The sequence below is a fragment of the Narcine bancroftii genome, chromosome 6 (genome assembly GCF_036971445.1).
Source record: "Narcine bancroftii isolate sNarBan1 chromosome 6, sNarBan1.hap1, whole genome shotgun sequence".
Taxonomy (NCBI): Eukaryota; Metazoa; Chordata; class Chondrichthyes; order Torpediniformes; family Narcinidae; genus Narcine; species Narcine bancroftii.
In genome coordinates, this window is record NC_091474.1 from 33,199,573 (window position 1) to 33,487,930 (window position 288,358).

Consider the following 288,358-nt stretch of genomic DNA (forward strand, 5'->3'; position numbering starts at 1 on the left):
CAAGGAGAGGACACTAACTTTGAAGCTGTTTTTACTGTTTTGGAATCAATGGCACATCAAATGGACAATGTGTCAATGCAAATATCTACTCAGATGGAACATGAATTTATGAATATAACTGAAAAAGTGAATAATATTTCTGATGAAGTTTCTCTTAAAAAGGACATTTTTGCTGTTAAAGGCGATGTCAATAAATGTTTGAATTTGGTGGACATAGTTCAAGATAATTTTAAGAAAATGGAAGGTGCCTTTCAAGTTTGTAAGGACCAAGTGGAATGTAATAAACAGAAAATAGAGAAATTGAAAGATTCTTCCGTTGGATGGGAGATTCAGAAGAAAGATTTATTGAAGAAACTCTCTGGAAAGTCAAAATAATGTTAAAATAGTGGGAATTCCTGAAGGAATCGAGGGTTCAGATTCAATAAAAAAATTTAAAAATGGATTCCTGAAGCATTGGGATTGGAGTTTTTTCCAGAAGGTTTGGCATTGGATAGGGCTCATAGGGCAATCACCATGAGCTGTTTTGATTCGCTGTCTAGAATATCAAGATAGAGAAACTATTTTGAGAGTAGTAGTTCAGAATGCAAGTAGATATCAATCCCCGTTGATGGTACAGGGAAATAAGTTTTTTTTTTCTATCCAGCTCGCCTCGTCCCAGAGCACCAAGGGAACTGATGGCAAACTTACTCTTAAATACTTTCCCAGAGTATGCTATCTTCGTCAGCAAAACCATCAACAAAAACTAGAGACCACAAAGCTCCCACACATATGCAGTGTATGGAAAGGTCCAAAGTTTGGCCACTTTCCTGCAAATATCTTGCTGTGGTGGAGACACAAGCGTTTGCAGAGCCTGAAATCTTAAACAAAAAACTCTCCACTGGAGGAACTCAGCAGGTTGTGCTGACCCACTGACAGATGCCATGGTGGCATTCAAAGTAAAATATTCCTCACAAGATGCACCATCTTAAGGGTGGTGACAAATGGTCAAACTTCCTTTTTTAAATGAACACGTTCAACTCGTCAAGGTTGTCCTTTGTTGCCAGCCCTATTTGCATTGGTCATTGAACCATTAGCTCAGGCTATCAGGCAGAATGAGAATATTGCAGGTATAAGGGTTGGACAGGATGAATATAAGATTAATTTATTTGCTGATGATGTTTTGATATATATGTCATAAATATAAAGGTTCCAGTAATCTTTAACTAATCCGGATCAATCTTTATTTGCAAAATTGTTTAGAATTAGGATTATGTGCTAAATTATCTGGATATAAAGTGAATTGGAATAAAAGTGAAATAGTACCAATTTCTGAAGGAAATTACGATCAATCTAGACAAGTTAGTAAATTTCGATGGACTGATAAAATTAAGTATTTAGGGATAATGATTGATGTAAATTTTCATTGTATAATTTAAATTATGTACCATTAATGAGAAAGCAAATTTGATTAAATGGAAAGATTTACCTAATAGGTCGAGTAAATTGTATAAAGATGAATATTTTTCCGCGAATTCAATATTTGTTTCAATCGATTCCTTGTTCTCTTCCAAAATCCTTTTTTCAAGATTTAAATAAAGTAGTTTGAGAATTTTTATGGAAAGGAAAATTAGCAAGAGTAGTGATGCATAAATTGACCTGGCAGTATGCTTTGGGAGGTTTGCAATTACCTAATTTTTAAAATTATTATGAAACAGCTCAATTAAGATTTATTCATCATACGTTAGATATTTCAAACCTTCCTAGTTGGGCTAGGGTGGAATTGGCTTCAATATTAGATCCTTGTCCCCATCATTTTGTATTTAAATGGAATACTGTCTTACTACAGAAATGTAATGTACCAATTTTGAAACATTTATTAGAAAATCAGAATAAAAGAATTTATTAATAGGATCAAAAGGTAGTTTATCAGTTTAAACCCCAATATATCAAAATAAATTGATTCCTTTTTCATTGAATAATAGTTTTAGAAGATTGGAGGATTAAAGGAATTAAAAGATTGAAGGATTGTTTTGAAGAAGATAATTTTTTATCATTTAATCAGCTTAAAGAGAAATTTGAGATTTTAGAGAATTCTGTTTGCTTATTATCAAATTAGGGCATTAGTGAAAGATAATTTTGGAAGAGAAATGAAAATTTCTAAGTTAACTACATTTGAATTTATGGTTTCATATTTTTCAGATAAAGGTTTTATATCAGAAATGTATGCATTATTACAAAATACAATGGTTAAAAAAAATTAGATACATCTAGGATTAAATGGGAGCGTGATTTAAGTTGTGAGATTAGTCAGGAGAATTGGGAAAATATGTGTTATGATGGGTTGACTAAATTAATTAATGTAAGATATAGTATGGTTACTTATAATTTTTTGCATTAGTTATATTTAACCCCTGAAAAATTGAAAAAATAAGGATTTAGTAATTCAGATTTATACATTAATACATTCTGTGTGGTTTTGTGATAAAGTTAATCCTTTTCTGGTTTAAAATTAGGAATTTTCTTCAAAATTTGTTTAAAATTCAATTTCCTTTAGTTCCCCAATTTTTTTGTTCAGTTATTTTACTCTGTTAGTGGACTTGGGGTTGGATAAGTTTCAGGCAGCGTTCATTCGTCTATCATTGACAGTTGCTCGTAAATGTCTTGCTATGTCTTGAAAAGATGAAGTGGAGTTAAATGTAGTTCCATATAACCATTTAAGGCACGGAAACAGGCCATGTTGGCCCTTCGAGTCCACACCGGTTCACTAGAACAACTTCACTAGCTCAACCCTGCTGCTCTCCGACCATAACCCTCCAACCCCCCTCACCTCCATGTACTCATCCAACCTTCTCTTAAATGACAGAAGGGACCCTGCCGCAACTATCTCTTTTGTTAGATCATTCCATTCTGCCACCACTCGCTGAGTGAAAAAGCATCCTCTAATATTTCTCCTAAAGTTTTTCCCCCTTACCCTTAACTCATGCCCTCTTGTTCCAACCTCCCCTGCCCTCAGGGGAAAGAGTCTGTTTATGTCTAGTCTATAAATTCCTTTCATAATTTTAAATACCTCTATCAAGTCCCCTCTCATTCGTCTACATTCCAATGAATAAAGTCCCAGTCTCCTTAATCTCTCCCTGTAATCCAGATGCTGTAAGCCAGACAACATCCTTGTAAACCTTCTCTGCACCCTCTCCACCTATCTATATCCTTTCTATAATTTGGAGACCAGAACTGAGCACAGTACTCCAAACCAGGCCTCACCAATGCCTTAAACAGCCGCAGCATCACTTCCCAGCTCCTATACTCTATACTATGATTTATGAAGGCCAGCATACCATATGCCTTCTTAACCACCCTGTCTACATGGGAATCTACCTTCGATGGCATAATGAGTTGAAGTCATGTATCTATATGGAGAAAATAACATAATTTACATAATAATTATGATTTTTGTGTTAAGATGTGGACACCTTATATGAAGCATAGGAATTTAGTAATATTGTAAATTACTGAATGTTTTTGTTTATTTTTAATGCTTCCCTTTAGGGATCTGTCGTGGTAGGGGATGGGTTTGTTGTTTTATTATTAGACTACTTATTCTGTAAAAGTCTGTTTTACCTATATTTTCCAGCAGAGCTGAAGGAGGTGAAACACCAAAAAAACCAAATAGACACTGTGGGTGGGTGGTGTAAGGGAGAAGTCCATGACTAAGATACCACAGTCAAATAAGTAATTAGCTATTAAAGAGCAAAGCCAACATTAATCTCAGTTAATAGTGCAGAGTTATTGCTGGCAGTTCTGTGGAGAAATGTATCTGATTACCAACAGCAAATCCAAGCTTGCTCTTTAATGTCCTGAATGAAGACCTGGAAACACTTTGCAACACTTCAGTTCTGCCAGTACAGCTGTCTCATCCAATATCACCCCACTGGACTAATTGATGTCATTGACTTTCCTTCAAAGGCAAGTGGGGTGAAATAGTTTTACTCTCCATTGTTCTCCAATCATCAGAACCAATTAGAGAAGGTGGATAGAGCAAGTGGACCAAGGGGTCATAATCTATGGATGCATTGAGACTTGCCTGTAACTTGTGGACTACTCTACCACACAGGACAGCTGTGACAGTGGCCCTCCTGTGTCATGGAGCTGCAGCCAGTAAGTTTAGCAAGCATGAGGTAAAGGCACAAATTATGTCAAACACAATTGGGCCTCATGCAATCGTTCCTATTTGTGGCCACCACTTTATGAAAATTATGCTTGTTTTGTTGTTTTATAGGCTTTTAACTTAGTTGGAAATTGAGGCAATTCCTTCAGTGTTGGTACTGCTTCTGGCTGTTGTGGACGTTTTCTGATCATTTTGATCCTGCTCTCAGTTTAACAGGATCTCCATCTGATTTTTTTTTCCCTTTGCTTTTTATGATTCCATTGTCATCTTTGTAGTGATAGGTTTGTAGGGTTCATTACAGGCCCAGGGCTCCCTCAGGTTTCTTGACTACATCTCTTCTCCTACAAGCTCTTCATGATGTTTTCCCAATTTATCCATCTCCATTGTGCCTTTTGCTGTCTCAAGACTTCCCAAATAGGTACTTCTGCGATACCTTCTCTTTTTGGGGCCTGCACTGTGTTGTATTATTTTGTATGGAATGTTTTATGATCTGTGTTCCATGCAATCATGGCATATTTGCACTTTAACCTAATCTCTCCCTACCCCCCCCCCCCCCCACCAATTTAGGGATTGAAACCTTCCCGATGAAGCAGTGATGCTTTTGATCTTGTCCATTTTAGTGTAATGCCTTCACGAATCACAACATATTGTCCTCTATGAAGGGCAAACCAACACAGATTGGATAATTTCCATGTGGAACCCCTCTGCTTAATATGGAAGCGTGACCCTAAGCTTCCAGTAGCCTGCCACTTTAATTCTCCACCACATTCCTGCCTTAACCTTTCTGTTTTAGGCTCCCTATGATGTTCCAGCATAAACAAAGTATTGTACTCCATCTTCTGCCATATGCAAGTTGGTAACTTGATACTGAATCCAGTAATTTCAGATAACCAGCTTTTGCAGTTTCTGTTCAATTTCCAATATAAGGTCATCCATATGGAACACCAATTCTGCTTTTATACTTCCAAGATGCTACTTGAAATGTTGAATATTCCTAACATTTTCTTGTACTTTGAATTTCCGAAAACTTTTTTTCAGAAGTAGCATGTTTGAGTTCTCCTATGTGACCTCATGTGGCGTCTTTTATTTAGTCTCCCTTTGGTAGACCCTTCTTTTAAATAGCATTGGAGGCAATTGCTTCACCTGGCAATGTACATGTTTGTTCTCTCCACCCTCTAATAACACCACCACCTCTGTGAGTTAAATCAAACTTACTCTCTTCAGCAAACAATGAGAATCTGGAGGGAACTGGCTCAGTCGGGATTCGAGGGTAGAAATTCTGAGTCCATGCTTTGGGTTGAGATTGGCCTTTCTCCATGGATGTGACCTCATCTGTTGACTTCCACTAGCTTCTCATTGTTCCAGCATCAGCAGTTTTAATTTTCCTTTAATCTCTTACTTTTACAGATCTGATGAAGGGTTATTTACCTGAAATATTTTTTCTTGTTCCCTCCTGAATATTGCTCGTGTCACTATTTTTATTGTAAAATAATTGTGTCTTTATCATATCTATGTTTAATAATGTTTAAAGTCCCACAACTGTCTGCTTGTAAACTCCATGTAATTATCAGTTACCACTTGCACATTCATGTTCCTGCACCAAAAGCAAATGATGCCTTATTTGGGTCAAAGCAATTCATAAAGAATGATACAGACTTCAATTAGCCTGACATTTCTATTTCTATATTGAGATCAAATAGCCTGGTGCATTCTTAATAATTACTGACAAAAACATACTTTTTCAAAGCTACATCAGAAGATTATAGCCACAAAGATGAAACTGTTAAGTATGTAATCTTAGGGTTTTTAAAATCTTATTTACTGATGCATGGGGATAATTGGCAAAACATTATTGTCAATCTGTTGCCCCAAATGGATGGTGACGAGATAGGTTCTGGAAGGATTACAGTTATATACCCATCCTCCCCTCCAAAACTAAACCCTTCTGACCTCATAACCCACATGCCTGACCAAGAGTCTCTTAAATGTCCCTTTAGTTCTGGCCTTCACCACCACCCCGGCAATGCATTCCAGGCATCAACAACTATCTATATATAAAAACATACCCTGATGTCTCCCCTAAACTTTCCTCCCTTCACTTTGTACAGAGGTCTGCTGGTTTTTGCTACTCCTACCCTGGGGAAAAAGATGCTGACTGTCTACCTTATCTATGCCTCTCATCATCTTGAGGCCTCTATTAAATTACCTGTCATCCTTCTTCACTCCAAGGAGAGCAGTCTTGTCTCATAAGACATTTCTAAACCAGGCAACATCCTGATAAATTTCCTATGTGCCCCCTCCATAGCTTCCACATTCTCTTGTAATGAGCTGCCCAGAACTGAATACAGTACACTAAGTGTGGTCTCAGCAGAAATTTATAGAACTGCACCATTTTTTCACAACTCCTGAACTCAATTCCCCAGGTAATGAAGCCCAGCATGCCATAGGTCTTCTTAATTGTCCTATCAAGAAATCTATGGAGTTGGACACTGTAACGGCCCTGATTTACCCCAGTTTACAAACAAAGAATACACTCACTCACTTCTTTCAACACGCAAAGGAGTCAACTTGCTTTATTTACTGCAGACACAACATTGCATTCTTCAACTCCCCAAATAGCACCTAGCCAAAACCCTCTGACCTTCTCATTGGCTCACTGCCACACTGGTGATCCTGACACTCACTCTCTTCCAGCTGCATCAGAGATCAATTACCCATATACTGATGATTAATGTACCTGCGCGTCACTTTGCTTACGTCGTCAGTGTTGACCGACACTGCTCCCGACGCAGTTAAGTACGTGACCGTGACAGCCTCTCCCTCGACCTCTGAGCCAAGCAAGGAGGCGACTGATTGGAACTGTCCCACTATGTAATGGTTTGGAGGGCTGACAATTTGGCCTGACCTTGTATGATATTCAAGGTAGGTGATGCATGGTCCAACTGGCAAAGGTGAAACTGGTCCTGATGCAGAACGTGGACTGTCGATATATGCTGGCTTCAACCTGTTGTTGGAAACCTTGTTCGCTTTTCCATTCTTGTTGATCACGAAAGACCTGAAAAGGACCATCATAAATGGGCTGAAGTGGTTTGTGAACAGCATCATGCTGATGGAACACACAAGTACAGCAGTGTAAATCATTCGGCACATACACTACAGGTGACTCATGCTGTGTAGAAGCCTTGAGATCCTGCTTCTCAGCTTCCTTAACACCATATATTCTCTCTTCAGGATCTCATTGCTAGTCCTTTCTATGTCATTAGTACCAATGTGGCCCATTACATCTGGCTGCTCTCCCACCCATTTGAGAATTTTGTGGACTCGCTCATAGATGTCTCTGACCTTGGCACCTGTGAGGCAACGTACCATCTGGATGTCTCAATCTTGTTCACAGAACCTCCTATCTATTCACCTAACTATCAAATCCCCAGCTCTCCTCTTCAGGCCATTGGAATTTCTACTGGTTTCTAAAGCTATCTTTAAGGTTCATCACCACTGTGGTTTTTACAGGAATCATTTTACAGGTTTATTAATATTGACAATCAATTGAATATTTCCCGAGAACTTGGTTAACAATTCCCCTGAGTGAATCCAGTCTTGTTGAATTACAAAAATTGATTATCTTCTGTAGAATTTGAGAATTCATCCAACTAGCCAACATTTAATACGTTGATGATAGTTGAAAGGGCTGTGTTGGCTGGAGGTGGAGAATATTTTTCCAGTGGTGCAAAGTACAGGCCAAAGGGCACATCCTCAGAATAAAAGGACATCCCTTTAGGGCAGAGATTAGGAGGATTTCATTGCCACTGACAGCTGTGGAGGTGAAGTCATTGCGTGAATTTAAATCAGAGCTTGATTATATCAAAGGTTAAAGAGTGAAGCCAAGAAAATGGGGTGGAGATGAATTATACACCAGTCATGATTTGAATGGGATGAGCAGACTCAATGAGCAGAACAGCCTAATTCAGCTTCAATGTCTTATGAGTTTGTACAACAGCAAAATAAGATGCAATAGAAATAAATCTGAACATGGGCTTCTAGTATACAATTAAAGTGAAACCATAAAGTAGCTTGGGGTTTTCATATTTCGAATTTTAAAATAACCTAAATGTAATTGAGTTATCTCTGTGAAAGGCCCTGTCCATTGCCAAGTTGAGGACACGTACAAATTGAAAGAATAGTAATTTGTATTCTGTCTTGGCACATAAGGAATCAACAACGTTTCCAAATTTTTATAAACTCCCTCCTTATTTTATTGCAAACCACCCATTGCCTTTCCCTTCTCTCTGCCCCATTGCTCCTTCTCATTTCCTTCTTTCCTCTCCCCTCCTCTCTCCCTTGTAGTCACCCATACCTTCCTTTCTCTCGTTCCCAATGCCTTCCCTTCATTCCATGATCTAATATGTAATATTACATTTCTGGGTTTTTTTTGCATGATTATAAATAGTATCTGATTTCCCTCATTCATTATCTGCTCTTCTACCAATATGCTTATTCCTTTCCCCTCTTTCTCTTCCTCCTATCACCCAGTTTTTGCTTACTTCCCAGTTTCTTTCCCCTGCTCCTGTATTCACCAATCACCTGTCAGTCTGGGCTGATCCCCCTTCCCCATCCTTTTACTTGGGTTTCTGCCCTTTTCTTCCTATTCCTGGTGAAGTGTTACAGCCTAAAACATTGAGTGCCCTTTGCTTTTCGAGGATACTGCCTGTCCGACTGATTTACTCCAGCATTTTCTCTGTTGCTCTATGAAACAGGACCTTGTCAATTGACAAAAAGAAACCATCCATCGCTGTGCCATGATCATTCTTCATAAGGTGCTTTCACACTTGCCTCCCACTAAATCGGCCATTCAGTGTCATGGGTTAAGAGTGGGGGGGGGGGTGTTTGGATTTCCATACTTGACCACTCCTAACTGCGACACTGAACACTTTCACACTTGCAAGGAGCCATCCCCGGGGTGAGGACTGTTCTACCTTTTACTGGTGATGTCGTGATGCATCGAGTGATGGTGAACCTGCTCTAAATCCTGATCAATGTATTATGATCCTATATTTGAATGAAATTAATCATGCCTAATTATAACATAATTAAGATTTATGTACAGCACAGTATGAGCCCTTCAGACCATGTTGTTGTGCTTACCTATATAAACCTTTATGTGCTAGCAGTAAATAGCAATAACGTACAATTTTTAAACAGTATGGGAAAGTTGGTAGCGCTATTGCACACAATAAAAAAAAAAATACCATAGGGAAAAAGCGATTGTCGACCTGGCCTCCCAGAATTCTGTGCGACAGCTGCATGCACAGAGCACTCATGGAAGGGTTTCTCTGCTGCAAGGCATTCTGAGAAGTCAAGTCTGCCATCGCTTTTCCCCAAGGTCTTTATAAATTATACACAATACTGCTACCAACTTTCCCATGCTGCTTAAAAATTATCTATTTATTTCCCCTCTCTCTTTCTGTCTCCTTTCTCCTGCTACAACTTTCCCACTGCAAAGTTTATACCTTCATTTTAATCTTTTCGTCCTTCACGTTCCTGTACTAAGGCAGATACTTGGGTCATTTCAATCCCACAATACAATTACCCATTGTATATTTGCCTGATTGCAATGCTGGTGACTGTAGGGGATTGTACTTGGGGTTGAAGCCGCCAATCCTCGATGTGAGATGGCATCATCTCATGCCGGCATTGAGACAATTTTCCTTTCACACTAGACACTTTAAAGGCCGATTGCTGTTAATTCCTGGAACCACTTGCAAGTATGAAAGGGGCTATTGTTACCATCTCTAAATTTGATTAAAGCAAGATTTTTCCTGCACAATCCCTGATCAGTCCTCACCTTTCCAAATATTCGTAAATCATATCCGTGAGCATTTTTTTCTGTAATTTCCCTGACACTGACAAAAGGCCTGCCATCTTGTGGTTAATTAGCTGTCTTCCCGATGCCCTTCTTAAATAAAGGAACAACAAGTATTTTTCAGTCTTCTGGAATGTCACTTGTGGCAAAAAAAAAATGCAAAATACTTCATCAGAGCTCCAGTTACTTCCTCTCTTGCTTCCCAAAGCAACCTGGGATAGATCTCATCTGGCCCTGACTTCTGAATCCTCCTTGAAGCTGATTTACTCCAGAAGTTGTCAATTTATCCCTCTGGGAACTCATAATCTTCCAAATTCTTCTTCTTGATGAATAAAGTAAGCATTCATTCACCCATATCACCTGCCTCCACAATAGATTACCCCTTTGATCCCTGAAGGGCCCCTTTTTTTTCCGGATACAATTTTTCTCCCAAGATAGAATATCTTAGAATTTTGTTGATAGCAATGAAAATTGTCAACCAAAAGATTAGGTCATAGGACACCCTTCAGAGGACATCAGAGTGGATATGATGGTCAACAGGTTGCAAACTTTACACAACCTTCAGATGACTGGAATGTTTCCGTCACTTGAAAATATTCAGAAAAATGTTCAGCTGGTTTCAGAGCAGGTGAAAAGTGAAGAAAATGAAAGTGTCTCTTTTTCTCGTGGTTATTGGGAAAACTCATTCAATATTTATGATAACTTTGATTTGAAATTGATAAAACAGCACGAGACGTAATAAAAAAAAATATTTGAAGATGCAGAAATCTAGTCAAAACTGTGACTTAGAAAAGTAGTTTTTTTTCTCCATGGATGGAAATAAATGGAATAAAATGTAAGCAAACTCAGACCCCCACAAAAAGGCATGTGAACTTTAAATGCCAGAATTGTTAATAAAGAATGGAATTATTTGCAGTGGATAATTTACTCATAGGATAAAAGAAGCTGGTGAAAGAACAAGATGTAACCCTTGATAAAGTATAAAGAAGAAAATAGAATAAACAAAGGATTGAACAGTAAGGAACTTAAAGGCATCTGTGTAAGTTCTAAGGAAATTAAAAACTATAAATTTTAAATCAGAAATGATTTCTGAATGTAGTGATCAAAGTTCAAAAGGAAAGATAAAATTGTGTAGTTAAGTAGGAAGATAGGTTACTCTACCAGATTTGATGCAGAGATAGAGGTGCTAATTTTACACATCTTCTGTCGGCTGTTCTGAATAGAAATCATGCTTGAACAGCATTGGACTGATGAGCACCTTTCTATCTTCTATGCTTGCACATTGCAGGGTAATGGAAAGAGATATACTGGAGGTCAAATACCAGCACATTTAATGTCCCTTTTTGCTGTTAAACTCCACACTATATCCAGGGACAGAAATTAGCCGGACTGCATCTGGCCATCCATCCCGAAACTTTGACCATTCCTTATTCTCCCACTGATGCTCTTTGACCCACTGAGTTTCTCTGGCAAATTGTTTTTTTTTGTTTCCCTCAGGCTGTAACTGGTAGCCATTTTGTCACTGCCCTGAATGGGGGGAAAAGTAAGTCATTTGTCTAATCAATACTTTGAAATTGATGATAGTTTTGATTTTAAACTCATTTCTATAATTTCAATGTTTTGAAATTATTATAATATTTCTAATGTTTTATTAATTTCTCATTAATTTATTTCTTATAATTATTGAATATTAGAGACATTTAGAAACCCTTTCAATGGTCTCTGTTAGTATAAGCCATTAAGGGGACCTGTGGCCAGTCCTTAGAGTCCCCCTCGAGATTATCTTTACTCGCTAACAGTTCCAATTTAGGGGTAATTCTCGGACCAGAGACTGTAGGCAGGGACGTGGGTGGGGGGCGGGGGGCTGGGCGGGTGAGGTCTGAGCCATGTGGGGATCAATATAATATTTGAAAGATATTCTTGTAAGTTTAAATTTAGGATTCACTACCTTTGAATCACTAAAATCCAATGAATGAAATTGTATGCCATTTAGGAAATACATATTCCTTGACAGCATTGTTCTGATCATTCTTCTGTAGACAAAATCATCCATTTCCACACTAGCATAGTATGGGCTTCTCAAAACATGGGGTTTGACTCAGAAAGATTGGCCAGATTGTGGGAAGGTCAAATTGAAACCTATTAAACAGGGATATGTATTTGATGACAATGAACTGAAATAGGTTTGGTAACATTATTAGCACTGAATCTATTCAACATTAGATTTACAATTTTCACAGTGCAAGCAAAAGTATCGGCAGCCAACTTCCAAACGGAGTTTATCAACAGCATATATTTGATGCATGTCTTCCCATAAACAATATCACTCTTACTCCAAATTGTGCAGACAGATCATCTGATATGGCTGGATTCATGTGACAAAAAAACAAAAGAACATAAGAAATAGGAGCAGGAGTCGGCCATTCAGCCTGTCGCACTTGCTCTGCCATTCAGAAAGATCTGATGATAGGCTCACCTCCAGTCATTTGCCTTTTCCCCCATATCCCTTAATTCCCCAACCATGCAAAAAGACAATCTTGTCTTTACTGAGGTAGCCTCCACTGCTTCAATGGGCAGAGAATTCCATAGATTCATCATTCTGGGAAAAGCAGTTCCTCCTCATCTCCATCCTAAATCAATGACCATAAATATCAAGGCTGTGCCCCCAGTTCTCATCTCCTCTACCAGTGGAACAAACTTATCTTTCTCTATCTTGTCTATTCTTTTCATAATTTTATACATTTCTATATGTTCCACTCACATTCTTCTAATTTTCAGTGCATACAGCCCCAGATGATTCAATCTCTCCTCATAGGCTAACCTCCTCATCTCTGGAATCAATTTAGTGAGAGCTGTGGTTGAGTGTGTCCCCACCAAATCATTTAGGGTTTCTCCCAATAAGAAGCCCTAGATGAACAATGAAATCCAAAACCTGCATTGGGAAATCAGAAGTGGAGAGAGTATGCACATTTAGGTTCTTGGGAGTCACTATCTCGGGGGATCTTTCCTGGACCCAACACACCAATGCACGTCAGCACCTCTACTTCCTCTGGAGTTTGTGGAGGTTTGGTATGACACCAGAAATCCTAGTAGATTTCTACAGATGTGTGGTGCAAAGTGTGCTAGTATGGGAACACCAATACCCCTAACCATAAAGCCCTCCAAAAGGTAGTGGACGTAGCACCGGATATTACAGGCAAAACCCTCCTCACTGTTGAGTACATCAACAGGGAACACTGTTGTCAGAGGGTAGCAGCAATCATCAAAGACCCACACCACCTAGCACCAGCTCTGTTCTCACTGCTACCATGAGGAAAGAGGCTTAGGCACCACAAGACTTGCACCACCAGGTTCAGGAACAGCTGCTCCCCCTCCACCATCAGACTCCTCAACAACAAACTCAATCAGGGCCTCATTTAAGGATTCATGCACTTTAATGATTTTCTTTGCTCTCTCTGTATTGCACAGTCAGTTTGTTTACATTCATTATCTGTTTACAGTTCTTTTGATTGTTTATGTGTTTATGCTGTGCACATTTTCAATTAGTGGTAATTCTGCCATGCCCTCAGGAAAAAGGAATCTCAGGGTTGTATGAGATATCGTGTATGTACTCTGACAATAAATCTGAAATCTGAACCTACTCTTGCACTGCACTGCCTTCAAATGCAGAAATGTACCAGGGATTTCTAGTTCTGTGATCTTCAAAAACTGGTAATTGCTTACTGATATATTAGGTGCATGAACACCTATGGAAATGCAATGATTTATCATGTTTATTTGTGCATTATATACATTGACTGAAGTTGGATAAATTCAGCTAAAAATGTTACGTGCTCTCCATTTGTAATCTTTGGAACCTAAAAAGTAGTTTCCATTAATTATGTGCATCTGTGTTTTGGTGTAGAAATGGATATACATCTGAATTAATGAGCGACATGGTTAAATCTATCATGGTGCCAGCGACCCTGGTTCTATTCCGGCACTTTCTGCAAGGAGTTTGTACGTTCTCCCCATGTTTGCACAGGTTATTTCCCTTGGTGCTCTGGTTTCCTCCCATCCTCTGAAAATGTATGGGGTCGTAAGTTAACTGGGTGGCATAAATAGCTGAAATCATCTCTACCATGATGTCAATGAGATAAATAAATAGAAAAAAGAAAAATAAAGAATAACAGATGTTTGTGTGATTCCCCAATTACTTTTGGGGACAGAGGAAAAGGATTCCTTTTTTCCCTTATTACTGGTATGGGTCACTTATCATCTGTTCAGGCAAAGACTGCACATACGTCCATGGTCCTGTAAGGTTATAATAGAGTTCAGAAATCCTGATCGGAGAATGGGACGTAGCAGACGTAACCAGATGTATGCAACAAATTTCTGCATGTAACAAGTGTATCTCATATCTTTTGTATACAAAGCCTTACGAATGTAGGTACTGTACTTTCTATCCATCATGGTTCCCAAATGGAGCAAAACCAGTACTAGTGATGGGCAATAGGCAAAAGAGAAGTATTGATTTGGAAGTGAAACAAAAGGTTATTAAACAACACAAAGGTGGAAAAACAGTGAAAGCTATTTCTCGCGATTTTGGCATCTAGCACTCAACAACCCTCAACAACAAAGAAAAAAAATTCTCCAAGCTGTTGAAGGATTGGCTCCACTGAAAGCTACAAGGCTAACACAAATGCAAGAGGGGCCTATATCAGAAATGGAGAAATTGCTAATCATCTGGATCGAGGACCAAACACAAAAGCGAGTCCCTCTCATCACATTGACGATCACTGCTAAGGCATGAAGCTTGCTCCAGATACTTAAAGAAAGTGCAGGACCAGACTACAATATCGTTTAGTGATAGCTCTGGGTGGTTCAGGTGCTTCAAACAATGTTTTTTGCTGTATAATGTGAAAAAAGAATGGTGAGTCTAAGTGCTGTTGCAAAAGGTGCAGAAGAATTTGTTGAAACCTTACATAAACTAATTGTAGAGGGAGGTTATTTTCCCCAGCAAATTTTTAATATGGATGAAACATCTCAACTCTTGAAGCGAATGCCTGAAAAGTCCTTCATCCATATGAAGACAAGTTGATGCCAGGCCTTAAGGCTTTTAAAGACAGAGTGACAGTGTTGTTTAGAGGAAATGTTGCTGACTACAAGTTATTTCTTATTTGGCATAGTAAAAATGTAAGGGCTTTCAGAACATTAAACATCCTTACTGGTTTTATTCCAGGAGGAGTAAAAAGTTCTGGGTGACACAAATGCTGTTCCAGGATGCCCTTCTCTATTGCTATGCCAGAGACTTGGAAGAAGGCATACTTTTCAAGATTTTACTAATTGTAGACAATGCTCCAGGACATCTCCGTTTCATTGGTGATCTCCACCCCAATATCAAAGTGCTGCTCCTCCCACCAAACAACGCCTCTTTAATCCAGCCAATGCACCAAGCCTTTGCTCAGGCTGTTGTTTCAATTGATGATGCTCGCAAGACACTGATGCAGCTCTGGAAGGAGTACAGCATTTTTCACTGCATGAAGAACCTTGCTTGGGGCTGTGATGATGTGACCAAAGTATTATGTGCATGACTTTAAGGGATTTAAAAAAGATGATGACATTTCAAGGATTAATAGATATGGTAGACCACAACCTGAACCCAGATATAGATGATGAGAACGCTGAAGAACTCCTAGAGGTGGTTCCTGAGGAAATGAAGAGTTTGTTACGTCTCAAACCAGCATCAACAGAAGACTCGATTCAAAAGGGTTAAATTTTAACTCGATATTTATTAATGAATATTAATAATATAATGTCATAACAAAATTAGCCCCACTTTAAATATCTGTAGCAAATATGCAGGTATCATATATTTAGAAACAGTGTGTATGTGGAAAAACCCAGACCATTAGAGTCTGAGTCCAATATTCAAAGAGGAAAAATCACCAAAAACACCAGGTCAGTCAGTCAAGTAAGTCAGTCCAAAAACATAGTTCACAGAATTCAATCTCAAAGTTCAATGTACAAATTCAGTTCTTTAACTGATAACAAAGTACGTTGTATTGAATGTTGGAGAGAGAAATGACTGATGTTGGAATGGAGTAAACTTATGAGGCATGTACATTTTACACAGCTCTCCAGCTGCCCTCTACCACTCTAACTGCCATTCTGCCACTCCAACGGCCGTTCACTGCTTCACAGCTGGATTCTCCCTTTGCTCTCGAAAGTTCTAAGCAATTAGCAAGTCAGTCCTCAGCTGTACCATAAGTTGCACAGAATTCTTAGCAGAAATCCATCCTTTATAATGACAGTCCACAGTCCAAAATGTCAGTCCATGATCCATAACAAGTTGCTGGAACTAGAGCAAGAGTGAATAGCTGAAGGAGAGGCAAGGGAAAAGTAAACTGCAGAAGGAGAAGAACAGGTGGAGAAGAACAGGTGCAGAAGAGGTTCACTGTTAAGGGGTTAGCCAAATTCATTGCAAACCTTAACAGTTTGCTGAAGAGATGGATGTAAACACTGAACACTTTTCACTGATCGACTGGAATGCTCATTCAGTGTTTGCTGCATATAAAGAATTTAGGAAGAAAAGAAAAAAGTGAACTAGGCAAATAGCACTGGACATGTTCCTGAAGCAATCGACACCTCCCTTAGAAGAGCCTCCGTCAGGTCCTTCAGGCATTACAGAATGACCCGAACCTCTTCCAATGGAAGTTGAGGACAGTAATAAAGATGATCCTGATCCTCTTGGTTAAATTGTGTGTCATATAGGCTAAGAAAGTGTTTACATAAAAGTTTAAAAAGTGAAAAAAATTTTAGTTTAATTTAGCGTAAGTTCAGTATCCCTCATAGCTTTGCTAAGTATATACAATAATATGGTGTTTGCACAAGTTCTACATTGCATAATGCCCAATTTCACAGAACGTATCATGGATGTTAAGTGCCGCATTCCTGGTATTGCCTCACTTCAAATCTTATTTCACAGTGCCCTCCATAATATTTGGCACAAAGACATTCTCCCCCCCCACCCCCTTTATTTACTCCTGTGCTCCACAGTTTTAAATTTGTAATCAAACAATTCACGTGATGAAACGGCATATTCTAGATGTTATTTGTATACTTTTTGGTTTGATCATGTAGAAATTATAGCAGGTTTTAAACCATACTTCCCCGCCCCCCCCACCATTTCAGGCCACCATAATGTTCGGGACGTTTGACTACACAGTGTTTTGTTGGTTCAGGTAGATGAACCAGGCTTGCTTCTAATCTTTGGAGTCTGTAATTGCCATTGTTCAACACGAGGACTAATGTTGCGCCAATTAAATTCAAAGAAGCCCTTATGAGGCTGAAAAACAAGAATAAAACAGTCAGAGACATCGCCTAAACCTTAGGATTACCAAAATCAACTTTTTGGAACATCATTAAGTAAAAAAGAGTGTACTGGTGAGCTCAATAATTGTAAAGGGATTGGTAGCCCAAGGAGGACCTCCACTGGTGATGACAGAAGAATTCTCATCCCCAAACATCTGTCCGGCAGATCAAGTGACAGGTGTGGATATGTCCATGACTACTGCCAGCAGAAGAATTCATGAATATAGAGGCTACACTGCAAGATGCAAACCACTAGATAGCCACAAAAAAAAAACAGGATGGCCAGATTGCAGTTTGTCAAGAAGTATTTAAAAGAGCCTGCAGAATTCTGGAGAAAGATCTTGTGGACAGATGAGACAAAGTTGAACCTGTATCAGGCTGATGGCAAGAGCACCATGTCATGGTATAAAGGAACTTTATGATCCAAAGGATACCACCTCATTTGTGCCACAGGAACTGGTACACTGCATTGATGTAGTAACTGCTGATGGCAATAGCAAAATGAATTCTGACGTGTACAGAAACATTTGCTCAAATTCAAGCAAATACCTCCAAACCAATTGGAAGGCACTTCACCCTACAGCAAGACAATGATCCTAAACATACTACTAAAAGATCAAGGGAGTTTTTCAAAGCTAAAAACTTGGAAATTCTTGAATGTCCTTGCCAATCACTCGGTCTAAATCCAATTGAGCATGCCTTCCATATGCTGAAGAGAAAACATAAGGGGAAAAGCCCCCGAAACAAGCAGGAACTGAAGATGGCTGCAGTAGAGGCCTGGCAGAGAATCACCAGAGAAGGTGCTCAGAGCCTGGTGATGTCTATGAGTCACAAATTTCAAGGAGTCATTGTATCAAGGGTAATGCAACAAAGAACTAAATATGACAATTTTAACACACACACACACACACAATTTCCCAAATATTATGGTGCCATGAAATGAGGGGACTGGGTATTAAAAAGTGCTGTGATTTCTACATGGTCAAACTAAAATATATGCAAATAATCTTGAATAAAATCAGGTATGTGCACTTTAATCACATGTGAATTGTTAGATTTCAAATTTAAAACTGTGAGGACAAGGGCAAATAAAGGGAAAAGGTGCATTTGCCCAAAACATTATGGAGGCATTGTAATCTAATTTTACTTTCATAAATTCCCTGATAATAAACATAGCTACAATAGTTTACTCTAACGAATGCTTCTGAAAGTCCATGTTATTGTCATTCATTTATAATACACTTGTATTCAAAATAAAATTTACTTTCCATTTTGCATCCATTCCAGTTTAAATAATAAATAGGCAGTGCATGTAACGGATTCCAAAGACAGTGGCACAAGTTAAAATGGGATAATGGATTTGAGAAGTAAGATCAACTGTGATCTTGTTTAATGTTGATGAAGCTTGGCCCAGTCCTGCTAATGTTACAAAATATTCTGACTTCCTTATCAATCAGGTTAGGCTTGTGATATTAAATAATTTCTCCCTATTTTGCAATGAAAAGCATTTGCATGGAATTTATCCCATTGAAATGAGTTTGCACACCACATATCATCCTCAGCATATTAGAAGGCACCCAGGAGTTTCTGCCTTATCAGGCAGCAGTCTCGTAATCAAGCACATTCCATAAATAAGAAGCTGACGTGAATTGAGATGTAAATACTAAACATTTCATTTGCAGAGACAATATAAAGGTTGCTCAGTGTAAAGTGCGATATTGATATTAAATTGCCTTTGTTTGTGGAAACTCACCCATTACATTAATTAAAACAATAGGTACATTCTGCATTCAGGCAAAAGGTACAGAAGCCTGATTGCCTGAAGGCCAATATATCAGTTCAAGAACATTTTCTTTCCATCAGCTATCAGGCTCTTAAATGCTAATTAGGGATAGCTCTGATATCACAAAAGGGCTGTCTACCCTATTGCTAAGTCACTTTTTTTTGCACTCGGATAACTGAATATTTATTATCTATTTCGATTTTGCACTTATTGCCTCTTAAGTTCAATTAAGTATACTATCAAAGCTTTTTTTGTTTTTGTTTTGCAAAGTAATTGTTCAACTGCAGCAAGTAGGAATTTTGGTGCTGGTCATCATTATCAGGTAGGTACCTGTTTACTCTGGGAGTAAACTGGTACCAATTTACTGCTTCAATTTTTCATCAATGTTCAATTTATCAAATAATATTCTATTAGTTAATTGTATGTGATAATGATATACAATTTATACAATGTGCACAAGCACAGCATTTAACACGATTGGGAAAATAAAGGTGAAAAGATGCTATTTTCTCCAGATGTCCACTATATTACAACACTGGCAATGACCCGGTAAATTGATGATTAATTACTGGGTTCAAATGCCAGTGTGAAAGGGGCTAATGACACCAGACTGTTGACTGCAAATAATGTGTCGGATTATTTTCCAGAGAATGGAATTGCATTCGGACTCTATAACTCTTTCAGGAATCTGAAGGACAATCCAGCTGAGAAACAATCTGATTGGCTCATGACTATGGGGATAATGAGGGTAATTGGCTGATACTTTATCATGGAATTATTCATGGGCTTGCAGTTATCTGTGTAAATACCAAAAGTAACATCGATAACTCATAATTTGAAAGGAATTAAAGAGTAGCAAGAGAATGCATAGAGGGAGTTGCTTAATTTTTTTGTGTGTTGGGTTTCACAGCTAAAATGCTATGAACTTCAATTTTCAAAAGTTGAAATCGTATCCTAGAGTTTACCAGCAATGATAAAATAATTGATTTAAAAAAAAAACAACCCATATATGTCCATTGGTAAAATAGAATTTAGGCTGCTTAACTTTAACTTGTGAAATACTAGAGAAATGATAGATTTTTGAATCGTGTGGAATCTGAATGGCCCACTTCCTCAAACTGGAAATGAAGGGTAAATTAAATAACATCTTCTATCAAGTGAAATCCTGGACTAGAGTGATCTATGTTATTAAATTTTTAGAAGATTGGTATTCAAAAGATTGAAGCATTACTTTTGCAACAACATAGTTCATAATGTCGATGTAATTATACATGCATATCATAGCATGCACATACCAATAATGTAAAGTTTCTTATTGGTAATGTCAGTCGTGCATTACAGCTTGCAATAGTCACTCAAAAATAATTTCTCTTTGTCTTTTAATGGTAAACATATTAAACAGAAAAGACTCTCTGTTTTGTATGTGCAAATTTACATGGATTCTATGACTATTAATAAGCCACGAGAAGGCAGCACATTCACATGGGGTGTTAAAAGCTGCTAAAATAATGTGACTGTATATCTCAATAGATTTCAGACAATCGATAAGTTTTGAAGTTGCTATCCTGCAGCTGGGGATGAGTTACAGTTCCTCAATTTTATTTATTTATTTATTTTTATTTTAGACATGCAGCACAGTTACAGGTCGTTTCTGCCATTGAGCCTGTGCTTCCAATTACATCCAAATGGCCTACGTTTTTGAATGATGGGAGGAAACCAGACCCCCCAGGGAAAACCCATGCAGACTCAGGGAGAATGTACAAACTTCTTACAGACAGCCCAGGATTCAACCCCAGTCCCGATCGCTGGCGCTGTAAAGATGTTGCGCTAACCACTATACCAACAACATTTATTGGAGTTAAACATATATAACTGATGTATCGGGCCTGAGCCCTTCTTCAAGGTATGAGTAAAAAGCAAGTGGTGCCAGAAAAAAAAAGGCTGAAGAGAAGGAAAGAAAGGGCAAGGGGAGGAATACAGACCAACAGTCAAAGGGTGTTAATTGGATATTCTTGGTCCTCACCTGCATATCCTCCATTACTGGCATATCTGCCCTAGCCACCTCTGACCCATGTACAACAATGTACATACACCTCATCCTCTCCTATCACCCCACTAACCTCCACATGCAGCACATCATCCACCTCCATTTCCACCACCCCCAAACATGTCTTACCCTCTCCTCCCCTTTCTGCCTTCCACAGGGCCTGCTCATTCTGTGACTCCCTCATCCTCTCATCCCTTCTAACCAATGGATCCCCCAGACCACAGGAAGTGTAACAACCCTTGTGCTCACACCACCTCCCTCCCTACCATTCAGGGACAAAAACAGTCCTTCCAAGTGAAGCAACACTTGTGAATCTGCAGGAGTCATCTACTTAATCCAGTGATCGCATTGTGGTGCCCTCTCTATTGGAGAAACTGGACAAAGGCTGAGAGATCAATTCATTGGGCACTTGGGTTTTTCCACTGTAATATCAGTGATTTCCCCCAGGGGCAATCCATTTCAATTCTTCACCCCATTTCCATGCTGACATGTTTGTCCATGGTCTTGTGTACTGCCAGACTGATACTCCGCAAATTCCATCTGGGTACCATCCAACCAGGTGCATTCTTGTTTCCTTTAGCACCCACACCCTCTCCCATCTATCCTTATTTCTCCTTTCCTCTAGCTCGGTGGTTTTCAAACTGACCCCCTGAACTTGCATTCCATCTTAAACATTCCCTTTGCCATAAGTACTCTGTGATTAGTAAGGGATTGCTTAAGGTGGTATGTGAGTGGAAAGAAAAAATTTGAAAAGCAACAATTGACTTGTTATGTGCACGGTTTCAGCGCTCCAAAGGAAATGGGCCAATGACAATTTTTCTCAAGCAAAATATTTCAGTAATAATTGGGTCTAAAGTAGTGATTCTCACCCTTCCCTTCCCACTCACATCCCATCACAGAGCACCGATGGCATAGGGGTTACTTAAGGTGGGATGTGAGTTTGGGGGCAGGCAGTTTGAAAACCATTGCTCCAGCTCTTCCAACTGACTGCTTTCCTCCAGATCTTCATTCACAGAGCCACGCCTCCCCTATCAATTCTCACCTTTCCTCTCCTGTTCTATCCACGTCCGATGTTCAGTTCTTGTCAGTCGGTCTGTGCTCCTCTCCCACCCCTTTCCTTCCCTCTCCCCAGTCTTAATTCAGGCACCTGCCTGTTTTTTTTTACTCATACCTTAAAGAAGGATTCAGGCCTGAAACGTTGGCTATATATCTTTAACTCCTATGGACGCAGTGAGACCTTCTGAGTTCCTCCGTCATTTTTATTTTCACTTCTGAGAATAGATGTCTCTTTCAATTTCTCATCATTCAAGGAAAGTGCTGTGATTTCAAATTTGAATAACGTCACATTTTTCCACATTGTATTCTGTGTGCTTTATCATCACCCTTTTCTTTACCTGTCCATATCTTCCACTCACTGCACACTTCTAACCACCTTTGCATCGTCAGCAGGCCTCGCTATATTACACGATCCTTTCCTCCAAGTCATTGATAGAGATTGTGATTATAGATCATCCAACTCCACAGCATCCCAGTGATCATCAGCTCCCATCCTATTTTCTGCTTTTAATCCTTTAACATTTTTATCCACCCCAGTGTGCAACCCCTAGTGCCATGTGTCCTAAGTATGTTTATCTCACATGTGGAACCTCATTGTGAAGTCCAAGTGCACCAAAATCATTAGTTTCTCTTTCTCAGCTCTGTTAGTTACTTTCTCAAAGATCTAAGATTTCTAAAAATTGATTTCTACTGTAAATCTGTATTATTTCCAATAGTACTTTTCCACTATTGCGGTCAGTATAGGGATGCAGTGCTAATTTTTTAAGGTCCCAGAGCTCACCAAAAACAGTGACAAGGAGGTACCAGAGTTGCCCCATGAGGTGCAGGAGCTGCCCCTGAGGTGCTGGAGTAGCACTCCTGCAACACTGCACCCCTGGGTCAGTATAATTGGTTTATCGTTCCTCTATTTCTATTGCCAGCACATCCAAGAGCAACCTTTTATCATATTTAATTTGGATTTGTCTCTAGATGCATTTTTTTCATTATGGGTGTATCATCATCACCAGCTAAAACAGAAAGATTTGATATGTGTTCTTTTCTTTTATGCATTGTAGATTTACCAGAGGTGCTGGCTTGTGTTGAAGAAAGCATCCAGCAAAGGTCCTAAACGACTGGAGAAGTTTTCCGATGAACGAGCTGCATATTTCCGATGTTATCACAAGGTAAGCTGTCTGTTGACAAATGGAATCAGATAAAGAAAAGTTGTTTCAGATTTTAGGTTTATAGTTGAAATCACATACAACCCTGAGATTCTTCTTTCTGCGGGCAAACTTTCCACAAAACAAATAGAGAACTGTTAATAGATAATGAATATAAACAAACTGAGCAATTCACAGAGAATAAAAATATAAATAAAGTGCACAAGTAAGAGTCCTTAAACGAATCTCTGATTTAGTTCGTTGCTGAGAAGTCTGATGGTGGAGGGGTAGCAGCTGTTCCTGAACTTGGTGATGAGAGTCATATGGTACATATAACTCTTGTGCTTTCATGATGCTCATCTTGAATACCATTGTTCTATCAAAACTTTAAAACTTTCTTTGTTGGTAAAAGAAAATGATGGGACATAATTTGAAGTCATTATATCATTCTTTGAATTACTTATTCTTATTTGCCAGAATTTATTCTGGAGTTGGTTTACAACTCTCTGTAGCTGGCCACTGTCTCACCTTTATTAATGTCAACTCAGACTATATGAAGGCCAATTCCAATTCATTTCCAATGAGAGTTGAGCTATCTTAGCATCAACAAGCACACAATTTCACTTCAAGTGACATGTTAAAAAGACATTTTTGTTGAATTTCATGGAAACATTTTTTATACGGTATATTAACATTCTTATCAGAAGAAAATGTGGAGAAAAGAGATTATAAATTTAAATGATATTTTATGGAAAGCTCAAATGTTAAGTATACAACAGAAATACACTTGAAATTCTGTTTTGAGTCCTTCTAAAGATGTCACAAGGCAATTCAGTTTTGAAATATAAACACTGATGTAATGAAGAGAATCAGACAGTCATTGGGAACACGAGTGTCCACAAACAGCAATGTGATAACAAACCAGATCATCTGTCTGAGCGGCATTATCTGAGAAATAAATTCTGGCTTAGCTGCAGGCGTATCTGAAAAGTCTTAGTACATCAGATACGTGTCAAGAAACTGACAGAGAGGAGGAAGTCACGTGATGGAGTAGTGACTGGTAAGAAAATACCAGCCCTCTCCAGAAAAGTAAAGAAAAAGCAAAGCCACAAACACAGAAACCATAATTAAAAATAAAAGTGTGGAGAAAATGGCCGCAAAGAAAGAAAAACCAAAAACAACAGGAAGAAAAGAAGGAAAGACGTCGGAAGAGAAAGCTGAAGGCCTTACCTGTACGAGGAGGCCCGCCATGGAGAGAGAAGCCCACTCCCTGAGGTCAGTGGAAACCCTGAGCGCAGGATGACAAAGATGGACAAGACAAAAACAACACCGACGGGAGGGGGGACCAGCTGAGGTGTAGATCTCCACAGCTTAAACAGACAAGAATAACACGACAACAAGAGTCCCAACAGGAAAACATAGAAGATAACAGAAACAAGAAGGAAGAGAATAAAAAAGGAAATCAGAGAAACAACAGATGACCAACCCAGAGGAAGAAGACCAACACCAAGACACCTTTAATAAAAATAATAAAAACAAAAATACCCAACAAAATAAAATAAACAACCCAACCAGAAAACCAGAAGAGACAGAGGTAAAGGACACAGATCCTGGAGTGGACTCAGAAGAAGAGGAGGAAGAACACAGAGAAATGGAAGATGAAGGGAAGGGACAGTACATGGATAAAAAAAATTCAAGAATATATGGAAACAGTAAAAGAATGACTGACCACAAGAATTCAATGAAATAAAAAGAAGAATAAAAGGTACAGAAGAAAAAGTGAATAGATTAGAGATGGTCATGACAGAAATAGGAAAAAGAGTAGACAAGGTGGAAGAACGAGAAACAGCCATAGAAATGGAGGTGGATGACTTAAAAAAGTTAAAGAAACACAGGAGCTGTTAGCTCAGAAGATAGATATAATGGAAAACTATAATAGGAGAAACAATATAAAGGTAGTGGGCCTTAAGGAAGATGAAGAAGGCAAAAATATGAAAGAATTTATAAAAGAATGGATCCCCAGGGTCCTAGGAATGCCAGAATTACAGGAAGGAATGGAAATAGAAAGGACACACAGAACATTAGCCCCTAAACCACAGCCACAGCAAAAACCAAGATCCATTCTGGTAAAATTCCTAAGATATATGACAAGAGAAAATATATTGGAGAAGGCAATGAAAAAAATAAGAGAAGATGAAAAACCACTGGAATACAAAGGTCAAAAAAACTTTTTTTCAACCCAGACATAAGTTTTGAACTCCTAAAGAAGAGGAAGGAGTTTAACGCAGCAAAATGGACCCTATGGAAAAAAGGTTATAAATTTATGTTAAAATATCCAGCAGTGCTTAAAATAGTTATCATGGGGCAGCATAGCAAACTGTTCTCGGATCCGGAAAAAGCACGAAAATTTGCAGAACACCTACAAAACAGACAGAGAGATGAAGAGATGTAACAAGAACAAAAATGACAACAAACTATATATAAAGAAGAATAAAGTATAAGTAAGAACTAAGAAGGGAAAGAAAAGGAAGTTAGGAGGGAATTAAGACAGTGAGTTTGTTATATGTGAAGATTAAAATATTTTCTGGCTGGGTGGGGAAGAATAACAGTCACTGCGAAATCAGTTGACGCTTGCGAGCAGGTTCGCAAATCCAAATGGAGAGGGGAGATGTGGTTGCCTGACAAGGGACAAAGGGCAACTCAGAGAGGGGAGGGACTATTGGAGTTAAAGGAATTTTAGATATGGGAATAGTGGAAATATTTTATCATTTTAGAAATGTTGTCTTACAATGTGTTCAAAAAAAGAAAGCAGAAATGGATAAGAAGGGAAGGTGGTGATGAGGAAACGGAAAGGAAAAATAAACAAAGTATGAAATGGCCATGTTGAACTATATGACTTTAAATATTAATGGAATACATAACCAAATCAAAAGGAAGAAACTGTTAAATTTACTGAAGAAAGAAAAAATTGATGTAGCATTCATGCAAGAAACACATCTAACTGAAGTGGAACACAAGAAATTAAAGAGAGATTGGATAGGACATATTAACAGCAGCATCATATAATTCAAAAGCCAGAGGAGTAGCTATATTAATCAATAAAAATGTACCAATCAAAATAGAGGAGGATATAATAGATCCAGCAGGGAGGTATGTAATGATAAAATGTCAGATATATTCAGAATTTTGGAATTTACTCAATGTATACGCATCTAATGAAGAAAATCAAAAATGTATTTTTGAAGGTCGCAGATACGTAAGGGAATATACTAATAGGAGGGGATTTTAACCTTAATTTGGACTCAAACATCGATAAAACTGGAAAAAAGACTAACAGAAAGAACAATGTAACCAAATTTATAATTAAATCGATGCAGAAAATGCAACTTTTGGATATATGGAGGAAACAACACCCAAAGGAAAAGGAATATTCATATTATTTGGGTAAACATAAAACATACTCAAGGATAGACCTATTCCTGATATCAGCCCATATTCAAGGAAGATTTAAGAAAACGGAATATAAAGCTAGATTGTTATCAGATCACTCACTCCTGTTATTGGCAATAGAGCTGGAGGACATCCCACCGAGAATGTATAGATGGAGATTAAACTCCATGCTACTTAAAAGACAAAATTTTAGAGAATTAATTGAGCGACAAATTAAAATGTACTTTGAAATAAATATGGAATCAGTGAAAGATAAGTTTATACTATGGGATGCAAAGAAACCATTCATCAGAGGACAGATAATAAGTTATGTAACTAAGATGAAGAAGAACTACAATCGGGAAATAGAACAGCTGTAAAGGGAAATAACAAATACTGAAAAAGAATTAGCAATAAAGGAAGATACAACTAAAAGAAGAGAATTGACAGACAAGAAAATAAAATATGAAACACTACAAACATATAAGGTGGATAAGAGCATAATGAAGACAAACAGAAGTATTATGAGCTAGGAGAAAAAAACGCACAAAATACTAACGTGGCAGCTTAAGACAGAACAAATTAAAAGAACGGTATTGGCAACAAGGAAAAAGGACAAACAAATTACATATAACCCAACGGAGATCAACGAAAACTTCAGGGAATTCTACGAACAACTATATCAAACTGAAAACGAAGGGAAAGAAGACAAAATAGATGTATTTCTAACTAAAATTGAACTACCAAAATTGCAAAGAGGAGCAAAATAAATTAATAAAACTATTTGAAATAGAAGAAATACAGGAGATATTAAAAAAACTACTGAACAATAAAACACCAGGAGAGGATGGACTCCCAATAGAATTCTATAAAACATTTAAAGACTTATTAATTCCTCCTCTCCTGGAAGTAATGAACCAGACTGAAAAAACACAAAAGATACCAGATTCATGCAAAACAGCAATAATTACAGTAATACCAAAGACAGGGAAAAATCCACTAACACCAGCATCATATAGACCAATATCTCTACTTAACACAGATTATAAGATAATAGCTAAACTATTAGCAAACAGATCGGCCAACTGTGTACTAAAAATAGTAAAAGTAGATCAAACTGGATTTATTAAAAAAAGATGAACAACTTACAATATCTGTAAATTCATTAACTTAATCCATGCAATACAAGGCAACAAAATTCCAACAGTGGCTGTTGCTTTAGATGCAGTGCAAGCCTTTGACAGAGTAGAATGGAATTATTTATTCAAAGTACTACAAAAATTCAAACTACCAGAGAAATATATTAATTAGATTAAAACATTATATAAGGGACCATTGGCAAAAGTGACAGTAAATGGATATATATCAAACCAATTTAAATTAAGCAGATTAACAAGGCAGGGATGTCCACTATCTCCCTCACTGTTCGCATTAGCTATAGAATTGTTAAGAACAGAAAATAAAATAAGAAGGATAAAAATAAAAGAGAAGGAATATAAAATCAGTCTATTTGCAGATGACATTATATTATACTTAAGAGAACCAGAAATATCAATAAAAGAATTACGTAAGAAATTGAAGGAATATGGAGAAGTATCGGGGTACAAGATCAACGCAAATAAAAGTGAAGCAATGCCAATGAATAATGCGGATTTCTCAAAGTTTAAGAAAGAATCACCATTTAGATGGCAAACACAAGCTATTTGATACCTAGGTATACAAGTAAATAATAATCTTGGCCATCTATATAAACTAAATTATCAGCCATTAATGAAAAAAATTACAAGATGACTTAGAGCACTGGAAAGACTTACCACTAACACTGATAGGAAGGATAAACTGTATTAAAATGAACATCTTCCCAAGGATACAATACCTATTTCAATCATTATCAATTCACCTAACAGAGAAATTCTTCAAGGAGCTAAAGCTAAAGAGCATAAGGAAATTCTCATGGAAAGGGGGGAAACCGAGGATAGCACTAGATAAATTAACAGAATGGTACAAACAAGGAGGCTTTCAACTACCAAACTTTAAGAATTATTATAGAGCAGCACAATTAAGATACCTATCAGATTTTTATCAAACAAGGGAAAAACCAGATTGGACCAGATTAGAGCTAGATAAAATAGGGGAGAAGATACCTGAACACATACTATAAGTGGGATGAAAAATTGGTGCCAGATAGGAATTCACCAATATTGCACCATCTGCTCAACATTTGGAAGAAGATTCATGTAGAAAGGAATAAATTAAATTATCAACTACCAAAATTAATAGTGACACAAAATCAACTAATCCCTTTCACAATAGATAACCTTTCCTTCAGCGAATGGGAGAGAAAAGGGATCAAAAGAATAGAAAATTGTTTTTCGGGAAACAAGTTATTATCTTTTGAACAAATGAAGGACAAATATAATATAACTCAAGATACAATGTTTGCATACCACCAACTGAGAACCTACTTGAAGGACAAGTTGGGTGACAGTCTGACGTTACCAGAAGGAAGCAATTTTGAATATGTGATCACAGACACAATGATAATTAAAATATTTATAACAAACATGTACATCAAACTGCAAGAAAAGGAGAACGAGGAAACAAACTGTAAGCCTAAACAAAAATGGGAAAAAGATCTAAACATAAAGATAAAGAATGAAAATGGGAAAAGCTATGCTCCGGAACTATGAGAAATACAATAAACATGAGGTTATGCATGATTCAATATAATTGGTTACACAGGCTATACATCACACCCCAAAAGTTAAATAAATGAGACCCAACAGTATCAGACAGATGTTTTCACTGTAAGAAGGAAACGGGAACAACAGTATATGCAATTTGGGCATGTGAGAAAGTGAAAAACTTTTGGGAAGATCTAAACCAGATATTAAATAAAATCACAAAAAGCAATATACCAAAAAACCCAGAGATCTTCCTTCTAAGTAATATAAGAAATAAAGAATTTAGACTCTATTTGGATGGAGCACAAAAAAGATTTATTATGATATCCCTAGCTGTAGCAAAAATATGTATTATGTTAACCTGGAAATTAGAAGACAACTTGAGAATACAACAATGGTACATAGAAATAAATAAATGTATTCCATTAGAAAAAATAACATATAATTTAAGAAATAACATCACAATATTCGAACAAATATGGGAACCATACATGAAACACAATAGAGAAATCATACCACGGACCTCCACCACCTAAAATGACAGAAGGAGAAGACAATGAAATGAACTGTCCCTGTATGTAAAAGTAAAAGACAAAAATTTCTTTTTTATTTTTATTAAGTGATGACATTGTTTAACGTGTTTAATGTATCATATAAATTGAACTTTGAATAAATGGGGAGGGGGTGAGGGAGGGAGGGAAGGGAGGGGGGGAAAGGGGAGAAAATGACACTGTATATATTCAAGAGAAAAATGTCTATGTATTTTGGTCAGTATGGTTCATAGCGTGAAAATTTAAAAAAAAAAGAACTGACAGATAGAAGCAAATTAACATTTTGGTTCAACGACTCAAGGTTCTGATGAAACATCGTCAACCTTATGTGCCAACCCTGTGTCTTTAATCTGCTGAGGATTTCCCACAATTCCAATTCCCCCTCCCATCTTCAAAACATTGCCATCGAACCTTGTGCATAAACCTAAGAGTACAAGAAGGGCCTCTGTTTGTCGCCTCATCAGACATGTGGCACCTCCAACAGTGCTGCAATCCATCATAACACTGTGGAATGTTAAGCCAGATTTCTGAATTAAAATCTCTGGAGTGGGTACTAAATCCTCAACTTATGAAGTGCTTCTAAGAGTTACAAGTCAGAAGAGAATACATTGCTTGTCAAATTATTTATCACGTTGAAATGGTTTTGCTGTTTAGTGCTGCTAAGAATGAGAATTTATATATCTTTTATTGTCATGTGTACCAAGATTTGGTTTAAAAAGTACAACAGGGAGTGCAATAATAAATCAAAGCACGGAGTGAAGTATTCCTTGGACAAAGTACAGGATATGGAGAAAATGCAATTAAACAGTGCAAGGGTGTTATTTTTTTTTTGAATATTTTATTTATGTTTTAACCACCAAATAAAATTTACAGTACAAATCTTTAAAATAGTTTAATTCATTATGCATGTGGTATGTGTATGTATACTTCTCCCTAAAGCCCCAAGGAAGAAGGAAAAAAATGAAAAAGATACAAGATATAAGAAGAAAGACCAGAGATTGTCCAGAGAGTCTTTTTTCAGAAATCATTTACCATCAAATAAAGGTTACCAAGGTTTGAGGTTATCAGTGAAATGATTAAACATCAATTCCAATGCTCTGCAAATATGGGTGCTATATTTTCCAAAATATATGATATTTATTCCTTAAGCTATATGTAATTTTCTCAAGTGGTATACAACTATGAATGTCCGCTTTCCATCTCTCCATTCCCAAATCTGTATCTGATTTCCAAGTTATAGCAATACATTTCCTAGATACTGCTAAGGCAATATTTTTACAAACTTTATTCATTACACATTTAATTTTAATTTGGGTCTAATACCTTTAATATTACCTAACAGAAATAGCAATGGATCCCATGGGAATTTGATCCCTGTTATTCATTCTAATAAATTGCATCAAGCCAGAAAGGTTTTTATTGTAGGACACTTCCAAGTAGAATGCAAAAATATACCAACCTCTTGTCCACATCTAAAGCACAAAGATAATGCAAGGACATTATATTTTGTTGATTAACGGTGCCTTCAAGTTTCTGATAAGAACCGGGATGAAACTTCAATATGGAAGCTCATGTTTTCAAGCTAATGCATCATCTGCCTGTTAAAAGGGGGATAGAAGAGAACATGTCTGAGGTCCTTTAATAGGTGGCTGCTTTACCAAGGTAGTAGGAAGTCTAGTTAATAGAGAGGAAGTTGATTTGTATAATGATCTGAATTTCTCTGCAGTTTATTGTGGACTTTAAACAAGCTGTGATGGATCTGGTCAGGATACTTTCAATGGTGTATCTATAAAAATTAGTAAAACACACTGCAAACATGTGGGCTTTTCAGGAAATGGATTTGCTGCTGTGTTTTTTTGACTGCTATTTTATCTCAGTTATATTGACATGGGAAAATATCATCGAAACTAATCCGAAAACAATGCAGGGCTGCTTAATCTTTTCATAAGACCATTAGAAATGTACAAGGCATATCCATCAGAAGCCAACCCCTTAAAGTTCCTCAACCATTCAGTAAAATCATGGTTGACCTAATTGTGATATCAATTCCACATTCCTTGCTGTTCTTCTAACCTTTCACCCCTTTCTTCTCAAGAACTTGGTCTTCCATAAAATCATACAAAGACACTGCTTCCACTTCCTGTGTGAAAGGCATTTTCATAGGCTCATGATCCTCTGAGAGAAAAAAATACCCTTTTCCTCGACTCTGAGTGACCCTTTTCAATGCTACTCACTCCATCTCCACCACCCCCCACCCCACCAAATGGAGTCTTTCATACAATTAAACAGACTCTGCACATCCACCCAGTCAAGTCCTTCAAAGATTTTATACTGTTTATAAAGGAGCAGGTGACAGCTAAATATCAGAAAAGAAGAAAGGCTAATTTTAGACCCAGAGATTGAATCTACTGCTGGCGCTTCTACTTTGCACATTCTAAACATCAAGCTCAGGGTGGCAGTGTCACTGCTAGTCAAGCTGCTTCTTCACAACTCCAGTAACTTGGATTTGATTCTGATCCTCTGTGCTGCCTATGTGGAGTTTGCACATCATCCCTGTGAACATGGGTTTCCTTTGGAGACACCCATCCCTTCCCACATCCTAAAGTAATGTGGAGTATGTTAATTGGCTACTGTAAATTACCCCAAATCAGTAGTTGACCAAATCTGGGTGGGGGATGAGGGGGCTGATGGAAAAGGAGGGAGAATAAAAGCCATTGATGTAGGATCAGTGTAAATCAAATCAAGTTTATTATCATTTGATTACATAAGTACAACTTGGCAGAAAAGTGTTCTCCGGTCCACGGTGCAAAATGAGCAGACATACAACCAGACTTAACACACATGCAAACAAACAAAACATATGCAGGACAAATATATATTTATAGGTAGGAGAGATCAGGGTGATAGACTGTTGTAAACTCATGAAAACCTTGAGTTGCTTCTAGAGAAATGTCCTTCCAGATGACTGGTACTCAAACTCCCCTTTTTCTGGTGTAGGGGAAACAAAGCGAGTGGCTTTCACAAAGCTTGCAGAACTCTTTCGTGGGTCAGTCCAAAGAGGCCTTCACAATGGTCATGATCCCAACACAGTTCTTCTGTTTCCAGAACCCAAATACGGGTCAGTTCAAGTGGACTTTTCTTTCAGCCATGTTGGGCTTCAACAATTCCCTTCAGAAGTGTCTTTTCCTTTGGGCACAATGGGATTCAGAAAGTCCCCTTCGTTTGGCCACATGAAGCCACTTCAGCACAGTATTCCTCAAAGAGAAGCTCATGTGCTGTGTCCTTAAAATGCCCCCCAAAGAAAAAGTATACCGTGTCTTTAATATTTTGGTCACATGGTCTCTGGAGGCACTTCCTCTTTCTTCAGAAGTAGCGAATATAAGCACACTCTGTCCCAATCTGCTGTCAACCCACATCAATCCTCCAACAAAGCTTGCAGTTTGATTTGTTCTCTTAAAGTGACAGTCCCACTCAAATGAAAATGAACTGGGAGCACTCAATATTAGACAGGTGAACACATTGTGCAGCTCCTGATTATTTCAATCGAGTGCAGGGAAAATGAGGAAATACTTTTGCTTCCACAGAGAAAACCAGGTGGAGGTCTGACTTGAGGAGTCTAGACAGGATAAATAAAAGGCAAGTGTTTCACTATTTGACGTAATGATCCAGATTTAATTTGATTGGCATGTGAACCAGAGACAATGTGAGCAAGAGTATCGAGAATTAAGGTTTAGAAATCATGTAGTGACAGTACGACTGATACATTTATTAAAATGGGGAATTATTTGGAAGCGAAAATCGAAGGAATGTGCAGAAAACCTGTAGTGGAATAGAATGGAATAATGAGTCTTGAATAATGTAAAGGTGTCTGTGGTTTTCAACAACCCCTGGATAGAGTTTCACTCTCTTTCAGGTATTGGAGGCTTTACTAAATAATGATGGATAGAGCAGTCATGTCTTTGTGGAAAAGACTTGTGCTGTTTTATCCCAGCCATGTTTCACAATGACAGGCATCTCAGCATTTGTTTCAAGCATGCTTTAAGCAGTCTCTACATAACACACATCTAGTTAAAACAACATGATTCCAGTAAACTATTGCTCTCTGTCCAATATTCAAATGTAAGCAGGATATGTGTTTTCGCAGGGCGACACTTCACTGAGCCCTGGTGATTTACCATGTGCATCAAAATTGATTGTTATTTTTAAGAGAGATTTCTGAATCAGGCAAAATATAAAAGATGGGCTGTTGTGATATTTCTCCATCCATTTGCACAATGAAACCATAGCTTCTGCTTGTGTGCATTATCATGGTGAGGTTAGACAAAGGATCTAATTTCCCACTGGCATTCTGACATTTATTGTATGCCCAGGGCCTGCCCAGTGACAATTGCCGCAGCACCTGTCACAATACTTATACTGGCCAATACTGTGTCCAGCAGCAAAGCCTTATCTCGGTGAGGTCCCCTTTTGGATCCTAAGCTAGATCAGTCTTGAATACATTCAAAAATTTCACTCAGTTTGAAAAGCATTTTTAGTTGACAGAATGAGCAAGGTATGCTTTAAATGTAATTGCATTTAATTTCATGTCTCGTGATTTCTTAGTATTTTCATATGCTTTTATGCATTCTTTTTATTCTGTATGTTTAAATGAAACATTATAAGTCGATTTTAGTGGTGTTAAATTGCCTTGAACAGTCACTGCTTATTCAAAACTGTTCAGGAGGTTTTACAGCCTTGGCACAGCTTTATAAGAGCTTTCACTCAAACTTTCTCAGGATGTTAGAGCAGTGGGGATTCAGTGCAGTTGGGACCTCAATCCATGTAGTTATCAAGATCAGCTTTCCACATATGGCTCCGATACATGCAGGTGGGCAGGGACAACAGACTATCACTCTGGGCAGCGAACTGGGTCACCAATGATCCTGCCCTGTACATCAGATTTGTAGCATTCAGTTAACTTCTCAACAGCTTTGCTGATCTCAGTTATTGTGTGGCTGCTTTAATGGAGTGATTAATGTATAACTCCCTGGCCTTTATTGATTACATTCCTGATATATTGGTTCAGTGAAATACTGTTTGAGCATAAAATTTACATTTATCATTTTTTTTCATTAAATTGATTGATAACAAGCAGATGTTAATATTAAAAATGACATTTAATGGATGATAGATTATTCTGTTTCACCAAGTCAACAACAAAACAGTTCAATCAAGGACTGATCACTCTTCTGCAGCTCCTTGAGTGCCCTTTGTGTCTTTGCTTGCCTTCTGCTACCACTTCAATGCCATAATATCATTCCAACCAAGGTGGTGGACAGTAGGTCTCTTGGCATGGAGGAGATTGTAGAAGGCCACAAAGGGTGAATGTATGCAGCACTGAGCTCAGATGGGCAGGCTTTGGACTGCAATCTCTCCAAGTGAGTGACAAAGGGCGAGCTGAACTGTGTGATGGGTCACTGAAAGCCACTTTCCAATGTTGGAATCCTAATGCCATCATCCTATAGGAAATTGTGAACGAGAAGCAGAAGGCCAGTCAGCCCCTCATTCTGCTCCCTTGTTTAAAGAAGATCATGTCTGACTGTTGACTTCAGTGTCATATTCTTGTTTATCCATTAATTCCCTGAGTGTCCAAAAATCTATTGATACCTGACTGAATATACTCTTTGGTGCAGCCTCTGCAACCCTTTTGAAGAGAGAATGCCAAAGATTCATTACCCTCAAGATGAATTTTGACATGATTTAACTCAGACTTAATTGGCTGATTCTTATTTAGGATTTATGACTTCCTGGCTTGAAATATCTCAGACAGGAGAAACATCAAAAATGTTGTGCACTTCAATGAACTCATCCCCCATTCACCTACACCCATGGGTTCTAAATGCTCTGTGATTAGTAAGGGATTGCTTAAGGTGGAGTGTGAATGGCAAGGGAAGGTTGAGAACCACTGCTTAAGACCCAATTGTTACTGAACTATTTTTCTCAAGAAAAATTGTCATTGGCCCATTTCCTTTGGAGTGATGAAACCATGCACATCGGGTACAATTAAAACAGTAGTTTTCAATCACTGAGCACCTAGGGATTCCTTAAGATGGAATGTGAGCTTAGGGATGCAGCTTGAAAACCACCGAACTACACTCATGGTTGATTTATCCAGTCCTTAAAGGACAATCTCCCCATTACAGGAATTGGTCTGGTGAACCTTGATTGCCCTCTGCTGGCTACCATCTCATTCTGGAAATGATTGCCCTTGGGTTTCAGGCAAAGAGATATACATGGTTGCCATGCATTCAGGTGAGCAGAAACTGACCCACATGGCTGCACATGTATACTCACCTATGGTTATTTTCAGGGTGCTCCATCACAGGCCTCGCCTGAACCTGAAAGACCAGCACTGCAGGCAACTTCATGTTCCTGGGGCCTGGCACAAGGACTCAGCTGGTGCAGCTGCAACCCTGTGATACTTAGACACACTTGTCTATGGATTCAGCCTCTAGCCAATTTTCTAATGATTGCAACATAGCAAGAACGGAGATGGTACTGACCACTGTCCGATACTGTGGATGTTTTCTGTTCCTTCAGAAGGTGGCACCTCATTGCCATCACCTGCTTGGGTGCTATGTCCAGACTATTTGAATTAGAAAAAAATTTCAAGAGTTATGGTGGGGGGAAGGGACATTATGGAGTGGGAACACGATAATTTAATACAAGTTTACTACTGTCTTCAATGGTCATGCCTCCATTTGCCCTATGGCAGCCTATCCCATAAGCATAAGATGAATTTCTTGTATGGAATGGAGCCATTAAGCAAGGGCAGTTCTAACACTGCTGCAATGTAACTGAAAAGCTGGGTGTACAAAAGATATGTTACTTGCTAGTGTGCCTGTAATTGTTAAAATGGTAGCCTATGTTAAGGTAGTTATACATATTGGAATTTTGGATTAGTAACTTTTCTGCTAATCTCGAACAGTACGTAAGATCATTATTGTGTAATAGTATAGTTTTTGGACTAATTTTTTTGGTGGGGGAGGGGTTGATTTTTACACTGTGTCATTCAAGGCATCGAGAGCTCAAATGGCCAGAACTGAGTGGCAAGTCTACGTTCAGGTTATCAGATGCACAGGTGGCTGAGGGGAGGATCTGCCATTGGGGTATTGGGAGCTTGAATGGTTGGTCGGCCGAGATGAGGATCTGTGGTCAGGGCATGGGCAGGTCGGATGGAGGGCGGTCAGGCGTTGAGAGCTCAGATTGTCAGGTGGTCAAGGCAAGGGCTCACGGTCTGGGTGTTGGGAGCTCAGATGGGAGGACAGTCAAGGCCAAAATTGTGGGGTTAACTTTTACACAGGTCATATGGAAAGCACACGATTTTTGGGCCAGAAAGGGAAGAGTTGACTATTATACAGGATTAAATATTATATGAGTATATACAGTAAGGTTATGTGATATCAGGATCATATCCTTGAGGCCTCACTAGAAATCTCCTTCCACTTCTGCTTCATTTTGATCTTAGTACTCTCCTTGGACTCCAATGTGTTCAAGATCTCTTTGGACATTTTCTTCTTCCACCAAGCCATGATATAAAACAGCATATTCATATGTGTCTATTTTAGTTTTTTGCTCATGATGTTCTCCAGCTCCTTCACAACCTGCAACAGTTACTGGATTCGATGCCCAGTATGGAAGTTAAGTTTGGTGAAATCAAATGCAGATTGGGTGACCTAATTTCCAAACACTTGCTCCTTTCTGGGTCTAAGTTTGAACTTCTTGTAGTCAACGATCTCAATTCCCTTCAGCATATATCTGTTCTTGGCCTCATCCATTGTCCATGTGAGGTGGAATGTAAACATGAGGAACAACACATCATGTTCCTCCTGTACAACTTGAAACCGAACATAATGTCTTTTTCTTAAATTTTAGGTATCACATTTATTTGGTTCCACTGTTTCTATCTCTTCTTTACCAACTAATGTTCTTACATTTTCTCTCTAATTTTATTTATGTCCTTCTCCCTAAATATCCATTCCCTCCACATCAGTACATCATAATTCTATTCTGTAGCCTCAACAAAGCTTCTTTTACATAAATCCAACAATTGCAACCTCTTATATTGAGATGAAAAAGAAAACAAGAATATATATGACATATATGATATATATATTAAAAAATCATACACATGTGTGTATATATATCATACACATGTGTATATATATATATATATATCATACACATCATGTGTGTGTGTATATATATATATATATATATATATATATATATCTCATATCATACACATCATGTCTTCTTTGGCTTGGCTTCGCGGACGAAGATTTATGGAGGGGGTAAAAAGTCCACGTCAGCTGCAGGCTCGTTTGTGGCTGACAAGTCCAATGCGGGACAGGCAGACACGATTGCAGCGGTTGCAAGGGAAAATTGGTTGGTTGGGGTTGGGTGTTGGGTTTTTCCTCCTTTGCCTTTTGTCAGTAAGGTGGGCTCTGCGGTCTTCTTCAAAGGAGGTTGCTGCCCGCCAAACTGTGAGGCGCCAAGATGCAAGGTTTGAGGTGTTATCAGCCCACTGGCGGTGGTCAATGTGGCAGACACCAAGAGATTTCTTTAGGCAGTCCTTGTACCTTTTCTTTGGTGCACCTCTGTCACGGTGGCCAGTGGAGAGCTCGCCATATACCACGATCTTGGGAAGGCGATGGTCCTCCATTCTGGAGACGTGACCCATCCAGCGCAGCTGGATCTTCAGCAGCGTGGACTCGATGCTGTCGACCTCTGCCATCTCGAGTACTTCGACGTTAGGGGTGTAAGCGCTCCAATGGATGTTGAGGATGGAGCGGAGACAACGCTGGTGGAAGCGTTCTAGGAGCCGTAGGTGGTGCCGGTAGAGGACCCATGATTCGGAGCCGAACAGGAGTGTGGGTATGACAACGGCTCTGTATACGCTTATCTTTGTGAGGTTTTTCAGTTGGTTGTTTTTCCAGACTCTTTTGTGTAGTCTTCCAAAGGCGCTATTTGCCTTGGCGAGTCTGTTGTCTATCTCATTGTCGATTCTTGCATCTGATGAAATGGTGCAGCCGAGATAGGTAAACTGGTTGACCTTTTTGAGTTTTGTGTGCCCGATGGAGATGTGGGGGGGCTGGTAGTCATGGTGGGGAGCTGGCTGATGGAGGACCTCAGTTTTCTTCAGGCTGACTTCCAGGCCAAACATTTTGGCAGTTTCCGCAAAGCAGGACGTCAAGCGCTGAAGAGCTGGCTCTGAATGGGCAACTAAAGCGGCATCATCTGCAAAGAGTAGTTCACGTACAAGTTTCTCTTGTGTCTTGGTGTGAGCTTGCAGGCGCCTCAGATTGAAGAGACTGCCATCCGTGCGGTACCGGATGTAAACAGCGTCTTCATTGTTGGGGTCTTTCATGGCTTGGTTCAGCATCATGCTGAAGAAGATTGAAAAGAGAGTTGGTGCGAGAACACAGCCTTGCTTCACGCCATTGTTAATGGAGAAAGGTTCAGAGAGCTCATTTCTGTATCTGACCCGACCTTGTTGGTTTTCGTGCAGTTGGATAATCATGTTGAGGAACTTTGGGGGACATCCGATGCGCTCTAGTATTTGCCAAAGCCCTTTCCTGCTCACGGTGTCGAAGGCTTTGGTGAGGTCAACAAAGGTGATGTAGAGTCCTTTGTTTTGTTCGTGTATATATCGTGTATACATACCATGCATATATATCATGTATACATATCATGCATACATACCATGTATACATATCATCCATATATATTGTGTATACATATCGCATATACTTAGCGTGCATATATATCGTGTATACATATCGTGCATACATAGCGTATATTATATGTATGTTTCACATACATACACATATGCACACACAACAATTTGCAAACCTCTTCTTAGAGCCTGCCATTTTGCTGGGTCAAAATTTTGGAACACCATGCGTATCCAATAGATGAAATACCTTGCCACATTGATTATTGCAGTTTCATTTTTCCAGAACAATTAAAAAGGCCATGTCCTTAACCCATGTAGTAATCAGAAACCAGAAATGGACACAATTCTATTTTATGACAAGCATTTTCAGAATGGGCTGGAATAATGGAAAGCAGTTCTCATATTGCATCACTCCATCATACAGATTACAATTCTATACGTGTGAGTAGGTTGGGTGACCAAAGATTTTCAAAGAAAATTCCATGGCTTACTTTTAGTTAATGATTTGAAGAATTTTCATATGTCTTCTCTATATCTTGTTGAGAATGCCTCCTTCTGAGAAAAAAAAGCTTTAGTAAAATATTTATCCTAAAGTCAGCTCAATGCACTTTTCAACCTCATTATTTTGCAGGTGCAAAAGAATCAGGCTGTAAATTTTAAAAAGTCATTTAAACATCCAAAATAAATCTAAAACAGGAGTTTCACGTGGATGAAGAAGGATATCACATGCCAGAGATGATCTGTTCCAGCAGAAGATAGTCCATGCTGGGTGCAGTACACAACACACCAACCAGTTTTTATTCTGATGCCTTCCTATTCTTTTCTTATTCCTTGGAGAAGGGCTGAGGCCAGAATTATTGGTAATATATCTTTAATTGCTATGGATGCTGCAAGACCGGCTGAGTTTCTCCAGCTGTTCAGTGTGTTTTTACTACAGTCACAGTATCTGCAGACTTCCATGTTTGACGCAGTACGTGCTGGATAAACTCTGCGGGTCATGTAGCATCTACTGTAAAAGGAAGTTGACATTTTGGTCCTGAGCCCTTCCTTAGGAGAGACATGTTGATTCCGTCTTTTTTCAAGGTCACATTCACAACAGGAGTGAAAGATATGCGGCTTAAGCCAGACCTCCAATGTTACTTCAGTACCGTAAAAGCTAAACACTGACATCTTGTGTTAGCTCAATGCCAGCAGTAAAACCTAACATATGGCTTCTGCCTTTCCTCCTCCTCGACAATTCAAAGGAAGGCCTGCCCGCAGAAGTTTGACTGGAGAGTAGGCGAATACTTGTGCATGCAGTACTGCTGGAGCATGCACAATTTTATATAATCATTCCTTCACACACACACCACTCCCATCAAATTCTCAGGATCTATTTTGAGAATTTTCTGGTACAGTAATGGTCATCCCTGGCTGCAGACTGTATCCCTGATGCTATGCAATTAACAGCCAAAGGAAAGCATATGGGATGGCAACTTGGGCCAAGAAGGAATTACACTCTCCAAGTCGGAAGATTAGTGGGAAGTTTTGCAAATTATCTAATGCAGCTAATCACCTTTTGCTCTCTAGTTTCTTTCAGTATCACAAGCAAGAGAGCAGAGGATGAAGGTGAGAGCAAATGTAAGGGGATTTGAGGGTTCAGAGAGTGGATGTTCCTGGAACTCGCTTCCAGAGGAGATGGTGGAATCCGGTACAGTTGCTACATTTAGAAAGGCATTTCAATAGACAAGGCACAGAAGGATCAGGACCTCGTGCAAATAAATGGGGTTAGAGTAGCTTTGATGGGATAAAGGGGCCATTTCTGTACTACACAACTCTATTACTCTAGCCAATAAAACAATGTGAATGTGTTCACAAAACCTCAAAGTAGAAACCATTTTTCACATTTTACTGAGAAACATAAACCATATATTCTCCTGTAATCCTACTTAAGAAAACATTCTTGTCTCATGAACCCTATAACAAGACTGATGCAAAAGATTGGGAGAGGAAACATTAAGAAAAATGTACAAATGATTGTCACTCAATCTTCAAGCACACCAAAGAACATTTAACAATGTTCATTTGTTATCATTTAAAGAGCAAAACATTGACAGTTTATTTTGCAATGATAATCCTACTAATTCTATCATCCAATGCATGAGTAAGTGATGATGTAGTAAAAGATATCATCAGGGCTACTTCAGTCCACCAATCGTGCCCAAATTTGTACTAACAGAAAATTTGACATTGTAATGGCAAAAGGAGCTCATTTAGTAAACAATCAAGGCTAGTTTAATGAGTGTAGAAGGGCATGCCAGGCATGTAATAGATGTACCTAAAATCGAGGTGATAACCTGATGAAATTATTAACCAAGATTATATACATGCCAAATGGTGGAAACGCAATGCTATAAGCAGAGGTGTGTGCTCTCGCAATCAAAAATTTGGTTCAAAGTTTTGCCGTAGAGTTGTAGATATTTTTAAGCTAACAGAAAGAGGGCGCTTCATGAACATCTCATCTTCACCAAAGTGAATGCAAAGGAAAAATGGCAGTAGTCACCCAGTACAATACATGATGAAGAGCAATAGAGCTGGACATTATCATTAGGGCAGTGGATAGGCTTTTCCACTCATCAAATAGTATACAAAGTGGTAGACTTATTGACGGGAAGTGCTGCAGAGCTCTCACACACTCTCATTCCAACTTGTATTTCACTCTCCAGGCCTGTCCTGCTTTCACTTTCAAGCAATAGTTTTTAAAAAAAAGTAATCTGTACTTTTAACAAATTAACCGGGCAACAAATTACATTTAATGGAAGGTAAATAGCATGGCAATTAATTAAATATATTCATTTTAATAGCAGTATCAACATTGCCAATTTCATTTTAACAATTCATCAACTAGGGTAAGCTTATTTTTAACAGACTGGTTGAAAAATCAATAAATTCAGTTGCATCTCGCTTTCAAGTAAATGTGATCAGAATGGACAGATGGAAGTTGGGAATTGTATTCCACTTGAGAAAATTACTTGTGGTTTAAGAGATAAATATCATACATTTTGTGAAATATGGAGCCCTTTCTCATATATGTTTAAAAGTATCGGAAAGTGAAGTTCTCCTGTTGTGGTTTTCTGGTCCCTCTTTTTCTTTTTTTTTAGTTTGTAGGGTGTTGGGGGCGGGGAGGGGGGAATTTATAGGAGGTTTTTCTTTCTATTGTATTTTTTTTACTTTTCTTTTTATGAAATACCACATTAAATTTGAAATATTGTGATATGTTTGCTAAGTGGTGTATATTTTTTTAAAAAGTACATATGATCAGGTAGCTCCCAGAAAATGATTTGAAACATTTGTTGAAATTTGCATGATTATAATATAGTTCTAGGAATAGTAAGAACATAGTTCAAAGCATGATCGACGCTTGTCTTAAAATTGGTTAAACCCTCCGATGCCATAGGTGCTCTGTGGTTGGTAACGGATAGGTGGTATGCAAGTGGAGAACCACACCTCTATGAAAATTGTGATGCCTAAAAATAACTTTTTCTTTAAAAAAAAATTACAGCCTTCAAGCTAAGGAAGGCATCAGCTTTGCAAAATACAATGCAAACCTACATAACACAAGGCTAGGTGCAGCTTAATAAATCATCCTTTTAATTATCGCTGATGAGAAGCATGGACAGCAACTTTTTCTATGTTACAAATTTACTTAATATAAAGCTTCTTGAAATATTTTGCTTAATCATTAATGTGTAGGCAGATAAACTTGCTGGAGTGAATCTAGCATTTACAATCTTTTGGCCTGGTTTTCAAAATCTTGGGACTCAATAAACAATTTTGGTTTCTGTCCTAGTACTGTCCATCTAAAGCATCAGGAAATGCAGCTTGCAGTGGGTCTGCATAGATAGGGATTTCATTTGCATCCTCATGGCTTCGAAAGCTCTGTCTGTGTCCATAGCTTTGCCAGTTTCAAGCTATCCTTCCCTATAAGAGACTTTTGCACTTCGGCATGTGCGCGACCCCAAATTAGTTGATCAACTAATCTTTCGTCTATATACTTAAATCTGAACTTTGCAGCAACAATTTTTAGTCAAGTGAGGAAATTATCAACAGTTTCATCAGCCTCTTCCATTAAGCCTTGAAATTCATCGCGTTTAATTCTAGGATTAGGCCTGGGTGCAAGGTGAGAAGCAAACTTTGCAAATATCTGCTCTGGATCATTTCTCTCCACCTCTATAAGCTCCCAGCTAGTAAATGAGTCAAGGCCTCGTTCCCCTGTCCAGAGAAGTAGAGAACTGACCTTCTCTGCTGTTGCATTTTTAAAATAGATTTGAATGGTAAATTGCCCTCCTGCTGAAACTTTTTAAACGATTCATCAATTTCTTCAGCCTCGCAGTCCATCACTGGGTGAACTGCTGTTGCTCCAGCCATTTTTTATCAGTAATTTTTTTTCTTCCCCTTCGTGTTTCAGTGACTTGCAATCAATTGTATGACTTTATTCTTGTTCTCTTATACCACTGGCACCATGTTATGTCTCTTGCATTACTTGGGAGTAGACATTAAATAATGTAGAGATGCAAGATTCAAATAATGACAAAGACTTTACTTACTGATGCCTTCTACCATCTCAGGAAACTGTTTGTTTTTTCTCTCTCTTTCTTTCTCTCTCTCTCTCTCTCACACACACACACACACACACACACACACACACACACACACACACACACACACACTTACAGTGGTGCAGTACAGTGAGAAGGGTATATTCTTACATTGTTACAGAATAGTTCACATTATGCTGACTATATAACAGCGTCCATTTGAGGTAAAGATATATTACTGACATATTTTCAGAAGGGATCAGGCCTGAAACATCAGTAATATATCTTAACCTACAGTGGATGATACGAGACCTGCTGAGATCCTCCAGTGTTTGTGTTTTTAATGCTGGGTATAATGGACCGAGTCCCATCCTGGTGTGGGGATTGCTAGCCTCTCCCTCCATTCCTCACATTCACTGTCATTACCACATCACTCTCCCCGTATCCCTGCTGTCCAACATCAACGCAGTGACACTCTAGGATGCACGCAAGGTCTACGTCTCGATCGACTGACATCCAGCCTTCAAAATCTCTGTGACTCAGGTGTTTAGTGTAAATGTCCTTCCTGTGTGAGCAGCCACTAAGGAGGGTAAGTGTGAAAATTATCGATGAGAAATTACCACGACAGTGGTGAAAAAACCATATATATGAGCTGTTGCTTCAAGAAGGCAGTCAATATTATAAAGTTCCCCTATCACCCTGGTCACAACTTCTGATTGCAACCTTCAGCAAGCCTGAAGACCAGCACCTCTTGGTTGAAGTTGAGCCACCTGTCTCTTGAACCTCCCCTTGTTACAGTAATCATGGACTGCTCTGACAGCACTAAAGGATTGCCTGCAGGCCATGTTTTTGCTCTAGGATTACAGTGAATATTTATTGAGTATCTTATTGGATTTGAACCCAGGTCACTGGCATTATCTAGTGCTGTGATAACTGCAACAGTCACTGAGCCACTTATCCATGTGATCACTGGGAAAATGTAAAAATTCTGCACCAATTGCACGAGTGACTCAGCAAACGAATGTGGTGAACAGTATTTCCATTTGCTGCGCCATTGAGTCATTGATTCATCCAAATATTATATTTTCTTGCAATATAGAAGGAAGCTATTTAGCCTGTTGATTCTCATCTGGTTCTCAAAGCCTTCTCATTCATTCCATTCCTCCCCTAGTCATCTATTTCATTCTCTTCACACGTCTGTCAACTTTCCTGTCTTTCTACTTTCTTTTCTTCTTTCTTTGGCTTGGCTTCGCGGACGAAGATTTATGGAGGGGGTAAATGTCCACGTCAGCTGCAGGCTCGTTTGTGGCTGACAAGTCCGATGCGGGACAGGCAGACACGGTTGCAGCGGTTGCAGGGGAAAATTGGTTGGTTGGGGTTGGGTGTTGGGTTTTTCCTCCTTTGCCTTTTGTCAGTGAGGTGGGCTCTGTGGTCTTCTTCAAAGGAGGTTGCTGCCCGCTGAACTGTGAGGCGCCAAGATGCACGGTTTGAGGCGATATCAGCCTACTGGCAGTGGTCAATGTGGCAGGCACCAAGAGATTTCTTTAGGCAGTCCTTGTACCCTTTCTTTGGTGCACCTCTGTCACGGTGGCCAGTGGAGAGCTCACCATATAACACGATCTTGGGAAGGCGATGGTCCTCCATTCTGGAGACGTGACCCACCCAGCGCAGCTGGATCTTCAGCAGCGTGGAGTCGATGCTGTCGACCTCTGCCATCTCGAGTACTTCGACGTTAAGGATGAAAGCGCTCCAATGAATGTTGAGGATGGAGTGGAGACAATGCTGGTGGAAGCGTTCTAGGAGCCGTAGGTGATGCCGGTAGAGGACCCATGATTCGGAGCCGAACAGGAGTGTGGGTATGACAACGGCTCTGTATACGCTTATCTTTGTGAGGTTTTTCAGATACAGCAATGACCTCTTTGAACTTTTCTCCATTAACAGTGGCGTGAAGCAAGGCTGTGTTCTCGCACCAACCCTCTTTTCAATCTTCTTCAGCATGATGCTGAACCAAGCCATGAAAGACCTCAACAATGAGGTCAACAATCTCTCTTTCTACTACCAGTCTTCTGAAAGGGTAATTTACAGTGGTCAACAAACCTGCCAATCAGCATGTCCTAGAGTTCTTGGAGGAAACCAGGGCACTCAGGGAAAATGCACACAATCACAGAAAAAAAAATAAAGCAAACTGCACACTGATAGTATCCATGGTCAGGATTGAACCTCCAGGTTGTGTTAGCTGTGGGTGCGCAGTAATAAGGCCGTGCCAATGAATCACCTTCATTGATGTTGCTCTTTGGCACAATGACTATCACTTCAGGACTGAGAATAACTACCACCAGAAAATAAACAAACCAGGGACCATCACTAGATTCAGGTTTCCTTTCGTTTTGGAAAGTCTGTCAATAAAATGTTAAAGAACAACTTCTACAGCAGATTCATTTCTATGTAAAGTGTAGCCAATAGTGAAATTAGGAGACCTATCGAGCTAATTTAGATACTTTCCCTTATATGACTGCTGTGTATCGCTCTTTGCCTTCAGAACGTGTTATAAGCTGTCAGTGCCATGAAATACCAAGACCCCTGACGCGATGCAGATCGCATTCTTTTCCCTTGAACTTTTATTTCCCTCTCCAGTCGCTGTGGTTAATTGTGTTATTTTCATTTTCCTATTATTTTTCAACCTTCAAGGGTTACCTTTTTCAAAGCTTTGAAATCCCTTTGTGCAGGGGCCAATAAAATTTGTGAGCCTATTTCCTTTTATATTCATGTGATCGCAGTTTGTAAATGAGATTAATTCAAGTAATGTTATAAAAATAGCTCTGCCTGAGATCTAGAGCAGAACAAAAGTCAATGAAAGCCAGAGGAAAGTGACGCCATTTGCATGTGCCAGACAAATTATTCTCTCAATTCTGCACATCTCAGTGGGATAGAAATATAATTAGGCCAGTGCAAAGGTAGTGTGTCTGAAAATTGGCTGTTTGGCATCCTGTAACATTCTGCAACAGCAGAACATAAATAAATGAGCACCTGAGAATGACTTGCAAACAATGTAAAAAATCTGCAACTCTGGATATATTTGGCTGCTTTAACTGGGTAAAGTTCCATGTCCATGACTGACAAACCCCTGACTTATTTGTAAAAAAAATAATTGTTTGGAAAGTGTAAATTTGAGACCATTCTGGAAGGAAGTGAATATTAATCAGATTTTGTGAATTTACTGCTGAGACTAGGACCGTGAAGATGATCTATCCCAATCCACAGGACTCCATTTAAATCCAGTGTAGTAATTAATTTGCAATAGTTTTTGAAAAAGAGAATTTACAAAATGTTGAACAAAATAGTGTTCATGGGGTATATTTAAAAAAAAAGAATCAAGATCCCCTAATGATCAGATGCTATCAATCTTTATGAAAGTAGCGAGAAGCTTCTCCTGAAGAGTAGAAAGTGCTTGGAGTAGGGATGGTGAGGAAAAAAGGTAGATGGACGTGTTTACATTCCTCTCTTTCTTGAGGCTGATTGAAAGGCTCTATGGAGACATTTTTAATTATTTTTACTGTCCAGTCGGTTCACATCCCACCTTCAAATCTTCAGTCAGCATTCCTCTCCCCAAAGCCAGCTCTCGATTCACTGTCCTTCCAAAATTACTGATGACATCCTGTGTCATTAAGTGAAACGTAATCAATCCCTCCTAGATCTGCCCAAAGTCACTGATGCAGTCGATCGCACCATCCTTCTCCAAATGCATTCCATCGTAGTGCAGTGGAATCTATTATATTCAATACATATTGGTGATCACAAAAATCACAAGATTTAAAAAAAAAACATCTGGTTTACTAACTCCCTTCAAAGGAAGGATTTGGTCTATCTCACTCATTCCAGCTCAGGTGGTCAATTCTTAACACACAAGAAACTGCAAATGTTGGGATCTGGACCACCACAAAATCTGTTGGAGCAGCATCAGTGGGTCAACCAGCATCAGAGGGGAAACAGATTCTGATTCTTATATGATCCCTGGCAACCCATTCAATTGTGTTTCACTCACAATATATCTTCTCCACAGTGCATTTAGGGAAGTGTGCTGACAGTGTCATTCAGTTACTGAAAAATTTAATGTTTTCAAAAAGATTAACAATAAATTCAAATGATTTTGAGTATATTGTCATATACATAATCCAATGTGCATATGCACCAACATTCTTACAGGATGCAGCCAAAGAGATGCATAAAGAGACTACAATAGAATACATGAATTGCAAAGAAACAACAAATACAAAAGATTGATAGATGCTTAAAAAAATCTCGCAGTTATCCTGCTGCAAGGAAAAATAAGTTGCATTTCTGTAGTGCAGACGATCCATGATTAGTGTTGCAAGGAGGCATTCAATAACCTGTTACCTGATGGAAACTGTTCTTGAACCCAGAGGGGCTGGACAACACACTTCTGAACCTTCTGCCCAAAGGTAGCAATGAGCACAGATTGTGGTAAGGGTGAAGTGGTTACTTTACAAAGTTGGCTAGCCTCTTGATGCAGCACCTCCCACAGATGTCTTCAGTGGATTGGAAGACAGAACCTGTCTGGACCTGGCTATATTTGCTACCTTCTGCATTCCTGGGCATTCACATGACCAAACACCAGGCTGTGATGCAACCAGTCAGTATACTTTTTTTTGGGTCTTTTATTAGATTCCTGGTTGTACTTAAAAGTTCAGGTGTACAATGGTTACAAATTAAAAACTGATATTTCAAAAAAAATCAAATTGAACAAATATCAAATAAGCTTAAAAACCATTTGATGTAAAAAGCAAAATAGACCATCTTCAAAAATCTGTTTTAAGCCAGTTCCAAAAAGTTGTAGGGAAGGTTAAGAAATCATGGTACACAAGTGTTCTGCGTGAATCGTTCTGGTGTTTGGGCAATTTTATGCAAGCACTGCTGATCTTTATTACAGTCAAAAGTATACTTTCCACAGTGCACCTATGACAGAGCATCTAATGACATGCCAAATCTCCTCCCTGAGAAAGATTCCTAATACTCAGCTAAGTTATTGCTGAAATTGGATGGCATTAAATGAGATGGTCATACTTTGACAGGAATGAGATATGTTGTATGTACAGCGGATAAACAAAGCAGTTTTTGTATCATCACCCAAATATGCATTTATCCCAAAGTCATAATATATGAGATAGTTACAAAGATTTTCATTGGCTTTGGGCTATAAGTAGTTGTCTTTCAAATATTCTCTCACCCAGGACTGACTGTGCTGAGGAAAATTATAGTTCGTCGCATTCATGGAAGGATGCTATTCTGCTTTATTTGATGCAGTTTGGATGATAACACTTCATTTGTGACTTTTTCGTGAGAAGAACAAAGGAGTTCCATGCATGTCAACCAACGAAGAGGCATGATCCTAAAAATCGGTTACAATTGCCAAAAAATAGAACAAATTTAACTGACTAGCTGAACAAAACCATGAGCTAAATTCTACTTAAATGTTATTTTTTTGTTATTGCTATGAATTAAAAGTTATTTGCAATTTTATGAAAATCACAAAAAAATCATATGGAAGGAAGTGAGTACAATGGAAGTACGGTAAATCTGGTGTATGGGGATTGGTAGTTGCCAGGTAATTACATCTTCTGGTTACTTGAGGTTGCGTGGTTGTGTGAATGGCAAGGAGCAGCAATTTTAAATTTGCACATTTTTTACCTGTTTATTTTCCTCTTATTTTTTGGCAGTTGCTTGTGGTTGCCAGTTGTAGATAAATGGAAGATATCAACAAATTACATCTTTGACTATTCTGCTTGAATAGCTCAAAGAGCAGGCCATAAATGTTCTTGATTCCTTAGAATCTTCTTACTTCTCATGCAAGCCTGAGAAGCCTGGGCTGGCCTGAAACTTTGTCCCACTCACTTTTTTGTTGTACAAGTGGAATGTTTACAACTTGAGTAAGTCTTCTCCTTTCTCTTCACTCCCCATGTTCAAAAAGCCAAGATATTTACATAAACAATGTCTCAGCTGCAGTAGGTTGAATTTCCAGCTCAGTTCAAAACCTACTATTCTACACAGCAGACCAGACTAAGGAGTTTTTTTTTGCCGCCATGTAATGTTTCACCAGTGGAGGTAAGTTGTGAGTAGCATGGGTTGGTGTTAAAAGTCTGGAAAGATTTCCATGCTGCTGCCTTCATTAGAAGGCATTGTAACGCGAAAGTCTGCAGGTGCTGCGATTGTAGTAAAAACAAAGAAATGTTGGAGAAACTCGAAAGGTCTTGCAGCATACATAGGAGGTAAAGATATATAACCAACATTTTGGGCTAGAGCCCTTCTTCAAGGTACTCAACAACTCTGCTGCTGTTAATTGGCTTCTGGCATCTGGAAATCAAGAAATATGGTGTCAGTGCAGACAAAGTGGTACTGAGTTAAAAGATCATAAATATTTAATCACAGAGCAGACACAAGGGAGGGAATGACCTATACCTTTTTCCTATGTTACAGAATATAGCCTGGTTCTCCCTGGATCACCTTTCACATTCTTTCATGCAAGTTCAAGGTGACACACTGGAGAGATACATATTATGTTCTGATAGGGAACAATGAACTACAGATGATGAGTCTGAGGGGAATGTTTAGAAAGTGTTTCATTTGGGATAACTCCAAAGATAGCATCTGTTAGACTGCATGCTGAGATTTGGAAGAACTTGCAGCATTGCAATACTGTACCTCTTCCAATGCCAGTTTCAATAGAGTGTTCCACAATGAAACCCAACTGTGCTCTTCTATGAATCTGCCAATGCTCTCTACAACTTTGTTGCATGAGTGCATTTTGGTACTGAGTTGTCCTTCTTCCTTTTGTTTTTCCACAACGAGAACCCTATACAGTTGTATATCTTGAAGGAAATGTAGAACCTTCCCAAAACAAAACCTAATCCGTCATGAGTTATTAAATAGCCAGTGTCTGCAAATGTGGCATTCAGTTTCATACTGCTGTGCACTGCACTTTCAGTAAAAACTTAAATGAAGTCTACATTTTTACCGGTTTCTCTAGGACCAACACCTGCATATGATGCTACATCTCAGAATATTCTTGAAGCACACAGTGCAGTTGTGTACAGTAAAATCCTTGGTATTCGTCACCTACGGGTATCACAGATGCCAGATATGTGAATTTTCCAGTTGAGTAAGATACACTATTACAATGCCAAACTAATTCACCTGCATTAAAAATAAATATTTAAAAGACAAAAGACAATGCAAAATGTAAATTAATTTGGGGGAAAAAAAAGTATTGTAGATTTTATTTATGTGAAATTCACTTTGAGGTGATTCCGTAAGTTACAAAATTTTAATTCAAACCCTAACTGTTGGCGCTGTTACAAGATTGCCCGAACTGTGCCGCCATCATAATTAACTCCCCCTCCCCCATGTTTACTGATTAAAGCCTTATCTTATTACTAATTAAGGCACTTACCAGTCAGGGATAGGGATACACTTTGGGAGAGTCACTCCAGCGGCAAGTGGCTTCAGCCAGCTCTTCATCCTGGGCACCACCATTATATTCAAACTCAAATTTATTGAAGGTTCATTCAAATATCTGCTGCAGCAGGGCACAACTGGCTGAATATTTGCTCCCAAATTCACCAAGAAGTTGTGTGAGAACATTTACCTTTACAATTTTCAACTTCATTTAAATTTTTATTTATTTTAATTCTATCTATTTATTTATTTCTTTTTTTTGTTGTTGATTGGGTAGTCAGTTGCTTGAATTCCAGATACTGGGGATTTTACTGTAGTATCTTGTATATCTGCATGACAGTTCTCTGAGCTTAGTACATGCCTTAATGGCTTGCTTGTCAGATCTCATTCTTTCATACTTATCTAGTTGCAGTTTTGTGGTACTTAATTTGGCATAAACCTTTGGATAACATGCTTTCTCTTCCAGTAGCCCTCCCACAACCATGTCCCAATTAATTTCCAGCTTGACTCTTCCCAGAATAATCTTTCCTCCGGCATCCCATAACTTCTCTCCAAGTTGACCATCTTCAGGCCATTCCAGTCCTTCCTCAAACACCTCCTGGCCAACCATACCCTTCATCTTTCTGTGACATCATAGACCAGCAACAATAGAAACTCACAATGACAGTTTTTAAAAAGAATATTTTTTATTAATAATTACTAATAATATAACATCTTACTTAAATTTAAACTTATCCTCCAGCTATGTGCAAATGTACCCATGTATGTGTGGATTACCCAAACCATTACAGCTTAGGTAGAATTCAGGAAAGTCAATTTCCAAAGCTCAGTCTTAGAAATCCTGTGTTGAAACTCAAAGCTTTTAAACTCGTGTTCAGAAGTAATTGTGAAGTGGGTGAGATATTACATGATCAAAACTCATGAATCCTTATTAAGTTGCTTCCAGAGAAATGTTCTTTCATATGAATGATTGTCAAAACACCCCCCCCCCCCCTCTTCCTTGTGTAGGGCTCACAAAGTGTGTGACTTCCACAATACTTCCAAAGAAACCCAGGCAAGGGTCAGACAAAATGACCATCAAAATAGTCACAATCCAAATGCAAGAATGATCTTGCCACTTTTACCAGATGTGGGTTAATCCAAAATAACCATTACAATGTTCAAAGCAGATCACTGTTTCCCTCTGACAAGGAGTTCCATCTCACACAGTCCTTCACTTCTGTCTTTTGCAGATCTGTTTACTTATTATCAATCTTGCTTCTGACTGTCTCATTCACATGACTTGCTTGATCAATATGAAAATGTGTTTCAATTTCCCCAAAAACATAACTCAGAAGCATATGACTTTCTGAAGAGATGTCTTTTCCTTGGGTAAACAATCCATTATTCTGTCTCTTAATTGAGACCATTAACTCTGTTTATAGCTTCTACTTGATGGTACCTTCTCTTTAACCACAAGTTGTGGATGGTTTTGCTGTGAAAAGGTTTTGTTATGAAATGTTTTCAGCTTGTGTTAACCCATAAGGTGTGGTTACTAAATGAAATATGAGCTTATAACACCACACACCTTCCCACCATCTCTGGCCAAATCCCCAGCAAGTAATCACGACTTCCTTCTGCAACAATCAACAAATCATCATCTCAATGCCCTCCGAAATGATGCGCTGTGAAATGACAATGCCACTAGCATTATTGAATCATTTGAGTTTTAATTTGCTGTAAACTTTGCATCAAAATGTTAAAGTTGTCCTTGTATGAGGGGCTCTGACTGTTCAGTGGTTAGAGCACTGGTCTTGATTACCAGGGGTCATGAATTTATTCCTCATTTCTGTGAGAGGTGCTGGATAAAGTGGAGACTCTCTGTCCACCTTACAGTAGACAAAGTTAAAGAATTTCATGTACTTACATTTAAATGTAGTGTTATGTGACAATAATAGAACATTTACCTTTATATCCTGCCCTTTAAAAATGTTTTTTTTTAAATTAATAACAGTCTCTCCAGAGTTCCTTTCCTTCTGCTTTGCAAGCTACCTATTAGTGGTGTAATTTGTTCTGGTAGCTCACACTGAAAATCATAACGAGCGTACATAGTACTAAATAGAGTCAGCCAAGGATAGGCATCAGTGCTGTAATTTCTGAATAATGATGTGAACTTGAAATCCCACTCCAGAAAGTTGAGACTTGGGCAGAATCCAGTCCTGAGACAGTGCTGCCTTTATGGTAAAGTAAGAGCAGGTAAATGTGGAATATTAGCTTTAGAATATCTCGTTATGGGAATTATGATGAAACCATCAAACTAAGCTGGGAGAGAGAGAGAGTAACCAAGGACATTCCAGGCAGGAATCAGTTCTCACCTCTTCCACTGAGCCATATCCTAATGCCTGCCTGATCTCGTTAACACAATAGTGCTAACTGACTACTACCCATTAGAAGCAATCTAAAGGCTGCAATAAGTGTCCAGTGCCACTCAGTCCCTGAATGACATTGTTTCTGATTTGAAGTGTTGGGTACCATCGTCAACTTCAAGAATCGATTATGAAACTAGCCATTCACATGTGTAAATTGGAAACCAGAAATTAGGCAGCCAGAGAATAGATACTAATGTGTACTGTGAGCAACACTTCCAGACTTCTGTTGATTTTTTTTCTGTACATCAGGAGGATGTTCTTAATTATAACTGGTACATGAGATTAAATGACTGGCAACAAATCATTTCCCTGTCTTTAGGAAGAGGATATGCAAAATGTAAAACATAAGCTCTAGCAATAGCTTCAAAGAAATGTTATCCAATTTGAATGCAGAAAAGTACCTTAAATATTCTATCCCGTGACTGTTCTTTGAATGAGACCAAACAGTCCTAGTGAAGTGACCTTGTCTACCCAACACTACAGACTGCTCATTCCCGCTAGCGTTATTCGAATAAAGTCTGTTTGAATTGGACTGCGTGGCTTGGTTGTACTTCTTGTATCTTGGCAGGAGCTTGATTTTAACATAACCTCTGTCCTCTTGGGTGGACCTGAGGTCAATAATAACCTCAGAATGTGTTTTAAGAGGAGGAGTCACGTGATGGAGTAGTGGCCGGACAGTGAACTCCAGCCCTCTCCAGAAAAGTCGGGAAAAACAAAGGAAAACACAAAGGCACAGAAATAAAAGTTACAGAAAAGTGAGTATAAAGGTGGAAAGAAGATGGCGACAAAAAAAGAAAAATCGAAAGCAACGGTAAGAAGAGAGGAAGAGAAGACAACGGAGGAAAAAGGTGAAGGCCTTACCTGTTCGAAGAGGCCCGCTGCGGAGAGAGAAACCCGTTCCCTCAGGTCGGTAAATAATGGACTACAAAAATGGCTCGCTGAGCCGAGTAAAAGTGCGCAACCGCGCATGAAAAAAAACACACCGACGGGAGGGGGGACCAGCTGGGGAGTCGATCTCCACAGCCGGCAACGACAGCTGCAGAACACCTGCAGCAAGAAGAGACCACAGAAGACAATAGAAACAAGAAAGAAGAGAAGGAAAGGGCAACAAAGAAACAACAGATGGCCAACCCAGAGGAAGAAGAAGAGGAAGAGGAAGAGTACAGTGAAATAGAAGAAGAAAAGAAAGGCAAGACAAAGGATATACTTTCTCTTATTAAAGAATACATGGAGTCATTTAAAGAATGGCAAACACAGGAATTTAATGATTTAAGAAAAAGAATAAACAACACAGAAGAGAAAATGAATAAAATAGATATGACCTTAACAGAAATGGGAAAGAAAATGGACAAGATGGAAGAGCGGGCAGTAGCAGCAGAAATGGAGGTAGAAGACTTAAAAAAGAAATTGGAGGAATCTAATAAAAAAACTAAAGAGACACAAGAACTACTAGCTCAAAAAATAGATACAATGGAAAATTATAACAGAAGAAATAACATAAAGATAGTGGGCCTTAAGGAAGATGAAGAAGGCAAGAATATGAGGGAGTTTATAAAAGAGTGGATCCCTAAGACCCTAGGATGTCCAGAACTACAGCAAGAAATGGAAATAGAAAGGGCACATAGAATATTGGCCTCTAAACCACAACCACAACAAAAACCAAGATCTATTGTAGTAAAATTCCTAAGATATACTAAAAGAGAAAAGGTACTGGAGAAGACAATGGAAAAAGTAAGAGAGGGCAACAAACCACTGGAGTATAAAGGGCAAAAAATCTTCATTTATCCAGATATAAGTTTTGAACTCCTAAAGAAGAGAAAAGAGTTCAATACAGCAAAGGCGATTTTATGGAAGAAAGGGTATAAATTTATACTAAAGCATCCAGCGGTATTGAAAATATTTATTCCAGGACAACAAAACAGACTATTCTCGGATCCAGAAGAAGCACGAAAATTTGCAGAACAATTACAAAAATAGACTGAGGGATGAAGACGGGTAATGAGAGTAAAAATGATCACGATTGATATGTATGCGGGTAAAGAGGTATAAGAGTGAATAGAGACAATGTGCATACGTGAATGTATCTGTACTTAGAGGAAAATATAGATAGTATAGACAAGAATTAATAAGGGAAGGTAATGGAATAGAGAGAATAAGGAGGGAATTAAAAGAGTGACCTTTGTGACATATGAAAAGTGAAATCTTTTCTGGGGGGGGCTGGGTGGGGGGAAATAGCGGTCACTGCAAAATCAGTTGACGCTTGCGAGTGGATTCGCAAATCCAAATGGAGAGGGGAGATGTGGTTGTCCGACAAGGGATAAAGGACAACTCAGGAGGGGAAGGGGAGATTGGGGATAAAGAAGATAGAAATAGGAGAATAAGGAAAATGTTGGATGTTGTAGGAATGTTGTCTTATAAAGAGTTGAAAATAAGAAAACAGAAATGGAAAAGGAGGAAAGGTAATGATGGAAAAACGGAAAGAGAAGATAAACAAAATATAAAAGGGCTACACTGAACTATATGACTTTAAATATTAATGGAATACATAACCAAATTAAAAGGAAGAAACTACTAAATTTAAATGAATAAATGTATTCCATTAGAAAAAATAACATATAGGTTAAGAAATAATATTGAAATATTCGAACAAGTATGGGAGCCTTACATTAAATACAATAGCGAAAACCTACCGGGGACAAACATTACCTAAGTTGATGGAAGGAGAAGGAAAGAAAAGAATGGACTCAGTAGAATTTCTGGTGTATTTTTGTTGAATGACAACATTGTCTGACTGGCTTAATGCAACCTAGATTGTATACCTAAAATGGATGAGAGGGGGGGTGGGGGGGTGGCTTGGGAGGAGGGAGGGGGGGGGAGAAAAAGTCAGTGTATATGTGTGAAAAAGAAATAGTGTATATCATGGCTAATGTGATTTATGGTGTGAAAAATAACAAAAAAAAGAATGCAAATATTTAAAAAAAAAGAATGTGTTTTAAGAGATTGCCTGGCATTAATTTGAAAATAATGACTATATAGTTTTCCTGAAAAGTCTGTCAACAAATACTACTAATAATGCAGAAAACTTGTTCATTTTTATTTGTACAAAGGACTGTGTTGAATGGAAATTAGCTGTTGCCTTTCCTTTGTTTTACAACAAGGCCAGCTATCAATTTGGTACTCCACATTTCCCCACCAAGGGTACAGAGATCAGTTCCAGTGTATTAGCCATCATTTTGTTCTCAGCTAAATTATCCAATAAATAAAGTAAAATGGAGATTAATAAAAAAAACATTACAATCTTAAAATAATTTTCACGAAATATCACGCTATGAAACAACAATGGTTTGTCCCACAATATGATTGAGAAATTATTTAAAAAAGTATAATTCTACGCCAGTCAATCTACATATTTAGAGCAATAACTTTGGGAATATTTTGTTAATGATCCATTAAATGACAAGAATCAAACTTTGTATATATTGATCAGATTTTGAACCGTACACATGAGCAGCTCCTGATTATTTAGTTTAGCTGATTACTGCTTGTTTCCGAAGATAAATTGGAGGTAATATCTATTGATGTGAGCTTTTCTGGGAGGAAGCAGAGATCCTGGTCAAAGAGAATTGGAATAAAAGTAGCTATCAAACCTCGATGGCAAGTGAAAAATATAAAAAAATTGCAATTGTATCTTCTGCTGAAGTCAAAGGTTTCAATAGTTAATTTAAACTAGTAAGGTCATCACTTGAACAAGGACAATAAATTCAAGCGGAAGCAGGGCCAACACTTCATTTCTGACAAAGTGAAATTGTGCAATGATTTTAAGAATTCATGTATTCAATGAAAATGATCAACCTGATGCACTCTGAATGGCATGCCCTTTCCATAAACTAAAGTCATGTGACATTGAATTCAATTAGCACATTCTTAAACAACACCTCCCAAAGGGAGATTGTCTGATCTCAGAAGCTAAGCAGGCTCAAGCCTGGTCGGTACTTGGAGGGGAGACCGCCAAGAAACACCAAGTGCTCTAGGTTTCTGAGGGGCGCTAAACCAAGTAGCAACTCTCTGCCTGCCTTAGGGTAGACAAAAGTGAAATAATTTCATGTGACATCGAATTTGATTAGCACATTCTTAAACAACACCTCCCAAAGGGAGATTGTCTGATCTCAGCTGCTAAGCAGGCTCAGGCCTGGTCGGTACTTGGAGGGGAGACCGCCAAGAAACACCAAGTGTTCTAGGTTTCTGTGAGGGGCACTAAACCAAGTAGCAACTCTCTGCCTGCCTTAGGGTAGACAAAGGTTAAATAATTTCATGTGTATTATGACAATTCCAGAATCTTTACCTTTCTAATGTGAACTTCTAAATGCAAATAAACTAAGTTACAATGGAAATGATAATTATTTATGAATATTTTCATTTTATTTCAGTGGTATGATCTGTCTTAATGTGGAATTATTTATAAAGAAAAATTACTTCAATAGATATCAAAAGCATCATCCTTCCATGAAGTGCAATATAAATAGAACAAATGACAAATTTGGGCTTGTGATGAGGACCTCCTAACGTTGCTGAGCAATGAGACTGTTGTATCTCAGTATCATCAATTGCATCCTCTTTTACCCATATTCATAGACCAGAGGGCTTCAGACAGGTTTTTTTTCCCTCCCATTTCATAGGAATTGACTATTTTGCATAATTAATGCTTAGTTTGCCGGTAACCCATAAAATCGTGAGTAATTTTGTCGCTGTCGATGTTCCATATTTGCAACATTTTATCCAAAGAGGAGATTTCACCAATCCTTGGTTCCTTGAGATTTCTCTGTCATAGAAGAATGGAAAATTCAATTTATTCATATATCTATGCAAATATGCACTTCACCCCATTAGTGGTATTCTGGCATGTAAGGAAGATGTTTGAAAATTTTTTGCACCATAATATCCACCATTCTACTGGTTTTTCTCACTCCAGGTTCTGATTTGAGAAACTGGATATTGACCGCATAAATTATGTAAAATATCATGAAGAAGATGTTTCCAATTTATTGTCTGATGCAACATGGATTAGAGTTTGAATTACTAATACATTCAGCAGGTGATTGTTCTGTTCTCTGTCATCGATTATAACATTTTCCCAGCAGCAGAGTTGCCTAAAACAGGCATTTGATAGGTTACCAATGTTACAGATTTGTTACCAAAGCTTTCTAGCAACATTTAATGTCTCTGGGGCTACATTCCTTAGGAAAAATGAGAATTAAAAAAAAAATGGCTTCTCAGTAACAACTGGACATGCAAATAATCAACAAATGTTGATCTTTCAGGTAACAGACCTCAGCAATATCAAGAATGTGACAAGGATACCAAAAGGCACCAAAAGGCATGCTGTACTAATAATTTTCGGCGATGATACCTCCAAAACATTTTCCTGTGAATCAGGTGGGAGTCACAAACTTTCCTCAACTAATTGTGAGCCGAGTTGTATTACATTTGTTCACAGTTTTATATTTAATTTCAAATTTGTCTCTATTGCAGATTTTAAAATAACCAAAATGAGCAGAGCACAACAGCAGCCAAAAAGTTCAGATGTCTTTTGCATTGAAATTGGGCCCATTTTTTTGTGCACATAAAATGACAAATATGGACCATCAATTATTTTTGAGTCAGTTAGCAAGCTTTGGGTATTTAGCCTAAGACTTTGGACCTGTGATTTACCTTGGCCCATTTGAAATTTGTCTGGCATCGAATATTCACTGAATATTTTTTTATGCTGTGCATCTTTTATCTCTACTCTGGCAGAGATTGCAGAGGTGGGTGGGGGTGGAGGAATAAACCTGTAACATTCATGAACAATTCATAGTACAAATGAAGTGTGCGTTATGCAAGCTTCAGGAGCGAGGCTGAAGTTGACGACTCTGCATTTTTGCATTGATTTCAGTATCCCTTAGGCTCATTGTTCAAGGGTCAGCCTAATCTTAAATAATAAACTGCATCTCCTTTCATTGATTGCAAACTTTGACTTGTGGGCGAGGAACCTGCACTGGCTGCAGGGTGCTGGCAACTTGAAATTAAAAGACTTACACCAGGCTATGGCTCTAAAGACTGATTCATGAGAACCAGGTTTAGGGCCGCAATTCAGGAGGGTTCCGAGGGCAAGAGGGGTTCCCAAAGGGTGCTTATGTTAGAGGTTTGGATCTGGGCTTGGGTCGCCAATGTTTTAAACTTGTGCAGCTGCAGAGGCTGTGGGAGCGAATCCACAGACACTCAGCGACTCTGACTGTAAGGGGCACAGGGCAATGATAATAGAGAATTTTTGTCTGCCTAACTTTGTGTAATATCACATTTCTGTTTTATTTAATGACAGAAAATATTATCTGATCTGAAAACTCATGTGAGACAAATGCACTGCAAACTTTGCCCTTCTATAAGTTGGTGCCTCATGTGGCATGGGGATTGGCCAAACTAATTTGCCATGTGAGGATGGATGGAAAGAGATTTTGAAGCACTGGCTTATCCTCCCACCATCCAGCACAGCAAAGCATTGATGTACAAGAGAGGACCAGCTAACTCTTCTTTTAACATCTGTCCCATGAGCAATATGCACATTCTGCACATGCATTTTACAACCATTGTAGCTCATTAAGTAAAAAATCTTTGAAGCATCATAAATCAATCTGAAAGTAAAGAAGTATGACTGTTGATTATACTTTTTTTCATTTCATCATCAGAGATAAATACATAATTCCCAAAAATGAACTTAAATTTGGAATTAAGTGTTAAATGTTTCTAGTTTCCTCCAGCGTACAGAGTAAAACCAAGTTCCTGCTGACATGACTGCATAGGATGTATCCTCTAAATCACACCAAATTAATTCTGTGTGCATTTGTAGAGCTCGAGGCAGAGGAATGGTGCAAACTCCTACGCATGGAGTGTCTGGGAAACAGAGTCAATGACATTACTTTGGGGGAGCCAGATTTGCTGACTGCTGGAGTTCAAAGAGAACAAACGGGTAGGTATCATCAGTTTTATTTATTTAATGCTCCAAGGCAACTCATCCAGTGGAATTTGAAAAAGATATAGGGTATATGATCCTGGATATGCGATCTGCCAACTATGACAGCAGCAAAATAAGGCACCTGATGCCCTGCAATATTGGGGAGATCATTTGGTCGAACATTTGGTCGAACATTACTGTGGAGGGAAAGCTTGGAGGAGAAGGATTTTTTTGTTTTATAGCATATTAGTGAGGAAAGGGGCAAGGATGGTGTGAGTGATGCAGTTTGTTTTTGGAGTATTTTCTTGGTCTCAGAAGGGTAGTGGACAAATGCCTCCTGCCACGTGCTACTACTGGCTGAAAGCAATCAAAGAGAACAAACTGGAAGACTGGCAATATTGACTACCGGAAAGAGCTCAGCAAACATTAAATTTAGCTTTGCATCTCATTTGTCCTCCTTTCCCTCCTCCTCTCTCAAAAATGGTGTCAGCAAAATCCTTGTAAATGGTCCTGATAATCAGAAAAAAATTTTTACTCTCCACTTAAACATAATCATTAAATAAGTTTAATCGTAGAATGCTAATTATTAATATTGTGAAATAGTCAGTTGAATTCATATATAACAATTTTTGAAATCATTTTATTTAGGATTTTTCATGAGTGTATTAGAATGCTTCCTTTTTTACTCACTGATATACATAAAATTGTTGTAGAAATGTAATTAGCATTTTTATGTGAATTTAGCTGCAGACAATAATTTGTGGAATTGAAAAAGACAAGCAGATATTTTGAATTGTGGTATGCATGAAGTCAAGTAAAACTTGTAGTTTCACAAGAGAGCTCATTATTTTGAAACTCGCAGGAGGTTAAATTTTTCTGATCTCTTCTATTTCAGGCAACTAAAGTAACTGATTACAAACATCAGTATTTTTAAAGTAACTTTAACATTCAATGGACTGAGACCAAATCCTATAAATGTAACATACTTCATAAGACAACTGATTGATGAATATGTACATTATAATTTGAGAAAACCTTTGTGAATTGGAAACATCCCATAAATTTGTGGAATTTATGTTTGTGGGTGACAGATACAGAATAGGATATTATGAAAGGCCAGAGGACAGAGAGACATATTTAAATAGGCTGATAGAAGGTGGGTCAATAGACTATGGGTAAACACTGCTGGCCAAATTTCAATAAGCTATCATGAGAATTGTGTCCATGTTTAAAGAAGATACCAAGTTTAGTGCAATGACAAATTATCAATTCTAATTTGTAGAAATGCAAAATAATCCTTACACGTTCCATCAAAGAATTAAGAAATAGTGAGTACAGAATAAGATTACAAGATTCCGATAAGAGATGATTGATATACGCGTTATATACTTGAGGTACTGGAAGTAGAAAAAAATATATTATCAACATTTTCAAGTCATTGCAATACTGAAATGAAGGCTCAGGTACAAAACTAAGGATGCAGCCTGTTAATGTGGACGTGCAGTTTAAAGACAGAATGTTCCTCTTCAGATCACATCTGGACTATTGAGTGCAACTTTCCTCAGGATTTCCTTTTATCTTGCGCTATCTGCAACTGTGAATATTTATTCATCTATCATTTTATATTCATTACCTCTTTGTAGTAACTTAATTTCTAATATTGCCATGTGTTTATCTTATGCACCTGTATGGCTGCAACAGTGAGAATCTCAGTGCATCAAATCTAAGAATCATAGTTGCATATGACAAAAATATCTCATAATTACCATCCAAAAAATGAATCTTTAGTTATTGGATAGATTACGGAAAGGCAGTTTTACTCCAAGTATGAGCTATTTCTCCCTTTAAAGAAAATAGGCACGAAACAGAGGTGTTTAGTCAGATACATTTACAAGATCTGTTTTTTTTAACCTAACTGAGAACAAAGAGCTGAAGGTTATATTTGCCAAATGACTAAAAGTATAGGAATCCAGTGGGTCCATTATTAGCAAGAGGTGAGTTATTACTTAAAAGGTCACTGATATGACTGTGAGTCAGAGAATGTAGGCATCAAGGTGTGTTTGAACCAATGTGTTCCATGGATATTTGGCCCCGATAGTCCAATAGCCTTCTTCCTGAAACTGCCAACTGCTTATTGTTAGATATAAAGAAAGAAAGAAAAGAAAATATTATTTTTGCAAATTTTATTGTTCAACATCAGGTGTGTTTGATTTATGAACATAATCACTCAACCTACAAAAAAAGATCATGTATGTTTGAATTTCTGATTCTAAATAATGACACTGGCATTATCAGTTTTAAATATTAATATAAGAAGAGCAATGGTAATATTTCTTAAAATATAGGATCCATTTGGTCAAATAAATTGCCCGTGAAGACATTAATTAAAGAACATCTCAAGAGATCATATTTTGTATGCTATGTAAGGCACTCCAACTTATCGTTTAAAAATATCAAACATCATTGAATCAGGATCTTGTTTACAACTGATTCAAACCCATGAGTTTTTGAAAAGATAGGAGCTCTCCATGTCTGAAGACCTTGGTATGTGTTGTTCTGCATGCATAACTTTTGGAGAAATAAGTAGAAATATAAAGATTTACAAAAGACAGATATCATTGACATTTTTAAATTATTTGCTTTATGTCTTTAGAAAGGTTCAATGTGTATTTGATGCCATCTCCAAACCTGGATGTACACGGGGAATGCACTTTACAAATAACATACGAGAACATTTGTCTTTGGGATATCCACAATCCTAGACTAAAGCTGGTCTCTTGGCCACTTAATGCCCTCAGGCGATATGGACGGGACCCCACATGGTTTACATTTGAAGCAGGCAGGTAAGATGCCTGTCATTATTTTCATTATTTGTGTCCATTAATGGAGGGTGCTTTATCTTGTACTTGTTATTTTATATATTGCATTTTCACAACTTGTATTCAAATTAATGAAACATACAGAAAATACGTGGGCCACAGATTTTGGGTCTCAATAAGATATCATATGTCTATATTGTGCTTGGCTAATGTAACAAATTATCTTCTTTATGGTAATGACCTCTGCAAGCGATAGCATTAAGTGCTTGAATTCACCTGAGATGCTGCTATTATTAATGAATTAATAGGGAAGGATAAGCAGGAAATTAAGTGAGATGGGGTCATGCTCCTGTTTAAGGATAAGATCAGTGAGAGGTGACAAGATCTAAGGAGGAGAATGTTGAATCCATGTGGGTTGAGATTAGGAATAGTCTAGGGGAAAAAATGTCACAGGTGGCATTTGTCTATAGGCCACCAAATAATATTTTTGTGGCAGAGGCAATAAATCAAGATGTATATGATACATGCAAGAATGGAACAGCGGTTGTCATGGGAGACTTTAAAATGCAGATAGATTAGGCAAATCAAGTCTTGAAGAGAACGTCATAGAATGCATCCATGATAACTTTCTTGAATATCCTGTAACTGAACCTAAATGAAAACATGTTATCTTCGATCTGCTCCCAGTGCCATTAATAATCTTGCAGTTAGGGATCTGCTAAGCATAGAGGGTAAAATAGTTTGATATAATATCAGTGTATTGTGCCTAAACAATGGAGAAATGGTCTGAGGGAAGAGTTGCTCAGCGTTAATTTGAAACACAGGTTACACGATGGAGTAGTTGATTAACAATGGGAGACGTTCAAAGTAATTTTTTTCCCATTACTCAGCAAAAGTATCTTCCAGCTCAGAGCAAGAAGAGTGAAGGTGGGGAGAGCCAGCCTTGGATAACAAAGGCATCGAACTAAATATTTAGGCATACAAATAGGCCAAGAGTACGGGGAAAGGAAGATTGGGAACAATTCAAAAAGCAACACAAATCCACTAAGCAATCAACAAAGGAAGGGAAGACAGATAATGAAACTAGCATAAGCATGAAAACAGATCATAGAAGTTTTTAATATAGTATAAAGAGGCAAAAGATAGCTAGAGTGAAAGGATAGTAGGTTACTTGGAAGATGAGAAGGGGGAAATAATATTGGGTAATGTGAAACTGGCCGAGGCATGCAAGATGCCACTCTTCATTGTGGTGGATACTTCTAACGTGCCAAAGAAAGGTGCTATGGATGCAGTGGGAGGTGAGGACCTCAGTGCATTCCTATCACTAGAGAAGTAAACCTGAGAAAACTAGTCAGCCTAAAAGTGGATAAGTCCCTTGGTCTAGATGGAATGCATCCCAGGGTACTGAAAGAAACAGCAGAGGTTATAGTAGAGGGTTTGGTGATAATTTACCAAACTTCTCTGGACTTTGAGCCGTTTCCATTGTATTGGAAGACCGTGTATGTTATGACTCAAAAGAGAAAGTAGGCATAAGGCAGGCAACTCCAGACCTGTTAGTTCAAAGTGCGTAGTCGGAAAAATGGTCAAAGTGGTCATTAAGGACAGAGTATTCAACAGCTTCACTTCTTTGATGCACCCTATGGCTTATCATCTTAATTTGTTACTTTTAGATTCAACGTTTACCTGCTAAGCAACCCTTGGAAGAGCTCTATCAGTTAACCCAGGAACGAGAGGAACGATTTCAAAAATTTATAGCTCTTTTCTTTAAATCAATCAACAGATAATCACGTTCAAAAATAAAATCAGAATGGGGGCAAAAACTACAAATAGGAATTGAGGAGAAACTGAGGGAAGAGGCAATTTGCTCTACTACCTCTTGTGCTTGGTTGGGACTTTTTCAATTTAGGGGCTGCTCAGGGCCCATTTTTCTAAATCCAAACTGAAATAGAAGATAAACGCAACAATTGTAATGGATCCTCTCCCTGCCATCTAAGTCACGTGTTTTTTTATCAGTGCCCCAAAATACAAGAGTTCTAGAGCAGAGTCTTTACCACATTATCCAAAATATTTAGTTAATTTGCAACCCTGCCCATTGGCTGCATTATTTGGAATCTGTGTCAATTCCTTAAATCCTCTACAGAAAGAGGTAATAGAGTTTGCATCTTTATTAGCCAAGCATCTAATCTTGTTGGATTGGAAGTCTGATAGGTGCCCTTCTATGAGACAATGGATTAAAGGCATCAGTTTCTTTATTAAACTGGAGAAAATCAAATAGAGGGGTCACTTAAACTGCTTTATGCACTATATATCGTTGAATTATGAGCTTATGGAATAAACATCTAACAGTGAGATGGTTCTACTAGTACAATCAGTAATATACTGAAGGTCCTGCCAACAAAGCTACCAAAGTGGTCAGGGAGTGGGAATCTGGGTGTGTTTCTGAGGGTGTATGTGAACATTTATGTGTATGTGTGTCAGTTTTTCTGTAAAAAGAGGGCACAACGTACATCTGTATAATGTGAATGAAGTTGGTTTTGATGTTCAATAAATATATTTGGGAGAAAAAAAATACTTAGCATTGAGGAAGAAATGGTGATACATAGAAATTGTTCCATCAAGCCGATGCATCATGGATTCAGGAAGGGTTAGTCTTCCTTGACAAATTTACAGGAGTCATTGGAGGATATAACAAGCGCAGAGGACCGAGGGGAGTAGGTGGCTATTGTGTACTTGGGTTTTCAGAAGGTGCCGCATAAAAGATCTATCCATAAGAAAAGGATGCAGGCTGGGTAATGCATTACCCTCGATTATAGGATTGCCTAATTAACATGAAGGCATTGAATAAGGATAAATAGATGTTTCTCTGTAGTGAGCAGAGCGCAGCAGGGGCTGGTGGTAGGTCTGCAGCTGTTCAGGATATATATTGACAATTTGGAAGAGGGGACCATGTGTTGCATAGCTCATTTTGCTGACGACTCTGAACTGAACGGAAAAGGAAATTGTTCAGATGATCTGCAGAGTCTGCGGAGAGATATAGATTAAGAGAATGGGTGAGCATTTGGCAGATGGAGTATAATGTTGGTGAATGCAAGATCATTGGAAGGAGGTACAAAAGATTGAAGTATTATTTAAAAGGGAAAAAGATTGCACCTTGCTGATTTGTTGGTGGACTAGAGGGTCCTTGTGAGTGAATTAGGTGCAACAGGTTATCAAGAAGGACTTCATTGTTGGAAGGATTGAATTTAAACGCAGGGAGGGACTGGTGAAACAACACTTCCATGCACCTATCATCTTATCACTTGAGAAATGATAATCTGGCAGAGAAAGTTCACCAGGTTGATTCTAGTGGTGAATATTTAGTCTATATTTAGTCTAATCATTTGGGCCCACACTCACTAGAATTCAGATGAAAGAGGATCTTGAAGAAACATAAGATTATGAAAGGGAGAGATAAGATAGTGGCTGGAAAGTTGTTTCCACTAGTAGTTGAGACTAGAACTGGTAGCCTCAATATTCAAGATATTAGATTTAGGATGGAAATGAGGAGGAACTGCTTTTCCCAGAGAACAGTGAGTCTGTGAAATTCTCTGCCCAGGGAGGCTAACTCATTAAATATATTTAAAATGCAGATAGATAAAGTTTTGAAAAGTAGGGGAATTAAAGATTATGGGGAAAAGGCAGGTAGGTGGTTTTGAATCTACACCCAGATTAGCCATGATTTTAATAAATGGCAGAGCAGGCTTGAGAGGTAGTCTCCAGCTCCTATGTCTTGTGTACTTATGAAGTTTCCTCAGAATGCGCCAATTGGATTACTCGGGTTTAGATTAACCTTGCCCTTTATCTTTGTCATTGGAAGCTTTTACTTTGAACAGAAGTCCAATTTTACTGTTTTATTTTGATAGTTTGTGCTGATTTTGAAAATTTTGTAGCAAATCCATGAATGAAATTACATTCACTACTGTCTCGAGTTTGCAAAACATTCTTTCCAACAAGCTGCAGGAATGAGTTACATAGATGAAGATCTGAAGCTAAGATCGTTTGGTGCCTTCAGCCTGGTCTGTCAGGCTAGGTTGAAATCGACTTTCAAGTGCCCATCCACAGGTCATTGCAATTAATAAGATTGGTAACCATTAAATTATGCATCTCAGTTTAGAGCTCTAGGTTCTGTTAAAATCTATGAAGATCATCTGAGGTTTACTGGTAGACATTTATAACTCAAGGATTCTACAGAAGATGGAGGATCTGTAATGAATAACATCTGACTTTATTTTGTTTGAATTTTGTGTTTGTACTTTGCCAGCTGTATGGACTGCAGAGTTGGGGTAAAGATGATACAAAATACCTGCGAAATGTTTCAAATGTTACATAGTATTATAATTATAGCTATAGTGTCTTATTATAATAATTAGGGGTCAGTATAAGAGTCAAAGGCTTGCTCCTTACCTATTGTTGGGTGGTGTTCCATTGGTCTCTATGGGCATCGACGGTATCCCAAAGTCAGTAGGCCGTGTGCAGCCACGTTGATTACTGAGTGTGTTTGCAGTTGCCAGCAAATGCATGTGTAAAGGCCGACACCATTTGTGGTGTCAGAGGAGCGTGTTTGTGCGTGCATGCTTGTGTGTGCATGGTTGGCTCAGCCCCAGCAGTGAACCATTGGAGCTGAGGCCAGCACGTGCACAAATGAGCACACGTGGGTGAGAGTTTAAAAATATATTCCCCCACATGAGTGGTCAGTTGGAGATCTGAGGAGGGTGAGTTAGGTGTCGACAATTTCTGTTGACCATTTAATACCATTGAACAATGTTTAAGCAACTTTTAAGCATTGCTAAAGAAAGTTAAGCATCCCAAAAGAACATTAAAGATTGTTGAACATCGTTAAGACGTTGAATATCGTTAAGCAATGTTAACTTTTATCCCAATATTTTGTTACTAAGATCAACCACTTAGAATATTATTTAAAGACTTTTCATAGAACAACAAAGAAGTTTACAAGTTTTATGTGCTATAAATAAAGATTTAAATACAAAAAAATGATCACATAAGGTGCATTGATAGAGAGTGCATATAAAAATTCATGTAAAGACAAACGTTATTTATTGATGATCTGGGATGCTTATTTCAGTAATCTATGTATTATCTGATGCCAGTGGGATTCTTGAAAATTTCCATGGGAGATTTCAGTACCAATTAGGGTATAAAATTCAATCTTCATGGCAGAGGTTCTAAAGGTAAATAAACTTGGGAAAAAAAGATGGCAGGTAGCCTGGCATGCACTTTTTGAAAATATGTTTTTTTTAAACTTTTTTTTTAAAGAATCATTAATAGTAATACAAAGTACATTCCATAAAGAAAATTTTATGAATATACATAAAAATTTTTTAAAAACCCAATACAACTAGTAAACAAAATCCCCACCCCCTTCCCTCCCCATCAGCCAGCTCTCTTAAGGAGAGCTAAAAATATATAAACAGAAACTAAAAATATATAATAAATCAAAATATATCTAAATGCATATATTCCAAATATGGTAACCACTTATTAACAAAAAAAGAATAATTGTCATGTAGATTATATGTAATTTTTTCCATAACAATACAAGCTTTCAATTCATTATGTCATCACACTATATTAATCACTATATTATCTTTCCATGTACTTGCCACACATTTTTGAGCAACAGACAATGCTAAATATATAAATGCAATTTGAAATTTATCCAACCCTAATCCCCTTAAAGGAATCATATAAACCATTAAAAAAATAGATGGATCTAATGGCAACTTAAAATTATATATTTTTTTCCAAAACTAACTTAATTTCATCCCAGAATGGTTGTACATACATACAAGACCAGACACCATGTAAAAAATGTTCCAGTACATTTAGATTCTAAAACAAGAACATCTAAAACAAGAACATCTAAAACAAGAATTCGAATTACTAAAACTATAATTTTTTTTCAATTTCTCTGGTGTTAAATACAATTGATGTAAAAAAATTATAATTAACCTTTCCATACCGTACATTTGTAAATTTAGTAACACAATCATGACACATATCTGCCCAATAATCTTCAGGAAAAACAGAAGCTAAATCATTTTCCCATTTAAGCTTAGATTTCTCCCATTTGGACTTATCCATATTGTCTTGTGATACTTGATACATAACAGAAATATAACCCCTTTTTGGTATAGAAGAAATCAAAGACTCGAATTCCATCAATACAGGTGAAATCATCTCTCTATCATACATATTTTTTCACCAAAGATCGAAGTTGATAATAAACAAATAAAGAATTTTCAGCAATATCAAAACGCTCTTTCAATTGAGTAAAAGAAAGAAACTGACCTTCCACAAAACAATCCTGTAATGTTTTTATACCCTTAAAATCTCAATTCTTTAAATGACTATTAAACATTGAAAAATAAATAAGTTGATTATTATATAATGGAGTTAAAATTGACAATTTACCTTTTGATCCTAAAATCTTATTTTTTTAATCCATAATTTTAATAAAGTTTTAGTATCAGCATATTATATTCCCTCAACAAATTTACATTCCATCAAAATATAAATTGATACACCTCAAATTCAGGAATACAGGCCATCTCAACTTTAGCCCAACTTGGAGGCTGGTCCAAATCCGTCAATCTACTAATAAATTACAACTGGGCTGCTTCATAATAATTCTGAAATTGAAAACGCATACTTCCAAGTGATTTTATTTAATGCTACCCGTGGTAATATACCTTTCCATAAAAATTCTCTCATAGCTTTATTTAAATTCTGAAAGAAACTCTGTAAGAGAACACGGTATTGATTGAAATAAATATTGAATATGAGAAAAAATGTTCATCTTAATACAATTAACTCGACCAATTAAAGTTAACAGAAGATCTTTCCACTTAATTAGATCTGGTTTAATCTTTTTTTTAATAATGGAACATAATTTAACTTATATAAAGATCGATACTCAGTGTTTACAATGATTCCTAAATATTTAATTTTATCAGATCATTTCAATTTTATAATTTTTTTAAACACTCTGAATAATCTCCTTCTCCAACTGGTAAAGTTTCACTTTTATCCAATTAACTTTATATTCCAATTAACTTTATATCCAAATAATGTTCCATAATGTAATAAACAACATTGTATTAAATCTCCATCTATAAGATGAACGTATCTCTTCTGAATTTACATAAGAAAAAAATAATAAAGAATGATCTGATATAACCCTGCTTTTATATTCTGCCTGTGATACCCTTCCTTGTAAATGTGCCAATACTAAAAAAAAATCTATTCTAGAAAATGAATCATGTCGAGACGAATAAAAAGAAAAATCCTTCTCTGTAGGATTAACCCTTCTCCAAATATCCACTAAATTAAAATCCTTCATCAAGGCCCCAATTTGTATCGCCATCTTTGATTTCTTTATGCTTTTTGGGGATCTGTCCAACAAAGAATCCAAGACACAATTAAAATCTCCCCCAACTAAAATATTTTCATTAGCTTGATTTAATAACAAAAAAGCATCTGAAATAAAACACTCATCATCCACATTAGGTGCATAAATATTAAGCAATCCAAAATTCAGTAAAAATTTTACAATTCACCTTTAAAATCCTTCTAGCATTCCCTTCCATAGTATGCTACTCAAAAGACAAATTCTTATGAATTAGAATTGCTACACCCCTTGCCTTAGAATCAAATGAAGAAAAAAAACACATGCCCAACCCAATCTCTCTTCAATTTCAAGTGTTCTTTTTCAGTCAAATGTTTTTGTATAAAAGCAATATCAATTTTCATTTTCTTAATATAAGCCAAAACTTGCTTTTGCTTAATCGGATTATTAAACTCCTGAACATTAAAATTTGCAAATTTCAAACTAGACATCTTTACAAACTAACAATATAGTCAGTTACTACAAAATATCACTCCCCTTCTAGTAAATTAAAACCACTCTCCCTCCCCTAAATATTTTTTAAAAGAATATATATATAGAAAAGATTTTAGTTATTTCCCCCCAAAAACAAACACTACCCAAAGGTAGTAATGCCCTAAAAAACTGGGTGTGGTAAACCCCACTGGTGGCAGATGACTATCAAAGATTTCAGTGCCATCCACCCCCCCAGCCAGAAATACATCATTCATATTAATACAATTCAGTACTATGAATATATTCAACCCAATGACTCCATTTCCAATGATTGTTCTAGGTCTTCAATGTCAATAAGACTTTGTATTAAAACCTCTTTCTTTCCATTTTTCCCATTCTTTCCATTTGCCCTCTTTTTAGGCAATGATGGTGAAACTCTTGCATGTCCTCGTAAATCCAGTAATGAATTAGCAAAAATGAATGCATCATGGTTATTCTCAAAAAATTGAGAATGAAAGTTACCATAAAAGACCTTTAACACAGCAGGATATCAAAAAGCAAATTTATAATCTTTTCGCCATAGCACTTCTTTAGCCGAATTAAACTCCCGTCGATGCCTAATAATTTCTTGACTCAAATCTGCATTAAAAAATACTCTATTATTTTGAATCATAATTGGAGATTGACTTGTCTTGCCTTCTGTACCGCCAACCGTAGTATCATTTCTCTGTCTTGATAGTTCAGGCACCGAACTAAAACCGCTCGTGGTGGTTGTCCTGGTAACGGTTTCTTTTGTAACGCTCTATGTGCCTTCTCCAATACTAGACGTCCCGAGAAAAACACTTTACTCAACACCTCGGGGATCCAACTCTTACATTTTTTTATTGGATCAGACCCTTCAATGTCTTCTGGAAGACCCACTATTTTCACATTATTTCTCAGACTTTGATTTTCCAATGAGTCCATTTTTTTTAGTAAGTCTTTCTTCTGGATTCCCCAATCCACAAACAAATCTTCCACTTTCTCTATTTTTTCCTTATTATGTACAACTTGATCTTTACATTCAGAAAAAGCTGTTTCAATGTTTTTTTTTAATTCTTGCACTGTATCCACCGATTTAATACATTTATTGACATCCTTCTTAAGTGTAGACATATCTTCAGACATATTAGATATTTTAGTTGTCTCTTCCAAAAACCCTTGAGTCATTTGTTTAGATATATTGTCCATACGATAAGCAATCCCTTCCAAAACTGCACAAACAGATTCCATTCCAGATTCCAGTTCCACATCTTGAGGCCTACCTTCTCTAGACTCCATCTCCAATTGTTCCTGTGAACTGCTCATTAAGGGTAAGTCCTCTTCTTCTTCCTCCAATGTTGTCAGGCCTTTCCCAGTGCGGCTGCGGATTTGTACACCCAACGGCGGCGTCCCTCCACAGCCCACACACGGTCCAATAGTTCACAGACCATGGAGGCACCGCGCATACTCGGCAAGGCCAGGGACCATGCAGAGGCAGTTTCCAACGCCATTCTGTGTGTCCCCGGTTAACCCGATGGCAGCACAGGCTCAAGGGCCCTTCTCTCAGCTGGGTCGCCCATGCGTCCAACACGGCGAATGTGTGACTCAACATCGGCCAAGCTCGTCAACATGCCGGCGCCATCTTATGAAGACAAGGTCGGCGCCGGTGTGATACTCAGCCTGGTAGGAGTTCTCTGTGCCTTGGAGGTTCCAAACGACAATTCCGTGGCTTCAGCTGGACAGGTAGGCCTCAATTCTTCAGTACTTTTAAAAGGTAGTTCCTTTTGTAATTGAGCTTTCATTTTTTTTAATATTAGTCATGATTGTGAGCCAGTAATGTTCCCAAAAATAAAAACACAACTTTTATTCACTTAGATAAAGTTTAAAGGTGGGTGCTTAAAAACTGGCTGAGGAGGAGTAGGATTGCACGTCTACCCTCTAAGCCATCTTGCCACGCCCCCTTTGAAAAGATGGTTGAAGAAGATACATTGATAATGTTCATGTACATGAAAAATAAAAGTGAAACTGAAGGGATGTGATGAAAGAATAAGGATGTACAAATTATTGAATAGCTTTATCAAAGCCTGATCACAGAGACCATGGACTTGGCACTCTCATTCTCCTCTCCAAATATATTAATTTTGGCTCTGAATCAGTAGGTTGATTTGTTCAATTCCCACTCTAGAGGTTTTTGTACAGAACCTGAATCCTGCTATTTTCTCTGATAGCCCTCTACATTGTTCAAAATCCCCCATTATGTTAGTTTCGGAGCTACAATTTAAGTAAAGTTTAGGACAAAATGTGTTATTTTCAGTGAAGTATTAGAGGCTGAGAAGAGACCTGATAGAATTTTTAATATTTTTATTTTTAGAATTAAATGATCACATACTATAGAGAATGTATTTAAGGTGAGAAAAAACTAGTTTGAAGGAGATGTACAGGGCAAGTTATTTTTTTGACCCGAGTTGTAGGTGCTTGGAACAGGCTGCCATTGGAGGTAGTGGAAACAGATATAACAGTAGCTTTTAAGAAGCTTCTAAATTATTGCTGTTTTGCATGAATCTGGTAAGCTTTGTGTTTTATCAATCTGGGTGATTCCTTCCAGAAGGGGAGGAATTAATAAATCTTGAAATGTTTTATAGAATTCTATTGGGAATCTATCCTCTCCTGGTGTTTTATTATTCGGTAGTTTTTTTTATTACCTCCTGTATTTCTTCTATTTCAAATGGTTTTGTTAATTTATTTTGTTCCTCTGTTTGTAATTTTGGTAGTTAAATTTTAGTTAAAAATTCATCTATTTTGTCTTCTTTCCCTTCGTTTTCAGTTTGATATAATTGTTTGTAGAATTCTCTGAAGTTTTCATTAATCTCCATTGGATTATATGTGATTTGCTTGTCTTTTTTCCTTAATGCTAATACCATTCTTTTAGTTTGTTCTGTCTTAAGCTGCCACACTAGAATTTTATGCGTTTTTTCTCCTAGTTCATAATATTTCTGTTTTGTCTTCATGTTCTTCTCCACCTTATATGTTTGTAGTGTTTCATATTTTATTTTTTTATCTGCCAATTCTCTTCTTTTAGTTGTGTCTTCCTTCATTGCTAATTCTTTTTCTATATTTGCTATTTCCCTTTCCAACTGCTCTGTTTCCTGATTGTAGTCCTTCTTCATCTTTGTTACATAACTTATTATTTGCCCCCTGATGAACGCTTTCATTGCATCCCATAGTATAAACTTATCTTTCACTGATTCCGTATTTATTTCAAAGTACATTTTAATTTGTCGTTCAATGAATTCTCTAAAATCCTGCCTTTTAAGTAGCATGGACTTTAATCTCCATCTATACATTCTTGGTAGGATCTCCTCTAACTCTATTGTCAATAACAGGGGTGAGTGGTCCGATAATAGTCTAGCTTTATATTCCATTTTCCTAACTCTCTCTTGCATGCGAGCTGATAACAGGAATAGGTCTATTCTTGAGTATGTTTTATGTCTACACGAATAATATGAAAATTCCTTTTCCTTTGGGTGTTGTTTCCTCCATATATCCAAAAGTTGCATTTCTTGCATCGATTTAATTATAAATTTGGTTACTTTGTTCTTTCTGTTAATTTTTTTCCCAGTTTTATCCATGTTTGAATCCAAATTAAGGTTGAAATCCCCTCCTATTAGTATGTTCCCTTGCGTGTCTGCTATCTTCAAAAAGATATCTTGCATAAATTTTTGATCTTCTTCATTAGGTGAATATACATTGAGTAAATTCGAAAACTCTGAATATATCTTACATTTTATCATTACATATCTCCCTGCTGGATCTATTATTCCCTCTTCTATTTTGATTGGTACATTTTTACTGATTAATATAGCTACTCCTCTAGCTTTTGAATTATATGACGCTGCTGTTACATGTCCTATCCAATCTCTCTTTAATTTCTTGTGTTCTACTTCAGTTAAGTGTGTTTCTTGTACGAATGCTATATCAATTTTTTTCTTTTTTCAGTAAATTTAGCAGTTTCTTTCTTTTGATTTGGTTATGTATTCCATTAATATTTAAAGTCATATAGTTCAACATAGCCATTTCATACTTTGTTTATCTTTCCTTTCTGTTTCCTCAGCATCACCTTTCCTTCTTATCCATTTCTGCTTTTTTTTGAACACATTATAAGACAACATTGCTAAAACATAAAATATTTCCATTATTCTCCTATCTAAAATTCCTTTAACCCCACTATCCCCTTCCCTTCCTGAGTTGCCCTTTGTCCCTTGTCGGGCAACCACATCTCCCCTCCCCATTTGGATTTGCGAATTCACTCACAAGTGTCAACTGATTTCGCAGTGACCGTAATTCTTCACCACCCAGCCCCCCCAGAAAAGATTTTAATCTTCATATATAACAAAGGTCACTCTTCCATTCTTCCCTTTCTTTCCCTTCTTAATTCTTACCTATACTCTATTTTTTTATATATACATACACACATACACACACACACACACACACACACACACACACACACACACACACACACACACACACACACACACACACACACACACATATATATATATATATATATATATATATATATACCTACATACACACATACGTATAGTTTGTGGTCATTTTTGTTCTCGTTACATATCTTCATCTCTCTGTCTGTTTTGTAGTTGTTCTGCAAATTTTCGTGCTTCCTCCAGATCCAAGAATAGTCTGTTTTGCTGCCCTGGAATAACTATTTTAAGCACCGCTGGATACTTTAGCATAAATTTATATCCTTTTTTCCATAGGATCGTTTTTGCTGTATTAAACTCCTTCCTCTTCTTCAGGAGTTCAAAACTTATATCTGGATAGAAAAATAAATTTTGACCTTTGTATTCCAGTGGTTTTTTGTCTTCTCTTATCTTTACTTAACACAGATTATAAGATAATAGCTAAACTATTAGCAAACAGATTAGCTGACTATGTACCAAAAATAGTAAATCTAGACCAAACTGGATTTATTAAAAAAAGATGAACAACAGACAATATCTGTAAATTTATTAACTTAATTCATGCAGTAGAAGGAAATAAAGTTCCAACAGTAGCGGTTGCTTTAGACGCAGAGAAGGCCTTTGACAGAGTAGAATGGAATTATTTATTCAAAGTACTACAAAAATTCAGCTTACCAGAGAAATACATTAATTGGATTAAAGCATTATATAAGGGGCCATTGGTGAAAGTGACAATAAATGGATATATATCAAAACAATTTAACTTAAGCAGATCAACAAGGCAGGGATGCCCTCTATCTCCCTTATTGTTCGCGTTAGCCATAGAACCACTAGCAGAACTGATAAGAACAGAAAATAAAATAAAAGGGATAAAAATAAAAGACAAGGAATATAAAATCAGTCTATTTGCAGATGACGTTATAGTATACTTAGCAGAACCAGAAATATCAATAAAAGAATTAGAAAGGAAATTGAAGGAATATGGAGAAGTGTCGGGGTACAAGATTAACACAAATAAAAGTGCAGCAATGCCAATGAATAATGCAGATTTCTCAAAATTTAAGAAAGAATCACCATTCAGATGGCAAACGCAAGCAATGCGATACCTAGGTATACAAATAAATAAAAACCTCGGCCATCTATATAAACTCAATTATTATCCACTAATGAAAAAAATTACAAGACGACTTAGAGCATTGGAAAGACTTACCACTAACACTGATAGGAAGGACAAACTGTATTAAAATGAACATTTTCCCAAGGATACAATACCTATTTCAGATATTACCAATACGCTTAACAGAGAAATTCTTCAAGGAGTTAAAGAAAATAATAAGGAAATTTTTATGGAAAGGAGGGAAACAGAGGATAGCACTAGATAAATTAACAGAATGGTATAAACAAGGAGGCTTACAACTACCAAACTTTAAAAATTATTATAGAGCTGCACAATTAAGATACCTATCAGATTTTTATCAAACAAGGGAAAAGCCAGATTGGACTAGATTAGAACTAGATAAAATAGGGGAGAAGATACCTGAACATATATTATATAAATGGGATGAAAAATTGGTACAATATAGGAATTCTCCAGTATTGCATCATCTGCTCAACATTTGGAAGAAGATTCATGTAGAAAGGAATAAAACAAATTACCAGCTACCAAAACTAATACTGATGCAAAATCAGCGAATCCCTTTTACAATGGATAACCTTTCCTTTAGAGAATGGGAGAAAAAAGGGATCAAAAGAATAGAAAATTGTTTTTCGGGAAATAAATTATTATCCTTTGAACAAATGAAGGATAAATATAATATAACTCACGATACAGTATTGGCATACTACCAACTGAAATCCTACTTGAAGGACAAATTGGGAGGTAGTCTGAGGTTACCAGAGGGAAGTAATTTTGATTATGTGATTACAGACACAATGATAATCAAAAAATTTGTAACAAACATGTATATTAAACTACAAGAAAAGGAGAATGAGGAAACAAATGGTAAAACTAAACAAAAATGGGAACAAGATCTAAACATAAAGATAAAGAATGAAACATGGGAGAAGTTATGCTCCGGAACTATGAGAAATACAATAAACACGAGGTTACGCATGATACAATATAACTGGATACACAGGCTATACATTACACCTCAAAAGTTAAATAAATGGGACCCAACAGTATCTGACAAATGTTTTTTGCTGTACCAAGGAAATGGGAACAACAATTCATGCAATTTGGACATGTGAGAAAGTGAAAAAATTTTGGGAAGATCTAAACCAGATATTAAATAAAATCACAAAAAGCAATATACCAAAAAAACCCAGAGATCTTCCTCCTAAGTAACATAAAAACAAAGAATTTGGACTCGATTTGGATGGAGCACAAAAAAGATTTGTTATGATAGCCCTAGCTGTAGCAAAAAAATGTATTATGTCAACCTGGAAATTAGAAGATAACTTGAGAATACAATAATGGTATATAGAAATGAATAAATGTATTCCATTAGAAAAAAGAATCTATAATTTAAGAAATAACATTACAATATTTGAACAAATATGGGAGCCATACATGAAACACAATAGAGAAAACCTACCGTGGACATCTACCACCTAAAATGACAGAAGGAGAAGATAATGAAAAGAACTGACTCAGTGGAATTTCTTGTTTATTTTTATTGAGTGACAACATTGTTTGACGGGTTTAATGTATCTTATATTCTGAACTTTAAATAAATGGGAGGGGAGGTGAGGGAGGGAGGGAGGGGAGGAGGGAAGGGGGGAGAAAATGACACTGTATATATTTAAGAAGGAAAATGTATGTATCTTGATCAATATGGTTTATAGTGTGAAAAATAAAACATTTAAAAAAAAATTAAATAGGTTTTGATCTTGACGAAAAAAAAGAGAAGCTTCTAAATAAGTAACATATGCAAGTAAAAGAGAGTTATGGATTGTGAGCAGGCAATAGAGTCTTAATTAATTTGCCGATCATGTTCAGTGTAGCCTTTGTGGGCCAAAGAATCTGTTTCTGTGCTATGTTGTTCTATGCATCTGCAACAAATAGACTCATTTGTTAAACATGAAAGTGTGCTAGATTGCAACCTTGCCTATAGTATTTTATGAGACAGTGTTCTTGAACACTTCCAAAAAAAAAGTGAAAATATATGAAAAGAACTAAACATTATCATTTCAGGGAAGGAATTTTTTTGTTTCGATCAGCACATGGTCTGTAGTTTTATTTCAAACATATTCTAATTTCCTTACCTGTCATTTGTGATTTTTGTATTCTGAACCTTTTGGTATCCCGGAGGGGATTCTGCTATGAAATTTGAGTTGCACAGTAAATAGGGTCTTATTGCTGTGTAGACAGCTTGTATTTTCAGTAGACTTAACATAAGTACAATACCACATTGAAAAGGTTGCTATGCAGAAGGTCGTCATTCCCACCACAAGCTCCTGCCAGTCTGAGTGATAAACTGCTCATTGCTTTGCAACTTAGTGATAAAGTATCTGTCTGTCATATTGAAACTATTCTCAGTGTTGCTACAGCAGTTCTGTGAATGATGCATCCAAATTGAGTAAAGGCAAAATGAGTCACTACAATATTACATTGGCTGCAGTGTAAAAACACATTATGTACATGATTGCACTTCTGACAAAAATCCCTGCCAAGCTAATTTAATTATAATTTTGATGCACGGATGTGTAAACTTTCCATCAAATAAAAATATCTCATTCAGAAGATTAGTCCAGACTTAATTAATAAATTCAAAAGACCAAATTCCAACACTGACTAAGAAAATCATTGAGTAAGATTGTGACCAAATTACCCAAAAGAATTAAAAGATCTAGTTTATATCTTGGGCTGTATTTTTTGTGTTGATGACAACCAAGTATTTTCTCCAGGAGAGACATGTTTTTAAACTTCAGATGTAAATTGTAAATGTAATCTGTATTATTGACAAGAAAGTCAGACTTTTAATTCTAATATCAATGCACATGAAATTCTCATCTCAAAAAATGGTAGAGCTTAAAAAATGTTAAAATTTCAGTTTCCAAAGGGTAAAAATATAAACAATGTGGTCTATAATGATTGGAACAAAGATAATTTTTTCCTTTTTTTTGTCTCTGTGCTCCACAGTTTTACATTTATAATCAAACAATTCACATTTAATTAAAGTACATGTTCCAGATTTTATTCAAGGTTATTTGTCGACATTTTGGTTTGACCATGTAGCAATTACAGTACTTTTTATACATAGTCCCCTTATTTCAGGGCACCAAAATATTTGGGATATTTGTGAATATAATCGCTTAATTGGTGAAGGTGTAAAAGAGCTTGGCTTACTTCTAGGCTTTTGATCACCTTTGCCATCAGTAGTTGCCATTTTTCAACAGTTGGACCAAAGGTGTGCCAATGAAAGTCAAAGGATCCATAATGAGTATGAAAAACAAGAATAAAAGAGTAAAACACATCACCCAAACTGTAGGATTACCAAAACTAACAATTTGGAACATCATTAAGGAGAAAGCATGTGCTGGTGAGCTCAGTAATAGGAAAGGGACTGGTATTCCAAAGAAGACCATCACTACTGATGACTGAAGAAGTCTCATCACAATGAATAAAAATCCCTCAACGTATGTCTGACAGATCAGAAGTACTCTTCAGGAGGCAGGTGTGGATATGTCAATAATTACCATCTGCAGAAACAGGAACACAGAGGCAGCACTTCAAGATGCAAACTGTTTCAAAGGTGATATGGTCTGGATCTTGGGGCAGCTCCTTTATGCCTCCATACTTTGCTCTTGTCATCACTTGGCAAACTGTGATCTGCCCATCCTTTCTGTGGCTAACTAGTGGTTTGCATCTTGCAGTATTGCTCCTGTATTTCTTTTCATGAACTTGTATGTGTATATATATATATATATATAACTGAGGTCCTCCATCAGCCAGCTCCCCACCATGACTACCAGCCCCCCCACATCTCCATCGGGCACACAAAACTCAAAACGGTCAACCAGTTTACCTATCTCGGCTGCACCATTTCATCAGATGCAAGGATCGACAATGAGATAGACAACAGACTCGCCAAGGCAAATAGCGCCTTTGGAAGACTACACAAAAGAGTCTGGAAAAACAACCAACTGAAAAACCTCACAAAGATAAGCGTATACAGAGCCGTTGTCATACCCACACTCCTGTTCGGCTCCGAATCATGGGTCCTCTACCGGCACCACCTACGGCTCCTAGAACGCTTCCACCAGCGTTGTCTCCGCTCCATCCTCAACATCCATTGGAGCGCTCACACCCCTAACGTCGAGGTACTCGAGATGGCAGAGGTCGACAGCATCGAGTCCACGCTGCTGAAGATCCAGCTGCGCTGGATGGGTCACGTCTCCAGAATGGAGGACCATCGCCTTCCCAAGATCGTATTATATGGCGAGCTCTCCACTGGCCACCGTGACAGAGGTGCACCAAAGAAAAGGTACAAGGACTGCCTAAAGAAATCTCTTGGTGCCTGCCACATTGACCACCGCCAGTGGGCTGATAACGCCTCAAACCGTGCATCTTGGCGCCTCACAGTTTGGCGGGCAGCAGCCTCCTTTGAAGAAGACCGCAGAGCCCACCTCACTGACAAAAGGCAAAGGAGGAAAAACCCAACACCCAACCCCAACCAACCAATTTTCCCTTGCAACCGCTGCAATCGTGTCTGCCTGTCCCGCATCGGACTGGTCAGCCACAAACGAGCCTGCAGCTGACGTGGACTTTTTACCCCCTCCATAAATCTTCGTCCGCGAAGCCAAGCCAAAGAAAAGAATATATATATATGTGTGTGTGTGTGTATGTATGTATATATGTATGTATATATGTATGTATGTATATATATATATGTGTGTGTATATATATATATATATATATATATATATTTATATGTACATCTATAATGGGTTCAAAGAGAATCAAGGGTGGACATGTGTTATCAACAAACAGTGGGCTTTATTTATGCAGAGGGGAATTCACAAAAGAGCACACACTCACACAGATCAATCTGGAACAATAAACAAATAACTACACATCGGGTGCGAATAAATCACTACTAAACATTCTCAACTCCAGATTTGGAATGTGAAGGTTTAACATACAGTACCATCAATTCTCTCTATCTCTTGCAGGCATAGCACTCTAACAAACAGCAAATTATTTACAACTAACAAATATATCAAATGAACTTGGTCTCCAGCATTGCTCATGGCTCAGGATCTGGGAAGGGCCCATTACATTCAGCCCTCTGGATCTCGGAGTGGCCTTCAGCCTAATGTTCAGTGATGGTCTCCATGCAGCAACATCAAACAAAGAGAGAGAGAGGGCAGAGGCTGCTTTTTCATTGCTTTTTCAATGCAAGAACTGTCCACGTGACCTGCGGGGACCAATCATGCATCAGATCTAACCCTTGACTCGCAGGTGAGGTGACTTCCAGCTAGGCTCCAGCCAGAGAGGTCACATGACTCTCTGCGATCCAAATTCTTAATCAGATTCTGGACAGAGAGGCCACATGACCTTCCACAATCCACACTACAATATCTGTGTGTGGGAATGTATACACGTGTATATATATTAACTTGCAAGAGAACATTGACATAGAATATATAAAATAGAACAATACAGCACACAAGCAGGGTCTTTGGCCCACAATATCAGTGCAGACCATGTTGCCAAATTAAATGAATCCCATCTGTCTTCACAAGATCTATATGCATCTATTCCCTGTCTGCCCTGGTATCTGTCTAAATGCCTCTTCAATATCACTGTTATATCTGTTTCAACTACCCTTCCATCAGCAAATTCCAGGCACCTATCAATCTCTGTGTAAGAAAAAAAAACTCTTGCACACATCTCCTTTCACATGCTTTAAGCCATTGCCCTCTTGAATTTGTCATTTCCACCTTGGAAGGAAGACTACCAACCCAACATATGCCTCTCATAATTTTAAACTTCGGTCACGTCCTTCCTCTGCCTTTGACACTCCAGATAAGATAATCTGGGTTTCTCTAACCTTTCTTTACAGCTAATACTCTCTAAACTAAGCACTAAAACGAATTTGAATAATAAACTTTTAATATGAGCAAACTTTTAATGCATTTTTGTATCCAGTTGTCCAGAAGCTCTGAGTCTGCTCTGCCATTCATCAAGGTCATGAATGATCACATTAATAATCACTTTTCTGATCTATTTTCATATCCCTAGATGCCCTTAATATGCAGAAATCTAATGCTCTTCATTTCAATGACCTCAGTGTCCATTACCCTTTGGCATAGAGATTGGAAATCTCAAGGTGAAGAATTTTCTCCCAACTCAATCTGAAATGCCCTGCCCTTATTCTGAGACTATTCTCTGCTGTTATTCTCCTCATTCAGGAATAATATATTTCCTGCATTCAGTCTGTCAAACTCTAAAAATTTTATAAGTTTCAATAAGATCTTCCAACTTTATTCTAAACTCTGGAGAATATAGAATTCAGTGGTTCTCAACCTTTTTCTTTCCACTCACATACCACTTTAAGTAATACCTATGTGGTGCTCTGTGATTATTAAGGGATTGATTAAGGTGGTGTGTGAGTGGGAAGGGAAGGGAAGGTTGAGAATCACTGCTCTGCACCCAATTTTTACTGAAATATTTTTCTTGAGAAAAATTATCTGGCCCATTTCCTTTGGAGATATGAAACTGTGCACATAACAAGTCAATTAGGAACGATTAAAGCAGTGGTTTTCATTCTTTTTTTTCCCACACACATAACACTTTAAACAATCTCTTACAAATCACAGAGCACCTATGGCAGAGGGAATACTTAAAGTGGTACGTGAGTGGAAAGAAAAAGGTTGAGAACCACTGATATAGACATAATCTATTCCATCTCTCCTCATACTATAAACTCAGTGTTCCGGGAATCATTCCAGTGATTTTTTTTTTCCCTCTCTGCACTCTCTCTGAGATAAGTACATTCTTTTTAAGTAGAGACTAAACAATACCAAATGCTCCAGGTGCATTCTTACCGAGCCAAATACAATTGGAGATTCACTTTCTTAGACCTGGATCCAAATCCTCTCACAATAGATAAAAAATATAGAAAGGACATAAAATAGTATGAGTGAAGTTTGAGCTCTTAGTCGTTTTGACATATTTCCTATCTGTTGGAACAATCTGCTGTAACACTGTTTTTCTCTTCTGTGAAGCATTGTTCTTATTATTCTACCTCAAAGATCAGAGCAAATGATCCCCCCAAATCTCTAAAATTGAAAATGTGTTTCACTGCATCAGCTAGTGTGTCAGAAAGTGAGTGTGTGGTGGGTGAAAGAGCAAAGGATATATTTGGTAATGATTTAAATATCCTTCTGCGACATTCTAAAGGGTCTGTGGTTAAAAAAAAATGAATTTTGTCAGCAATGGTGGAGAGGGTGACCAAAACTAAGTTCTTGGGAGTCATTATGAACGCAGCACCACTAATAGCATCGTGAAGAAAGCACGTTAGCACCTCGACTTACTCATGAGTTTGCGGAGGTTGGTATGATGTCAGAAACACTGACAAATTTCTACAGATGGGTGGTGGAAAGTGTGCTGACCGGCTGCATCATGGTCTGATATGGGGACACCAATACCCCAGGGCATAAAGTCATGAAAAAGGTAGTGAACACATCCCTGGACACCATTGGCAAAACCCTCCCCACCTTCAAGAACATGTATGGGGAATGTGGCCATCAGAGAGCAGCAGCAATCATCAAGGATCCACACCACTCAGAACACACTCTGTTCTTGCTGATACCGTCAGGAAAGATCCACACCACCAGGTTTAGGAAAAGCTGCTACCCCTCCTCAACAAGAAACTCATCAGACTCCTCAGTAAAAGGACTCTTACTTTTGTACTCTTGCAGTTCCATGTTACTGTAACTGCTTCCTCGTTTCTTGGCTCCCAGGATAGCGTTGAGCAATGCTCATCCACATAGTGATGCTTCTGCCAGAGCAAGCTCCATTCCCTTATCCAACTTCCACAATGTGATAGCTGTGCATGGCTTTGGTGAGATCTTGTCTGTAATATTGGTGCTGATCTGGTCATCATGCTAAAAGGATGTCATTATTGCCAGAAAGAGAGCCAAAAGGATCCATAAGGATATTGCTGGGATTGGAGGACTTAGCAGGAGAGAGGGTGGAAAAGCTGGGGAAAGTAGATCACAAAATTCTATAGACGTCATGATTGAAATAAAAGCACAAAATTCTGGAGAAGCCCAACAGTGTCCTTTACGTCGCAAAGGCAAAGATACATAACCGATGTTTCGGGCTTGAGCCCTTCATCAAAGTATGAGAAAATGCCAGCCAGCATTCAGGCAAGAGTAAGAAGGGGGAAGGGGGAGTGGCAAAGGCAGGAGATGATGGGTGGAAAATGGAAGGAGGGAACAGCAGCATTGAGGGGGAGGAGGGATGGCAGGGCTGGGTGGGTGGAAGAACTAGAAAGACAGGAAAAGTGGGGAGGGGAAACAAAAGGCATGCAGGTTTAATGAAAAGCAGTGAAGTCAATGTTCATGCCATGTGGCTGGACAGTGCCCAGATGGAAAATAATCCCAGATGGGCTGGAAACCATGAGGCGGTGAGACAAGTAGAGAGGAAGGCAACATGGCTGTGGAATTGAGTCTGGGTGAGTACGTGGTCGTAGAGCTTGAGAGCAGCAGGGATTACAGATGGGGAGCAGTGAGAAAGAATCCCACAGAACTCCATTTGTAGAGCAAAGGAAAACTCAATTGGCTTTCATCGAGTTTTGCGCCCTGACCTCCCTCACCACATTCCGGGACCCCAAACAGGCCTTTCAGGTGAAGCAACACTTCACTTGCACATCCAAAGGACTTATTTACTGCATCCAGTGGACCCTTTGTGGCATTCTTTACATCGGAGAGACCAGTCACAGACTGGGAAATCACTTCGCTCAGTTCCTCTGTTCCGTTCACCTCCAGTGGCCAACCATTTCAATTCCGGGTCACCCTCCCGTGCTCACATCTGTCCATGGCCTTAAGTACTGCCTCACAGACCATCCGCAGGTTGGAAGAACAACACCTTATTTTTCATCTGGACACCCTCCAGCCAGATGGTATTAACATTGACTTTACTGCTTTCCATTAAACCTGCTTGCCTTTTCTTTTCCTGTCCTTCCAGTTCTTTCACCCACCCAGCCTCCTGCCTCCCCCTCATCACTGCTATCCCCTCCCTCCTTTCTCCACCTATCATCTCCTGCCTTTGCCACCCCTCTCCCCGCCCCCCCCCCCCCCCCACTTTCCACCTCCTACTCTTTTGTTCGGACACTTGTAGGAATTTTCTCATATTTTGATGAAGCCCTCAAGCCCAATATGTCAGTTATGTATCTTTGCTTTTGCTACCTAAAGGACACTGCTTGGCCAGCTGAGCTCCCACAGAACAAAGGTGCCTACCAGGTCTCCTTTTATTTCAGCCATTCAAATTTTCACAAATGTCCACCATAGAAGCATCATGGCTGCTGTGTGTACCTTCTTTGTACTGGATGGCAGCAAGGTCAGGAAAATATTTGGCCTTGACCATTTTGAAGAGGGATGGAGCTAATGGCTGGATCTTCTTTCCCCCTGTAAGGGGGCCTTTGTGTCGGGTTGGAAATGCATACCTCTATTTCTATGTGATTTCTGCCTTGGCATTATGGGAATTTCTTTATCACAGACATCTTTCTTTTTCAAAAAAAAACCCACCTAACCCACTCTATTTTAAAAAAAAAACGAACCAAAAAACAAAACATCTGAGTAGTTTATCCTGAGGGTTACATATATTTTGTAGCTTTTGATTCATACCCTGAATCAAAAAACAAAGGTAAGACTGCATCTCATCTGGAAGAGTGAGGACATCTAATCACATTAAAAACATTTACATCAAATGAAAATAAGACATAAAAGGTTGCCATTTATCTTCAAATTTCACCGATGATATCACTAACATCTTAGTGTCATGGGATTATGCAGCCCTTTGATCCAAATGAGCATCTACCACGATATTGTCATGAGCTAGTCCCAAATGCCTGCATTTGACCCATAACCTTTGAAATCTTTACTGTCCATGTATCTGTCAAATATCTCTTCAATTTGGTTATTGTACCTGCCTTCCTCTAGCTTTTGTTCCATATACTCACCACCCTATGTGTGACAACACCTGTCTCTCGGATCCCTTTTAAATCTTCTCTCCCTCCCTCTCTCAATTTAATCGTGTGCTCTCGGGTTTAGGCTGCCCTACCCTGGGAAATAGACTATGACAATCCATCTAATTTCAGTACCTCATGATTTTAGAACCTCTTTAAGATCACTTTTAAGCCCCCTTCACCCCAGGGAAAATAATCCTAGCCTTTCCATCTTCTCCTGACAAGTCCAACCCTTTTATCCCCAACAACATTCTTGTGAATTTTTTGACCATTCTTTTAGTATGGAGACCAGCTCTGTGCACAGTATTCCAGAAAAGGACTCTCCAACTTCATGTACAAATGGAATGTGGCATGGTTAGCTATTGCAGCACGAGCAACCCGGATTTGAAACCAATACTGTCTGTCAGGAGTTCATACGATTTCCTCTCCCACCCATGTCTGTGTGGTTTTTCTCCGGGTGTTGCGGTTTCCTGTCTCCTTTCAAACTTTTAGGTTAATTGGGGTATTTGGGCAACACATGTCCAAGAGCTGGAAGTGCACAATACCATGATGAACATCTACATTTTTTAAAAAAAGGATGACATTCTTGTACTCAGTGCTCTCTCCATGAAAGGCAAGAATGCCATATGCCGTCTTCATCTCCCTGTCTACCTGTTTCATCACTTTAAGGGAAATGTGTACTTGGGCCACTTCATCTTTCTGATATACAGCACTCTGCAAGGTCCTGTCATTCACTGGTTTAATTTTTAAAAATGAAGCAGTTTTCCCCTGTCTGAATTAAGTTTCATCTCCCATTCCTGGACCCACTTTTGCAGTCGACCTTGTTTTTACCATTGGCAACTTTTATCATAGTCCTCCACACTACTTTTGGTGTCATCCGCAAACTTAACAATCATGTTGCTTGCATTGTTAGTATACGTCAAACAACTGTGTGAACCAGCCCTAATTCCTGTGGCACACAACTGGCTGCAGGCCTCTAATCCACCATCACCCTTTGTCCCTTTCCACTAAGCTAATTCTGTTTCCATTTGGTGAACTCACCTTGTTAGGTCTGCTTTGTTCATGAATGAGTGAGACAAACACCAGGCTGAGTCGAAATCAGGGTTCTTTGTTCTTTATTACCGGATTGTAACACTTGCGACCAACAAAGTTAGTCGGAGAATGCATTCTGCCGTTATCAGCAAAATGGTGATTTTTTATACCCTTGGATACATGCTTAGAACATCATCATATCATTACTTGTCCAATGACTAAAACTGTTGCTATCCTTTCCCTGCTAGCTTCCTGCCTCTCAATCCATCAATGTCTCTCTTATCTTGTAAGTACAAGGATGCATTCTGTTACTCCTTAGTACTGGGTGACTCCTTCTCCGGTCCCATCTCATGATGTTTTACCTAACAATCTTGGATCCTATGTAATCTGACCTACTCTGCGGGTCCTTGTCAAAAGCCTTCTCAGGATGTCTTTCATTTTCTCCACCTCTTTAAATGAAAAGTTGAGTGCAGAAATAGAGGATCAGAGTGTTTACAATTTTAAATTTAGACATATAACCATATAACTGTTTACAGCATGGAAACAGGCCATGTCGGCCCTTCGAGTCCGCACCAGTTCACTAGAACAACTCCACTAGCTCAACCCTCCGGCCGTCTTTGGCAACCAGCTAGGAGTAGCAGTGGGGTTTCTTTTACCTCCCGTCCTGGTACCAAATGTTGATGACCCAAACCAACTCCGTTACCATTTGAACAACATGTTTTAAGGCACGGCTGGTGTGGCAACCCTGCTTTTCATTCTCATTATAATAGAATTTAAAGAAAAGCCAGAAATTCCACCGAGTCAGGCACAGACAGCAATCCATGCCAGCCCACGGATGGACTACTACGTAAAGTCCATTCAAAGCATAGTCAAAAGCATACCATTTTCCCTCCTCATTATAACTTACTGAATTAATACTGGCTTCTATTATGCAGTTTCAACCCTCCTAAACCAGATGGTGGTGGCACATTACCCAAGTGACATAAAGCACAGTAACAAACCCTTTCAGCTCACGAGCTCCTGCTGTCCAATTACACCCAACTGACCTACACCCTGGTATGTTTTTAACGGTGGGAGGAAACCCATGCAGACATTGGGAGAATGTACAAACTTCTTACAGACAGCGCGGGATTCAAACCCCAGCCCCAATTTCTGGCACTGTATTAGCATGGGACTAACTGCTTTGCTAACCGTGCTGCCCATGACTTGCCATTATTTCATAAAATGCTCCCAAATTTAATGGGAGCAGGCAGGGAGACAGTCCCATGTAAAACAAAACCAGTGCAACATTTAATCAGTGCAGGTAACATTGAGCTGGTCCAAATGATTCTTGAAATTGTGCAGTAAATATCCGTGAAGATTATGAATGGTCCTCTAAGGTGCTCAAGATATTGAGTCCAACTAGCATTAACCTCTCACACAAAACTATTCTGTTGTATATTTTTCAGTTTTATCTGATGTCTAAGCCCCTGTTATTGACTTTTGGCTCTTATTGACTCTTGATGGTTGCCCTTCTGGCATTCACATACACTATTTGAGAGGATGGAAGAGTGTTGCAGCACCCAACCCTCAATGGGGAAAGGGACAACTCCAATTGTCACTGCATCTGGTCACAGCGAGGCCAGCATACTCTTTCTCAATCCATTTGTTGTCAGCATTCATTTGCTTTTGAGACAGCATATTCTCCTACTTGATTCTTCATTGTTATTGTTTGAGCAGTTGGCTGGCAGACTTGGCAGTTAAAATAGCCCAGGATTCAATTCAAGGTTGAGAAAGGATTTGATGTTCCCCTTATTTTCATTCAAATCTGTGCTTGATCTGCTGTTTCTATAGTAACCCATTCAACTTGCAGGAGTAGGGCAACTAATGAGATAAGGATATTTCAATGATCTCCAATGTTATTCTTCGTGTATCTGATCTGAGCCAGAGGCAATAAACAATGACATTTACACACATGGACAGAAAATGAGCTCAGATTGTGTAAGGTTTAAGGTCCCCTTTGAGCTCAGGGCCGCAATTATCTTTTGTCTGTTCCTTTATTTTATATCTTTTGCTGGTTATTGTGTCTTGGTCAAATTAATGAACAAATCATATTCTCATGGCCATTGACTGTAATGTACAGCCACCTCCACGGGGTCCAGGATACCTTGTTTTTTTCTCCAATTCTGGGAAGTGAAAGATTTCCATGTGTGAATTTGTCCAATGTTGGGAGACTGTCAGGGTCGAGATGTACAAAACATAAACAGGTCGCTTGGCCCAAAGCCTCTGTGGTGATCATCAAGCAGACATTTTTTAACACTAATCCCTCCCTAACCCATTCATTCTCAGATTCCAATAATCTCTTCTCCCAAGCTTGAAATTCCACCACTCAAGAACTATTCCAACTTACAGCGGCAGATTAGTCTATCCACCTGCACAATTTTATGAAATTAGAGAAACCATAGCTCCTAGAGGAAGCATGCAACATCGGAGGTCAGGATGGACCCCAAATTACTGGAACTGAGGCTGCAGCTCTACTTAATATACCACTGGGATGTCTTGTCAAAGTGAGATATTGGTCTGATGGAACCTTGTTCCTTTGTCTTCACACAGGTGAACTTACTGCACAGCCCCCTTTCAACCTTAATGCTCATTTCCTCCCTGCTTGCATCTCTTCTCCTTCAGCCTCCAGACCTCTGTCACCACTCCACTTAATGATGATATTTCCCTTCCCTCCTCCTCCACGCCCTCTTCACACATCCCTTTTCCTCTCTGATCCCATTCTTCCTTCTTCCCCTCTTGATACCTTGTGTTCTTTCCAGTCTGAGCCTCCTGTCAACATCACATCTTTTTAGCTGTCAGATACTCGCTCTCTGCCAGAGTGAGGCTGTTTCTGACTGTTCACTTCAAGCCCAGCCTTACATTTTTGATTAAGCTTTAGGCAATGTTTAGTTAAAGCTTGCAATATATTTAGCCAGCTTACATTTAGGTTCATAAAATAGCAATATAAAACAACACATTCAACAGAAGTTTAATGGAATTATAATCAAAATGAGGCTATGTAGGCCTTACAAGAGTAAATGGTTCAATTGAGATTTAGCTGTGAGAAGTTTTTGTATTTAAATGCTGGGTCTGACTACTGAAATTTTAAAAAAAGTAGAGTGAATGTGAAACTTTCAAATGGTTCCTTTGTCTTGGCTCAAATATTCCATTGCTGTCTAAAGGAAGACTGACAGTCTCCCTGCATTATCCATGATTTATAAAGCCTGTGGACAACTAAGGTATGATCCCAAGCCCTGAACTTTCATGAATATGACACGAGATGACATCACAATGAATGGTCACACTCTGCCCCTTCCTCATAGCAATCAGATAAAACTTCATTTGAAACTGCCGAAAGGAAACTTAAATGGCAGAAAATTAATGATTACTCTGGACAATGATTTTGCTCCCTGAACACTTTTGAGTGGATTTCATGGATTACATAAAATAGCTAAAATTACATTTGAAATGGAGAAATACAAGGTTTGATTCATTCTGCTTGGGGAATTATTTTCATTCATATGTACCTCTCATACGTAAGCGCAGCAATTTAGAGTCATTTGTGCACATGAACTCGGGGTACTTCTGAACCTTGTGCATGAACCGTCAACAACACTACCTTAATTGAACTTGGTTTGTTCAGATCAGATTAACTGTTCAGGCAATTATATCCCTTCAAGAGCAGTCATTGAGGTTCACTGAATGTACTGACTTGAAAGAGATTTTCAACGGTAGCTGAATTCATACGTGGACTGGAGCTCGGCTTGCTAATGGATCGAACGGGCTGCAGAGGCTGCGGGAGAAGCTAGAGGAAAATCCAGGGACTCTCCGCGCTTTCTTATTTTTCAGAGTCATTCAGACATAAATTCACATCCCACACATGGGAAAATTAAGCCAGAGCAGGGGACCTCAGATACACTACCTGTGGTAAACCATTTATGTATATATTTATCTGTCTGGGCACCCAATGGCTGACTGTACCTCTGGCTCCTCCCACACACTCCTCAATCTCTCAGCCCCCTCCTCAGTTCAAGACAGTTGACCAGCAGGGATGTGCCTTTATTTTATTGTGAATAAAGGCCGATCAGTTTATCTCAACTTTAGTCTTTAGAATCATTGATGGTGCATCAATTTTATTTACAAAAGTCTTGACAATGGAGCAGATCATGAAACCAAAAAAAACTGGAAATCGGCCTTCAGTTGCCTGAGGCATCTACAAACTTTGAACTCTGGCTGCACTGTTTTGAAACATTCCTGCAGGCGTCATTAGCCATCGTTTTGTTGGAGAACAACAAATTGCAGGTACTGCGCTCTCGAGTCGGGCCCCTGGTACACTTGATGATCAGAGGTGTCACATGATATCTGGAGGCAATGAACATATTGAAAGGCCAGTACCTGAGAAAGGTTAACGAGGTCTATGCCAGTCACCTCCTAATAACCTGAAAGTAGCAACCCGGGGAGCCAAACACCGACTCCCTCCGGGTCATGCAAACCCTCATTCGGGCCTGCAAATACAAGGCCATGTCGGCCACAGAGGACCTGATAAGGGATGTCTATGTCATAGGCATCAGATCTAATTACATCCACCAGAGACTACTAGAGCAAGGTGAGTCTCTTTGCTCTGTTTGGCTTTCCCAGCTATATCCATAGCGACTAGGGGCCCTCCTTTATGAGTGATGAGCTGTGCCAGTACCTGCTGGCCAGAGGCATTACCATGAGCAGAACTACCAGCTGCAAACCCCGGGGAACGGCAAGTGGAAAGGGAGAACTCTACGGTCTGGAAGGCTGTCCTCCTAGCTCTGCAGGCTTGGGGCCTCCCAGTTTCCCACTGGCAAGAGGTCCTTCTTGAGGCACTCCACTTCATTAGGTCCCTTCCATGTACAGCTACTAGTGCCACACCACATGAATGTATGGTTTTGTTTCCCAGGAAATCGGTGACAGGTACAATGCTGTCTGATATCCGCAGGGCAGGTCCTACTCTGGAAACGTGAGGAGTCACATGTCTGACCCACTGGTCAAAAGGGTCCACCTCCTCCACGCCAACCCCCAGTATGCCTATGTGACTTACCCTGATGTGCGTGAAGACCCTGTCTCCATTAGGGACCTGGCACCCTCAGGGACTACGGAGACCACCATTGATCACCTCACACCCCTACCACCCCTCACCACTCATGATGTACCAGAGCATGACACATTACCCCAGCCCCAACAAATGACACACCAAACTCATCGCTGGACCCATTAGCTCAACACCAACAATTGCATACAGGTGCCCCAGACTGCCAAGGTCCCCACCACAGTCACAGCTAGTACTATGAAGCTCACAGTGGAAAACCAAACTGCCTGAAAGACTTAATTTGTAATTGTATCATCAACACTTCACCCTGCCGGACACTTTTTAAAAACAAAGGGTGAATGTGGTAAACCACTATGTGCATACATTTATCCATCTGGGCACACCCATTGGCTGACTGGATGTGTGGCCCCTCCCACTGCCTTCTGAATAAAGGTGACCTTTAGTTTGGGACAGTCGACCAGCAGGAATGTGCCTTCATTCTATTGCAAATAAAGGCTTCTCAGTTTTGCACAACTAGTCTTTTGAGTCATTGGTAGCGCATCACTACCATTCCCATTACTTTCAAGAAGGCTGCCGTCAACTCTGTCTCCACAGCGTGCTGTAAAGCCACTGGTAAAATTAGTAAATCCATGTAATTTGACTTTCCAAGGCCACACCCTCAGCATGGAGACTTCAGTACACCCAAACACCCAGAGAGCTTTAATGGGCAGGCCATATTGATGCTGAAATCCTGACTGTCGAAAGAAACATCCTACTCTAAGCTCAGAGGAAGTGATTTGATTATGTTATCAGGGGTCCTGAATCTATTGGTTGAAAGTGTCATGGTCTCACAAGATGTACTCAGACACCTGGCTGGACCAGAACAAGTCTCATTCACAAAGCGACTAAGGACAATCCTTAACAGAGGTTAAAGTTACACCAGCACCTTTGCTATTTGTCAGTGCTGTCCAATTTCTGAACTGATTCTGAATGTCTCTATAATAAATTAGAGGCTTATTTTTATTCAAAGGTAGTGACTTCTGTTGTTCAGAGGCCAGATACCAGTAATTGGCATAACTTGGAAACTTGCTACAAGATTGTCTCAGATTTTATGTTTTGGGTGTTCCTTGGAACAAAAATCACACTCAAAAATCACACTCAAATAAGAAAACAAAATCACTCTGATTCTCTGAAAATTTCAAACAGAATTGTAATTTTACCATTATAAAGGTTAAGCCGCCTGCATACCTCCCTCTCTCTTGCCGCCGCTCTCACCCACCTCGGTCGCTGCATCTCGCCAAGGCAAATAGAGCCTTTGGAAGACTAGACAAAAGAGTCTGGATAAACAACCACCTGAAGAAACACACTAAGATCAGCGTGTACAGAGCCGTTGTCGTACCCACGCTCCTGTTCGGCTCCGAATCATGGGTCCTCTACCGGCATCACCTACGGCTCCTAGAACGCTTCCATCAGCGCTGTCTCCGCTCCATCCTCAACATTCATTGGAATGACTTCATCACCAACATCAAAGTACTCGAGCTGGCAGAGTCTACAAGCATCGAATCCACGCTGCTGAAGATCAAACTGCGCTGGGTGGGCCACGTCCCCAGAATGGAGGACCATCGCCTTCCCAAGATCATGTTCTATGGCAAGCTCTCCACTGGCTGCCGAGACAGAGGTGCACCAAAAAAGAGGTACAAGGACTGCTTAAAGAAATCTCTTGGTGCCTGTCACATTGACCTCCGCCAGTGGGCTGATATCGCCTCCAACCGTGCATCTTGGCACCTCACAGTTCGGCGGGCAGCAACCTCCTTTGAAGAAGACCACAGAGCCCACCTCACTGACAAAAGACAAAGGAGGAAAAACCCAACACCAAACCCCAACCAACCAATTTTCCCTTGCAACCGCTGCAACCGTGCCTGCCTGTCCCGCATCGGACTTGTCAGTCACCGACGAGCCTGTAGCAGACATGGACATACCCCTCCATAAATCTTCATCCGCGAAGCCAAGCCAAAGAAGAAGAAGAAAGGTTAAGCCACATGTATGTTGAAGTCTATGCCCTGAAAAGCAGATGCTCAAAGTCCAAAACAGAAATAAGACATTCTGGAAACATTCAAAAGACCTCACAGTGTCTGAAGAGATAGAATCAGACTTCTGAAGAGAGTCCTTTCTGTAGAACCTGAAACATTTTGAGAAGTAGAATGTGAAACTTTGAAGTGAACTTGCAGTTGTCGTCTGTTTGATTCTATATTACACTGCCACTCTAACCTGTTGTTTGCATATTCTTTTCATCTGGTGCTCATGGAAGATCAAGAGGTAATATCTTATCCTCTGTCTGGAAGTCCTTCTGTACTCAGGGCTCAACACTGAATTCCACAATTTCAGATAACTAACTTTTGCGGTCTGTTGAAACTGACTGCTTCTATGTAGGACTCAGAAATGCTGGGGGTTCTCGGTAGGTCAGGTGATGTTTACTGGAGAGAGAGGATTGGTGATAGAATCACTGAGTTTGCAGAGAGACCCAGATCAGAACCAGCTCTTCAATCCAATGGGGTAATGCTGGCTGATGAGTAAACAATTTTTAGATTAATACTACATGAACCCATTCTCCCCACATTCCCATTAACTCCCTCCAGATCCTACCATCATCATCGCACCTGGGACCATTTACTGTGGCAATTAACCACACATTAAAAAAAAAATCGGGAGGAAACCTGGAGGAAGGTCATGGTGGGGGGGGTGGGGGGTGGCAATATATCAGCAGACAGACGGCAGCAGAGGTTTGATTGAATTTGGGTCACTTTAGCGGTGAGGTGGCAGCTGTTGAGCAATTGTTTCTGTGTACATTTTGCCATGGTTTCTACCCTCCTATTGATATTCCTGTTGTTTACTCCATCCCTACTCTTTCTCTGCAATTCATATCTTTCCAGATCTAAATAAAGATTGTTAGGTTGAAAAATTAAGACTATTTCTCTCTCTATTCATGCTGTTGATCTGCTAAGTATTTGCAGCATTTTCTGATTTAATTGATCTTAACCAATATCTTTTTGAATAGCAAGCTTTGCACTTATTATCCAAACTATATTTCTCAGAGGTTTTGACTCCTATCTTTTCTAATTTGTCCATATCCTGCTCTGCTTCTAAAATCACTTTAACTGGTTTTTTAAAAAATATTTTGTGCACTGAATTTATACTTTATTTACTTGCAGGGTTGAAGTCTTGAAAAAAAGAGGGTTCTCACGTCACTCATTTTACATACATACAGCTGACCTAAAATATTGAATTCTTTGTGTATTGGTCCTTATCATTAGGTTGTTGCCAGGAATATTCAAACTTAAATCTGACCCACACCCATAAACTTAATTTCCTACATCCTTTTTCAATATTTTGTGTCAAGGGACAACTTCCACCAATTGAATAGTATGTGCCAATATTTAGAGTTTAGAAAAAAAATTGCCAATATTTAGAGTTTAGAAAAAATTGATGGTTTGGCACATAGAGTCGCTGGCTTAAATATTCTCTTTTTCTCATGACCGTTCACATTAAAATGCTAATTATCAGAAGCTATCACATCTTGTACTGAAGTTATTATCACACTTCTGTCTGTTTTTCAGTTTTCAGTCCAGAGGATTCAAACTGCCTCTTAATCATATAATTTGAATATAATGAATTCAATTCCACTTTGGATTTCCATTCAGGATTTGCTTATTATGTCAATGGCAAGTCCCTGAAAAATGTGTCAAAATCAGAAATAAAAATATAAATTATTAAGCAATTGGGTATAAATAAGCATTTTCAAACAGTATTAAACCTTAACCAATGGTAAAATGGAACTTGCTTGAAGCAAATTAGGGACAGCCTTTATGAAAATACTAGATTAAAATATTATTTATCTGAAGTTCTATGGAAGTATGCAACATTTTTTCCATTATGTTTCCTAGAAAGATGCACTGCCAATCTAGTCTTTCATCTTTATTTTCTGTTATATTGCTTCCTGACTGGTAAAGAAATATCCAATTTAATTATAGCAGAGAAATTCCTCATTTCTCATTGAATAGAAATATTTAATGTACCCTCTAGCCTGGTGTACCTCTTTGAAGTTGTGGCCAATGAAACTACAAACAGAGCGCTCGTGTTTATTTTCAAGTAAACTGATGTGAAAATATATTACATGCAATAAATTATTTACAGAGTGGGAATTGCATGTTATCAGAGAAAAAGATAATATTGAATGCAGTTCAGTTCACAAGCCAAGAAGCCTTGTGAGTCCATTTAATACTTGAGATGTAGAAGCTGTGCACAGCACATGGTAAAACATTGTTTGTCCCTTTGAAAATTAAATAGAAATCCAAATCTAAAGGCAGCTACACAGTTTTTGACAGGTGCTCATCGGACCATTGGTGCATCAGCAGATGTGAGAGCATGCACATCGCTGATCCAATTCCTTTATTGGCTATTTACATTTAGCTACATGTGCTTTATCATTCTAAAGACACCAATATTACTGGACATTTTTTTTCAAAAGGTTTGTTTCCTGAAAAAGAAAAGAGGGATTCTGATAGCCTATTTCAAGCTGAACACAATTGCATGATTTACCACTAAGCAAAGCTCTTAGGTTTCCTGCACAACAAATTTGAGGAGACCAGGGCTTGTGCTGGTCACTAATTTTACAACCAAAGTAAAGCTTATAGGCTTTCTTAATAAGTGCAGTCATGCAGCGTCTTTGAGCCTTAAACCTATACTCATCACAAATGTTACAGAATGCTTTTGCGTTATTGATAAGACATTTCTGCTGTATTGAATCTTCCAGAAGACAATAAATGCTATTGGTAAGTACACTCCCTATGCATTGGCCTGAAGAACATGTGCATCAACATGCATTCAGTCTATACCAACGAAATGCACAGCATCTGTAAATGTGAGCTGCTTTTATAGCATGTCTTCATCTATCCTGACTAAGCATGGCCAGGCCTAAAACAATACTTGTATATCGCCTGCACTGAGTGCATGCCCAGGCATGTGTGGACAGTTCAGAACAGCTTGATTTGTGGGCAGTATGCTAGTAAACTTAAAATATGATAGGAAATCACAAACATACTTTATATCTAAAAAAAGGTACAGGATAGGAAAGTTTTAAGGTGATTTTCATGACCAGCAGCCCAAAATCCATAAAATATACCCAAAATTGTTTGGAAGAAAATTCTTCATTGTCCAGTGTGTTTAACTTCAGTAAGTAACTTTCGAGATGTTTATGGATACTCTCCATTTCCACAAAATGCTACTTTTATTGAGGAGTGTGTGTTAGCTCTATATCTTTCTGTGGGCAATGCAGAAGATCTCATTAGGTTAGAAAATTTGATAGGTACTTTATACAAGATCTCTTCTTTTGATTTCAAGTGTTAAATGCTCTTTTCTCATTGCTATTTTATAAAGTATAATTATACAAATATAAAATGAAAAGTAATACTGTACATAAAAATTCTTTAAAAAAGGCTTTCCCTATAGTCTGTATCAAAGGAAATTATAAAACTTCCAATTATAAATCAAAACTAGAAGAATATAAAATCTCTTTGTCTTCCTTAATTATCCCACCATATAGCCTGTCCCATTGTAGAAATAGAATATTCTGCTTAAATTTTTGCTGAACTTGGACATGGACTGCTTCTCCAAGTATGCAGGTGAAGTAGAGATTTCATGTAAATCTCAATGCTCTCAGTGTTCTCCTTTATAGTAAAACTGCCTGCAGCAGCTTAAACCTCAATGCTATTAGAGTGCACTTTAATTCAGTAAAACCCCTGGTTTCCTGCACCGATGGGAATTGGTAGATGCCAGATAAGTATATTTTTCGGTTGCTTGAGACTTACTCTTACAAAGCCTAATTAATACTTTTCCGCTTCCTTGTGATCTGATTTCTGCTCACCAGACAAGTCCAATGTATGGTGTGACAGATTATGTTGTGTTTGTATTGTATTTGGGAGATAAATTGGGGCAGGTTTTTTTTTTGTATGTCATATACAAACAATTTAAAACAGATTATTTAAAATACTGTCGGCCCCAGAGCCTTTGCAAAAGCTTTGGAGAGTGCCCAAAAGACTTCACCAATGGATTGTTGTTTACAAAAAGGCAACAGATGAAAGAACTTGTCAGAGCTGAAGACTGTCTGGAGTGGAACTTGCTGTTCTAAGAGGGTCATGTGGTGTTACAAGCAGATAGAGTAAAACAGGCTTTCTCTGTGTGTGTGAGAGAGAGAGGTCAGTTCTGCAGTTTTACAGTCAGCAGCAGCAGCTGGGACTGGAACAGGACAAGCTGGCAAGCTTGTGGAAAACCCCATTTGGAAGATGGGTTGTGACTGCTTAGTTCAGCCTGGTCAAAGCTCTTGTGGTTCATGCAAGAGGAGAGGACTGTCTGCCTAATGTTGCACTTGAAACAAAAGAAACAAAAGGGAACTCTTTTGTGACCTGAAAGAAAGAGGTTATCATCTGGAGAACTCTCAGGGAGCAAGTTTCTTTGGCAAGACACTGAAGTGGCTGATTAAAAAGGAATCAGTTGTGGGTGTCCAGCGAACGACAAATCTCTCTCTGAAAACCGACAAGAACCTTCCTGAGCGGTAACCATTTACCTTTCAAGCACCAAAGCCTGGTGAACTTGATAAATGCTAAATTCTGTGCACAGTATAAGAATTGCCCGCAACTAGTGAACTTGGAGGAATGAGAAGTAAGATTGGACTGTGAATCAGTGAACTTTTCTGAACTTGCACACACATTACATACACGTGCGCTTAGAATTCGAAGGGGGTTAAGTTAGATTAGTTAAGTCAATAGTTATAAATTAAAGTGTGATTCTGTTTCGTAAAAGAACTTTTGTTTAAGTCACCATTTTTCTTGGTGAATATCTATTGCTGCTGGGTCCTCTGGGCTCATAACAATGGATTATTTTGCCAGTTACTTGAGGCGGCTGATTACTTTAATTCTGGATACCAGGAGTTTTGATCAGGATTGGACAGTACTTGGAAGGGAGACCGCCTAGGAATACCTGGTGCTGTAGGTTTCTGTGAGGGGCGCTGACAAAGTAGCGACTCTCTGTCTGCCGTATGGTGGACGTAAGTTAAAGAATTTCATGCATGTTACATTTTAAATATAGTACTACATGATAATAATGGAATCTTTATCCTTGACCTTTTATCTTTTTACTCTGGTAAAACCGCCTGCAGCAGCCCTTCTCTCTTTTCTTCCTCTTCCTGCGGCCAGCAAGCAATGATACACAGACCTTGTGAGATTGTGGAGTAAGCAGCTGATAATGAATGGGGAGATACGTGGCAGAATGAGCCAGGTTTCAGAAATCCATATCCTAAAGACATTCTCCACAAAGCTCTGTGCTCATTTGTGCCTGAGGTTATACTGTACTCCAGAACAACTGGATGCCATGGAAAGAGAAGAAATCTTGTTCCCTGAGAATTATTTGCATATTAGTCATGCAGAATGAATCAATGCAAGCTTAATCAACTAACAAAGAATACCAGAATCAGGATTTATTGTCATGAACAAGTCATGAAATTCAGTGATTTTGCAGCAGTATCGTAGTGTAAACATTTATATTATAAATCATATTACAAAATTACTATAAGTAAAATTTTTAAAATGGTGCATGAAAAGTAAGGCAGTGCCTTTGGTTCATTGATTTTTCCAGAATCTGATGGCAGCGGGGAAGAAGCTATTCTTGTGCCATTAAGTGCTCATCTTTGAGCTCGATGGTGGCAGAGTGAAGGGGGCATGGCCTGGGTGGTGAGGGTATTTGAGGTTTGAGGCTCCTTTGTTTCAGACACCGGCTCATGTGTATGTCCTCAGTGAAGTCTGGTGCCTGAGGTGTCACAGGCCGAGTTAACGACCCTCTGGAATTTATTCTTGTCCTGAGAGTTTGTGTCTCCATACCAGATGTCAACTCTCATACGATGTCTCATTGGCGTCCTGGATACCTGTTGACTAGTATAATATGGATATTCAAGATGATCCCTGCATGAGAAGTTTGGAACAGCTACTGTGTGGAGTCTATCATTTTCTGAATCTCTTGAGTCTCCCTAACCTGAAAATAAAAAATTGCTTTCAAAACCCATCGTTTTCCACTTAAGGAACCAGCTCTGGTTAGGTGAAGAACATTGGTCATGACCCAAATGCAGTGGTGTATGCATCTGGATAGAAGTGGAAAGCATCTGTAATTGGCACCTGGACTGATGAGAAAAATTAGAAATTCATGGTTACAACATTCCTCAGTGTTGGAACCGAGAGTCTCCAGGATGAACCATGCCCTTTGTTCTGTTCCTTTTTGGAATTTCCCTTGCCTTTCTTTTCTATTTTCCTGCAACCTCTCCAGGACAGTGGATTTTTTTTGGATTATATTGATCTTGGCAATGTTTGGAAAAGTGCCAGATTTTTGAAGCTCTAATATCTTGATTGTCTGCCTTTAATGAGCCCAACTCCAGCTACTGCATGTGATTGATATCATCTTTAAGTGGGATACACAAGACTTGTTTCTGTACTCTAATCTGCTTTGCTGTTCAATATCTGGTATTTTATGTGGAGTCATCATTTTCATCACTCTGGCAGTAACAAGTTTTAACTCTGCATGTTTAACACACTTTGCATGAATGCAGATCATGTGCACACAGTCATTCAATATAAACATGCATTATGTGTTATGAATATTGTATACATTTTCTGTTTACTTTTAATGATCAATTGTATGGTACAGTTTAATTGTAAAGTGCATTAAGACGCATGTAATACAATCAAATTTGTAGGTCCTTATTTTATAGAACTTCCCTCAGCTTTGAAGCAAGATTAGCATGAAGCAAGTAAACTGGACACATAAATTATCTACAATATTTTTTTTAAAGTGGTAGATTTGTATTGATAAAGTCAGAGCAAAATAATTTTTTTCTTATTTATAATTTACTGAGACACATTGTTTTGTCCAAAAAAATATATATTTTTAGAAATTCACTTTAGCACCTGTTTCTCAATAGGTAGCAAATGAGACAGGAGGATGAATCAATTGAGCTACCATATAATTGGAAAATGTATATCGTACATTAATCTGTCCTAATTAGTGACTGATAACAATGTTAAGGACACAGTTCTTCAGGTTTGTACTCAGTAACTCGAATGGATATGGTTTTTCTCAACTCTTTACTGATCCTGTTTTGCGGAAACTGCCAAAATGTTTGGCCTGGAAGTCAGCCTGAAGAAAACTGAGGTCCTCCATCAGCCAGCTCCCCACCATGACTACCAGCCTCCCCCGCCCCCCCACATCTCCATCAGGCACACAGAACTCAAAATGGTCAAACAGTTTACCTACCTCGGCTGCACCATTTCATCTGATGCAAGGATCGACAAAGAGATAGACAACAGACTCGCCAAGGTAAATAGCGCCTTTGGAAGACTAGACAAAAGAGTCTGGAAAAACAACCACCTGAAGAAACACACAATGATCAGCGTGTACAGAGCCGTTGTCATACCCTCACTCCTGTTCAGCTCCGAATCATGGGTCCTCTACCGGCATCACCTACGGCTCCTAGAACGCTCCATCAGCGCTGTCTCCACTCCATCCTCAACATTCATTGGAATGATTTCATCACCAACATCAAAGTACTCGAGCTGGCAGAGTCCGCAAGCATCGAATCCATGCTGCTGAAGACCCAACTGCACTGGGTGGGTCACGTCTCCAGAATGGAGGACCATCGCCTTCCCAAGATCGTGTTATATGGCGAGCTCTCCACTGGCCACCAAGATAGAGGTGCACCAAAGAAGAGGTACAAGGACTGCTTAAAGAAATCTCTTGGTGACTGCCACATTGACCACCTCCAGTGGGCTGATATCACCTCCAAACGTGCATCTTGGCGCCTCACAGTTCGGCGGGCAGCAACCTCCTTTGAAGAAGACCGCAGAGCCCACCTCACTGACAAAAGACAAAGGAGGAAAAACCCAACACTCAACCCCAACCAACCAATTTTCCCCTGCAACTGCTGCAACCGTGTCTGCCTGTCCTGCATTGGACTTGTCAGCCACAAACAAGCCTGCAGCTGACGTGGACATACCCCTCCATAAATCTTCATCCGCGAAGCCAAGCCAAAGAAAGAAAAGTGATCCAAAGGCTCAATGACCATTCAGCTCATAATATAACTTCCTTGCCCTTCTTGGTGGGAGAAGAATTGGGTTTGGGTGGTCTTATCAGAGTAGCCTCATTGAGTACCTGTGGTTACTTTTTTAGATGGTACATCCTGCAGCCAATTTGCACTAGTAGTGGAGATGATGAACGTTTAAAGAGGTGGATGGGTTGCCAAACAATAAGGTTTCTTTGTTTTGGATGTTTCAACAAATATCTTGATGTTGGAACTCTACGCATCCAGGCAGAATGAAACTTCAGTGAAAAATTAAACAGGTGTGGAAATTGAAGACTGAGAAAATGATGTGCAAAAATGTTGTTTTAGACTTTTACTGATGTGCACCATACAAAGAAACTTGATTCTGTGCAGTGGCATTTAGTTCATGTCCAGACTCAGCCTTCCGATTGATTGTACTGTACATGCGGAAGTGGGCAGCAGCATTTATAGGCCAGCCCTGTCCCCATGTGCCTTGGGTAGGGCTTTCCTAAAATTATTTTGACATAGCACTGAGAATCCAACTCGGTTGGATCCTCATACCATGTTTGTGTATCTGCCTTCCTGCCACGTCAATGTTGCAGGCTTGTCCAACTCAATGATTTTCCAAGTCAGGACAATTGGTTGATGGGGTACTCTGGTCAAATGATTTCATATCCATGCTTTCACAGCTTTGCTATGAAGGACCATCAAGCCATTCTTGGGGCAGAACCCTACTTGAATCCTACTGTACTTCACCAGACATCTGTCAGTTATAAAAGTATCAGCTTGCTTGGCAGTCCACATCTGGAAAAGTAAATGTCAGTAGCTAGGGGGCCACTTGGTGGTGAGGCTTCATTGTGAGCTGGAATGGATTTGAATATTCAATGAGTTCTTGTCCCTTTAACTTGCAAGTCAAAAATGTAAATCACTGTGGTGACAAATACAAGCTTGAGCTCAGGAAAGTGAATCATGAAAGTCTGGAGATGCTGTGATATTGTTAAAAACACAAATGCTGGAAGAACTCAGCAGGTCTCGCAGCTTTTCATTAGGTGGTAAAGATTTGTAATCAACAATTTGGGCCTGAGCTCTTCTTCGAGTAAGAAGTAGGCAGGTTTCTGAATTAAAAGGCTGGGGAGAAGGAAAGAAAGGGGAGAGGGAGGAGTACAGTCCAACAGGTAAAAGGTAAACTTCAGACTGAGAATACTTCCCAACCATCTTGACTTTTCTGGAGTTTGATCGAAACTACCTGTGCAATTCTGAAACACACATTTACTCATTGAGTTTTGCATTCTGGTAAACAAAGTGCTATCCTTTCAGTATAATGGAATCTTTTCTCAGATGGGGTCTCCAATAACATTAAACTGAAGCTTTGTTTGCCACATACAAAATACCTGCTGATATTCAACATTTCATGCTGTTAACCATACTATGAAAGATTTCTGTTGAATTTTTTAAAAATGGACATGAACTGCTTTTTAAAATTTCACATTGAACTAGGTGTTCCAAAGAACATTTACATAGTTTTCAGGTCACTCGTCTGAGTGCTACTGGTACCATGTCGCATGGTCAGGTGGCCTGTGACTAAACCAGATCTACCAGCAGACTTGCCTGGTGCGGAGACTGGCTAGGCACCCTGCAGGATGAAAAAAAAAGACCTGCTAAAGGGCAGACAAATCCTCTAGTAGAATCTAGTAGACACATGCTGTGAAGCACAGAAAGGGCATCTCTTGCATCAAAGCTTGGTCTGGCCATTCCCTGCATCAGAACTTTCTCCAGCCACTTTGGACCTCACCATGCCACCGGATCCAGGAGGGGATGTCAAGAGGGTGGTTCTGGACCTGTGCAACCCCTAGTCACCTGAATACATTCACATACAGTCTGTTCTTTCTGAGGAGTGGTGTATCCTCATATTAAACCCCACAAATTGACTGAAAGGAACCATTATCATCCTATGGGATGGAGAGCCAGAAGAAGACAGAGTTGCTGCATAATTAAAAATAATAAAAATAAGATATCTCAGTGTTGGAAGGGTATTTTAGTCCCAAATCATCCTTCAGTCTACCATCGAGCTAATTTCTCATTAAGTTTCCATTAGAAATAAATTATATTTGTTCATGTTCAACTCATGATTGTTAGGAATAAATTCTATTCTGAGGTTAACATGATTTTCAAAATGACTTACACGACTGAAGTTTCTTCTGTATTTTTTTTCTATTACCTCTCTCTGCTTATGAGGCAGGACTTGCCTTTAAAATTAATACTTGTATGGCTCATTGTGCCTGCAACCCTAAAATAGTTGCAGGTGAGAGTGAGGGAGAGATAGACAGGAGGGAGAGTGAGAGATAGGGCTGGAGGGAGGAGGGAGAGGTTGAGAGTGAGTTAGACAGAGGGGGAGAGAGTGAGAGAAAGAGATAGGGAAGGAAATTGAGAGGGAGAATGAGAGAGGAGAGAGATGGTGAGATGATAGGGAGAGGGAGAGAGAGGGGTGAGACAACATGAGGGAAAGAGATTGAGAGCCCGAGAGAGAGGGAGAAAGAGGGAGGGAGAATGAGGGTGAGATAGGTGGATGGAGAGAGGGATGAATGGGAATGAGGGAGGGAGAGAGAGAGAGTTAGGGTGTGGGTTGTGAGTGAGGGAGGAAGTTTGGAAAAGGATAAAACGAGAGAGAGAGTGAGAGCGAGGGAGGTAGAGATGGTGAGTGTGAGAGAGTGAGAGAGGGAGCGAGATTAGGAGTGAGGGATGGAGGGAGCAGGGGTGAGAGTGAGGAAGGGAGAGATAGATGGAAGGAGGGAGAGAGAGATGGGGCTGGAGGGAGGTAGGGAGAGAGAGTTAGTGGGGGAGAGAGTGAAAGAAAGATAGGGAGGGAATAATAAATGAATTGATTTATTTGTGGTTCTTTGCATAATGAATTGTTTCTCTAAGAACACATATATAGGATCAATTTCAACCAAATGAAAGTTTTGAAATGGCTTGCTGAATTATAAACAGGCTGTTGAAGGTTCAATATTTGGCTTATCCTAAAAGTCTGGAAATATATTGTTCATTTATGCAAAGCTGTAATGCAACCATATTCCAATTTCCACATTTACTATTCATCATAAACACATGGCACTTCACCTCATGTCCACCGCTGATGGGATACAATAACTGTCATAGTCCAATAAAATATCTGCGATAAACAATTTGGAATAATCTGAATTGGTTTTAAATCTCAATTATTTTTAAAGAAAGCATGTTAATTTTGTTGATATATTCAGATATGGATTATGTTACAGAGACCACAATATTAAAGTGACGGTGCATTCCAATCTGATTCTATAATAGATTATTTAAAATAATTTGGTCAGTAAATAACAGTGTTTAATTCAGTAGGGGTCCTGTACTAGTGTTCTTAAGCTAGTTTTTTTTTTATCAGTAAAGTTTAGCAATTTGAGCAACAGTCCTTAAAGATCAATGTAAAATATAAACCTACGGTAAGGTGTTTCCGATGTTAAAGCTCAAGATCACTGATCTGCCAAAGCCCTGGAAGATCTGCATTTGAAACTGAAATACTGGATGCTGGGTTTAATGGTACAAATTAACATCCAACACAGCTTGCTACTTCATGGTTTATTCACATTATGATTTCATTTAAAAGCCATGAGGATAATATTAGGTAATACTGGACATTTTCACCCAACTTACAACAACATTGTAGTGATAATTCTAGCATATCGCCAAGCTATTTCAACAAGTAAGAGTTTGAAGCTAATGTAATGGAGGCAATGATTGAACTTGCCAGGCATGAGATCCATCAGTATTTAACAGTGTTAAATCGGAATTATTTAATGGTAATACCACAGTCAATGCTAAAAATAAAGTCATTAATTTGTAGCATTTATTTTGTCAGAGCAGAGAAAGGAGTTGAAGATACTTGGGACTTTTTAGATAAAGACCCTTTTATTAAAAAAAAACTAAGATCAGTTGAAACCATTCCTATCCTTGAAGCTCCCATTTACCAATCTGAGTCTGAAATGTTGTATTGTTGAATATCAGGACCCAGTTTCTCATTTGTTTCATAAAAGATGCACTGTATCCATTTTTAAAAAAAACTTTTTGCTTGTGTAAGATTGAAATTATGGAAATGTGAGAAAGTCAGGCAAATGTTTTTTTTTGCTTAACACTGAAGAATTGGACCTTCTCTTTGATCAAATTGCACCTACTGCATCAACCATATTCTCCCGTCCCTTGCCCATTCAATTATCCAACATCCAACACTGCCACTTTATCTCTGGTATTTCCCACAAAATGGTCACTGACTGACAGCTATTAAATGAGGGTGATGATATAAAAGGTTTCACTTTGAATAAGAAGAATGTTTTGAAAGTTCAACAGACAATAAACTAGTATATTGTAGAAATAGAGGCAGTATTTTCTCTATCATATGTAATATGACCTTCCCACCCCAGAAGCAAAAGATAATAAAGCAATTTCAATAGGAAAGATGCAAAACACTAAAGAGCTGGAGAAACTCAGGATGTTACACAGGGTTCATGGGAAGCAAAGGTATATATCCAATGTTTTGGGCCTGAGCCCTTCGTCAAGGTATGAGCAGGCAGGCACTTGAATAAAGACAAAGGGGAAGGAGGGAAGAAAGGGCAAGGTGAGGAGCACAGGCCATCAGGCAAGATGTCATAGCAAGATATGGGTAGGAGGGAAGAAGAGAAAAATGTTAAGGTATTTGGGAGAGGTGGTAGCTCTCTGAATGAAGGGGGAAGGGTGAGGTGAGCTGGAGGAATGGGGAGAGAGAGGGACAGGAGGGCCCCAACCAAATTTAGATAATTCATTGTACATGTTATCTCATTGCAGTGTGTGTACTGGCTCGTACAGGGTATAGAAAAAGTGATAACTCAATGAGATTTTTCTAGCATTTATTTGCTCTCTGCCGAAGACAATATAACACAGACAATATAATAAGACATTGCCGTCTGCTTTTCCTTCCTTTCTGCATCTTTGCTCTATCAGCAGGGCAACTGACGCTACCTGTGTTTTCATTCTTTTTCTCAAACTATGCACAGATACTTTATTTTAATGTTTCAAGATGTACCCAACTTCATGTCCACAATATTAGCTGAGAGCTATTAAGATCGACAGGAAAACATTTAATCTAAATTACAAAGTCTTCTCAAACCATGAAAAATTATGTAGAAAAATGAAAGCAGTAACACCTGGTGGGTGAGTTAAAATGGCATCGGGCTAAATGACTAACCAGGGACAACAAAAATGATAACAGTTAACAAAGCAAAATTCATACCTGCAGAAGACAATATAACACATCAATCACCTTCTTGGTTTTTCTTCCTTTCTGCACCTTTGCTCCTAAGCAAAATAACAGAATTTACACTTTGAAATTTCAGCAACACCACATTGGTCACATGACCAGCCACTGTACAATGTCTCAAAAACAAGTTACATTAACGGTCACAACATTACAAAACCAGCTATAAAATGCAATAATATTAGCAATAGACAATATGCACTAGGATTGACAACATAAGCAATTAATTTTCCAAAGACAATAAAAAAAGGCCAGTAGCAAATTTTCACCACACTTACCATCTTTTATGACTCTGCGAGGAACAGGAGGGGAGGGGCTTAAGAGATATAGAAGATGTGTTGAACTGCACAAAATCATTCCCATCTGAAACATTAATAAAATAACAGTAAATACAAATATTGAGATAAATTCACAAATACAGAATTCTTTAATGATAAATAAAATTTGCAAATATGAATTGGAAATAAGAATTAATAAGATGCATTTTTAACTCGGTTACACGTGCGCAGACAGAACATGAGGTGTTGTTCCTCCAATTTGGCCAAGATGGCCTTGGTTTGGAAATGAATGAGGTAAAGGATGGACCTATCGGTGTGGGAATGGGGTGTGAAATTGAAATGATTGCCCACTGAGTTGTCCTTGTTGCAGTGGACAGAGCCAAGGCGCTCAGCGAAACTATCTCACTGTCTGGTCTCTCCGACGTAGAGGAGGCTGCATTGGGAGCACCAGGTGCAGTAGGTTAAAAGTGCAGATTCAAAACGAAGTATTACTTGGCTTGGAAGAATTGTTTGCGGCCCCGAATGCTGGTGAGGGAGGCAGTGTAGGTGCAAGTTTCACATTCCCTATAGTTGCAGGGGTGCATACTGAAGGGCTCTTGGTAGAAAGTGTTGGGTGGATGAGGGAGTTGTCCCTGTGGAAAGGAGATGAGAAGATGTATCTAGTGGTGAGATCACGTTGTAGGTGGTGGAATGTGTAGAAGATAATATGTTGTATGTGAAGGCTGTTGGGGTGATAGGTGAGGTCAGAGAATCTTGCCCTTGTTTTGTCTCTAATGTGTGGGAAATAGAGAAGATGGAGTAAAGGGCTGAGTTGATGGCAATAGCCCAGAAGCCACTTTTTTGAAGAAGGAGGATATCTTGGATGTAGTTGGGAGCAGATGTGACTGAGATAGAAGAGGAGAGAAAGGAATGGAATCCTATCAGGGGACAGGGTGTGAAGAGATGTAGTCGAAATACTGTGGGAATTGGTGGGTTTGCACAAAATATCTGCAGAGAGTTTGTGTCTTGAGATGGAGAAAGGGGAGAGTGTTGCCAGAGATGGACCAAATGAATTTGAGGTTGGGGTGAAAGTTAGCAGCAAAGTGGATAAAGTTCTAGGTGTATGAGACAGCACCAATGTATCAGAATCAGAATTTATTGTCATAAAATTCCGTGGTTTGCAGCATCATCACAGAGCAGACATTCATATTATAACCATCTTACAGTACTACTATATATATATTAAAAAAATAGTGCACAGAAAAAATAATTTTAAGCCAGTTCCAACTATTTGAGTTTTGGCAAAAATAGTTGAGCTTTACTGAAGAAAGAATCCCTGTAAAGTAATTCTTTGGTTCATTGATTATTCAGGAATCTGATGACAGCGGGGAAGAAGCTGTCCTTGTGCCGCTGAGTGCTCATGGTTATGCACCTGTACTTTTTCTCTGATGGTAGAAGAGTGAAGAGGGCGTGGTCTGAGTGATGGGTTCTTTGAGGATAGAGGCTGCTTTTTTAAGACACCGCCTCATGTAGATGTCCTCGATGGATGTAATTGTCAATATAGCAAAGGAAGAGTTGAGGAGCTTCTCCTGTGTAGACTTGTAGCATGATTGTTCCTCGTAGCTGATAAAAAGAAAGGCATTACTGGCATTACTGGGACTCGTGGGTACACATGCCTACCCCTTTTATTTCAGATTTATTATCAGAGTACATACATGACATCACATACAACCCTGAGATACTTTTTCCAGCAGGGGAGGCAGAATTACCACTTATTGGTAGTGCAAAAAACTGTACTCAAGAGGATAAGTATACAAGTGAACAAATAAAGGAATGTAAACCAACTGAGTGTGAAATACAGAGAAAATAAATCAATAAGGGGAAAGAGTCCTTCAATGAGACCTTGATTGAGTTTGTTGTTGAGGAGTCTGATGGTGGAGGGGTAGCAGCCGTTCCTCAACCTGGTGGGGTGAGTCTGGTGGCACCTATACCTCTTTCCTGATGGCAGGATCGAGAACAGAGTGTGTGCTGGGTGGTGTGGATCTTTGATGATTGGTCCTGTTCTCTGACAACAACATTCCCCATAGATGCTCTCAATAGTGGGTAGGGTCTTGCCTGAGATGTCATGGACTGCATCCACTAGCTTTTAAATGGCTTTGCACTCAGTGGTATGGTGTCCCCATTCCCAACTGTGTTGCAGCCGGTGAGCACACATGGTTTCTGACGTCATGCCAATCCTTCCTGAGGACGCAGAGGTATTATTGTGCTTTCTGCGTGATGCCATTATTATGTTGAGTCCAGAAGACATTTCTGAGATGGTGACTCCCAAGAACTTAAATTTGCTTACCCTATCGACCTTTGATTTCCCAATGATCGCTAGATCATACACCTCTGGATTTCCCTTGCTGAAGTCAATAATCAGCTCCTTGGTTTTTGTGACATTGTGTGCGAGATTGTTGTTGGTGTACCATCAGCCAAGTTTTCAATCTCCCTCCTCTATGCTGACTCATTAGCCCTTTTTTATATAACCGACTACCGGTGAATTTGTAAATGTTGTTGTCGTACACACAGTCAAAGGTGCATATCGAGTAGAGCAGGAGGCTAAGAATGCAACGCTGTTGTGCCCCAGTGCTGATGGATATTGTAGAGGAGATCTTTTTATACTAATCCTCGTTGATTGTGGTCTGGAGGTGTGAAAATCTATGATCCAATGACACAGTAGGATATTGATTGGCAGGTCTTAGTGTTTGCTGATCAATTTTGAGGAGATGATGGTGTCGAATGCTGAACTGTAGTCGATAAAGAAATCCTGATGTATGCATCTTTGCTGTCCCTGTGTTCCACAGACTTGTGTTGAGACAGTGTGATGGCATTCGCTGTCGACCTGTTGGTGCAGTCGGCAAATTGGAAGCGATCCATGTCGCCACTCAGACGGACACTGATATGCTTCAACACTAGCCTTTTAAAACACTATCACTGTGGATGTGAGTGCAGCTGGTCGATAGTCATTTACACAGATTACCACACTGTTCTTGGATTGAGGCCTGTTTAAAACAGTTGGGTGTAATGCCCTGCCAGAGTGAGCTATTGAAGGTATCTTTGACCTCGTTGGCAAATTGATCAGCACAGGTTTTGAATACTCAGCCAGGCACTCTGTCTGAACTTGATGCTTTCCTCGGATTCACTTTTCTTTAGGAGGCCCATATGCCATCCTTGGATATGGACAGGAGAGGACCTTCAGGGGACCTGAGGATGTACACTGGTGATTTTACCTTGTTCTAGTGGTCAAATTGGGCGTAAAAGGTATGAAGCATCAAGGAGTGAAACTTTGCTGTTTCCTACTGCACTGGATTTGATTTTGTTGCAGGATATGTCATTTAGGCCCTGCCTCAGGTGCATGGTATCCTACATTGTTTCCATTTTCATCCAGAAACCCAACTTCATCCGAGAGATGGTTTTTGAAGTTTATTGCTGCTTCTTTTGTAGTGATCTATGATCTGGCAAGTTCTGGATTTCATCATTCATCCAGGGCTTCTAGCTGGGGCAAACTCTGAATGATTTGGTGGGGACACCCTCATCCACAGCTGATGTCATCATTCAGATCTTCAGTTGAGTCCTTGAACACCACCCAATCTGCTGCCTCGTGGAAGTCCTGTAACCGTTCTTCAGCCTCCTGCGACCACCTTCTAGCTGTCCTGATCTCCGGAGCCTCTCTTTTCAGGCTCTGTCTGTATGAAGGCAGAAAGAGCACAGCAAGGTGATCTGACTTGCTAAAATGAAGTCTTAGAAAAGAGCGATAGGCCTTCCTTATCTTGATGTAGCAGTGATCGATTGTGCTGGGACCTCTGGTGCAGCAAGTTACATGTTGGTGGCTGTTTTTTCTTGACACATGCCTGGTTAAAGTCACCATTTGTACTCTGCATCTTATTTACTGACCACATAATGCAGCTCAGTAAGTAGAATTAGTCGATGGAGGTTATTGAGGGTGAGAACAAGTTTGGCTAGGTGGAGAAGGGAGGTGGAGGAGTGGTCTGTTGTTGAGATAAAAAAATTAAGGGGCTTTGAGACTTTTGTTATGGGGTGTACTGAGATTGGATGTCCATAGTGAAAATGAGGCTGTCAAATTCAGGGAACTGGAAGTAGTTGAATTGATGGAAAGCACGTGAGTTATCATGAATGTAGGTAGGGAGGAACTGGATGAGGACAAATGGAATAGAGATTAGATTATATCATTCTGGAACATCTAGCGCTTTCCAACCAGATAGCATTAACCTCGACTTCTGTTTTCATTAGCTGTCTCTCCCTATCTTTCCCTATCTGTGTCCTTTTATCCTGCTCCCCATCTCCTTCCCTCACCATTCAAAAAAGAATCCCTCTGCCTATTACTTAGCTTTTTTTCCTGCCCTCCCACCCATGTCCACTTATGACCTCTTATCTGCAGGTCTGTGCTCTTCCCCTGCCCCTTCTTCTCTCCTCCCCTTATATTTTTTATTCAGAAACTTGGCTGTTTTCTGGTCGTGCCTTGATGAAGGGCTCAGACCCAAAACGATGAATACACCTTTGCTTACCATGCATGCTGCGTGATCTTCTGAGTTCTCCAGTACTTTTGTGTATAGCACAGATGATAACGTAAATGTAATTTTGAACAAGATATTGTTCTGCATTCATTTTTGTCACAATTGTCATCATTCAATAACATTTATACTTTCCATGAGGGAACTTCTTTACAAATGCTGAAACAATGAAAAAAATAAAGTGAACTGCAACAGTCATAAATCACAAAATGGCAGGAGTGAATGAATGACCCTGAGGTGAATTTATTTTGATTTCATCTGAAAAATGAAGTCTGTCAAAATGTGAGAGCTTATAGTTTTCACACAAAACTGATTAATCGTCTTTCATCCAAACACTGAATTTTGATTGTCTGCAAAATTAGCTGCCAATCAATCAAAAGTAGAGCTCAACTGGGAACTCCTTGATGAGGTAATAATGTGGGAGTGATGTCACTTTGGTTGATTATTTGCAGGGAAATATTTATTGAAGCAGGATAATAGAAACCACAGTGTGACTTTTAATAAACTGGCTATACAATTATTTTTTTCATACTGCTGAGATAATTTCATTGATTGATAGAGCCAATGTGTTATTTTCTAGTTGTTCACTGTGTGGTAGAGTTAACAGAATTATTTCTAAGCACCTGTAGCGGCACGCCATTAGGTAGGCGAACCGGCCCCACATGTCACGCACACGGCGGGGCAGGCAGCCAAAATGGCACCGTCGAGGGTTTCTTCCCGATCTCGGCACCAGGCTTAGAAGCCCACGCTCTGCGGCCCATATGACGCCCAGATAATGTCTGGACCCACGGCGCGGTTCTCAGCCAGGTGCGGACTGGGAGAATAAGAACAGCCAGGCAGACCTCAATAAATCAGTTTTGCTCACTGAACTCAACCCATTTGGTTGTGGAGTTATTCAGTAATCAGAGTAGCTGTCGCCACACACCCTGTATTTAAAATAATGCAGTTTGAACAGTGTTAACACGTGTTTAAATGAACTGTGTCCTGTCCAGGCAGTGAGTGAAAAATATGAACTAAGACGAAGATATGGCAGCTTGGAAAATGCTCCACTATACTTCAGTGGCGTTTAAAGTAGACTGTTTGTCTCCCTAACACTATTGTGCAAAGTTCCATAAACATTGTGATTTTGATTTATGTGAACATCATGACTGAGTTTTCCTCTGTAATGATGTGGCATTTCAGTCATTTTTTGATCTATTTCAAGATTTCACAGGCCCCCAATTTTACACCTGCAACATTAATACTAGGTCTGAAAGGAACACGAGGACATTCCAAATGTCTCTCTTCCAGACTTGGGAGACGGATATTGTTGCTTTTGAAAGGAATGTCACAATGATAGCAGTGGGTAGAAATGCTTGGACAAGCTGATGAAGAGTAGAGCTCACCATATGCATGTTTTTTTTTGTTCTTGTGCGACAGGAACACGAAAATTCTCCAGTTAAATCTTTTGCTTGAGTAAAAAGTTGGAGTGACTCCAAACAGCAACCAGCGAGACATGGTGGAGATCACCAGCAATCTCATGCTGGAAAGCTGAGAATGAGGTTGGCTTTGGCCTTTTAGAATAAAACAGCATGAGGTTGTACTGTATTTGAAGTCTCAAGAAGAAGAAAGAATGCAGTTCAAATAATATGGTTTTAGTGAAAATGGGTTTTTGTCATGCTGTTTATTTAATGAATAAGATGTGTCATTTTGTTTAATTGGCTGAAGTTGGCCAGAGATTTTTTTTTTGGATCGCACATTTGTTGATGTTGTTTGGAGGCATTTCATGCTTCTAATTCACGTTTGAAATCCAATCCCCCACCATCTTCACTCTGAAAGATGGCCTGCTCTCATCTAATCTTACCAACTGATTACAGAAAATATCCTCCTCACCCCTCAGCCTCCATCCTGCCTGAAGCAGAAATATTTCCAAACTCTTTGAGATAAGCACTGATTGCTATTTTAATATTTTCTTAGTTTCATAATAATTTGTTATCTTGACAAAGAAAATTTGTGAATTTCTAACACAATTATTGATATACTTAAGATAACTAGGATAAATTTTCTTTGGATAAAATTGCATTAATATGTGTGTTCCTTTATTTCAAGAAGAAGCTCATAAATTATCTTTCTAGGTTGAATACCAGATTCTGTTTTATGATTTCAACCATTCAAATTGGAAAATATTACAATAATAAAACTTAGATAAAGAAGCAAGTTTTTTTAGCACCCATAAAATTCAGAGGCTTTGATCCAGGTGTGATCCTGCTTGGGAGACTAATATACGTTACCAATGGCAATTGCAAGGATCTTCATGTCGATGTTCAGAGTGAGCTGTAAATATTTCTAAGAATTCTATACATTTTTTGGATCGGTAATCTGGTCTCTTATTCCAGAAGAAACAAAACTGAATCATAATGACTGCCAGAAGTAAACACATACATCATTCTTCTCAATTTGAAATCTGAGTCCACAGCTTCACAGATATGAAGTATGAATGTGGATTTTAGGTCTGGACATCACCCAAATTAGTGGACTGAGGCTTTTACTGGGCTGATGGGCATGTGTGTCCAGGTTGTCAAGATTCTTATGTATTGTACAGTAAAACCCTTGGTATTCTCCACCTATGGAGATTGGTAGATGCTGGATAAGTGAATTTGCCGGTTGCTTGAAATTGCCAACCAACTGCGAGGGGACACCAATTTTAAATTTTCTTATTTTTTAACCTATTTTTTTCCACATTTTTTCTGCCAGTTGCTTGACTTCTGAATGATAGGAATTTTACTGTACAAAGTGCCAAACTGAATGCAAAGTAGATAAGTTAATACACTCTGTAACAAAAACAAAATCTACGTAGACAGATTTGAATGCAATGAGCTCTGATAGCCTCCATAAATAGAATCACAAGCAAAGGCTAATTGGAAAAGAAAAATAAAATTATCAGGAAGGTGAGAGCTTGTCACATTTGCTGCTTACTATACAAGGAAAGGGGGGGGGGGGGGTTACAGTTATATTTTCCTTTTTGCATTTTTCCCCTTCAACAAAAAGTGGCTACAACATGCTCCACTGAGATGTCATGGCCTGTTGGAAAACCCTCCATCTTCTGTAGTGGCCCACCAGTTGTTAAAGCTTGTTAGGGAATGAGAAACTGTGGGCTAGCTTTGAGTAGTTATGGTGTCTGGTGTAGTTTGGTACAGGAATAATGTCTATTCATGAACTCAGAATTAAATGAACTCAACAAAAGAGATTGCAGATGCTGGAATATGGTGCAGAAAAAAAAACAATCTGCTGGAGGAACAGAATTGTTAATATCTCAATTTGGGGTTTCATTATGAAGCATTGACAGTTCCTTCCCCTGTTCCCCATAGTTGCTGTTTGACCTGCTGAGCTCCTGAAGAGAATTGTGTTTTATAACTCACCAGCTGTTCCTCTGTCAGGAAAAGGCATAAATTGCTGGGAGCTCATTAGTGAATAAAACTATAATTATCCCCTTCCATTACAATTGAAGGAGATTAAAAGGAAGACTTCACAACAAACTATGAATATTCAAATCAATGTCTTGCATACCTCTACCATTTAAGGAGGTTATCAGAATCTCACTTTAGTGTCATAAACATGTCACAAAATTTGTTGTTTGGTGGCAGCATCACTGTGTAAATATTTATATAAGCCACCTTACGAAATAAATTAAAATAGTGCAAGAAAAAGATGAAGTAAGGCAGTGTCTGTGGTTCATTGTTCATTCAAGAATCTGAAGGCAGAGGGGAAGAAGCAGTCCCTGTACCCTTTTCCTGATGGTAGCAGTGGTCATAGTCTGGTGGGGATCCTTGAGAAGAGAATAGAGGGTGCTTTCTTAAGACACAAGGAGATGTCCTCAATGGAATGAAGTCTGGTGCCCATGATGTCACAGACCAATTTAACAACCATCTGGAGTTTATTCTTGCCCTGAGCAATGGGACCTTCACACCAGACAGTGATGCAACCAGCCAGAATGCTCTCCATGGTACACCTGTAGAAGTTTTTGAGAATCTTTGATGAAATACCGAATCTTCTCAAATTCATCTCAAAGTAGAGCTGCTGGCGAGCCTTCTTCATGATTGCATCAACATGGAGGCTCCAGAACAGAACCTCAGAGATTTTGACACCCAGGAATTTGAAGTTCATGACCCTCTCCCCTCCTAGCCCCTCAATGAGACTGTTACATGTTCTCCTGATTTCCTCCTGAAGTCCACAATCATCTCCTTGGTTTTGCTAACGTTGAGTGCAAGGTTGTTGTTGCGACACAACTCAATGAGCTGATTTATGTCCCTCCTGTACACTTCCTCATTGCCGTCTGTGCTTCCGGCGACAACTGTGGTATCATTGGAAGATTTGTAGATAGCATTTGAACCACTGTCATGGGTGTAGAGTGAGTAGACAGTGGTTAGAATGAGGACTTCACAAAAACAACATGAAGATGCTCTTCGATGGCCTGTGCACCCTAACCCTCACCTTCAAACTCTGTCTTCAATCTCACAGGCTCTGATGTCAAATCCCTGCTTATGACTGATAGGTTTCTGCCTGAAAACCTGTTAAATTTGTTCATGCTAGACAACCTGACATCTTACTCCATAGGTTGATTTTTCTTTTCAAAAGAAAAATGCGTTTGAGGCTAAACCTGGTTCAGTATTTATAAATGGTGGACTTCCCATTGTCTGATTAACTTTCCTGGTGAGGACAATTTTGCTCCTTAACTATGTTGAAAATCTTGCTGAGTTCGAACGCCTTCACAATGACCCACATTTTTAATCCAAATGAAAATATTATTTAGTTTCAAAAATTGATGAAGTTCTTCTGAAGGCTAGGAAAAGTCTGATCCAATTGGAATCGTGCACTTGACTTTAACTGTCTGATACTAGAACGGTAAGTGGAACCAGACACTGATTTTATGCCTGGAAAATGTTCTGTCACTGCCGTTAAGGGTTGTTTTATAGCCAGCTATCTAAATGGGATTATGCTCTAATTTCACTGCCCCAACCACCTCCCCATAGCTGGAATCAACAGCTAATGTATAATGTAAGGAAAGGAACATAAAAAGAAAACAGAATTTTGAAGTATAGCTTCCCAATGTAGCAAAAATCTAAGTTTATAAGTCAGTCAAGCATATAATGAAGTCATTATCATTATATTTGTAGTGAAATTATAATAACCTCATTTTCACTGTTAGATACTGGTTAGATGTGAATGGTATTTGCTTATAACCAAACATTAATGTTTCCCAGTAGAATTAAGCATATTCTTGTCATTAAATCTCATCCATGCCTTTGCTAGTCTTTGGCAAACTCATTCATAAGGTCTGGGAATTAATGTATTTATTACAAAATGAATATATTTAGTACCAAGCTCTTGATTAACAGAGTTCTGGTGGACAGAATGGGCTGGACAATAATTTCATTTAAATTCATTTGATATGACATGACATGTCGAAGTGATGTTGAACCTTCAGCATAAGCCCCATAAATCCCAAATCCTTTTTTTAATTACAGCCGATTACCAGTACCTAGAAGACAAAAATAATTTAAGTAGCTTCTGTTGTCAGGATAATCCCATTGGATGGGAATTCAAAGGATAAAGTGACCTGTAGCACATAGATCATCAGACTGAAGTGGATGGGATTTGCAACTACTTAAAGTTTTGACATAAGATCTTCCAGGAGCAAACCAGCATAATTATAACATTGTCACGTGTCTTTAGATGAGCTACTTGGAGGAACCATGTGGAAACTGTATGAATCATTTAAGTCTCGATTTAATATATAACTGAACATCAAAGTGGAATAGAATGATGGAAATGTTACTATGGAACATTTTGATGTTCTATTTAATTTAGGTTAACCTGTTGCTATCTCTTGATGTTCTATGCACAGATGAAAAGGTAGTGTCATCTTTAGATGACGGCTTAACAGCAAAAGATAATTGAACTGGGGTGTGGAGACGTAATTTTTATAGGCAGTAATAAAAGATTTAATTATTTGCAGAATTTATACAGTGATAAATTTTGCTCTTGGAGTATTGCATAACCTTGAACACTAATGTAAATGACATTAGCAGGAAAGTTGCACCTTATGTTAGGCGAGCTCTCCACTGGCCACCGTGGCAGAGGTGCACCAAAGAAGAGGTACAAGGACTGCCTAAAGAAATCTCTTGGTGCCTGCCACATTGACCACTGCCAGTGGGCTGATATCGCCTCAAACCGTGCATCTTGGCGCCTCACAGTTTGGCGGGCAGCAACCTCCTTTGAAGAAGACCGCAGAGCCCACCTCACTGACAAAAGGCAAAGGAGGAAAAACCCAACACCCAACTCCAACCCACCAATTTTCCCCTGCAACCGCTGCAATCGTGTCTGCCTGTCCCGCATCGGACTTGTCAGCCACAAACGAGCCTGCAGCTGACGTGGACTTTTTACCCCCTCCATAAATCTTCGTCCGCGAAGCCAAGCCAAAGAAGAAAGAAAAGAAGACAGTCAGAATGTCAATCCACAGAAATTCTTCGTTGTCCTCAAAATGATTTGGAACAATCCATTAATTCTTTGCATTATTAATTAGAAATTAGAGGGCAATGAAAGCATAATCTTTTACTGCCTTAATAAATAAATCTGATAATAATGCTGTGCAGGTTAGCAGATTAGCTGGAAGAATATAATCCTTGGGTTAGCCTTGTTTTCTTTGACTTTGCAGCTAAGCATCTTGCATGAGTATAATTGTAACAAAAATAGTCAAATAAAACCAATGCATGTGTGTTTGTGCAAAAGTAAGGCTTGAATCATATAATTATTTATTTATTTTCATATGGGAATAAAGAAAATATATGAGGGTAACAATTTAGTCTATGAAAAAGACTTGCATGTTCGATTGATCAGTAGAGTTCAAAACCCATGGGGTACAAAGACAAGTTGGATCCAGATCTAGGTCAGTAAAAGAAAGCACGTGATAATGGTCAACAGGAGTTTTATTGTTTGGAAGGCTGAATGATATGTATTTCTGCAAAGCTCACCTCTTGCTATAAAGTGAAGATAAATTGAAGCGTATTCCCTTGCTCTGTTCTTTCCAAGTACATCTTCTCATACTTCAACAGAGGGAATTCCACTTGCTATTTTTGATGCCTATTGCAGTCAGTGTCCTCTTATTTTTAAAGTGAATATTTTAAAGATGCATTAAACTGATACTAATTAATTCAAACTAATAATATGTATCATATTATAAAAGACATTTTTAGATCAAGATGGACTTGAATGAATGTAACTATGCTGACCGTACCAGCTACAGTCAGTGTGAAGTCAAAGGCTAAATATGAAGTGAATTGGGCTCTTTAGTCCAACAACATACAAACTTGTTCCAAACCTCAATGGTAAAACCACATCTCACCTCCAAAGTGTTCCCAGGTACCGTGCTGCTGTGCGCAAGTCGGAACCATTGGGTGGAATGTTACTTGTTTTGAAAGATTTATGTTAAACTACTTTAAAGATGAATTATCACAAATGTTTGTACTGTCTGTAATTTTTCTCAGGCCTGCAACATTTGTTACCCTTTACTTTCTATGGTTGCTATGAGACCTGCTGAGTTTTTCCAGCACATTTGTCTATTGCATGCACTATGTTAAATAAAGGGGCAAGAGATTTCAATAGGAACTGAGGAAGAACCTTTTCACCCAGAAAGTTTTTGTAATGCCCTGTCTGAGGGGATAGCGAAGGCTTACAATCTCAGAACCGCAAGTTCGGACGTTTGCTGTATATGGTTGGCTGTGCAGAAAATGGTGCAGAATTAACATCCGTGGGCTTATGACTGAACACTTCTAAGTCAGAATCCAGCCTAAAAGCATTGTGAGGAGCACTTCAATTGCCAAAGCAACGATGGCTACTGAGCAAGTGCGAGTAAATGGGATTACTGCAAACAGGCATGTGATGATCAGCGTGGATATGGCACGTTTCTGTGTTGTATGATTCTGTGGCATTTCTCTTGTGAGAGAAAAAGGAATGAGTCATTATGAACTGGTCAAAGATGAGGCAAATATAACAAATTCCTGCAACTTTCTGATAGGAAAATGTCCTTTACTATATTAGTATATTTTCATTGAAAACGCCTTGATTTCTAAACTTGATCACTGACAGTGCAGTTATTTGTGAGTTGATTCCTGTAGAATTTCACTGCATACATTCTGGGCTCGATTCCTTTTATGCTTGCCATCTGCTGTATCCCTGTCATTTAATTCTTGTCTGTAGAACTAATCAAAAATATAATGAAAAGTTGTAACACTATTGATATGCGACATTTTCAATGTTATGTTAAAATTAGACTTTGCCATCTGTTCATCTTTTTTTTTGTATTTTGGCAGAATGTGTGACACAGGAGAAGGGCTATTTACTTTTCAAACAAGAGAAGGTGAGGCGATTTATCAGAAAGTTCACTCCGCTGCACTGGCCATAGCTGAGCAACACGAGCAAATGCTAAAGAGAGAGAAAACCTTACGGGTATGTGCGCTTCTGATGTCTATTCATTGGTTAGTAGGGATGTACAAGGGATATTTCAGATACTTCTTGTTTCCTTTATTATAATGCAGCTGATTAAGAAGCCAAAGCATGATTTTACAAGTTGTTTCTAAGAGCACTTTAATATATATCTTAGTGCTTCTCTTCAATGTATTTCTACCCTCTGTATATAAAAAAATATATATACAGTCTTATTTAAGTACTTTAATGGAGTTAATTAAGTCCAAAACTTTTCCAGGTAAATATTATCAAGCTTTGGAAATGACTGTAGAGCTCGTCGAAAGAACCAAAGACTTGTTGATCCAAACCAAGGCTTTTATTAGCAAAAGACTGGAGCTCTTCACAGGTGGCCGACCAGTCCGGAATGATCTGACCTGGCTAGGGACACAACCCCTTAAGGCCCAGACAATAGGTGTGGCTTAGCTCTCAGCCAATCGCTGTAAGCACAGTCTAGATACAGTAACTATATACACTATGTACATTGGTGATAGATCTGTACTATCACAATGACATTCAGGACAATTTTCTATTTGTTTAAGAATTTTAGTTGTGATTCAGGAGCAAATGTGGATCTAAGGATAGTAAAATCCCCGTTATGCAGAATTCAAGCAACCGGCAGCCTCAAGCAACTGGAAAAATAATGGCAGAATGGGGGGGGAGGGAGCACAAAAGTTTAAAATTGGCACCCCCTAGCTGTCAGTTGGCCAATCCATGCAATGTGCAATCTCAAGCAACTGACAAATTCACTTATCCAGAATCTAGCAATCCCCAAAGGTGCTAGATGTCACTGTAGATATGTTTTGGTTTCTATAGTGTTCATTTATTCTGATAATATGACTCGACCAATGTTATTTGTCTGAATTTTAGCGTTAGAATTGTGTTAGCTTCTTTTCTTGACCAATGTCCCAGAGGATTCAGAAGTGAATCTTCCAAGGTTCTTTGGAAATGTTTAACTTCAGTTTGTACAATGTTTTATCTTGTTCATCTTATGCAATGAAGAGCAAGTTTCATTTTTTATACTTTTACTGTATTGTAAATAACTGAAATCTTCCCTGTGCTTTTTTTGCCACCATATTGGTTGTTTTTACCAAATTTTCTTCACAAATAATCACAAAGATATTTACTTTATTCCCATGTTATAATGAAATCTCAAGCCTGTCTTAGTGTCCCACTATGCCTGGTGTTCTGCCCAACATTTTTCTTCCGAATGGCAGTGTGGATTATTTTTATTGTGCTTCTGGAGTGTCAGAATCCATTCTATGATTTGGGGAATAGTTCCAACCATTTGGAGGAGGAAGCTGAGGATGACTTAGAGGCTTGATAATTCTTTGTGACAGACAGCAGTGTATTTACCTTTCTTGAAGATGGTCATGAGCACATCTCTGAGACCATCCGGCACATCCTTCCTTTCCAGACATTGGCAACGAGGCTGGATTTCTGACAGAAGCCCCCATTGTCAAATCTAGAATTACAGTGGGCAGACTGTAAATGTTCCCAAGGGCATTTATTTTTGATTTGAGATATGACCTTGAGTAAGTCAAGAGTTGCAGCAAGGGTGACTTGCAAAAGCTGTTGGGAGCTGAAGTGAGTGGGGGTCTTCTATCAAGAAGGAGGATTTCAAAGCAATTTTCCTGAATATTTTTGATACTGCAATACCTTCTCAAGTTATGAGAAGGCCAAGTTATGGCCTTTGTTTACTTTAGTCGATAACAGAAACCAGAGTTGGAGCATAGCTTCTCCAGTTCCAATCCAACACTCATTCTGGACTCCGATGAGTGGTGAAACAGACAGCATTATAATCGTATCAGAATTTATTGTCACGTACGTCTCAAAATTCAGTATTTTATGGCAGCATCATGGAGCAAACATTCATATAAACCACCTTACAACAATCAATTTGTTAAAAAATAGTGTACGAAAAGTAAGGCAGTGTCTTTAGTTCATTGATTATTCAAGAATTTGATGACAGCAGGGAAGCAGCTGACCTTGTGACATAGAGTGCTCATCTGTCGGTTCCTGTACCTTTCTCCTGACGGTAGCAGAGTGAAGAGGGCATGGCCTGTGTGGTGAGAATCCTTGAGGATAGAGGCTGCTTTTTTAAGGCACCGCCTCTTGTAGATGTCCTCGATGGAGTGACGTCTGGTGCCTGTGAAGTCACAGGTCGAGTTAACAATCCTGTGGAGATTTTTCTTGTTCTGAGGGTTGGTGCCTCCATAACAGACAGTGATGCAACCAGCCAGAATACTCTCCATGGTACACTGTAGAAGTCTGAGAAAGTCTTTGGTGACACTGAATATACCATATGTTCTTGGAGAAGCACAATAATTGAATTTTGACATAATTTCATGTTAAGAAATGTTTATTATCAAAAACCAAAGACATTATTTTTAACTCCATGTGAAGTGTGCATTGAGATTTGAAATTTATACAACATGAATAAATTAAGTTAATAGGATAGGGAATGTGCCAGCAGAGATCGTCTTAGCATCTTTGGAATTAATTTTGATACATTTCCATTCAACATCATGCCATTGTTGTCAAGCAAAGTTTGACATTTATAAATGCTGTTCGGCTATCAGATTTGTTTCAGCAGAATGCATTAATTAGATACAAGATTTTCCTTGTATTTCATAAATACATAAACTTGTTTTACATATTCTGCAAATATATAGTTGCATATGAATAAAATATGCTAATTATTTTAACTTACACAAATTAAGTTAAAAACCCAAATGCACTGTCTATTTTATAATATGGCTTAAATTATCCTGCCTGACCTGCTGAGGGTTGGCACCATTTTCTGTTTTTATTCCAGGTTTTTTTTTTACAGCTGTGGCTTTGTAATTTTTATAAAACCAGATATTTTGGTTTTTAGTAGTATTGACCACAAAATAAGGAATGAACTTTGTCAATCCATTTCATTTTGTTACAGATCCATTTACTCATGTCGTTCACTTTCTGAATGAGTGGTCCATGAAATGTATAATCTTGCAATGTAAAGGGTGAAACTCCATGTACCATTTCTCAACATAATTCATCAATATGTCGATATATCACCCAATAGCCAGACTGACCTCCATACTGTCAACAACATGTCATGTACGAATTTACCAATAGTGCCTCTCATATTCACGTATTTTACAAGCAGCAGGATATGCCCTTGACAAAGTCACGTTGGCCATCTCTCAATCATCCCTGCCTATTCAAGAGATCGTTGATCCTCTCTCAAAATTTATTCCAGTATCTTTCCTCACGCAGATGCATTGCTCTCAGGTCATTTGTTTTCCTTGCAACCTGTTTTGAAAAGTGGGGAGGTGGGGGGGTGCTGGAGGGAGGCCATATTTGCTGTATTCCATTCATCGATTATAAATCAGATTTCTGAGTACATCAGATACAACCCTGAGATTCTTTTTTTTTTCTGTGGGCGGGAGAGAATTACCACTTTTTTGTAGTGCAAAAGAAACTACACAACGTTAGCAAATAAAGAACTTTAAACAAATAATGAATGTAAACAAACTGTGCAATATACAGAGAATTTTTTTAAAATATCAATAATGTGCTCAAGTAAGAGTCCTTAAATGAATCTCTGATTGACTTCATCATTGAGGAATCTGATGCTGGAGGGGTAGCAGCTGTTTTTGATCCTGATGTTGTGAGTCTTGTGGCACCTGCACCTCTTTCCTGATGGCAGCAGTGAGAACAGAGTGTGTGGTGGGCGATGATTGCTGCGGCTCTCCTTTGGCAGTGTTCCCTGTAGATGCTTTTGATAGTGTGGAGGCTTTTGCCTGTGACGTCTTTGGCTGTGTCCATTACCTTTTGGAGGGCTTTACGCCCAGGGGTATTGGTGTCCCTGTACCAATCAGATTGTTTGCTGCTCTCTGCACTGTCATTATTGAGTCAACCATGTGTATTAGAGCAAATAACAATAACAGCATCAGTAGAAGCATTAAGAGTCAGACTGCAGAAGGTCTCCCAAGGATGACCGTTTTGACTAAAATAGGTCGGGAAGTGAGTTCATTTGTTCTGAGGTAGAGGTAAGGAATAGATTATATCTGTGAGAACCTCCACCTGAGTTTGTGGCAATTCTGAATCTGAAGTTTATAAGTGGTCATATACTTGTATCATTTCTTTTGGCAAAGGGGTGCGCAGTGTCATTTACTTAAAAACGCGAGTAAGTCAATGATGTGATACATCTCTTATGCAGCGGTAAAAGAAGATGGTGTATAGCACAGCTATAACTGGGATAGCCAGTTGAAAACAGGGTTTGGTAGCAATAACATACATAGTTTAGGTGTTCAACTTGCTTAATAATTACCTTTGCAGTTATGTCCTTGTATGTGTAAGTACCATACACACAATGGATTACAGACATTGGTATTTTATGTTAGTTTGGAAGCAAAATATTGAAGCAACGCAAAGTACCAGTGTGGCAACTTTATTATTTTTCATCAGTCAGGTCTTGGAGATTAAAATTATGATCTCTGTTCGGCTAATCTAAAATTGCGACGTCTATTTTCCTAATCCCTGTGCACTTCCAGTGTCATTCAGAAAAATCAGCAGACCAAAATCTAGTTTCGCATAATCTTGCACTGAAATGTTGCTGTTGCCTGACTTCAAATTTATCTCTGAATGTAACTAATGGATCATTTGTGGATCTGGTCCCATAGTGAAAAGATTGAGTTGTTACCAATGATTCAAATGGTAAATATTACTGTCATGTTTACTTGTTGGGCATTATCCCTTGACAAAGAGCAGATTGTGTATTAATGTCAATTAACTCAATCAACATCTGTAAATGTTTCTAAGCAACCAAGAAATATTCATATTATGCATTGCAGATGTATGCATGTATCATGATTACTTGTTAATCTATTCAGAGTGCTTTTCTTTATCTGTCCCCTGACACTCCTCCACAGATGTAAAATCCAAAGCTATTTTAATTAAAAGAAGATATGCAATAAAGTGGAGGCACACTTTTTCTTGTTTAATTTATTTTCATTTAAGACAATCTCTAATGAATGTTTCTTGTGATTAATAATCACCTAAATTAGATCCAATTTGATTACTCTATTTGCCAGCTTCTGCTTTTGCATTTACCTGAGGTGAATCTGTCAATAAAAAGGCAAAAGTAATTTGAGACTGATTCTGACTATAGCAATTCCACACAATTGTCCTTGGATATACATTATGCTTTACTTTTTTTCTCTTTGGCTTGGCTTCGTGGACGAAGATTTATGGAGGGGTAATGTCCACGTCAGCTGCAGGCTCGTTTGTGGCTGACAAGTCCGATGCGGGACAGGCAGACACAGTTGCAGAGGTAGTGCCCAAGAGAGCTTTGGTCATCAAAATGTATGAGGGAAGTACATTTCCAATTTTCACTATCTAAAGTGGAATTATTTACTGGAAGAATAAATAGCTTACTTAAGATTCTTTCTTTTGCGTAAAAATCCTTTTTATTCTCAGTGATATTTTAATACTGATACAAGGGGAAGAAATTTGCACATCAATTCGTATATTAGTTTATTTCTCTTCTTGCACCTTGCTCTAGTTTAGCTCTGATTGCAACTAATGAATATTTTCTAAACTTCAACAAAATCTTTGCAATGAAGGGTGCATTCTGTTCAGAAACATGACGCTGAAGGATCTAGGATGTCAACAGGAAGATTTTGTTAATACTGATGAACTGTTAAAGAAGAGACAAAAAAAAAACAAATGGCTGGATGAAATCAGGGGCTCGGGCATAAATGATTGAGGAAAATGGAGCAAAATCAGGGTTCAACCCTGCCCATTTCCCAGATACCTAGAACAGGTTGCAGGTTTGGATTGCCAAGGACATTGTAAGCACAGCCAACTCTCTTCTTGTATGCCCCCAAATTAAGATGTTATGGAATTTTAAGGTATATTTTCTGTCAATATATTTGAGTTGATATTTTCAGTATGAAGGCAAGTACCTCCAACAGCTAAATGCAGAAAACCAGAACATTGGTTGGCAAGTGTAAAGGTTCGTTGGCCAGTAACTGCGGAAATTCTGACTAAATGAACAAGATCTAGCTTCACATCTTACTAGCATTATAAATAAAACACAGATAAAATTCCAAATGCTTCAGTAGCTATTGAACATTAGTCAGAATATTGGATTATTGAGTTTTTTTTTTACTTTTTGTAAGAGAAATGCCATCTTTAAATATCCTAAAACTTTTCTTAAAATTTAAAAATGATGTCCATTTTTTGACCTATCATTTTCTTTTTATAAATATAAAATGACGCACACTCTTTCAATTTCCAATTCATTCTATTAGGCACCATTAGAGAGGGTAAAATATGATCAAACACAAAACACATTTTGTTTCTATGAGGTATGTGCATGAACACCAATATTTGTAAATGACATGTTCATTTTTTTTAAAATTGCAATTAACAGATGAATGTCAAGATTTCTAGTGTTTTCATTTTCCAGAATGCCTCAGTGAAGTCTACAAACCCACTATTCTATCCAGTTTTTGTGGTTGATGATCAAGTTTTGTTCAGTAGAGCGACACCTAACAATGTGCACTTGTTCTTGCTGCAGGATTGCCATTTTTGTGTTGGTTTTCCAGACAAATATAGGGATCTTGATGGTTGACGATTTTAGAGTATGCTTTCAATAGTTCAGGATCTGGTAGAGTTTGATGAATAAATGAGAGAAGAAAGAAAGCAGAAAATAAGCCCTTGAAACTGTGAGAAATGCAAACAAGGCAAGAAACTGATGGGAAAAAAACATTGATTTATTTGAGATCAGTAATATTCAATTCTGCAAAGTTGGAGGCTGCAAAAGACAGTGCCAATGCCTTCAGCAATGTGAGCCTTTGCTTTCTTTTCAAAGTGCATCAGTTAATTGACATCAGTATGAATTACAAAAGCACATGAATTGATTATATGCAGCTTTGAAAGTCATTTTTTTTCTTGCACTCAAGCTATACTGCCTATTGTTTGGAATTTTTCAGCATTGACAGGTCATATTCTTTGTTGTAAAGGCAGAATTTAGCTGTTGTGAGCTTGATATTGGTCTTGTATCAAAATAATTCTGTCAGCCTGCTTCCCAATTTGAGGTTACCAGAAGGAAGCAGCTTTGAATATGTGATTACGGACACAATGATAATTACAAGATTTATAACAAACATGTACATCAAGCTGCAAGAGAAAGAGAACGATGAAATAAGCTGTAAACTGAAACAAAAGTGGGAACAAGATCTAAACATAAAGATAAAAAATGAGAAAAGCTATGATCCGGAATTATGAGAAATACAATAAACACGAGGTTATGCATGATACAATATAATTGGTTACACAGGCTATATATCATGCCCCAAAAGTTAAATTGATGGGACCCAACAGTATCAGATAGATGTTTTCGCTGTAAGAAGGAAACAGGAACAACAGTACATGCAATTTGGGCATGTGAGAAAGTGGAAACGTTTTGGGAAGATCTAAATCAGGTATTAAATAAAATCACAAAAAGCAACAGACCAAAAAATCCAGAGATCTTTCTTCTAAGAAGTAAAGAATTAGGCCTCAAATTGGATGAAGCACAGAAAAGATTTATCATGATAGCCTTAGCTGTAGCAAAAAAATGTATAATGTCAACCTGGAAATCAGAAGAGAGCCTTAGAGTACAGCAACGGTACATAGAAATGAATAAACGTATTCCTTTGGAAAAAATAACATATAATTTAAAAAATAAAGTCACAGTATTCGAACAAATTTGGGAACCGTACATGGAACACAACAGAGAGGGCCTACCGCAGACCTTCACCCCCTAAAATGACAGAATGAGAAGAAGACGACATGAACTGACCTAGTGTGTAAAAGTAGATGTCACAATTTTCTTGTTTATTTTCATTGTGTGATGACATTGTTTAATGGGTTTATTGCATATGTTGAACATTTTGTGGGTAGGGAGGGGCTGGGAAGGAGGGAGGGAAGGGAGGGGGGAAAAGGGGGAGAAAATGACACTGTATATTCAAGAGTATTTGTGTGTATTTTGGTTAATATGGTTCATAGTGTGAAAAAAAAATTCTGTCAAATTAGAGCACTTCTAGGATTCTAATAACAAACTATTTTGACAAGGTGCTGAGTCATTGGTGGGATGTTAGTGAAGGAAGATCATGCCTGCTGTCTTTTTGCTGAATTTTGTTCTTTAATTCAGTTTCAGAATATCAAGAGTGAAAATAACTTGTACTAAACATACTAGAGTGCAGGCGGGTTCTACCTCTCTGCTTGCAATTAAAAATAAATTAGAGCAACACACAAAAGTCTGAAGGAAAGCAGCAGGTCAGGCTGCTTGACATCAGGTTTGCAGATGACACCACAGTAGTTGACCTCATCAGCAAAAACAATGAGTCACACTACAGAGAAGAGGTGGAAACTCACATGAAATGGTGCGAGAGTAACACCCTGAGTCTCAAAATGGACAAAACGAAAAAGATAATTGTAGACTTCAGGAGGATCAGAGACGACAACTCTCCACTGCATATTCATGCTTGGTAATGGAGAGAGTTAGAAACACCAAGTTCCTCGAAGTCTACTTTAGAAGTGTCCTATCGTGGACACACAACATCTCCTCACCTGTCAGGAAGGCTCAACAATGTCTACAATTCTTGAGAAGACTGAATTGGGAAAGGCTACAGGATGCCATTATGTCAAAGTTCTACAGGAGCTCTATTGACTGTGTTATTGGCTGGCTGCATCACAGTGTGGTACAGCTGCTGTGGAGAAATGGATCGGAGGACGATTCACAGGACCATAAGCATGGCAGAGAAGATCACTGGAGTCTCCCTCCAGTGATCTACCAGAATCATTGTTTGAAGAGGGCATGCAAAATGATTAAGGATGTCTTTAATCTCACACACAACATCTTTCAGCTGTTCACATCTGGAAAGAGATACAGGAGTGTTAGGGTCAGGGTTAGTGACTTTGCAATTCTTTGGGTGATTGATAAAGGTGTTTGCTCTCTTCTCAAATGGATTAAATAAAATAAATATTCAGTAGGAAAGCATTCTTAGTACATTACAGTTCTCATTTGAGAAGAAAAAGCTGTCTTGGAGAGCAGAAAATATTATTAAACACTATCCTCCAGGATATTTTGGGCCATCCGCCTCAGAAATTGTCACTGTGATGTGAGGGCAGTTGATTTTGAATCATTGTCTGAAATTGACAATGTATCATGGTTTTGTTGTAAATAAATGAGAGGTGCATTGAACCAGGCTGCTGCGTTCTTTGTCACAATCATTGATAAGTCAATAGAATCTAAAGAGAAAAAATGTAAATGCAGTTGTTTGATATTAAGAGCAAAAAGAGAATGATCTGTAAATATTGAATTGGTTGGTCAAGCCGTAGGTTTGAAGAAAAGAATGGAATTTAATATTAGGCAGGGATTATTTGTCAAACTATCATGAAGCTGTAAAAGATAGTTGCTCTCAAACTGGCACTGACATGAATTAATGGGCAACAGTGAAAGTTACATTCCCTCATGTGATTTCTCTTCCACCAGCTGTTTCTTTCAGAAGTGTATTCGAATTCCGTGAGATTAAATGGAGTGTTTTGAATATGGACCAAATATTTTCTACATATCACAGATGAGCAGTGTTTATTAAAAAAAAAGGAAATTTAAAAAAGAGGAAGGGAAGAAGTGTTGAGTGGTTGCCATTTATCTAGACACTAAACTCCTTGTAAATTAAGTGGGAAGCCTGTCGTGAAACTTCTCACTTAAGGATCAGAAAGGATTGAGCAGTGCAAATGGCACAGCAATGCTCTGATAATTGTTTTAGCCACACCATGGTTGTATCAGATGTTAAAACTGCCAAATATCTTGAAAGATTATGCAACATTGTATAAAATATTCGACAAGTTATACTTTGGTTGCATGAAAAGGTCAATTAAACTTAAAGTAAAACACCTTAAACAATTTACTTGGACGTGCTACAATTTAGGGGGCTCATTCAGTGCTCACTCAGTCTCCCCCCCACAATGGATGAAAATGGGGATACAGTCTGATAGGCCGCAGAGTTGATCCAAAGCCTGCAGTCACCTGCCACTTTAGTTCTTGGCCATTTAGACCATGCCAGTTCAATTTCAGCTGAAGCAAACAGTAGCTCAAGTTCACGTTTGGGGCATAACAGTGTATTGACTTCGTGCTGAATGAAACAATATCAGATTACCCACCCCAACCCCACCACCATTCCAGCCTAGTATCTCACATTTTCAGCAATCAGTTTTTTTTTTCCCCTCTCTTCTAGCAGTTCAGATTCCCATCATCAGGATTGAAGGTTCTTGTTTAACCAGGCCATCAAAGGTTGTGGGAAGAAGGCTGGGCAGTGGGGCTGAGTCGAAAATGGATCAGCTCAGGACTAAGTGACGAGGAAGACTCGATGGGCTGAATAGCATATTTCTGCTTCCATTTCATATGGTCTTCTGGACTTATCTTCTATTTGGACCACAGATATTGATTATTAACCCAAGTTTCAACCTCAGCTAGCGCCACCAACACTTGTGAAATTCCATCTCTCCTGGTCTCTGCCCTAGCGCAGCTCTTCCCTTTCGGTCTCTGCACTTCACTTTCTTTGCCACAACATTGTTTCACTTCTAACTTCTCCCATTTCCAAGGGAAAATTCATGGACCTAAAGCATTGACTCTGTTTCCTTATCTCCAGAAGCTGCCTCATCTGTTGATCTTTCCAAACTTTTCTGCATCCTTTTACTTAAAACTATCAAAATCATTTGAAAAGATCAACTAAATCAAAGTGAAATCAACTGCCTGTTAGCTGTCAACCCTCATACCGAGATGAATGAAAACACTGAAGCTGCGCTGGATCCAAACTTGCACAGATTGAGGGGAGCAAATTTACGAAGGCGATGATGGTGAAAAGGTCTACATTCATGCTTTACATTATCCAAAGTGCAATTGAAATGTGAGGTCATATGAAAGTTCAGGAATGCTGTCTCACATTCTTTTTCAGGTAAAACATAAACTGCCAAATATTTCCAAGAAGAACAACTGGCCATTTTTTTGTTGTTGTTGTTGCGGAAACGTTAGACAAATGTATCAATATATAAATGTTGGATAATGTTTGTTAGCTGCTATTAAAGAACATCTTTAATATGGATTGCCAGTACCACAATCAACAGTTGTTGGTGCAATAAATATTGGAAAGTGTGCAATCATGCACTTCGGTAGAAAAAAAATAAAGGAGCAGGCTCTTTTTTTAAATGGGGAGAAAATTGAAAATACCCAGATGCAAGGGGCCCTGGGAGTCCACGTGTAGGAAAGCCTGAAGGGTAAACTTACAGGTTGAGTCAGTGGTGAAAAAGGTAAATGCAATGCAGGCATTCATTTCAAAAAGATAACAATATAAGAGCAAGGATGTGATGTTGAGGCTTTTTAAGGCACTGGTGAGTCATCACTTGGTGTATTGTGAGCAATTTTGAACTCCTCATTTAAGAATGTGCTGATGTTGGAGAGGGTTCAGAGGTGATTCACAAGGATAATTCTGGAAATGAAAGGGTTATCATATGAGGAGCGTTTGATGAATCTTGGCCTGTACTCATTGGAATTTAGGAGAATGTTGAAAGGCTTAGATCAAGTAGATGTAGAAAGATTATTTCAGACGGTGGCAAGAGTCTAAGTCAAGAGGGCACAACTTCAGGATTGAAAGGTGTCTACTTAGAATAGAGATGTGAAAGAATTTCTTCAGCCAGAGGGTGGTAAATTTGTGGAACTTGTTGCGACAGGCAGATGTGGAGGCCAGGCCATTGAGTATACTTAAGGCTTGATTAGCCAGAATACCAAATATTATGGGGAGAAGGCTGGGCAGTGGAGCTGAGTGTGAAAATGGATCAGCTTATGATTAAATGGCAGGGAAATTCTTCTCCAATGCCTTATGGTCTTATAACTGGAAATCATGTCAGAATATAGACGGAAATCAAGAATCTGGCGGAGTAGTGTTTTTGTTGAATTCAGGAAGGGGAGGCCAAAGGACCACACACCTCTCTGCATTGATGGGACAGAGATGGAGAGGGGTAATACCTTCAAGTTCATGGCAGTCCATATTTCCTATACTACGCTCCATAAACCCATACTCTGCTGAAGAAAAAATTAATGAGAAGCCACAATCCATTTCAGAAATGCTTGTAAACTCCTTACATAAAGAACAGAATATAGTAAAATTGTGTTAGTAGAAGACAAAGGAAGTAATCAAGAAATTTTAAGAAAATAAATTCATAGGGAGGTGTGAACAGATCACAGATGGTAAGAGGAAAAGATGGGTGACACTTCATTTGACATTTTACCAAATTTTATTTAAGCCAAAGAGCTCCCATAACTTTTCTTTTTGATTGTTACCATTGTTCCAATGTAAAAATGGTACAGCGCCCACCTCAGGAACCAACATGCTACCATAGAAACTATTTTAGTGTTAACATTTTTTCCTAATGTTAATATCTTTGTGAGCAATTTTTTTGTTTCTGTGTATCCTTATCTTTTTTTAATTTTTGTATTAACATGAAAGTTTCACATTCAAAAATACAGAGAGCATACGTTAAAAGTCAAAAAGATGCATTACACTTAAATCATATCATTTCATCTAAGACAGCCCACATTTTAATCAAACAGTTTATATTGTATTGATATTATATTATTTTATTATATAAAAGGAAAATCTAAACCCACTGCCAAGAAAGCAGCTGTTTGGTTAAAATAAAAAAAAAGAAAAGAAAGACAGAATCCTGATCAGAGTGATAAATCACCTCATTAGTCAACAGAAAAGTGCAGAGAACAAAACAAAGGACTCTACATCACCTTTGTTGACTTCACCAAAGCCTTTGACACTGTGAGCAGGAAAGGGCTTTGGCAAATACTAGAGCGCCTCGGATGCCCCCCCCCCCCACCCCCAAGTTCCTCAACATGGTTATCCAACTGCACTAAAACCAACAAGATCGGGTCAGATACAGCAATGAGCTCTCCGAACCCTTCTCCATTGACAACGGCGTGAAACAAGGCTGCGTCCTCGCACCAACCCTCTTTACTATCTTCTCCAGCATGATGCTGAAACAAGCCATGAAAGACCTCAACAATGAAGATGCTGTTTACATCCAGTACCGCACGGTGGCAGTCTCTTCAATCTGAGGCGCCTGCAAGCTCACACCAAGACACAAGAGCAACTTGTCTGTGAACTACTCTTTGCAGACGATGCCGCTTTAGTTGCCCATTCAGAGTCAGCTCTCCAGCACATGACGTCCTGTTTTGCGGAAACTGCCAAAATGTTTGGCCTGGAAGTCAGCCTGAAGAAAACTGAGGTCCTCCATCAGCCAGCTCCCCACCATGACTACCAGCCCCCCCACCTCCACATCTCCATCGGGCACACAGAACTCAAAACGGTCAACCAGTTTACCTACCTCGGTTGCACCATTTCATCTGGTGCAAGGATCAACAAAGAGATAGACAACAGACTCGCCAAGGCAAATAGCGCCTTTGGAAGACTACACAAAAGAGTCTGCAAAAACAATCACCTGAAGAAACACACAGAGATCAGCGTGTACAGAGCCATTGTCATACCCACGCTCCTGTTCGGTTCTGAATCATGGGTCCTCTACCGGCATCACCTACGGCTCCTAGAACGCTTCCATCAGCGCTGTCTCCGCTCCATCCTCAACATTCATTGGAATGACTTCATCACCAACATCGAAGTACTCGAGCTGGCAGAGGCCGACAGCATTGAATCCATGCTGCTGAAGACCCAACTGCGCTGGGTGGGTCACGTCTCCAGAATGGAGGACCATCGCCTTCCCAAGATCATGTTCTATGGCGAGCTCTCCACTGGCCACTGAGACAGAGGTGCACCAAAGAAGAGGTACAAGGACTGCTTAAAGAAATCTCTTGGTGCCTGCCACATTGACCACCGCCAGTGGGCTGATATCGCCTCCAACCGTGCATCTTGGCACCTCACAGTTCGGCGGGCAGCAACCTCCTTTGAAGAAGACCGCAGAGCCCACCTCACTGACAAAAGACAAAGGAGGAAAAACCCAACACCAAACCCCAACCAACCAATTTTCCCTTGAAACCGCTGCAACCGTGCCTGCCTGTCCCGCATCGAACTTGTCAGTCACCATCGAGCCTGCAGCAGACGTGGACATACCCCTCCATAAATCTTTGTCCGCGAAGCCAAGCCAAAGAAGAAGTCAACAGTTCTACCTTCATAACAAATCAAAGATTATATAAAGGATCCCCACGGTGTTTGAAAGTTTAAACTCAAATCAGAAATTGAGCATCTAATCTTCTCTAAGTTTAAACATGACATGATGCCACATGACCATTGAGCCATTGATGAGGTGGGGTAGCATCCCTCCATCCGAGCGACATTGCCCGCCTAGTCATAAGAGAAATAAAAGCTAATACGTGTAGCTCAAACATCATTATAGTGATGTCACTCTCTCCAACTACACCAAATAAAGCAGATAAGGGATTAGTTTTAAAGTTAACTTTACAAAGTGAAGTTTGAAATACTTCGATCCAATATTGCTCAAGTCTCCAGCATGTCCAAAACATATGAATTAATGAGCATCTCCATTGATTCAATTATCACAACGAGGAGATACGTCCACGTAAAATGAGATAGTTTGACTATATTCTTTTGAAACCTGATGGTCAATTTTACGATAGTAAACAATGTTTACTTAATCAGATTTAAGCATATTCCTTGTATCTTAAAAATAACTTTATGGAGTGCTTCTCATTGCTTGATCATTGGAATTACTTGAGGTGATGTATATTGGGTTTGTTTTTAAAGAAGGAGCTCAGCCTGGTAGAGAGTTGAGGCCTGAGTAGATCAGGCAGATCATATTGAATGGTGGGGTATGCATGACAACCAGGTCTTCTCCTCCTGGTTTGGTCTTGCAAATCCATTTTTTTTTTCAATTTGCAGTACTATTTTTACCATATATTTTGCCAAATAGGACCACCAGATCTGCATGCATACAGGATCTTTTGTGCAGATACTCTAATTAAAAGTCTTCAATAATTTTATGACAAGTGCATCACCAGTGACCCGGGTTCCAATTCAGTCTTGTCTGTGAATTTATATGTACCCATGTCTGCATAGGTTTCCTCTGGAAGCTCCAGTTTCCTACCACCCTTCATGCAGGGGTTTAAGATTAATTGAGGTATTTTGGTGACATGGGCCTATTTAAATTTTGCTTCCAGCTAAGCTCTTCAACACAGCACTCGCCATAGCTTAAACACCATATGCATGGGTCAGCTCTACATGTTGCCTTGTTTATTTTTTAGTTTTAAAGGGACTTTATTCTGTCCTATCTTAATAAGAATCAGGAATTGCCCATTATCATTTGCAGTCTCTATGCATTCATCAAAACTGACCTACTCAGTCCCATTCTCCTGCACTAGTCAATATGTCTTGATACCCTTCACATCTAGCATTCACTGTCCTGAATAAAATCAATGAGCGAGCTTCCACAGCCCTCTAGGATACAGAGTTTCAATGATTCACCACCCTCTGAGTGAAGAATATTCTCATCAATTTGGGTTTAGTCTGACACTGAGGCCTCTGCTTATTGACTCCTCCATGAAAGCGAACATCCTTCCTGCATTCAACCTGCCAACTTGTACAAGAGTTTTCGGAGATTCAAGGAGATCTCCTCTCATTCAGCGAATCTCTAAAGAATACTTTAGGCTGTTCAATCTGTCTGCATGCAGCATTCTGCCTTGGTCATATAACCATAGCATCGAGCAATACATCATCTTGAAATTAGGTGTACGGCATTCAAAGTGGAGCAGCGTCAGAGTTTAGGCCATTTTTTTTTGATGTTGGCTTGAAGTAAAATTAAAATTTGTTCAGAATCAGGAATATTAATGTTCATCTGATTGAATGTGACGTGACAGTATGACCATCACTGAAACTTTGTCTAGGCATGTCTTTAAAGACCTGGTTATATGATGCATTTCTCCAGAAGGACCTCACTGAGCATCTTTGCACATGGAGATTAGAGATGATTTCATTTTGTGTTTTTCATCAAAGAAAACATGAATAAAATTTGTCGCAAGTAACACGGTTAGGGTTAGAGCTTTGACTTGTGGGCTGATGCTCATTTGTGCTCAGAGTGATGAAGCTGAAGATTTTTATTTTCATTTAAATGATTGAACTGAGTGTTCACCAAAAAGATGGCAGGTATCACTGATGAAATTCAGTCATTACAATGTCTGTTTTAAAAAAAATAAGTCTTTGTAAAAAATGTTTCATATTTATGGAGTGGTTCTTGCAGGTTCCAGTGGCTTGATTTCTTCCATAAGAACTGAAACACAAAACGTGAACTTTTATCATTTCTGTGTTTTGGTTGAACTCCGCTCATCCTACCAAAAAGGTTAGTCAGTATGTCCACAATTTTATGCCCATTGTTCTCATCAGTGTAACTGCAGCTTTATGAACATCACAGGATGAAGAACCAAGACTTGTCGACTAAAAGGGTATTCAACCAAACATACAGGTTTACAAATGTCACAAATTTTGATGGACATAATGAGGATTTAACTACGCCTATATTCATGGACTTTCTTTCAGTCTTCTTCCATTCATCAACAACACACTCGTGTTAACATTGACCAAAGTCACCCAAAGGTTTTGATTATACTGGACAATGAAGAATTTGATGCCTGAACACTTTGGGTGGGTTTCATGGATTTTGGCCTGTTGATCATGAAAATCACCTTAAAACTTTCCCAACATGCACGGATTTTTTAGATATAACCCAAACTGTTGAAAGAACTCAATGGTCAAGTGGCATTGATGGTGGGGGGGGGGGGGGGGGGGGAGGGGGCATGGTTTCTGTTTCAGGTCAAGACCCTGCAACAGGATACTCGATTCAGGCCCTTGACCTGAAATGTTTTCCAAATAATGCCTTAACTTGGGATAACTTGGTCTACCTTTGTGAGAATTCCTGGCAGCCTATAAATGCTTTCAGAGATTTAACCTTTTAGATAGGAAAAATGTAATTCAATGTATACATTGCAAACTCTCACAAAAGCTTCATGACAATGATTCTTTAATGAAGTTGTCTGGAAGAAAAACATTGACTTAGACCCTTGGTATAAGCTCCTGATCTTCTTCCAAATGATTCCATGAGCTATTTTATATCCGCTTAAATGCAGATGGGGTCCAGTCTTAATGTCTCCACTGATATTTGACAGTTCATTTCAGAAAATAAAATCTGAGCTAACCAGATGGCTTAATGCAGTGACAGCCCTCACAGAGCTTGATGAGGTTCCTGTGGCAGGTCCACATTCAGAACAGAAGCTTTAAAGTAAAAGGATTTATGTGGATATATGCCTGAGGTTTCTGCATTTAGATTCGTGAAACCTTTGCAGGCATATAGTTCAAAAATCAGTAAAAGTGAGGCCTTTCAGTAATTTAGTGAAATATTCCAAAGAGGCTATTTTATTCTTTATTGAACTGGAGTATTCATCCTGTGATGTAGTATATGTGATAGTACAGATTCTATCACCAATGTGTCTATGTACAGATTGTAGTGTAGGATGACTGTGATTGGCTGAGGGTATAAGCCACACCTCCTGACAGATCTTAAAGGATTGCTCCTAGCCAGACCAGGTCATTCTGGACTGGCCGACCTACATGTGATATGCTCCAGTCTTTTAGTTAATAAAAGCCTTGGTTTGGATCAACAAGTCTTTGGTTCTTTCGACGTGCTCTACAGTATCTTGATAAGTCAATGAATTCAGTTGAACACTGGAGCAAAGACTAAACATATTCCTCCTAAACTCATTTGGGACCAGCAGTGATTAATTGCAATCCACTGTAAACAACTTCACATAAATGGATACTAAATATATGCAATGTCCAGATGTTGTCTTTTTTTAGACCATCATTGCATCTGCAATTTGTAGAAGTGAATGAACAGTGACAGAGGTACCAATGTGGACTTTTTAAACTTGATTGATTGTAGTTTAGTCTGTTAGTGTTTGAACTCATTGAGGCGAGAAATTATAGTGCTGACATCCAAGGCTCTGTTGGTGCTCTCTGACATTGTAAAGCAGTCTCAGCCAGGGAATGTCAGCAGCTTACTGTGTTGTCGAGCTCTAACAATACACATGAATGAGACCTGACATTTCCATTCCTCACCTACCATCCCCATAATTAAATTACAACTTGTGTCAACTGCGGTATAAAATTTACACCAAGTTTCTAACAAATCCACAAAGCAAGAACTGATTTATCCTGATCACAGATTTTTTTTCTTTCAGTTTAACCCTTTGGATTCTGTGTCATGGTTTTCAGGGACTACCAACAAGCACATATACTCAGTGTCACTGTTTTCCAGAATTGGTTTTAATCCCTGCCATCAGAAAGGATTTTAACTTTTCATGCTGTATTTTACCCAGATTATGAAAGGTTAAATATGGCCGGAGTGCAAAGGATTAAGGTCAACCTAGTTAGCATAGTTCCCGAGTTAGGAAATAAAAGGGTAGTTCCTGGTACTCTGCCATTGGTGTTGCACTGTTGGCCTTGTGATATTTTCATTCTTTTGTGCACCAAAAGGATTTGGGATGCAGTTGTCTGGAAAAAAAATGGATGTGCTATTGCATTTCTTTTCTGCGTTGTTGTATGAGTGGATTGATTTTATTTTCGAGAGTGGAATGCAACGGCTACCATATTCAGGGTAGATTTTGCCCCACTGGAAATTCGAATACCTCTAATGCTCCCCCACGGTCACATAAAGCAAATCTCACTGAAATCAGAGAGGCTTCAGATTTAATGCCAGGGATGAGTTCATATAGAATCTGAGTGACAATTCCCCATCATAATTTAGGAGATTTCCAGCAAGAGCAAGTCTGTTTTTGGATTTCACATGGAGGTGAGCGGTTGAGTGAACTGAAAATTCTGTTCTCCGTACAGCAACCCCCCCACCTATCACTGCCACCACCACTGATATCCAGAATCTTTCTCTCAGTGAGTGCTGTAGTTCCACATTTCAGGAATTCAGTTTCAGTAATTCTGATCAGGACAGCTTGTTATTGGGCTGCAGCATTTGACCAATAGGATCAGCAGAAACTATAACTTGTGTTGCCGATTCTCATCAATTTGTGGTTCCATTTTGAGATGTGCATTGCTTCTGAAGTTGCCATTCCTTGTTTCCTGAACAGAGTTTCTGCTCCTTAACAGTATGATTTAACTGAGCACTGATTTATTTACGGAGGAGACCCTGCAATTTTTGATGTCTTTAACAAATTTGTCTGGGCTTGCTATGAGCATTTGTCCCCTATTGCAGAGAAATCAGTTTACCCAAATCAAGAACCTGAATATTTGTTTGTCACCTCCATTTTAAATGTCACAGTAACATTAATCAGGTTATATAATAGGTTAAATTTAATTCTGCTATTAATTGACTCCAGTTCATGATACATTATTAATTACAAATCTATCCTAGCCTGCCCCTTATTAATTATGCACTATCTTGATGCATGAACTGTAGTGGGTTGTATAAAAAGAAAGGTGATAAGTCAGCATTACAGGAGGGAGACTGAAACCTTGGTCGAATGGTGCTCCAGCAACTGCCTTGCACACAATGTCACCAAAACGAAGGAGATGGTGGTTGACTTCAGGGAGGATAGGCCAGAGGTCTACAATCCAGTGATCATTGGGGGATCAGACGTGGAGAGGATGAGCAAATTTAAGTTCTTAGGAGTCAGTATCTTGGAGGATCTTTCCTGGACTGAACACACTAATGGCATCATGAAGAAAGCACATCAGCACCTCTGCTTCTGCAGGAGTTTTTGGAGGTTTGGTATGAATCCAGAAAATTTCTGCAGATGTGTGGTGGAAAGTGTGCTGACTGGCTGGATCAAGGTATAGTATGGGGACACCAATATCCCTGAGCATAGAGCCGTCCTAAAGATAGTGGACATAGCTCTGGATATCACAGACAACCCTCTCCACCACCATCGAGAACCTACTGGAAATCATGGCATTGGAGAGCAGCAGCAATCATCAAGGATCCACACCACCCAGCACACATGCTGTTCTCACTGCCGCCATCAGGAAAGAGGTATACGTGGAACAAGACCTGCAACACAAGGTTCAGGAACAGCTGCTATCCCTCCTCGATCAGACTCCTAAATCACAAATTCAATCATGGACTCATTTAAAGACTCTTACTTATACACTTTATTAATTTTTAAAAAAATGTCTCCATATTGCATTGCCAGTTTGTTTATATTTGTTATCAGTTTACAGTTCTTTATATGTTGACATATATCTGTTGTATACAGATTTTGTTGCACTACCAATAAGTGGCAATTCTGCCTCGCCCACAGGAAAAAGAATCTCGGTGGTGTGACGTCAGGTATGCACTCTGATAATAAATCTGAATCTGAAATCTCAATACATTTCGGACATAGATTAGCTATTCTTGTCATTAGTATTGTAAGAAGTTTTGTGCTTCACTTTTAAGAAAGGATGTGCTGTCATTAGAGAGAGTTCACAGAAAGTTCACAAGGATGATTCCGAGACTCAAAGGGTTATCATATGAGGAACATTTGATAGCTCTTTGCCTGTACCTGTTGGAGTTTGGAGAATGAGGGAGATTTCAAAGAAACATTTTGAAGATTGAGAGGCATGGACAGACGAGATGCAGAAAGGTTGTTTCCCATGGTGGGAGAGTCTAGGGCAAGAAGGCATAACTTCAGGATTGAAACCCATCCACTTAGAACAGAGATGTGAGGAAATTTATTTTGCAAAAGGGAGGTGAATCTGCAGAATTTGTTGTCACAGGAGGTTGTAGAGACAAAGCCAGTGTATTAAAGGCAAAAATGTATACATTCTTGGTGAGCCAGGGCCTCAAAAGTTGTGGGGAGAAGGCAATAGAGTGGGACTGTGTGGAAGAATGGATCACCTCATTATTGAATAGCAGGGACAATTTGAGGAGCTGAATGGCCTATTTCTGCTTCTATGTCTTATGTTTTTATAGAATATTAAATCCAATGGTATAATCACTTTTTTTCCCATAAACCCTCAACTAATTAAGGCCAACACAAGATATGCCTTCTTAACGATCCTTTCAACTTTTGTTGCATCCTTGTTAAGAATCCTGCCATGGACCACAAGCTCTGCCTACAAGTTTAACTTTCCTTAGTGCATCACCTCACACTGCTCTGGATTGAACTCCATCTGCCACTTCTCTACCCAACTCTATATTCTGACTACATCCTGTTGTAACCCACAACAACCTTCTACACTATCTACACACCTCCAACTTTTGTATTATCTGTAAACTTACTGACCCACCCCTCCACATCCTCATCCAAGTCATTTATTGAAATCAAAAGGAGCAGGGGTCCCAGAACAGATCCTTATAGGATGATACTAGCCATTGACCTCTCAACAGAAAACATTCCATTGACGACAACCCTCTGCTCTCTGCAGGCAAGCTAATTCCGAAACCAAGCAGCCAAGATTTCTTCAATCCCATCCCTCATGACTTTCTGAATGAATGAACCATGTTCTAAGGCCTTGTCAAATGCCTTACTAAAATCAATTTACACGATTAAAATCATATTCACCTCCTAACATCCATGCACACCTGTTAATACAACTGATCATTAGACTCTCAGTTCTGCTGCATTTAAATTTCTGACCACAACTTTTCCAGAATAGTTTGGGCAGGGGAGGGCACGGTACTCATAATGAAGAAACACTGTAAGAAAGAATGTTAGAAAACTGGCAAATGAAATTAGATGGGTTGAACTAAGCAACACAATATAGCCATTCTCCAGCAGTATGAGAAAGGCAAAAGTGGGAACATCTCAGCAAATACTGATAATGTAGAATTTAATTGCCATAACTAGGATATTCAGTTGAAAAAAAAAGCATTGGCTGGCAGCCCTTTTGTGCATGATTCACTCTACATGGTCGACTCTGCCTTGCAAATCCATTGAACCCTACTCTTCTCCCTTTCAACTCGGCCTGAGCTCTGCTCTGCCATATTCCACCCAGGTCCCCATTGGTTCCAACTGACCCTCACCCTTGTGCACCCACTTGCATTTCACCCTGCACCATACACACCCCATTGGCCGGTACAATTCACCAAGATGGGTCTGCACTCAGTTTCCCAAACTGGCTCTGGACCACCCTGCTCCCTTTGCACTTCTTCCTGGTGCCAGCTTCCACTGTCCAGGTTGGTCCGCTTTCACTTCTCTCTGCTTTCTCATCTTGTTCATGCTTCACCCTACATCTCTTCACATTGCTTGCTCCACTTCCTAACACTCTACCTGTGGCACCATGCGGCTGCATACTATTAGGTTTTAATAATCTCAAAAAAGGTCTTTGTCTACAAATAGTAATCTACAAATGGATTAGCCAGTATTCCTGCCCTTGTGCCTTCCTTCCTCCTCTCCCTAGTGTTCTATTCAGACACCTGCCTGCTTTTTCCACATATATTGATGAAGGGCTCAGGTCTAAAACATTGGTTACCCTTTACTTCCCATAGATGCCTTGTGACCTGCTGAGTTTCTCCAGTATATGTATGTATTCCAATGGACAACTACTAAATTGGTGTGTGGGGTTGGTGGTGGGGTGTTGCAGAACAAAAAAAAAAACCTTTCAAATGGACAACAAGGAGGTATGGATATCTAAATGAATAAGGTCGATTTGCAGAAGACAATGTTGCACACATTCAACTGTCATAGATCAGCTGTTACTAAAATAAATCTTCAGTTGCCAATTCTGCGTCATTTCAGGTTCCTGGTCACAAGCTTTTTAGAACAGTTTGGGCAGATGGGGGTAATAAACGATTAAAGAAATAGTGAGAAAAAATGTGAGAGAATTGGCAACTGCAATTATATGAGTTGACCTAAGTAACTAAATGTATGGGCCATGCAATGGTCTAAGGAAGACAAAAGGGGAAACGTCTGAGCAAATTTATGAAATACGTAAAATGTTGTGGCAATAATAATGATGTTGGATATAATTGCTATAACCATGATATTTAGTTGGAAAGAAAGCCTTGGTTGTGGCCACTTTTCACATGATTCGCCCTGCATGGCCCTCCTCTGCCTTGGAAATCTGCTTGAGCCCTGGCCTTTCAACTCTACCTGAGCTCTGCTTTGCCATATTCCAACCAGGTCTGCTTCAGTTCCAAATGACTCTCACCTTTGTGCGCGCACTTGCACTCCACCCTGCCCCTTGAGCACTGAGTCGGCCATTACAATTCACTGAGATGAGTCCACACCCAGTTCCACAAAGCATCCTGCTCCTTCTCTATTACTCCCTGCCCACCCGCTTCTACTGTCCAGTTGATCCATTTTCACTTCCCTCTGCCTTCTCTTTTTCATGCTTTACCCAATGTGGGGTGCTGATGCTTCACCCTGCAGCAGTATACGTTACCCTCTCCCCTTCCTGGTACTTTACCTGCTATTACCCTGAGGTAGCCATCTCAAAAAGGTCTCATTCTACAGGTAGTAACCTGCAATGGATAAAAACTAAATCAGGGCATGGGGGCGGTGGTAGGATAGAAGCAGAGCAAAAACATTTAAAAAGTGAGCCTAGGTTTTTGAATGTTGAGATTAATGAATAAACTGGTTGTGTGGAAGACAAGGTTGCACATATTTAACTTATAATCAGCTGTTGCATAGAACATTACAGATCTTTCAGCCACGATGTTGTGCTGACCTATGGAAACCTAGTCCACAACAATGTTATTTTTCCCTGTCTCACACCCATAACCCTCCATTTTTCTTATATCCATGTGCCTATCTCAGAGTCTTTTGAATGTCTCTGTTGTACCAACCTCCACCAGCAGCCCCAGCAATAAATTCCAGGTATCCACCATTATCTGAGTGAAAAACTCTTACCTCTGACATCACCCCTACATTTTTCTTCACTCACCTTAAACTGATATCCTCTGGTATTTTCCTATTGACACCCCAGGAGAAGGGTGTCCACCCTATACCAAGCCCCTCATAATCTTGTACACCTCTCACTTTTGGTCGCTCCATAGAGGGAAATCATTGGGATACATTCTCTAATCAGTTCACTATTCTCATGCCAAGCATTTTAAACTCACATGACCATACCCAGTTTTCACTTTGCCTGTAGTCCCCAAGGCCAGTTTTGAGTGTTGCTTCAATCTTTTCTCTTATTTGTTCAAGATGTTTTGCCAGTACTTTTGCCTTTAGAACCTGCCCCTTGCATCACCCCTCTAATTACTGGTTTGAGAACATGTGATTGGCCTGTTTATCCTATTGTTCCTCAGTTCAAGACAATCCAGCCGGATAGTTCCTCCCTTGACAGAGCTCGTGACTGGTTGCATACAATAGCAGGGCACTATTCTCATGTCTCAGCAGCACATTTATGAATTATGCAAATGCACAGTGCTCTCTCGAGGTGTTTAATGTTGCTTAAAATTACCCTTAGCCAATTTCAGTATGGCAACACCCAAGTTGTGAAGTTCCTTGCACGTAGTTTTTGATCTTTCTGTGCTTTTGACAGTCAACATTAGGGTGATGCACAGTCTTGCTTTGTAACTAAAAAGGAGTGTGGAGCAATTTCTAGGCTTTTGGCTAACAATTTTACAATCGACCATCAAGCATTGGTGAATGTAACTGCTCATTTGTAACTTGTTTAGCTTTATTAGCAGTGTTAAATATGTGCTACAATTCTCATTTCATGTTAGTTAACGCAAAGGGGGACAATTCAAAAGGCATGACAAACTTTTCATTGAGCTCTTTCTTTGCTATAGTGCTTGGAGTCTGTGGTTTCCTCAAACCAATGTCAACATTTCTCTCAGCTTCACCGTGAACAAAATATAGAATAACTGAGCTCGGCTGATAATTAAAACAAAAGCACAAGTATCTTTCCAACCATTTGCAGTGAAATATTTGCACACATATTCTTTGTCTTGCAATTGACTCTCCACTGTCTGCTTGACAATAGTGCTTTCACCATCGAGTGCTGCCTGCCTTGCCACGTGCACTGAGGTGAGTCATCTTTTGTTTACTTGCGGGTTGTCTCTCTGCAGCATACACCACTGATGCAACACGCCTCTCACACTTCTGATGAAGCAACGGGCCACCTAGCAATCTTGGTGAGAGAAAATATTTCAACTCTATCCTGTTCCAATCCACCCATTAATATTTGTGCAGCAAACAGTGATGTTCTTTTTAAAGTTTGCCCTAAGAATTGCTTATTTTAGCCAAATTCTTCTTTCTTGTTCCACTAGTACTGACCCACGAAAGCATCAACCTAAGGAAATGAGTAATGGAATTGTGGAACTCCATGTGCATTGTGAATAAATGTGTACATATCTTTTCTTTTAAAAAATATTTGTATTCATATTTTTAAAATAAAAAATGAACAATATGAAATGTGCTACAATGTGCATATATTTTAATGAAATTCCTGTAATTCAATTTGCACAATTAATCATTCTGAAGGAGAGAAAATAAATTTGTAACTTGATTATCAAGAATCTCTAATTTACAACTGAATGATCAGGTTCACTCTTTGCAATTTTATAACATTTGCCCACTTTTGATAAATGCTAGCATTTCCCAAATTGTTGGTTTCTGACATCAAATCACTTTGTTTCAGTCATGAATGTCGATCCAGGTGGCCAGCATCTTTTTTTGTTCTTTGTGTAGTGATACTTACAAATAGGTACCATCTAGATTTGGCAGTATATATTCAATCTTGCACTGTTGTTCCTATTAGATAAGTTCTATTAATTGATCCACATGTTATGAAAGTTAAATAATTTTCATGATTCAGATAGCTGATTCAAACCATGCCATTTGATTTATCTTTCTTCTGGCACTGCAGAGAGAGGAAAGCAGTTTTAATTACTTATTGCCTGCACACAATAACCTTGTGATCCAAGTTATTCAAGCCTGGCAGCATTTTTAAATGGCAGGGACACCAGTGAGAACTTTTCAGGTCACTTTACAAATCAAAGATCCCATTTCTCATCTTTTTAGCATTGGAGGGTAAAGCAGTCTATATGAAATGCAACCCATTCAGAACCAAAATATCCACTCCTTCCACCACTGGCACAGCATTGATGCAGTGTATTACCAAGTTCATAGTTCATATTTATTGTCAGAGTGCCACATGACATCATATACAATACCTGAGATTCTTTTTCCTAAGGGTGAGACAGAATTACCACTTAGTGATAGTACAAAAAAAATCCTGTACTCAAGAATAAATGGATCCATGTAAATAAATAAAGAAATGTGAACAAACTGACTGTAACAAAGAGAGAAAAGTATCAATGAATTGCAAAAGTAAAAGTCCACAGGAGGAGTTTCATCAAGGGTCACATCTTGAAGTTGGAGACCAGAGTTGATCCAGCGATACCGGATGTGATCAGGATTGGTGCGCTGTGTAATGATAGTGATCATGCTTGCATTGCTACTAGCAATGTCATAATGATCATAGTTCCTGTTTGAATATACTTAGCTGCCAGCAGGGGGCTCGCACAGACAGAGAGGCTGCTGTATGAGAGATCTGTAATGGAGGTTGGCATGCCTTATGGTTGCTGCTTACAACAACTCTAAAGTAAAGAACCTTTTCCTTCATCCATGTGTTATCCAAGAACTCACACATACAAATACAAGATGAAAAATGCTGTGCACGAGCCATGTCGGTGAAATCGATAGCAGTAGTTGTATGGAAGACATCCATTTCATGCCTGGACAGGGCATTGGCCACAGTATTCACTTTTTCTCAAATGTGCCGTATGCCCGATGAATTTCTCTGGGTGAGTAGGGATATGTGCTTGTATTCGTGGTATGCGTAAGAGGTTGGTGGTCTGTATAAATGGTGAAAGAATGACCTTCCAATAAAAAGCAGAAATGTTTCACTGCAAGAAAGATGGTCAAGAGTTCTCAATCAAATGCACTGTACTTGGCCTGAACCGGCAAAAAATTGGCTGAAAAAATGCCAAAGATTCTACTTGTCTACAAACTTGTTGATCTAACACTGTTCCAACAACATTGACAGATGCATCTGTGGAAAGGGAGAGCAAAGCGTTGAGCTTCTGATATACAAGCATCGTGACATTCACAAGCGCAGTACATCATTGAAAGCACACATGGTATCATCTCCCAAAGTTAATGGCCTTTTGGGCATAGATTTATCAGATCCTTTTAGTTGCGCAGTAAGAGGTAATAGAGATGCTGCTGAATGCAACAGGAATCAGCGATAAAAATTCATCATGCCTAAAAAAAAATCGCAATTGGCCAAACATGACGGGTGTAGGAAAATCTCAAGTCTCTTGCACTTTCAATTCATCGGACAAGATACCATGCTGCATAACTCCATGTCCCAAGAATATAAGATCAGCAGCGCCAAAAACGCATTTACTGGGATCGATCACAATGCCAAACTCATCAAGCTTCTGAAACAATGAGATAAGGGGACAATTGTGTTCCTCTTCATCCACACTTGTGACCAGAATATCGTCGATGTAAACAAACACAAAATTGAGGCCAGCGAGTACATGGTCCATCAACTGCAGGAATATCTGAGCTCAGAATATCATCGGCTGAATGGGATTTGCAGGAACTCAAATCTGCCGAAAGGGGTAATCCCTGCTGTCTTCGTGACAACTGGAATCTGATAGTAAGTATGTACTATATTTATTTTCAAAATTATATGTTTGCCATGGAGGTTTGCTGAGACATCTTGTAAATTGGTCAGGCACTGTAGAATTGTTCAGGGCTTAATAATCACTGCAAGGCCACCATTCGCCAGGAATTTTTTTTGGAACCAGAAGCCCAGGAGCTGTCAGATCTATGGACTATGCCCAAATCTTGCATGTGATCAAATTCCAATTTTGCTATTTTAAGATGGTCCGGGGGTAATTTACGATCCAGCCTGCAAACAGAGGCCCACATGTCTCTATTCGGTGGGCTACTGCATGTTCAAGTTTCTTAATGAGAATCATTTGTTGCTGAAAGAACACAGGTGTCTGCGTTCTTCAGGGGATGGAAGGACCATTGAAATCTCTGCACCAGAAATCAACAAGAAATTGAACATCTGAAAGATGGTGTTTGAGGAAAAGATGGCGACTGACATTCCCGTGGGCAGCAGTTGCCTCTACTGCCGGGTCTGATCATTTCCCAGCTGCCATTTGTAGAAGTCGCAAAGTGGCTGACGGGACCAGGCCGCAGTACCAAATCTCCGACGCTTCAAACAAATACACCATCTTTTGCCTCTACCATGTCTCGACCATCATGATTCCAACCAGGTCAACAGAAAGAATTCTGTTGCATGCCCAAAGCCTGGGCCTGCATAGCCATTTGCTGTTCCAATGCGGTCCTCATTGATGAATAAGGTGCTGGCACTTCACAAGGTGAAGTAAGAGGTTGTTCAAGTTCCATTTGCATCCAGCTGACTAAGGAAATAAGCCAATCCCTCTAATGTGGAGGTTGTCAACAGATCAAGAGTGGACATTTGAAAGACACTCACCAAATATCTTTGAAGATGAGGAGGTAAACATCGAAAGATCACCTTCAACAGGGACTCTTCCAGCAAGTGTGTGCCACCTCCTCAACATTTGTGATGGTTTCCTATATCCTAGAGTGTCATCAGCTAGTAATTGGGGGCAACAAGAGTCTCCCTACATGGCCGAGTATGCTGCAGAATGGCCACATTAAGCATGTTGTATGGGAGATGACCATCTAGATCAACCAAGATATCTTCCACTTCACAGCCAATCTGCTCTTAAATACGCTCCACAAGTAAACTGTACTTTGTCTACGGACTCCTCACTCTGAGGGTAGAATGAACATCATGGCTGATGCCCTGTCCAGGTGTGACGTTGATGCCTTCCATACAACAACTGCCATCGATTTTACCGAAACGGCTTGTGCACAGCCCACAGCTTCCGATCTCATCCAGTATCGTTCATTCATTTGTGGTCTCCATCTTCAAGATGTGACCCTGGATGAAACAGGTGGAAAGTTTGTCTGTGATTTATCCACAGGAAGGCCTAGGGCTTTTAGAGCTGGCGGCTATAAGGTGGGAGATTTTTGAGACTGTGCACAATCTATCACAACCTGGTAAAAGAAGAACATTTTAGTTATGGAAAGTTTTACCTGGCCTCGTGTTAGATGAGATACTAGATTATGGACAAGGACCTACTTGCTGTGTCAATGCTCTAAAGTCTCCTGATGCATAAAATCCAGGCTGGGGGATTTTGTTGTTTCACATTCCCATTTCCAGCATGTCCCCACTTCCACCATCACAGGGATATACTTACCTGCTCAGGTGTGAAGACTAGACTAGCAGGTGGCAAGAGGCCATTCCTTTCACTGACATCTCTGCTGAGACTGTTGCTAGGGCTTTCGTGGATCATTGGATTCCATTTATTGGTGTTCCAGTCATTATTACAACAGGCCAAGGGTCTCAAGTCAGCATTGTTCCGAGCTCTCGCTGATCTATTCGCACTACAGCTTACCATCCACAAGCCAATGGTCCCGTTGAGCATTTCCATCGCCAATTGAAGACAGCATTGACAGCAGGTGGTGATGCATCTACGTGAAGCGAACCCATGGTTCTCTTTGGTGTGCATGTTACTGATAAGGCAGATCTTGGATGTTCGGTGGCAGAGCTAGTATATGGTACCACGTTAACATTTGTAAAGTTTGTAAATCTGAGTCCAAGCACCATCCTAGTTATAGTCCAAGTGTAATCCAGCTAGTTATATTGATTGTCTTCAGGAAACCATGAGATTACTCCACCCTACTCCTACAAGGCAGGCATCACCTGCAATGAATATGCCGAAAGATTTACAATGCTGTACTCATATTTCTTCGGCATGATGCTGTTTGCAAACCACTTCAGCCCATTTATGATGGTCCTTTTCAAATTTTATGACACCACCTGAAAATGTTTGTAATGGAACGTTTGTACAGGAACAAGAAACCTGACACAGTCTCCATCAACAGGTTGCAGCCAGCGTATATTGACGTTCCATGTTCTGCGTTGAGGCCAGAACCAGAGGACTGGTTGCCAGTAGGACTGTGCATCACCTGTTTTGCACTATCATACTAGGTCGGGCTGAACTGTCAGCCCTCTGGGCGGTTAGATTTGAAAGAATCATTTGAAAGAGTCAATCTGGATGGCTTCATTTTGCACTTGCTGTTATTGACAAGTATGCTCTCAGGAATTCTACATTTCTAAACTGCACACCCTACCTTATTTTCCCGTAATCTCTCTGCATGCCATAAATAAAGCTTTGCTCTTCATTCAGAAAGAAGTTGATTTAATTAGATTGCGTGGCTCCGATATCGTTAGGCTTTGGCTGTCACTTTCTAGCTGCTTCAGTGAAGACCAATATCAGATGTCACAATTCTGAATCTAGAAGCTGTGTTAAAGAAAATTGAAGCTTGATGCCTGCAAAATAGGATCACAGACTTTAATCCAGATTCAGGCATGGATTTATCCAATTCACCTCTATTAACAGGAGCTTTATCTAAATCTATATATTATGACTTTGGTGGAAAAAAATACTATTTAATCTTTTCAATTAGAAATGGAATTTGTAAAAAAAAAATAAGGTAGTGAAAATTTCATTTTCAAACAAGTCATTTTCCTTTGAGAAGGCTATTTCATATTTACATATTTTTCATAGAAGATTCAGCCTTCATGGACTGAGAACCTCCATCCATTGTTTATGCCACGATGCTGCCTTAAGTGCACCTAACACCTTCGATACATCTGCTTCAACAAGTACAAATAAATACATAATAGGCTGTAACAAAATGTGAGATTTTTTTCCTCTGATGGTTGATTTCTTAGAATTTCCTTTATGAATAACTTTTAACTCATTGATTTGACAGCTGCAGTGGGTGTCCATTATATCTATACACTAAAAATCTTCAAGGTTCAAGATTTCATTTATTGTCATGAACACAAAATGCACACAAATCTTTTTATTCTTCGTTTGCCATCAGAAGCAGACAAAAACACAAATCTTCTGATAAAATCCGAACACGCTGAAAGATCTGTAAAGACCTTAAAGAGAAAAACTGTTAATATTTCAGTGACTGAAAGTATTTCTTTTAATTTTCATTTAAATTCTGTGTTTGAAGTATGGCTACCATTTTATATTTTGATTTGCCCTTAGAAAAAATGGTGAACTGCTGTTGGGCTGAGCAAAGCACAAATTGTCCACAGCACAAATTGATAGAGAGCTGCACCAGACTCACTAAAAGCTGATCTAAAAGGGGTGATATTTTCAATGTTTAATGTGGAGTAGAATAATGTTGTTCTTGGGATGATGACCTTTCAATTAGACATGGACAGCATGAATGAAAAGTGTCTTTCAACAAGAAATCTGTACACACACACACACACACACACACACACACACACACACACACACACACACACACACACACACACACACACACACACACACACACACCACACACACACACAATTTGAATAGCTTCCTCAAATGACCACTTAAGTTTTCATCAGCCAAAATCTGGTGTGGCTGACTTTCGTTACAATAAAATTAAAAGTTGTAAACTTTTACAGTCTTGATCATTTTCTTGTAAGTTGCATGAATAAGTCTAATGGAGACTATCAACCAAATGTTTTCACAACAACTCATGATTGTTTTGTGCTATATGCACTCATGTATTACAGTTTTTAAACTATTTAAGAGTTAAATAATGCCAGGAAGGCATCTGTTAGTCCTTCTAGTCACTGAGATGACATTAAACTTCTAAAGTTGTGAGATCAGGTTTGGTTCTTCATTTTTCATAAATATTTGAGTGTTATGCTTCAACAAAAATCTCCTTGTCGCAGAGATAGTCTATCTGCAGTTTATCAATTATGCTTCACTCAGTTTTCATTAAACATGTTTCTGCTTCAGTTATATAATTGGTGGCCATGCTATTTCTTTTAGCATTTGACAAACTGCTTGAGAAGCATTTAAAAAAAACAATTGAAGTTGTGCTGTGAATGTCTTCCACAATGTGGTGGTGGTGGTTGTCAAATGAGTAATCTTAATTCTTGAATTTAGCTAGAATTTCACAAAAGGTTCATTAATTATGAAATTCTCATTTCAGGTTTAACCTCTTTAGCTCTGTCTCATTTTACAGTATCCAGTTTTGGTTTGAATAATTTAAAAAAAACTTAACCAACAAATAAATGACATTTATCAAACATTATAAATGCTGAAGGCAAAAATGACTCTACCACTCATCTTCATCAAAATTGATGAGGACGTTAGATCAGAACATGGGCCCTTGTGGTCTTTCTCTTCTCCACATTCTTCTGTCAGATTGACTCAGAAGAACTAAACATCTCTGTACACGGCGTCTACAATCTGCGCGGATTTCTGCCTCAAACTATTCCTGGCTTCTATTCATATTTTCCTCCAACATTTTTTTGATCACACGATCACGTCATTCACATGAACGTCACAATGCATGCTTCATATGTGCAGAAGATTTGCTTGCATTCGAAGAGTGCAAAATGGGTACAAGCCTAGCATAAGCACCTGCTGTTCAACCTCCATTATTTTATACAGACCAATGTCACTGCCCAGAGCATATGCTTTACATCATACTAGACGCTGATGCTGCTGTGCTACACGTCCCACCTCCCTTGATGTGAGAAGCCAGCTTGCTGTGTAATAGGACTCACTGACCCAGCATTTCTTCTGTTCTTGGCGAACAAGCAAGCTGGCTTCCAGACATGAGTCATGTATATGGCAATAATACAGGTTTTTAGTGTAAAAAGAGTATGAAACAGAGAGCTCCATTAGATAATTCCAGGCTGTTGTTGCTGTGTCTTCAAGAGCTAAGGTCATGGCTGTAACATTTTAAAACACAAAAACCAGTTATTTCCTTAAACAATTCCACCTTATGTGCATAAATGTTTATTGATCAAATTTTCTTCCAGGTTTACATGGTTTTTACCTAAACCACCACTGAGGTGCAAAATTTTGAGCTAGTTTTGGACTGATATAAGTAATTCCATGATTCAAAAAGAAAACACAGCATAAACCCCTTAAGTGGAAGCCAAGTGATAAAATTACAAGACTTGTAGGCCAGGTTCTTGGTCACCAAGTAAGGGGATTCAATTTGAAACCTACAATGGGAGCAAGGAAATGCATACTTGATGATTAAATAAAAATTGAATTAAAACAAAAGCAGGATTCAAGAATGATCATCAAAAAACTGTCAGATTGTCATAAAATCTATTGGATTCATTAGACTTTCAGGGAAAGTAATCTGCCATCCTTAACCATCAGGTTTACATTTAACGTCCCATCAATGCAATGGACTCTCAATGGCCTCCTCAGACAATTAGAGATGGATAATAAATGCCAACATTACCAGCAATGGACACATCCTGTAAATTGTTATATTTATAGTAAAAATGGAAATAAGAAACAATTGGTTGTCAAGATTGAGAGGGTGTTTCAGATGATTGGCTGAAATGTGATGGGAAAGTTCATTACCTGCAACTGCTGTTAAAAAAAAAGATTTGTAATGTAGCACCAAAAGATGAAAAGTACTCTAGGTCTATTCATAAAGCAAACAAAAAAAGTCAGAACATAAAGGTGGAGATTCTTCGCCCTTACATTGCAAATCTTACCTTTGCAAATGGTCCGTGAGCAGCTCCAAATGCCAACCACATTCCTTCAGTAGGCTTGTTTTGGAGGTGGAATGGAGGGCTCCACCTTGCTCCATAAATGCCCAGCCACTGCAAGCGGCTTGCTAGGGGTGGGCTGATGACACCGTCAGCCCATGACCCAGGACTGTTTAGTTATGCTAGAGTATTGTGGAATAGTCATCATCGGTGTGGCCACCGCTGCACCTTTGGGGCCCTGGACATGCCATTCCACTCCCTTGTCCTTCTCAACTTCCTGGTTGCAGAGGGTCAGGATCACAAAGCTGGACCCCTGAAGGTGCGGTGGTGACCGCCAAACTGATGACTACTATTTTCACTGATGATTTGCAATACCCAAAATTAAGAACTCACAGGTGAGTGAGAGTGAAATATAAACACTGTGAAAATGATCAATAGCCGACTTTTTTTTTACCCATAATCCCACGTGCAGCTGGAACCGTTCAGCATTTCCCAGAGCAGTTTCAGCTGCAAGGGGGATTCTGGGTAACAAAGTTGGCCATTGCTTGCCATGTAATTTTGATGGGTGGCGCCATGGGAACAGTCACCCCACCTATCGTGGCTTCGGAGGACACCACAAGGCACCACTTCTCATAAAAGCAACTCTCGAGCAGCCTTTTAGGGCTGCTCTATAAAACTTTCCTCCACGGATGAAGCCTGCCTCGAAGTGGAGGCCCTCCATTAAAAAAACCTGCTGATTACATATTTTTTGTGGCTTTGTCTATCTGATCTCACTCTCATCTTATTCGTGAATTACATACTCAAGATTTCTTTCCCATTTTTTACTCACTACGTTGCCTCACTTTTCTCCGAATTCTAGTTTCACCATCTAAGAACCTTTCCATGGTCTTCTGAGATGTTCATTGATGAATTCCTGCTTTGCTCAACCCTCTATGTCAGCTACAAATTCTGCACCAAGCTTGCTGAGAAATTGGTGTTCACCTTTGGTGCACTAAACACCAAAACCAGGTGTAAAGGCACATTCTGCAATTTCCTACCCTGGAGGGAGTCTGAGACAAGGTCACTGAAGGTGCTTCAAGGGCAGGTTTAGGTAATTGAAGATTCCGGGGAACTGGAACCGAAGAGGAAATGAGTCCTGGGCCAAGTTCGCATGATGATGATAAATGGCAGTACAGGCTTGAGGGGTTGGGCTGGCTTAAGCCTGCTCCTTTCTTTGTGTGTCCTTGCATTTAAAATCAGAGACCCTCAAAAGAAATAGAAAAAAAGTAGGATAATAATAAAAAAAATCATAGAAGCATGCACACAAAATTTTACTCCAACAAGCCCTTTAAGAACTGCTCAAGTTTCAGTGTTGACAACAGGGAAGGGCAAGCAAAGCAGTTAGCACAACACTGTTGCAGCGCCAGCAACTGGAGTTCGAATTTGGCGCTGTTTGTAATGAGTTTATATGCTCTCCCTGTATATGCATCGGTTTCCTCTGGGTGCTCCGGTTTACTCCCGGGGGTTGTAGGCTAATTGGACGGCAGGGGCTCATGGGCCAAAAACACCTGTTACGAGCTGTACATCCATGACTAAATTTAAAATTTGTATTCACTCCATTTGAAACTATGCTACAGCAGTATTGAAGTCTGCCATGCAGAGGGAAATAAAGGAAAGCGATTCAATATGGCAGGGTCAACAGAGGGAAGATATTTCACTCGTCAGTGTAAGCACATAATCCACCTCAAGACCACAGTGAGATTCAGTCTCATCAAAGGGCGGGTCACTTTGCACCAAGGTCCTTGATATGAAGGTGTTGCAATGATTCCAGGTGATGATTGTGGATGGAAGTACGGCGAGGGTATTGCTCTGTCAGAGGCCATGAGGAAAATACATGTTACAGTGGAGACCCCTTTAAATCCCATTTCTTTGCCGACTTGCTGCAGGGTTTGCTCTTTATTTTCACATGAGTGAAAAATGCAAGTTGTAGGCTGTTCCTTTGTGTAAACTTCTATTAGTAAGCAAGAGAATGGGTGCTAGTCTCTTGGGGTTTACAAATTGGATTGTAAATGAGTTTAACCTGCCAATTCGGCAGGTTATCTACCCATGTACAGACCAAATGGAGGAGGGTAGAATATAAAAAAATCTGCATGGGTTGGGAAACCACCTCGGAGGTGGATTCTGGCAGGGATACGGGTCACACATCCGCCTCACCAAAGGGGCTGGATCCCCTTTAAATTGTCCGGTCATCATTCAACCGACCAATTTATAGTCTAGTGTGTAAGGGGCTGCAGGGGCCCACTACATGTGTAGGAAGCACAGGCCCTGAGCAACCCCAGTTTGTAATCCCCTACTGAATGTCCAATGTGGGACAAAGAGATATAAAAATCAATTGAGCTCAGATGTGCATTAGTTTGTTTTCCAATAGCTGCTAGCAACAGAAAGTGACTGTTAACTCAATTGAATGTGCAGAAAATGACTTTTTATTTGGAAATGGTACATTGAAGACATTCTCAAATAATTCCAGTTTCTATGAACCTATCTCAAAACCTTTTTAATGTTAATATATAATAGTCACAGTCACAGGAATAAAATTGGTTCTGATTGAACAATGAGGTGCCATCCAGGGCTCCTCCGATCAAAACTCCATTCAGTAACCCTGGCTCTGTGTTTCCAATTAGGTTAAAAAAAAAACGTCCCCGCTGCAATGTTTCATGATGGTTTTTGTCCTGTTACCTGCTGAACAACTTCATTCAATTTTTTCTGATAAGGCATACAAACATCACTTTCTAATGTAACTGGTATTTGTTCAGTCAATTATTTGCTAATGTATCCAGTCTGAGTTTCATCAGTTTCAAAACCAATTTGGTTTTCAGATTTACTCTCAACAGTTAGACAAGGTTTCTTCTTTCTACCTTCTCACTTCCATCATTGTTTGATGAAATTACAATAGGCACCAGGCTTTAAACGAATGCCCCCAGTTGACAGCACCTGTCTCTTTTGTTAACAATCCCCAACAATGCACAGAATCTATTTTCCTCCACATACACAATCCATTCGTGATGCAGAGGACAGTGGATGTCAGAATCTTGATCTGTATCACCATCTCTGCTCCTCCTGTCCAACTTGTCTAATGATTGACATTAATTTCTGCCAGTGTTATCCGATAAATCTTCCTTGGGAACAGAAAACTCCATCATATCACTGTTATCTACAAACAGATTTCCCCTTCATTTAAAATATTTCCTCTCTCATTTTTTGGTCTTTGATTTGCTTTTAATACATTATTTTATATTTTATCCTATTATTTGCCATATTCCCATTGCTAATATTTTGAGGCTTTTCGGACACTCTCTCGGAGACTGTTTAGATTCTCACGTTTAACTCCAAACTTCTCAAATGTTTAAAGACCAGGCCCTCTTCACTCTGCTACCCTCAAGAAAAAGGTACAGAAGCCTAAAGACGAACACTCAGTGGCACGAGGACTGCTTCTTTCCCCCCGCCGTCAATAATCAATGACTCAGAATTTATTGTCATGAACAAATCATGAAATGCAGTGTTTTGTGGCAGCATCAGAGTGTAAACATACACGTTATAACCTTCTTACAACATTAATATAAATTTTAAAAATAAAAATAATAGTGCACAAAAAGTAAGGCAGTATCTTTGGTTCATTAATTATTCAGGAAGAAGCTGCCCTTGTGCCGCTGGGTGCTTGTCTTTAGGCTCCTGTACCTTTTTCCCAATGGTAATAGAGAGAAGAGGATGTGGTCTGGGTGGTGAGGGCCTTTGAGGATAGAGGCTGCTTTTTAAAAAAAAATGAATAGCTTTTTATTGTCATTGTACAAGTTATACAACGAGATTTATGACAGCAGTACAAGGTTACCAATGCAGCGACGCAACCACAGGCAGCACCACAGAAGTTAAATAAAAAATTTAATTTACAGTGCCGTATATGTCCTTTATGTGAATGGAGGGGGGGGGGGGTGGTGTCGGCTACATGTATAATAGATGTGGAGGACAGAGAGGGGGAATTTGTGGATATGTGTGTTCAGTGTAGTGACAGCCTGGGGGAAAAAGCTGTTGTGGATATGTGTGTTCAGTGTAGTGACAGCCTGGGGGAAAAAGCTGTTTCTGAGTCTGTTTCTTCTTGTCTTGATTGACCTGTAGCGTCTGCCAGAGGGTAGTAGGTCAAACAGGGCAGGGTGGGTGGGATCCTTTATTATTGCTTGTGCTCTACTGAGGCAACGGGAGGTGTTGAGGTCCTTCAGGGAGGGTAGGGGACATCCAATTATCTTTTCTGCTGCCCTCACCACCCGTTGAAGTCTTTGCCGCTCATGTAGATGTCCTCGACAGAGCGAATTCTGGTGCCTGCGATGTCGCAAGCAGAGTTAACAACCCTCTGGAGTTTATTCTCGTCCTGAGAGTTGGCACCTTCACACCAGGCAGTGAAGCAACCAGTCAGAATGCTCTTCATGGTACACCTGTAGAGGTTTACGAGAGTCTTCAGTGACATACTAAACCACCTCAGATACCTCACAAAGTATAGCCGCTGGTGGGACTGCTTCGTGATTGCATCAACATGGAGGCTCCAGGACAGATCCTCGGAGATGTTGACACCCAGGTATTTTAAGTTCTTGACTCTCTCCACAACTGAGCCCTGAGGACTGGGTCATGTTCCCCTGACTTCCTCCTGATGTCCAGTAACTGTCCAGAGAAATGAATAGTAATGAAAGCTTGCTAATTGTTTTCAATTACCGTACCTGTGGGTATCGAATATTTAATTAATTTAACGAACTTAAAAAAAATTTAATGGACATTTTCTGTGTTTTTTCCCTCCTTTCTACATCCGGCAGAATACTTAATTGTAATACAGAGTTCCATTTACAGTCCCAAGTGAAATCTAAGACAATAGACTCAACTAAAAGGAGAGTATTTAACTAACATGGCAAAATCCGTGACCTGAACTCATTATGTGATAATTGAGAGCTAAGGGTACCAACTATTTGAGTGACTGATTTAAATATTAATTAAACTGCTGTCTAAGGCATGTTCTGTTCAATAATAATACTTGAATTCATACTAAATTGTAGGTTATACTCTTGTCATTACATGGCTATGAAATATATTGAAGAGGAGAGCACTTTCTACAATCTATTTGAATGGGCAGGTTCCAGCCACAGATTTGGTGGCTTACAGATAATGCAAATATAAAAAAATTCACTTTAAATTTCATTTCATGATTTCACTGTTCTGTTTACCAATTCAATGGATCCTTCCAGATTTCCAAATGATTGTAAGGTCAGTCAATCAAAAAGAAAATTTGTGGCTAGAGAGGACTTTTCTCCTTTCCAGAAAAGACCCGCAGACCCATATGGGACTGTATACATTTATGATAATCACAGGGTGAATAAAATTATATGTTTTTGAGAACCTTTGCCTGTTCAGGCGAAGAGTTAGATGACTTTGTCAATGTGTTGAACTAATGACTTTGTGAAGCTAAATAAAATCAGAAATTATGAGAAAATCTGAGCAGGTCCAGCATTACATTTAGAGAGAGGATCAACTGTCATCCTTCAAGCATCACCTGACACCACGGCCACTTGTGGTACTCAGTCTCTCCCAGTCTCTGCCCTATCACAGACATTCTCTTTTTATCTCTGCACCCATGACCCTTCTCCACAGATTACAACATGCTCGATTTCTAACTTATTCCTGTTCAGGCGAAGAGGTGAAATGCTATCGCAAGGGTTAATGCTGTTTCTCATTCAACAGATGCTGCCTGACTTTCCAGCATTTTCTCTTTTTTTTTGTCTGTTTTTCTGCTTTCTGATTATTATTGCTTCTACTTCTTTCCCTCAAAAATCTGTCTGATTGTTATTCAAATGAAGCAAATTAATTCACTTTAAAATACACTTCTTGTGCTGGCAAGCCAATTAAGTTCCAATTGTTTTTGTCTTGCTCCTTTGCTAAAACTTATGTCTTTCAATGTATTTCTCTTCCAGCATCAAATCAAAGGGAATGAAAGGACAGCTTCATTGGGCACGATAATGCCTCTTCCTCGGAGTGCCTACTGGCAACATATTGCAAGACAGCACAGTGTAAACCAGCTTCACATCTTTGAAGGTTGGTGCCAAGAAGTTGGAATCAGGTTGGAAAGTAAATAACTCTCTCAGCGTGATATGTGCACTGCATAATAAAGCATCTGATGCACAGTTAGGAGACACAATTTGCAACTCATTATAGAAGAAAATCTTACAGAGGTTTTTGTTCTAATGGGAGGGGCTCTGGATGTTTAGAGAGTGTGCAGTTCCTTGGAGTGATTTATGAAACCGAGAATGTTTCAGAAGAATGGCTCAAGGCTTAACGAGGCCTTTGTTCCATCAGCAGAATATTTAATTCACAGCTGGTGCAATGAACAATCGGAAAATACTTCTGACTCTCAGTTCCATGAAAGTAGAAGCATTCCAGTTTGTAAAATCCCACCACATTTGGCACACGGAGGCATTTTTTTTGTTATCAGCTACCTTTCCTTCAAAATTTAAATAGATGATTTTGCAAGAGGGATTGAATAGGCAAAATGCTGTGTTCAGTATTGTCACTTAGAACATTACTGCACAGAAAATACCCTTCAGCCCACCATGTTGTGGTGACCTGTATAAACCTACTCCACAAAAATCTAACCCTTCCCTACCATGCACTCACAGCCCTTCATTTCAATTTACAATGTCAAGGTGAACATCAGCTGATGGTCCATAATAATTTTGAGTAGATTGGAACATTGAACAAGTTACTGGTTACCTGATGTCAATTTTCATTCTGATATTTATTCACGAAAATTCCCAGGCAAAGCTACTACTACATCCTGTTCCTCACGTAGAGAATTCAGGTTAAGTGAACTTACAATGGATTTGAGAAGTTCTTATTTTATTGGTGTGCTAGATAAGCATCGTAGCCACTGAACTCTTTTCTTGGACAAAACAACAACTATATATGTGGGAAGCTAATCACAAAAGTCTGCATAGTGGTTGAAGTAAAAAAACACAATGATGGAGAAACTTTGCAGGTCATACAGTCCACTTTATAGAGGAAATATAAAGATACATAATCAATGTTTCAGGCTTGAGACCCGTATGAACAAAATGGTGGGCTGGCGACCAAACAAAATGGTAAGCAGCCTTCTCTACATCAGAGAGACTGGACGTAGACTGTGAAGTCGTTCACATTAGTGACAGGGATCTCCCAATGGTCATCCATTTCAATTCTGTGCCCCACTCCCATGCTGACATGTCGGTCCATGGCCTCATGCATTTTCAAACCAAGACCATCCATAAATTGGATGAGCAACACCTAGTTTTCCATCTCTGTACTTTCCAGCTGGATGGCATTAATGTTGATTTCTTAGGTTTCTGCTAGCCTACTCCCCATTCTTCCTCTCTCTACTCTGTCTTCTTTCCTCATGCTCTCCACCCTCACCCTCTCTATTCACAGAGCCACCCCCCCTCCTCTTGTTTGCTGGTAAGCCCTCCCTCGCTTATCCAGCAATTACCTCCTGCCTGTGGATCTGTGCTTCTCCATCTGCCTCTCCAAGCCACCATTTTGTTTGGGCACCAGCCAATATTCTGTCCATACTTTGATGAAGGGCTCAAGTCCAAAACATTGGTTATGTATTTTTGTTTGACCTGCTGAGTTTCTCCAGCATTGTGTCTTGAGCTTTCGGATTCAGATGACAACAATTGTTTGATGACATATTTTCCAATCTTGAGGCCTGAGGACCTGTTTAGAAAATCTACAAACATTCAAGTTCATGCACATTTTGACTACATTCCACACAGATTGCTTGAGTTTCAGGCACTGAGTCGTTCATCCTTCAGCTTCAGGTTCCTGCTCAAAAGCCAACAGACCCACTTGAATCTTCTGGCCTTTACAAAGCTAATTGAATGGTGGGTGGGAATCACCGAGTGCAGGCTAAAGTTAAGCCTCTTTTCAAAGCTTTCTGGTGATCTGCTCATTGGGTTCACTGCCTCCGATTTTGTAGATGGACAACTGGAAATCTGATTACGGTAAAATCCTCAGTACCAGGCACCTATGGCGATTTGTAGATGTTGGATAAGTGAATTTTCCCATTGCTTGAGGTTGTGAGTTGTATGATTGACGAACTAATTGCAAGGGTGCACCAATTTTAAACTTTCATTTTTTTTTAAACTATTAATTTTTCATGACTTTTTTTGCCGGTTCCTTGAATTCTGAATAACGGGGACTTTGCTTAGGTTCAAGCCATTTAAATCAATGTACAGAAGTGGCAGTAAGTAGACTTTAATTATATGTTCTCATTCAGTTTATGTATTGAATTTAGTTGCCTTTAAATGTGTTCTTTATTAATATTTTACTCATTGAAAACGGCCGCGACAGAGCGAGCGAGTTGGGATCTGCGACGGAGTAAGTGGGAGGGGAACCACAGTGAAGCGAGAGGGGTGGTGGCTGTGTTGGAGTTGGGAGGGGGATGGACTGCATCAGAGTGGGGTGGGGTGTGGTGGGGTAGGTGCCACTTTTGAATTTAAATTATACTCAACCACGCCAAAAGTTGACGCCACTCTACTTCCCGTCAGCTTACCAGTTTGTTACAATGGGTTGTTCATAAATCGGACATCTTCAACCCGGGGGCTGGCTGTACTTTCATTGCTGGGGTCTGAGCATTTTTGACTGCAAATGTCAGTGGTCGGGTGTCACTGCTTGACAAAACCATTGTGAGGGAATGCTGAATGAGCTTGGAGGTGATCTGTATATACTGGAGCTAGATGATCAACTGGGAACCTGCCTCCCAATGGAAGATTGCAACTGGAAGCTCTGGCAGCCTGCCAGTCAGTGGAGATACCAAGTGTCTGTGACACACACCATACATTAAATGGCTGACAACGCACAATATAGACTAACCTCTGAACTGAATACTTTTTCATAGCATAACATGTAAACATCATCCCCATCAATTCACTGTGGACTGACGATACCATCAGTCATTTGATCTGACATCTCAACAACTCAAGTATTGTATTTATAGTTGAAAACACATGATGGAGCTCACTTCAAAGGGTTGGCCAGCATCCTGATGGAGAGAAGATTTATATATGGTGTGGCCGGCCAGCTGGAAGGTTGTGGGAGAGACCCAAAGGGGAAGCTGCAATCATTTTCACCTCTTGTTGTTGAGATGAACGAGGAAGGATTATGTTCTTGGTTACAGGCTTTAATCCGTGTAAAGTAGCACATGGACATTGAATCCAACTTCTGAAACTTGATTTCTTTGAAGTCAGTGTGATAAATTTTTGAAGAGCTCTCCAATGATCTCAGTTTATTTTATAAATGCACATTATAACGTACAGTATGTGGCAAAGGATAATCCCTGTGGTTTTCCGAACTGTGGGGGAAAAAAAACTAACACAAGTAACATGAAATATTAAAATCTCCACTCCAATGGATCATCAATGTGGAAAATGCAAATAAAATTATCTTTAACCTTGTAAATGCAGCAAATAATTTGTTTTTTTTACCGGAAGAGGATCTGAAGGTCTCATTAATTATTGGGTAGCTACAATAAATTGAAAGGACGTCCAAATCTACTGCAATGTAAAACTCATCAATACTGATGAGAGCTTAGTTTTCTCCATGCATGTTGGATAGAATGATTTAAATATCTATGGTGAATAAGTGAGAAATCATGCTACATACAGGGTAGGGCAGCTTGAATTGAAGTTTTCTGATGTCTTTTGGAGGCAAAGTAAAGTCCGTTGAAATTGCTGAGTACATTTTGCAATGAATGAAAGATGCTTGTTGTTTTCAATGAAGACAGTGTGTCTCTAATTAACATTCATGCAATGGGTAGCCAGCACTCAACCACACTGAGGTCTGCGCTGCTCAACAAATGGCCTGAGAGAGTAGGCCTTTCCTCACTGCGGTGAACAAGTGTGCAATTTGACCTTTTACCTACCCCGGAATCCTGCAATGAGAAGAGGTCCGACCAGGTAGGGACAGTCAAAATCATCCGGGCTCCGAGACCTAGGTCGGAGGTAGTCTCGGAGCCCGGCCAAGTTCACCCATTGATCCCCTTCTGGCAGGGTGATGAGACAAATGGCTTTACCCGTGCAAGCTTCGTGACGTCAGCCCTTGCATGCAAGTGTCACCAAAATGAGAAATAATTGTTTTGACCGCCCCTGGTCATCTCTTGCCCCTGCCCCTGGCCGTCTGTCACTCATAGGCATCTGTTGCACTGCCAGGGAGATGCTCTAGTGAACTCCAGCAGCACTGCACTCCTGCTGCTTAATTAGGAGTTAGATTGAGGGGGGGGGGCAGAGGGAGGAGGCGATGGACAGCCGAACACGGGTATGCCTATTTGCTCAGTGGAAGTACACACATGCGCAGCCGGGATGTCCTAATTAACAACATGAAGTCCACAGTGTACTGTTGAGAACACCTGCCCTGATATTTCTGCTTTAGGATAAGAAGCCTAATGACAGATCTCATAAGGTAACAGAATTGCTGACCTGGAGTAGTGAGGGGATTCCCTGTGGGACTTCCTGTGAGTGTGTAACATGTCACTTATTATGTCATCACTGGGGGGGGGGGAGGAGCCCCCACCCCTAAAATGCCTAGTGCGCAATTTTGCAGGGAAGTAAAGCTGCAGTGTGAAAGGCAGCTTCCTGGGAATTTGTCCCAGAGGGTCACCCATCTTCGGCAGTGTGAAACCACCTAGTGAGAGCAAAACATTGTAAGGATCTAGGTATGGTTATCACAGCAGTTTGTATGCGTATGCTCCTGTGAATGTGAATTTAACTTTTAGATACGGCCCTGTTAACTACAGGCATATGGTGTAGAGGCATTAGACACCCTTGCAGAAGGGAAGAAGAGATGTCCTGTGAAAATTCCAGGTAAGTATTGTTATCAAAATATAACAACAAAGTTGAAGAAATCTTGGCATTATTACTTTATATGGGCTGAATGACTGCCAAATTGTATTCCTCAAAAAAAATATTTTGAATAAACAAATCTAATTGAGATGGTGTGCATTGAGCTCAAAGAATCTTTTGATCACCTTGCACTTCCTATCTCACGAATGAAAGGGAAAGACAGAATAAAATTATCTCCCTCATCAAGTCGCCCCTGTGTCTGGCGGAAAAGCAATCTGTTGTGGATACATTTTGATGTTTCCAACATCTGCCAATTCTTATTTTATTTTAAGAATTATAAGTGCTGAATTTCTGCAATTTTAGCACTTAGGAACAGTTGGTGTCTGGGAAACAGGATAGTCTGCTAATTGCATCAGTTTGCCCTTGCTTCAAAGGTAAGTGACAGAGTTGGACATACTGTACGTTGTGTATGTGTGTACGTGTGTACGTGTGTACATGTGTATGTGTGTACGTTGTGTACATTGTGTATGTGTGTACGTGTGTATGTGTGTACGTGTGTATGTGTGTATGTGTGTATGTGTACGTGTATACATGTGTATGTGTGTATGGGTGTATGGGTGTATGTGTGTATGTGTGTACGTGTGTATGTGTGTATGTATATGTGTACGTGTGTATGTGTGTACATTGTGTACGTGTGTATGTGTGTATGTGTGTACGTGTGTACGTTGTGTATGTTGTGTACGGTGTGACTGGTGTGTACGTGTGTACAGTGTGTACGTGTGTACGTGTGTACGGTGTGTACGTGTGTACGGTGTGTACGTGTGTACATGTGTACGTGTGCCAAACCCAGTTCAGTGCTTTTTAATTTTATTTACACACTGAAGTACGGATTTATCTCTGCATCTTCAGTGTTGCCTTTGGCTATAAGTAAACAATCTGCAATCCCTGACTTATGAATGTAACTGTGTGGTGAACATATTTGTGCGCTGTGTGATAGAAACTTATTCATAATCATTGCATGTGTCCTTAAATTAGGTGCAAGTTCTCCATCCATGTGACTTTCATGTGATTTCAGATTTATTGTCAGAGTACATACATGACACCACATACAACCCTAAGATTTTTTTACCTGTAGGTGAGGCAGAATCACCACTTATTGGCAGTGCAAAAATAAACCAGCTCAACATCTCAACAAATAAAGAAATGTAAACAAACTGTGCTACACAGAGATAGAAAAAAATCAATAAAGTGTAAAAGTTAGAATCCTAATATGAGTCCCTGATTGAGTTTGTCATTGAGGACTCTAATGATCAAGGGGTAGCAGCTATTCCTGAAGCTGGTGATGCAAGCCTTGTGGTACCCATACCTCTTTCCTGATGGTAGCAGCGAGATCAGAGCATGTACTGCATGTTGAGAATCCTTGGTGATTGGTGCTTCTCTTCAATGGCAGCATTCTCTGTAATGTCCTTAATGATGAGGATGGAGTTTTGACATGATGTAGTGTCCACTCCATTTTGCAGGGCTTTACACTCAGGGGTATTGATGGTCCCCATACAGAATCATAAAACAAAACAGCACAGAAACAGGCCCTTTGGCCCTTCTAGTCCATGCTGAACTATTATTCTCCTTGGTCCCACTGACCTGCACCACGATATGTAAGTCACAAATAGACATGGTGATGTTAAAGAGCAAACATCACCTTGAGATCACATGAATTTTGACATTACTTGCAAAGTTATTCTATGTGCACAACATCCACAAAGTGAACCAGCCCTTAGCTGGACTGAAAGATCAGGGATGGCTGCTATTATTTCTTTTATTTAAACTTTATTTATTAATTCAAAAAACAAATAATATATGACATATACAGCAATTAAACAGGAACATGAACATATTTTATATATATAAAAAAAAGAAAAGATCCCTCACCCCTTTCAGCCAATTCTCCTAAGGAGAGCCATAAAAAAAGAAAAAAGAAAGAATATTTAAAAAAGTTAAATATACATATTAAAATCTAATCAATATAAATTGAAATGTAAATATTCCAAGTATAACAACCACTTTTTAATAAAAAATATAATTATCATGCAAAACATATGTAATTTTTTCCATTATTAAACAATATTTGATCTCATTATGCCATCTATTAATATCAATCATATTTGTATCTTTCCACGTACTAGCAATACATTTTTTTTGCTACAGATAAAGCTAAATATACAAAAGCAAGCTGGAATTTATCTAATCCCAAACCTTTCAGAGGTTGCAAACTGCCCAATAAAAATACTTTGGATCTAAAGCTATTTTAATCTTCTACAGATATTCTAAAAACGATCGAATTTTCTTCTAAAAAGATTGTATACATGACCAAACAGCATGAAAAAAAATCCAACCGTATCACCACATCTAAAACACAAATCTAATTCATTAAAACCATATATTTTTAAAAATTTTCAGGTGTCAAATATAATTGATGTAAAAAATTATAATTAATCATTGCACAACGTGCATTTATCAATCTAGTTACACTATCATAACAGATATCTAACCAATCCTCTTCAGAAAAAGTTAAACCAGTATCTGCTTCTCATTTAATTTTAGATCTATCCCAACCATTTTTATCCATACCATCCTGTAATATTTGATACATAAATGAAATATAACTCTTCTCTAGTACCTTCATAAGGGAAATCTCAAATTTAGTCATTTTAGGTAAAATCTTATCTCTACCAAACATACATTTTACCAAAGATCAAATTTGATAATAAAGAAATAAAGATTTCTTATCAATACCAAAATCTTCCCTCATCTGATTAAAAGATAAAAACTTACCTTCTTTAATAAAACAATCTCCAAAATTTTCCACACCTTTAAATCTCCAGTGCAATAAATTTTGATTATGTATTGAAAAAGAAATAAGTTGATTATTATACAATGGAGTTAAAGCCAATAACTTTCCTTTACATTCAAATGTGTTTCTTGTAAAAAGGCAATATCAATTTTCATTTTCTTAATATACGCCAAGACTCACTTACGTTTAATTGTACTATTTAATCCTCGAACATTAAAAGTAGCAAACCTCAATTTCGACATGAGCCAGCTCTTCAGCGCTTGACGTCCTGCTTTGCGGAAACTGCCAAAATGTTTGGCCTGGAAGTCAGCCTGAAGAAAACTGAGGTCCTCCATCAGCCAGCTCCCCACCATGACTACCAGCCCCCCCACATCTCCATCGGGCAAACAAAACTCAAAACGGTCAACCAGTTTACCTATCTCGGCTGCACCATTTCATCAGATGCAAGGATCGACAATGAGATAGACAACAGACTCGCCAAGGCAAATAGTGCCTTTGGAAGACTACACAAAAGAGTCTGGAAAAACAACCAACTGAAAAACCTCACAAAGATAAGCGTATACAGAGCCGTTGTCATACCCACACTCCTGTTCGGCTCCGAATCATGGGTCCTCTACCGGCACCACCTACGGCTCCTAGAACGCTTCCACCAGCGTTGTCTCCGCTCCATCCTCAACATCCATTGGAGCGCTCACACCCCTAACGTCGAAGTACTCGAGATGGCAGAGGTCGACAGCATCGAGTCCACGCTGCTGAAGATCCAGCTGCGCTGGATGGGTCACGTCTCCAGAATGGAGGACCATCGCCTTCCCAAGATCGTGTTATATGGCGAGCTCTCCACCGGCCACCGTGACAGAGGTGCACCAAAGAAAAGGTACAAGGACTGCCTAAAGAAATCTCTTGGTGCCTGCCACATTGACCACCGCCAGTGGGCTGATAACGCCTCAAACCGTGCATCTTGGCGCCTCACAGTTTGGCGGGCAGCAACCTCCTTTGAAGAAGACCGCAGAGCCCACCTCACTGACAAAAGGCAAAGGAGGAAAAACCCAACACCCAACCCCAACCAACCAATTTTCCCTTGCAACCGCTGCAATCGTGTCTGCCTGTCCCGCATCGGACTTGTCAGCCACAAACGAGCCTGCAGCTGACGTGGACTTTTTACCCCCCTCCATAAATCTTCGTCCGCGAAGCCAAGCCAAAGAACTATTATTACTAAATACCAATAATATCTTTATATAAAGACTCAAATCAATGTATGTAGGCCCTCCATTAAAAAACTCACAAATTAAAAACTAAGAAAAAAGTTAAAAAAAAAACAAAACAATAAAATAAATTCCTCCCCCCAAAAAAACTACCAAATTTAGTAATCCCCTAAACAAAAATTGGGTGTGGGTCACCCACCAGTGGCTGATGACTAATAAAGAACTTAGTGCAAATCTCCCCCTCCCCAGCCAAACAATCAGCAACATCCAAGTATCATAATAACAAAAGAAAAAATAAAATGAGAAAATTCCTCTTTTCATCGAAAAGACTCCAGTCTCGAAGATCCCATTTCGGAAGGAGATGGACTCTCTCCATTCTCATTTTTCCCTTTTCTACCATTTCTTCTATTTCCAGAACTACCAAATTTTTCTTTAGAAGATAATGGTGAGCTACGTCTTTGTCCTCTTATATCCAGCAATGAGTGTCAGCAAAAATCATTGCTTCACAATCAGTTTCAAAAAAACCGAAATCGATAGTCTCTGTAACACTGCAGGGTAACGAAAAGTAGACTTATATCCTTTACGCCACAAAACTTCTTTAACTGGATTAAATCAACATTGACGTTGAATGACATCTTGACTCAGATCAGGATAAAAAAGGACTCTACTATTCTGATCAATAATGTGGTATGTCGTTGTCTCACATGTTGTACTGCAAGTTGAAGTATTGTTTCTCTATCCAAATAACTCAGACATCGAATTATTACCGGTCTCGGGGGTTGACCAGCTGAGGGTATTCTTCTTAAAGCTCTATGGGCTTTTTCCAGTGCCAATCCCCCAGAGAAAAATTCTTGCCCTAATATTTGTGGAATCCAGTCTTTAAAGAAACGATGAGTGTCTTGTCCTTCTATACCTTCTGGCAAACCAACAATTTTCACATTATTCCTTCTGCTTTGATTTTCCAAATAATCTATTTTTCTTTCTAGCTCCTTCTCATGATCTCCTAATTCCATGACTGATTTTTCCACCTTCAATACTTTTTCTGTGTTAGAAGTCACTTGTTGTTTACAGTCCAAAAAAGTAGTCTGAAATTTTTTAAATTTGCATCCACACGCGTCTTAACCATATTTAATTCTGAACTTATACCAGCATTCATTTGAACCATCTCATTCATTAGAGATGTCAACATTGGTTGAATAACTGCATTTAATTGCATACATTGTGAATCCGTAAATCTCAGCTCTGCTCTCTCTGACATGGTGGCAGAACAAGGTAACTGCAGCACCTGCTGCAATTCAACAAAAGGCATTTAAAAAGATTTGCTGTGGGTCTGGACTCCCAGTGATGGCATCCTGACTTCTTCAGGGAGTCGCCGCTGGTCTCCCCCCGCATCTTGTTGTCTTCTCATCCATTCACGAAGAAAAATGACTTCTTCAGATTGTAATGCTGCCTGATACATTTCCTTTTCAGCCTCCACAGGTGATCCTTGGGATTTAGGCAATGAAGAAATTGAGCCTGGGGCTGCTTCAAGTCGTCTAGGCCCCAAATCTTCAACACTTCAAAAATGTATTTTCTTTTGAACTTGAGATTTAGTCTTTTTGCCATTAGAGGCCATAATAATTCCTTAATACTTTATACTAAAAATTAAAAAGTTTAAACTTGGAAACAAAGGGTTAAAAAATGGGTATTTAAAAGTCTGGCCAGAGAGGTTGAGATTGCACGTCTCGACTCAACGCCATCTTGCCACGCCCCCCTCGCTGCTATTATTTCAACGAAGATGGACTTTACCTGGTGGGTGATCAAGGCATCTATCACCTTTCCTGTAGGTTCTTCCTCAAATCATTCTTTATTGTTCACTCAACAACCAATTACTATCAATCCCCTGTCAAGCACACAGGAATTCCACTTCACACTGGCCTAAGAGTTCACAGTTCATACTCATGGAATGAACTATTCATATATTTCTGATTTCTATCATCAACATCTCTTTTACTTTAATTATTGTAAATCACTAGGTAGTGTCTAAAAACACTGCAGCACACACAACCTACAGTAATTACTGATTACCAATAACCCTGCAGCATTCCTCGGTTACCAATGAACATGCAGAACACAATTGCATAACCAGTCACCCATGGCTACAAATAGAGTGTTATGCTATAAAGAGCAATTCCTTGACTTATGAATATTTGATTTGTGAGTTTTGGATGTTACAGCATTGACTGTTCAGGGTACAATTTACTAAGTTATTTTTCACTGTTATAAATAGTGCATCATTTTCCATGTTTAGACATAGCATTGTACCAAACTGCCACTAATATATTTTGTTCAGCTTTTTTTTGTTGATAAATATTGTTCAATGAAGGGTTTACTAGGAGTACATCTGTTTTATATATCATTAGACATAGAAATTCAAGTGTTAAATACATCATTGATAAAGCTGACCAATTTTGCCACATGTGCATTTATCAAAATCTTCCATGTTCAACACCAAACAAAAGTGCCACAGTGGTCACCAGTGTTACAAATCATCTTGTCCTCACAAGGCATGTTGTTACATAAAAGATGCTCAGCCACCCTGACTGGTCGAGTCACACTTTACTTCATAAGCATTTCCCCAAGTCCTTTGGATATATGTTTCAAAAGGTGCATTTTTTTTGAAATCTTGATTGCCTTCAAATATCTTCGTCAGAGGCACTTTTGTCATCTTTGCCAGGAAGCAGAGCTCATCTTATGCATATTCCCCGTGCTAAAGTCTCTAAGAGTGTTCTAGGAGCAGGGCCTCTGCTCTATGCCACCCGAGGCCCACTGACTGCTGAGACCTTAGTGTGCGATGCAGGGGATGAGTGAGATCGGCTTGCCACATCTATCCAGGTAAACTCAGGCAGGCTGTGACCCAGGACGATGTATGCAACAACCAGATCTTTTCCAGCTTGATTCCTTCCACTGAAAATCAGTTTTTTTGAACATTAGAATATTATCTGAGAGACATTCAGGAATACTCTTTCTTTGATGTCATGAATGTGTGAAAGTCCTTAGTGTTTGGAGCTGTTTCTTATTACTTCAATTCCTACATAATATTTCAAAAGAAATACTTAGGACATGTTTCTTGGTAAGGAGGCAGTGAAGATTCATTTGCTTTTAGGTGCCTCTCAAATCTTTGCTCATTTAACAGCTGCAGACCTTGAGATGTAGATGCCTTTGAGCATGAAACCAAAAATGATTTCAGAATGTACTTGTGTAACTCTATGATTTTATCATCAATTTTATTGGCCTATTTTCTCTACTGGAAGTGTCGTGACAAAAAATGTATTGACACTCATTTCAGTTAGTGTTCATTGGAGTGCCATGGACACAAGTTACAGGCCAGGATTCTCTGAAGACTCTTTGCTGACATGTGCATGGTTATTTTCATGCTTAGCTGAATATGAAAATATCCTGCCTTTCTCAAGGGATGGAGATATTTTTGAGACATTGAAAATCAACAGAAAGCTTCAGTTCTCTGACTGATCTTATGAAGTATCATTCAGCTATGTCTTAGCTTTTAACAAATTGATTTAAAATCTTTGAGCAGTGTGTCTTGACGAGTTGACTAATGTATCTTGCGTTCATTCGGAATCAATTTGTTTAAAGAAACTTGATGTTTTAGTGTATTTATATCTTTCTGTTAAAAGGAGGGGAAAAGGATATGGTGTGAAGAATTTGTGAGGAAATGCAATCCTTTCCAATAAGATGGCAAATCACAAAAAAAAAATCTTTGGGGCTTGAATAGTAATGAACTGACAAGTGAATGGCATACAGGTTTAGCAATAGTAATGCTTCATTCTTTGGGAAGATACCTATCTCTGTTTCCTTCCAAATATTCTGTAGAATGCTAAAATTGATTTAAAATTTAGTTCAAATTTATTTTCAATGTACATTTATCTATCCAATCTATTCTTAAAACTCAAGATCGAATCCTCGTTCACCACATCAGATGGCAGCCCATTCCACCATCCAACCAATCTCCAAATGAAGAAATTTCCACTAATGTTTCCCCTAATCCTTTCCCCTTTCAGTATTTATCTTTCCCCTCTTGTATTTATCACCCCCAGTTTAAGTGGAAAAAAGCCTACTTGCATCCATTCTGTCTATACCTCTCATAATCTTGTAAACCTCTATAAAATCTCTCCTTATTCTTTTTTGCTCCAAGGAATAAAGTCCTAATCTGTTTAATCTTTCCTTATAACCCAATGCCTGAAGACCCGACAACATCCTAGTAAATCTTCTCTGCACTCTTTTAGTCTTATCGATAACCTTCTTGTAGTTAGGAGACCAGAACTGCACACAATATTTCAAATTTGATCTCACCAATGTCCTAAATAACTTCAGCATAACATCTCAACTCCTATACTCAATAATTTGATTTATAAAGGCTAAGATGCCAAAAACATTCTTTACAACCCTGTCCACTTGCGACACCATCTTCGGAGAACAATGTATTTGTATTCCCAGATCTCTTTGCCCCTCTGCACTCCTGAGTGTCCTATCATTTACTGTGTATATCCTACCAAAAGGCAACACCTCACACTTGCCTGCACAAACTCCATCAGCCATTTTATGGCCCATTCTCCCAATTGGTCCAGATCCCTCTGAAAGCTTTGAAAATCTTCCTCGCTGTTCACAACGCCTCCTATCTTTGTGTCATCAGCAAACTTGCTAGTCCAATTTACCACTTTATCATCCAGATCATTGATATAGACAGCAAACAACAATGGCCCCAACACAGATCCCTGAGGCACACCACTAGTCGCAAGCCTTCAGTCTGAGAAGCCACCATCCACTACCACTTTCTGTTTTCTTCCACATAGCCAGCTTACAACCTCTCCATGGATACCTAGTGTCTTAACCTTCTGAACTAATTTCCCATGTGGGACCTTGTCAAAGGCTTTACTAAAGTCCATGTAGACAACATCCATATCTACCATCTTGGTAACCTCTTCGAAAAACTGTACAAGATTCGTTGAACATGATCTATCCTGCACAAAGCCATGCTGACTGTCCTTAATCATCCTATCTCTCAGAACTCTTTCTAATAATTTACCTACTACTGACACCAACTTGGGCACCGGCGTGAGGGCACTTGAGCAATTGTGGAAAACAGAGATTCCTGCCCCACTTCTTGCAATCCAGCTCACTCATTCCAGGAGCAATAACTTTTTGTTTGCAAGGACATTGTCAAAACTCCTGCCCCCATTTTGAGCTCCACAAGCACAACAATATTTTCTCCTCTTCGAGCGCATGCACATAAATGAAAATGCTCTTCTCACATGTAATGTTGATAACTCCATGGAATACTCCAGCCATTGTATGAAATCAATGGAAAAGCTGGTGGGCCCTCAGTTACTTGGTTGTTTGCTTCTCTGTGATGGCACATCTGGAGCCTTTAGTTCCTTTCCCAAAGCTATCATCCCTCAGAAACATTGTTCACATCTGATCTGGATTAGTCTAATGCATCTTGGCATGTCACTATCATTCTTCCCTCCAGGACACTTCCTGGCCTACATGGGCTCATAGTTAAACAATTCCTTAGTCTTAAAATGACAACTCATTTTTCCTGGTCTCTTGTCCCATCCTCTCATTACTGTTTTCCAGCACAGCCACTCTCCTCAGATTTATTCATTCTACCAATGTTAGATGAGTTTTCTATCACCAAAGGTCTTAACTATGAAAATCAAGCGGGGCGGCATGGTTGGTGCAGTGGTTAGTGCAGTGTCTTTACAGCGCCATCAATCGGGACCAGGGTTCAAAATCCTGCACTGTCTGTAAGGAGTTTGTACGTTCTTCCTGTGTCTGCGCGGGTCTTTCCCGGAGGCTCTGGTTTCCTCCCATCATTCAAAACGTACCAGCGGGTAGGTTCATTGGATTTAAAGTGAAATTCTCATGACTTGTTGTTCTCCTTTGAGATGCTCTTAAAAACTATGTCATTGACCAAATTTCTGATTGAGCACCATCAGTGGAGAAAAAAGAATGTTCAATGTTTCAGGCCAAGATCGGTGTCTTGATGAAGGATTTTGGTGAAAAAAGTTGACCCATTGAGTTCCTCCAGATGTTTTTATTTTGCTTCAAATTCCAGCAATTGCAGTCTCCCATGGATGTCAGTAATATTGCCTTGTGGTTCCTTGAAAGTTTTGACTGCTATTGCTCTTGTGAGGCACCTCAAAAAGTTGTACTCTGTAATAAAAGCTACAATTGGTTACTGCTGCCATTGCTTTAATTTGATCAGAACAATGTTTTTTTTTTCCTGTCTATATTCTCTTTTTATGTAGCACGGCAGTTTGATCAGTTCCAATTGGCCGGTAGAAATTGATTAACACCCTATCTGTGCCCATCCATGAAAGGCATTTCTATGAGAATTGGCACTTGTGAGTGCTGAGTGAGTGGATTATCAAGGCTAACTAAGCTGAGACAGAAGAAATGTGTTTGATGAAACTTGGCAGTGATACACAAGACTGTAGGTACATTTTGCCAATGTTTCATCCAAACTATTCTGGGGAATGTCTGGTGGACCAATCTGCCTCTTCTCATGCGTTCAGTTGACAAGCAATTTCACTGCCTTTTCCATTCTCTCTGGATTGAAATATTCACTTCCACAAAACTGTGAATTTTGATCAGAATAATTGGTTCTTTTTTATCGAGGACCTGGATGACGGCTAAGAATGATGATGAAGTCGAGTTTAATGTCATAAACATTGAACAATATACCTGTGCGCTCAAATTCTTGATTGCTCCATCCAAACTGCCACTTGTAAAGAAAAACTATTATTGTAAACTAATTGAATTAAATTAAGAGTGACAAAATAAATACATCAGAGAGAATAAATATTCACTGTAATTCTCACGCCCAAAAAAAGTGACTTGAATAATCCAGAATTTCTTTTGTACTGTGGGAGCAATCTGTGTAACAAAGGGAGGTTTCCAAGATGATCTAAATTCAAAATTTTGCTTACTGAAGGTGGTATAAAAAAATTTATTTCTGAAATGTATAAATTATTACAAAGTAAGATGCCTATTGTTAGACATTGATAAATCGAGATTAAAATGGGAAAAAGATTTGGGAATAATAATTGATCAAGATGCCTTACTAATCACAGAGCACCTATGGCATAGGGATTGCTGTGATAGTACAGGTCTATCACCAATGTACATAGTGTATATAGTTACTGTATCTAGACTGTGCTTACAGCGATTGGCTGAGAGCTAAGCCACACCTATTGTCTGGGCCTTAAAGGGTTGTGTCCCTAGCCAGGTCGGATCATTCCGGACTGGTCGGCCACCTGTGAAGAGCTCCGGTCTTTTGCTAATAAAAGCCTTGGTTTGGATCAACAAGTCTTTGGTTCTTTCGACGAGCTCTACAATTACTTAAAGTGTTATGTGAGTAGAAAGAAAATGGTTGAGAACCACTGATCAAATGACATACCAAATCTTCTCAGACTCCTTGGAAAGTAAAGGTATTGATGTGCTTTCTTCATGGTTGTCTTAATGTGCTGGCTGTAAGAAAGGTCATCTGAAATATGAACTCCCAGGAACATTGTTGCAAGGTTCCTTTTATTGTCACATAAGAACACATTAAAAATGTAATATACATGATATGTTATAACTACAATAGGAGCATTGCTCTGTACCCCAATAGAAGAAAGAAGAGGAAAAGGGAGTCCCTTTAGCACTCTCACAGCCTCTGTAGTTGCACAGTCTCACGTTCAAACCATCAACAAGCCAAACTCCAGATCCAAATCTCCGATACAATCCGGAAGCCTTCAACGTCCAAGGCCCTTTGGAAGTCCTTCTTGCCCTCTGCACGCTCTTGAATCTTAGTTCCAACACCTGGTTGCTGTGAGCCAGTCTCCAGCAGCCCACAGTCTGTGTGGGCCCTTCGATTGCAAGTCACCAGCAGCACGCAGCCTGTGCGGGTCCTTTGGCTGCTGAGCCCCTCGCTGGTCCGCCACGTTGTCGCCAACTTGTAAGGTCATCTCCAGTGCTTCTCCTTCTCAATGTGGGTGGGGTGGGGGGGAGGAGTATTCTCCCCACTTCTGGTGCTCTGCACTGCTCTGCTGCTCCCCCATGTCTGTAACCACCCAATCTCCGCCTCCTTTCTAGCAATACTGACAGGTGTGTGGTTCCTCGGCCTCTCCCTTAAATTAACAACCAGCTCCTTGGTCTTCATGACATAGAGAGCAATATTGTTGTTTTGGCACTAACTAACCAAATTCTCGATCTCCACCATACTGACACATCATTTCCAAATATTCAGTCAACAACATTGATGTTGTCAGCGAATTTGTAGATTGAGTCAGAGTTGAATCAGGTTACGCAGGCATGGGTGTGCTCGGAATAGAGAAGGATGCAAAGTATATAGTTGGTGCTGATGAAGCACAGAAAACGAATAAGCTGTTAATATTTTATGAATGAATTTAAAAAACACAATTTACATTTATTTTTAAATAACATCTTGAATTAAATGACCACCCGTAGATTGGAGCAACAACACCTTCCGTCTGGGCCTAATCCAGCCAGATGGCCTTAACATTGACCTCTCTGTTTTCTGTTAAACTTGCTTGCCTTCTTTTTCCTCCCTCTTTCCAGTTCTCCGTTCCCTTCACCCTTACCCATCCAGCCATCCCTCCTCCCCCTGATCGCTGCTGTCCTCTCCCTCCCTTCTCCACCTATCATCTCTCATTTTTTTCATTCTTCGATGAAGGGCTCAATCCCGAAATGTCGATTATGTATTCCTACCTTTGCTACCTTTGCTGTTAGACTTGCTGAGCTTTTGTGTTTTGTTCTTGAATTAAATGAAATGCATCCTATATGGCTGTCACTTCATAATCTAATCTAAAGATGGATTAAATTCTCTGCCAGAAATCAGACATATGCAGCTATCGCAAATGGCATTATAATGGAATTTAAATATTGGAGGTGAAATTACAATAAATTTCAGACAATATAACCTCCCGATTCATTAAAAAGAGATGACCTTAAATCATCTGTTAATGAAAGCGTAAAATTGACAATTTGAAAAGCAATCTGGGAACTGGACTCTGCTGAGGTTAATTTAGTTGAATTTGGTCCTTTGAAATAGTTTGTTTCTTATTGAAATAAATAAATCCTGATAACATCTTTCTTAGATGGTAAACTTTGCATAATCTTGCATTGTGGCATTTTTCCAGTACTTGGATTTGATAAAATTGTTGCTTGCTTTACAAATAATAGATGGTGAAGAAATGAAGAGAGGAATTCAAATGTCAGCTCTGTGTATTAATTAGTGGGGAGAGGAGAAAGGCTCTGTGGATATTGCATTGCTGGCTCTCAGCCACACTGATTCCTCTGGCGTCACCTCTGGTGCATTTTGTATGATGGAGTTCAGCACAGTTGCTGCCTCTGTGCAGGCAGACGGCTAGTTTTGGTGAACTGAGTGAAGTTCATCCACACCACTGTCTCCCCATCTCTTTTACCTCCTTTAGTTGCTGGTTGCAAATGCTGCCATTATTACTGATTATAACCTATTACATTAGCAAAAGTAAGGGACTGATTGTGGACATCAGGAATGGGAAACTAAACTGGTTCTCTTCGAGGGTCAGCAGTGGTGATGGCAAAGAACTTCAAATTCCTGGATGTCAAAATCTCTGAAGATCCATTCTAGGGCCATCATGTTGATATAATATTGAAGAAGGCATGCCCGTGGTTATATTTCATTAAGAGTTTGAGGAGATTTGGTATGTCACCAAAGACTCTTGTAAGTGTACCATTAAGAGCATTGTGACTTTTTGCAGTACTGTCTGGTATGGAGATGATTATGCACAGGACAGGAAAAGGCTACAGAGAGTTGTAAAGTCCACCAGTGCCATATCATAAGCATCAGTCTTCACTCCATTAAAGGTATCTTTAAGAGGTAGTGACTCAAGAAAGTAGCTTCTATCATAAAGGGCCCTCACCACCCAGGCCATGCCCTTTTCTCACCCTTATCATTAGGAAGGACGTGGAGGACACTGAAGATGCCACAAAAACAACTTCTTCCCCTCCGCCATCAGATTTCTGAACAGACAATGAACCTGGAGGCACAACATCACTTTTTTTTTTCTCTTTTTGCACTAATTATTTATTTTTAAATATTTTATTTACAGAACTGCAATTTATTGCAATTTTGCACCTGCAATTCAAAATACCTGCTGCTGCAAATGAACACATTTTGTGACAATAAACCAGATTCTGATTCTGAATCATGGGTTAATAACACAAACATTCAAAAGTGCCTGAGTCAGAAAGTAGTAAACTATTTGAACTTCACTGTGAGGCGTCCACTAGAGCTGCAGCTTCTCAGCGCCCAAGGCCTGTTGTTCAATCCTTTATTGAATTCTTCCTAGCAGCATTAATAGTCCAAGATGCCTGTTCAGCTTTCAATTGCCAAGCAAGTAACTAGTGAGCCCTTTCCCCCAATTCATAATAATGTTGTTTAGATCTATTAATTAAGCACTCAAACTGGTAAGTTTGTAAAGTATTATAGCATAATTTTAACTTCGCTAATACGGCTTTTTTTTATCTTCTGTTAAATCATTCTGAAAATCTTTCTCTAGTTCAGCAATCTGATTTTCCAACTGTAAACTTTCTGCCGTATATTGTTTCTTAATTTTCGTAGAATAGCTAATGATCTGTCCCCTCAAATAAGCTTTTAAAGCAACCCATACTACAAAATGACTCTTAACAGAATTAACATTTTCGGTCAAAAATAAAGAAATATGCTCTTTAACAAAGGTAACAAACTCTGTTTTTTTTCAATTACATCGCGTTAAACCTCCATCTTTATGTCGAACGTACTATCTCTGAACTTTCACAAGAGAAAAATAATAATGAATGATCTAATATAACTCTACTTTTATATTCAGTTTGCAGTACCCTAGCCTGAAGATTTGCTGATACCAAAAATAAATCAATTCTGGAAAACGAGTCATGCCTTGAAGAATAAAAAGAAAGACTTTTCTCCAAATATCTACAAAATTTAAATCTTTCATTAACGCATTAAGTTGTATTGCCGTCTTTGACTTCTTTATACTCTTTGTATTTCTATCTAATAAAGGATCCAAAGCACCATTGAAATCACCACCCACTAAAATATTCTCATTAGCCTGATTTAACAAGAAAAAAAGCTTCTGAAATAAACCGCTCATCATCTGTATTGGGAGCATATAAATTAAGCAGTGTCCAAAATTCCACAAAAATTTTACAATTAACTCTTAAAATTCTACCAGCATTTCCTTTAGTAGATTCCAATTCAAATGGTAAATTCTTATGAATTAAAATCACTACTCCTTTTGCTTTAGAATTAAAAGAAGAATAAAAAAATTTGATCAACCCAGTCTCTTTTCAATTTCAAATGTTCTTTCTCAGTCAAATGTGTTTCTTGTAAAAAAGCAATATCAATTTTTATCTTTTTTATATACGCCAATACTTTCCTTCTTTTTATTGGATTATTTAATCCCTGAACATTAAAAGTTGCAAAGTTCGATTTAGACATAATTTTAACTATTAGTAAATACACACACTAAAAAAATTAAACTCTATAAAATAATGCTCCCCTTTGTAATCCTTCAAAAATAAAAAAAAGAGAGAAAAAACCCTCTTAAAAAAGTTGAAAACGAAAATAAAAAAAACAACACACACGCAAAAAAAAAACACCCAAAGGCAGTATTACCCTAAAAAACTGGGTGTGGGAAACCCACTGGAGGCAGATGACTTACAAAGTTTTCAGTGTCATCCACCCCCCCCCCCCCTCCCAGCCGGATACATATTTATTATATAGATAAACACATTCAAATATAGTCCATATCTTCAACCCAGTAACTCCAAACCCAATGATTTCTCCGGATCTTCGATATCAAGAGAATTCTGTATTTCTTCTTTCTTTCCATTTTTTCCATTCTTCCCATTCTTTCCATTCCACTGCCATTTCCATTTCCATTTAATCTCCTTTTAGGAGACAAAGGCAAAAAACATAATTTCTTCTCAATTCCGGCAGGGAGTTCGCAAAGACTAAGGCATCATGATCATTTTCAAAAAATTGAGATTGAACGTTTCCATAAAAAACCTTCAAAATTGCAGGGTAACATAAAGCAAACTTATAACCTTTTCGCCACAGAACATGTTTAGCTGTATTAAATTCTCGCCATCTACGAATAACTTCCTGACTCGAATCAGCATAAAAAAGCATTCTATTATTTTGAACCATTAATAGGGATTGATTTTGTCGTGCTTTTTGTACTGCCATACGTAAAATAATTTCTCTATCCTGGTATTTTAAACAACGAATCAAAACTGCTCTCAGCAGTTATCCTGGAAGCGGTTTTCTTCTCAGAGCTCTATGAGCCCTATCTAACTCCAAACCTTCAGGAAAGAACTCTTTACCCAAAACTTCTGGGATCCAGTGTTTAAAGAATTTTATAGAATCAGAGCCTTCAATATCTTCTGGAAGACCAACTATCTTCACATTATTTCCCTGACTCTGATTTTCCAAAGAATCAATCTTCTTCATTAAGTCTCTTTTTTGAATTCCCCAATCTACGAAAGATCCTTTCACTTTTTCTATTTTTTCTCTATTACGCTCCACTTGACTTCGACACTAAGAAAAAGCTGTCTTAATTTTCTTAAAATTTTCTTGTACAGTATCAACAGATTTTCTACATCTATTAATATCACTTTTGACTACATTCATATCTCGCTTCATATTTGACATTTCTTCACATAAAGTATGCATCTTCATTTTCACCTCCATAAATCCTTGATCCATTTGATCTGATATTTGTTTTGACATATTACCCATCTGATAGGCAATCCCTTCCAGAACTGTAAATACTGAATCCATTCCAGATTCCGATTCTACTTTTTGAGGTTTACCTTCATAGGTTGCTGGCTCCCCCTGCTGGACGTACTCTGCAAAGGTAAGTAATTCCTCTTCTATCGGTGTGGATGCCTTGGCAGTGCAGCTGCAGGTCCCCTGCAGCCCACACCTTATCAAGGAGCTCCCGGACACATGACCTCCACACAGGCCGGGCAAAGCCACGGGGTGCGTTGGAGCGTCTTCCGACACTACTCCGCACGTCCCCAGGCTGCCTGGCAAGATCGCGGGGCTGCAGGTCTCTCTATCAACTGTGTCATCCGGACGCAAGGCTTCTCGTGCTGGGGTCCTCTGGGCCTTAGAAATCGCCAAAATCGACTCCGAGGTTTCCACTGTAAAGATAGGTCTCAATTTTTCCGTACTTTCAAATGGCAATTTCTTTTGAAGTTGAGCTTTAGATTTTTTTACATTAGTTGCCATAGTAATATACTTTTGTTAAAAAAATTAGAAATATTATTTTTAACTAATTTTAAACAACTTAAAGTCGGGCGTTTAATGTTCCAGCTGGGAGAAGGTGGAATACACGTCTTTCCTTTGCGCCATCTTGTCAATCCTGACCTCCAGTGCTGGCTGTGTGGCATTTGCAGATTCTTTCACTGATCTCTCCATCAGGTGCTCTGGTTTCCTCTCACATTCTGAAGATGTGCAAGTTGGTGTGTCATCTGGCCATTATAAACTGTCTCTTATATTTGTGATTGGCAGAATCTGGAGGGAATTGGTGAAAATGTGGGCAGAATAAAACATAAGATTCAACATCAGATTAGTATAAATGGGTGGTTGACAGATGATATAAACTCCATTGATTGAAAGGCTGATTCATCTCTCTGTGACAATGACTCCAAATCTTTTAAAGCCAGAACACTTAAAGATACACAAAAGCTCAAAAACAATTTCAGGGATTGTTTCATTCTGAACTAAGCTCTGCTTTGCATCTGATCTCTCTTACTCCTTTGAAGCGGCAAGCACTTGGTGAGCAGATCTCCCAGCTTGAGCGCTGCGAGGCTGATTGTGTACAATAAGTGTGCCACAGGCTGGCTCTGGGAAGAATCCCTGAGTGCATGCTGGAGTGAAGGGCAATAACGTAGAAGTCCCCATTGCTGGTTTTGGCTCAGATTTTTAATGAAATGAGCCACTTACAACAGTGTCACAACACTAGTTAATGTGTTTATTGCCACACACTGAGATATATTTCTAAGAAAACTGCAATATTTTACCTCCAGTAGTGCAGGTATTTGTGGTTTTCAACAGATAGCTGCATTATGGACAGTTTGGAAAATAACGTTGATGCCAATCCCAAATTCAAGATGTGCACACTTAATTTTGAAGTCACATTCTAATTCATTAATGTATACTTTTATCGAAGTAAATATTCTCAATATGTATTATGGTCACATTCCACATCCTTTATACTAGAGACATTTTGTTTTAATTGTCATCTATTTTTTTATCAACAGTAACCGTGCTATGTAACAAAGGTTCTAGCTAACAGATTGGCAAAATATTTACCAGTTTTAATTCATTTGGATCATGCTGGTATTTATTAAAAATTGTTATTCAGCAGATACCATTGTGAAATTGATTTCTTTGAATAATATTTCTCGGGAGGAATCCAACCTACTAATGTTTATTTCATTGGATGCTGAGAAGGCCTTTGATAGAGTTAAGTGGAGATTTTTTATTTAAAGTTTTGGAAAAATTTAAATTTGGTCCAATATTTATTGGTTGGAAACCAATATTGCTAGATGGACAGTTATCTTTAAATTCTACATTGAACAGATCAACTAGACAAGGTTGCCCTTTGTTGCCAGCTCTTTTTTTAATAGTTATTGAACCGTTGGCTCAGATAATTAGGCAAGATGGTAATATTAAAGGTATTAAAGTGAAATCTAATGAATTAAAAATTAATTTGTTTGCGGATAATGTTTTGATATACTTAACAGAACTTCAGAATTCTTTGAAGTGGTTACATGACAGACTGAAACAGTATGCCGAAATATCAGGCTATAAAATTAATTGGGGGGAAAAAGAGATTATGCCATGGAGATTAGCGGCAATGGATTATTTTCCTTGTAAACATATTGTCAAATTTAAATGGTCCGATCAAATTAAGTGTTTAGGAGTTAAGGTAGATAGTAATAATTATAGTCATTTATATGAATTAAGTTATTTACCGTTACTTCCTAAAATTAAAAATGACTTGAATCGATGGAAAGATTTACCGATTACATTAATAGGAAGAGTTAATTGTATTAAAATGTATATTTTTCCTAGGATTCAGTATCTATTTCAATCTATTCCTTGTAAGATTCCCTCAAAAATTTTTAAGGATTTGAAAAACATGGTGAGAACATTTTTATGGAAGGATAAAATGGCAAGGGTATCTTTACAAAAATTAACGGAAATATAAATTAGGGGGTTTAAAAATTTCCAAATTTTCAAAATTATTATGATGTGGCACAGTTGAAATTTATTAATAGAATATTTAATTTGGAAAACTCATTGATATTGGCAAATATTGAATTATCTAAAATTGTTGAGAAGAGGAGGGGTTCCATTTATTTATAGATTGAATTCTAAGTTATTGAGTAATTATAATTTACCTGTTTTGAAACATTTAATGTAACTGTGGTATAAAATAATGAAGTTATAGGTACTCAAGGGAAGATTTCAGGCAAAACTCTTTTGTATCAAAATAAGCTTTTTCCTTTTACACTTAAAAATCAACTTTTGAAGTTATGGGATCAAAAGGGTATTAAATTTGTACAAGATTGTTATGAAGCAGGTTATTTTATTTCTTTTCAAAGAATGAAAGAGAAATATTATATATCTTCAAATACTCTTTTCTTATTATCAATTAAAGTTTTATGATTGGATAATTTTGAACATACTTTATGGTTACCTAGGCGATCTAAATTTAAAATTTTACTTACAGAGGGTGGTAAGAAGGAACTTATATCTGAGATGTATTCTTTATTACAGAATAAAATGTCTAAGTTGGATTTGCATAAATCTAGGTTGAAATGAGAGAAAGATTTAGGAATACTTATTCATCAAGATTATTGGATGAATTTATGTAAGGATAGTATGATTATAATTATAAATGTCAGGTATCGGTTAGTTCATTATAATTGTATTCATCAATTATATTTAACTCTGGAAAAATTAAGGAGATATAATTTAATTTCTGCAGATTTATGTTTTAGATGTCAGAAGGAAGTACGTCCTTTTTAACATTCTGTTTGGTTATGTGAAACAGTTACACCTTTTTGGAATGAACTTCAGAAATTTTTCTAAGTTATTTTGAAAGTGAAATTTTCATCAGATCCTTTAGTGTTTATGGTGGGTAACATTAAGAGGTTGAGTTTAGAATTAAGATTAAATAGATTTCAAATTGCGTGTTTTTTTTTTAGATTAGCATTAGCTGTAGCGAGAAAATGTTTTGCAATTACTTGGAACAGTGAGACTGATTTGTGTATACAGAGATGGTATACGGAATTGAGGTCTTGTATTCCGTTGAAGAAATGACATATCATCTACGTGATAATTATTTTTTTCTATTGTAAAACTTGGAGCCCTTATTCAGATTACATAGGTTTGAGTTTTTGAACCCCTAGCTGCACAGTGGTGGTGTTTCTCTAATCCATGGTAATTAACTGATGAATTTTGTTATTATGTTTAATCTTCTCTTTTCTTTTCCTTTTTTCCTTTCTTTTTTGTGGGAGGGGGCTGGGGGTTTGTAGGGGGTTAGTTTGTATAAATATGCCATGTATGTTTTTTTAAGTTTTATCTATTAATTGTATATTTTTAATATATGTATCATGTTTTAATAAATAAAATATTATAAAAAAACACTATCCATGCTAGACACTGGTGAGGAACATGAACTATGCTAAATATATCAAAACCCTACGCAACCAACATTGGATTACTATCTGAGAGAGAGCAGCACATTCGCTTGCTTCTCTGCCTGACGTAGCTGTTGAATTGGAAATGTCCCTGTGGTGCAGCAAACAGTACTGCTGCCTCTGAGCTTCAGCAACCTGGCTTCAACCTTGTCTATATTAGAGTCTGCAGGTACCCCCGACGGCATCCCTGGGTGCTCCAATTTTCTCCTACATCCCAACATAGAAGCAATTTGGTAGCATCTGGGGGGGGGGGGTGTGGAGGGGATTTGATTGGAATAGGAAGTGACAAAATGAGAATGGTGTAGGATCAGGTGAGTTTGATCACCGACTTAGACTTGGCGAACCAAAGGATTTGAGTCACTGCTGTATGAGATGGCAACTCTCTTTGTACAGCTAAAGTTGCTTTTCATATGCATTCTGACTGATGGGGACATCTTGTGGCCATGGAGTGGAAGATTGAAGGTTGGAGAACTAGCTGCACTATTAAGTGCATATTGATTTCTCCTGGACAAAAGCTTGTATAGTTTAAACTGTAACTTAATTAAATGGGGGGGGGGGGGAGCAGATATTTCAGGTTAATGGACGAGTAGTACAAAAGGAAAAATTGCAAAGTGATGAAGATAATTTCAGGGGCAAGGGTGATGTTGGGAGTTGGTTGAACAAAAATAACAGATCATTTGAAGTTGTATTGACAATCTAGTGCAGTACATTTTTGTGTTTGCACAGTTCTTACAAAAGAACAGAACATGTTGTAATAGGGACATTTATTTGTATTCACAGTGAAATAAAATGTCCGCTACTGAAAATTGAATCAAGATCTATTGCATATCAGATCAGAAGGTTATGGAGAGCTTACGCAAAATTTACTCAAGTCTGTTATTTGATTTATTATACTGTATAATAAAGGTTTTAATGAATAATACCATTGCTTTACAATTTGGAAATAAATATTTTCTTATTGATGAAATTGAGAATCCTCAAAAATCGGAGAATACTTTTTGTGATCACCTTCATGTATTATGAACAAAACTCACAAAGTTGCCTCTGACCCCTTGACAGCAGATTAAAACATGAAGCTTTAGCCTTCCACGGTTGGAGAACAGCACCATTACATATCATCAATTCTGATCAAGTAGAATTCACACAACATCGGTATTCTGAGAAAGTATGAACATTCTTTCGTTGTTAGTAAGTATAATTATATTTTACAGAGCTGTAGCGGCAGCTCCACCTACTCCTGAAAGAACACGCACAACCAGACGGGTTGAGCTCAGTGAGCAGACTGCACTTAGGGCACTGACGTCACCCGGGTGCAACGTGGTTCCCCCAGCGCGGGCTTCTGAGCCCCGTGCTGGAAGGAAGGGAAAACCCCCAACATCGGCGCCATTTTCACCAGCTGCCCACCGTGTGGCTTACAAGCGGGGCCGGTTCGCCTGCCTAGTGGTGAGCTGCCACACAGCCCCCCCACAACTGGTGCTGATGTCATTTTTCACCAGGTGGCCTCGCTTCTTGGGCTGGGTTAGGACCACGGGCTCGGTGGGATCGAGGTGCGCTGGATTCAGCCTGTCCACAGTAAACAGCTCCCGCCTTCCCCCTATGTGAACGTAGAGCTGGAATGCTGTACAACCCTGTACGGCCCCTCGTACGGTTGCTGCAGAGATGCCATGGTCGGGCCCTGCCGAACGAAAACGTACTCCGCGGAAAGCAGTTCGCCAGGAACGTGAGATAGGCAGGTCCCATGCCTGGGCAGCGGTGGGGGTTCGAACGAGTCCAAGCATGCCCTGAGGTGAGGAAGTATTTCATGCGATGGCCGCTGGGGATTGTGAGGTGCGTTGACGAACTCACCAGGTAGTCCCAGTGGCACACCGTAGACCAACTCAGCTGATGACACCTGCAGATCTTTCTTGGGAGTGGAGCGGTTGCCCAGGAGCACCCAAGGAAGTTAGTCCGCCCAGTCGGGACCGGTGAGGTAGGCCATGAATGCCGACTTAAGGTGGCGGTGAAGACGTTTGACCAGTCCATTGGCCTGCAGGTGGTAGGCCGTGGTGCAGTGTAGCTGGATCACCAACCTGTTGGCGAGCTGTGCCCAAAGCGCAGAAGTGAACTGGGAGCCCCGATCGCTGGTGAGGTGACCCGGGACGCCGAACTGGGCAACCCAACCATGCAACAGTGCTCAGGAGCAGGAGTTGGTGGAGGCGTTTGGCATCAGGATCACCTCAGGCCAGCGAGTGGTGCAGTCCACCATCATAAACAGGTAACAGTTGCCCTGGGAAATGGGTAAGGGCCCGACGATGTCCACATGAATATGGCTGAACTGTTCCCAGATGTGTTTGAACTCCTGTATGGGCGCCCTGGTGTGTCTGTGCACCTTGGACATCTGGCAATGTCTGCATGTTCTGGCCCAGCCCGTGATCTGCTTCTACAGCCCATGCCATATGAACCGTTCTGCTACCATCCAGACCGTGGACCTGATGGACAGATGTGAAAGGTCATGGATGTGATGGAAGACCTGCCTGCGCCACTGCTGGGGAACCACTGGTCGAGGGGTGCCCATGGAGATATCGTACAGGATGGTGCCTTCACCACTTGGAATCGGGAGGTCTCAGAACTGCTGGCCCATGATGGCGGCTTTGAAGGCCCTTGTCTCCTCATCTGACTTCTGGTCCCAGGCGAACTGGTCGAAGTTGAGGCCGGGCTTCAGCGTGCAGATGGCTGGTCGTGAGAGTGCATTGGCAACCACATTGTCCTTCCCTGCCTTGTGCCGAATGTCGGTGTTAAACTCTGACATGAAGGAGAGGTGACGCTGCTGGTGGGCCAACCAGGGATCCTTTGCCATCGTGAGCACCTGGGTGAGGGGTTTGTGGTTGGTGAAGATTGTAAAAGTCCTCCCCTCCAAAATATAGCGGAAATTCCGCACCGCCAGGTACATGCCCAGTAACTCATTGAAGGTACAATACTTGCCTTCCGGCGGGCGGAGCAGATGGCTGAAGAATGTCAGCATCTTCCAATGTCCATTCACCTGCTGCTCCAGGATGGCATTGACGGCTATGGCAGAGGCATCAACAGAGAGTGCCATATGCAGTCGGTGTCCGGGTGGGCGAACATGGTGGCCTTCACGACAGCATCCTTGGTGGCCTCGAATGTGGTGCAAGTTTCTAGGTTCCAAGCGAACATTTTGTGCTTGGCTGTGATGAGGGCAAATAGCAGCTGCATGATGCGCGTGACTCCCGGGATGAAGCGGTTGTAAAAGTTGACCATACGCATGAACTCCTGGAGCCCCTTGTGGCTGTCTGGGTGTGGGAACTCCCTGATAGAGGCAACCTTCGCAGCAGCGGGCATGGCTCCTTCGGCCATGATGGTATGGCCCAGGAACTGTCCCAAACTGGCACTTGGCCGGGTTGATGGTAAGGCCGAAATCGGTCAGCCAGGAGAACAGGGCATGTAGGTGGGCCTTATATTGCGCCTGGTCCTTGGTGGCGATGAGGATGTCACCCAAATAAATAAAGACGAAATCCAAGTCCCTGCCCACAGAATCCATGAGGCGCTGGAAGGTCTGAGCGGTGTTCTTGATCCCGAATGGCATGCGCAGGAATTTGAACAAGCTAAAGGGGGTGATGATGGCCATCTTGGGTATGTCCTCATGGTGCACCGGGATCTGGTGATATCCGCGCACCAGGTCAACCTTGGAGAAAACCCTTGCACCGTGCAGGTTGGCCGTAAAGTCTTGAATGTGAGGGATGGGGTAATGGTCAGGAACTGTTGCCTCACTGAGCTAGCAGGGATGCTAGCTGCCGGAGGCTTTTGGGACCAGGTGGAGCGACAAGGCCCACGGGTTGTCAGATCGCCGAATGATCCCTAGTTCCAACAGGTGCGGAAACTCCTCCTTCGCCACCTGAAGCTTGTCAGGCAGGAGCCGGCGTGCCTTGGCATGAACCGTTGGACCTGGGTGGGGATATGGTGGAACACCCTGTGGAATGACAAGGCAGCGGAGAACTGTGGCTAGAGTGTTGGGAACTTATCCAGGATTTGCTGGAACTCGTCTCTGGGTGTGCAGATCGTTGCTATCTGCAGTTGCTCTGAGCGGGAGGCATTGAGGCAAATGGCCTGGAAGGTACGGGTGTCCACCAGGCAACTACCTCGATGTCTACCAGAAGCACATGTGCGAAGAGGAAGTCTTCACCCAGGATGGCAGTCGGGAGAGATGAGACCGTGATCCTCCATGCAAAATTTTGGTGGCTGATCTGGAAGTGGTCTGTTATGTTGGCTGTATGGAGGGGAGGTCCACAAGGTCAGTTCCTGGACTCGACAGCCATGGCCGGGATGATTCTGATCTAGGCTCCAGTGTCAATGAGAAACCGCCGGCCGCTAACTGAGTCACGCAGGTAGAGGAGGCTGTGTCATTGGCCAGCCGCTGCAGCCATTAACAGCGGCCGGTCTGGTCATTTCCCAGGAATGAGCAGGGCTGACAACACTTCCGAGCCTTGCGCTGGTGGTAGAAGCAGAGGCCTGGAGTAGATGCTGTGGCCTTGGTTATGCTTTTGGGGGCCCCTGCAGGGGCCAGATGCTCTACTGCAGCGCTAGGGGTGGGCTTGGCATGGTTGTGCCCGTGCCTCATGACCTGCTGGACCGCTGAGCTCTCCGGGAATCGTGCAAGCCATAACTCCTGGGCCTTCTTGGTGACCTTCCTCAGGTCGGTGAAGCTCTCCTGGACCAGCAGCGGCCAGATGTCGCCAGGCATATGGTTGAAGAAAATGCACTCGAAGAGTGGGCAGTTGGTGTGCTCACCCATGAGCATGAGCATCTCGTCCATCAGCTCCATCGGGGACCTTTTCCCCCAGGGCATCAAGGTGTAGCATCTGAGCAGCACGCTGGTGTCTGGATAGTCCAAGGGCTTTGGTAAGCACTTGCTTGATGGTCTCGTATTTGTCTTTGGCAGGTGGGTGCTGAACGAGGTGCAGCACGCGTCTGGCGGTGGCCTGGTCCAGGGCAGCGACCACATGGTAGAATTTGGTCATGTTTGACAAAATCTGGCAGAGGTGAAACTGAGTCTCCATGTGGCCGAACCATGTCTCCAGCTCCTGAACCCAGAATTCAGACAGTTTCACGGCTATAGCGCTGATCCCAGGCTCGCTCATGTTGGATTCAAAGATGTTTGAACCAGTCGGGGTCACCAATTGTAGCGGCAGCTACTCTGCTCCTGCAATAACACACACACAACCAGATGGGTTGAGCTCAGTGAACAGACTGGTTTATTGCTGGCTGCTGGGCTGCACTTATACTCCCAGTCCGGACCTGGCTGAGAACCGCTCTGGGGGGTGCCGACGTCACTCGGGTGTCACGTGGTCCCCCAGCATGGGCTTCTGATCCCCATGCTGGAAGGAAGGGAAAACCCCCGATGGCACCATTTTGACCGGCTGCCCCGCCGCATGTCTTACAAGCGGGGCCGGTTCGCCTGCCTAGTGGTGAGCCACTACAGAGCAATATAATTGAAGCCTTAATCAATAAGACAGAAGTTAAAATATTCCACATTTTGTTCAGAAAAACAGTGACATCACAGGATTGCAAACAATACAGGTGCATAACCTTTTATCTGGGATTGTCAGGACCAGACACCCGCCATCGGAATCTTCCGGATATCAGAATCATTTTAAAATGGAAGTCCCTTTAAGCAAAATTGCACAAAACAGGGGGCCTAGGATGTTAAATGCATGTAGATAAATAAAGACCATAAAAGACCATAATATTACTATTTTTTTTTTAAATTTTAAACTTCAAAATAAAACTGGCTCAGACATCGTAGACATCTCAAACATGCACATTGCAGCTCAGACATTGCAAACTATCAAGCTTCCACAATAACTCCACCTTCTGAGCAATCGACAATGAACTACGCTTCCTTTTCTGCATCTCACTGCCACTCATGTTCCCTTTGCCATGTTCATAGTCTTCACAGAGACTACTGACTTGTAGTGTTGACTGGGACAGCGAGTGGTGATGGGGCTCGACAGGGAGGAGCTCTTATAACCAGCTATGGAGCCTGACAGGGAGTTGCTCTTATAAGGTGATAATTGCACTAATTAGCGATGACACACGCCATGAATGGCCACTTATTAGGCGATGATACCGCAAATTATCGATGCAGAAGGCAACGGGATACATGAGAGTTGTGCGAGAGTCACGTTGGGGAACGTTGGGCACTAAACTCCATCTTTAATGAGCAGATGTCATCTACCAAAAAGGTGCTAGCTTTTGGAGGTTGTTGGGTTTCAGAATCCTGGATAAAAGGTTACACACCTGTACTTACTCGGAAATACTGTCACGTTTCTGTAACTGTAATGGAGCTAATACATCTTTATTGCCTGGAATTCGATATTACTTGACTATTGATTTTTCTTTCCTGAATTATCAATATTAAAATTATCTAGAAAACTATAAATTTCCATTATTTTGATCTGCTGTGACATTGGGCAAGTTCCTTTTGTATTTCCTCTGATAATGTGTCTAACCCTTTGTATTGCTAAATCATTACAGGTGCAATTAAAGATATCCCAAAATCAGAAGCATTTCCTCCCCCCCCCCCCCCCCCCACTTACCCACCAATCCATCACAGTCACTGAGAACTAACTTCATTTCTCTCATAAAATTTAAAAAAAATGCTGGAAACACACTGCATGTCAGAAAGAGAAATTGAATTATCATTTAAAGTTGAAGACTTTTTCAAACTGGGAATAAACACTTCACATTGGGATTCAGGAGTATGTGTAATGGTATCACCAAAGGATTAGAAAAATTGAAGCATATATTGTAGAAAGAATTTATTTTTCTCTTTTTTCATATCTTAATAAGGGTCTTTGTCTTGAAATATTGAATCTGTTTTGCATTCCTCAGATACTGCCTGACCTCCATTTTCTGTTTCTAAAGGTACAAATAGTGTAGTGTCTTCAATGTTTGTGTCTTGCTTGAAGAAACAAAAGTTTTTCTCAAAGTTTGGTGAAAAAGAATACAAATAGCTCACCAAGTTATAATTAACATTTGCATCTTAAAATCTATTCTAACTGCCCTTTTTGTTCTGTTACTGGGTGCCAGTCAAGTGAAACCAACATGAATTGCCTTCCAGACATGGGTAAATCCAGACAAGTTAATTCTACCTTCAGCTTTGTCTCCTCTTGGTAAACACACGCATGTCCAATGTTTTCCCATTGCAGAAGATCCCTGAGCAGAGATAGTGCTAGAAAGTGTACAGCACTGGGGCCCTGAGAATCAACCTGTTTACACACAAGGGAGATATGGAGTTACATATGCAAATCCAGGAATGTGATTACATGCAGTAATCACTGTTAAATCTTCATAGTTCATCCAACATTTCAAACTGACAACCTGACACTTTGCTGGAATTTCAAGAACAGGAAATTGGAATCAAAACTTATTGGCATGAACAAACGCCACAAAATTCATTGTTTTGAGGCAATATTATGGTTTATACCAAAATTGCTATAAATTACATTTTCAAAAATATACTATTTTGAAAAATAATAAATAAATTGGTGCATCAAGTATCATAGCTTTGCATTGTAGGTCTCAATTGGCATGTGCAAGTCAGGATGATTGATGTCATCATGGCAGAGGTAAACATTTTAAAGTAATAGTGAGAAGTTTAAATCTCTGATTCATTGTGTTTATGTTCATTATGGACGTTAAAGTAAAATAAAAGCAGATACTGGAAAACTGAAACAAAAAATGGGAAAATACAGGAAATACTGAAATCTGTGTGATAGCATCTGTGGAGAGAAAAGCAGAGTTACTATTTCAGAAATATTTCAATGCACCAATGGAATCATGAAGAAAGCACAAACCAATGGAATCATGAAGAAAGCACATCAGTGCCTCTACTTCCTCAGGAGTTGGCAGACACCAGAAATCCTGGCAAATTGTGGTGGAAAGTGTGCTGACCGGCTGCATCACGGTCTGGTATGGAAACTCCAATACTCCTGAGCGTAAAGCCAGAAGTTAGCGGACACACCCCAGGATACCACCGGCAAAACCCTCCCCACTGTTGACTACATCCACAGGGAACAGTGCCGGCAGAGAACAGCAGCAATCATTAAAGACCCACACCACCCAGCACATGCTCTGTTCTCGTTGCTGCCATCGGGAAAGAGGTATAACCGCCACAAGACTTGCACCACCAAGTTCAGGAACAGCTGCTATCCCTCCACCATCAGACTCCTCAATGACAAACTCAGTCAGAGACTCATTTAAGGACTCTTATTTGTTCACTTTATTGATTTTCTTTTTGTTCACTCTGCATTGGACAGTCAGTTTGTTTACATTTGTTATCTGTTTACGGTTCTTTGCTTGCATGTTTTATGCCATGTACAGTTTATTTTTTGCACTCTAAATAGTGGTGATTCTGCAGCACCTGTAGGATAAAGGAATCTTAGGGTTGTATGTGATGTCATGTATTCTGATAATAAATAAATTTGAAATACCAAATGTGGTTATTGATCTGAAACATTAATTGTCTTTCCCTCCCTTGTTGTGAATTGACCTGTTGAGTATTTCAGCAATTGTTAGCACAGTTCCAATGTATATTTGAGTTTCTCTGGAGAAATTAATTTGAAACATGCCTTTTGCTAAGATTGTGGCCTGGCCCTCATTTATATTTTAATCCAGCAAGATTTTGTTTTCATCTTTTCAAGTGTTGTTTCTGTGTTTCAAACAGAGACATGATGAGCATCTAAAGTTATAATATTACATTAAAATTTTTGTTAATTCCTGAAAATTAATTTGATAATTTTGGTGCAATTTTCTGCTTTTATACAAAATAATAAAGATCAAAATCAGAAGCAAAATTTATTGTCATGATCAAGTCACAAATTTAGGTATTTTGCGGTAGCATCACAGGGCAAATGCTCATATAAACCACCTTGCAACAATGAATAAAAATAGGGCACATAAAGTCAAAGTCGGGGAGTGTCTTTGGTTCATTGATCATTCAGAAATCTGATGGCAGCGGGGAAAAAGCCGTCCTTGTTACTCTGGTAGCAGAATGAAGAGGGCATGGCCTGGGTGGTGGGAATACTTGAGGATAGAGGCTCCTTTTTTAAGATACTGCCTCTTGTAGGTATCCTCGACGGAGTGAAGTCTGGCGCCCGTGATATCGCAGGCCGAGACAACAACCCTCTGAAGTTTTTTTCTTATCCTGAGAACCTCCGTATCAGACAGTGATGCAACCAGCCAGCCTGCTCTCCAAGATACACGTAGAAGTTTTTAAAAAGTCTATAGAGATGTGAATGCTTACCATTTTATCAAAGTTATTCTGTTAATAGCCACCAATAAACAAATTGAGACTGATGTTGAACAAAATCCTAAATATTCATACTTTTAACCTGTCAAAGAAATTTGATGTAAAGAGGTTTTTTTTGAAAATCACATTAAACTGAAATTAAGTTGAAGTACTGGTAGGTTAATTGGGTGTGAGTGGATTATTGGCTGGATGCTATTTTGTTAAAATAAGAAGAAAAAACATTTTAGATGTTTCTATTTAAAATGCAAAACTTTTTTTGAATATGTATTTTCTTTTTTCTTTTTTAGATGAGTCTTATCGAGTGAGGATTCCACGTGCAGAAACCATCCCCAGTTACAGCTCTCAGCATTGACAAAAACTTCCAAAGGGTGGAACATTTTCTGATGGCTTGGATTGAAACTGTGGTACTGAATGTGCCCAGTGAAACAAACTGGAGGATTTCTGGGCAAAATGGATTGATGTTTTGAATAATATCTGCAATATATTTTCTTCTATAAATCGACATTTCCTCTTCAAGTATTGGGACAGAACAATTGAACTAGACATACTGAAAGGAAAGGCTTCGTTTGCAAAAGCAGATTTTAGCTTATGCTCCAGGATGAACAATATAATTTCTTACCGTAGAAAGCAAAAGTACCTTTTTTTTGGTCAAGCATTTAGTTTCAAGAAAGTGCTGTGGTTTAGTGTCACATTCAGTGTAAAATGTAATGCATTTACTTGAGTAACAATCAGTTAAAGCCAAGACATTGTGTGGACCCGTGTTTGATTATTTAGGTGCTAATTACAGACGACTGGACAATTTTTTTTAATAACTCACAAATTTGGTTTTAGACTTCAGTAAATTGCAATGTAAAATTTTGCTGAACTTTTTCAAATCTGCCTGAGGGCCATGAACAGTTCTGCTGTGCAACAGTATTATTCTAGCGTTTCTTAACTTTTTTTTAGTATTTGCAGCACACTGCAATAATCAGTCAGTAATAGAAACTCATTTGGTGAAACAATTGTTGAGGTTCATGACTTTATCAGGTAAATGGAATGTTTGTAATTTGCAGAAAGAATTGTGTGAAAGTGCTTTTTAATTGTATTTGGCCATAACATTAGGTAATTACAAGAATATTTTTTTTGCATGTGGATTATGTCTGTTTATATCATTTTTATTTTCAGTCATCATCTGGGCAATTGACATACATGTTTGTAAAGAGTATAGACTGCTGAATGTAACCTCAGTAATTCAAAGTATTAACACTAGATTAAGGTCTAAATGTTCCAACGGTGGCAGCTCATTGGATGGATAACTAAGTCAACTGTTGCTATTTACACAACCTGCATGGAACTGGATTTGTTTCCAGAAGTACCAGCGAAGAAATAAGACACAAAACACGTGTAATATTTTGTTGTGCTAAACAACACTGTAAGAAATATGGGGAATGCACAGCACATCAGATTGCAGCTAAAAAGGAAGGGCAGCTTAATGTTTGGATGACAGTCATTCTTAAAAAAGACTTTGTTTTGTATTTTATGTATATATTTTTGTTCCTACAACTTTTTTCCTGTGAAATATCAACGAGCCCTTAAAACTGAATAGAATTAAACATTTATCAGCAACTGCAAATGGAATAAATTGCATTATTGTAGGTTGAAAGGACTAATGAATATTAGGTTCTGTGGGCCTAATTATGTTGAATATTACTGGATCTTATAAACATTTCTATCACTTTGAATAGAAGGTTTTTCTTCATGGTTTCATCAATGATTCTAGAGCATTTTAAACATTTTACAAATAACTCGTGCCGAGGTATTCGAATATGAATGTCCAAGTAACCACCTTACATACTGATTGCATGATCACGGAGGATTATTTTATGAACTTTATGAAAAATTAGTTATTCTGATTCCTAACTCTCTGTGTGTTCTGGTTTCAAAATTCCTCGTCATAAGTTCCCCATCAGTCAATGTACTAACTTCATTCAATCTAATTATTTCTGTAGAAGCCATTGTCAGCTCCATCCCTGCAATACTCGAAATTTCATTTCTAGTTGATGATTTCAGAGTGGATAATCCTACATCATCCTCACAAGATGAGATTTCACAGGATTTGCTGTTTATTTATAAAATGCCCAGTCTGTAGAGTGCTGAATAGTAAGTACATCCCTCTGTATCACTTGATGTGTTAGGCTCATAGAAATTTATCTGCAGTTGGCAGCACAAAATAGTCATGTCGGGACATCATATTTGCTTCCAAAATTCATTCCATTGTTGGGTTGAAATTCAGAGGAAGACTATAATGATCAGGTAGTCTGGAGAGCACCCCTGACCAGGGTTGAATTTCTTGGCTTACTTCTGTTTACCTGATTCAACAGCAAATGTGGGTTCTAGAATGAAATCTAATTCACCAGTTATCAAAGAAGAACTGTATTGGATAGATGCAACGGCCAATCCTGTGCTTTTATTCTGATAATAAGAGGGGAGGATCAGTGGCACCAGATCTGGGAGGTTAAAATGATTCAGGCCTCTGTAGAGAATTCCGGATGAATTTTTAATTCCTATCTTATTTCTGCAACTAGATTACCCTTCTGTTAAACAAATACAAAATGCAATTTACAATGAAAAATTGTGGCATCATAAATATATCATGTAATGCATTTGATGTAAAATTCTGGCAGTAGTTTCCTTGGCCTTTCCTCTTCTTGAATCAGTTCAGTTTAGTTTATTATCACATGTACAGATTACAAAAATAATTTTTTTTCCATATGGGATAGCACGTATCCAGCACTTATAGCCTCCAGCCATATTATTTATAGAAGACAAACAATAAAGTTTGCAGATGCTATGATTGTAGTTTAATACACAAAAGTGCTGGAGAAACTCAACAGGTCATGAAGTGTGCATAGGAGGCAAAGATGTATAACCAACATTGTGGGCTTGAGCCCTTCGTCAAGATATAAGCAAAAATCAGGCAGGCACCTGATTAAACAGATGGGGAGAGGAGGAAAGATAGGGCAGGGGAGTCGCACAGGCAAATGGTCATAGGTATATATGGGTTAGAGGGCAGAAGAGAAAAAAAAAAGAAGGATAGGAACGGTCTCTGAATGGAGAAGGAAAGGGGTGGGGAGTTGGAGAAAAAGAAGCAAATGGACAGGGAAAGAAAGAGAGAGATAGGCAGAAGCCTAATGGAGACCAGAGAAGTTAATGTTATTGCTATCTGGTTGGAGAATGTCCAGAGGGAATAATGAGTACTGTTCCTCCAATTTGTGGGTGCCCTTGGTTTCACAGTGCAAGAGACCATTGACAGAAGTGATGGTATGGAAATAGGGCATGGAATTGAAATGTTTGGCTACTGCATGATGCTGTGGACAGCAATGGTCATCGAGTGCTCCCATTGTGGCCTCCTCTACATTGAAGAGACAGGACACAGACTAGGAGATCACTTTGTAGAGCACCTTCACTCTGTCCACAACAATAGCAGGGACATCCTAGTGGCAAAACATTTCAATTCCACAAACCATTCCCACACCAACGTGGCTGTCCACAGCCTCATGCATTGCTAAACTGAGGTCACCCGCAAATTGGAGGAACAACTAATATTTCGTCAGGGCACTCTCCAACCACACGGCATTAATATTGACTTCTAGAGTTTCTATTAGGCCCCTTCCCTCCCTGTCACTTTCTCTCTCTCTCTCTCTCTCTCACTCTTTCCTCATTCCCTTTGTCACCTTTCCTGCAGCACCCATGCCTCCCCCACATCTCCATTCAGCAAGCTCTATCCTCCCCCAACACATCAATTTTTTTCTCTTCTGCCCACTTACACATATCCACCTCTGACCTCCTGTCTATTTGCTTGTGCTCCTCTCCCTGCCTCTACTTTCCTCATCCCCCACCTTTTTTTTCAGGCTTCTTTCCTGCTTTCTGCTCAAACCTTGATGAATGGCTCAGGCCTGAAACGTGGATTGTATAGCATTTTTTCATATAAATACTGCTTGTCCAGCTGCCTTTCTCCAGCACTTTTGTTTTTATTTTATTTATTAGAAGCAAATGACTAAACTATTGACATTTGAAACAAAATTCCATTTATGTGTGTAATTATCTGAGCAAGAATGAGGAGAGTTTGCTCAATTGAGCACCACCTGAGTCTTCAAAGAAGACAGTAACTTGGGGCAGGAAGCAAATTGAATCTTCCCACTGTTTGTTGAGTGGGTTCAGTCATAATATGATACACAGACTCAGAAAAGACTTTCAGTTACTAATTTTCATGACTACTTTTGCTTTTGGATGGCCATGCTAGATTGTTGCGTCTTCATAATTATGTTTTTGTGTCTCTATTTCTTCTTCATTCTTTCCCCTAAATACTCATCTGTTATGGTTCCTTAAAGTGTTTGGAGACCGCGTCCATATTCTTCATTGTTCGCACTTCAGCTGAACCTAGTTGCAAAGTCTCAACTACAAACTAGAGATCACTCTCTAGTAACCAAACATAATCCTGAAGGGTTGTAATAGTTGGTGGTTCTAGTCTGATGAGTTGCAGTGTAAGGCTGGTGAGATATGTAAGACGAAGGGTTCTCCAAGTGAAAATGAACTGTGAGTTAATTCAGAGAGAAAAGTTAAAAGTCAAATAATATTTGATAAAAATAAAGCACTTCTGTTGGACAGATTTTAAGTCTTGATGAGAGGCATTGATCATGTAGATCAGTGGTTCCCAACCTTTTTCTTTCCACTTACATCCCACCTTAAGTATTCCCTATGCCATAGGAGCTCTGTGATTAGTAAGGGATTGCTTAAGGTGGGATGTGGGTGGAAAGAAAAAGGTTGAAAATCACTCTTTTAATTGTACCTAATTGATTTGTTATGTGCACAGTTTCATAACTCCAAAGGAAATGGGCCAATGGCAATTTGTCTTGAGCAAAATATTCCAGTAACAATTGGGTCTAGAGCAGTGGTTCTCAACCTTCCCTTCCCACTCACATCCCACCTTAAGCAATCCCTTACTAATCACAGAGCACCAATAGCATTGGGATTACTTAAGGTGGGATGTGAGTGGGAAGAAAAAGATTGGGAACCAATGATGTAGATAGTCAGAGGCTTTTTTTTCCAGGGCTAAAATGGTTGCCACAAGAGGACATGGGTTTGAGGTGGTGGGGAGTAGGTACAGAGGAGATGTCAGGGGTATGTTTTTTTTAATGCACAGAGTGGCAGGTCCTTGAAATGGGCTGTCAGCAATGGTAGTGGAGGTGGATATATTAGGGTCCCTTGAGAGACTTTTGGATAGGTACATGGAGTTTAGAAAAATAGAGGGCTATGGGAAAGGTAGGGACATGTTTGGTCCAATTTTATGGGCTGAAGAACCTATATTTTGCTGTAAGTTATCTAAACATGAATTAAATATCAGATTTCATTAATGATGGAGATTTAGAACACAATTAAAAATTAACACTTGATATAATGACATTTCAGTTTTTGAACCAGATATGGTGATTTTCCATGAAAGTATCTGATATATCTTCCATGCAAGTGAATTTTGGAGAAAGAAATCTACTTAGTGCTTAATAAAAAAAAAAATTGTCTTCAGATACAGGACATAGTAAAGCAGGATCTTTATTCAGGTAAGTGTTTGGCTGAATATTCATTTACGTGACTTCCTGAGCTTCACAGAAGTGGAGGCTTCTGGCTGGGAGTTGCACTATCTGGGGAAACAGCCACTGGACTTGTGCTACACCATGGCATTTCCATGTCAGAGGCAAATCCTTCTTTAAAACATAGCAATAGGAAAATAAATCCAAGTCCGTTAAAGATATCTGATTTGAAACCAATCTTGCTATTGAGTGAAGCACAACATTGAAATTGTTTTTCATTCACTTTAATGCAGATCAATGAGTATTTTTAAATAATATTAATTTATCAACCCATTTTCAGAAGTGATTTTTTTTTCTAATCTGGATGGACCTCCACAATTACTGGTAATGTGATATTAATAATTCCTTAAGATATATTCACAAATAATTTAATAATGATGCAACAGAGTTCAGAAGATTATGGAATTATTACAATTACTGTTACTGCTGTTTTGATTTCAATTCAGTGCTTAGCTAGATTCTGAGATAAACACTCAACTGATAATACTCAAGTTAACCAACAACAATACTATAATACATACAATTCTTATTATGTGTTATAACTGTTAGTAAAAGTTATCAATTACAAGACTTCCTGACCATTTTAATTAATTTCCTTTCAATTAAAATGTAAAACCCCTGGTATCCAGAATTGATGGGGATTGGTAGAGTCCAGATAAGAGAATTTTCTGGTTGCTTGAGACTGTGTGTTTTGTGATTGGGGAACCAACAACGATGTACACCAATTTTAAACTTCTGTATTCTTTACCCATTTATTTTTCTCCATTCTTTTGCTGGTTGCTTTAATTCCAGATAGCAGGGTTTTTTTTTTTACTGTCTGAAGCATTAGCCCTCAGCATCTGCCCAATGAAAATAAATGTGAGTTGTAAAATAGAATTGCCTGTTTTGTATCAAGACCCAAGATGGAAAAAAAATAATAAAAAAGTTGAGACATTTTCCTGAGGTAAATTTCCTCTAAATTGCAATCAAGCTTGTTATATTCATGGTGCTTATTAAAAATCAGTTAAATGGGTAATATATGAAATGTTTAACAATACAACATATCAAAACGGAGTCTTTATATTGTGCAATCAAATCTAAATAGTCATAGAACTGATGTTCACAATGAGAACTCAAAACTCTACTTCAAAGATAAGCAGAAATTTCTAAAAATAACTATAAGCAAATTTGGAGAGGATTTGAGTAAACCTGTTGAAGGTAAGGTGCCTTATCAATACTTATCTTGTCAGTCCCATTTTAAGCATTTAAATATTGAGAGGAAAGTTTTCATTTATGTAACATGCTTTAAGACTTTGAGACCATACATAAGAATTTCAATAGTTATTGTTATAATACAGGCAAGGAGGAGAAATGATAATTTTGCTATATTTTGCAATATTTCTCATTAAAATACTAAATGGACCATAAAATTTTGTTGCCTTTCATTGTGAAAGAAATGTATTTATACATTTATACTATTTTCTGGTCTATTTCAAAATTAGTTTATTGGAGATGAGTGCCTCCTTGTATTGTAACAGCAAAGTCGCTGATTCATCATAAAGAGTATTCTGGGAGATTTCTCTATATTTATATTAAACAGACTCTATCTGTACCCCACATCCTTTTTTTTCACTCTGCATACTTCTTGTGGCATATGTAGTTCATGCAGAATTCACCAGGGTACCTCAGTTGTTGGTTTAAATGTTGTTATCACATAACAAGGTCACGTTTTTATAGAATGGGTTGACACCACACCAATTTGATGATTAGATACCTGAACTGACTGTAAAAATTGAAGGTTTATCCTGATAATAGATCCTAACCCTAACCCTAACCCTAACCCTAACCCTAATAAAATTTTTGTCACTCACAAAGAGTTTTCCATTTAGATTTAGACAACAGCGCGGTAACAGGTCATTTCGGCCAACGAGAAAAAGTGGAAAAGTCGAAAAGATTTAAATAATTTATGAAATCACCACCTTTGATCCTTCCAGAAAAAAATCTCAAAATATGGATCTACAATATTGCCACAATTAATGGTTTTATTGAATATAATGTGTCCAAATCCTAAGCTTGTGGTTGACAATTCTGCTGCAAACAGTAATATTTCATCTTAAAATAGACAGCCTGCAGTAAATCCAGAAATGTGTCTCACCTTATCCAATGAATGTTCTCAGAGTCTCTATATTAATATTTATTTATTTGCATTTATTAAATGAACTGATCTGGATAATCTATTTCCATGATTAAATGAGGTTATATTCTCATGGATACAATTACAGGGATTTTAACTCCAGGTGGCGAGGTCTAAAATAAATTGCATAGAGGCGGAGAGTATAATTAGCACTTGCGCTCTATTTTGTGGCATGAAAATTAAAAGTGACTTATTTAAAAGGTACTGAGAATATGATAAAATAATTGCAAAAGCACCAATGTTTCCTCGGTGCTAAACTATTCCCCCTTTTATAATTTGATTCCCCACCTTGGTTTTCACAAATAACAAATATGATAAGGCAAATTTTGGTTGAGAGATATACCTGAGAATATAATTATGGAGACTGGTCCAGGTTTGGGATGTTCTGGATATTGTTAGTACAGTATTTTTCAATTCAGTTAACTATTCTGTGAATTATTATAATTTCTTATAAAGTTTTGGATAAGCTGGTGTTTCAAACATTAAAACAGAAAAATGACAAAGCACAGAAGACCACAGCATGTGTGCGCTAAGCATAAGGCCCAATTTAAATTAAAACTTCACTTTGGATATTTGAAGATATATTAAATTTGGATTTACAGTTAACATTCAGAGAATGAAAGGGAGGGAGAATCCTCCTCTTGCTTTAATTTGTCAGCATCGATTAATTCAAAATATTTTCCATTTGATCCAGCTCTGCCTGTAGGAGAAAATGTTTTATTTTAAAATGTTGATGTGTTTCACAGTCCCTTTGCCATAAATCCCAGAGATCAGGACTCATCCTTCCTGATTCCTTGCAGAAAAAAAAATCTCTTTCAGCACATTGTTTCCTCATCTGTTGCTACCTGATGCTAGTTCCAAAACACCAAGAGGTAAAAATAATTCCTTATGTCAAATCCGCATGTTGCATTCCCACTTTTAGTTGTCAGGCTTCCCTTACAGAGTAGCTAAAACACATTTAGAAGGAGCAAACTTGCATTTATATAATGGGGTAACCCAATGAGGTATGGTTGGGAAATTACAAACTTGCACACCCTTTCTTCATCCAAGATCTCTTAGAGCTGTGAGAAAAGAGAAAAAATGGACATGCAGATTTTTCAGCTTCTCATTGCTTCAGAATAGTTGTGAAGCTGTATGTGATGGGACAACTTAGAACTTTGGAGTCAGCTGAGGTTTTTTTTAAGCCTCCTTTCAGTGCAGACACCCTGCCTCTCTGCCCTGAACAACTTCTCCTCTGCTCTTGGGTATCAATAGGATGGGTGTTTAGCTTCAGATAGCTGAAGTAGTGAAGAATCCATGCACATTATAATTACATTGGACATCAAAAATTTTGCTTTTTGAATAGTTTGGGGCATATTTAAAATGTTCCTATCACATACCGTGTTTTAGATATAACTTATTTTTATGATTTATTGCCATGTTGTTAACATACTTCATGCGTACAAAACCATGAAGTACATGTCATTGAAAATTCATTTTCAACTTCTTCCCCGCTGATCTTGATGCAGTCAGTGACAAATACGTTGGAACATTTCACCAGAATATTTTGATCATGGAAAAGCGCTATGAGGGCAACTGGAATCCATCAATGCTGGCCAACTATTGTTGGACACTGACACAAGAAGCATCAGATACTGAGTACAAGTAAAAATCAGCGGAAGAACATTTTTAAGTCAGTTGAACTGATGCAGTTTTTCAGCATCATTATGTGATTAAACATGCTACATTCAAGAAAAGTTAATTTAATGTCCAATAACCTAAGTGATACAGCAAATCTGAATTATCATTGAGTTCATTTTTTAAATAATTTTTTTTTTAGGAAGCAAACCTTTTGGAAAGTTTGTTGTCTTAGTGTTATTAGTGAGTATAGACGACATTTTCCTTATTTTAATATATCCTAATTTCAGAGTATCATTTTCCAAAGTGTGAGCTGCGATATCCCAAATTTAGATCCCTTTAATCCAATAAATCAAACTCTGTAGCTGTTACTTTATGTAGTTTTAATTCATTGATAGAACGGATAAACATTTTACTTCGCTTCTCATTAAGACTTTCATAATGATGAATAACAAAGTATTTACTGTATGATAGAGATATAAAATGTATATAATGATACAAATGATATAAAAAGCTTTTAAAGAAATACACAATGGTATTTAAAGGGATACAAAAGGCTTTTAAAGAGACACACAAGTTCAAAGAAAAATTTCTCGTGCTCACGCTTCCTTCACATTTTGACATCTTGTAGAATAATGAGCAAGCCGTTAGTTTTGGATGGATGTTAAATCATATTCCTTCCTAGTCACTATGGTAACACTACAAACAATAGTTCTCTTAAAGAGACAGGCACAAAATTAACCAAGCCTCAAAACACACAGTTTTAACCTTTACAGTGAGTTTCTGGATCTCCAGCTGTTCTCTCCAGATCAAGATTTTCTGCTCAATCTCCATGCTCATGTGCCTGAAGATCTGTTCTTTCCCCTTTAGTTCTGGTCAGGTTTCCCGGCCTTTGTGCTTGGTATGAGTTAGTTCCTGGATTTCCTGGCTCTTCTGATGAGATCGGTCCCTGAAGTTTATGGTGGACAATCCAAGAGTTTTACAGGGACTAATTACAGTGAACTTCAGCACAGCTCCAGTTGGTTTGAGTTCCCAAGTTGTCTATGTGATCTGGGAAGAGCCCTGCTTGTAACACCCTTCAGAACCTTAACATTGAATTTGCTTTTGGTGCTGTTGATTTGGTATTAGGCTGTTGAATATAACAGAGTAGATTAAGTATTGACCATTGGCATTGATATCCTAATATGGACCTTGTAATCTCCTGTTAAATTATTAATGTAAGTTCATTGGTGTCAGTGTCTGGATCAGAGGTATTACAGCATTTGTTGATGAAACAAGATCTTATTCTAAGTATTTTGTCAGGAGAATTCCACTAAATCTAGCTTGCTCTATTACCTCCTTGCCAATCACATTTCTTCAGTGGTCTCTGTGCTTTTGCATCCATTCACTGAAGTTGCCAAGTAGGTGAGTTAGTCCCACGCCAAAATGTGTGCAAGCTAGAATAGAAGTTTTATGGACTTGTGTACAGCTTCCAAATTTGGGATGTAAATGTTGGTGACATTTATATTTAGAAGATGGATGATAAAGTACTGGAAAAGAAGGCAATTCAAATCAAATGTTTGATAGACTATCGATCATTCAGCACCTCTTCAGTGTTGCACTAAAGGTGCAGTATCATCTCCTTGAGCCTCAAGAATGAGGCATAAATTTTGTGAAATACCATCAGAAGGAATGCCAAGTTTCATTCTTGATTCTGAATCCGGCCTGATGTAGGTAGAAAAGGGATGACCTTGCATAATGAAGAAAGAGTGAATCAATAATTGTTTTCCAGATAAGAAGATGGAAGCAGCTGAAGAATCCAGCAAGGGAAGGATTGCAGAGGTTTCCTTTTGTCAAAGTTAACAGCAGGGCTTTCTTAGTTCTTCTGGATTGCTGGCGCTGCTGGAGGCCCACAACAGGAAATCGAACCAGATTTAAGGAGGGGAGATCATAAACATGGGATGGGGTAGGAGGGGAATAAGAATCATCAGCTGTGAAGTGATTGGGGAACATGGGATAATCACACAAGGATCACACTGGAGTAGGCCGTGGAGATCTTGTGATTATATCATCATTTGTTTGAAATGATAGAGCAATAATCGCAGGAAGCAGTCCAAGTAACTGAGGAGTTTTTGAAGAATTTTTGGGGAAAGGAGGAGCAGACCTAATTCTCTGACCCCTGAAACCATGTATATGCAATGAAATAGCAACAAAATAGAACCAGACTTCAAAACAGCTTAATGCAAGCACACCATTAAACTCTGAGGTTTTTTTTCCTGGCTGATCATTACTTTATTATGGTTGATAGCAGACGACAATTCAACCTTTATATTCTTACCTGATGCAATGAAGAGTATTATAATATTTATTCAAAGTTTCTTGCAATGGATGTCAATGTCAGTGTTAGCAATTTTCATGATCTACAGAGTTTACCGGTACATTTACCAAATGAGCTAATGAAAAAAAAAATCCTCTTCCAATCATTGATAAAATAATAAGCATTCAGATACCCCTTGTAGATACAAATTCTGAGTATTTTATATCAAAGTAGTGAAGGTAATTTAATATTGCTTTCCTAGCATTCTTCCCTGGCAAGACTGCGTGTGTAGGTTAATACTGAGAGTGTTAAGATTGCATTCAACTGTTTCCTTTATTGCTTTGCCATAAATAAATACAAATGGTGGAGCCATTGATAAAAATAAGCACATTCTCTATTTAATGGAAAAAATTGTCAAGAAAAAAAATCTAAATCTTTAAATTTAAAGATTTAGACATACAGCACGGTAACATGCCTCTGCGGACCACCAGCCCATGCCACCCAATTACAGTCAATTAACCTACAATCCCCTAGTACATTTTTACCAGTGGGAGGAAACTGGAGTTTCTGGGGAAAACCTACACAGGCACGGGGAGAATGTACAAACTCCTTACAGACAGAGCGGGATTCGAACCCAGGTCCTGATCACTGGTGCTGTAACAGTGTTGTGGTAACTGTTAGATTTCAATGTTATTGATCATTATTTTTAAAGAAGGCTATGTATTTGGTGTGGTTTGAAATTTGCTGCATAAGATGGTATCTCATGATGAGCATTGGTCTCTTGAGTAAATGGACATAAGGGAGTTTTGGCCTGCATATTATGCCTTATATCAAATTGACATTTTTAGGGACATTTCTGAGTTGTTTCTATTTCAATGGCTGTTGTTTGTTATTCACGTTTATTTCATTGAACTCTAACATTATGGCATTCAAAGCTGTGTTTATGCTTGTCAAGTGGCTTCATATGTCATAGCTGCAGTGTTGCTGGATGGCACGTTAAATGTGAAGTTACCCACCTGAAAGTATTAGTTTAATTGGTTTCTCTGAAATGCACAATAAAGAATGGAATCATTTTAATGGAGCCATCCAATTGAGTCAGCCAACAGGAAAGCTGAAAGTTTAGCCACACAGAGAAATTTCCTTCCGTTCTCCAAAAGCCCTAGAGATTGCTCCACTGAAGTAAAATGAATGTGAATAACTGTTTGATGCAGAATATCCTGACAACTGTATTGACAATTTCAGAGTGTTGCACCGAGATCTTGCAGAGACTGTTTTGAGGACAGTGGTGCTTCATCAGTATAATCAGGTTATTGGTTGCTTTAACTAAAATGTAATAGACTAAAGATCCATATGAGTGGAATTCCAAGCTTATACAGTAAAAAAACACTTCCACTGTTGTTGTTCATTCAGCAGAATTAGGATGAAGGAGTGTCTTGTGTATTGTCATTACTCTATGAGGTTCTGGAGCCTGTAATCACATCTGTGTCACAACAGATTACCGCTGTCATTGATTCTGTTGAATCTGACAGATTCTCTGATTCTGTCTGATTTACTAATGAAATTTTAAAAATGCCTAACAGAAATAACCCATATTATAATCTACTTCCTTTGAACAAACAATGAAATTATTTCCTGCTAAATCTATGCCATAATTTAAAGTCCACCGTCAGCTAGATTTCAACTACAATACAGTATAAATAAAGATCAAGTAGAGGTAATAGCAAATAGGCTCAAGCCCAAAACGTTGGTAGCCCTTTTCTTCCTATAGATACTGCATGATCTGGTGAGTTTGTCCAGCACTTTTGTGTATTGCACTACAATCACAGCGCCTGCAGACGTTCAACTTCATGTAGGACAGCAATATTTTTCTTCATTAAAATAGTTAATTTTGCCAATGTATTTTTGGATAGTTTATGACTTTAGTTGTTTTAGTTCTTGAATTCAAGTTTATTGAGGACATTTTAGCACCAGACATTTTGGCCTCCATAGTTTGGTGTCCACAATTTGGCACTGGGCATTTTGCTGCCCACAGTTTGGTGCTGGACATTTTGGTGCTAACAGTTAGGTGGATTTCACCACGAGGAGAGGGGAGCCTGCAGATGTTACTGTGCAGAACGGGGAATGTGGAGATGCCACCATGGGGAGATGGGAATGCATAGATGTCACCGTGGAGAGAGGGGAGTGTGGAGATGTTACTGCAGGTGAGGGGATTGCAGAGGTGTCACTACGGAGAGACAAGGGGAGCTGAGAGTACGTAGATGTTACTGAGGGATACGGGAATGTGGAGATGCCACTTTTGGGAGACAGGAGTGCAGAGATATCACCACAGGGAGGTGCGAGTACATAGATGTTACTGCAAGGAGACAGGAGTGCGGAGATGTCACCGTGGATGAGGGGAGGGGAGTGTGGAGATGTTATTCAATTATATTTAATTAAAATTATAATAAATTAATAATATATTCATTATATTACGAGAAAACTATGGCAAGCAGGGTGAAAACTAATCCAAAAGAGTTCTACAAATATGTTAATGGTAAGAGGAAATCTAGAGACAAAATTGGTCCCTTAGAAAATCAGAGCGGAAAACTGTGTGTGGAGCCTAGAGAAATGGGGGAGATATTGAACAGTTTCTTTTCTTCGGTATTCACTAAGGAGAAGGATATTGGGAGATGTGAGATAAAAAAAGCAAATTGGGTAAATATGGGGAATATAGAGATTACAAAAGGTGTAGTTTTAAGGCTTTTGAAGAATATAAAGGTGGATAAGTCTCCGGGACCAGACGGGATCTTCCCCAGACATTGAGAGAAGTGAAGGAGGAAATAGCAGAGGCTCTGGCGGTAATTTTCCAAATGTCATTAGATATGGGGATAGTACCGGAGGATTGGCGCATTGCGCATGTGGTTCCGTTATTTAAAAAGGGTTCAAGGAGGAAGCCTGGCAATTATCGGCCTGTAAGTTTGACGTCTGTGGTAGGTAAATTAATGGAGAAAATTCTTAGAGATAGTACTTATAAACATCTGGATAGACAGGGTCTGATCAGGAGCACTCAACATGGATTTGTGGGAGGAAGGTCATGTTTGACCAATCTGATTGAATTTTTTGAAGAGGTAACTAGGAATGTGGATGAGGGTAGCGCAGTGGATGTTGTCTATATGGACTTCAGTAAGGCCTTCGATAAGGTACCACATGGAAGGTTAGTTAGGAAGGAGCAGTCTTTAGGTATAAATTTTAAGATAGTCAAATGGATTGAACATTGACTGAAAGGGAGAGGCCAGAGAGTGGTAGTGGATAATTGTCTGTCAGGTTGGAGGCTGGTGACCAGTGGTGTGCCTCAAGGATCTGTATTGGGCCCATTGTTGTTCGTTATATACATTAATGATCTAGATGATGGGGTGGTGAATTGGATTAGTAAATATGCAGACAATACTAAGATAGGTGGAATAGTGGATAATGAAGAAGGTTTTCAAGGATTGCAGAGGGATTTGGGCTGCTTAGAAAAGTGGGCTGAAAAATGGCAGATGGAATTTAATGCTGATAAGTGTGAGGTGCTTCATTTTGGTAAGAAGAATCAGAATAGGACATACGTGGTAAATGGGAAAGCATTGAGGAATACAGAAGAGCAGAAAGATTTAGGAGTAACGGTACATCGTTCCCTGAAGGTAGAAACTCATGTGAATAGGGTGGTGAAGAAGGCTTTTAGTATGCTGGCCTTTATCAATCATTGCATGGAATATAGGAGTTGGGAGGTGATGTTGAGATTGTATAAGACGTTGGTGCGGCCTAATTTGGAGTTCTGTGTGCAGTTCTGGTCGCCTAATTATAGGAAGGATATAAACAGAATGGAGAGAGTGCAGAGAAGGTTTACCAGAATGTTACCTGGGTTTAAGCATCTAGAGTATAGGGAGAGATTGGACAGATTAGGTCTTTATTCTTTGGAGCGTAGAAGGTTGAGAGGGGATTTGATAGAAGTATTTAAGATTATGAAAGGGATAGACAGAATGGATGTGGATAGACTATTTCCGTTAAGAGGAGGAAAGATTAAAACAAGAGGACATGAGTTAAGAATTAAGGGGCAGAGGTTTAGAGGTAACATGAGGGGGAATTTCTTTACTCAGAGAGTGGTAGCCATGTGGAATGATCTTCTGGGAGAAATAGTGGCGGCGGAGTCAATTGTATTATTTAAGAAAAGGTTGGACAGGTATATGGATGAGAAGAAGATGGAGGGTTATGGACATTGTGCAGGGAGGTGAGACGAGGGAGGGGTGTTTGGTTCGGTGCGAACTAGAAGGGCCTAATGGCCTGTTTCCGTGCTGTAATTGTTATGTTATGTTATGTTAAATTACATGCCATTCCCTTCACTAATGGCAAGTGCCAAAATATCAGAAGGGGTACAAAAGTCTTGTTTTTTTCACCAAAGTATCCATTTCCAAAATGCGAGTGCCCAAATATCTGATTCCGATAATGACTATGACATATGGAAAGATTTACTTGATGCTTTGGCACTGACGCACATGATTTTAGTGTGATGATCCTCTCAGCATACTTGTTAATTAGTAATATTCTCAACAGACACCTGAAGGTACTGGTGGAAAAAAAAAGACCAAAGATGTCTCTACAAGATCCTCCAAATTTAATGGAAGGTTGAACATCTGTCCTTGGTCAGAGGATGGAAATGGGCCTTTCATCCCAGCTTGTCTATGTAAACCAAGTTGTCTATCTGTGTTAATCTAGTTTCCTTCCACTTGATTCATATCCCTCTCAACAGTTTCCTATCCATGTGCCTGTCTATATGTCCTGAAAATGTCATAACTGTACATTACTCTTTAACTTCCACTGACAGCTCATTCCAGGTACGCACCACACACTCTGTGGAAAAAGTTGCCATTCAGCTCCATTTTAAATATTTTCTCTATCACCTTAAACGTATGCCCTCTCAATTTAGACTTTCCTACCCAGTGGAAGAGTCTATGACAAGCCATTACTTGTGCCTCACATGATTTTATGTACTTCTATAAGGTCACCCTTATAGGCTGATGCCTTCTTTGGTCCATGGGAAAAAAAAATCAAGCCCATTCAACCTCTACTTATAAGCTCTGAGTAATATCCTTGTGAATAATTTTTGCACTGAATTCAGTAATAACAGCTTTCCTAAGGCGAAGTGACCAGATCTGCACAATATCTAAATGTGACCTAACATTGTGTCATGTACAACTGTAACATGACTTCCAAACTAATGTGATCAATGACCTGACCCTGAAGGGAGGAATGTCCTATGCCTTTTTATATCCAGTTTCTGAGAACTATGCACCTGTATGTCGAGGCATTTCTGTTCTACAACACTCCCCAGGCCCTTACAATTTACTGAAAAGTCATGCAATGGTTTGACTAATCAACATCCAATACCTAGCATTTATCTGAATTAAAGTCGTCTTCCCATTCCTCAGCATACTGACTCTTTTGATGAAGATCCTGCTGTAATCTTTCCCATTGTCCACCATACCTTAATTTTAGTGTCAATTTTACTAATAATTTCTCCTACATTTTCAACCAGATTGTTAATTTAAATGGTGAACAATTGAAGACACTACACTGATCTCTGTGGCATACCCATTGTCACAGAATGAAAAAGAACTCACCACCACTACCCTCGGTCTCCTGTTTTGAGGCTGTAGTTAGACTAGGCCTTGGGCTACACTGAATCCTGGATATGAACATAGGAATAGATACAAGCAATCTAGCTTGAGCTTTGTGATGGGAAGAAGTCATGAGGCAAATGGAAGAAAAGGTTCAGAGGTATGGTTAAACCCTCTTTGAAGAAATGCAATGTTGCCAGTGACTCCTGGTGGTCTCTGACACTTGACTGCTCAAAAATGTTAAGAAGAATTCCAGAAAGCTTTGAGAATCTCAGGGTCATGCATCAGGAACATCCTAAACCCTTGCGTAAGTTGCAAAGGGAGTGCACCACCTTAGAAACATCTCTCCCACCTATTTCATCAGGTATCTATGTACATCCCACATTGATCTTATTCACCATCTCAGAATCTTTAAAAAAACAGAGAGCAAACAAATTATGATCAGTCCCAAGGGATTGCCTAAGTTGTAATTTTTCACTGGAGATTTTCCTTATTACTTCATTTAAATGATCTAATTCAAGTGTCTTGCCTTTTGGCGTGTTGAGTTCATGATTATACAAAGGAAGTGATAAGTGAAGTGGTTTCCTGTTGCCATCTTCAGTTGCAGTGTCCATACTGGACAGGTGACCCAGGACATTGATCAGCAGATTCATCTTCCCAGTATTTTTAGCTTTACAACCATAAATTCCAATCCATGGCTTCACGTGACCCTGACTGGAAGGCTAGAAGGTACTATTCCTTGCCCAAGGGTGACCTGTAAGCTATCGGACGTAAGAAGTGCCTTAAATTTCCTGAGCAATTGCGCAGCACTGATAGTGACAAATGTCTCTTTAGCTATTTACAGAATGCTGATATCGCCTCAAACTGTGCATCTTGGCGCCTCACAGTTCGGCGGGCAGCAACCTCCTTTGAAGAAGACCGCAGAGCCCACCTCACTGACAAAAGACAAAGGAGGAAAAACCCAACACTCAACCCCAACCAACCAATTTTCCCCTGCAACCGCTGCAACCGTGTCTGCCTGTCCCGCATCGGACTTGTCAGCCACAATCGAGCCTGCAGCTGACGTGGACTTTTACCCCCTCCATAAATCTTCGTCTGCGAAGCCAAGCCAAAGAAGAATATTTAATTGGAGCACTTACACCCCTAACGTCGAAGTACTCGAGATGGCAGAGGTCGACAGCATCGAGTCCACGCTGCTGAAGATCCAGCTGCGCTGGATGGGTCATGTCTCCAGAATGGAGGACCATCGCCTTCCCAAGATCGTGTTATATGGCGAGCTCTCCACTGGCCACCGTGACAGAGGTGCACCAAAGAAAAGGTACAAGGACTGCCTAAAGAAATCTCTTGGTGCCTGCCACATTGACCACCGCCAGTGGGCTGATAACGCCTCAAACCGTGCATCTTGGCGCCTCACAGTTTGGCGGGCAGCAACCTCCTTTGAAGAAGACCGCAGAGCCCACCTCACTGACAAAAGGCAAAGGAGGAAAAACCCAACACCCAACCCCAACCAACCAATTTTCCCTTGCAACCGCTGCAATCGTGTCTGCCTGTCCCACATCGGACTTGTCAGCCACAAACGAGCCTGCAGCTGACGTGGACTTTTTACCCCCTCCATAAATCTTCGTCCGCGAAGCCAAGCCAAAGAAGATTGTTTTTGACATCTACTGGTAATGATACTAATGTTTTTTTTAATTCACAGGATGTGTGGGCAACCATTGATTGTCCAGCATAATTGTTCATGTGGTGAAAGTCATGCTACTAGCTAGGGAGCTTCAGGGATTAGATCCAGCAGTGGACTCACAATACAGAATTTAATTGGTAATTCCTAAGGCAGTATGTAATTTAAGTGACTGATATTTGAGACCTAACACAACACAGATTTATTTTTACCTTAACCATGCTGAAAACAGTTTGACAAACTACATTTGCAGTTAGATTGAAGGAGCAAGGTTTTTCCCCTTTCTGTTATACTAGGTGTCCAACAGCAGATGCCGCCTGTGCTCTTTCATTTTAAAAGCATGTGAACAAATGCCAGTCATGAAGTGAAATATTGCAATCATCAACGAAAATGAGAAAACCATTGTGTATAATCAATACCCTTATAACATGGTATCTGAGTTCTGTCACGCAAATGACAGAAATCAAATTAACAGCAGAGAAATTCAACATCCCACAAATTCCAATGTGCTTGTAAATATTTTCTGCTCACTCTTTGAAGTGAAAATGTAACAATTTCTTTGGAAAATGATGTTGCTGGACATATAAAACTTGGGAAATCTCTACATTTACTCTACTAATGGCACAGAAAAAGAGTTCATGTGGCATGGTACTCCATACAACACAGCGAACAAGATTCATTTCCACTGAACGTTCTTGTTAATGTGAAACCTTCGACTATCTTCAAGCCTCATAATAAATGCAATGAATCTCAGTTGAAAGTCAAATGTGTTGATAATTTAAAATGTTGTTGCATAAATAGAGCAGAATTTCAATATGCTCATGTGCAAGGTTTTTCATTTGGGAAGAAATAAGATTGTTATGCATTACTATTGCTTGACATAGCCCCATCTCAATGAAAATGTTTTGTTTTCTATGTTCTTGAAAGTAGAAGATTAAAATCATGTAAAGCCACCTGAAGAAGCATCTCCAGCATGTGACTGTGTTTCCCATTGACCAATTAGATAAAACAGTTTGCTAATAACTGCAAAATATTGACTGATAAGAAAATTTAAGCATTGAGAATTCTACCACACTTCCAAAATTCAATTTATTTTCCTTGATTGAATTGCCTTTTGGAAGCAAAGAAAATGGCTCCTGGTGTGTTTGGTGTGACCAAGCAAAAATGGCTTTTTGGTCAACAAATGAAAGCCAAATGATTTGGTTTGTGGCAAAACCATTATCAAATTGGCATCCATAGTTGCGGGCCCCCGCAAAATCAGGAGTTCCTGGTGGCCAGGGGTACAAAGGACTCTGGGAGGTGCGTGACATCAGAGGTCAAGCAATTGTGAGAATGCGCCTACTTGAATTATTTAAACTCCTGCGATGGTTCTATCAAACAGTTCTGTTGGTTCCAGCTCACAGACGATTTCTGCTGGTTTCTACTGACTGCACCACTCACTACATTTGGTGTCCAATCAACGGTTCAAATGACATTTTTGGATCTCACTATGGATGCACAGAATGCCGTGGTGCTCAAACGTCCAATACTTTGGACCTTGCAGTCACAAGTTTGCTTCGAGCAGGCGAAGGCCCAGTTCCATCTATGCAAGATTACCAATGATGCAACGGTGTATTGTCGATTTCTTACACCAGCCTCCAGCCAATAACCGGTATAAAGCCATCCATATCATGCTCATACGGATTTTTGGCCTTTCCGGACTCAACAGGGCAGCATGACTTCTCCATATGGACAGCCTGGGTGACCTACACTCCTTCCAAACTAATGAAGGAGATGCTGGCACTCATGGATGGACACAGGCCCCGTCTGCTTTTTGAGCCACTTTTTCTTGAGTGAATGCCAGAAGTCATCCGTTTGCTGCTTGCAGATGAAGACTTTAATGACCCTCATTGCTTATTAGCTTTCAGTTGGGTGCATATCGGTGCCTCGGCAAAGTCTTTGACCCTGCCCACTTCGAATAGTGCTGCGGCATCAGACTCGACCAGACACAGCGCAGACAGAGGACTTCAGTTTACATCCAGGTGATGGTTCACAATCGCACAGCTGCTGGGCAAACAACTGCATCAGTCAACGGCCTAGCATCCCCAGTTCAATAGCTTTGTGGAACGTTTTCACCATCATATGAACATGGCTCCAATGGCATGTCGTAAGGGACTGGATTGGATAGATGAAGTGCACCGAAGGAAGATCTACCTATGTCCTCTGCAGAATTCGTTTACGGAGCCCCCCTAATGGTCCAAAAGGAATTTCATTCCTGCAGCATGCGGGCAGCAGGAATCCCCAACTTCAGAATTCACAAGCTTAAGGGAGAAGGTGGGTACACTGGTGCCCATCTCGGCCACCTGGCATGGGTCTATGAATTCAAATATTCTGCCTGCCTTTATGTATTCCTGCACAGGGATGCACACAGGATGCCATTGCAATGGCTATATGAAGGTCCTTTAAAGCTGGTACTGAATAACAGCTCCCCGTTTGACAGCAGGCAAGAAACCGTTTCAGTAGATTGCCTTAAGCTGGCACATGTGGACCTAGATCAGGCAGCATACCCCTGGCACAGGGGGCATCCGCCAGCATGTTCTAGTTGTATAAGTGAGACTGCAGTATCATCTCTGAACTCCATTTCTGGGGTGTGTGTGTGTTGTGGGGGGGGGGGGGTATTATGTGGCAAATCACGCCAGTCCATTATCAAACAGGTGTCCATATTTGCGGGCCCCTGCAGGATCAGGAGTTACTGGTGGTCAGGGGTGCAAAGAATTCAGGGAGGCATGTGACTTCAGAGGTCGGGTGACTGTGATAACACACCAACTGTAATTATTTAAACTCCTCCAAAGATTCCATTAAACAGTTCTGTTGGTTTAACACAGATAACTTCTATTGTGCTTTATTCACTGCAGCACTTGCTACAGGGTGGAATTTCTAACAACAGTTCAAACCCAAAGAATTGAGATTCAGTACTTTTTGATGTCAGCAAAAGAAATTGTTTAGCTCAGCAATAAAAATACTTGGACTTGCACTTATTTGATAGCTTTCTGTAATACAAGTCCGGAAACTTAACATCTGATTGGAAGATAGTGAAAGTCCTATTTTTGAAAAGGTAAACACAAAGCCTTTGTTTAGGTTTCACAGCATCTAGCTCTTATTAGTTCCTACTATTTATCAATATTTAAATATTCCTTGCATCAGTGGCTCCTTTTCTTTAAATCTTTTAAGCAATGAAAACAGTCATTGAAGACTTTATTGATGAGATAACTTGGAGGACCAACAAATTTCCTTCCTATTGATTTTAATCCTCCAATTTCCATCTCAAACATCCTTTTCTCCCACTCCAGTCCTGATGAAGGGTTCAGCCTGAAACACTGAGCATTCTTTTTCTCCCACTGATGTAAGTTCCTCCAGTAAATTGTGTTTTTTTGCTCCATCTCAAACATTTTATACTCAAACAAGCTGTGAATCACATAAAAGAAAGGCACGACAGCATTTTAAACAAAACAAATGTTGTTTAAATTTAATAAAACGCAAAAATAAGTAAGAACATCCAAATATGCTTTAATCTGGCACAAAATTCTCAAGATACTTGAATTGACTGACTACTTCCCAATCTGGAACCAACTGCCTGCAATATTCTGTAAGCCTGTTCTGACGTTCAAATGTTTTCACTCTGTTATCTTAATTCTGTGTCCATTTGGTGCTCTTCTTGAAATGGACACTGTCAGAAATAAAACTTCTCACACATGAGTCTCTTTAAAACTGATGACACGACAAGCTTTATTTACAAGTCTGCAGAGTTGGACTCAACTGGCTTCTCACCAGTTAAGCCCCGATACATACAGTGCATTGATTTTTATACCCTTGTTGTTTGCCCTTCCCCTTCTTATTAATACTGTTTTAATTGGTTAGTATTGCAAAAGCATTCTAAGTACAACTGCATTTTTAATTATCACGTTCGTTACATACGCTGCGAACTCTACATACACTAAATTCTGTTTCTCACCCTTCATATCAATCTTTTGTCTCCTGCATGTCTCTCACTATGACCATGAAAAGATATGTTTAAAAAACATATCCAGCTGAACTTTTTGTCCTTGGCTGCTAGTAAGCTCCCTGTCCGTTCTGGCTTCCCTTTTTATGATTAATCATCACATTTTAACTTAAGCCATTTTAACCTAAATTCTCTATCTATAACAATCCACCCCTTTCTCTCTTTAAAATGTGTGTATTATATATATATATATGAATGGGGATTTTAATTCGGGGAAGAGAAACGTCTCATGATAAATTAATTTCGTGCTGAAGTAAAATTCTAACGGGGTCTCCCAGTTCCCCTGGTTGCATAGCCTGTTGGACCATGGAAATCACTAGGCTGCGTAGACAGGGAATAAAACAGGGCAAAACAAGTAGGAGGAATAAAATACCTCCGATGACCCACAACTTCTCATTGGAACAGTACGCTGGTGTATGCAAAACCAGAGTCCATCAGGGCATGGTGGGCCTGAGTCACCCTACCAACTGTCAAGAGGGAAAGGAGTGGTATTAGGAATCTGTATATAATGACCCATAGTATTTCTTCCTCTTTCCACACAAGGGGTATATGGATGTTGGGTGGTATTTTCTGCCCAGCATTTCTCAGGAACTGAGGTATGGGAAATAAAATTACCCTCCTTACTTCCCCAAGTGCGGTCCTGAAACAGGACCACTGTGTCTCTGCATTTCTTACATTTCACTCCTGATAAAGACATAGGCAAACTAAGAAAAATCAAAGAACATAACAATAACATTGTGAATCAAGTCTTTCTGCGAAATCGCAAGGTAAGAGGTTTTTCTCCAGGAACACAAGTCCAATCTGAGTTCGTATCAGGGTCCTGAGGCGCCTCTACAGGTCCCTTAAATCTGGATGCGTGCGTCCACCCCTTCTCTCTTGTTCGTGCTGCAGCCTCTGTAGTTAAGAGAACTTGGTATGGACCTTCCCACTGGGGCTGGAGTTTTTCAGTTTTCCAGGTCTTGATGAGAATCCAGTCTCCTGGTTCCACTTTGTGTAAAGAAAAGTCTAGAGGCGGTGTTTGTGCCAATAGTCCTCTCTTTCGTAAATCTGTAAGAGAGCGTGACAGTGCCTGTAAATAGTTCCTAACAAATATATCCCCTTCCCCCAAGGTGGGACACCCCTCAACTGTACTCCAGAAGGGAAGCCCAAACATCATTTCATAAGGGGACAGCCCTACATCTTTTCGTGGGGGAGTACGAATTCTCAATAAAGCCAGGGGCAGACACTTTATCCAAGGCATTTTAGTTTCCACCATTAATTTTGTCAATTGCATTTTTAGGATTCCATTCATACGTTCAACCCTCCCTGACCTTTGTGGATGCCAAGGGGTATGCAATTTCCAAGAGACCTGCAATGCATTACAAATCAATTGCTGGATTTTTGAACAAAAATGTGGACCCCTGTCTGAGTCTATAGAATCCATTATACCATATCTGGGGATTATCTGCTCTAGGAGGAGGCGAGCTACTGTAGAGGCTGTAGCATTTACTGTTGGGAAGGCTTCCACCCATCGGGTAAAGTGACCTATTACCACCAACAGATACTTCCATCTTTGGACTTGAGGTAACTCTGTGAAGTCGATCTGGATACTTTGAAAAGGGCGTATGGCTAATGGTTGACCTCCCATGGTCCCTGTCCTCATTATCTTCTTATTAATTTTTGTGCATAGGTGACAGTTCTGCACCTCCTGTTGGGCCAAGGTGTAGATTCCCTTACACACATATTCTCGAAGCACTGTGTCACATAAGGCTTGGGTGCCCCAGTGGCTCTGATGATGCAGGTGTTTTAAAATATTGCGAGTTATTTCTTTATTTAGAACCATTCTTCCATCTGGTGTCTTCCATGTTCCATCAGGCAGCTGGCTTGCGCCCAGCTGAGCCATGTCCTTTTCTTCCTTAGCAGTGAAAATGGGAGCCTTCTTTATGCCTTGTCTTATTGGGATTAAGGTCAGCAAACGGACTTCTTGTTGCATGGCTGCCCTTTTGGCTTCTTCATCAGCCAGTCTGTTTCCAATTGCTGTCGGGGTATCTCCCCTCTGATGGCCTGGTATGTAGACCACTGCTATTTCCTGGGGTAATGTCAAGGCTTCTAAAGTCAGAGTAATCATCTGTTCGTGTGCCAATTCCTTTCCTCTTGATGTAATTAGACCACGCTCCTTCCAGATCTTACCAAAGGTATGCACTACCCCGTATGCATATTTGGAATCAGTGTAAATCGTTCCAGTTTTCTCTGCCAGTATTCTGAGGGCTCTCTGCAAGGCATATAGTTCACAGGACTGTGCTGACCAGCTTCCGGGTAGTCTCGTGGATTCTACTACTTTCCAAGTATTTCCTTCTATTATAGCATACCCACTTCTTCTCATTCCGTCAACACATCTGGCGGAGCCGTCAATGTAGAATTCATATCCTTCTCCCAGAGGAGTATCGCAAAGGTCTTCTCGGGTCTTGGTCTGAAGATCCGTCAACTCGACACAGTCGTGCTCCACCTCTCTCTCTGTTTCACTGCCGTATAAAAACTGAGCTGGGTTGCAGCTATTAATCTTTGCAAACTGTAGATCTTCTCCGACCATTAAAATGGTTTCATACTTTAATATGCGAGAATCAGTCAGCCATCGATGGGCAGTTTGTGTTAATAAAACACTCACAGAATGGGAGGTGTACACAGTCATCTTTCCTCCAAAAGTAAGTTTACGTGCTTCCTCTACCAACAGAGCAGCAGCCGCTACTCCCTGGATACACATCGGCCATCCGCGAGACACTGGGTCCATCATTTTGGAAAGGAAAGCCACTGGGTGTCGCTGACCGCCTTTTTCCTGTGTTAAAACTCCCACAGCTGTTCCTTGGTTATGAGTGACAAATAGCTGGAAGGGCTGTTTTAAAGAGGGCAGAGTGAGTACCGGGGCTCGTGTCAGGCGATGCTTCAAGTCCTCAAACCATCCCTCCTCCTCCTGGGTCCATTTCAATGGATATTCATTTTCATTTGTCAGCTTTTCATACATAAACTTCACCAACGCTGAGTAGTCCTCTATCCATAACCTACAGTAACCTAAGAGTCCCAGGAATTGTCTTATTTCCTTCTTATTACGGGGTAACGGCATTCTAGTGATTCCCGCAATCCGTTCAGGGGTAATCCGTTTCTGTCCTTTACTTATCTGGTGTCCCAGATATACCACAGTTCTCTCAACGAACTGTAACTTGTTCCTGGACACCCGTAGACCCTTTTTCCCCAGATAATTCAAGAGTCTAATTGTATCTCCCCTCATTTCTTGTTCCTTGGGTCCTGATAATAGTAAATCGTCCACATACTGCATTAGTTGGGAATCATCAGATTGTGGATAGTCCGCCAGGATTTGTTCTAGCATTTGTCCAAACAGGTTCGGAGATTCAGTGAACCCTTGGGGCAATACAGTCCACCGAAGCTGTCTCCGTCTACCTGTCCATGGATTTTCCCATTCAAACGCGAACATATCTCTACTTTCCTCTTCTAATGGACACGTCCAGAAGGCATCCTTCAAGTCGATAACACTAAACCACTCATGGTCTGGGGGAATCCGACTCATAATAGTATAGGGATTAGGCACCACTGGGTGGCGGGTCTGAACAATAGCATTCAAACTTCTTAGATCCTGAACTAGGCGATAGGATCCATCTGACTTTTTCACTGGGAGTATAGGGTTGTTATAAGGTGACATGCATTCTTCTAATAGTCCGTCTCGTATTAGAGTCTCAATTACCGGCTGTAGCCCTTTTCTCCCTTCCAAAGAAATAGGATACTGACGTTTCCTTACCGGCTGATGACCTGGTATTAATGTGACATGTAAAGGTGGGATGTCCAGACCTCCTCGATTTCCCTCCTTATACCAGACTCTCTCGTCAATCTGCCGTTCATCCTCTTCCTTTAGAGCACAGAGGTGGACTCGCACTTCTCTGTCCACAGGGAGAGCACCCAAACCTAGGAGAGCCTGTAAGTCCCTTCCTAGGAGGTTAAATCCAGCCGATGGTAACAACAAGAGGTCTTGTACCCCTTCTCTTTCTTCCAGTTTCACTGTTACTTGGGGAATTATTGATACCATTCTGGGAGCACCTTCTATCCCAGAAATTTTCAAATTACTTTTTACAGGTTCAGTCCCGATTGGCACAGTTATTACACTACTTCGTTCCGCTCCTGTGTCCACCATAAACACTACCTCTTCTCCCTTGGGAGAACTCCCCTAGTTTTACCAGGGGTTCCCTCTTATACTTGGTCCCCAACATTTGGAACCCCTGACACCCCTAATCTTCTTCCATAAGTTCGAGGGCACGCAATTCCCTCTTGTATCGGGGGCATTCCCTCTTAAAGTGTCCTTCCTCATTGCAGTAATAGCACTTAACGAACCTCCGGGGTCTTCCCTCTCTTGGATATCTTAGATTGTTTAGAGGAAGGTTTTGTTTTCTTCCCCTCTGGATTCGGCATTCATCTGTCGGATAGTCTGTACCATAACCTTTGTCGCCCTCTTTTGATCTTCTTCTTCTCTCTGCACATATACTTTTTGCGCCTTTTTTAACAGGTCGCTTAGGGGTTTTTCGCTCCAGTCCTCCTCCTTTTCTAGTTTCTTTCTAATGTCCTGCTATGATTTGGAAACAAATTCAATTCGAATAAGCTGTTCACCCATTGGTGTACTAGGGTCCACGCCCGCATACTGTTGGACATTCTTTCTCACCCTCTCCAAGAAATCAGTAGGGAACTCGTCTTTCCCCTGGTGGTTCCCAAATGCCTTGGTGAAATTGTGACCCTTTGGCACAGCCTCCCCTATCCCTTTAATTGTCCACTCTCTATATTGTCTCATACTTGCCAATCCCTCGGGTGTTCGTTTGTCCCACCTGGGTTCATTTAAGGGATATTTTTGTTCATGGGGTCTGGGGTCCCCAGGTTGTTCATATTCCCACATGAGGAGGGCAGCCCGTCGAATCATCTGCCTCTGCTGGGGTGAGAATAATGTTCCCATTATTGCCTGCATCTCTTCCCACGTATATGTGTTTGGTCCCAGGAATTGGTCGAGCTGTTCGGCCAGTCCTATAGGATCTTCCAATAACTTTTTCATTTCTTTCTTAAATCCCCGCACCTCTGTACTAGTTAGGGGAACATTCACATATCCCGTTCCCCCTCCCGGTCCTCCCATAGGAACTTCCCTCAGGGGATTTAGGCTTATTGAAAACTTTGATGGTCCTGGACCAGTCTGGGATCTTGTCCAGGGTCAGTTTACCGGTGGAAGTTTAGGGTTCGACTCCCTTAATTCATTCTTTTTTTCCCGGCCCCTTTCGGGGCAATCAGATTCATCACCTTTCCCCTCCGGTAAAGAGCTTTCCTCGGGCGCAGTAGGCACCGGGGGAATATAAGGAGGGGGAAGGTTGTCCAGAGGTTCCCACTTCTTTTCTCCCGCTACCCTCAATTTAAAACATTTTGTTAAGGATCCTGGCCAGGGAACCCAACAAAATGCATATGCTGACTCTTCTTGATTCACCTTTGGTCTCGAATTTACATATATGTTTAATGCTTGTCTAACCCAATCCTCATCAGATCCAAATTTCGGCCACCAGACCGAGGAACCTTTAATAGGTTGTTTCGACCAAAGGAGACAATATTGAACCATCTTTTTCTTGTTTTTGTCTCGATATCTTTTACTATCCCAATTTTCAAACATTCTCCCCAAAGGGCTGTCAAGGGGAACTCCCAGGAATTGTCCTGAATTATCAGACGAGCCCTTAGATTTTGATCCTCCCATTTTCCCACCTAGATCCGTTTATCGTTGCTGAGGACCCTCTCGTTCTGGACCCTACTCCCTTCTTCTCAGACGCCTCGTCGGAGGTACTGTCCCTCCTTCGGTTACCGCTGAGGTTTCCCTGGGGTCGACCCCTCTCTTCTCGGCACTTCGTCGGAGGTGCTGTCCCTCCTTCGGTTACCGCCGAGGTTTCCCTGGGGTCTATCCTAGAGTCCCACGACAGGGTCCTCACGCCACGACAAAAGCTCTATACCTGATCTATTACGTTAGGTTTTTTTTTTATCCAAACAGGTGTATCCCGTTACACCTGTTACCCAATCCCCACACCACAATCGTAAGTCGTCACTTACCGGTGTCTTCTCGGGGATTGAACCGTCACCCTTCTCCTCTCCGTCTTGTCGTGTCACCTTGTCCGGATACCACTCGCTCAAGCCGCCCGAAGCGACGAGCAAGGGACTAGGAGCCGCTGAACTCAGCGGGGTGCACCACCTCCGATGTCCCTCTTCTCGCCTCCCCTCACGGCTGGAGTGTAGATCCCGGACGAGCCCCCATTTGTCAGAAATAAAACTTCTCACACATGAGTCTCTTTAAAACTGATGACACGACAAGCTTTATTTACAAGTCTGCAGAGTTGGACTCAACTGGCTTCTCACCAGTTAAGCCCCGATACATACAGTGCATTGATTTTTATACCCTTGTTGTTTGCCCTTCCCCTTCTTATTAATACTGTTTTAATTGGTTAGTATTGCAAAAGCATTCTAAGTACAACTGCATTTTTAATTATCACGTTCGTTACATACGCTGCGAACTCTACATACACTAAATTCTGTTTCTCACCCTTCATATCAATCTTTTGTCTCCTGCATGTCTCTCACTATGACCATGAAAAGATATGTTTAAAAAACATATCCAGCTGAACTTTTTGTCCTTGGCTGCTAGTAAGCTCCCTGTCCGTTCTGGCTTCCCTTTTTATGATTAATCATCACATTTTAACTTAAGCCATTTTAACCTAAATTCTCTATCTATAACAGACACTGTTCCATTAGGTTGGAAAACCATCTGCCATTGTGACCTTGAGTGGTGAGTGTCAGGTCACCATCTTCTGCCATGTTTGGTGTTGGTCTGTTGTGGATTTCATCCTCACCAAAACTTCAACTCAGTGTGATGGTGGATTCCTGGTGTCTCTATCCTGTTGGTACACTTGCCTTCATCTGATTGTTTGCATCTGTCTTCTTACACCATTGTGCTCTTCTGGTTCCAGTAGCCTTTCTCTGATGGGTATGCATTTCTCCTTCTTCGCATACTTCTCTTCACATGACTGTGGAAAAACTTGGATGCTGAAGTGGAAGACTTTGAAGATTTATCCTTCTACAGCAATTCCTTGGCAAACTGTCTGATGTTCTCTATCCTTCCATCCCAATGTGGAAAATAAACAAACTCAACAATCTGTTGTGAACTGTGAACATTTCACCTCAAGGATGCTACATTTGAAATGGTGATTGACTCTCAGTGGTAAGGTCCCCTCTAAGACATCTTCACCAAAATCATTTAAAAATGATTGACCATTCTCTCATCTGTGTGAAACATGACTGACCTTTGCCCAGAGTCGGCCTGGGACAAGATGAGAGGAAATCCCTTCCTTTGATTCATTTCTTTCTGAACATCTGAAGGTTTCGCCTCATCCCTGATCTCTCCCTTCATTCCTAGCAAATGGATTCTTCCTCTCACTCTGCGGAAGCATCCATTCTCAGAAGAGAACAGCTATCATGTTCTTGAACTTCCCTGCACTAATCTTACCATAACACCTCACCAAGACCATCATACATCTGTCTGCACTATTGATTCAGCACATTTTTTAAAAAAAAATCCATGATTTATTTATTTGTTCTCTTCCTTTCATTTTTTTTGTTCTTTTGTGTTGTGTACTTTTTGTACCCAGGCAGCTGCAGCAAGTCAGATTTCATTGCACTTCTTATATAACAATACATTTCATTCATTTGGAACACATTTGTTCCTATGGTTCCTTTATTGCTTGGGAACAATCATCCTTTTACCTCTGGAGTGATCATCAGTTTTAAGCCTTGACTCTGTTCCTCCACCAAGGCTGCCAAGCCGACTGAGTATTTCTAGCATTTCCTTCTTTTCCCAGATTTCCTGCGCCAACATTTTTGTTTTGCTTGGATATTCATGAAACTTTTGTCAGTTTTGAACAAAGCATCAGCTTTCCGGCTGCCAGTTGGAGCGAATGGGTTCTGTCAACTGGAGCTTGAGAGGAGAGCTCACTGTTAAGGTGTTTCAATGGTATAGGAGAACAAGATAATTTGTGTTGCAGTTAATACCTTAAGAAGATTAAGCACAAGATCACTACTTCCACTGATTAAAACAGGAAAAGGGATAGCTTGACAAAGTACAGAATCTGAGAGCCTTGATGATCAATTGCAGGGAGAAGCAACAGAAGTTGAATGAAGAATAGCTAAAGTCAAAATCCTCCTTCAAAGAACACCTGTTTATCTGGGGTCTGGATGCAGATGCAGGTAAAGACAAGGCAATTAATGCTATATGGAATCTGACAGATGTTGCAGGACTACAAAGCTTCTGAGATTCATTAGCTGTCTAAGGAAGCTGCTGGCCAATCTGAATAAGAAGTAGGAGAAACTCAGTAAGAAGGGGATTAAAGATGATGGTTGAGATCTCCAGAGCAAGCAGTCAAACAAATTACCATATATACTCATGCAATCGTTGAAATTTTTTTGGACTACTTTTTTGGATCAAAAATGGATGTGTCAATTTTTACATGGGCCAAACTTTTGACTTCAATAAGTACCTGCTCAGATTGGCGAGACTGGTTGGTAAGTCCACAGTCGGGGCATGGGGAGCTCGGATGGGCAGGAAGTTCAGGGCATCGAGGATTTGGAAGGGGTGGACGGCCATGGCAAGGATCCACACTCAGGAGCTCAGATGGGTGGGTGGCAGGAGCATCGGTAGTTCAGATTGGCAGGTGGCTGGGGTGAGGATCCATGGTTAGGGCCTAAAATAAGGGGTTGATTTTTACATTGGTCATATAAAACACCCAATATTTGGGCCAATAAGGCAGGGGAGTCAACTATTACACAGTGTTGTTGATTACATGAATATATACAGTAATTTTACCCTTGGATCATCTGCCATATATTTTTTCATTGCATTCATTGTAATCTAGAAGCATTCTCGATTCTCAAGAAGTTAGAGGGAAGTTGTGGAATTCATGGCCATATACAGATGTGGAGGTCCGATGAGTGGGGGTGAGGTGGAGTTTAAGGAGGAGATTTATAGGTATCTAATTAGTCAGGGTATCAAGGGATATGGGGAAAAGGCCGGAAGATGGAAATAGATGCACGTGGTGGAGCAGACTCGATGGGCTGAATGGCCTACTTCTGTTCCTTTATCTTGTGATCTTGTGACTAGAAAGGCACTATTCAATTAAAGGAGATAGAAAAGAGAAAATAAAAATACAATTTAACTGACACATATCATTGGGAAATAGAAGGAATAATTTTAAGAGCGTGCTTGCAGAACATTTGGAAGCTGAGTGAACAAGGCTTTATGGAAGGGAAATCTAGCTTGACTAAGGGTGAGCATTTTAAGGATGTTATAAATAGAGTTGGATAAAGGAGAATCTTCATATATTTTGATTTTCAGAATGCATTAAAGAACATAACTATATGAAAGGTTGAAACCGAAGGTTAAGAGTTCATGAATTTGAGTATAATACACTGACATGCATAAAGAAGAACCTAACTAATTAACAGTAACCAATGAGAGGCTTGAGGGATGAGGAGGAGGAGCCTCTCCTCCCAGAGTCACGGACTTTTGGAATCCTTCATTTAAAAAAATATATATAAATGGTAAATAGTTGAGTAAATTCATGGTGAAGATTAACAAAGTAATCAAGAGGACAAAAGAGATTGTAGATGACAGATTCTAAAGCTAAAAAGCAAACTGTTGGAGAAACTCAATGAGTCAACTTGAATCTGTGAAGGCAAAGAAATGGTTGTCATTTTAGCTCTGGACAAGGAATATGTGGAGAGAAGGGACAGTCTTATTAATCCTAGATTAGAACATAGGTTGCTGCCGCCGCCGGAGGCCTGAGGTCCTGTTGCTGCCGCCGCCGGAGGCCCGAGGTCCTTTTGCTGCCGCTGCCGGAGGCCCGAGGTCCTGCTGCCGCCCGGGAGGCCCGAGGTCTCTTTTCTTTCTGATCCTCAACCAATGCTCCATCCACTTTACTCGGCCGCGGCAGGAGTAAACGCACGCAGGCCAATTCCAGGGCGCACCACTCCATAACTGGGGACAGCGGTCGTAGATCTCCAAAAATGGTTCAACCTAAAAGGGGAGGCAGGCCTCTTCAGCCTGGTTAAGCAACCTGCCTAGGAGAAGGTCACTCCGATATAAAACCTATGACCCAAGGACCTCGCTGCCACGTTCCAGCTTGCTTGGCCATGGCACACGAACCATGGGTGTAAAGGGTGGGGCCAGTACTGCGCACACTGCACTCCACCTAAAACCTCCTTTGCGCAGGCCTGAGGACAGGTCCACGTCCTCCCCCTCAAAAGATGCACACAAACTCAAGCTAGTATGTTGGAACATCAGAACCATGCTAGACAAGGCTGACAGCCACCGACCTGAACGTCGGTCTGCCCTCATCGCACATGAACTCCTCAGACTCGACATCGCTCTCAGCAAAGTCCGCCTTGCAGATGTAGGCAGCCTCCAAGAACACGGCGCGGGCTACACACTCTACTGGTCTGGCAAGCCTCAGGCTGAACGACGCCTATCTGGTGTTGGCTTCATGGTCAAGAACTCCATTGCCTCCAAACTCGAAAACCTTCCGACACACCACTCTGACCGGATCATGTCCATGCGACTCCCCCTTCAAAACAAGCGACGCATCACTCTCATCAGTCTCTATGCTCCAACCCTTCAGGCGGAACCAGCAGAAAAGGACAAGTTCTACACTGATCTATGCAACCTCATCCAACACACCCCTACAGCCGACAAGGTTGTCATCCTTGGCGACTTCAATGCTCGTGTCAGCAAAGACTCAGAAACCTGGCCAGGAATCCTTGGCAAGCATGGTGTCGGCAAGTGCAATAACAACGGGCGCCTCCTGCTGGAACTCTGCGCAGAACAGCGGCTTGTTGTTACTAATACCCTTTTCCAGCAGAAAGACAGCCTGAAGACTACCTGGATGCATCCCCGATCCAAACACTGGCACCTCCTGGACTACGTTCTAGTGCGAGGAAGAGACAAATGAGATGTGCTACACACCAGGATCATGCCCAGCGCAGAATGCCACACTGACCACCAGCTTGTTCGCTGCAAGCTCAACCTTCACTTCAAGCCAAAGTTCAAGAACTGTGGAGCCCCCAGAAAGAGGTTCAATGTTGTAAACTTGCAGTCAGATGTAGTGAGAGGAAATTACCAGGCAAACCTCCAAGCAAAGCTGCCTCACAGACCCTCTGGGATCAGCTGAAAACAGACATACTGCAATCCACTGAAGAAGTTCTGGGCTTCTCTTCCAGGAACAAACAAGGACTAGTTTGGTGAAAGCAATCAGGAAATCCAGGAGCTGCTGGCAAAGAAGTGATCTGCCCACCAGGCTCACCTTGCAAAGCCTTCCTAGCCAGAGAAAAAATGAGCCTTCCGTCTCGCATGCAGCCACCTTCAGCGCAAACTCCAGGAGATCCAAAATGAGTGGTGGACTAGCCTCGCCAAACGAACCCAGCTTAGCGCAGACATTGGCGACTTCATGGGTTTTTATGAGACACTAAAGGCTGTGTACGGCCCCTCACCCCAAGTCCAAAGCCCTCTGCACAGCTCAGATGGTGAAGTCCTCCTCAGCGACAAGATCTCCATCCTCAACCAATGGTCAGAACACTTCCAATCTCTTTTCAGTGCCAACCGCTCAGTCCAAAAATCCACCCTGCTCCAGCTCACTTAACAACCCTTGAGGCTAGAGCTGGCTGAGGTCCTTACCTGGGAAGAGACATATAAGGCCATTGAACAACTGAAAAGTGGCAAAGCAGCAGGAATGGATGGAATCCCCCCCCCCCCACCGCCCCCAGAGGTCTGGAAGGCTGGCAGCAAAGCTCTGCATGCCAAACTGCATGAGTTTTCATGCTCTGCTGGGACCAAGGAAAGCTGCCTCAGGACCTTCGTGATGCCGTCATCATCACCCTGTAGAAAAACAAAGGTGAGAAATCAGACTGCTCAAACTACAGGGGAATCACGCTACTCTCCATTGCAGGCAAAATCTTCACTAGGATTCTCCTTAATAGACTAATACCTAGTGTCGCCGAAAATGTCCTCCCAGAATCACAGTGTGGCTTTCGCGCAAACAGAGGAACTACTGACATGGTCTTTGCCCTCAGACAGCTCCAAGAAAAGTGCAGAGAACAAAACAAAGGACTCTACATCACCTTTGTTGATCTCACCAAAGCCTTCGACACCGTGAGCAGGAAAGGACTTTGGCAAATACTAGAGCGCCACGGATGCCCCCCCAAGTTCCTCAACATGATTATCCAACTGCACGAAAACCAACAAGGTCGGGTCAAATACAGCAATGAGCTCTCTGAACCCTTCTCCATTGACAATGGCGTGAAGCACCAACCCTCTTTACTATCTTCTCCTGCATGATGCTGAAACAAGCCATGAAAGACCTCAACAATGAAGACGCTGTTTATATCCAGTACCGCACGGATGGCAGTCTCTTCAATCTGAGGCGCCTGCAAGCTCACACCAAGACACAAGAACAACTTGTCCGTGAACTACTCTTTGCAGACAATGCCGCTTTAGTTGCCCATTCAGAGCCAGCTCTTCAGCGCTTGACGTCCTGCTTTGTGGAAACTGCCAAAATGTTTGGCCTGGAAGTCAGCCTGAAGAAAACTGAGGTCCTCCATCAGCCAGCTCCCCACCATGACCACCAGCCCCCCCACATCTCCATCAGGCACACAGAACTCAAAACGGTCAACCAGTTTACCTACCTCGGCTGCACCATTTCACCTGATGCAAGGATCGACAACGAGATAGACAACAGACTCGCCAAGGCAAATAGCGCCTTTGGAAGACTGCACAAAAGAGTCTGGAAAAACAATCACCTGATAAAACACACAAAGATCAGCGTGTACAGAGCCGTTGTCATACCCACGCTCCTGTTCGGCTCTGAATCATGGGTCTTCTACCGGCATCATCTACGGCTCTTAGAACGCTTCCATCAGTGCTGCCTTTGCTCCATCCTCAACATTCATTGGAATGACTTCATCACCAACATCAAAGTACTCGAGCTGGCAGAATCCACAAGCATCGAATCCATTCTGCTGAAGACCCAACTGCGCTGGGTGGGTCACGTCTCCAGAATGGAGGACCATTGCCTTCCCAAGATTGTTTTATATGGCGAGCTCTCCACTGGCCACTGAGGCAGAGGTGCACCAAAGAGGAGGTACAAGGACTGCTTAAAGAAATCGCTTGGTGCCTGCCACATTGACCACTGCCAGTGGGCTGATATCGCCTCCAACCGTGCATCTTGGTGCCTCACAGTTCGGCGGGCAGCAACCTCCTTTGAAGAAGACCGCAGAGCCCACCTCACTGACAAAAGACAAAGGAGGAAAAACCCAACACCCAACTCCAACCAACCAACTTTCCCCTGCAACCGCTGCAACCGTGCCTGCCTGTCCCGCATCGGACTTGTCAGTCACCAACGAGCCTGCAGCAGACGTGGACTTACCCCTCTATAAATCTTCATCCGCGAAGCCAAGCCATAGAAGAAGAAGGAAGAAGAAAAGAGATCAGTCAGTACCTTGTAAAATAGTGAACACACAATTAAAAGCACAAGCGATCTATCCTGTCCCTGTTTTCAATATTTTTTTATGTTAAAATCAGATAAGCCTGCAATATGTGGATTGTAGATATAGATATTTCTTGATCTGTTTGGTTTAGCTCCTTGCTAACTCAGCTCACTGTGAGCTGTGTCTCTGTTCTCCCTCTCCAATATAATTTTCTCCAAGTCTTCAAGTGTAATCACCATAGCCTGAAGAAATCTTATTATATTAGGAACAAAAGAGAGCTGAACATGGACAAAGTAATTTATTTAATAATCTGAAAATGAGCTGGTTAATGACAAATAGCCAGAACCATCATTCATCACTTCTGATTGTTTATATTTAAATGCTTACAGCCTGTGCCATGCTGTATGCCTAAATTAAAAAAAATTAAATTTTAAATTTTTTAAAAATTTTGATTTAAAATTACAATTAAAAAAATTAAAATTTAAAATAAAAAAAACTTTGAATTTATTATAACAGTTATTTTTAAAGTAACCTAGTCATTTTCCTTACTACAGTACGTTTCTCCATAACTGAAAAGCTTGGGACTGGACGGTTTTCGGTTGTTGAATTTTTTTGGTTAACAGAACAAAACTGAAATCACCCAAAAACATCCCAGTAGCAACTGCTGCCGCCGATTCCCAACACCTCCTCATCGCCACCGCCATTCCCTGACACCTCCCCACCACCGTTATTGATCCCCACCAGTGTTTCCGGACCCTAGCACCTCCCCACTGCCACCCCCAAACCCCAAAACCTCCCCACCACCATTGTCAATCCTTGACACCTCCCCACCGCTGCTGTCAATCCCTGACACTTCGCCACCACTATTGCTGATCTCCGGTATCTCCCACCACCGTCACCAGTTTCCGGCATCTCCCACCACCGTCGCCAGAGTCCGGCATCTCCCACCACTGTCACTAGTCTCCGGCACCTCCCCACCACCATTGCTGATCTCTGACACATCCCAACGCAGGTTCCCAACGCCTCCCCACTGCTGTTGACGGTCCCGGACACTTCCCCACTGCCACCACCGATTCCTGATGCTTTTCCACTTTTGCCGCTGTTCCCAACAACTCCCTACTGAGGTCCCTGCTCCTGCCCGAGAGCTCGAGGTCCACACTCCTGCCCAGGAGGCTGCTCCTCTTGGTGACTCCAGGACAAATATAGTGGATAGTAAGGAAGAAATGTAAAGAGAGAGGAGAGAGAGTTACCTGAAACGAGGACAAGCAGCATTCTAATTTCTCCCATATGTTGCCTGACCTGTTGACTCCCTCCAGTCGCTGACTGATAGCTTGAGATTCCAGCCTGCTTCTCTGAGCCAACATTCAGCATCTGTCTTCCCGGTTAGTTCTGAGCTCTGTTGCTACCAAACTGACACCAACAGAGCATTAGACCCCACATGGGCAGGTCGGGTGATACATTTCTTTCAACTTGCGATGTTATGTCAAGACCGAATAAAAGTTCAGTTAATAGAACTTTTCGATTAACGGAATTTAACATATGGGAAAATGCACTCTATATGACTTCAGTTCCCTGATGTTAGTCAATCACTACACATTATAAACAAGACATTCTACTCACCGCTGTCTATTGAAAGTTTGTTTATACTATGTGCAAATATGTTTTATTTCTCCTGAAGGAACACTTACATTTTTCTGCAGAAAAGATTACACATGGGATCCATCTAGCTTGAGAAAACTAAATTGAATATGGCATGTTTGTGTTGTTTATTTTCATCATGTGTTCTTTCAGGCAAGACACTTAATAATTGAATGTGGTTTTAAATGATTGATTGAGGTCATTTCTCCCTAAATTACTTCTAGCTATGATAAAGGAGTCAAACCCCAGATCAAAGGGAAAGAAAGTTAGCTGAGTCTATCAATCTAACAATACGATTTTCATAAAATTACAGAATTGAATATAAATCAGGGTATTCGTCACAGCCTGTTACTGTTATGCTACATATTTATATTCTTTTACAATGTGTATCATTCTGATCTGTGCAGGAGATATATTCTGGTCAACCTGCATTTATGTACTCAACCATTGGATTGGAAAATATTAAAATAAGATAACTTGTTTATCATTTTCTCCATTTCAGATAAAGGTTTGTTTATTATGATGATCTCATTTTGAAATATCCTAGAGCATTTGCAGTGTCCTCTTCAAACTAATCTTTGTTTCATTCCCAGCATCAAGACTGTACAGGAGCAATTTGTTTGGGCCACATTGTGCCTTTGGTATGCCTACGGGAACTTCGTTAAAGTTCTGCAATGTCCTATCGTTATCAGCACTGACAAGAAGTTCACAATAAGTTATTTCTAAATATATATATTTTTATATTGTAACTAAATAATCACAGTACTCTGTGCTGAAAATCCTTTCCAGAATCTATTTTGATAACAGTTATCAAATATCAGGAAAAATTGCACCTTTTTTTCCAGGCTATTGCAATTCTGAAGGTGAAGCTGAAGGACATGATTGTACAGAAATGAACCTTGCAATGGAAAAAAAAGTGTTACATTTTTCATATATTTGAATGCAATGTATTGGCCCAGAAATATCTGCCGTCTGTGAGCCATGTTAATGTTAAAATGTTTTGACAGCCCATTGTGCAACAGCTTTGCTTTAGCAACTGTCAAAATTGTCAATTGATTCTAATGTTTGAAATCAATTCAATTAATTACATCAAATAACATCAGAAATCATTAAAAAAAGGTAAAATAAACAAAACATTGGAAAAAAAATTAGGAACAATGAGGCCTGAATATAAACAATGAATAATAGGACCTCAGCAATACTGAGGGATTGAAGACTTTGGTGTATATATTTAAGTATCTCTGAAGGCATTTTGATAAGGAGAATGTAGATGGAATTGCTTATCCTAATTAGTCCTCTCAAAAATGCATCACCTCATATCTTACTAAATTAAAATACACCTGTCAATGCGTGACCCATTTCAACAAAGGCTGAATCCTAACCCACTTTCTGAAAATACCTTCTGAAAAATGAAGTTATTCCTTAGAATTGCATTCAGCCATAGATTCGGGCTGGGTTGCATCCAAATATAAATAATCAGAAGATAATGCAGCCAATTCCTTTATTTAAATCTAGGTTTTTGTCATGACAAACATTGTATAAGCTTGGGTTTAATTGAATATGTACTTCAGTGCATCTCAACCTTTTTCTTTCCACTCACATACCACTTTAAGTATTCCCCATGCCATAGGTGCTCTGTGAATAGTAAGGGATTGCTTAAGGTGGTATATGGGTGGAAAGAAAAAGTTTGAAAACCACTGTTTTAATCATAACTAATTGACTCGCTATGTGGACAGTTTCCTAACTCCAAAGGAAATGGGCCAATCACAATTTTTCTCAAGCAAAATATTTCAATAACAATTGGGTCTAGAGCAGTGATTCTCAACCTTCCCACTCACATCCCACCTTAAGCAATCCTCCATTAATCACAGAGTACGTGAGTGGAAAGAAAAAGTTTGAAAACCACTGATGGCTTTATGTTCAATGTCTGTTAAAATAATAGGAAAATCCAAATACATCAAGGACTACTTCACAATAAAAAACAAGTTTTAAAATTAAATGTTTTAATGCTATTTATATTTTGATTCTTTTTATTAATTATCTTAATCTGAGACTGTTTTGGAACAGGAATAGATGATGGGGGTTCAAAGTCCACTTCTTTTTGATTCATTGCAATGTTGATTTTGTTGTATATTTTTATTGAACCTTTCACTAATAATAATGTTTCTTGTTATACACATCAGTACAGTTCTTACTTGCTGCTACTAAACAGGTAGTTTGTCGAAGAAAAAGAACTCAAATAGCAAACATTAAATTACTATAATGAGAGAGATAATAAATATAAAAGATATTTAATGGATACTCACCATTACAGCAGTTCAAGAAAAGTAGATGGCATTTCAATGGTACAGGCAGGTTGGTGCAGTTTATGATTAGGGTAGTAAAAGGAGATTGAAGAGACTGGTAGCCATTGGGGAAACCTAACCTAACCAAACTGTAATTTGTAAGTTCCTTTCCAGATACTTCTTCACCCATCACACCTGGACACACTTTCTTCCACTAGAGGTAAGGCTGTTGAATGCGAAATCACACTCCAACTGACTTAAAGACAGTTTCTTGCCTGCAACCATCAGGCTCTTGAATGAAGCCCATCAGTTAGTTACCATGCACGTGGTTCTTTCTACTCATTGATCTTCATTTTCATTATAATCTCATGTTGTATAAAGGTTCTCCTTGCATGACTGCATGCATGAGGTAATCTGTCCATCTGTTCAAAGAAGAACCGGTCTTACTGTGTTGGATACAGATATTTTGTGACAAATAAACTTTAAGCTTTGTGATGCCCTGGGTTGATCCTCTCAATCATAACCTCATTGTTCGATCACTGAATTCCTCATAACTCTGCTTTTTCATTCTACTGTTCTTGGTATAATAGTAGTCTCATGATTATTCCTATTACCTTCTTTATGGCATTATGCTTATGTTTTTTTAAAATGAGATCAAATTCTTAAATGTCTAGGAGCTCAGATTATTAACCTAAAGTGATTGTATTGAAGCTAAGGTGACTTTACTTTAAAGGAGTGGAATTTACACCTTCACATGCCTTCAATTATAGTGTTTCAACGCACCACACCAATGTTCTTTAATCAAGTCTCCTCATGTTCTTTTAATCTTTGAATGGAAATGTGACCATTGATGTAAAAACTGCTTTCAATTAAACTTTAATTAATCATATATTATTTGATTCCATTTGTTATTTTACATGTATAATAATGAACTATATTTCCCAATAGGCAATGCACACAATTGGCATTGGAACAAAAAGTAGACAACAACAGAGGTTGAGTGCAATGTTGGTTCAAGCAGTTTGAAAAATAAAGTTGTTTAAGCTTTAAATGCATGCAACGTTGTTCTTCGAGGAACAAACATAACATGATATCGGAAGTGGGATGAGTAAGTAAGGGAAGACAATAGTTCCCGTCATGGATAATCTAAGTCCTCCAATATCGAAGCAGTTTACCAGCAATCTAACTGATAATTGAAAGTGCTTCAAACAATGATTTGACATTTATTTAGAGGCTGGTGGAGCTGGAGAGACTGATCAAAAACAGTAAGTATCTATATTTCTACACATGATGGCTTAAGATGCCTTGGACATCTATAACTGTTTTCAAATTGATGAGACAGCTTTCACGTTGGACATTCTGATGACAAAATTTGAAGAGTATTTTGTGGCAGGTAAAAATGCCATATTTGAGAGAGTGAAGTTTTTTTCCTCCTGTGACCAGAAACCAATACTTAGCTGAGCTTCACACACACTGAGTAAGTCCAGGGAATTTGGAGATTTGAAAAACTCACTCATGAGAGACAGAATTGTTGGCAGAATCCCAGAAAATGGGCTTAAAGAAAGACTATTGCATGAAAAAGATTTGATACTGGAAAAGGCTGTGAATGTTTGTAGGGCAGCAGATGCTACAAGAGCACAAGCTAAGGAGCTATACAGGATAGACACAACAGTGCATGCAGTGAAAACAGAGAAGTAGAGCTCCAGGAGTTTCCCAAAGCTAGAACAAACTAATGAGGTCGGCTCAATCAGCAAATGCAGCAGGTGTAGAGGTAGACATATTCCAACGATGTGTCCTGTCTTTGGAAAGCCCTGCTATAAATGTGGAAAGAAGAATCATTTTGCAAAGTGCTGCAAATCTGGGACTACCAAGTACACACAGTGGACAAAGAAATAAAGGAATTCTTCATGGATTCACTATGGGCTCCTGCGGTTGGTAAAATGGAATGGATCATTCCAGTGACTGTGAATGAGACAGTCATTCCATTTAAGCTCAACATCGGAGCCCAGGTGAATCTGTTATCTTTGGATGATTGAAAAACCTCACCTTAAAGAGCACAATTTATCCTATGAAATTAAAAGTGACAGGCTGCACTGGAGAGAGCACTCCAGTAAAAGGGGGCTGCATGGTGATCTTTAAACACAAAGGGCGGCATTTAAAGTCACAGCTACTGATGATAGAAAGGAGAATACAGCCATTATTAGATCCGAGTGCACGTGAAGAGCTCAACCCGGTGAAAAGAGTTTTCATAGTGGCTTCACAGACCCAAGATGAGTGTACAACACTCATGCACGAGTACACAGATGTCTTTGAGGGGCTTGGCTATTTACCTGGTGTATATAAGATCCACATAGATGAGACAATGGTTCCTGTTGTCTGTGCATGCGGGAAAGTTCCATTTCCACTTAGAGACAGACTTACATAAGAACTAAAGTGCATGGAACGGATGAAAGTCATCCAGAAAATTGAAGAACCTACAGATTGGGTCACCTCATTGGTCATTGTGCAAAAGAAAAAATTCAGTATGCACCCAAGAGATCTCAATAAAGTCATCAAGACAGAACATTTTAAATTGCTGACTTGTGAGGAAAGCATGTCCCGGTTTATGGATGCCAAGTGGTTTAGTAAGCTCAATGTGTCATCGGGGTTGTGGCGGACAAAGCTTTCAATACTCCAAAAGGAAGATACTGCTTTCTTCTGCTACCATATGGGACCAGAAGTCTACCATAAAACCATCCACATGATCTTTGAAAGAATATCTGGAGTTGAGACCATGACGGATGGCATCATTGTGAGGAACTACTGACATGGTCTTTGCCTTCAGACAGCTCCAAGAAAAGTGCAGAGAACAAAACAAAGGACTCTACATCACCTTTGATGACCTCACCAAAGCCTTCGACACCGTGAGCAGGAAAGGGCTTTGGCAAATACTAGAGCACCTCGGATGCCCCCCAAAGTTCCTCAACATGATTATCCAACTGCACGAAAACCAACAAGGTCGGGTCAGATACAGCAATGAGCTCTCTGAACCCTTCTCCATTAACAATGGCATGAAGCAAGGCTGCGTTCTCGCACCAACCCTCTTTTCAATCTTCTTCAGCATGATGCTGAAACAAGCCATGAAAGACCTCAACAATGAAGACGCTGTTTACATCCGGTACCGCACGGATGGCAGTCTCTTCAATCTGAGGCACCTGTAAGCTCACACCAAGACACAAGAGCAACTTATCCGTGAACTACTCTTTGCAGATGATGCCGCTTTAGTTGCCCATTCAGAGCCAGCTCTTCAGCGCTTGATGTCCTGTTTTGCGGAAACTGCCAAAATGTTTGGCCTGGAAGTCAGCCTGAAGAGCCTCCATCAGCCAGCTCCCCACCATGACTACCAGCCTCCCCACATCTCCATCGGGCACACAAAACTCAAAAACGGTCAACCAGTTTACCTATCTCGGCTGCACCATTTCATCGGATGCAAGGATCGACAACGAGATAGACAACAGACTTGCCAAGGCAAATAGCGCCTTTAGAAGACTACACAAAAGAGTCTGGAAAAACAACCAAGTGAAAAACCTCACAAAGATTAGCGTATACAGAGCCATTGTCATACCCACACTCCTGTTCGGCTCCGAATCATGGGTCCTCTACCGGCATCACCTACGGCTCCTAGAACGCTTCCACCAGCATTGTCTCCGCTCCATCCTCAACATTCATTGGAGCGACTTCATCTCCAACATTGAAGCAGAGGCCGACAGCATTGAATCCACGCTGCTGAAGATCCAACTGCGCTGGGTAGGTCACGTCTCCAGAATGGAGGATCATCGCCTTCCCAAGATCGTGTTATATGGCGAGCTCTCCACTGGCCATCGAGACAGAGGTGCCCCAAAGAAGAGGTACAAGGACTGCTTAAAGAAATCTCTTGGTGCCTGCCCCATTGACCACCGCCAGTGGGCTGATCTCACCTCCAACCGTGCATCTTGGCGCCTCACAGTTCGGCGGGCAGCAACCTCCTTTGAAGAAGACCGCAGAGCCCACCTCACTGACAAAAGACAAAGGAGGAAAAACCCAACACCCAACCCCAACCCACCAATTTTCCCTTGCAACCACTGCAACCGTGTCTCCCTGTCCCGCAATGGACTTGTCAGTCACCAATGAGCCTGCAGCTGACGTGGACATTACCCCTCCATAAATCAAATTATCAAAGTAACTACTGACACTGACCATCTGAGACTTTCATGTTCAGGAAACAATATCTATTTATTTATTCCTAGAAATGAAATACTTCTCCTGCATCTTGTTTTTCTGCATGTGTGTTATCCCTGGTTGTATTTCTGCATGTTTTGCTCCGAGGACCAGAGAACACTTTTCCATCTGGTTGTACTTGTACAATAAGACAATAAATTTGACTTGACTTGATAGTTCCATGGTCAAAGCTCCTTAGTTCATTGAGCAACAGAGCAAGCCCATTTCTCTGTAATGTATTGTCAGCCACATTCCGATCCATCTACCAACCAGGAACTTGAAATGTGGAAGGCCCAGAGGAAACCAACAGGCAGAGGAAGAGGTCGGGCACATCATAAAACCAACTGCACAACGAGTGGAGTTACTGCAGTTGTTACTATAATGGGACTCCGTTGTGAGCACATCAGCATCACAGACTGATACCTGTAATGCCATTGGGGTTTAATGCTTTGAAGCATAGTCTTGCAGTCACAAGTTCTTTAATGGTTAATAGGATTGTGCTATACCACACTAGGGAATTGCTGGTCAGACTTTGATTAACTGAGTTTGTTATTGCCTTCCTAGGCTTTGGGCAAAAGAAACATCAAGCTTTAGCTTTGATTCTGATTACTGTGCCATGTTTTCTGCTTCTAAGGATGGACAATGGCTTAACGGCTTGGTTGCAAGAGCCTCTGGTATGAAATAACTTTCTAATTCTGTTTAAAAATACACATGCAAAGAATAATTCTTTGGACATTTTACAAGAGGAATTACAACAGCTGCAGGATATTTGGTGGAACTCTTAAGAGAAAGTATTGTGTTTTTATTGTAGCACTAAGTAACGATGGATTAACTGAATTGAATGAACTTATTATTCGACTGTTTCATTATCTCTGGGTTTTTTGTAATCTAATCTTGGCTTAGTGCTTGTTCACATATGTATACCGAGGAATCAGAGAAAGATACAAAACCGAAAGAACTTTGCTCACTTGCTCTTACAGCCATTTTGGACAACACTTCAGACAATGAACCAGCTTCATGCGATACTTTATCATTGTGAATTGCTACCTGATTCAGACCATGAAGTGAGTGAAACATGGAAATCTGCAGTCGCTGTGGCTGTAGTAAACACTACAGGAGGCTGGAGGAACTCAGCAAGTCTTGGTGTCCATAGGAAGGAACGATGTATTACCAACATTTCAGGCCTGAACCCTTCCCCAAGGTATGAGGAAAAAAGACACAGGCGTCTGTATTAAAAGAATGGTGAAAAGGGAAGGACGACAGGGGGAGGACCAACAAACAAAAGGTGTTAATAGGAAATTAAAAAAGGACAGGAGAGAGGAAAGTTAGAAATGATTGAGGGAAGAGGGTTGTTTTGGCGCTGTGAAAGGAGACAGAGAGAAATGGAAGAAAGAGAGGGGCATGGAAAGATGGGGTGGGGGGGTGGTTGATAGAATCCAGATAAGTCGATGTTAATGCCTTCCAGTTGGAGGTATTGTTCCTCCATGGTCTCAGTCTGGCAGTGCATGGGTCCATGGACTGACATGTTAGCAAGGGCACGGTATTGAAACAAATGGCCACTGGGAGATCCCCACTATTGTATCAGACAGAGCCAAGGTGCTCAACCAAGCGATCAACTAGTTGGGATCCAAGCTCTCCAATGTAGTGAAAATGACAACACCCAGCACATTAGATGACATGTGCAAATCACAAGTGAAGTGTTGCTTCACTTGAAAGGACTGTTTGGAGGCCTGGACCATGAAGAGCCTTTTAACAGAAAAATTTTGAACGATCGGTAAACCCCCAAATCTCGTATAGAGTGCTTTGAGATGCAGCCTGGTGTAAATTCATTAAGCTGACCACAAGGCAAATGATGCCCATGTGAGCATTTTACATAACTTATTTAATTTATTTATTTGCAATGCCAGAGAAGCTAATTGCGGCGATTGAAATCCATGCTGGCCAATTACAACCAGTTAACATACCAACCCTGTACATTTTGGAAGGCAAGAGAAAACCAGAGTGCCTGAGGAGAACCCAAGCAGGTCATGGGGAGAATGTACAAACTTCCTACAGACGATGCCAGATTTGAACTCAAGATGCTTGTGCTGTAAAGGTGTTTCACTAACTGCGTTTCACTAACCCTGTGTTTCACTAACCCTGCGTTTCACTAACTACGTTTCACTAACCCTGTGTTTCACTAACCCTGCATTTCACTAACTGCATTTCACTAACCCTACATTTCACTAACCCTGCGTTTCTCAAACTGCGTTTCACTAACTCTGCATTTCACTAACTACATTTCACAAACTGCGTTTCACTAACCCTGCATTTCACTAACCCTGCGTTTCACTAACCCTGCGTTTCACTAACCCTACATTTCACTGACCCTGCGTTTCACAAACTGCATTTCACTAACCCTGCATTTCACAAACTGCGTTTCACTAACCCTGTGTTTCACTAACTGTGTTTCACTAACTGCGTTTCACTAACCTTGCATTTCACTAACTGCATTTCACTAACCCTGCGTTTCACTAACTGCTATATGCTAAGTCTGCTACCCAAGAGAAAAAAATGCTCATGAGAAGATTGAAAACTTTCAACAAAATAAATAATTTTTAAGCATTGAAAATCAATCGAAGCTCACATGCTGCTCAAAATTCTTTCTTCCCTGCAAAGGCACCTTATTAATCAAAACCATAATTCTCAATTAAGCCTTTCTCAGCCTATTTAGTTATTCAGTTCTTCTGGCTTACTCTGCCATTAGATACTGCTTAATTGTAGTATTCCTGCAAGAGTTGCCATTTTTACCTATAGGACAATTCAGTTTTAGGCTTATTGCATGGGCTTTGAAAGGAGGAGGAGAGTAACATCAGCTTCAAGGGCCTTTCTTAATAATTGAGAGTTAATTGTGTTGAAAACTCTGAAATACATTTTGCATTGATTTTGAGCTTAGTGCCTGAAAGGGCAATGGAAGCTGATTCAATTCGGATCATCAAAATGAAATTGAATACGTTGTCACTAGCACTTACAATGAAAACCCAAGTGCTTGCTCAATGCCCATGTTTCTGTTGGGCAATTTTTTTCTACTTGGCAATCATTATTCATAATTTCACCTCAGCACAGAAGATCCTTCTGAAGGAAGTAAACAAAGGAGGCTGTGGCAGATCCTCAAAAGCTGCAGCGAAACATAAATTGGTGGACGAACTCAACGGGTAGCAAACAAGGAAGGCAATAGATAGGCAACATTTTGGGCTGTAACTGTTCATCAGAAAGGAGCAGGAGCCCAACTGAAAGGGGTGGGTGAGGGGAAGGAGCTCGAGCTGGCAGGTGATTGGTGAATACAGGTGGGGGGGGGGGGGAAAGTAATGAGAATTAAAAGCCAAAGAAGCTAGGACGAAGAGGGAGAGGGCTGAGCAAGATGCACTCTGATGAGAGAAAAGAAGAAGGGAGAAGATAAGGAGCTGGAGCAATCAAGTATTAGCCGATTAGAAGCCTAATGGCCTGAATACACCAGAGATTGTCTGAACTTGGAAGCTAAGCAGGCCCAGGCCAGGTCAGTTCTTGGAGGGAAGACCGCCTAGGAATACCAGGTGCTGTAGGTTTCCGTGAGGGGTGCTGGACAAAGTGGTGACTCTCTGTCTGCCGTACGGGTTGACAAAAGTTAAAGAATTTTATGTACAGTGCAGCATGGATAATCCAAAATCAGATTCTCCAAAATCCTCAGAATTCCAAATGTTAGTTTCAGAGCTGAACTGACCGGGGACGTCGGGTTCCCGGCGGCAGCAGCAGCGGGCCTTGGGCTCCTAGGCAGGAGTGGGACCCTCAGGCTCCTAGCATGAGAGGGGCCTCGGTGCGAAAGTGTGGGTGATCGGCAGTGGCCAGTATTTGTTTTTGCGAGAGTGAAACATTATTTTAATGCTTAAAAAGCCATACTTTGTTATTTGTTTGTTGTTTCAACATTGTTACAAGTGATTTTCCATTGCTACTGGGCTGTTTTTAAAAAATCACCAGTTATCTGAAAAAAATGTTTATCCGAAATGGGCTCAGTCCCGACCATTTTGGATAATCGGAGTTGTACTGTATGTTACATTCTAAAGTAGTATTATGTGACAATAGTGGAATTTCTACCTTACCGTTTATTAAGATTAATATGTATATTGGACACTTAGGAAAATATTCAACACCTTCATTGCTACTGACAATCATTTGAACTTCCTGAAAATTACCTATAATTGTGGTCATAAAAATTAATTAAATAATTCAAAAGAAATCCAATTTACCTCTGATGGAGTAAAAGAGGGTACAAGGCAACCAATAATGCTGCATTCAATTTCGAAGATACCCCATTCCCGATTCTGCACATGTTCAGTCATTTCAAAAGCAAATACAGTATTTAATAATCAATATGCAGTGATGTAAATGTTAGCCATGTTCACTGTAGGTTTCGGTGAAATGGAGGGCTTTGAAGGAGAGTTCCTTCAATTTATCATTATTTAACCATTCCACATGTTAGCTGGAAGACTGATTTAACCAAATTCTGATGCATTTACAGGTCTAGGATTTTTTTTAAAAACTCAAAGCAAGCAATTAGATTTAAGTCCGATTGAAATAGAAGACCAAAAACATCCATGTGGTAATTCTGAAGTTGATCAATGAAAAGTGTCCATCTATAACTTTAAAATACTGCATTAGAGATTAATTTTTCTTCTTGTGGCCTGTTAAAGTATTTACAATGTGAATGAGACTTCAGATTTATTGTCAGAGTACATATATGATATTACATACATACAACCCTGAAATTCTTTATCCTGCAGGCATACAAGACTTACAACTAATTGGTAGTGCAGAACAATTGTAAACAGTGTAAACATGTAAACAAAAAACTGCAAACAGACAATGAATTTAAACAAACTGACTGCAACTCAGAGAATAAAAAGAAAATCAATAAAGTGCACCAGAGTCCTTAAATGAGTCTCTGAGTTTTTCATTGAGGAGTGTGACGGTGGAGGGGTAGCAGCTGTTCCTGAACCTGGTGGTGTATGTCTTGTGGCACCTATACCTCTTCCCTGATGGCAGCAGTGAGAACAGAGCATGTGGTGGGTGGTGTGGGTCTTTGGGTGGTGCTGCTCTCTGACAGCAGAGTTCCCTGTAGATGTACTCAATAATGGGGAGGGTTTTTCCTGTGATATCCTGTGCTGTGTTCATTACCTTTAGGAGTGCTTTATGCTCAGTGCTATTGGTGTCCCTATACCAGATTGTGATAGAGCCAGACAGCACCTCTGTAGAAATTTACCAAGGTTTCTGGTGGCATACCAAACTTCCGCAAACTCCTAAGGAAGTTGAGGCACTGACGTGCTTTCTTCATGATGCCATTGGTACATTGGATCCAGGAAAGATCCCTTCAGATAGTGACTCCCAAGAACCTAAATTTGCTCAACCTCACCACCTCTGATTCACCAATCATCACTGGATTGTATATCTCTAGCTTTCCTTTCCTGAAGTCAACAATAAGCTCCTTAGTTTTGGTGTCATTGAGTGCAAGCTTGTTGAGGGTGCACAATTCTTCCAACTTTTCAATCTCCCTCCTGTATGTTGACTCATCCCCTTCCCTTATACAACCCACTACTGTGGTATGGTTGGCAAATTTGTAGATGGTGTTATTGTTGACCTGAGCCACACAGTTGTAGGTGTAAAGTAAGTAGAGCAGGGGGCTAAGAATACTGCCCTGCGGTGCTCCGGTACAGATGGAGATTGTGGAGGAGATGGTCTTTCCAATCTTCACTGATTGTGGTCTGGAGATGAGGAAATCCAGGATCCAATTACACGGAGTTACTTTTTGAAGCAAAGAATAGAAAACCTTATGACTAAATTTGTTGCCAGGATCCTCCCCAAAACCTATGATGTGATCTTAAACAATGGGTTCTCAGATCTCAGTGTGGACTGGTGTTGAGCATTCATTGGCCAAATGTTTCTCTCAGCCTTGATCACCACTGTACCATACCTCACATCCAACAGGACAAATAGGACCAACGTTCACTCCACTTCACCACTGAGATCACTCCAACCTCATGATGATACCCAGATACTCCTGTGTACAAACACATTTGGAGACCATGTTCAAGTCATCATCAAGTCAAGTCAGGTTAATTATTAACTAAATTGCACAAGTACAACCTGATGAAACAGTGTTCTATGGGCCTTGGTGAAAAACATGCACACTCACAACCAGACATAACATACATACAGACAAACAATACATATGCAGGACAATTATTCATATGTTAAAATAAATAAATATTGATTGCTAAATATCGAAATCTTGAATGGTTAGAGTGAGCTGTTCCTTTGTTCATTCAGCAGTCTCACTGCCTATGAGAAGAACCTGTTTCTCAGTCTGGTCGTGCTAGCTCTGATACTTCTGTATCTCTTTCCCAACAGGAGTAGCTGAAAGGTGCTACTTGCAAAGTTATAGTGATCTTCAATGAATTTGTATGCCCTCTTCAGTTACCTTCCCTGATCTTCTCTGTACATCATGTCAATGGTGGGGGAGGGGGGAGTAGGGTGGGGGGAGACTGCAGTGATCCTCTCTGTGGCCCTTATGGTCCTGTGGATTTACTTCCAATCCATTTCTCTGCTGCAATCGTTCCACACTGTGATGTAGTCGGCCAAGAAACTCTTGATAGAGCTGCTGTAGAAGGTTGACATGATGGTGGCCGATAGCCTTATCCCACTGCAGTCTTCTCAGGAAGTTCAGTCACTTTTGCACCTTCCTGACAAATGAGGAGATGTTGTTTGTCCACGATTGGTCATTAGTTAGATAGGTTGATTAAGCTATTGGAAAATAAGAGAGAAACAGTCTTGCACAAGACAAATTTGTCCAAAGCAATAATCCTCTGTTAACTGCAACTCCAAGCTCTTTCCTGGTTCGAGATTACCAGGTGGGCAGTGAAAACAATCCATGGGGGTTCACAAAAATCCTCAAGAAGCAAGTGTAAGCCTCCAGAGCTCATGAGAATTCCTGGCTGTGATGGTACAGATTCTATCACCAATGTGTATAGGTACAGATTGTAGTGTAGGATGACTGTGATTGGCTGAGAGTGTAGCCACACCTACTGGCAGGTCTTAAAGGATTGCTCCTAGCCAGACCAGGTCATTTTGGACTGGTCGACCTACTTGTTAATAAAAGCCTTGGTTTGATTCTTTTGACGCCTTCTACACTGGCCATGTCTGCTGAAAAGAGAGAAGAAACATTTTTTTTTAAATCTGGCTCAATGAACCTTGGGTCCCTTTGTTGGGATTACTTGAAGACCCAAAGAAAAAAGCAGAAGAAGCACACCATCTCCCAAACTACTCACCCATTCTGTATCAACTGTGGCAGAGCGTGTGGGTCCCATGTCCCAGGCTAACAGGTAAGAGGTAAAAGGTAGATAGCGGTGGATGATAAAATAAGTTGATAAGAGAGGGCAGAGCGATAAGAAGGGGACCTCTCTGATATGTAAAGGAAGGGAAGGAGTGGAGAGCTAGAGGAAAGAAGTTAGAGGGACTGCTACCTTGTGATTTTGAGTGATATGTCCAGATAATTTTTATATGTCTCTGATCTGGAAAGTTCTTGTCCAGCCTATGGTGTTATACTTACACTCAAGTTGGTTTTTTAATACTATTGAATTGGATGATGATCATTAACACTTATTGCAATAAATCAAGGTGTAGCTACTGAAAAATATGCTGCTGCATTTAATATTAATATTAGGTCATTTTGTATGATAACATGCTATAGAATGGCTAGGGGGCAGCAGTGAATTTTATTTTCCTTGGCCCATATAGTTTGTATGTCTCAAAACTGAATTTATTGGATTATTTCTGAGGCAAGATATTTTATTGTGTTGTCTTAATACTTTTCATAGATTGTCTGTAATGTATTTGACAGATGCAGTGATTTAATACCTCAGCATCACACTTTAAATATTATATTTCCAATACTTCAAATTATTTTAATCATAATACTGTAAAATATATTTGCCATAAATGCTTTTTGTTGAATAATTTATCATTACCTAAAATAGGTGGATATTCCAATATTTGTCTCGGTAGAGAGGAATTTTGTCCGATTATTCCAGCAAATCTATTCAAACCTGAAGGTCATTAATCAAGTTTGAGTAATGGGACACTAAAAGGAGCACATGCTTTTGTGATAGTTTCGTTTGTGTTTCCTCGAGTCATTTGTCTCCTGGATTTAGTGTCAGATTGTATTCTCCTGCTCTCTCAGGTCTCTCTCAACAGCACGAAGTTATCAATGGTACAGGTTTAAAACAGGCAATATGCTGGAAAGACTCAATGGGTCAGATCTCATTGGTGGGAAAAGAAACCGTTAACCTTTCAGGTTGAATATGAAGGTTGCTGATCAGAAACATTAACTCTGTTTCACCTCCCACAGATGTGACCTGACATGCTGAGTACTTCCATCATTTTCTGTTTTTATTTAAGATTTCCAGCATTTTCTATTTTATTTTGATTTTCAGAACATATTTTTTAATTAGAATCAATGATCAGTTAAACAATTTGATTTGCAGAAATCCAATTTTCTTGAAGAAAACAATTTTGAAAGAAGAAAAGCTTTAAAATCAATTCAGTGTTTTCCACTGACTGACACCAAAAATGCCCTTTCTGCCCACGAACACCCGATGTTTATGTGTCAATATCTTCACTAAAATGGACTCTAGTGTGATATTCACCTCAAAATGTGCTTTGAATGCACATGTAGTTTTGGGACTAAGCCAGCTTTCATAGTTCCAAATGGTTTATGTCTGACTTTTGCACCCACCACACGTCTAATGCAAAGGTATTGCATGCTGCAAACTTCACTCATTCAAAGACTAAAACCATGGTGACAATAATTCTGAATCCATTATGAAATATTCTTCTGCAGTCGACATCATTGTTCTCATTGTCTTTGGTGCCAACTTCTTGAAAGATTTATCCAATTGTTCCAGTCTGAAACAATTTTCTGATGACCCTAGAAATATTGTTGTTCAGTCAAAGGAGGCTGAGAAGATTTAATTTCAGTCCATAAAATGTAAGCAAGGTGAAAAGGAAGAACATATATCTATTAGTGGAAATGCTAATTGATGAAGGGAAAAGAGGATTTAAAGAGATTAGTAGAGAGTTTAGATGGGAATTTGAGGAAAAAGTTTTTAATCTTTGAATGACACTGTGCTGTAGGAGGTGGAGCTGTTGACTTGTTGATCCAATGACCCTTGGATGCTGCTGTGCGCTTCGTATGTTCTCCCTGACAACATGGCTTTCTTCTTGAGGCAGATGTTTCCTCCTGCTTGAGAAAGTGAGGAGATGGGTTACAAGAAAAAATAAACAATGGGTGAATGGGATTATTCTGCCATCAAACTTGAACTGAATGACTTGTATTTATGTTGTACAAAAATCACAAGATCACAATATATAAGAGAAGAAGTAGGCCCATTGGCCCATCGAGTCTGCTCTGCCATTCTAATCATGAGCTGGTCCATCCTCCCACTCAGCCCCACTCTCCAGCTTTCTCCTTGTCACCCTTGATGCCCTCTCTAATCAAATAAGTGCCAGTCTTTGCCTTAAATACACCCAACGACCCCACTTCCACAGCTGCCTGTGGCAACAAGTTGCACAGACTCATGACCCTCTGGCTAAAGAACATTTTTTGCCTTTCTGTTTTAAATTGACATCCTTTTATCCCAAAGTTATGCCCTCTTGTTCTAGAATCCCCTACCATGGGAAACATCCTTGCCACATCTACTATGCCCAGGCCTTTCAGAATTCAAAATGCCTCTCTGTGGTCCCTTTTTATCTTTCTCTACTCTAATAAGCACAGCCAACAATCATTCCTCATGTGCTAATCCTTTCATTCCGGGTATCATTCTAGTAAATCCTATCTGAACCCTCTCCAAAGCCAGCACCTCTTTCCTCAAATAAAGCACCCAAATAAAAGTACTGTACACAGTACTCCAAGTGAAGTCTCATCACTGCTTTATAGAGACTCAACATTACGTCCCTGCTCTTACATGCTATTCCTCTAGAAATGAATGCCAACATTGCATTGCCTCTTCACTGACTCAACCTGGAAATTAATCTTTAGAATATCCAACATGAGATCTCTCATGTCCCTTTGCACCTCAGAATTTTGAAATTCTCCCCATCTCAATAATAGTCTGCCCATCTATTTCTTCTACCAACATACATAACCATACACTTTCCAACATTGGATTTTATCTGCCACCTCTTTGCCCATTCTGAGTCTCTCTGCAGCCTTTTGGTATCCCCAGCACCACCTGCCCTACCACCTATTTTGCTATCAACTGCAAATTTAGCCACAAAGCCATTTATTCCATAATCCAAATCATTTATAATCAACATAAAAAAGAAGTGGTCCCAACACCGACCCTTGTAGAACACCATTGGTAACCAGTAGCCAAACAGAATAGGATCCCTTTACTCTCTGTTTTCCGCTGATCACCCAATCCTTCCTGTAATTCCATAGGGTCTTTATCTTGTTTAACAGCCTTATTTGTGGCACTTTGTTGAAATCCTTTTAAAAGTCCACAAACACAACATCCACTGCATCTCCCCTGTCTATTGTACTTGTGATCTCTTCAGAAAATTGCAATAATTTTGTCAGAAATGATTTTCCTTTAAGGAACCATGTCTTTTCATGCACCTCCAGGTATTCTATAACCTCATCCTTGACTCCAACAGCTTCCCAACCACTGAGGGCAGGTAAGAGGTCTATAATTCCCTTTCTGCTGCCTCACTCCGGTTCAGTGGAACCATGCCAGAATCTATCGATTCCTTGGAAATCTTCACTAAAATGTGGAAAGAATGTGGATTCAATGCCTAAAGGGGTATTGGAGGCATAAGCTTTCATCAGATTGAAAGAGTGTTCATTATCCACTGTAACTTGCAAGGTCGTGGGTTATTAACTAGAAAGTGTATTTGATAAAAATTGGAAGATTTCCATGCATTCATGTTATTATCATGTTGCTTTATGTGAGAAATTCCCATCACAAAAAAGTTCTCACAAAACAAACTTCTAAGCAATGCAAAGTGAATTGTCACATAAAGCTAAAATATTTCAACTAAATATTATGACATAACTTGACTGCTTTCCTTGCAATGGCTTGATTAGATCATCTCCATTGATGCATAAATAATATGATCAAGATAGTTGTTAAACTGAGACATATATGCTTCAAACTAAATTGTGCCTGCTCTCTCAGAGTGATGTTGCAAGTTGAGCCATAGCATCATAGAACTGGGTTCAATCCTGACGTCAAGAGCCGTTTGTATGGAGTTTGTAAGTTCATGGAGTTTGCACGTTCTTCCTGTAATCATGTGGATTTCATCTGGGCGTTCCCATCTCCTCCCATATCCTAAAAACATGCTGATCGCTCAGTTAATTGGCCACTTTAAATCGCCCCTAATGCTTAAGAGAGGAGGAGCTCATGAAAATGTGCAGAGAATATAAAACATAGATTCAAGATTCCTTTATTGTCTTGTAATAAAAGCAGTGCAACTTTAAATGGAATTTGCTTTCGACTGCCTTTAGCACCTCTTAAAGTCGGAGAAAGAGAAGCAAAGGTGAGTCACCTCAGAGTCACTGAGTGTCCATGGAGTCACCTCCCGCAGCCCCTGCAGCCACACAGACGTCAATCGAAACCATCAGCAGCCCAAGCTCCCAATCCAAATCTCCAACGCGATCAGGAAACTTCAGTGCCCTCGGCACCCTCTCGCACGCCAGTTCCAATACCTGGTACCCACTTCAACCAGCCTCGAATCAGTCTCCAGCAGTCTGCAACCTGGTGCAAACCCTTTGATTGCAGTCACTGGCGGGTTCCTTGCCTCGAATCACCAACAATCCGCCACCTGTGTCTTGTTCAGCAGCAGAACCCCTCACAGGTTCACTGAGGTTGTCACCATCCCCTGGATGTCTCTTCTTCTTTTTCTTGAGCGGGGTGGTGGTGGAGGTGGATGTTCTCCCCGTTTTCTGGCAGAATAGTGATACCATTGCCTTCTTTAGCACAGTCCAAAAATATGTAATTGAAAAAGTCATACTGCTTCTGCAGAGTCTCATGGCTGCAGGTGATCACAGGTGCCATCATCTAGGGTGCAGACCCAGTCGTCGCAGAAGTTTTTAAATAAAATCCACGTCGGCTTCATTAACAAGCCATTTAAAACCTGTATGGAGTCAATGGCAGTTGAATTAAGATAGTATAATTGAGTGGTTGACATGGATAGAGGGCAAAAGGGCTGTGGTGCATCTATTCTATTAGTCAATTTGAAAATAGATCAAATGAATTCAAGTCAAGTCGTTCATTGTCTTTTGATGGTACAAGTATAACCCGACAAATCAGTGTAGTAAAAATGATCCGTGGTTACATTTATCCCTAGTTTACAATGATCCCTGGTTTTCTGCTGAATATCTCTCCCTCAGCCAATATTTTTCAAACATAGTTTACAATTACTCGGTTCTTAGTGAGAACTTGAAAGGAAATTGAGTGCCACGTTTTTGCACGATCTCAGTAACTATTTCCTGAGATCTATGGGGCCACATTTCAATGCTGAACAGCTAAGCAATCCTGAGGGCCTGTTTTATGATTCCACTCCTGCTTTCACTTAAATGTTACCAGTGTATAAATTTCTTTATACATTCCAATTAAGAATCATGGTGCATCAGCAGATAATCCCAGCTACTTCAAGTATGACTTTTTCAATTACATATTTTTATACGGTGCTGAAGAAGGCAATGGTCTCACTATTCTGCTTGTAACTAAGCAAGCTATATTTAAAGTGAAGAATAGAAAAGGATGTCAAATATCTTGAGTTAACAGGATTTACAAAGCATTTAGAGGCCCTTAGAAATACAGACATACAGTCTGGCAACAAGTGCTTTCAGCCCATGAGCCTGTGCCACCCAATTGACTTACACCATTGTATGTTTTGTTGGGCAGGAGGAAACCAGAGTCCTTGACTGAATTGTGAAACATTTTTTTTCCCAGTAGAAGCAGGTGAAGAATACTTGAGTATTAGTATGGTTAGTATCAAAGTCTGTCAAAGCATTTTTACAAGGCTACGGAGAAAAGAGAGCTGTGTGGAAATAGAGAGTTGATAAGAGAGCTGCAATGAAATGATGAGTTGAATGGCCTCCGGTAATGTAACAATTCTATGAAGACACAAAAGGGAAAGCCCATGTATCTTTCCCATGCCCTGACCATGTTGTCTCTCTGTAGGCTGAGGTGTGAGCTGTAGCATTACAGAACAGGCCTTTCCAACAACTCATTCATGCCAACCAAGATTTCACTGGGTTAGTCCCATTTGCCCCTTATCCTTTTTCTATATGTATCTCTGCTCAAATGTTTAATTGAGAAATAATGCATATGCACCTCAACCTGGTTGTCATGACAGTTAAGATTATTGAACTTGTAAGAAAGAATGAAATCAATATTGTCAACATGCAATGAATCTGAGTGTTAGTTTTAGTGAGGTTGGAAATATGTTGACTGAAATTTTTAAAACTAGTGAAAAGGAGTAATGACCGTCATGTAGTTCCCAGTATATTTTGGGCTAGGTGTAAAAGGCAGACTGTAGACTCCAGATTTTTAAGAAAGGAGGGAGAGAGAAAACTTTTGGACCAGTTAGCCTGATATTAGTGGTGGGAAAGATGCTGGAGTCAATTATAAAAGATGAAATAGTGGTACATTTGGATAGCAGTAACAGGATCAGTCCAAGTCAGCAAGGATTTATGAAGGGGAAATGATGCTTGACTAATCTTCAGGTATCTTTTGAGAATGACAATGGACAAGGAGGGCCAGTAGATGTAGTGTACAAAGCCTTTGGTAAGGTCCCACATAAGAGATTAGTGGGGAAAATGAGAGCACATGATATTTGGGGCAGGGTACTGATATGGATAGAAAATTGGTTAGCAGACACGGAAACAAAGAGTAGGGATTTCCGGCTCCCAGGCAGTGACTAGTGAGGAACAACACGGCTCAGTGCTGGGACTGAGATGCATTAATGATTTAGATGAAGGGATTAAAAGTAACATGAACAAATTTTCAGATGACATAAAGTTAGGTGGGCAGTGAGAAATGCAAGGAGGATGTTATGAGAATGCGGGGTGACTTGGACAGTTGGGTGAGTGGGCAGATGCATGGCAGATGCAATTTAATGTGGATAAATGTGAGGATATCCACTTTGGTGGCAAGAACAGGAAGGCAAATCACTATCTGAATGGTGTTAAGTTAGGAAAAGGGGAAGTACAACAAGATCTAGGTGTCCTTGTTCATCATTCACTGAAAGTAAGCATGCAGGTACAGCAGGCAGTGAAGACAGCTAATGGCATGTTGGCCTTCTTAACCAGGGGAGCTGAGTATAGGAGAAAAGAGGTCCTTCTGCAGTTATACAGTCCCATGGTGAGACTACATCTGGGATATTGTGTGCAGTTTTGGTCTCCAAGTTTGAGGAAGGACATTCCTGCTATTGAGGGAGTGCAGCATAGGTTCATGAGGTTACTTCCTGAGATGGCGGGACTCACATGTTGAAAGATTGGAATGACTGGTCTTGTATACACTGGAATCTAGAAGGATGAGATGTCTGATTGAAACATAGAAGATTTGGACACTCGAGGCAGCAATCATGTTCCCGATGTGGGCGGGAGTCCAGATCCAAAGGCCACAGTTTAAGAATAAGGGGTAGGCCATTTATAATGTTGGGGAAGAACTTTTTCACCCAGAGAGCTATGGTTCTGTGGAATGCTCTGCTTCAGAAGGCAGTGGAAGCCAATTCTCTGGATGATTTCAAGAAAGAGTTCTTAAAGATAGCAGAGTCAAGGGACATGGGGAGAAGGCGGGAACAGGGTACTGATTATGGATGATCAGCCATGATCACAGTGAATGGCGATGCTGGCTCGAAGGGCTAAATGGCCTACTCCTGCACCTCTATTTCAATGGAAAATAATTTGTCTCATTTGGATTTATGCCAAATTTTCTTTCATTCACTAACATTCACATCAAAATGAGGATTGGCATAAATATTAATAAACTGTTGAAATCAAGCCTTTTCCTCCCTGTCCTGCACGATTTCTGCCAATGACGGGGATGGGGCTGAAGGGTTCGATTATTGGCCCCAGTCACTGAAGGATACATGCAAACTTGATTTTGTGGAAATTACGCACCTTTTGGAGTTGAAAAAAAAACATGGTGAGTATCTGAGACTTCAGTTCAAACACTGGCACTCATGCAATCCCTTGCTGTTCCACTGAGGAATCTGTAAATTTTGAACTCACTGCTCTGGAATGAGCCTCTTCTTTCTTGGAGATGAGAGTCAGAGGCAGGCAACCCCAAAGACACCTGTAGACATGGCCTTTTCCTTTCCCTGTATTCACCAATGAATTCTCAAGCTTTCTTGAAGGTTTGAATTTAAATCATCAAAAGTGCTAAGGTGATAACATGAAGGATTTTAAATAACTACCACCAGTTTGTCCAAATGGCTGGAATTGGGGCTGAGGTTTCCACTTATTTATTAACCTGAAAATAGCATTGAGCCTTGACAAAGGGACTATGGATTTAGGTTTTTGAAGGCTTCTGGATATCTGGGGAAATCCACAGAAGTGGAAGCACTTGGAGGAGCAGCACAAATTAAATGTTGATTGGTTGCACCGCAATTTTCTCCACAATGTGCTAAAAGCAGGGACAGAAAATTGCTATCGATACTTTAGAGACAGTAATTGGTTGATAATGTAAAAGCCACCTGGTGGCACTAGTCACTTGAAAAACACTTCCCTATTTTGTAACTAAAATAAGAAAGCATAATCCTGGCCATCAAAAAACATTAGAGCAAATAGCATGATGACAAATCAAATATAGATTGAAGTTCACTGTCTCTTGTAAGATTGAAAAAAAAATTAGGTCTTAGAAAATGTTTCTCGGTACAATAAGATTGTATCTATTCACTTCTAACGTTAGAGTTCCCTAGGTGCTTCACAGATAAATAACAAATTAAAAGGTAGATCTTGGCAAGTTTAGATGATCTCTTCCATTCTTATGAGCCATCACTGCCACTCCTCGTCAGAACCAGGTACTTAGTGCAAAATAGATCATGGAAATGGGGTCAAACTTCCCTGAAGGATTCCATATCACTATAATTTAATGGCCACTGCTTCCATACACCTTGTTTTCTGCATCCTTGGCCTTGACTAATGTCCCCATGTTTAGTCTTATAATTTTAACTGTTTTGAGCATCCAGCTTTTAAATCAATTACTGGAAATATATCCATCAGTCCACTGTTCGAGGGGGGTCTGTCAAAAATATTTAAAACATTTAAATACTTAGCCAAGGGTGTGGTGGCGAAGGATTGGAGGGTAGCTCATGTTGTTCCATTATTTAAGCCTCAAAAAGTAACCCTGGAAATTACCCAGTGAGCCTGATGTCAGTAGTAGGTAAATTATTTCTAAGAGATTGGATATACAATTATTTGATAACCAGGGACTGATTAGGGACAGTCAGCATGGCTTTGTGCATGGTACATCATGTTTAACCAATCTTATAGAGCTTTTTCAGGAGGTTACCAGGAAAGCTGACGAAGGAAAGGCTGTGGATGTTGTCTACATGGACTTTAGTAAGGCCTTGACGAGGTCCCACATGGGAGGTTAGTCAGGAAGGTTCAGGTGCCTGGAATCCATGATGAAGTAGTAAAGTGCATTCAACAATGACTGGATGGGAGAAGCCAGAGAGTAGTGGTTAATGATTGCTTCTCAAACTGAAGACCTGTGACTAGTGGTGTGCCTCATGGATCACTGCTGGGGTCATTGTTGTTGGTTGTCTATATCAATGATCTGGATGATAATGTGATAAATTGGACCAGCAAGTTTGCTGATGATACAAGATTCGAGGCGTTTTGGACAGCAAAGAAAGTTTTCAAAACTTGCAGAAGGTTTTGGATCAAGTTGGAAAAGTTCCAGATGGAATTTAATGCAAACAAGTGTGAGGTGTTGCATTTTGGAAGGTCAAACCAATAAAGGACATATATGGTAAATGGTAGGGCCCTGAGTAGTACAGTAGAACAGAGGGATTTGTAGTAGTACAGTAGAACAGAGGGATTTGTGAATATAGATACATCATTCCTTGAAAGTGACAGCACAGTGGATAGGGTTGCAAAGAGAATTATTGTCGTATTGGCCTTCATAAATCAAAGTACTGAGTACAGGAGTTGGGATGTTATGTTAAAGTTGGATAAGACATTGGTGAGGTTAAATTTTGTGTATTGTGTGCAGTTTTAATACCATAGAAAGAGTTCAGAAAAGATTTAGTAGGATGTTGCTCAAACTTCAGGAATTGACTAACAGGGAAAACTTTATTCCCTGGAGCATAGAAGAATGAGGGGAGATTTGATAGAGCTATTTAAAATTATGAGGGGGATAGATAGAGTAAATGTAGATAGGCTGTTACCACTAAGGGTTGGTGAAATACAAACCAGAGAACATGGGTTAAGAGTTAAAAGGGAAAAGTTAGGGAAACCTGAGGGGGAACTTTGTCATACAGAGCATGGTGGGGTGTGGAATGAGCTTCTAACTGAAGTGGTGAATACGGGCTCAATTTTAACATTGGAGAGTAATTTGGACAGGTATATTGATGGGAGAGGTATGGAGAGCTATGGACCAAGGGCAGGTCAGTGGGACTAGGCAAGAAAAAATGGTTCATAGACTACAGGGGCTGAAGGGGCCAGTTAATGTGCTGTAATGTTCTATGGTTCTAATACTACCCTGCAAGTTTACCTCCCTTACTTTTTGTTTTGTTATCCATTCAAATGCAATCATCATAGATGAAAATTTCTTTGTGCTTCGGCACCAAAATATCATCTATATGCTCGGAGTAAATATAGTGATGTAAAAGAAGTTAAAAGGGGAAAGTTTTGCTCTTTTGCTTCTCTTTCTCTGATGGCAAGGCGTGGCTTGTAGCAGAATAAAGGCTATCTTGCATAATATGATATTTCTGTTTTATTACAAGACAATGAATAGTATCTCATCTAATCTGATCTGATGAATCTGAAACAAATGTATCTGCACTTCAGCGGTAAGGTATCAGTTGTGAATGAATCACCCCTGCATTCTATCAAACAGGAAAAAGGAATGTGTGATGCTGTTTCTTTTAGTTCCCCGAATAGTGGCAAGTATTGCAGATGATGTGGACAGAGATTTATGGGGCAAAGAGACAATTTAGCACTTGGATGGAGGATGCAAGCCAATAAAAGAGTTCCTGTCTCTGTAGATCCAAGCAATTGCTCTTCAAAAATGCTTTCACTAAGGATCAATTAACAGCCCTTATATACAGTAAAACCTTGGTATCCGACATGGGGATTGGTAGATGATGGATAAGTGAATTTTCCATTCCTCAAGATTGCTTGCTGCATGACTGGTGAAGTAACGGCAAGGTGTGGCAATGTTAAACTTCTGTATTTTATACCTATTTATTTTCCGCAATTTTTTTGGTGGTCGCTTTTAGCTACTGGTTGCATGAATTCTGGAGAACAGGGGTTTTACTGTACCAATATTGATCGTAGGTGTTGGTTAAACAAATTCAAGAGATCCTTGTTACACAACATAAAGCTTCAAGGTAAGACAGAATATGTGGAGCATGAGTCTGCAAGTATATACCCACATGAACTTTCCAGATTTAATTGGGAAAAGAGCTGAAAGCCCAAAACAAGAGTTCAATGCAAACATGACTGCCCTTATGGATGAAGTGCATGCAAAAATGCATGTCAGTTTTAAAGGCAGAGAACTGGACATTTGAATTCAAGGCAGCAAAGGATCAAATATTGCCTACCCTCTGCAGCAATGCTCCAGGCTTTCTGGTGAAGCCTACACCACTGCCTAAAGCCATTCATCCCTGTATATTAAAGGGGGGGAAATAACAATCTTTTTGGACAGCCTGAGCAACTGCACCACTGTTTATGAACTGTTCCATGATTGTCTTGTGCACAAGGTTAATAAATATCTTCTGAAGAATGATCTGGGCATCAAGGTTCCATTCGTTGTTAATGAGCTAGGACACCCTGAGGAATTGGATGTTGCATACCCTAATGTTAGGGTGGAACTGCTTCTCTAATCCTGTCACTACCTTTTAAAGCATATTATCCAAGTCACATCTTCTCCAGGGCCTGTGAGGTAGCAACCTTGAAGCTCAGCAACGATAGATGGTGTACAATATTGCCAACTCTATAACATGTAAGTCACTTGATGAAGTGAAAACCAAAAACCAAGAAAACAAAGTGAAGCTGGAGGGACACAACAGGTCAGGGAGCAACAATGGAGGGAAAAATAAGAAAGTCATTGTTTCAGGGCGGGACCCGTTAGTCTTGAAAAAGAGTCCCAATCTAAAATGTTGGCCATCTATTTCTCCCCATGGATGCTGTGTGATCTACTGAGTCCCTCCAGCTTCTCTTAGTTTGCTCAGGGTACCAGCATTTTCAGTTGTTGCCCTTCTCCCAAAACTGAACAGACATTGGAAAAAGCATTGCCAATTATTTTGAAGATGTTAAGGAGACTGTGCACGAGGTTGGAAGTTCATGGGATTTGATTGTCTTGCAGAACTATGACAAAGAGGGAGGAAATTTGCGATTTCCCCCCCCCCTTTATTATTGTGATTTGTTATTTCGATGTATATGAGCCAGTGAGGGAAAACGTGGGGGTTTTGTTTTCATCTCGGTAAAATATGCTCCATCTGCTTCAATAAAGGCAGACCACAGACAGGTCAACCAAAGTTCAGTCTCTTGTAGATATGTCTCAGAATCTGCATGTGCAGTTCTATAACCTTCCAAAACTATGACGCACCATATAACTCAAGTTTTCTTACAATATTGAAGGCTGAATGGGGACCTTGATTAGCAGCTTCTGTGATTGCATCTGAGATATTCAGTACTGGTCTGGTCTGTCTTAACCCTTTGGATTCTGGCCATTCATTAATCTTTTATAATATATACTCCCGAATGGATCCCTGGGTAAGCTATAGTATGATCACCAGTATGAACCAGCTGGTGGATGGGTATAAAAACAGTCCAGAAGAAAGGGAACACAGAGAATAAGCATAGTAGCCCCTGAAAACAGTGATACGGAGTGCAAAGAGTTAACAAAAGCTATACTGGTGACAGAGAGAATATAGCAAAGGTACACTATTTTGATTCCTGGAACAAGAGAAGGCAGATTTGTCTGAAAGAGTGAACCCTACAACACAGAAATGCACCCTTTCTATGACAATCTTGAAGCCAAATCTCATTAGGTTTGTATTCGTCTCTGCCTTTCCATTCAAAGTATCTGTCCAAATGTGCCATTAAAGCACTATAATTGCACATGACTTGACATCTCCTCTGGCAGCAGATTCCAAATAACCTGGCACTCTCTGTGGGAAAAACCTTACCTCTCCAATCTCCTACAAATTACTTACCTCTTACCTTGAATGTGTGTGTCCTGGCCTACCCCACTTGAGTCTGACTATTTATTTTATCTCTGCTCTTCATCATCTTATAGGACTCTGAATGGTCACCACTCTATATCTTACATATCAGTGACAATAAACCCAGCCTATCTAATCTCTCTTCATGAAAGCAGCCCTCTATTCCAGGCAACATCTTGGGAAAAGAGGTAATGAAAGGAGATCACGCAGACTGCTCTTTCAGTTCCTAGAGTTTAAAAAAAATTTGGTCAAATTGAAACCTACAAAATTCTTACAGGTTAGACCTGGGATTTATTTCTCCCCCACTCCACCCCACCTCTGCCCGATCCCTACCCCCTGACTGGAGTGTCATGATTATAAAATCAGCCATTCAGGAATCAGATTAGAAGAAATTCCTTCATTCAAAAGGTCATGAATCTTTGGAATCATTGACCTGTGCTAGTGTCACAGAATAAAATAAAGGCCAGTGGAGACTCAAAACAGAGACTGATATATTGATTGATTAAAGGAATAAAAAAAAGATGTTCGTGGAAAAAAAATGTGGCATTGACATAAAAGATCAGCCATGATCTTTATTAAATAATGGAGCAAAAACGAGGGGCCAAATGAACTACTCCTGCTTGCATTCTTGTGAGGAAGTCATTGTTTTTAAATAACACTATCACTACAAATCAGTGTATTTTTATTTAATGTTCCACATTCACTTCACACTTGAGCTCCATTTCAATTGAATGATTTAGGGAGGATTTTGTAGTTGCACATTCTTTTTTTGCGAACAGTGTTCTTTATTGCTCATTTTCCCTGTGGATCACACAGTGACCTCATTGAAGTGGGTCTGTTGTTATTAACTTCCACCTAGGGCTTTGTATCACAAGCAGATTGAGCTGCCAGACCTGAATCGGAAATACTTTTCACAAGTTAAATTACCAAAAAAGCTCCCTCAGAAGCTCATATGGAGCCTGTGGTGCAATGAGAGGTAGATGTGGGATGTCTTTCGCAGAAGAGGTGAAATATGAATGTGAGGTTGTAAAAGTCCTGGGGTTTCACCCTTTTGATTTGTACTTGAAGAATAGACATGCGAGAGGGTATCTGCTTCATGTGGAACCATTCTGTACAAACAGATTGAGACAGTCCAACCACTAAAATGAATGCAAAAATGTAGTGGAGCTGTGACAGTGCATTATCAATTTATTCCTGAAAAATGAAATGAAACAAAAAATTGCTTTTCTTTCAGTTATTGTCATTTTAATTTCAGATTCATTGTTCAAAATAACAAATTTAATCTTTCATTAGATTTCAAATCCAGCTCAATTTAAATTCGTCTAAATCTTATGACAAGATGGTTCAGATATGAGTCTTGTTTATTGGCATTGTTTCCAAGGTCTCAGGCCTGGAATATAAATGAGGTCGATAACACTGAGTAAATCTCAGAGATCGAAACCGGGTCATTTATATCCCCAACCAGTTCAGACTGATAGGTTTCTGATGGACACCAATTAAAAAATTGAATTTTTATGAGAATCCAGTTATAAATGTCCCACTTCAAGATAATAGGTTATCTGATTAGTTCAATTCAATTTCACAGTTTGCCTTTGGTAGATTTAATCCCACTACCTGCTTGAACTGTCTGCCTTGTGGTAACATTGAAATGGTCATCATTTATTTGCATCTACTCTCAGACAAGCTTCTCCGATGGCAGAGATGGGAAATGAAGTCCTTCACTGGATCACAATCCTTTGTGTTACCTTCAATCCAACCATGCCTTCTTAAATATGGAGACCAAAAATGACGCAATAGTCTGCGTACAGTGTCTTATGAAGTTGCATCAAAACTTCTCCACATTTATACTTCACACCCTTCACAATGAAGGCCAATATTTTACTAGCTTTGTGATTTTACTCCTTCTGTCTGGTCCCATCACTTTTTCTGTTTCACATGCTGGAATCTTCAGATATCCTTTTTTTTTGTATTAACTTTTCATTCTTCCTACATATTTTCCCTCTTCGCACTGCATCTGTCAATTTATTGTTCCCTCGTTTAATTCATCCGCAATCCATTTCAGACTCATTGAACCCTGACACCTTGCTAACCCAGCTATCTTTCTATTATTTGGCCATGATACATTTAGACCTGCCAATCAACTCATAATGAACAGTTGAGGACCCAGTATTCATCTCGATGCCACCCAGATGGTTACTAACTTGAAAATTGCCATCTTTATATTTTCTGCTATTTTCATTTTTTTTAATTTAATTTAGACATAGAGCATGGTATGTCCCTCTGGCCTATGAGGCCATGCTGCTCAAAAACCCAAATTAACCTACAACTCCTGTATGTTTTGGAGAGTTGGTGGAAACCAGACCACCCGCAGGAAACCGCACAGACATGGGGCGAAGGTACAAACTCTTAACGGACAGTGCTGGATTCAAACCAGTGTCGCCGTCATTGTAATAGTGTGCTAACCGCTACCCTAACATTACTGTCTCTCCAATATATTGGCATTTATATTTCACTCAACACCTTAGGTAAAGCCAACTAAATATCCATTTTTACTACATCCACCCATTTTCTTTTATCCACCCTGTGGGTTACACTCTCAAAGAATTCTAACAGGACTTGATCAAACATGATTTTGGCTTCATGATTCAGAATGATTGACTGATCATTTTTTTTAAATACCCTGATATTACCATTACTTGGATTTTCCCAGTGGGAGATATGCACCTTCTGAAGGGCCTGACAAATACCCAACAATAGGCCCAGGCCCGAAATGTTGGTTTTTCTTTACTTCCTGTGGATGCTGTGTGACCTACTGAGATTCTCCGGTATGTCTTTTTATTGTGTCCATTCCTTCTTGCTTTCTGTCCTGCTCCTTTTCTGAATGGTGCCCTTGCATTTGTGGTTTTGCAATTCTCTGGGAACTCTTCCAAACTCAGAAAAAGTTTGTGGACTACAACCATCATTTCCATTATTTCTGCACTCATTTCCTTTCAGAACCTAGAATTCATGCAACCAGGTCTAGGCAACTTTAATTTCATTGGAATGTTTTGTTCTATCTCACTCATGCAAGAGTTTGTTATCAGTGTCTCCTTCCCTCCAGCCCTTGATTTTCCATATTATTAAAATATTTTAGGTGTCAGCTCTCAAAAAAATAGTTTGGAATCTCTGCTGTTTTGCTATTTCCCACAATTAATTCCCTCTTTCCTCCTGTATGAAACCATTGGTGTGTGCCACTTCAATATGATACTATTCTTAACCTTCTTATTTAGATTCCTTTGATCCTTCCCAAATAATTCTTTTTCCTTGTAGAGCTTCTGCTCTATAGATGTCTGCAATTGGCTGTAATTTACAGCCTTTCTCTGACTTACAAACCATGCGACTTACGACCATCTGTACATATGAATGAAAAAAAATTAATGGCTGCATTCTTACAATAGTAAGCGCGGTAAGCTCACTGAGGAAGATGGTGAGCAAGAAGAAAAACCCATCCCCTACTGATAGAATTGGCAATCAGCCAAGGAAGACACTCAATTTGGAAATCAAAATGACTTGATTTATGACTCTTACATGCTACGCTAACATACTTCCCACTTGCGTTCATTTTGCAATACTAGCAAAATAATTTTGAAAAGTAAATCAAAAAAATCTGTAGACACAGTGGTTGAAGTAAAAACAGAAAATGCTGGAGAAGCTCAGCAGGTAAAACAGGGTCCTTCATGTAACATAACCAACATTTCGGTCTTGAGCCCTTCATCAAAGTATAAGAAAATGCCAGCAGGCGTCTGAACAGACAAGTAAGGGGGGAGGGGCAGGAGGTAATAGGTGGAGACATGAGAAAGGTGAGAGCAGCAATGAGGGGAGGAGGGATGGCTGGCAGGGGGAGGGAGAAGGGGGGAGAATGGGAAAGACAGGAAAGGGGGAAGGGAAAGAGAAAGAAAAAACAAGCAGGTTTGATAGAAAGCATCTGGCTGGAGAGTGTCCAGACAGAAAATAAGGTGGTGTTCCTCCAGTCTGCAGGTGGTCTGGACAGCCATGGACAGACATGTGAGTCTGGGAGTGTGACTTAGACTTGAAATGGTTGGCTACTGGGAAGTCACTGTTGTTGTGGACAAGGAGGAGATACCCAGCGAAGTGATCTCCCAAACTGCGATCAGTGGCATTTCTAGGGAAAATGGCGCCAATGGCAAGTACTGAAATTGCGCCCCCATTCAAAATTATCTACTTCAACCCTTCACCCTGTAACCATCCTTCTATGCCGTCATGCCATTCACTTCGCCTTCCCTACCTGTCCTCGCCACTGTAGAACCCTAAGATACTCATATACAACGTGGTGTTGGACATATTGAGATATTGGAAAATAATCTACACCTTAAAAAACATGACAGTCATTTCAATATTAAAAAAAAACCTCTGCCTACTTCAAAGGCTAGCATTTGCTGAATGAAAGCACTGAGTGGCGTTCTCCAGGCTGGAGTGGAGTGACCAAAATTAAAGGAGTTCAGTGGCTGTCACCATCCCCATAGGTGGCCTCTCTTACCTTCGGCAGAAAGGTGACTCTTGGCGCTGAGCACCCAGTGGAAGAGAAGCAAAAGGATGCTGAAACCCACCCTCATACTCATCCTTCAGCACATTCCTCAGCCTTGGCTCCAACAGGGGACAGGGGAGGGTTTAGAGTCAGCATCAGGAGCTCAGATGTGCAGCTGTAGGCTGAGGTGAGGGTTCAGAGTTGGGCATCGGGAGCTCCAGTGACAGGAGCTCCTGATGCTCGATTCCAACCCCTCTGCTCTGCTTACTCCACACCGGAACTCCCGTCACCTGACTCTGAACTCTCTCCTCAGCCTAATCAGAGCTCCCAATGCCTGATTCCTGAATCTGTACACTCCCCTTGGCCTGCCTACACAGGAACTCCCAAAACTGTTTCTGAACCCTCCCCTCATCCTACTGCACACTGGAACTCTTGGCGTCCTACTCTGAACCTTCCCCTTGGCCTACACCAGAGCTCCCAATGCCTATGTCCCAACCTCATACCCTCCCCTTGGCCAGCATACACCGGAGCTCCCGACGCCAACTCCGAACTCTCCTCTCAGCCTACTATCGCTTACGCACTCCGAACTCTCCTCTCAGCCTACTATCGCACACGCACACTAGATCATTAAAGAAATCAAAGAAGTGAGGAAATAGTGAAAGAGAACCTGTCGTTTCCCTATTTCCCAACTGTAATGGACCAGGATGGAATGGGAGCCATTGGCCATTACGTTAAAGTTGATACTATTCAATTTTGTGTCTTTGCTGCAGTTTGGTTTGGCACGTTCTGAGTCCCCTCACACCAGTATGTTGTTATGAAAGCAGTTGTTGAGAAAAACAGAGCCACTAAGTTTAACCCCACCACCAACATAGCTCTACATTTCCTAGTAGTTTTCATTATGCCCTGAACTGCTTGTCACCTATCAGGAGTAGAGGGCGTGTCTTCACTGACAATGCAAACACCTGGTATTTCTGGTCTGCATTGAAACCTGGTAAACAATTCAAAGCAACACTGTGCATCCTCCACTGCCGCATTGGGAGTTAGAATGGGTGTGGGGGCAATGGACAGCTGGGGCTAGGGGCAAGGCGAAGACAGTGAAGCCCCCTTCAGGTCACGCCCAGGGCATGTGCTCTGGCTGCCACACCCTAGATATGCCTATATCTCCAACTGGTCTCTCCAATGTAGAGAACACCACAAAGGGAGCACCGGATGCAGTAAATAAATCCTGTGGATATGCAAGTAGAGTGTTGTTTCACTTGAAAGGCTTATTTGGGGCCCCGAACGGTGGTGTGGGTGCAAGTGTTGCACCTCCTGTGGACACAAGGGGAAGGTGCCCTATGGTGGGCAATGGTTGGGGAGGGATGTGTGTCCGAGGAATCACGGAGGTAGCGGTTCCTGCAGAAAGCCGAGAGGGGATCCTGTAGTAAGGGTTGGAAATTCCAGTGGATAATGTGTTGGATGCGGAGGGTGTAGGGTGGGTATTTTCCCAGTTTACTTCAGTGAACTCAATCATCATACCATTTTAATTGCCACAATCTAAGTTTAGGACAGCTGATTTGGATGCATGTTGAAAATTCTATCCTACCGTGATCTTTCTTTCCTGTAGGATTCTTTCACATGATATCATAGATGAGTGGTATCTTATCACACTATAATCTGAAATAGCCTGCTCCTAGTTTGGATGGTGTTCTAAAAGCCCTCCCAAATATAATCTGTGAACTTAAGCTCAAGACTAATCTTGCCAATTTGATTTATCCCATTTATATTACATGTAAAATCCCCATAGTTATTGCTAACCCTTGCTTATAATTCCCATGCCCGCTGGCAATATATAGTCTTTCTTGCAGTGTCGATGCTGTTTTCAGTCTGCGTACTTTCACTAAGCCACCTTCTAGAAAACATTGCTTTAACTAAAAGTGCAGTCAAGCAACAAAGAACAATAAACAGTTGATGTAAGGTAAATTTAGGTAAAAATATTCTTACATAATATCCTTGCATTCTACAATGCACAAGAAAGGAGGTGAAAGAAATAAAGCACAAAGGTCTGCAGTCACCGTGGTTGAAGTAAAAATGGATAAACAGTGTCCTTTATGTAGCAAAGATAAAGATACATTAACTAACGTTTCAGGCTTGAGCCCTTCATCAAGGTTGAAAGATTGGAATTTGATTGTTTAACTTGTACCACTTACTTTCAATAAAATCCCAATACTTCAACTTAAGTTATCTGAGCCAATATATGACATTAAAAGGTGTAGTAGAAAGTGACTGTGATGGATGTGTACATAAAGTTTAAAATATTAAAACATTGGTATTCAGCAAATCTGTTGGATATGTAAAGGGTTCTACATGGACTGGAATTTGGTTGGCAGTTAGATACTGGAGTTTCCATCAAATTGGAGATTTGGACAAGGCTAAAATAGTTTTGTAGATTTTTTAAAAAGCATGTTAAGAATGACCCTGAATTTCTGGGCAAGATGAAATAATGTCAGTGCTAAATAAGAGGACTGCAAATAGCAAAGTTCCTCAACATGGTTATCCAAATGCAAGAAAACCAACAAGGTTGGGTCAGATACAGCAATGAGCTCTCTGAACCCTTCTCCATTAACAATGGCGTGAAGCAAGGCTGCGTTCTCGCACCAACCCTCTTTTCAATCTTCTTCAGCATGATGCTGAAACAAGCCATGAAAGACCTCAACAACGAAGACGCTGTTTACATCCGGTACCGCACGGATGGCAGTCTCTTCAATCTGAGGCGCCTGCAAGCTCACACCAAGACACAAGAGCAACTTGTCCGTGAACTACTCTTTGCAGACGATGCCGCTTTAGTTGCCCATTCAGAGCCAGTTCATCAGCGCTTGACGTCCTGTTTTGCGGAAACTGCCAAAATATTTGGCCTGGAAGTCAGCCTGAAGAAAACTGAGGTCCTCCATCAGCCAGCTCCCCACCATGACTACCAGCCCCCCCACATCTCCATCGGGCACACAAAACTAAAAACGGTCAACCAGTTTACCTATCTCGGCTGCACCATTTCATCGGATGCAAGGATCGACAACGAGATAGACAACAGACTCGCCAAGGCAAATAGCGCCTTTGGAAGACTACACAAAAGATTATGGAAAAACAACCATCTGAAAAACATCACAAAGATTAGTGTATACAGAGCCGTTGTCATACCCACACTCCTGTTCGGCTCTGAATCATGGGTCCTCTACCGGCATCACCTACGGCTCCTAGAACGCTTCCACCAGCGTTGTCTCTGCTCCATCCTCAACATTCATTGGAGCGACTTCAACCCTAACATCGAAGTACTCGAGATGGCAGAGGCCGACAGCATCGAATCCACGCTGCTGAAGATCCAACTGCGCTGGTTAGGTTACGTCTCCAGAATGGAGAACCATCGCCTTCCCAAGATCGTGTTATATGGCGAGCTCTCCACTGGCCACCATGACAGAGGTGCACTAAAGAAGAGGTACAAGGACTGCCTAAAGAAATCTTTTGGTGCCTGCCACATTGACCACCGCCAGTGGGCTGATATCGCCTCAAACCGTGCATCTTGGCGCCTCACAGTTCGGCGGGCAGCAACCTCCTTTGAGGAAGACCACAGAGCCCACCTCACTGACAAAAGACAAAGGAGGAAAAACCCAACACCCAACCCCAACCAACCAATTTTCCCTTGCAACTGCTGCATCGTGTCTGCCTGTCCCGCATCGGACTTGTCAGCCACAAACGAGCCTGCAGCTGACGTGGACATTACCCCTCCATAAATCTTCGTCCGTGAAGCTAAGCCAAAGAAGAAAGAAGAAGAAATAGCAAAGAGCTGGGAAATACAAAGAGAGACAGCAGTTTCGACAAAAACAAAACAACTCTGATTTCTCAAGCAATATTAAAGATTGGAATTTAATAAGCAAGTCCTGATATGCTTAGTCTTGATCAAAATGATGGACATTTTTTTATAATGTCCGGAAAACTTTATTACAGAAATTATCTGCACAAGGCACTTTATTAAAGTCAATCTTTCACATAATGGATGATGATGCCAGAATATTTTATAAAACACTTCAGCGAAGCAACTCTTTTGCTGAACTATTTGTATCACTTATCTTCAATATTTCAAGTTGCCATACTTTTAAGGACCTGAAGTAAAGATGAAGTATCTCATCAGCTTCTGGATTAGAACAAAAGACTGGTTAGTAGAATTCCTGTCTGTCAGGTTCTGAGTGTTCAATGGCTGAAAAGAAAACTTAAATGTGATCGCGATTCAAAATAAAGAGGTGGGTGGGGAAGAAGGGGGATGCGATGAACATGATGATCAGCAAAAGCCATAAAATATGGGATTTGAAACTTTGACAAATTAAGCAATTTGCCAGATTGATTTACTTCCATGCTTTAATGCAGCATTTGCAAAGGTATTTATTTTTTTATATATATTATTCTTGAATTTTGCTGTAGCTGCTTACTGGATAACTTAAATTTAATGTCTGATAATTTCACATTCTTCTGATGGGAGATAAAGCTTAGTTAAGAACATAGCAAAGAAAGCTTAGCAAATGCTCGGTTAGTTGTTGTTTTATTTTCCTTAATGCCATTAACAGTATATTCTAGACTCACGGCCTTAATAATTATCTTCAGTTCCTGAGCATTAAGGTAATTTGTAAACTATTTTTCAAAGTGTGTTATCCACATTTTTAATTAAAACTAATACCACATATGTGAATTAGTAAGGGATTGCTTAAGGTGGGATGTGGGTGGAAAGAAAAAGTTTGAAAACCACTGTTTTAATTGACACTTTATGTGCCCAGTTTCATGACTCCAAAGGAAATGACAATTTCTCAAGCCAAACATTTCAGTAACAATTGGGTCTAGAGCAGTGATTCTCAACCTTCCCTTCCCACTCACAATCCCTTACTAATCACAGAGCACCTACGGCATAGGGATTACTTAAAGTGGTCTGTGAGTGGAAGGAAAAAGGTTGAGAACCACTGGGTTAGGGGGTTGGGAGGTATAGAGTGACCTGAAATCAGGTCAATTGTAATTACACTGTGATATTCTAAGGAATAGTGATGTAACTAAAAACAGAAATAACTTTGTTGAAATCATATTTTATAGGAATTTTTTGGTTATTTTCAGGATTAGTGATCTGGTTCGGGGACACCAATTCTCCTGAGCTTAAAGCCCTCCAAAAGTTTATGGATCCAGCCCAGGACATCAGAGGCAAACCCCATCAGGAACATCTAGAGGGGGAGCAGCAGCCATCATCAAGGATCCACACCATTCAACGCACACTATTTTTTTGCTGCTACCATCAGGAAAGAGGTATAAATGCCACAAGACTTGCACCACCAGGTTGAGGAACAGCTCCTACCCTTCTTCCTCAACCTCAAACTCAATCACGGACTCTTACTTTTGCACTTTATTGATTTTTTTTCCTCCTCTCTGTATTACACAGTCAATTGTATACATTTGTATATTTGTTTACCTGTGTGCATTATGTATGTTTCTTTTTGCTCTACCAATGAGTTGTCATTCTGTCTGGCCCACAGGAAAAAGAATCTCAGGGTTGGATGTCATTTAGATCCCAGGCAATAAATCTAAAATGCATGCGATTTCATCATCTTCACTGCTGCAACTCAATTCTGATGTATTAGGCCAATTATTGAGTATCAATAAATTTTCTCTATGGTATTTCCAAGTTACAACATCTACTCTGACCTCAACAAAATCAAAAGAAACATCCTATTTCAATTGATTCTTCGTTTATTGCTTTGGCTCCAGCTGGTTTACAGCAAGACATTCATAACAATGCAAGGAAATTATCAAGAAAAAAAAAACATTACTCAAAGAAATTAAACAACCCATCCAGTTTCGTAAAGCCATAGCAGTCAATTCAGATTCCATTCAAAAGTAACTGCCTAAGACTGGGATTAAAATATTGCAGTCTGCTTTTTAAAAAGATGCTTTGCAGTTGTGTCAAAATAGATGCATATCCTAAAGATATACTTCAAAAGTTTTATGAATAAATTAGGTTGAAGAATTAATTACTCTATATCGCTCAGAGGACATTTCATTCTGAGAAACTAATGATACATGTCTCAAGCACCATTTACACCCACTCTAGCAGAATTAAGACAAGATTATATATTATTTGGGGAACAACCTAACCTTTGTGATGCACCATCAATAATTCACAAAAGGCTGAGTAGTGAAACAATCAGGCTTTTAATAGCTAAAGAATGGAACACTATCAAATAACCATCCATCTCCTTTGAATGATCAGAGCAAGGAACTATGGGTAGGATTAGTCTTGGGTGGTGTGTCCAGTCGATATAAGCCATTAGTGGTGTAACAGTAGTTCACCATAATTTGTTTGATATTTCACTGTTGGCCAACTGTTATATTTATAACCAATGCAATGAAGCATTATTTTACTTGCACCTTTCTCCTGTGGTGCTGGGTTCAAAGCCTGCCATTCATCATAGGTCACTCTGTACCTCCAAACTCCCTAACCCAGTGGTTCTCAACCATTTTCTTTCCACTCACATTCCATTTTAAGTATTCCCTATGCCGTAGGTGCTCTGTGATTAGTAAGGGATTGCTTAAGGTGGTCTGTGAGTGGGAAGGGAAGGTTGAGAATCACTGCTGATTCTCAATTATTACTGAAATATTTGGCTTGAGAAAAATTGTCATTTCCTTTAGAATCATGAAACTGTGCACATAAAGTGTTAATTAAAACAGTGGTTTTCAACCTTTTTCTTTCAACCCACATTCCACTTTAAGCAATCCCTTACTAATCACAGAGCACCTACGGCATAGGGAATACTTAAAGTGGCATGTGAGTGGAAAGAAAATGGTTGAGAACCACTGACCTAACCAGACATGAAATAACCAATGATGTAACAATAACATCAGATCAACAAAATTCTGATAAATACATTATTTGTTTGGTTTGTCTATTGGTTACCAACTTTAGTTACAGTGGTTATTTACACTTTAGAGTCTTGAAGAATTTTTCCCCCACACACGATGAATATTCGATTTTTCATTTTACAGTTTGAAATAGTCTATATTCCAATTTTTTTATACCCATCCTCAACAAAGTATTTGCAATGTGTCTGAGATACTAATGTTTTCATTCTGCACAAATTCAGCAAGACTGAAATTAAATAAAATATTGGTAAATGGGAAAGAACAACTCAGAAACTTTTCAGAAATGTTTAGCCAGAAATTCAATTGCACGACAATACCTTTTTCAGAGCGAGGCAGTTCAGTAACATGAAAACCTTCAGTAACATGAAAACCAGCATTTAACATGCCAACAATCATTTAGCCATTTTTTGGATGATTTGGCCATGTGCTTCCTGCTATGACCTACGTGATCCCTATAGCGATAATAAGTTCTAAAATATGGTGCTGGATTAGTTTCTGTGTTTTGTACATAAAACATTTATCTCGAGCTAGAAACATCCTGTTTCCAGGCACTAACATCCCTGACTCTAATCAACTATCCTCATAAAAATCTGGTTTTTCCACATGCTGTGATACACTCTCTCCTGTTACTCAATTGGTGCCTACACAATCCCCAATAAATGAATGCTTGCCCTTCCTTTGCTCATGCGTTATGAAGAACCTCTGTCCTTCCTAACCATCTCATATTTCCTTCTTCCTCTCCATCCTGAATGTTTTTTTATTTTAAATTTAAATTTAAATTTTTAAATTTAAATTTAGACATACAGCTTGGTAACAGGCACATGAGATCATGCCACCCAATCACACCCATTTAACCTACAGCCTCCAGTACATTTTGAACGGTGGGAGGAAACCAGAGCCCCCGGGGAAAACCCACACAGACATGGAAAGAATGTACAAACTCCTTACAGATGATGCGGGATTTGAACCCCGGTCCAGATGACTGACACTGTAGCAGGGTTGTGCTAACCACAATGCTAATTCTCTAACTAATCCATTGTAAAACATCTGTAGCAATTCTTCTCTTGACTCTAATCCTGATGAAGTTAAAATGGTGTCTGCCACAACAAACCATAATTGGAAATGTAGCAATGTCAACAGAAACATGGAAGCTGGTAGTCAGTGTGTTGACATGAGCACTGATGTTGCTAGTGGCTGTTCAATTTAGAACAGAGTTGTGCAGGCAATAGGATTGGCAAAGTGAAATTGAAGCTGAATTTATGCTCTAATTTTCCGAAGAATTAAGTGGAGTGGAAAAATATATCGTGTCGATAATTTGCAATCACCTTGGCACAAGCAATTAGACCAAAATATTCATAGGTTTTCATAAAACCCACACATACGTAAGTGCAAACACCAGGCTAGTTCACTGCAGGCACTGTAAATGGTAAATTCTTAACTAAAGGAGGGGGAATTGTGTGACACCTGTGTTAATGGTGCCAAAAGAAGGTAAAAACTGCCCAGATTGGCAAAGATTATAAAGGTGATTGGAAAAAAAAATCCTGTTGCTCTTGTGTCAGGCTCCAAATGTCATTTATATTGACAGAATTATTTTTTCCCAGAAAGGGAGGAACAATGAACTTTGAAATAAGGTAAGAGGATGTTGAATTTCATTATGAAAGATGTGGAAGAGCAAGCATGAATGAACATTCCTTCTAATAGACTTGATTTGCTTGATTACGCCAACTGTTGAGCAAAGAAAACAGAATAAAATGATAAAACACAAGCAAAGCTGGAAGAGTGTATATGAAGGTCACAGTGTGATTGCCATAATAGACAGCACAATACCAACCATCTACTACAAAGCTAGAAAATGATAAATGGAAGGAATAGCCCCCTTGTATCTATTCTATTATTCAATAGGATCATGGCTGATCTGTAATTGTAGCCACCTTCCTCTCAACAGCTCGGAATGTTATCCCCACACCTCCCCTACCAATTTTGTTTGTTTCAATGAGTTCATCTAAGCAAAAGTGTACAGTTCAAGAAAACTTAATCTCTCTTCATGGGTCAAGCCAAAAGCACCAGAATAATGTTCAGGATACAGATGTATTTCAGAGGAGAACATAAAATTGTTTTAATAATTACATATTTTACCTTTATCTTAGTATATATCAGCATATCTATTCACTTGGAAACCTTCCTGGTAAGAAGCTTGCATGTGCCTAGAAGATATGAGGGCACAATATTTAAAGGTAAATTTCAGTGGGTCAGCAAAGAGTTTTGATGAAGATCCAGGGAAAGCAATCCCAGATAATCTAACCTTTCTTAATAACTCAAGTCCCCTCTAATGCCGATGTAGGAATTTTTTTTTCAGAATTATGCTGCTGTATAATCATTTGCATCAAACAAATTTATATAATGTCTTGAAAACATGCATCTTACATCGTTGAATATCACTTTTAAAATCATACATCTTACGTCGTTGAATATCACATAAAATATATGTTGTTCAGTGTTTGAAGTGCTCACATTCATCATTCTTTTGACTTGAATCAGAATAATTGTTAAATTAGATACCAAGATGACTCCATGCTGGGAAAGTGCAGAAAATATTTTGAGTCCCCATGTAACACAATAATAGCTTAAAATGTTCATTATATTCAGAGCCAGATGTTAGAACATTTCACAGGCCAGTGACAAGCAAACAGATGGGAATTGGGAGGGAGGAAATAAAGAAGAAAATTGGCATTTTCCCTGAAATTTTGGATTTTTACCTCTCAGCAGTATTTAACAATACATATTAGATAAAGCAAATATATTTTTTGCTTGCTGTTTCATTTATATTTGTAAGAATCATTATAATATGTGTAGGCTGAGCAGATAAAGATTACATGAAACTTTGAGAGGGATTTAATACCAAGAAGATTGAGAAAATAAAAAATATTCCCACTTTCAGCAGGAGGAAAAAAGTCAAATGAAAAAAAAATAATAACAATTTGCAGTTGAGTTGAGGGGAGGTAAGGATAAATTATTTTGTGGAATAAATTGTTGAATTGTTTGTTGTCACATGCACTGAGGTACAGTAAAAAAAAATTCCACGCAACTTAAGTAATTATCCAGATCAAAAATAAAGTCCTCGAAAAAGCTGGTTATAGCAGATTCAGAATGAATATCAACACTGGATTTGTCTTGTATTTGAAAATGAAAAAAACAAACCATTTTGATATCACATAGGCCACTGACCTTCAAACCTGAATAGACTGGTGTCAAAAATTACAATGATGAATCATTATCCAGTCAGTGCAATTAATGCGGAACATATTTATCATTATATTCATACACAAGGAAAGAGCTTTTAAGTTTCACTGTGAGCCACAAGCCAATTTTATTTTCTGCCTACTTAATCTGCATTAATGGACAGTAAATAGGTTTTGAATAATGGCTGGATAATTCAGCCATTATCTGCCTGGTGATAAACAGTTGCTATCTGCCCAGTTTTATAAAACAGTTTTATTTACCCAGTGATAACAGTTGTTACTTGCTTACTGCCAATTTCTCCTTGGCTTGGAGTCACTCAACTTCCTTGACCACTTCCACCTGAAATCCTCTTCTGTTTAGTCCACTGCTTTGACTCTTTTGCCCTTCATTTTCATCCTCAATCTATTATAAGTAATATAGCTTCACTCACCAGTTCCTCTTCCTGTGCAGCTCCTTAACCAAATCCATCCCACTCCCCATCTTGCTTTATCACAACCTATTTTCTAACCTTGCTTTCACCCATCTGCTAAGCATTGTTTCTCTGACTTCCACTGCGTCATTTTTCTTTTCCCTGTTCCGACCTTTTGAGGGACTTCTGGTATGTTCAGAGAAATGCTACAAAAATAGATTGTATTTGTTTTATTAATCATTTTTCTCTTTCATCCTGTAATGAGACAAAGCAAATGAGCTTCTACTGAAGATTTTTATCCAAAGTCGACATTGCATTTGAAATAAAATTCGTTGGCTAAGCAAATACCCTCTGCACAACATTTATTTTCATCCCTCATTTTGGTGCTGAAGTATCAGTATAAAATGTAGTGCACAAAATCATATTTCATTTGAAAGCACCTCTTGAAGCGCTTCTGTTTTCAACAATATACACACGTTTAAATACTTCTTGTGACTCCCCCGATATCCCAGAATATATTACAACAAAAAAGGTAATTTGGAAATCTTTTAACTCTTGTGAGGACTGGGGTTGGTGGGGGGGGGGGGGAGGGGGGGGGTGTCACAAAGAGAGTAGTCCCTGCAGAAAGTGGAAAGGGAAAGAGAAAGGGGATGATGCAGTTGGACTGTTTTAAAAGGTGGAGAATGTTGTGTTTGATGTGAAGGTTGGTAGAGTGAAATGTGAGGACAAAACAAACTCCATTCCTACCCTGTCTGAAGAGAAGGGATGTGAGGACAGATGTGTTGGAAATGAAGGGGACCATCAATTATGGCAGAGGGGAAACCACATTTCTGGAAGAAAGGAGACCTGACCGGAACCTCAGAGCGGAAAGCTTAATCTTGGGAACAGATGTAACAAAGATGGAGAAAATTAGTAAAAAAAAAGGATGAGGGGAGGATATATAGTCGAATTAGATGTAGGATTTATAGAATGGAAAGTCTCCTGAGGTGGAATGCAAAAGATCCATAAAAGGAAGAGAAGTATCAGAGGTAGTTGGGGCAGGGTAGAAGTTCATTGCAAGGTGATGAAATTGCCAAGTTCTGCGTGAGTGCAGAGAGCAGCACAATCCAGTTTTCAATTAACAGAGAAAGGGTGGGTATTGGAATAGTCTTGGATTTTTTCCACATCAGCAAAAAAAAAGACAGGTCTGGTCAGATATGTGATTGGATTTAACTGGGTCACAGACATAAATACACTTTGAGCATATCTTACCATTATTAAGATGTGCCCAGCATTGCTGATAACTGTCACATTTGATATGTCAGGTGCAGATGAAGAGGGTCATTCATCGTGCAACAATCCGAGAGCTTTCAGCTATCTACTCCAGAACGTGGCAAGCAACTGATAGAGAACCACATTTTGTCAGCTCCCCTGTGCTGTCAGCAAGGTCCCTCAGTTGCTGATACTGGTTCCTACTGACTGGGGCGTAGGCACTCTGAAGGCAATCACAAGCTGTCAGAGTACCTTGGAGTGAGCTGCACTTGTGCTTCTCTTGTTAGTGCACCTTTTCCATGGGAATGGCATTTATAGTCCCACTGAGTGTGAGGCACAAATTAATGGTCCAGGAAGCTCCATGGGATGAGGCAATGAGGCCCAAATCTGTGGGGCCTCCTTCCCAAGAACATTAATTCTCCCTTTAGCCTCAAAAGGGGTGTATTTCCAGAAGCTAAAATTTTGATTGTCAGTGACATGTGATTTTCTGGGGTAGAACTCCAGCCATCTCCCTGTAACTCAACTGGTCTGCTCACAGAGATCACGCTTAAGCAAACCTCTAGGTTAGTCTAGGTAGTGGGGAGTCATTTTTCTCATAAATCTAGTTTTCTGCCACTTTTCCCTTGAACACGACATCAAGCTGAGTGGGTCCAGATTTATGAGGATCTGATTCAGAGAGAGACCAGTTTCAGAGGTAGGCTCCTTTTTAATTTAGACATACAGCATGGTAACAGGCCATTTCATCCCACAAGTCCATGCTGCCCAATTAACCTACACCCCTGGTACATACTCATGGGCCGATATGGCCTGTTACTGTTCATTATGTCTACATTAAAAATTAAAAGGTTGACCACCCCTTATGTATGGGAAGGTCTCCCACATAGAATCTAATACTCTGTGAATCACAAGTTCTATTGCTCCCTGAATGTACAGACCAAGTACACATGGTCATTGTTGTTTCTATATGGCCTTGCATATTTCTCATCATATTTCAACTTCTGTACCCAAGTACCCTCACCTTGGGGATAAGGACAGTCTCCCCCCCCCACCCATTTCTTTGTTTTTCATCAGATACTCCCTAACTTGCGACCTATGTGACTTACGTCCATCCTCACATATAAGGCAGCGACTGTAAAAAAAAAGAAAAAATATAAAATTTACGCAGTTTATATTGTATTTGACAAGTTATAAAAGGCATACAGGGCATTTAAGAGCCAAAATTTGTGTACTTACCTTGTTAGTCAGCATTCTGGGGTCTGCTGGCTGGGCGCAGCCATTGTGATTCCTGTGTGCATGAGCAAGTCTTCGATTGGTGCACGCGCAGCTGGTTCACGTATTGGAGTTCGGTTGGTGCAAGTGTGGTTGGTTTGTGTATTGAAGTTCGGTTGGCGCAAGCCCGGTTGGTTTGTGTATTGGAGTTCAGTTGGCACATAACCCAGCTCATCCCAGTCCTCTGTCTCTCCACACAGCCTGTGAATTTGTTTTCTTCAGCAGTCTATCCAAATATTTTGTTTTAATTCCACCATGCTATCTGTCTCTAATGCTCCCCTTTGGTGAGGATTCCAGAACTTAATCATTTTCTACAGATATGAGTTTTCTACATGTAAGTTTTTATTTTTTGCCAATCACCATAATTCTAAATTCCTTTGACCTTGCCATCTGCCCACAACTTCTTTCCATAAACTTTGCCTTCAGAAATGTAAATGCTTCTATCAGTTCCCCTCGTATCCTTTTTGTGACAGGGAGAATGACCCCAGCTTCTCCAATCTATCACTAATCCGCTCGAGTTACCTTAGTACATTCTAAGTGATTTGTCATACTCCCAGACACAAACCACCTTGAGTTCCTGACTCTTTGGTTGTTCTTTTTCCAATGCTGGAGCTCCCCAAATACCACCACTCTATTGTCTTCCCATTTGTTCTCCTTTGGAATGGCCATCCTAAACATGGGCCTTAATGACAGGAGTAGGCCATTCAGCCTCTTTTGTCTTTCACCAATATTGTGCTTATTCTTTTCCTTTATTGAATCAATCTTAGATTCTGAGATTTCCTTAAAGTACAAAAATCCATTGAAAGTACTCAGTCACAAAGTCTTAATGGCCCTTGAGTAAAGAATTCCAATAATTCACCCTCATGGATTAAGAAATTGGTATCTTTCATCATAATTGTAAACAATGGTTTCCTCATTTTTGGTTTATGGCTCAGCATGGGAAATTCTGCCCTGTATCTACCCTGTACAACCTCGTTTGTATTTAATACATCTCAATGAGATCACTTCTCATTCTTCTCAGCTCAAGAGAGCATATGTCCCATCTGATCTATCCATCTTATTTATATCCTTCAAGTACTGATGCCAGACAAGTGACAATGTTCCAGATGCTATCAAATCTGGCCACGATATACAATGTTGTAGGATGCTGCTTATGTTAAAGTTTTCAAAGACAACAGGTGACTGAAGCTGATCAGTGTTAAAAGTCTTTATTTATCATAATATCCATTCTGAAGTATCTATCCTTCGCCTCTCTTGACACTCGACAATTCAGTAATGCTTTATACTTTTTTTCTTTTTCTTTTTAAAATATTTGTATTGATTTAATAAAGAACTTATATGGGTACAAACAAAAAAAGGGTACAATTCAATAAGGTGATATGGACAGCTATACAAACTAAATAAGACATACCTTATAACACTAACATACACAAACTGTAAATCAGATCTATAATTCGTATTCTACATAATATATACCATTTTTAGAAAAAAAGTAAAGGAGAAAAACACAAACCCCTTACCTAGCCTTCTATGCCCGATTTGACAATAGTAAGAATGAAGAACCACCCCTCCCTGCCCCTACGTCCCCTGATGCTCCAATCCTGTCCGTATCAGAGGATGACATCCATGCTGCCCTCAGGAGAGTGAATCCAAGGAAAACATCTGGCCTAAATGGAATACCTGGCCGATTATTAAATGTCTGTACTGACCAACTTACCAACGTATTCATGGATATCTTTAATATGTCACTCCAGCAGTTCCTGGTACCCACCTGCTTTAAACAGCCATCAAGCTGGTGCTCCAGAAGACTGTAATAACCTGCCGTAATGACTATTGACCAGTAGCCCTTGAATCAGCAGGGATGAAATGTTTTGAAAGGCTGGCGTTGAAGCATATCAGCACCTATCTGTGTGGTGACATAGATCTGTTTCAGTTTAAATGCCATCTTACTGGTTCTACACAAAGCCCTGGAACACCTGGACAGTAAAAATTCATTCATCAGGATGCTCTTTATTGCCTACACTTTGGCATTTAACATCATTATCCTGATAAAACTGATCAGCAAACTCTAAGACCTAGGACTCAACACACCACAGTGTAATTGGATCATGGATTTCCTCACCTCTAGACCACAATCAGAGAAGATAGGTAAGAACTTTTCCTCCACAATCTCCATCAGTACCAGAACACCACACGGCTGTGTTCTTAGCTCCCTGCTCTACTCACTTTACACCTATGACTGTGTGGCTCAGTTCAACAATAAGACCATCTACCAATCTGCTGATGATCCCACAGTGGTGGGTTGTGTAAAGGATGGTGTTGAGTCAACATACAGGAGGGAGATTCAAAACTTGGCTGAATGGTGCACCAACAACAACCTTGCACTGAATGCCACCAACAACTAAGGAGCTGATTGTTGACTTCAGGAAGGAAATCAGAGTTGGAGAGAGTGCGAAAATTTAAGTTCTTAGGATTTTCTTGGAGGATCTTTCGTGGTCCCAACAGATAAATAGCATCGTGAGAAAGCACGTCAGCATCTCTACTTCCTCAGGAGTTTGCGGAGGTTTGCAATGACTCAGAAACCCTGGCAAATTTCTACAGATGTGTGGTGGAAATTGTGCTGACACCAATACCCCTGAGCATAAAGCCTCCAAAAGGTAGTGGACACAGCCCAGGACATCGTAGGCCAAACCCTCCCCACTACTGAGTACATCTACAGGGAACACTGCCATCAGAGAGCAGTAGAAATCATCAAGAATTTGTACTTTAAATGGACGGGAGGGGGGAGGTAGGGAGGGTGGGATGGGAGGGGGGGGGGCAGAAAATGGCACTGTATATATTTGAAAAGGAAAAAGTATGTATCATGGTTAATGTGGTTTATGGTGTGAAAAATTTAAAATAAATAAATAAATAGATAGAAAAGAATCCACACCACCCAGCATATGCTCTTTTCTCACTGCTGTTATCAGAAAAGAGGTATTGGTGCCACATAACTCACACCACCAGGTTCAGGAACAGCTGCTACCCCTCCACCATCAGACTCCTGAACAACAAACTCAAGCAGGGACTCATTTAAGGACTCTTACTTGTGCACTTCATTGATGGTTTTTTTATTAAATTCTCTTTGTATTGCATTGTCATTTTGTTTACATTCATGATCTTTTTAGTTCTTTATTTGTGCACATGAATACACTGTACAGTCTTTTTGCAGAACCAATAAGTGGTAATTCTGCCTTGTCCACAGGAAAAAAGAATCTCAGGGTGGTATGTGATGTCATGTATGTTCTCTGACAAGAAATCTGAAATCTGAAAAATTTGAAGGGTGCTCACTTAAAACAGAGATGCAGGGGAATTTCTTCAGCCAGAGAGTGGTGAAATTCTGGAGTTTGCTACCACAGACGAATTGAGGCCAGGCAGTTGGGTGTATTTAAGGCAGAGTTTGATACGTATCTGAATAGCTAGGGTATCAAGCATTATTGGGAGAAGGCAGGGAAGTGGGGCTGAGTGGAAGAAGGGATTAGCTCATGAAGGAATGAATGATGGAGCAGACTCAACATCGTATGGTCTTTTGGGTATATGTGTTTTTAATGATATGTTAAAAGAGAAGCTGGCCATATTACTTTCACTGAACCCATCATGTGAGGTTCAGTGATGATCAGTTAACATTGGACATTAATTTATCGTCTTCCCCGCCACTGTTACATTCAGCATGTCACATATTCAGTGATTGTTATCAGTTACCTTAAAGTATCAGTGAAAGTTAATTAGTGAGCTGCTTTCTTTTGAAGATAGAAATGCTTGTTATTCACCTAATTGCATAACTCCTGAGTAATCTGTGACATACTTTGCCAATAATGCCCAATACCTCTGTTCAAGTTAAAGAAAAATCACTGCATGAAAAATGCTTACGAGTTCTTGGAATTGTCTTTCCCTGATTAGTCAGCATTTTGTTTCAGTTGTGCTTGTCTCAGCTATACACAGGTTGGATTAATTAGATCACATTTCCTCAATTCTCTCCATGCCTTAACCAAAACCACTTCCCAGTGCTGAAAGTGAGTGATTATTTAGAAGAGCAATTATATTCCATCTTCATAGTAATATGTTTTGGTTATTCTAAATTTTTATTTTAATATTTTATATTTTGATGATTTCTATGATTTGTTTCATACGTTGGAATTCTTCGCTTTAGCTCTTAATATTTAAGATTAGTTTATTTTCATGTACACAAAATATTTTCATCATCCCCTATTTTTTTTCCCTGAAAAGGCATACAAAGAGATGCCACTCATCCAGTGATTCTATCAAAGAAAGAAACAAAGAAAAGTGAGTCCCTTCAGAGACACCGAGTGTCCGTGAACACCACCATCTCTAATGCCACTGCCTCCGCGGCTCCTCTAACTTCTATAGAGATGTATCTAATTGTATGCTCCAGTGGTGACCTGAGTTTCAAGTGTCGGCATATTGTTCTGAACACTTGATGTAATTAAGAAACTGTCAGTGCTTGAGACCCCTCATGAACCCTGCTTGCCATCGGCACAGTCAAGAATGCCTGATTCTCACAATCCACTAGGCAGCAGCCTGCATCCTGGCATGAGTCTGCTTCTCTGGTCCCCTATGCTCTCCCAAGCCTCTTCATCTTGGTGTGGTGGGGGTGGTGGGGAGGCATTGGTGTGCTCTCACTGTTGCCAATTCATTGCTACCCCAGAGATTGCAACACTCATGGACAGGGCTGTTCAGCAGGGATACCACCATCTTGGGCATGGAGCTCCATGGGTCTCTGATGTAAAACAAATGCCACTGGCTATATTCTAGAGGTGGCTTACACTTGTACTGGACCATTGGGTGGGACAGTTCGGCGATAAGACTCCATGGAAGACCAATGAAAGATCTGTCTCCACTCCACCTGGGTCCATACCATGACATGAAATGGGGAAATATAAAAGCATTCAAAATTGTCTCGTTAATTCTATGGTTAATAAATAGCTTAATCCGAAGTCAGAATGTTATACGCTCTACAGATGAGAGGAAGAGAGATTTTTTTTCACATCCTTCTGGTATTTAGTGGGTATTTAACTGGTTCTGAATGCACCGATCATGAGAGAAAGTTCAAAATCATGAAAAGGTGGCTTAGAGCACAAGCTTTCTAAAGACATTCAGGATGATGGTTTGCCCAGCCTGAGGTTAGGTCGCTGCTTGCTTAATGATTTCTGCAGCATGACCTCAAACATACCAAGAGTCACACAGTGGCAAAAGATCAGCTGAGGAGCTTGCGAGAGTGATTTGTTGCATGACACAAGTTGACTAATAATTATTGACTTGTTCATGTTAATTATGTTTCATCTCTGCAGATGCTACTCATCTGGTGAAGACCTCCAGCAGCTTCCATTGCTTTATAGATGGACTTTTTGTCCTAATAGCACATTTTACAGAGAAAAAAAATGTTCTAAGATCGGAGCCCTCTCCCATAACAGAGGGGACTACAAAGCTAATTTGATGTTTCCTTTGTTCATCCTTTTCAGTCAAGATGTGAATCATTTAATAAAATAAATTGTTTTGAACCAATTCCATGAAGGCAGATTTATAAACCTTATAAAAGTCTATAAGATCAGGGTATTAATGATGTAGAGATACAGTCGGCCCGCATGCATAAATGAATCCAACATTCCAACTCCATCTTTAAATTTGCTGATGCGACCACTGGAAATCAAATAATGAAAGGTAATTGAGTGTCTGGTGCCAAGATAAAATTCCTCTTGCTCATCGATAGTATGAAAAGGAGCTCATCATAGATTTTGGGGTTGTGGGATGGGGGTGATGGTGGGGGGGGGAGGGGTGATGTACACATCGGTAGTGCAGAATTGAATATTTTCAGGTTTTTAAGAGTAAATATTTCCAATAACGGGAGCAGGATCAACCACATTGATGTGAGGGTCAAGGAAATGACATTAATACCTCTCTTTCCTTCAATGGTTAATGAAGTTTGGCAATTCTTCCATGTCTCTTGACAACTTCCACTATGATCAAAAGCATCCTATCTGGAAGCATCACAGCCTGATACAGGAATCGCACGGCCCAAGAGAGGATGAAGATTCAAAAGGTGAGGAACACAGCTCACACAAACTTCCCTACCCTCCATTAATCCCATTTACAATTGCCATTGTCTTGGAAGACAACTAACGTACCATCTTGCCCTTGTCACGTTCTCTTCTCCCTCCTTCTTTTGGGGAGAAGTCTCAATAGTGTAAAATTGTGCCTGAACAGATTCACAATCAGTTTCTTCCCCACAGCCATCAGGCTCTTCAATGAATCTCACCACAGTGCTCTTGCAATGTACTGACTTTTAAAAAATTATTATTAAAAAATAATATTAAATTATGAGCACGAATGCAATACCCCACTACCACAAATTTTGCAGTCGAGTATCCTGCATTTGGGGACATCACGGCTGTCAGCACACCCAAAGTGCAATGGGATAGCCTCATCCTGGGAGATCACCCATCCTGCTATTTACTGACTGATCTTTCACTATAACACTACACATCTAATGTGCTCTTGCCCTTCTACTTTGTACTGCTGAATAAATATTAGAGTTGACTTTCTGGTCTGCTCATGAATATGAGCCTGTCCCCCCAATACCATGTATTCGGAGCAATAAACTTAGACTTGAACGATATACAAACCATCTGCTCATGATGCAGGGGATGAATCATCTTTCCATTTCACTAAGATTGCTCATCTGGCTATCAATATGGGATAAGCTACAACTTTTTCCTGAGATGCTGATATGTTTATCTGGATCATGAGAAAAAAAAAACAAGCAAAACAATTAAGGGGAAAGTTTCCAAATTAATCTTAGGAATCGTTGCTAAGGTTTGTAAAATTTTTTCCAGAATCTCTCTAAATTTGGGCACTCCCAAAACATATGGATCAGAGAAGCTTTATTTTTTATGTCTCTTCTCTCTGCAATTTCTCAGCCTTTTCAAATAATTCACAATTTATTTTGAAGTCTGCAATATTTTATTTCCCTGATGGTCACTTGTATTTAAATCCCTTAACCTGCACTTATAGGATAGAGTGCCTTATGGTCCCTATTAGCTGATTGTACCACGGAACCAACAGTAAACATTTAGCGACTGTCACTGCAATGCATTTTTTGTCCTAAAGTCCTCCTACAAGGTTGCATTTAAAAACCTTATCGATAAAAATGAGTAGATTTTTTTCATTAATTTACTGCAAGGCTTCAGTAATTGTGTTTTTTTTTATTACCAGGTGTAGCGACGGCCACACTGCTAACTGAAGGATCGCTCAACCAGACGGGTTGAGTTCAGTGAGCAAAACTGATTTATTGCAGGCTGCCTGGCTGGTCTTATACTTCCAGCCTGGACCTGGGGCATCACAAGGGTCTCCAAGCATGGGCTTCTGAGCCCGGTGCCGAGGTCGGGAGGAAACCCCCAATGGCGCCATTTTGGCCTGCTGCCCCACCGCATGCGTAACGAGCGGGGCCGGTTTGCCTGCCTAATGGCATACCACCACACAGGCATCTTTTCAAAAGGAATGATTTTCAAGAAGATTTTGCTGTCTGACTCTTATTGATGCAGTACATGGGGCATGATGCATTATCAGTTGCCCTTTAAAGCCCAGTGTAGTGCATCCATGTAATTACGGGGTAGTAATACCAATAAGTCCTTGTATATCAATACTAAATAAGAGGAAGCACATATCGTAGGCTGAATACTGTGATACCCTTTCGATCAAGCTGATCAGTACCATAAACAAAGAGATTGATTCTGCGGACATGTTTTGTAAATAACTATCTTCAACCCACTGCATTTTTTTTGGGAGATGAGCCCTACTTGGAGAAGTTGCTGTAGATTTTTGCTTTATTGTCTGACTGTTGTGATATTAAATTGCTTTGCTTGTTGTATGGCTGACGGGTTGCTGTGAATCATAAACACCTATTCATTCACTGATGCAAAGTTCTTATCAAATAGCCTGGAGTCCAAAACCAAGAAAAAAATGGTCAATAGTAAAGATCAGCAGAAGAAGTGAACGGTCATGTGGATGAATGGAGAGGGAGCTGGGAAGAGTCTGAATGATTCACATAAAGAAAATAGATGGATTAACAAGCCATTAACTAGAGCAGTTCTGGTCACCAAACCAGGAAGGATATTGAAGAGAAGATTTACTAAGTTGTCTCTGGGTCTTCAGAAGTTGAGTTACAGGGAAAGATT

At 39.7% G+C, this 288,358-nt stretch overlaps 1 protein-coding gene and 2 long non-coding RNA genes across 4 annotated transcripts; all 3 read left to right on the forward strand.

The window, feature by feature from the left end:
• The first annotated feature begins 18,117 nt into the window (after window positions 1-18,117).
• Window positions 18,118-198,815, forward strand: LOC138737290 (docking protein 5-like). The gene is made up of 8 exons (XM_069888042.1): window positions 18,118-18,216; window positions 23,299-23,406; window positions 59,538-59,652; window positions 61,103-61,222; window positions 63,861-64,050; window positions 122,352-122,487; window positions 162,158-162,278; window positions 197,525-198,815. Exons 1-8 carry the CDS (start codon window positions 18,118-18,120, stop codon window positions 197,587-197,589), a joined length of 954 nt encoding a protein of 317 aa, XP_069744143.1. The 3' UTR covers window positions 197,590-198,815.
• Window positions 198,816-219,170: 20,355 nt separating this feature from the next.
• Window positions 219,171-236,196, forward strand: LOC138737486 (uncharacterized). The gene is made up of 3 exons (XR_011340966.1): window positions 219,171-219,355; window positions 228,501-228,592; window positions 236,110-236,196. It is a non-coding gene; the product is annotated as an uncharacterized lncRNA (long non-coding RNA).
• Window positions 236,197-237,697: 1,501 nt separating this feature from the next.
• On the forward strand, window positions 237,698-272,703 carry LOC138737487 (uncharacterized). Of its 2 annotated transcripts, none has more exons than XR_011340968.1 (4): window positions 237,698-238,021; window positions 242,602-242,711; window positions 243,018-243,238; window positions 272,162-272,703. It is a non-coding gene; the product is annotated as an uncharacterized lncRNA (long non-coding RNA). The 2 variants fall into 2 exon arrangements; XR_011340967.1 differs by lacking the exon at window positions 272,162-272,703 and adding an exon at window positions 246,834-246,967.
• Window positions 272,704-288,358: the final 15,655 nt, after the last annotated feature.

Excerpts from the sequence above, each read along its gene's own strand:
- LOC138737290 (XM_069888042.1), top strand. The coding sequence starts at position 18,118 with ATGGCTGCAGTAGAGGCCTGGCAGAGAATCACCAGAGAAGGTGCTCAG. Across the intron at positions 59,653-61,102 it reads AACATTTTCCTGTGAATCAG|AGCTCGAGGCAGAGGAATGG; the intron begins GTGGGAGTCACA and ends GTGCATTTGTAG. Across the intron at positions 162,279-197,524 it reads CCAGCTTCACATCTTTGAAG|ATGAGTCTTATCGAGTGAGG; the intron begins GTTGGTGCCAAG and ends TTTCTTTTTTAG.